At 42.6% G+C, this 236,640-nt stretch overlaps 3 protein-coding genes and 2 long non-coding RNA genes across 9 annotated transcripts; 3 read left to right on the top strand and 2 right to left on the bottom strand.

The window, feature by feature from the left end:
* Positions 1–24,446: 24,446 nt before the first annotated feature.
* GRK5 (G protein-coupled receptor kinase 5) lies at positions 24,447–207,371 on the bottom strand. 4 transcript variants are annotated; one of them, XM_068951594.1, is made up of 16 exons: positions 207,024–207,371; positions 130,852–130,947; positions 92,775–92,887; positions 82,032–82,109; positions 62,261–62,361; positions 58,986–59,078; positions 55,030–55,093; positions 54,349–54,489; positions 53,020–53,210; positions 47,795–47,832; positions 46,904–46,993; positions 45,415–45,623; positions 36,977–37,114; positions 34,472–34,609; positions 33,496–33,627; positions 24,447–32,653 (listed from the first exon to the last, which is right to left on the bottom strand). In XM_068951594.1, exons 1-16 carry the CDS (start codon positions 207,073–207,075, stop codon positions 32,555–32,557), a joined length of 1,773 nt encoding a protein of 590 aa, XP_068807695.1. In that variant the 5' UTR covers positions 207,076–207,371; the 3' UTR covers positions 24,447–32,554. The 4 variants fall into 4 exon arrangements, with proteins under 4 accessions (XP_068807695.1, XP_068807697.1, XP_068807696.1 ...); XM_068951596.1 differs by having other exon boundaries at positions 58,986–59,082; positions 207,024–207,356; XM_068951595.1 differs by lacking the exon at positions 92,775–92,887 and having other exon boundaries at positions 207,024–207,355.
* LOC138067920 (uncharacterized) lies at positions 114,604–122,848 on the top strand. Its single transcript, XR_011142389.1, has 3 exons — positions 114,604–117,505; positions 120,105–120,291; positions 122,057–122,848. It is a non-coding gene; the product is annotated as an uncharacterized lncRNA (long non-coding RNA).
* On the bottom strand, positions 198,378–201,695 carry LOC138067921 (uncharacterized). The gene is made up of 3 exons (XR_011142391.1): positions 201,531–201,695; positions 200,806–200,975; positions 198,378–198,747 (listed from the first exon to the last, which is right to left on the bottom strand). It is a non-coding gene; the product is annotated as an uncharacterized lncRNA (long non-coding RNA).
* Positions 207,372–215,580: 8,209 nt separating the features above from the next.
* Positions 215,581–221,031, top strand: PRDX3 (peroxiredoxin 3). Its single transcript, XM_068951598.1, has 7 exons — positions 215,581–215,709; positions 215,788–215,860; positions 215,969–216,110; positions 216,855–216,990; positions 218,744–218,847; positions 220,117–220,282; positions 220,804–221,031. The coding sequence occupies exons 1-7, from the start codon at positions 215,674–215,676 to the stop codon at positions 220,855–220,857; spliced, it is 711 nt and encodes a 236-aa protein (XP_068807699.1). The 5' UTR covers positions 215,581–215,673; the 3' UTR covers positions 220,858–221,031.
* Positions 221,032–221,912: 881 nt separating this feature from the next.
* On the top strand, positions 221,913–235,296 carry SFXN4 (sideroflexin 4). Of its 2 annotated transcripts, none has more exons than XM_068951609.1 (14): positions 221,913–222,233; positions 222,785–222,850; positions 223,954–224,028; positions 224,987–225,013; positions 225,125–225,179; positions 225,981–226,006; positions 227,450–227,500; positions 227,584–227,649; positions 227,765–227,833; positions 229,114–229,204; positions 231,366–231,481; positions 232,499–232,584; positions 233,632–233,746; positions 234,872–235,296. In XM_068951609.1, the coding sequence occupies exons 4-14, from the start codon at positions 224,987–224,989 to the stop codon at positions 234,947–234,949; spliced, it is 780 nt and encodes a 259-aa protein (XP_068807710.1). In that variant the 5' UTR covers positions 221,913–222,233; positions 222,785–222,850; positions 223,954–224,028; the 3' UTR covers positions 234,950–235,296. The 2 variants fall into 2 exon arrangements, with proteins under 2 accessions (XP_068807710.1, XP_068807709.1); XM_068951608.1 differs by having other exon boundaries at positions 222,183–222,658.
* The last annotated feature ends 1,344 nt before the right edge of the window (positions 235,297–236,640 follow it).

Consider the following 236,640-nt stretch of genomic DNA (forward strand, 5'->3'; position numbering starts at 1 on the left):
GCAAGGAACCAACCTTTCACTAAGCCACTTGCATCAGTCAGAAAATCTACTGCATGTGGCAAATTTTTTGTAATCATTTCTGTTTGTTATTTTGACTCTTTGCTCTGGATTGCTAAAAATCCCTTTAATGTGAAAGTGTGGAATGTTCTTCTGTGAGAGGAGAGCTGCCAAAGACTGAATCAGTCCTTTTTTTTTTTTTTTTTCTACTTTCATTTTTTCCCCTGAGAGGCAATGATATGGAAAAACAGAACTTGGAAGTGAGTTTAAAGGACTCATCATTTTCAAAGAGGGATGCCCAAGAACACTAGTGCAACTGACCCTTAGTCAGATACTCAGAAGGGTGAGGGGAGAGAGAGGGGAAGGGGCGCATCTGAGTGCTGCTAACAGCAGCTTCTGTTCAAAGTTATTCTGTAAGGTTCAGTTGTACCTGTGTCCGTTACTGGTGTCATAGCAAGGCTCTGAAATTGGATAGGAAAGGGGAGGGGGAAACAGATGATCTTTGTACAAAAAGGACTTTGTGATTTTCTAAATAAAAGTGACATAATCAAAGTAGTGACCAAAGTGACTTAAAAAAAAGACGTTAGTCTGCCTGCAAGGCTAGTTTCAGTTTTGGTCCTGTGTGAAAATGATTAAGATGGCAATAAAACTATTAGACCAGTGGGATCTGTGGTAACAACGTGAAAACCACTGTGCACTTCAGTGTCATTTCTTAATTTGACTATGGACGAGTTCAGCTGGGTACTGAGACTCCAAAAAGCACAAAGTGAGAACATTCAGGTAATCTCAATTTTACTTAGGTGGCAGCAATCTCATGTTAAGCTGCAAAGCGTATAGACAAAAGCACATTTTGCTTCACCAGGTTGGATGAGGCTCTGGACTATGACAGAGTAAAGCACTTGCTTCCAAGAGCCTATGCAGTCCTCACATCCACCCTTTCTCTCTTCACCTTCACCGGGTCTTTGCCCTGACCCTTTACCCTCTCCCATTCTGTGCAGGCATTACCACACTGGGACTCTTACCACCTTCCTCTCCTTCACGTTCTCCTTCTCTACTACTTAAATACCACTGCTAGCCTTCATCCTTTTCCCACTGCAGCAGCTGATGTCATCTGCTAAACTTCTGGTTTCTTTTAAGCTGAAATTGATTTAAAAAAAACGGTTCCTTTCCCCTGTGCAGAACTGCCAGAAGCTATGCCCACCCTGCTCAGAAGAGGGAACCCAGTGCCACTCCTGGTTGTTGGTGGCTTTTCTCTCACCTGCCCCACACCTCAATGCCAGGGCAGTCCTAGTCCTTCCCACTGAGGGCTCCTCTCCCGGTGACACACTCCTTCCCACTTCCCAAGTGCACAGTTACCTCTCCCAGAAAAGACACTTCCCTCATGTGCTTTTTTCTGTGGGAGAAAGTGGTAGCTTGAGATTGTGAGCAGAGGAATGTCAGGTTTCATACCAAAATAAATAAACAAACACTTACTCAATTTCTTCTTGTTTAGGTAAAGACAGGAGCGGGACTTTCTGAAAGGCTTTATACAGGGTCTTAGAAGGGGAGGGATCAGATTAAATACTCTCAAAAGTTGTGACAAAGCAGTTTTTATTTCATTTTCGCTACAAAGTTGACAAGTGTGTTGCTTTCCTTCTTGTTTAGCTAAGGCAAGCTCTAACATCTTTTTAAACTTAAAAGGACTTAATTCTTACCATGTTATTTTAATATGTAATTAATTTTGGTAATTTACAATATCGTGTAATGGAATGAGACCTGTGATTAATTTAAGAGATAAACGAAGTGACACTTTTACCTCAGTCTTCTCTGGACTGAGGAGAACTCACTCTCACTTTAAGAGCTGTTAATGGCTCAAGACCATATTATCCTTGAATCATTACAGTTTTTCTTGAATTTGCCGAAGTTTGGGAATGTAGTGATTTCCTGAGGTGCCTGGTAATACTTCATTATGCATGCCCCCCTCCCCCAGCCCAGTTACACAGAGAAAAAGGGCTGAAGTAGCCAGCTAAGTCTTGAGTCTTAGAACTACTTTCAAAACCCAACCTCAAATTAGCTTTCCACACCAATCCAATTACACTACACAGTCAACTTCAATTTTGTCCTCTATGCTGCACCCAGCAGTTCCCTACAAAGTATTCTGTTTCCATCTGTTCACACTAGAGACCTACTTTTCGTATTGCACCTTAAAGATAAGCCATCACAAAATAAACTACTTGTCCTATAATACTCTACCATCAAACTCCTACACAGAATCATCCACAGTACTCCACCATGGCCAAACTCCTACACGAAATCATCCACAACAATACTTCACCATCACCAAACTCCTACATGAAGTCACCCTCAATAATAATTCACCATCAAAATCCTACATGAAATCACCCCCAATAATACCTACACAACAAACGAACTCCTACATGAAAATTTTCACATTCTCCCTGAGCCTCCACTCTACGCTATCTGCAAAGACACTAGCCACACAAACACCAAAGCTCTCCAGTAAAACTGGTGCAACTGTGCAGTGCAATTTTGTTGGTGTGAATTAAAGCACAGTTGGGTTTGGAAGTCGCTAAGTGTACGACCTATAGTTTTACATGGCATTTATTGAGTAACTAGTTTTCTCACTGGGAGAAGTGTACCCACAGAAGTCGTGTAAAGACTTAAAAGGAAATGTTCTTCAGTACCGTGAAGCTGAAAGTACTCCATTGTAGCTGTATCGATGAGGCCTTCTACAGACAGCTGGAAGTAGCCTCACGTTCACAGGCCCTGGTTCTCATGGGAGACTTCAACCACCCTGACATCTGTTGGCAAGACAGCACAGCTAGGCACAACTAGGCTGCAGTGACCATGAGATGGTGGAGTTCAGGATCCTACAAGAAGGGAGCAGGGCAATGAGTAGGATTGCAACGCTGGACTTCAGGAGAGCTGACTTTGGCCTCTTCGGGGACCTACTTAGGGGAATCTCCTGGGGTAGGGCCCTAGAAGGAAGAGGGGTCCAAGAGAGCTGGTTAATATTCAAGCGTCACTTCCTCCAGGCTCAGGATCAGTGCATCCCTCTGAGGAAGAAGTTCAGCAAAGCGGGCAGGAGACCTGCATGGATGAGCAAGGAACTCCTGGCCAAACTCCAACAGAAGAAGGAAGTGTACAGAATGTGGAAAAGGGGACAGGCCACTTGGGAGGGATATAGGGACATTGTCAGAGCGTTCAGGGATGCGACAAGGAAGGCTAAGGCCCAGTTGGAATTAAATCTGGCAAGGGATGTCAAGGATAACAAGAAGGGCTTCTTCATGCACATCAATAGCAAAAGGAAGACTAGGGAAAATGTCGGCCCGCTGCTGAAAGGGGCGGGTGCCCTGGTGACAAAGGATACAGAGAAGGCAGAGTTATTGAATGCTGCCTTTGCTTCCGTCTTCACTGCTAAGGCCAGTCCTCAGGAATTCCAGACCCTGGGGACAAGAGAGGAAGGCTGGAGAAAGGAAGACTCTCCCTTGGTTGAGGAGGATCAGGTTAGAGATCTTTTGTCCAAACTTGACATGCATAAATCCATGGGCCCTGACGGGATGCAGCCGGGAGTGCTGAGGGAGCTGGCGGATGTTATCGCTAGGCCACTCTCCATCATCTTTGAAAGGTCCTGGAGATCAGGAGAGGTGCCTGAGGACTGGAAGAAAGCCAACGTCACCCCACTCTTCAAAAAGGGCAAGAAGGAGGAGCCAGGAAACTACAGGCCTGTCAGCCTCCCCTCCAACCTGGGAAAGGTGATGGAACAGCTCCTCCTGGAGGTCCTCACTAAGCATCTGGAGGACAAGAAGGTGATCAGGAGTAGTCAGCATGGATTCCCCAAAGGGAAATCATGCTTGACCAATCTGATAGCCTTCTATGACGGAATGACTGGCTGGGTAGATGAGGGCAGAGCAGTGGATGTTGTCTACCTGGACTTCAGCAAGGCTTTTGACACTGTCTCCCATCACATCCTCCCAGGTAAGCTCAGGAAGTGTGGGCTAGACGAGTGGACAGTGAGGTGGATTGAGAACTGGCTGGATGGCCGAGCTCAGAGGGTTGTGGTGAATGGCGCAGAGTCAAGTTGGAGGCCTGTGGCTAGTGGTGTCCCCCAGGGCTCAGTCCTGGGTCCAGTCTTGTTCAATATATTCATCAATGACCTGGAGGAAGGGACAGAGTGCACCCTCAGCAAGTTTGCTGATGATACTAAACTGGGGGGAGAGGCTAACACACCAGAAGACTGTGCTGCCATTCAGAGGGACCTGGACAGGCTGGAGAGGTGGGTGGAGAGGAACCTCCTGAAGTTCAACAAAGGCAAGTGCAAGGTCCTGCACCTAGGCAGGAATAATCCCATGCAGCAGTACAGGCTGGGGGTTGTCCTGCTGGAAAGTAGCTCTGCCGAGAAGGACCTGGGAGTGCTGGTGGACAACAAGTTAACCATGGGCCAGCAGTGTGCCCTTGTGGCCAAGAAGGCCAATGGTCTCCTGGGGTGCATTAGGCAGAGTGTTGCCAGCAGGTGGAGGGAGGTGATCCTGCCCCTCTACTCAGCCCTGGTGAGGCCTCACCTGGAGTACTGTGTCCAGTTCTGGGCTCCCCAACACAAGAGAGACATGGCACTCCTGGAGAGAGTCCAGCAGAGGGCTACCAAGATGATGAGGGGCCTGGAGCATCTCTCCTCTGAAGAAAGGCTGAGAGAGCTGGGCCTGTTGAGCCTGGAGAAGAGAAGATTGAGAGGCGATCTCATCAATGTGTACAAGTATCTGAAGGGAGGGTTTCAAGAGGATGGGGCCAGCCTCTTCTCCGTGGTGCCCAGCAACAGGACAAGAGGCAACGGGCAGAAACTGAACCACAGGAAGTTCCACCTGAACCTGAGAAAAACCTTCTTCACTGTGAGGGTGACAGAGCATTGGAACAGGTTGCCCAGAGAGGTAGTGGAGTCTCCTTCCCTGGAGATATTCAAAACCCGTCTGGATGTGAACCTGGGAAATATGCTTTAGAGCATATTTATATATAGAGCTTGAGCAGGGAGGTTGGACTAGATGATCTCCAGAGGTCCCTTCCAACCTAAACCATTCTGTGATTCTGTGATTCTGTGAATGCTATCTTTACTTTTCATGCTAAAATCCTTATCTTTTCTGTTGCTTTAAAGTCTTCTTGTGTCATATGGTGCCTGTGTGGGTTAGCATGTATTTTTCTTTACCCTTTCCTCCCTAGATTACCTGTATTTTTCTCTTTTGAATTCTCCCTCACTTCCTGCTTAAAGACTACTGCTGTTTCCAACCAAACTCCACTTCACCCTGATTTTGTCCAGCTTTCTGAAATACCTTATAATTTCCTCATGACTCGTCCTGCTGCTTTCTCTGATGTATCTCAGCCTTTCCCACCAACTTCCTGTTGGCTGCCTTCTCTGAAGTACCTCAGCATTTTCCACCAAACCCTTCCCTGATGCATCTTCTGAGTTACCTCAAGGTTTCCTACCAAAATGCTGCTGACCTCTATGAGTTACATTAGTATTTATGCCAGAATGCCACCACAGCCTTGTTTATGAGGTGCCCTAGTGTTTCCACCAGAGTATCCTACTGCACTCCTTTCTGAGGTACCTCAATGTTTCTCACCAACCTCCCTGTCAACTGCCAAAATGATGGCCCAGTCTGCTTTGAGGGATCTCAGTGCTCTCCACCAAAGCCCCCTGCGATCCCCTTTCTGAGGTACCTCAGCGTTTCCTGCTGAAATGCTGCTGTTGCTGTCTCTGAGTTACCTCAGTATTTACTGCCGAAATGAGGCAACGGCCTTCTCTGAGGAACCTTAGTGTTTCCAACAGTCTCTTGCTGTCCACCTGAGGTACCTTGGAGTTTCCCACCAATCCCCTTCTGCTCCCCTCTCGGCATTTCTCACTAAGACACTCACATTGTCTTTTCTGAGGCATCTCAAAACCTCCCACCAAAGCCTCGCGCTGGCCCGCTTTCTGAGGTACCTCGGCGTTTCCCGCCAAAACGCTGCTGCTGCCCTCTCTGAGGTACCTCAGGGTTTCCTGCCAAAATGATGCATTGTCTACTCTGAGGTACCTTCTGTCAGTCTTCTGCTGTTCCCCTTGCTGAGGTACCTCAGTATTTCCCACCGACCTCACTCTTAACTGCCAAAAGAATGGCCCAGTCTGCTTTGAGGGACCCCAGTGCTTCCCACCACAGCCTGCTGCTGCCCTGCTCTCTGAGGTACCTCAGCGTTTCTTCCCAAAACACTGCTATTGCCTCCACTGAGGTACCTCAAGTTTCTTGCCAAAACACTGTCACTGTGCCTTCCTAGGGTACTTCAGCATTTCACAGCAAACCCAGCCCTGTCCCCAGTTTGAGGTACCTCAGCGTTTCCACCTAAAGCCTTGCCCTCTCTACGCTCTGAGTAACCTTGGTGCTTCCTGCCCAAACCCGGAGCTCTCCCTTCAGGCTGCTTCCCCATCCTCTGCCCATGAGTCACCTCTGCACCTCAGCGCTCTGCACTGTCCCTTGCGCAGTGCCCGCGGCAGCCCCGGGAGGCTCTCACCCCTCCACAGACTCCACAATGCTCCCCACCTCAGCCTGGCCCCTTCAGCAACGTTAACAGCAGTCTGCCCCCCGCCCTGAGGGACGACAGTGTTTGCCCCTAGCCCTGTGCCCACCATTGTACCCTGGGTTGGGCTCTCCCCTTCTAGGCACCTCTGCGCTTTCTGTCAAACATCATCGGTTCTCACAGGCGGGCTGTCACCCCCCTCTCCCTCCTTCATCCCACCTCAGCCTTCCCTCCTTCCTCCCTTGGCTGTCCCTGGCCACCCGCACTGCCCACCCTCATCTCAGTCCCGTGCTCCCACCACCCCGGTGAGGTGCCACCCCGCTGGCACCTATGCCCCATGCCGCCCCCCACCATTCAACCGCTTATTCTGCAGTAAAGGTGAGCTTTCACAACACCTAACACACTTCCGAGGTGTTCCCTTCTTTTTAACTAATGCTTAAACTGTTTACAGCCTTCTCACGGGTTTGTGTGCCTGCATAGTGGCCCTCAGTTAGGACTTTGCTGGCTGTCCCCAAGCTCACAGACGGATGTGTGACTTGAAAGGGAGAAAGTTATAAGGTCCTTTACAAGGTAACGTCTATTTTTTCTGCGGTCCAGTTAATTCCAACTAAGTAGTCTCATCTTGATTGTATTATCTTGGTAATTAATAACCCGCACTGTTTTTGTTTTGTATGATACTGCTCTCTCCAGTCTTCGTTGTGTTTTAGGCACACATTTGTCCACAAGCACACACACGAACACACACACACTTACGACAAGCTTTTCTGTGGCATTTGAGCTGCCATTCTTTGGGAGAGCTCAAAAGATGTGAGCTTCAGTCCTTTCAAGTAAAGAGCCTTGACTATGTTACCGCATTTCTGAGGTAAATAGTTTTCAACGTGAGAAGGGACAGGCATGACACAGATGAGGATTCCTTCTCACTCACTGAAATGAGGGCTGTCCTCTTCTGTCGGGAGAAGGATTTGATCCTCAGCGATGAAGTCATACAGAAAACCTGTATTTATAAAACCACTCTTGTTTTTCAAAGATCTATAAGAAGCTAAAACACAGCTAAAGTAGATGAATCACATCACAGATGAATTTAAAAGGATGTCCCCACATACTTTTAGATGCATTACTTGCCCTGCTCCCTTAGCTCATTGAATACATTCAGGTCACACCAGGCAGTGCTGAACCTCAGTCATCCCTGAGAGAAATCATGGGAACAAAGGGGGCTTCCCAGCTGTGCTGCTGCTTGCTCTCTGAACCTGCTCCTCTCAGGCAGAGACACTGTTAAACAGGACTCTGGGCAATCTCCAGCTTCACTTCACAGCACAAGAGGAATACTGCCCCTCTTACAGAAGATACCAGGCAGAACTTCAACAACACGGGAGGTTTTGCAGAAAGCACATGAGTCATCACATGTGTTAGTGAGCTCCTCTTGAACTGTGGCAATGAGGATGGCACAGACACTTGGGACTGGTAAAGTGACTATTGCCTTGAGAAGAGAGTTTCTTTAAAGAAAGGGATGTTTTTGCTTGTGGATTTTTTTTTTGTTTTTGACAATGATACTGGAAACTAAGGTTTCCTATCCCTAGTGCAGCTGTTTGGACATAGATGGAGCTACAGCAAAAGGACATTTGTCTCTACCTTGCAGTGAATCCTCTGTGGGGACCCCTGGTTTGAGGCGGGTTGGCACTGCCATGGCTAAATTTGCTAGGTAGTCTTTCCAAATGCCTGCTCCGCCAAGGCTGAAATCACATTTATTTCTATAGATAACAGTACTTATTTAAAAGTGATTTAATTTGGTGGCATTTTTTTGCATCTGTTGTGGATTTCATTAAATTAATGCTCTTAATAGATTTGCATTTTGGGGACATGCCTTAGATAAGCCTGTTTGAATTGCAGAAGCCAGAAGAAGTCTCCACTACTATATTAATGCTGAGATTTTCAGAAGCTTAAATAGTGCCTAAAATTACAGCCAGAAGTAGAGGGGATTTTCAGAAGCGTCCTCCTTCCCGTGCTAGCAGGTGGAAGGTTGGTCCTGTCTTACAGCCATCTTTTGTATTTACAGTCTTGAAAAACTTTGACTACAAGGGAACGGCGCATAACATTCAGCTGCAATCGTGGCAGACGTTTGAAGCCTCATTGACCGATAAGCACTTACAGAAAGAAAAAGAAATCACACGGTTTTTACCATCCTGCCAGCACCTTTCTGTGATTCTTCCTCGGAGCCCCAGAACCGTACAGGTTAAACCCTGGCCCTTAGGCTGAGTTTGAAACGCCTCCCGCACCTCTGCGCCCCTCCTGCGCGGCCGCCGGCGCGGGGGGCAGGCGGCCGGCAGGGGGCGCCCCGCTCCCGCCCTGCCGCCCGCGCAGGGCGAGGATCGCTGCGTGCATGTGCGAGCCCGCAGGAGGTTTGGGTTTGGTTTGGTTTGGTTTGGTTTTTTTGGGAGGGGGCTTTGTTTTGCTTTGTTTTTACGTTTTGCTCTGGGTTGTTGCGTTAGGGGTTTTTGCACGGTGGTGCAATGACAAGCGTTACGGGAACAGCAAGGGGGATGCGCGTCCCTGCCTGCCTGCAGAGACCCTGTCCTCCCTGGGCTGCTCAGAGCAGCCCTTGCTGGGCTCAGGGCATTGGCTCTGTTACGGCTGGCTTTTAGGAGATGCTGTCTAAAAGCGCTTTCTGCAGATTAAGCGCAGGCATGGCAAGCTCTGCTCCTTGACCGTATGTCTTTAGACCATATGTCTTTAGGCAGAAGTCTCACTGGCATCAGTCTGTTTTATACAGCGCTAGAAGCTGACATCAAGTGTTAGACATTTCCAGTGTTAGACATTTCCAGTGTTAGACACTGAACAGAAGCAGAGGTTACCTTATCTGGATGAGGTAGTGTGCTAGGCAGCTGTGAGAGGAGTAAGAGCAAATCCACACATGATAGACAGTGGGTCTTGAGCTTCAGTCGTATTGCCAGCATCTAGCACGATCCTGGGTGAGTGAGGAGGCCACCTACCAGCTTGCATTACAAGAGGAACGAGACATTGGTCAGAGGGTTTTAGTGGCTTAGTGCACTGCTTCTGGATATACAAAGTGTATGAAAAATGCTACATATTACCCTAATCCGGCAGCAGTGGTTCTTTGTGTTGCCTACCTACTGATTCCAAAGCTGTCTAGTTAGGTAGACGTAACTTTTCTATAGGGCTTTTGTAATAATAAGGTGTTGTTTCCTGGATATTTTTTTTTGTCTCTTGTTTTGAATGCCTTGCAGAAGGAGGATCAAAATGAACAGTCACTGGGGGCTGGATGCAAAGTGAGTTTGTGTGCAGAGCATCACCCATGGCTTATCTGGGCAGTGCAAGGTCCGTTGAGGCTGCTTCTGAGAAGGGGATACAGCTCAGGAATGGGGGAGCTCTGCTTCTCACTGAAAGTAGGAAACATCACCCTCTTCCTGTCACCATTTTGCTGCTTGTAGCTGCCAGAAGGATCCCACAGTGCCTGCTGAAGTCACAAGAGACAAGGGCAAGGTAATTTAGTCACCCAGGGGACATCTGGAAGGAAAGAAGCGTGCCAGACCTTCATATATTTCTGAAGGATTTTGCCTGTGTTCACCGTGCAGTCTCACAGGCCTCAAATGGGACTATGTGGATCTGAGGAGCTGCCTGCTTTTTATACACCTTTGCTAACTTCAGGCTGCCTTCGTTCTCACTCCTCCTCTGCCAGAGGAATTAGTACGGGGGATCTTCTCCTGCCGGTCAGAAACTTTCCTAGGGGTCCTGGGAAATGAGGAGACATAGCAGTTAGAGTCCTAATGGCTTTCTCTGAAACTGCCCCCCTACCCACTGGCAGAGAAAGCAGACATAACTGATATCTTCTTTCCAGCTAAGCAGGAAGCAGCTGCAGCAACATTATCCCCGCATTTTTTTCTGGACACCAAGGGAACCATCCTAGGGAAAGCAACTTGCGCTTGCTAATCTTGCTCAATTCCCATCTCTCTGCCCGTGATATTTTTGGTAGCACTGATAGGAGTTGACATCATGGACAGGCTTTTCATTGACTTGCAAATACTGTCCTAATACTGGATATTGCCCTATAATAGTTCCTATCTAAAGAGAGAGAGAGCTGCAAACAGAGCTGTTTCCAGAACGTGCAGAAAATCAGAATACCGGACGCTCACTACATATTGGTTTGGGGGCAAAGAGTATCACTTGTTAGAATATTGGCCTGTTATCACTGATGTGACTTATGCATCAATACTTATCTCTCTTTGCTTTCATCTCTTTACAAGCAATTTCCGCAAACAGTCATCCTGACGTGGAGGTTTAAAGCTGAGGTCACACACTGCTAACTTCTTTGGCTGCCACCATTTCTACAGGTGTCTTGGCCAACTGTGGCACAGATGCACTCGATAGAGCGGTTGTCAGAGCAGCAGAGAACAAGGTGGGGACGTCAGTCCATCCCTCTTTGCACGAGGGGCAATTCTACCTTCCTGCCTTCGGTCTTGGCTCTGTATTGCTGATATCGCTTTGTACAGCTGATAAGCTTGTCAGCTCTTCATTGTTCTTTGATGTTTTTGCACCCCTGGCTGGTGAGGGCAGAGGGCCAGAAATGTGGTAATTCCAAACACGCTGTGTCCCTGAATGAATGTGGGAAAGTCCCTTCCTGACACTGTGCCTCAACATGGTTCATGCGTTCACGGTTCATAGCTCAACACAGTTCAGGTACTGAACACAAACCAAATGAACGCAACTGGTAGAATTGTCACCACCATGTTTATGACTTGTAATATGCCTTTGCTCTATTTTTGTCTCTCCCTTGGATTTTACTCGCCTGTAGATTTGCTAATACCTCCTTGTGCTTTAGAAATTGCCATGGGGTGAAGGCGGGGGATGAGGCACTTTGAGGCAAGCACGTTAGCTTAATGCTTCTGAAACACCTGGCAGTGCCAGTGCTGTCTTTTAAGTGGTCACTTTTAGTTTTCCGAATTAGTCCCTCAGAGAGGGAGGAGGTTGCTTTTATAGTTTTCAGAGCCCTCCTCTTGAAGATGTGGAACTTTGTAAATGTGCTACAAAACCGCTAGCAGGATCAAGAAGTTCAGGTGAGCTCATTCTTAACATAGCATATCTGCAAGCTGCCACGAGCACACACCATGCTGAACGCTGCCAGGCCAGAATTCAAAAACAGTAAACAAACAAAAAAAGCCCTGAGAGCCTCGTTCTAGGGAGCACGGTGGCAAACTTCAGAGCTTCACAGCTCCTTTGTTCCATGACACAAAGGATCACACCTGTCTGCTAGAGCTGAGATACTCACATGGCAAAGTTTGTGCAGAAGGACAGCAGAATATTAGTCACAAGCACTCATACTGCGCAGACAATTGCTCCTGTCTACTTCACATATTCTGAAAGATGCGACTCTTCTCCTCTTGTAACTCCGCCCTTAGATTACACTTTCTCTCCTAGGAGTGCTGTTATTAAATTCTTTATTCCTCGCCAGTCTGTTATTTAACATCCTCTTTTAATACTTTACTTCCTGAACTCTAAGCATCCCTAATCTCTTTCCTGTACTTCAATCTACAGTCAATTTTAAAAAAGGATCAGAAGCACTGAGCAATATAAATGTAATTGTGGCTCAACCTGGTCAGTGCATGTTTGCTTCAGGTTTTAAGCTGGTGATTATGACAAAAATCTAGCCATCTGGGCCAAGAGTCTCTGCTGAAAATCCAATAGTAAACATGCCATGTGAGGCAAGCATTTGACATTTGCAAACGAGTGCCATCTGTTTCTTCTCTTAAGAGTATTAGCCATCTAATAAAGGAAAAGAGATGCATGAGACTTAGTGTGAGGTCAAAAGAGTATAAGATCAGAGTCTTGATTGCCAAGTAAAATGGGTATGTGGATTCACACCGCCACACACTGCTTTTTTGCTAGTGAAAGGGCGATACTGGTCACAGACAGAGTCAAACCGCCCAGCTTTGGGGGAAGTCTGGGTGCCGAGGCAATAATATAGCTCAGACTTCTTTCTAGAGCTAGACCAGACCTTTTCTAAATGAGAAATTGAATCACCTCGGAAGCCACAAATTTTGACTCAACATTTTGCAATTCTTCTTCTGCTTCCCCCCAAAATCTGTGGGCAAGGAACAGCTCGTTACTTCTCTTTTCATGAGGTACTTTGCTCCTGGAAAGCCTGTTCATTTCCCTGATCAGTAAAGTAATGGAGATGGTGCAATGACCTCTCCTCTTTCCCACCTCCGTCCATCACTTCAAGCCTCTAGGTTGCCCGCTGGGCTTCAGGAAGGTAGGTTATGTGCATCCAGTTGGAGCTGGAGTCACACTCTGATAAGGCTCAGCAGGCAGAGAAGAGGGGTCTTCCCTTCCTTGCACAGGTAGGGAGGGCTGTCAGAGTGCAGCTCACAGAAAACACTACTTTTGCTCCTCTGCAGTCCCACCTGACTGCAACCTACTGAGGATTTGGACCACTTTCCCAGTCTCTGTTCCTGAATGTTACAGATCAATACTTTTGCTTAACAAAATGGCTGTAGGAGGGCACCAGGTAGAGTTCTGTATGGGCTAACTACCAACTTACATAGCAGCTCAGAGAGGTTTAGCTGAGAGGTGGGCTGTTTCAGCAGGGCTGCTGCTAGTCTTCAGGCAAACTCAAGTATATTTATGGTACAGGACAGTGTACTGTAGCAGTGATGTCCATTTATCAGCAAGAATGAAGGGTTGCACTGAGCCATTCACTTCGACCCCTTTCTGAGTTTGCCTATGCCTACCTACAGTATCACAAGAGATCAACAGTGTTTCCTCTTTCAGGATTTTGGTGCATATTGTATTAGTTTTTAAAGCTGCATCTCCTAGATTCAAGGCATTAGATGAAAATCACAGCTTTCATTTAAAAATAAAAAACAGCAAATGCCCTTTGATTGGAGTTAGTTCTAAAAATGAATTAAACCATTACAAAGTGTATTCAACTTTCTATGCCATTTTGAGGGTTTAGCTTGTGGTGTTTTCAAAACTTAGACCTTTCAAATGGTCCTTCATTTTGAGAATCAGCTTGGTTCCAGCTTCCCCTCCTTTCCAGCCTGAGAATTATTTATCTCAGAACCAAAGTGTCACAGAGCCAATGATGCAGAAACCTCACTTTCATTAAAGGATTAGATCCTCCAGTAGTTACCAGACCTGCTTCATTGCAGATTTTTATTACACAAAGCAGGCCATATTTTGAGTGGCGGGTTGAAGAGTATGGCAACAGCCTCGTGCTGCGTGCTGTGCAGAAACAAGCCAGGAGTGGGGTGAGGGGGGAATACCAGTGGTATTGAAATATTAGTAACAGATACAAGTAATTATTAGCCATGAATCAGTGGCAGATGTGGTCACAGATGACAGCTTGGCTGCATTGACTATAAGATGATTGAGTTCAAGACCCAGAGGAAGGCAGGGTGAGATTTAGGACTATGGCCACTGAGGAGGTAAACCACACTTGACCAAGCTGATTGCCTACTCTGGCAGAATGACTGACTGTATGGAGGAAGGGAGAGCAGTGGACATAATATATCTTGACTTTACTAAGGGGTCAGCACATTACAGTTACAGAAGTTACCCTTGGTGTGAATGGTAAAGAAGGCTTTTCTTGTTTGTTGTTTAAAAGTATAGTCTTTCAACTGTTATAGCTCCGTGAAACCAGTACTCCAAGAACGAACCCATACTTTTGTAACACAAGTTAAATCTTCAACTAGGAAATAGTTATCACATTGATAATACATAATTATCATAAAAAACATAGCTTTTCTTTTTACCACGAGGAAATTAATTATGTATAGGGAATAGTGTGGTATAAGGTATTACCTGGTTTTGGATGGTTTTGGACCCCACATCCAATTTTGGGTTTGGATTTGGATTCTATTCACATTTGTGTCATTCAACAGTACCATGAAAAATCAAACACGTTTCTTTTGCAGTTTATGATTAACTGAGAATATTATCAATCATTAACCTACTTATGATGCTCAAAAGTTGCATAGAAAAATAGACCAGTTCTTATTTGTTGGAGTAATAGTGAAGAAAATACAAACATTTAACAAAAGTAGAGATCACGGAAACTTAAATAATTCCTTGTATAAATTTTTCTTTTCTCTGACTTACTCCCAAGGCACAAGAACTGAAGTTCATGGCCACACCTCATTCATGCAAAGAGCTATAAACAGTGCTAGCTTATCTGACATGAGGAATGGGATAAGAATGTGACGCTCCATTTTTAAAAGAGTATCTTTTAAAAGAATGTAAAAGTTACAGTCTAAGGTGGGTAACTAATGAAGCCTACACACTGCTGAAAGCTGTGTTCCTTTTCACCAAAGGATCAAAGGATATTGAAAAGTTTCATGTTAAACGGCACAGAGAGCTTTGCTGAGGAGAGAAGTACATTGGCCCCACTGGATGCAGTAATGGTATGGTACGAGAAGGAACATGAGATTATAAGAGAGCAGTCTCTGTGAGCCCTGATTTTAGGCTGTGGGAGTAGAATCAGAACCTCTGATTAAAACAGGAACGCAGAACTTTCTTTAAAGCCCCATGCAAGTAGCGTATTGTATGTAGTGCTCTCATATTCATTTAATACAATGAGCAATTACAGATTAAAAGCTGCTGGTGTCTCACTTCAGCGAGGCAAATGCTTGCAGTGGAAAAGAGGGAATGAATTTTAATAATGAGAGGTTTTCAGGTTGCAGGTTTAACTACAAAGAGGGAACTCTTTACTGTGTCTGCAATAACTGGTACATTTGCAGGACCCCTGCAAAGCCTATGCAATTACAATGTATCTGATCTCCTAAAGCAGCTGTGGCAACAGCAGCTATTTTGCACAATTCTTATTTCTGTGAACTAGATGACAACTGTGGGCATTGCCATGAATACCATGATCTGTGAAATAATAGCGCTCCCTGTCACGAGTGAAATTAGTTTGAGTCCTGCTGTTCCTGTGTTTTTTCTCCCCCTTCTCTTTGCAGGGTAAGGCACATTCTGCCACCGGTGAGATTTCACAGCACTGGTGTCTAGCCGTCGCTGAAGCAATTTAGATCTGGATGTGATGACCTGGCTTGAAGACTTGCAGGCAGGACCACCTCCTGCCAGCCTGCAGGGACTTACTGGTCCAAGTTTGCCTGGAACACATCCCAGAAACTACTTTGGCTCTGAGAATATGTGAAACATCTAGGAAGGAGGGGTAATAAATATTTTTTTTTCTGCTAAACTGGACTAGGAGAGACTTTTGGAGGGACATACGGTGCCAAGAACCCTTGTTAATGATTTGTCAATGTTTCTCAGGTATTGCTGCTCAGGCCACGTTATGCTTATGTATTAAGGTACTATTACGTATACAACAATACAAATTATCAGGGCTGCACCAGGAATGACTCATAGTTATATTATTTTGTGAGCGCTATGACATCTCTACATGCAAATTGCCAGTCTCAGCCTCGAGTTTGAATCTGGATGTGGCTGGTGCAGAGCTATGGACGTAGACCATTCTCTGTGATACACGAGTGTGGAGGTAGCTGAAATGGGTATTCATAACTGAGAATTTTGCTATTTGCATGAGAATCATTTTCCTCTCAAATAAAAAATGCCAGGGATGGATAGAACTGTGGTAAACTGTACCACTGTAAACAGTGGCGTTACTTCTCTGCTTTTAGATATTGACAATCTTGATGTAGCTGTTTACATAAATTCTTTGCTTACGCCTGACCTGCTTTTGCCCATAAGCAAGGTGGGCGTTACTGCTGACGATTCTGCCCTGAGCCTGCCAAGCTGCCATCTGCCTGACAGTCTAAAGCACTCACCTGAATCCAGCTGGTTTCATGGATAAGATCCAAAGCTCTTTTCAGCTCACAGTCAGTGGTCTGAATAAGTTCATGCAAATATTTATAGATACGCTGGAGGTGACCTAGAAGCCCTGGAGGCTGAGGGCATTGTAAGTCCCCTTTGCTTGTCTTCCACAAGTGCCAGTGAGCACAGCAATTACTCTAGTGTGTGTTGGAGAAGAGGCTGTTCACTGCTCACTGCCGTTGCTCTGCATGCAGACTAACTACAGTGGGGCAGCGGATGGAGGTGCCATCCTTCAAATGGCAGGAGATGCCATCTGAAGCTGATATTGAAATTAGTAACATGATACTGCAAAGAACAACAGCAGTGTTTAGCTGGTTTGAAAAGACTTTGCCACAAGACTGGGGCAAAGTCCACAAGTGGCTGGAAAGCCCCAGAAGGCACTTTTAAGCTTCCTGGCTTGACCTGCTTTGGTGTGGACTCTGTGTCAGCACTCTGTTCCTTTTAGGGAGCTGAGCCAGGAGAGAAGAATCCAAAGTTTCACCACATCTCAAAGTTCTCTACAGTATCTTGGGGAAGTTGTAAGGAAGAGAGCGGCTGTTATCTGTGGGTGGGCAAGACTGTTCCTTTGCCTAATACTGGTGCCATGGACCATGAGAAGCCCAGTACTGCCAGGGTTCATGAGGCACCAGTTATTGTGACCACATACACCTGTCTTATTCTAGCAGATGATACCATTAACTTATCTTTAAACCAAAAATATGAAGCTGTTTCCCTGCCTGCTCTTTGTGTGTGCTATTTAGGTTGTGAGCTGTTCAGGGCAAGCATTGTTTCTTACTATGAACGTTTTCAAAGCTTTGGCTGACAGGAAACTTGCTCTTACCATGGCATCTTGCCAAATCTGTAACAGCACCAGGCTGTTTGAAGACAGTTCATCCCTCTCCAGGTATACAAAGACTCAGCTACATAAACAGCAAAGCAATCTGGATCTCATCAGATCTCCAAGGCTGTAGCCCATCTTCAACCTCACTGAGGCAGCCTAGTGGTGTAGGATTTCTTGGAAGGATTTTTTTTTTTTTATTGCACCTGTTTACACTACCTTTCTTGACCTGTTGGTTAATTGGATTTACTCACCTTTTGTCTCAGTGAGCAAAAGCCCTTAATGTTTTGCTAATCTTGGAGCACCTGTTCAGAAGGGCAGTGATCTGCCTGCTCCAGTGTCAGCCAAGTGACAACTCTTGCATGTGGGCTTCTGATCTTCTTTAATTGCTGCTGCGTCAGCAGTCACATTAGGCTGTCTTTGATGACCATACAAGAGTTTATTGACAGAAGGCGCAGGTTTGTAATCCCTGCAAATTCCCCCCCCCCCCCAACCTGAACCCTTTTGCGTTTGTGGTTAGGGTTTACTGCCCTTCTGCGAAGAGCTTTCAGAGGATAAATGCAGCATTGATGCTCTGAGGGTTTCAGGCTGCAGTGAAAGCACCACTTGCATATGATCTCCAAAAGTTCAGTCTAGCAAGAGCTGTACTGGTCAGAGCTGTTAGACCGACCACTGTGTCTGCTAGTACTCAGCATTACAGCTTGTCAAGGGACTCATGAGCATGAGATTACGCATTAAAAAAATACAGATCACTTCTAAACTCTTCTGAATTGCGCTGAAATGGAGAGACCTGGCTCAATAATATCCCTGAAAACTTGCTACATAAAAGACTCTCAAACATTCCACTGCAGTGGAAATCCAGCTGACCTGGGACAATTCCATCGCTCCAGGAATTCCAGTTGCTCTCGCAGGATGGTGAAACAAAGGCGGTCTAACAGCGTTAGCATGTGTACTTTGCCTGCCATCCCAGAATATCCAGGCTTCCAGGACATTAAGGTTCGTATGCAAAAACTCTCTGTGCAATGTATGGTAACTACCACCCATTTTTCTGTTACAGTTATTCCCTTATTTCCTGGTAAGTTGTTATTTGATATGATACTATGTCTTGGGCTGTGTCTCGGTATAGAAAAGCTTAACCTGAAAGACTTTTTTTCTACTTCCTTATCAAGTTGAGATTTGTTTTAAGTTTTTTTAAGGGTTGAGGTAGGAAGGAGAGATTATTTTCCAGTCAAGTTTTTTAAGTGCTTTTGAATTACCTAATTTATTCCAAAAGTGAAGTCACTCTAGGCATAACCAGTAGTTTTGCTGGGTCCCTTCCAGAATGAAGTGTGATGAAGCAGTTAGAGATCAAACACTTGGTTACTTTTCAGTTTATGTGGGCTGTCCAACTCACTATTCCTAGTTTGTACTCAATGCTTTCCGTTCATCAGTAATAGATAATATGCCAAATCTTGAGGATGGAGTGTTCTGCTAAGACACTGCTGAGCTCTGACACCAGATTTGTGGCTGAACCCTTAGCAAGTTATCTAACTTAATTAACAATTGTGCAAAACAGCACGAATGATAGTTTTTTGATACCGAAGATATTGTTGGGGATAAAAAATGATGGCAAAATGTTCTATGATCCTGCTGCGTAGTTTATGTCCATACAATGAAGTCCTTTTTTTTCAAATTGACTTGAAAGAGTAACGTAATACCCAGTAGTTCTTCCTTCAAGCTGAACTGCAAAGATTTTTCAAATAAAAAGCCATGATCCAGTCTAACTTGGTGAACGGAACCCAGCTGTTGCTCCTGATAGCTTGAAACAGGCTGAGGTGTCTTGGAGCAGGTGTGAGAAAGGTAGAAAAAGTAGACCAGTAACTTTGAAAACCGAGGGGACACATAAGTGTGGACATGCAAAGGCAATCTTACACGGTGAATTACTAGCAGACTTGTTTGAGACTCATTGACTTCCCTCAAAGTAAATAAAACAGTATGAATGTTTCCCTAAAATCCATAATAAGACACCCGCTGATGTCAAATAGGAGCTGGATCAGGCCGTTTGTTTGATTATTCAAGTAACTCAGGTATCAAATTGGTTAGTCAACAAGGAGATAGGCATTGAATGACAGGAAAGGAGGAAAAAACTCCATGCACACCTATGATGTCTTGTGAGGTAATAATAATAAACTTTATAGTTTTAGGTTTTAGAAATAAATTTTATGTGAAAACTGCAATTCTTGTAATAATACACTGTGATTCAGAGCAGAATTCCTTGGGAGTAGGGAAAGAAAATGAAAAGATCTCTCAAAAGAACAATTCATATTAATTGTGTGAAACAGCATCTATAGGCTGATGAGATTTGAAAAGGATAAACCCGAAGTTTTGTTAATATAGACAGGGATTATCTGAGGATAATTTGATTTTTCAAAGAGGCTACACGAAATTGTAGCTGTGGGTTAGAGTCAGTGAGAGGTAAAAGTTCAGCATTGTTTAACCTCAGGTCAACAGACTTCTGTTCCAGACAGGGATTGGTACCAAGCACCTACATCTTCAGGGAATTTGGGTTTAGATCCTAAAACCTGCCCTAACCGCTATGTGCTAGTTGGAACCATAAACCTAATATCCTTTTGCTACTTTAACCTTGCACATTTTAATTTAAATTCTCTTCTTCCTTCTGTCCCCAACCTTGCCTCTCCCTACCCCCCTGTTTTAAATAGTTATCAAGAAATTATTCAGGAACTTCAGCCTGCAGCCCACTCTTCTGGGATTTGGGGAGAAGAGAAAAGAGCTTCTCATCACAACCGAACAGTTTTCCAACTACAACTGCGCCAGTGTGTTGCTTGGGTGGCTCTTCAGGAGGCTACTTGAAAGGCTACCAGACAACCAGCAGTGGCTTCCGTGACAAGCCATTGCAAGAGTATTTTAATGAGAGGCTAATGGAGCTCAAGAACTATGAAAGTAAGAGATCAAACAGGAAGACAAAGGGATTTGCTGATGAGAAACAGAACCCCTTCCTCACCCACAAAGGATGTCGGTGCAGAAGTAGTTGCAGTGCTGTGATACTGATCGGGCATAGCAAGAAAACAGAAGAAACCTGCAACTCAGAAAATCAAGCCAACAAAATAGTGTTGGGGTATAATGGTCAAGAGGAAACACAGAACGTCTTGGACCTCCGCAAGAGTGACTACTTGGACATTTTGACAATGCATATCGTTGCTCCCTTAGAAGCATTCGTGCAGAAAAAAGAGATACAGTAGCTGGCTACAGCTGTTCCTGTAGTCCTCAAAACCAAGAAGAATTGTTCCTGTTCAGTACCATTCTAACTTAAATAGTCCATGTGTGTCAGTACACATTGATATAGATACATGTTTGTTTGTGGGAGGAAATATTCTCTCATTTTTTGTTCTTGAGTGATGTTGCATGTCTTTGTTATCAATTGTTTTCCACAAAGAATCATTTTAATTGACAAATAATGTCCTGAATTGTTGTACATAGAGATATTAGTATATTAAATGCATGGACATATTACTTGAATTCTTAAATTGCCTTTAAAATAGGTAATTAGTATTAGAGAAGCAGCTTGGTTTCCTATATGTAGGTTTCAGGGCATAGTTTCTATTAATTAATCTGAAGAAAAACTGTTGCGTTCATCTAGTTACTCTGCTTAAGTTTCTTGTTTTTTCTTACCACGTCGCTTTGGCTCATCTCATTTTTACCATGTCACTTTGGCTCATCTCATTTGTGGTGATGTTTTGCACGGATACAATGACTTCATGAGAAATTACTGATCTTCCCTTGTTGCCACATCTCGTAATCAACAGGTGGATCATTGCTGCAGTGTCTGATGCATGAAGAAGCAAACAAAGACTTAAATTTCACTTTTTAATATGGTCAATCATTATGGTTTTATTCACAGACCCACAAAACTTTGACTTAAAAAGTACTTTAAGGACAAAGAAGAAAGAACATGAGATTTTAAGTAAGAATTATGGAAGCAAGTGTGAAGGTAGGCTCCTTGCTTCCTAAAGTAAATGTGAAAGTACCACAGCCAATTCGTAATGGAATCTGGACTTCAAAATGTTTATTGTATTTTATTGTTTATAGTGGTCATCTAAGTTTATAATGTCAGCTGTAGCTGAATTTTTCTGTTATGTGAAATGTCAATGTTTAATTCTGCGATGAACTGAGTGAATATCCGACCCACAGCCAGGTAATTATTGCAAGCTTCCAAAAAGTGCTACTGGCTGTGGTACTGTGGTATCATTAGCAATAAATTCCTCCTTGCAGTGTCAGTTTGAGTCGACATTTTTCTCTTTCCTTCAGATTTATTTATTTTTTGACGTGAGGTAACAAGTAAGGGCAACGGGTGGAATTAGGCATTGAATGCAGCAATTGCAAATTCTCATTGTCAGAATAGAGCAACCACAGGGACGGTGCTCAAAGCTTTCTGTCAAAATCCAAGCACAGAGCCTCCCTGCCTGTAGGCGCGCACCTTGTAATAGGAGTAGCTATGGATGGCTGAGGCGTTTCTGGCTTCTCTTTCTCTTGGGGGGAGCACAGTGAGAGTGGGAGCCTCACCCTTGTGTGCACCTGCCGTTAATACACTGGGACTTCTGCACTGCCTGAAGGGAATTGGAAGCTCCCTTCTCACCACAAACATGCCCCCTCCCCTTTCCCTTTCAAAAGGCACCTTCCTTCTGGTTTGTTTTCACAGGCAGTTTGATGGTAAAGGGCCTCTGAAGATGTGTATTTTCTTCCCTTCAGACCCCCTCCTTTATGTTCTACTTCATCTCTTCGAGTAGAAGGTTAAAGAGGACCTAAACTGGTTTTAAAATGTCCGTCTGGATTGAAAAAGGAGCAAGCATGAAAAAGGCTATTAAATGGGAGCATCTTAAGGGATAGAAGAAGCAAGGCACACTTTCCTCTCATTTCTCCTATATTTTCTCCCTCAGTTTTCCGGACAGCTGAGGTCAGAGCACGTGAATGAATATGTGGAGAGGAGAGAACAAATTGAGGAATTTTTCATGCCCTCCCTCCCTTCTTCCCTAGAGTCAAGCTTGGGGAAGGGAAACAGCTAAGAATCATTCTACATCCCTTTCCCAGGCCCGGGAAAGCACTAGAGCTAGCAGGGATCGATAGCATCTCTAAGTGAACTGAGATGGGATACTGAAAGCTCTTGGTCCTTTGTGTCTGGGAGAAGGTATTGTATATTTAGCCTAAAGGAATTTTTCAGAATTCACAGTTGCCTTACAGCTGCAAACGGAGGGGAGCAGTCAACTAGGTGAGCTTTTTCCCCAAAGGAAAACACATTTTTTTTAGCTTTAAAAGAAGGGCTGAAACACATAATGTATTAGCAGATGCCACAGAGGGGATGCATCTGATTTTCACTGTAAATCTGCAAGAGCTTAGTTTCTCCTCTAGGAGTGAGTGCATAATAATAACACACTATTATGTGAGGGCATAATAATAACAGTACATAAGGACAGAGGAACAATATAAGTGGCACACAGGCAACCTTATTTCTTGCATTTCTTAACTGCATGGCTTTGCACCCTTGAATGTGTTCTTTTAACATCTAGTTTTATAGGACCTTTCCTCCCTACAAGCTTTTTTTAAAAAGATAAACTGCCTACCTTCCTGCTCTTGATATTTTAATCATTTTCACGCCACAATGACACCTAGGTGGGTTATTAGCAGGTATGGAGCATCCAGAGTTTCTCTGCAGACCTCTGCCGAATAAGCTAGGAGCAGAACTCCTGCACTGCTGAGGAGTTATGATGTTTGCAAGCAGCAGAGGAATGAACTTTCATTTAATTAAGACAATTCTGCGGTGATAAAAATAATGATGTATAATTTAAAAGAAACTACTTTGAAGGTCAGGTAAAGCCTAACCAAGCCTGTAAAGAGGCTATTCAAACTGCTCAGGCTCTGCAACAGCTACTCTTCTCCACTCAGAACAAGTCAGAGCATCGATTTTTAATAGGCCTAATTTCACTTTATTTTTGACTTCAACTTTATACCAAAAATGTAATAGTATTACAAAACTCAACAATTCAGACTTCGACTTGGCAGAAACTTGTATTGCCTCCTCTCCCAGAAGCATCCCATAGACTTGAAATGACAGTCAGGCCCATTTATGGTATTTTTCAAAGCCCCCTAAAGGATTTAAAAGGTTAACTTCTTAATATTGGATTTCCTTCATAATAATATAATGACTTTTCCCTGAGAAACTGCACATCTTATGCCAGAAATCACAGGAAAAGTCTAAGGAAGATTACATCTCCTGAGAGGGAATATATCTAGATGTCACTGTACGGAAAGGGCATCAAGATATATAGAGAAAAAAATACTAAGAACTGTTAGAAGAGTAGTAAAATTTCACCTCAAACCCTTTCAGATTGTTAAAATCTTGTGAAAATGGCTTGGATTTGCTTGGGAAGTGTTAATATGCATGACCTGCATTTATGTAGCTAATTACCTTAGGTTTTACTGAGTTTAGCTGCTGGATGTAGCTGCTGCTTTCATGCAGATAAGCTGTTCTCACAATGTTCCTTCGTGAGACTTAATACAAACGCTGTCTGCTATCTGCAGTCTTGCAAAAATATTCTTTATGCCTCTTTGAAAAACTCCTTTTCCTCTTAAAAAAAAAAGTAACTGCACCACTTTCCTGCTGGTGATTTTGCAGCTAATTGGTTATCTTTGTTTTATATCCTTTATGTACAGAGCAGTGAAAAGCACTTTGTTGAAATCTGTTGTTGTTTTGCTCTTGCTCTACACGCTTCCTCTCTGCCTACCTGGAGCTTAAGCAAACTACTCTGTAGGGTGTCTTAAATCAGATGGTGTCCACATTAAAAAAATAGTTAATGTCTTCTGGTGCCTGCGTCCCTCCAAGTGATTTTGTCATCCTCTCCTTGGTACTCATTTTTAAGTTTGCAAAGAGTTGTGTTGGCTGGCACGTTGTAGTGCATCCTATGTAAGACAGAGGAGGGACATCTCAGGCAAAACACAAACCTGTTTTCAGACGAGAATCTGAACTTCCTCAAAATTAGATGCAACCTTGATTTAGTTGCCAATTCCCTCCATCTCCATGAAGATATGATGGAGCAAAAAAGAAAAAAAAAAAAGACTGTGTTATTAAAACATGTAAAGCCACAAAGGCATCTAGCAATATATGAGTTGCATCCCACTCCCACTGAAATCAACTTCAAGCTCTCACGGACTTGAGGAAGCTCTGTTTGAATATATGTCTCGTAAAAGCAAAACATAGTTTTCATGTATTTAAATTAAGGAATTTATTTAAAAAAGCCCAAAAAACAATCAAAACAGTGGTTTGATCTAGATACAGCAGCACTGTGACATTACTAGGACATTATGTACGAAGAATCCAAGCAGCCATAGAACACAGAAGCCTTTATCTTCAGTAACAATCTCAAAATAAAGCTAGTTTCATCAAACAATGTTAAAGATCTCCCTGGAAAGAGAAACAAAATCAAGTAGCCCCCCCGCCCCCAACCCTTTGGATACTAGAATGGTTTTTTTTGTACAATACCAACAGCCACTAGCTCTTCTAATTGCGAACACTTGCTTTACTTTATTATGAAAATGATTTGTTGACTCAATTATGAAAGACAGCTTTTAACATTGCTTTAGAAGTGTCTGCTCTTCTTATATACTACAGTATTAGAAGTGCCTAAAAACATTTAATCCTGGATATGCTCTTGAAATTCAATCAGAAGGATATTCTGTTTATGTTCATATACCAAATATGATTTTTAATTTTTAAAGCAGGTGAAAAGACTAACCCTAATATGAAACGGCAATTTTACAATTTAATTATTAGTCAGATATGGGTAACCACAGGATAGTTCATGAAATCTTTAGGTCTATCTACATTGCTCAGAAACACAAAATAAAGTTTGTACATCCTTCACCTTCAAAAGGCTAAAATGTTAAGTCTTCTAGAAGAGTGTCCAGTATTTAAAAGAAATGCAATCAAGGGAAATTGCATTCAGTACACACCAAGTAACTCATTTGAGCTGGCTAATAAACATATTTAACAGCTGTGGGGTGATGAGGAAGGAAAACGCTTTTGTCATCCAGCCACTAGCTGAAATGTTTCTTCTCTGGGAGTGAATCTTCTTCAGTGGCCTGCTGATTTTCCGGGAAACCTGGAGTTCCCCTTTGGAGTCCTTTAATCCCAGGAATGTGGTTACCTCTTTTGTTTCCATGGATGGGCAGTGAGTTGACTCAATGTTTACCATGCATGCATCATTGTGACTGCTCACAGCATTTCACTTAATTGACGCCTAGGAATTCTGTTGCAGGCTTGGCCCAAAAAGAGAAAGATGATTGTGAAGCTGAACCAGTGAATGTTAAGTTTGTTTCCTCCCTCATAACTACTTATTTCCAATATAAAAAAGAGGAAGTGTTTGTGATTGCTGCAACTACTAGCTAGCTCTTATATAAGAAATGAACACTTGAACATTTACACTGTCATCTTCTGTTGGAGGTGTCTTTACAGAAGTGAAGTGCATTCCATCTCTGAGGAACTATGCAAAACAACAATTAAAAAAGAGCTCTTATTTACAAAAGTCATCTCCCTAGAGTCATGTAAATAAGAGCAGCTATATCAAGCCTACTTCACTTATAATAAAAAAGAGTTTATATTGATCTGTTTTATGCATAGACTACAAAGTGCTTCTGATAAATAGAGAGTGTCCCTCCATGTTTAAGAATGGGAAAACCAAATTGCACAGAGGTTTGCCCAGGGCAGTGAAGAAAAACATGGGCAGAACAGGAATACAATCCACCACTTCTGGCTCCAATACATAAACCAAGGAGAATACTTTTACACAGGCAGTGATACTCATTTTAGTGAACAGGCTGCAATCTCTTTAAAATTGTTTCTTTCATAAAATCCATTTGACAGTACTCTAGCTCAGCTGATCCAATGGCAGCGTCTTGTATTTGTATTATCACAGAGATGTTTGAGGGACGTGAGCATATAATACTGCAGCATGCCATTGGCCTTCTCCTTCTTCAGTGATTTCCCTAGAGGAAAGAATATGCAAAGTTCTCTGGACCAATTTCTTTCTCTTTTCTTTTTGCAGATAAGGACAGAATGGTATTACCAGCCAGCATTGCATAAATGATATTATTAAGTATTTCTAAGAGAGATTGTCTCCCACCCAGCACGTAAAGTGAAGAATTATTTTAAACTTATGTACTCTTCTCTCAAGTTTAGCACAAGGGTGGTAGTAGTTATTATTTTAAATGATTAGGAGCATTTTAAATTGTATTTGTGGAACATTTCACACTGACAGCTCTGGAATCTTCTGTTTTCCTTGTAGTCATTGAATGAAAATAGCTTCTCCCAGTCTTCACTGCCAAATGTACCTCCCTGCAGCCTGAGACACTGGAAAAATCCTCAGCAGGAGAACCTTTTTGTCTGTTCACCACTGGACTTCTCTGCTGCGGGGCCAGACAAGAAGGCCAAGTGGTGTTTTTATGAAGATGGCACCTGTTACTTAGGTATTGATTAATTTTATTCTGGACTCGTCGAGCTTCTGCAGCTCCTTTTGTACTTCATGCTACACGCATTAAGGAAGAGGGTCTAGATCCCAAGGAACAGACTAACCCAAGAATGTTCATTCAAAGCAAAATCCGTTCTTTTCAAAGACTGTATGGAAAATGCCTGGAAATGTCTGATCAATGATCTCATCTGCACTAAGACACTTAACAAATGAATATTACAAATCTGAACAGTAAACAGTGACAACTAACTGTGGACCAGCGGTTGAAACAGCCATATCTTGTCTACAATGAAATCAGATTTTATGGTCCAGATCTGAGCCACTCATCCCATGGATGTCCATGAGAAGCAGCAGCTGTGCTATAAAGGTGTGCATTTCATTTACTACTCTTCCAAAAAAGTCTACAACAAGAACTCCCTGTTGAGGCTCAGATACGTGGGAACACCGATCTGTGCAAGGGCTGTTCATACAGGCTGAATGGGCACCTACTTGCCTCTTTGAACTGTTACAGCTGACTTACTCACAAAACCTGTATTGCCTTTGAGCCGTGGGCCAGACCCTCTACTTCGTATGACCTTGAGTAATTTCAAGGTACTCTAGAAACTTTGGGTTACATAAGATCTACCAAGGAAGAATGTGAAGTGATGCATAGTAACAGCCATTTCACACTTCATAACGAACATACACACATTGAGATAATGTAATTATCTTAATTCAGTGCTCATGGCCTCTCTGTCTTTTTTTTTGAGCTTCTCCTGCTTTTACGGGTATTATGGACTGGTTTTCTGGATTTCGTTTTAGCTGAGCCATCATGATTGAAAAATATTAACAGCAACTGGATTTGAAATGTAAGGCTTTGACAGATAAAGAGTCCAGTTTGGAGTCTGAGTTCTAGTGGAACAAAATTAAGAATCAGTGTCTTAGAGCAAGACACTAGCAATTTAGTAAAGTTTGATTACCTATTGTTTATAGCACAGCAGTGCTATAGCTTCTGGGGGAGATGATGACTCTAAATTGAGACAATCAAATTGTTACAGGTACCTGGAAGTGCCTCTGAACTGTCAGTTACCAGCCAGCTGTAACCAGCAGGGCCAGACAAAAACTGCAATATGGAATTCTGTAGTTCACTAACATTCAGGCTGATCTCCAGTATCTGTTTGGTTTGATTATCTTCACACCTTTTCTATCTTAACACACACGTTTCTGTTCAGAAACAATATCTGAGTCACAGCCATGCTTGTAAAACAATCTATTTCTAGATAATCCAGGTCAAGGGTGTGTATGAAAGAGTTTATTATTTGGCATTTTTCCTTCAGTCTTCATATGTCTAAAAAGTCTATCACCCAACCAGAGTGCAAGAAGAACGCTACAAGGCTTAAGCGAATCTTGAGGTGCCATAGAAGATGAATAGAGAACTTTTGAATCATAAAACCCATAGACTAATAAATGCTTGTCAGACTACTTAGTAAAGACTTAACAATAACAGACTTATTTGCACAGTTCAGGATCAGTAGGCAGAAGTTTTCCAATTATTAAAAAGACCTAAATTTGCTCATCAATCTATTTAAAACAAACAACCAGATCTGAACTTGTGCATTTTTCAGAATAAACTGTATTGTAATTGGGAAGATGATATAGAAAAATAATCACGCTGGAAAGCTATTAAACAACTACTCCTTTCTACTCCTTTCTTATGCACAAAGCCACCGCAAAAACTGTTCATGCTGAATCAAAATACTGCATACTCTCTTGTAAATGCTCCCCAAGGTTGTACGATGAAATTAGAAGCCTATTTTTTCCAGAGTTGCTGAACACCCATGGCTTCCAGTGTTTTTTCAATGCAGTGTAAATATTCGACTCCACAGAAACAAATTCCAAGTGTCTGTGGGAGCCTGGATGTGCAGCAGATTGCCTCAGCAAGGTTTCAGCTCTAGAGCTGCGTGCTGAAATTGCACACAATGGAAGTGAAGGACATTGTGTGGTCACACAATGGAAGTGAAGAACTGTGAGATATCCTGGTCTTGGGTGTGAATTTGTGAGTTGAGCTGAATAACCAAAAAAAAAAAATCCATAAAGCACAATTTTTTTATTGTAGGCAAACTCTAACCAAAAGAGTCCCAGTTTGTCTGATTGTATGATACTGATTGAACCTCTCAGGTCCCAGATACTGAAAGTGTATCACAATACTGTCATCCAAGCATCATAATACTGTTAAAAGTTTTGCAGACTTCAGGGAAACAGCATGAAATCTCCCCCTTGGTCTTGTTGTCTGTCTTTCCCTTCACTCACTTTCTGCTGCCAAGGGGCTGGGACTTCATTGCAGGGTTGACTCTTTAGCACAAGCTGGACATAAGAATCCTTCTTCCATATCATCTTGAGGGTTCAGGATACCTAACCGTAGCATAATCTCCTCCAAGTATTTACAAGCTCTTGGGACTCACTGAACACAGATCTAGTCCACTCCAGGATTTTGCACTGTCCTTGTGTTCCCACTGCTAGAGTTCTAGAGGTGCTGAGTAGGGAGCTGTTCCAGTGTAAGGACAGCAAAGGGCGCAGAGAGGAGCTCCCCTCTCGAGATGGACGTGGACCAGGGCACAAGCCTGGCATCCTGGCTACAGTCATACTGAGAGAGAGTATCCATATCCAATAATCACGTCATTTGCTATCGTTCACTGTTGTCATATCAAAAAGTCACCCACCACTAGTTAAGACTGATCATCTAAGAGGTATATGGCCATGTACAATCTGTTTGCAATTTGCTCATCAGCTTTCAGTAAAGGGTTTGTTATAATTAGGATTTTATTTCCCAAATAGGAGATGGTAAAAAAAAAAAGAAGAAAATTTAGTCTTCGTGTGCCAAATTGCTAACACGTAGAAAATGAACCTCTTGGGTGAAAAGCTGTGGCCTTATTACTTTATCCCATGAAACACTGAGGAAACATGAAACATGGGCTAAGCTTTCCCACACCCCCCTTTTTTTCTCCCCCAGAGTGGTAGGTATCTATTATCAGCCACATTTTTCTGATGGGAGAATATGTTTCTCTGTTGCTGCAAAGTGAGATAAAGCCAGTGGTGGAACGAGAGCTTAGTCCTATGCTCTAGCTGTCACCTAGCATCTATGCACAAGATGAAGTCATCTGGGAGTGCACAAACATACTGCATACCATACTGTTAATAGGTGATGTCTTAGAGTGATTAAAAACAGATTAGAGTTGCATGACATTAGCACTCGTCCAAGAACTGTGTGTCTTGTCTCAGTTACCCTGATACACATTAGTGGTTTGGCTAAGATCTGTTCCTCCACTTCTCACCTACGTTTCTTGAAATCAGGTGAAATCCCATGTGCCACTGAAGGAAGCCAGTGAAAACCTCCCAGAGCAAGTATATCTTCATCCAAAGCATGTTAAAATGACTGATCAGGTTCTTCTTGTAGCTTTACATCAGGCTATGAGAACAGAGATAAAGGTAACAGCCCCTATAGGCATAGTTGCTTTCACCCCTGTAATATTTCATTCCCTTCCCGTCAGAAAGCTGAAACCACTATAGTTTCAGTTTATAGCTGATCCAGAGAGAAAATTACTCAAAATTTTCATCTACTCCTCTCTCCCTAGAGTCTTGCACCTTGCCTAAAATCTGCAATGCCATCATCTGACATGGGAGAGTGGCTGAAGCTCTCCCTGAGCACCATCTACACTGGGCACAGGAAATTCCTGGCCATGCTGACCTGAAGGAAGAAGGGGAATGTATGCTTGGTAATATTAGGGCACACTAACAGAACTTCTCTGCATGTCTACCAGTGACCAAGAAAACTGGAGGCTTTTGGAATGAGGTATGCTTTCATTTTAATACACTTTGCTTCTGATAAAGGCGCCCAAGCCCCGTCTCCCTTTGACTTTTTTCTGCCAGCTGCTTTGGGCAAATTCTGACCCTGTTTTATTTCTCTCCCTCATGACCTCAGGCTGTTTTAGTAATTCATGTCACTTTCTTATTCATAGCTTTGCTACTACTAACCTGCACCTTCTTCCTTTCTCCAGTGGCCAGAGAGAACCTATACATGACAGTCTAATGAATTTCGGCTACTTAAACTTCTGCTGGAACAGTGCTTCCTAGTCTCCTGGGATAGCTGCACTAGTAGCTAACAGAATTTTAGACGTACCAGGCTGACCATCAGATGTTCTTCATTGACCTAAAAGTGTAAAATGATCATTCCAGTCTAGCCACCACTGTAAAGAGCATGGTGAACCAACCTATTTCACAGAACACTTTGGACTATGTAGACCCTGTCTGCACTTGGGGGACAAAGGTCTTCCAATTCCTTTTGCGTGAAGGAATGATATTTCATATCGGATCTGGCATTCGTAACAATAGATACTGGCATAATTGAGAAGAACATAATTCTGGTGCTTGAGGTATTGCTGCTGATCCTGACTGGTCCTATTTATACTAGTGGGAAGAATGTTTTACACAATGGTTAAAGGGTCCTGGACAAAGAATGATGGAGCCAAAAGTGGGAGCTATTACTTCATAATTGACATTTTATTCAATTAAGCTGAGGACTTAACTGAGGGGACGAGCCATGGTATGTTTGACATGACACTTCACACATAAAGGAACCCTAAGTGCAGACACAACCTACAGGTTCTAGTCCTGCTCAAAAGCAGAGATGGGTCAAAATAAAAATGGATGTGATGTGACATAAACAGCTCAGATCCCATTCTGAACCTCCAGAGCTCAGCTCTAGAAAGCTGACATGAATCTCATGGTCAGAACAAAACAGACTACTGAATTTCTCTCCTGCTACCTGTTGGATACCAGCAACTGTGGAAACGCCTTGAATTTCTGACTTTAACACTGATATCACTTTGAATTTTGCTCTCATTTTAGGGGGTGCAAGTTTCAAGTCCTTGAAAAATAAATGACCAGCTGCTTTCCTGGTCACCTCTCACTCAATTTTGTTCTTTCTCTCATTAGAAACAGCACAAAAAAGTGTTGGAAAAGGACTTAAAACAAGGTTCCCTTTCAAACCAAAAAATTTGTGATGACCTAACAACATAAGTAAGTGCAAATCTCAGCTGTGCTGGTCCCATGACATCACAAACCTTAGGCATAGCAAGTAGTATTCTTGAACGCATCAAAGCCTTATCAGTAGCTTTTAGCATTTAATGCAAGACATTACAAATTAATGAAGTGGAGAAATGTATGCAGTGTTGCTGTAAACCAAAAATATACAGATGTAAAACAATTAAGAATAAACTGTTCCATAAAAATGCATGTCAGTAAAACCCAGTCTGATAAAGTGGAATATGAATAATTTTCTAGAATTACTAAAAAGAACAATTTCTCATTTGAGGCTCTGGAAGTCTTGAGTCACATTTCATTTTCTTTTAAAAAAATGTCTTAAAACACATGGCTTTACAGCTGCTGCTTGGAAAATATACACCTCCAAAGTCTGACTTTCATTTAAATACAAATGTACAAAATGTAAACTGAGACAATAGAGAAATTTACAAAACTTTTCTTTAAAAATAATAAAGACAAAATTCAGTTCTAGCATGATGCTATTTAAATACGTGCAAGTAGTCATGTTCATTGAATTTCTATTGCAATGTTCTAAATAGACAAATTTGATTCACACAGTCTTGAGTGCCACCTCCAAAAACAGACCTGAGTGGAAATTTCTTCTTAAAATGTGAGGCTCCACTGGAAGGAATGGATAGAAAATCTCCATTTTGGGGAGATCTTTTTTTTTCACTCAATGGTGGATGCGCTCTCATCCATAGAAGCTCCATAGATTATAGTGGAAGGATGCAACATGTTGTTTCATAAAACTCAGTTGGAACTAGCTGCTTCCAGTGGAGTTTGAACTTACATGATTTGAATTTATGTGGTGATTTAAACTGGCCTTTGAATTTGGAGAACTCTTTGAATTGTTCTGATGCTGTAGGAAGAAGAAAACAATGACAATCAGATTCACAAAACATCCCACACTTTCTTTTTACCAACGTTGTTCATTTTATGGTCCTATTGCACCGACTGTACTGCAAGATTTTTGTTTGAACAACACTGGATGTAAAATATTCTTCACTTTCTTACCTCTACTCTTTCTAGGTCAGGGAGACCATGGGAGTTCTTGAGAAATGCAGAAAGGAAGACACAACCAAGCTTCAGGATTCAATTCAACACACTGCAAAACGTCAGTATCTGCTAAATCTGACTAATGATAATGAGGATACCTGCCAATGCTTAGGCATGGCTTTAACCCTACACAAATACCTTGATCTAAGAATGTTACTTGAATTTGGAAACGGTACCATGGGGCCTCATGAAAGCTCTGTGTCACGTAGTCTCTGGTCTGCTCCCCTGTCTAGGGGCTTGGTTTCCTGCCTTGACCACCTCACTCAACTTTTACATTTTCATTTTTTTTAAACACATAAATCAAAGGTTTTTACAGGGAACCTATCAGAAACATATGACCATTTTCAAAATGTTTTTATTAAAAAACCTAGCATACCACTGAAAAACAGTTTGGGTGGGAAGTTTTCAAGCGCTGGAAACAAATACGATGAATAATCCTGGGACTTCTAGTAGTAAAAAGTCACAAGAGGTAGAGGGGAAATCTGGGACAGGCAGTATTAGTCAGGAAATTACCAGGAAACTGTGACAGCCAGCTCTCTCTAAGACATTGTGCCTATCTCCTAGCAGAAATACCACCAGAACATGGCTGTGACACTGGGCATCTGTACTATGGGAGGTCCTTGTGTTAGTCATAAAAGATCTCACCTGTCGTTTAAATATTCTCTGTAGCAATCCTTTCTTGGGTGGCTCTGGGGGGTAGCTTTTATTTAGGTCTGGTGAAATAGTACCATTTGGTCCAAACACATTTAGTTCTTTGAAACACTCTGTTTCTATCATCTAGTGAAATACAATAAAATAGAAAAACAGAAAGAAAGAAGTGATCCATCAGCATTAAATATATTCCAGTAGTGCTAGGTTGTTCAAAGTCAGGTTCAGGATCATCAGCTGCTATTAACAGCTTGGCAACGTGTTAGGAGAGTTAACAGCTGAATTCCTGATGGTGGCTACAGAAGGTAAAGGGGATATAGGAAAAAGAGAGGCTAAGTCAGCTCTATATGTTTGCACATTGGCACAAAAAGACTTCTAATAAGAAGTTGCCTGATAAAGCTTTCTATTCTTTTCTTCATTTCTCTGGAGAATATTAGGTAAAGACAGACACACTCACAAAATGCCAGTTATTAGCACTGCTCCACCAAGGGGATCTGGTGTTTGATCCTCACTTGGATTATGAACTCAGCATTTGGCTCTGTTTTCTGAGCAAGGACCCAAGTCTGAAAACCCTGGAGCAGTTCAAGATCCAGAGTCAATTAGTGCAGCTGGGACCCACTGCAGGTACAAAACAACAGGACCAAAAGTGGAGGAGGCTTACACTAAGACTGCCATCCCTCCTGAGGAAGTTCTCCAGAGCTGTTGTCAAAATGCCTCGGTGAAAATCGAGGAGAAGGAAGTTCAGTAGGATCCTTGCCAATTTACACAGCTATACAGAGCCAACAGATACAGTCACCTGAACCTGACATCTGTGGTATATTACAGATTTTGAAAGAGTCCATTTGTAACTTATGAAAGCATTAGAGTCTGGCAAGTTAGCTGGTAGCTATATATTACTGGAAATGTACAGCTCCTCTTAAACCATCTGTGTTAGGGGCTTTATTGGGGCAATTACACTATGATACATCCTTACCTCATTTTGCCATGGAATAGAGACTGATCCTGTGGAAAACTTGGAATAGAAATCATCATCTGTTTGGTCCAGGTTTACTCCTTTCACTGTGGAGAACTGCTCGATGTCTAACACATCCTTGCAATATACTGCTCTGGGCTATCTCAGAAGGAAAAAAAAACAACAGGAGAAAAAAATATTTCTGAATCTGACCATGTGCTTTTATTCACAGATTCAGTCAAGTGGGAACGCCTAACAACAAGTGACTATTTGCTTCCTACTTTTCAAAACTTGCTCTGCCCACATGTTTATCATCAAAGACCGAGTTTGCTTTAAGCTTGTTAGGCATCCTACTTTGAAGTCCTTAAAGCATCAGCACAGCCAAAGTGGGTTTTAGTCATCCATGTAGCATATGGCTAAGAGGTGGGGGAATAAGAACAGAAAGAGTAAAAAAACCAAAAATCAGTATTTCAGGAGTCTTTTCTTTTAGAGAGGGAACAAGAGGAAAATAGAAATGTTTACGAACGACACACTGGAGAGGGCTTTGAAATGGTACCTCAACTAGAACCGTCATTCTGCTCAGACAGATGTGGGTTTTGCAGCTTGAAACTTTAAAGGAATGTATACTAATTGCTAAAGAAAACAGAAGAGGTTTGGCATTTTTCCGTTGTTTTTATTAATAGCTCAGCTGCTGGAAGCTGGCCAGGATCACCTCTATTAACTCTCTTAACTTGGCTGCATTTCTTCAAACAAATAGCCAAACATCTTTACCTTTTTTAAACTACTTAATTTTCCGGGATGGCAGGCAGGACTCTTTGCAGTGGCACTGCTTTTAGCTCGCATTCCAGCAATCAACCATAGAAAGCAGAAATATCGTTATCGTTACAGTTAGTGTGGTCCTGTGCATGCCTAGAGTGTGCCCATCGGCAGCACAAAGTTAGGCCTTTGAGGCGCAGGAGTACCTGAGGGGCAGCTGGTGGGACTGCCCGACCTGCAGAGCTCAAGCGTATGTTGAATTCTGCTCTCTTTGCCTGGTAATATGACTCTGAACCCAGGGGTCCCGCTACACAGTGTTTTATCTAGAACTGAGCAGGGTGACCAAACCAACCAAACTGATTCCTGCCGGAAGACTTATTTGCTGGAGGCTGCAGCTCTCCACACCTCCAACGGCTGCAATCCACAAAATTCTTGTGGAGACAGAGTAGTCTAGAAGAGGATGGAGAGACGTGGGTCAGATTACAACCTCTGCCACTGGCTATATAGCTTTGGGTGATTCAGTTGACTTTCAGTAAAGACTTGGAAACCTACGGCTGAAGTGTTGAGTAATTTAAATTAGGGTCAGCTCTCGAGTTCCCAATAAATAGCCATAAAAATTTATGTGCCTCTGCTTTAGCAAATACATCTATAAGAGGTGCCTTCTAGCCCTTACATGCCAGAGTTAAGCTTTTAATACACTCTGGTGAATCCCAGATTTGAGCCCAGAATTTTCTAATTTTCTACATCAGAAAGAAATAGTAGCTTGTCTCCTGTTTCTTCCCACTGAAGCAGGTCATAACAGCATGGGCTAATTGGCAGGGATAACTAGGCCACATAGTAAAATGTAAAGCAAAACCAGAGCAGCTAAAGTAAACTGTTGTAGCTTTCAAACCACTTTGGTTTGGTTGAGTTTGCAGCAACGTGAATGAGAGCTGCCAAGATGTTACTTTTGTTAATATGTTAAAATGGCAGTGTTTACTCAAAACCATATGGAAACTTTAAGGATAGAAGGCCTAGCCAGAAAGACAGGCCTGTAAGGAGGAAAATAACCAGATAATTCTGTGCACTGCGATAGAGACCTATACCACAAAGGGGTGGAAAGTTTTGCTATTGCCAATGCAACCAAGACTTTCAGTATGTGCGAGATGGGTGTGTAAACCTGAGGGAGGAGGTTCCACTTCCCATGAACACTAAGAAGACCAAAATGCTATCTCAGGTGCAAGCATTCTGTCCTAGTGCTTGATATCTGAACCTGGTTTGGGCTTTCTGCAAGGGGCGCCTGTTTTCATAACGATCAGTCCTTTCCTCAGTTCCACACAGCTTTGGTCTTTTAACTTCGGGTCTCACCTCTGGTACATATATCTATGTACCATCTATATGTATATCTATACATGTGGCGTACATTGCTGATTTTTCTGATTGCCATCTGCTTCTGATCGTACTTTTTCTTACATTATTCATGGATAAGTGTGGGAACTGAGGCATGAGCAGATCAAGTGGTGTCTCTAGCATCACACAGGAAGATGGTAGTAAAGTAAGTGAGACTGAATCAAGGCCCAGGTTAACACCTTAACTACAGGCCCACCCATCCTGCATGCACACACATGTCTACAGACCAGCTCTCCTCTCCCCACAGCCTCCACGCTCCTGCTCCACTGCTTGTCACATCATCCCATGGCTCCTATCCATAGAAGCCAGCTCTAAAAAAGGGATGTTATTTCAGGAATAAATCTGTAACGGGCCAGTGGATGTTCCCTCCACTGTACTCACATCAGGGACAAAGGGAGGATCCAGCATTCCTGCTTCTAACCGCTTGAAATTCATGCTCTTGAAAAAGGGGTGTCTCTTCACTTCTGCTGCACCTTCCCCTTGACATCCCAGTCGCTGCTTCAAATCTTTGGTGAGGAGCTGAAACATGCCCAGAGGAATGGTAAGGAAGTTAGAAAAGTGAGAACCTCACAGTGATATTTTTATCTCTAGGATTGGTTTTTCTTTTTTTGGAATGTGTCCAGAGAGGAGTACAGAGGGGAACTGTAATTGTTGTTATTTAACGGCCAAAGTTAAACGGATTAGGATCCCACTATTCTAAATGCCAATCATGAAAATTACCTGCTGTAAAGTATTTACAATCAAAACAGAGACTGCTTCTTCCTTTTACTTTCAGCGAGCACTTTGGAGAGGAGATCTGGCATACCTTCATAACACATATATAGAAATACACACTCACACACACACACACATATCCACATACATCTATATGTATTCATAAGTTCCCATGTGATTTTTCTTTCTTTTTTTTTTCATGTTACTCTTGCCATAATCAGTTTCCTGCATTGTTTAGGCTGGGTTACTTCACCATCAAATTGGATTTTCCCCTACCCACTGCAGTATATTCCAGTATATTACATCAGGCACTGACCCAGTCATTTTTATTCACTAGCCTAGCTCTGTAGAAGTTAAGGGGAGTTTTGCCCATGGATCTACACGGCTTTACCCAGAAGAATATTCAGTGCACCAGTGTTAGTAACTATCCTTAGTTCAGCCTTGCTTGTGTTAAGAGAAAGGCAAGTGCACCACCTCTATATGCTACAGCGAGTCCGGTCTGCTTCCTGGGTACCCTTTATGGAGCAACAGAGACTTACTCAACTCAGCATCCTTGGCCCATTGTATAAAGAGGCCCACACAAACACAAACACACAAAGTGGGTAGCAAGTAAGGACCAAAACTCCTGGAGGACCTTGTGTGTAAGATCAGCTGGCTCAGTGGAAGACCAGTACTGGCACTGACTAGTTGGTGGATGAGGAGACAGAACATACTGGCAAACCTTGACCAAAATGCCTCTTCTTTTAAATCATATTCATAGACTCAAATGAACCAAATCAATCATTTAATAGATGGCATCTAACAGTTGAAGAGAAACAGAGCTCAGCGTGCAATGACTGGTGCAAAAAGATCATCTCCACCTGGGACAGGGGTTTTTTTAAATGTACCACTGACTTCAGGCACTCTGCTGAAAAGCGAAACCAAGTGTGGTTCATGGATTTGTTTCCTTTTATTCCTTCCATTCATCTCTGAGGCTGCCTGCACAGACACTTTCTTAGCTAAAGCAAGGGCTAAAGCTCTTAAAAGTTTCTTCGCTTAAGCAGGGGCTAAGGTAGCAGAAGAATAACTCGGGACTCATTACCCTCTGCCCAGAGATTTCAACTGCCGTTACAAACGCGCGCACCCACCTCCCTGCTCAGTGCAGCGGAGGAAAGGGGAAAGGAAGGCAGACGGGCAGGAGGGAGGCGGCGGGGCCGGCGCTGCCCGGGCCGAGCGGAGCGGAGCGGAGCGGAGCGCGGCTGCCGGCCGGGCCGGGGGCCGCCGGGGGGCAGCAGAGGAAAGGGCACCGCCGGCCCGCCCCGCGGCCGGGCAGCCCCTGGGCAAGGGGTGCCGGCGAGTAAACAGCCTTGGAGCAGCGTGGGGGACTCTTCCCTAGGGTGGGGAGACGGGAAGGTTCATGCCTCACCTCCTCTCCCCTCGCTAGCTTTGCTGCTCCAACGCTGAAATGCAGCCACCCCTCTCCCCCTCCCCCCCCCCCCCACCTCGGGGGGCTCTGCAGACTGCAGTTAGCAACCCCCCCCCCCCCCCCCCGGACTGCCTGCCCAAGGGGGACTCGGCTCCCAGGCGGGGAAGAGGGCTGGTTTGGGTTCCCTGAGCACCTGAGACCTGGACGGGACTGAGCGTGGTTGCACAAGCTGTTGGGTCTCTTACTAGCTGCATCTGCCAGCCAGGACAGTCAGCAAGCAGCGATGTGCCTCACAGAGCCTGCCTGGGGCTCGCTGAGGAGGCACATGGGTTTGGGAGGGTCGGAGAGAAAGAGAAGCATTTTAGGGGAGCAGGTAGACAATCAGGCACAGCTCTGGGGGAAGATGGGAACATGGAGTCAGACAGCTTCCCTGCTGGGGTAAGGTTGTCTGGAGATGGCGCTTGTAGGCTTTCCACCTTTCCGTACCCTCTAGCTGTGCTGTTGTCTCAGCCACATCATCTCAATGAGGAGGAACCTTGAAAGGACTGTTTGTTACTTATGGGAGGTCTTGGCTAGCACTGGGTTTTCTCGTGCTTATCCTTGACTTACAGGGCCACAGCTCTTTAGGCCTCTCTGAACACTCTGCTATCCCTCTGGGCATCAGTGGTTTTCTTATCTGACTTCCACAGCCTGCTCTGGGAACACCTCTGCAGTTCTGCCCTTTTTGCTAGGGGACTCATTCTGAGCCTGAGACATCAAATGGCTTTCACAATCAAGAGTATGCCTCACATATGCACCAGACCGTCCTCCAGAAGAAATGGTGAAAGGGATGGTGGGACATAAATGAAGAGCCTTCTGCTCAGCTCTTTCTGCCTTAACAGCAGCAGCAGCAATAGCCAGAGGAGAGTGAGCGTTGCTGGACGGGGGGAAAGCCAGTGATTCTGGTCGCAACGCAGCTCCCCGATTCCAAATACCAAGCTCCCTTTCTTCCTCGCAGCTTTCTCTGCCTTTGGTGCTGCTGCTGTCTAGATGACGATGTCTGCTCTGACTGGTCACCAAAACTGTAGCGGGAGAGAAAGCAGCTCTCTGGACCGGTTGGCTCTAGCACCCCTGCTGTTGGTCTGCACAGAACTGACATGCATTCTTTAAATGAGAAATATATCCTCTGGAAACAAGGTCTGCTACACCTGAACAAATGATAGGTGAAGAGAAGTGTCTCAGCTGTGTCAGTAAGACTCTGCCTGGAAACAGTGAGTTCCTTCTGTAGAAAGTGACCCTCTCAAACCATACCTGACTCAAAATCACTGCACTGGCAAAGCTGGTGGTTGGGAGCATGACTGGTTTGAGCACTAACACTGCATAGGATCTTGGAAACATTGCAGCATTGCATTTATTGGCTCTGCCTTCTCCAGGGCAGGTGTTCTCAAATGCTTCTCTTCTCAAGAGACTCTGAAGAAGCATTTTTATGCCCTGCCATCCCTTAGCACATAGTACATTCATGTGATACAGCATCATACTCACGTAATTTATGCAAAAAGCTCTTTCTCACAGCACTTCTCTGGAGCTTGCTTTCCCTGGCTAGAAAGAAGGTTGGATGTTTTACTTTTGAATCCTTGCACAAGACTCAGCTTTCATGGCCTCGAGGCAAGTTTTCTTTCTTTTTTTTTTTAATCAATAGGTATCTAGATCTAATCTACGTAAAAAAAGATTGCTTTGGAGTTTCTGGACAAGATCTGGTTTGTCTTATTGCTGCTAGGCAGCGAAGACAAAATTTGTCATGCTGAGAGGACTTTCCGGACAGGTGGAAGGAAGAACCAAAGCTGAAGGACCACTCCTACTACCCATGGCTCTGACACACTTTTGGAGATGGTACCTTGAAGTGTTCAGGAGTCCTCTGCACCTTCTGCGCAGTTCTCTACAAGTCAGCTGCGAAGAGAAGAAAGGGGGCAACTTTCCTGTCCGTGCAGCCAATAATTCTCCTGCCTCTAGACTAAGTAGGAAGACTAAGCTTATCAGGGAATTTAACCTTGCCAGCAGTCGTTTAGAGAGCCTGGTCAGAGGATATAGTGGCTGGGGACAGAAAAAGACTCTCTGGGGATTCCTGGGTGATTCCAGTGATAAACACAGGCTGTTTTTAAAGTAACCTTCGATGCAAGAAGGAATAATGTGGAGCATGAATGCACTTGGCTGTGGGTGGCTGTCCACTGTGGACTGAAAGACATAAGGGGAACAGGTTTCTGGGAGTGGGCTAGGCCTGCAAGACATTGTGTTTCTGGGAGAGCAGTAAAGGTGAGATGCTCAGAGAGCCACTAAACTGGCACTGATGCACCAACAGAAAAGTACAGGATTTCCCTGTAAAGCCCAGCTGCCGGGAAGCTGCTGCCTACCTCCCGAGGAGAGTCCCAGCATGGTCACAATGGAGAAAAGGTAAGAAATTCGGGGAATTTTGTAAGGAATTTCCTATCTCTGTAGCTGCGGTCAGGTGAGATGGCAACAGATAAAGTCAGACACTTCTGATGGTTTCTGTTGTGGATACAAAGAGATAGCATGAATTAGAATATTTTCCAGAAGGGAAAGTCCTTCCTTTTTCCAGGCAATAATGAGTCTTGTACCATTTCTGGTAACTCTAGAAGCTTGCTGCACTAGTTAACCTATATATAAAGCCTGAAATAAGCATCCCATTTGGGGATCTGACCAGGGAAGGAAAAGGGAGATAATACCTGTGTGTTTTCAGTCGTCTTTACAGTTTTGTTTAATTTAATTTCAACGGATGCATTTGATATGAATAGAGAACAGAACAAACTACCTTAGGCTCATGACAAGCCCTCCTGGGAGGGCAGTTCAATGAGCCAATCAAACATAATTTAAGCATAAGTCTACAGTCAAAGCCTATGGAGAACTCGGAGCTATCGATCAGAAGATGGCTTAGGTCATCCAGCCACGAATGGAGTTGATACCAAGCAGCAGCACTTTATGTCCTGCTAACAAAGGCTCCAGATAACATTAAATATGTGTAAATGAGGGTAGGATTTAGTCTGCAATGACACAGAGTAACTAGAATACGACTTTCAAAGAAAAGTCTTGAGTAGCAATGGTTTAAAGTTATTTTTCTTAATAAAAATACCTCTCTGATACTTTCATGTCACTCATTTGATCCCAGCTGGGAATTTACATTCTGCAATGTCTGAGACTTTTTCCATGATTCTTCTCTGCTTTCTTTACAAGAAGAAACAACCATTCTGAGGATTGCTAAGAGAACCTCCAATGCACGGCGCACGGCTTTATTTATCTACGTGTGATCAATCAGTTCATATCCAGATGATACTGTGTGGTAAAGAAAGACCTAAGGAGTTTGTCTTAATGGCAGGAGCAAGAAAACTTTTTGTAGGGTACAGTGCAAAAAATTGCTGCTCATGAAAGGCAAAGAGGGGAACGGCAAAACCACTTCCATAGACCCAGCTGATCGGATAATTTTAGGGATCACCTAGATAAACTTAAATCCTGAAACAATATAAACATACTGTTTTAAACATTTTTTTAAGAACAGAAAAATAATACTGTGGTCACCTCTCAAATAATAAATAAATGAAGACAGTGGTTTGGGGACTGAAGATGCTAGAATGACATAAAAGGCTGTGTATTGTGATATGATATGATTATGATAATTCCAGCCCAAACTCTGACTGAAGGAGAGTCAAAACTGTCTCTGGCATGGGTGACAAATAAGCTTATAGCAGAGGCTTACAACAGAAGATTCTATTATTATTAGCAATAGCAACAATAATCATTTGAAGAGCACCTTGATGTGTGTGAAGTGCCTCTCAGGACAGATAAAAGAGCAGTTATTCCTAGGCAGCACTGATGAACTTTAAGCTGTAATAATGTGTGAACAAGTTGGTTTCCAGGGATGAAAGCAAAGAGGAATAGTAGCAGTCAGATGATGGAGTTTCTGGTGGTGAATGAAGAAGAGAAGAGATTCGTTTTAGGAAAAAAGAATCCATCATCTTTTAGCTGGTGAGGGAAGTCCTTCCGGAAGGAAATGGAGATATTTTCTGTGGAGTAAAATGGGAGTTGCAGGAATAAGAAGCAACAGAGAAGGTAATCTAAAAATGCCTGGGGGAAACAGACAAACAGGACCCTGACAGAGTGAGGAATAAAAGCCCATCCAATACCGTTGACTTGAACACACTTCAAGACACATCCTTGGATACAAGACTGCACTTGTAAGGGAAAACACGCATGTATATCAATGAAGTACAAGTCATAACAACAACAAACAGGGAGCATTTCCTAGAAAGACTGGATTTTTTCACAGAAAAATAAACATGAAGCAGTTATGTTATATGGGAACTATGGGTTGGGGAGCTTCCCAGAAAGCCAGCTGCCCCTGTTCCTAATTATTTATTATTCATCTCTTTTTCAGTCCAAAATGAGGGTTGATTTATGGGAAATGACTTAGAAAATGAAACATGGCAATACAGGATGGATGATGATTAATGGAAGCTATGATATGTGCCTGCAAACATGCAAAGGGCATAAACATCCAGGAGGAGAAGGTCGAAGTGGGGTGACGCTACTGGGTTTTCATATAAGTGAAAGCCATGTTTCCTGATGGTAAGGACATCAGAACATGGAGTAAGCTTTGAAGAGAAAGCTATCAGAAATGGTGGAAGACTTTTCCTCACTTCTGCCCTAAAGAGTTCACTACAGAAAAGCCTTTTGTTTCGGATCTTAGTGAAGGGTCAAGTTGACTTTATCTACTACAACTTTATGCTTCATTTTGCAGGTATGATGGGATCTTAATTCTCCCTTTTTTGTTGCCTTGATAAGATACTGATGCAAAGCAACAGGGTTCTGGTTTTCAGTATAAACAACCAAAAGTGTTTGAGAGAAGATATTTAAATCTTGGATTTTTAACAATATCACTTGATAATATAAATGACTTCTGGATGGAGAAGCACAAATTCCATTATGCTCAGTATCAGAAGTAAGGCTCTTCTAGTCTTAAGGCACAGTAATTTAAGCGTATTAACGCTCACAAATGACAGGACTATCTTTTGAGACATCAAGAGTTTGCACAAATCACCTAAGCAAACATGCCACATGATGGGACAGTGCAGCAGTAATGACCAAGTTGTTAGGAACGATTTACATATAGTTCATCCTTGCCTGAAGCAATGGAATGAACTAGATGACTTTCTGAGGTTCCCTGAAACCAGAGTTTCTATGGCTTGAAGATGAAAATGACCACTACGACATAATGACTTTCACTGTCTACTCTCCTGTAAGTGGTAGGTCATCTCGAGCACTGTCCCATCAATACTAAATTTAACTCTGCTCAGCTTTAACTTTGCATGGGCTTGGTTATTTTCTTGTAAATTATACTTTTCTATTGTGAGCCAAAATTATATTCTTGTTGCAGGCACAATATTTCCATTTCATGTACAAACTTAACACTATGAAGCACACAGACTCTTTGCCACACCAGCAGACTCTTCTCTTTACCTGTTCAGAGTGGAGATGCTACTAGGGAAGAGATGGCAGGCCTTTTGAGCGCATTAAATGGTCTGTAAGGGCCTGTGGCTATCCTAGATCCTCCCATGCTGACAGCACTGGGGGCTCTGACTCTCAGATTAAGGGCAGTATATGGCCTAGAGTATCTATCAAGAGTGATGTCAGTTAATTACTACCCTGGGGATTCAGCAATGAGTTGGTGCACTGTGAGTTAATGACTTCCAGGCATGATACTTGGCAATGCTACCGTTATTATTTCTGCAAAGAGACTTCAGTGTCTCTCAGTGAAGCCAACCAACCAGAACGTTGTTGATATGCTGTTTGCTTGCCTGTTGCACAAGATACTGGTGAAACTCTCACTACCTATTTGTTGACCTTTCTTTCCCTTCATTCTCTTTCTACCAGTATACATCGATATGTCATTGTCTCCAAAGGAGACTTCACTCTTTAGCAAACAACATCAAGAATAATGCCACATCCCTTTCCAAATTACAATTCAGCCTTCTAAAGATGGGTGTTGACATGACATTGGTGAATTCAGACACAGCTTTGAGATTTCTCAAAGGGTTTGAGGATTTCCATTGTCAGACGGGGCTATTGTGCTATGAAAATGACTCCCAGCTGAAAGAGTGAGAAAATATTTTAAAGGACAGCTCAACAGTATTAGAAAAAGCTGGATACCCTGGCACCCTGGAGGAAAAGCTGCTAACATAGTTAGTGAGATGGGGTGGGACAACATTTGAGTGTCACAATAATTTCATTGCATAATCTTTGTCCCGCTTACCCCCAGCTCTCACCAAAGACAATGGAAGCATGGGGTGTTCAGTTCCTTGCAGGAGACACTCAGTCTTGCATCATTAAGTCCTTTTTATTTTTTCTACAAGGTTATAAAAGACAGAAATGCATTCTTGACTGCAAACTAACACTGAAAGTCTCACGAGAATAGATACCGCTCCCTTTGCCATAAAACTTTGGAGAGGACTCAGTATGACCGTGATGAATCTCATGGAAAAGCAAGCCCAAATAAACACCACTTGAATGAATAGAAAATGCGGTCATCCCATCAACAGACGAGCTGGGTTAATCCTTGCCTCTGCAGCCCCTGCATCGTTCTGCGTTACCTTTCACACCGTGTCAGATACAGCTGGCTAACGAAGCTGCCACACTGGACCTTCAAGCTCCTTACCATTTTACAGATGGACTTGGCCTCCTCAGAAAACTTATGGGAGTACACTTCTTCCGTCTCCAGCACTCTCCTGTCCACTTCTTCCCTCTTCACTTTCTCTTTCCTTCCGCGAAATGGTGATTGCCCAGCAATCATTTCATAAATGAGACAGCCTAGCCCCCAGTAGTCAGGGCTGAGCGTGTATCTCTGGTTGTTCAACACTTCTGGGGCTGTGGAGGAGAAAGATGTGTCTTGTGAAAATGCTTGACATCTATATAGGCAAAAAATTAAAATTTCTAACAATCCCATTTTGGTAACTGAAAACGCACACACACACACAGAATGGTGGATAAAAACATAAAAACACCTCCTGATTTCTGTTGACTAAATTACAGAAAATGCAGCATGCTACATGCCATGTTCACATACGAATTCAGACCAGTTAAAAAAATAAAAACCAAAAAGAAGTTGAAACTAAGTTTTAAGGAGGGGGCCAATCTTAAAGAGTCCTTCCAGATTTCTCCATTTAGAAAAGAAATGACATACAAACATACATCCTGTAAACAACAGTGACAGTTCTCCAAAAGCAAATTCTGTCTTTTCAGTGAATTCATAACTTTTTTTCTCTTTAAAAGCAAACCCATTTGTCCTGTCTTGCAAACATCTTTATGCCTTGAGCATACAGTCACTTTCTTGCAGGCCTGCTCACCCTCCATACATGGGTGCAAACACACACATACACACACGCGCACACACAGGCACGGAGCGTGCACGTAGACTTACACTGAGATAACCAAGTTTACAAATGACAACTGATCTGCTTGCTTGCATTAAAGTCTCCACACGGCATAACAGTGGCTCCCATCAGTTAGTTTCTATTTAGTGTATTTGTATGTATGCATTAATCAAATAAGTATATTAAGTGTCTTTATTCCAAGAAAAATGTCCACACAGAGAAGGCATGGAAATAAATACACTGAGTTTAGAAAACAGATTTAGTTAAATAAGGGAATGTTTTGTTTTACCAACATACACATCTCTGCTTGTCCCTATGTCCAAACAGCAAAATATAGGTGTGGACTTACCCACTTTATGATAAACATACGAATACATAGGCATGGTATATTACCTTTTAAATAATATACAAAGTAGCAACTAGAAAGAGATCTCTTCTTTTATGCTCACAATCCTCCTAAAATAAATCCATGTTACAGTAACTAGAAAGCCAACTGTTATTTCCTCTAGTAATTTTCTTTGCTAATTTAGAATTACAGACCAGTTCCACAGAGTTTTCTGCCAGTCTCATTAAGAGCTGCTGTGGTCCATCTGTTCCCCCACTTCTGATTTCCACTCGTGTGATTACTTGGTGGGCTGCCTCAGGGAACTGAACTAGCTGAATGTAAATCTTTTTTATTCTTTTTTTTTTTTTAAAAGCCTACATGGCAGAAATATCTCTGAAGTCCAAGTAATCTCAATAAATTATCAAAAAGATGAGCTACTGAGGACTTACCCATATACCCTACTGTTCCTACCCTTCCACGGATTGATTCACCCTCAGGAATTTTAACAGCTAGACCCAAATCAGATATTCTAATATGACCTGGAAGGGAAAAAAGAAGCAAAACAACACAAAGCAGATATTATGACTCCAAAATAGCCAAAAAACATAGCTGTTATCACCATTGCTCTACTCTTGCAATTGACTGTTCTGACATTTTAAGGAACAGGTGTTCCACATCACAACAGTTTAATTGATAAGGAAAAGACAAATTATTAAGGATGTTATAATGCAGTGAAATTAATTGTAACGGTGAGGCTGAGGACTACGGTGGATTACGTTAGATATTTTAAAACAAACTGAAAAAGGCAATGAGGAGCACGCTGTAGGGAAGTATCTTGAACTGATCACAGCGGATGGATGGGCTGACCTAATTCTGTAACCCTATGATAGCTTAAGGGGCTACATCTGGTCTATAACGCAGCATGAGATTTGATTATTGCTGCCTCCAGCAACAAATGGGTACCTGGGTTTGCATAAAATGAGAGTTGGCTCAGCAAAGGCTGAAAGCACTTTTGCCAACGGAGCGGGGCGCATAGATTTAGAAATCGCCACTTCCTTTGTGTTGTGTCAGCCTTGTAACACTAAGGATGGAAAAACAATGGAGAAAAAGCAGACACTACTAGCTAAGTTGCTGTCTCAACACCCTGCAGGGCAGCACGGCTGCTTTGTTCCACCCCTGCAGCAAGTTCTAGCACTTTATCTGTCCCACAACACAAGTATTAGTGTATGCTGAGCCTCTTATTCACTTCAGAGCATTATTTGCCTTTGTGCAGTCTGTACCCTAAAACTAACTTAAGCTACTTTGCCGTGAAAGAATCTCTGTAAACCTCTCAGACTTACCATAATCATCTAGTAGGATATTTTCTGGCTTCAAATCTCTGAAAATGAAAGATAGTAGTTATTTGTATGAAGCTGGTTTTGATAATATAAGCATAGGACGGTGTGTGAGCGCATTTATTACCAGTATTAAACCAACTGGGTGTCAACTCACACAATAAGGAACTCATGAAACCAATACAACTTTCTACAACTCACTTCACAGATAGACTGAAACCACATGTCTTTTTCTAAACAGAAGTTACATTTTTTCACCAAGCCAAGCTTTTACTTCATAATCCACTCTGTAATGGACTCACCCATCTAATCAGGAAACCCTACAAATGAAGCCTTGTAATCCTGTGTGTTGTTAAAGCGCGATAACATTTCCCATTATAAAATCATTTATTAAAAGAAAAACATTAAAAATTTTAAACTTTTTTCGCATATAAAAATGGAAATAGTAATCAGTTAGGCTCAAATTTTCTACGGCTGGTATCTAACTCAGGCCAAATATGCAAAAGTGTGTGTATGCACGTATGCACATGTATAATAGTTTCAGCAAAAATGGTTCAGCTAGCTTGGAAAGTAAGACGGAGGGGCAAAGAGGGGAATGCTTTGCCCGGATTGAAATTTTTCTTACAAGCGTTTGTGAAATTCTAGTGCCTCTGTGGTTTGGAGCAACGCCATGAAAATTGGCAAGGTGGTCACTGATGTCAGAGATGTGCCTTTAACTGTGCCCATGAAAAAAAATTCCCAAATCTGGCCAAGTTATAAACTTCTGAAAAATCTCAGTTTTCATATATTTAGCAGAGCCTTGGCAGGTCATTCTTCTAAAGAATTTGTCTGCACCAAACCTGCTCCACCACCAGGTACTGCTTCTGGGATGCTGACCAGCCAGCCACGCTCCATCCCCTCGCTTGACTAAGGCCACGCTTTCCGAACCTGCAGAGCTGAGCCCAACTTCACAGCTGTGCTGCTGTTCCTGGCTGTACTGGGCTACTGGCAAACGAAGAACCAGCGCGCCTTCTTTTAACGCTCCCCTTGCAAATGTCCAGGCATAACAGAGGAGAGGCACGGCCTGACTTTAATGCAGAAGGGGAAAGAAACCAGACTGGGAGATCGGACCAGGAAGTGTGAGAGCAAAGACTGGGACTTGCTCGGTAGAGAGAGCACGAGAAAGACCGTGTGACAGGGAGCAGCAGAGAGGGAGCAGGCTGTGGCTGGCTGGCGAGCCTAAAAAAGGGACTAACTGGGCTGCGGAAGGCAGGGAAAACCATATTGCTACAACTGACAACATTCTGTCCTGACTTTTATCCGACTGACTCCTACTGAAACGCAGCGTTTAGCCTGGTGCAAATCCAAGAAGTGTTTGGCCTCATCTTTTTTAAGGCCTCCTTGCATGTGTGAACCAGCTTGATTCTGTTAGCTTCCCAGCAAAACACATTTCTTTTCAAAGAGCAACGGGGGACTGTACCAGAGAAACCCTCGCAACAGGAGAGCTGTGCGTTGCATAGAGTCTCTGCAAGACTTTGCCCTGTGTTTCAAACTGTACTACTTCAGTGCCTTAAATTTTCCTGTGAACTGAATTTCCCTGTGAATGGAGAGGGATATTTTACAGTTTTGAGAAGGCTGAGTGAAATTTCAAAACCTATCTTGTTCTTATTTATTATTTGTACCAAGAACACAGAGCACTGTGAACAATCTCCTCTTCTTACTTGCCTCAGACCTTCTTGACCTCCCAAGATAAACTTCACTGAGTGCCTGGTGGTACCAAGTCTACTTTTCAAATAAACAGTTTTGAAATATGTGAAGGGCAGCTGAATGCTGAGGAGAATCTGTGAATTAGTTTAACATACTACTGTCGGCTTTCCCTCCATATCAGCAGAAACCTTCCAACACTGGAGCAACATGGTCTAGGACACTTCCGACATATTTTTTTAAATTTGTTCTGAATCTCTTAGGAACTATTTTCCTTGAAGAAGTATCAGACTTCATTAGTTTCTTTATCTTCCACTCCAGCAGTTATTAGTCCCATTTAAAGCTGTAACTATGGCTAAATGAAAAGGGTTTTGCATGCCAGTTCAAAAATGATGTGTTCTTTGAGTAAGAAAAGAGGTTCCATGAGGACTCTGAGAACAGCAGTTTAGTCCTTACAGTCCCTTGTGATTTGGGGCAATTAAGGCAATCTTTCTGTCCCTCTTGATCTCAGCTGTCTTTTCTGTTTTCAGTTTTCCAGCTCCTCTAAATCAAGGACCACTTCTTTTTCATGGCTAAAACTTGAAAGTTTCAAGGAGGAATGTGATTTTTATACTGAAATATCTGGGAGAAGTAAAACCCCTCTGTGGATACAGTTACATATAAGGATACTTCCATATTGTATAGCTTATTCCTCTTCCCATATGTAAATTAGCCATGCCTAAACATACCAAAACATATTTATACTGCTGGTACTGCATCCATGCTAGAAGGGCTATGCTACATTTTACCAATATACATAAACAATACAATGCACCACGGCAGATAAGGCTTTACTATATACCTGTGTAATGCCTAGGACAATGTGATCCTGATGCTGACTGGATCTTCCAGGCACTCCTATATATATATATGTATGTATGTATGTATGCATTCACACACACACACATACCCATATCCATATCCACATATATATACATACACACATATATATAAATAAATAATTCAAGGAGGACCAGAACCTTTTTATGTTTGCTTTCCATGAACAATTGACCCACTGACCTTTACTAGCATGCTGCAGTTCAGAAGTGTAATGTAAGCTCCATGTTTGACAAAGGAATTCTGAATTATATATCTGACTCTGATCCTGAAAGCTGGCCTGATTGTTATCTCGGGTCATGTAAGTAGTGTTTCACTGTTCTGCGATGTATTTTGGAATGCTGTGATTTACTCACAAGCATTCTGTTTGTAGAAAATGAAATTAAGTCTGAGGAATAAGTGTTTTGCTATAAATTATTCACCTTGATAAAGCTGTAGCATTTAGTCGCTATATTTTGTTGACCTATATAGCACTTGCACAGGTCCCAAACACTTTGCAATATTACAAATTAGGGGTCTCTGCAGATGCTCCTAAAACACTACTAGAAAATGTCACCTACACAGATATAATGTCATTCTTCATCAAAATAAATGTGCCATCTGAGGGGCAAACTAGCAGCCCTTATAAGAATAGCATGAAACAACTGCTTAAGGAAGCAGGATGCCATTTCCCTCAGAGCCCCAGCCTATTTTAGGTGGCCAGATCTAATTCATTTATTAGAAAGTGGCATTAGTATGGCATTTTAACAGTCATGCTATGAATGTACCTGTCATTTTCATCAATTAAAGTATGCTTGTGTTTTACATGTTCCAACATTTTGTACTGTAGCACCTCCTAAGGCTTCTCTGAACGTGGCAGGATGATTTTGAAGGATAGGGGAAGTCAGACACCTAACTCACTCAATATCTGATTTTACAATTGACTAATTAAACATCTAATTCTATATCATTCCTTGGAAAAATCTTTTGAGCCTGTGCTGACTAAACCAACATATTATCTATTTAGGCCCTCCTTATGACAACTAGCACCAGTTTGTTATAGGATTATAGGACTGCTCCAAGGAACAACAGTATGATCATTTCTACATATACAAGCATATACATAACGTTTATTGCAGGCATGTGAATGATTTAATGTGTGATTTAATTTTTTAAGAAAGCGTATTATCATCTATTAATCATTGTTCTTGGATTTTCCTCCATCAATTTACAGGACCTCTTCTGCTGTGAAAGCCAGCAATAATGATTTCACAAGACAGGATTGTAAAGTAAAAAATTAAATGCTGTTTGCAACTACAGTAGAGTTTAATTAAAAAATAGAATAAAAATTCACATGGAGCCACAAGAACTCTCTCCGGAATCAGCCTGCTTATCCCGCAAATAAACCCTCAGGTGCCCTGCAAAGGTGCTTGCCTATAGCTGTAAGCCAGCCTGGAAGTCAAGAACTTGAAACCTGTGTTTCTCAGCCTGGATGCCTTTTATAGCGATGGGCTGTGCTCTGCCTGCTCGCTGCACACGTGGCCACAGCTATGAAGCAGCCAGCAGAACATTTCAGTTGTATGGCTATAAATGTGCCTCCATCCCTGTCTGCTATGTTATGGCCACCACTGCGATCCAATCTAGCTAATTAGACTAGAGTTTGCATGTCCTGGAACATAAATGCATGTCCTTTGTTTCAAATACCCTCTTGTTTTAATCTTTCTGCTGGAAGAAAGAGGAACAGATCCCTCACTGTCTGCAGGACACTGCTGTCCAGTTTCATTGCTCTGCTGCAAGTAAAGGGGAAAGACCCCGAGATCGTCTCATTTTGCAGAGGCTGAAAAAGGAAAGTCGGAGGCACTGAGGAGGGAAGCAGATTTGTTCCAGGTCCTGAAGCACCAGCTGTGCTCAGGCAGAGAGCATATTGCGCCAAAGAGGAAGGGCAGACTACAGTCTGGTTCCCACTCAGATGGAGCAAGGCTTGGCTGTCCTCTTGCCAAACCTATTTGGCTCTCGGCCTGAAGAGAAGATGGACCGTTTGTCCAGAGCTCTCTGGGCTTCAGACGTTACACCTGCTCTACCACAGGGCATGTGAGGGGCCAACTGAACCAATCAGACCAAAATTGCCATGGTTAACGGGCTGTGACCGCGCTGCCTGTGGATGTGGGTGGGAGGGAGCTCCTTTGGTGTCACACCGTGAAGAGCAGGCACACAGCACAGGGGCAAGGAGGTGCTCTGCCACTCGGCAAACCCACGCCCAGCTAACGTCTGTATTCTGCTCTCTCTGGGGTAGATGTTTTTTTCTATATCTGACCCGCTACAGCCCCTAATGCAATACACCGCTACTACTAATCTAACTACTTAAAATAGAGACTTGACTAGAATGAGCTCTGTTCTGTACCTACTAGGAACTAGGTTCCGTAATAAAACCCCTTTAAAGGAACTTTCATCATTTTCTTTTGTCATCCAGTACATGCTGGGATAGGATTTGTCTCTATATGATAGAGACAGGAGGTACTTAGCAAAGGAACTGCTTCCTTCCATCGTTACTGAATCATATACAGGCTCTGAGAAATCCCAGTGAAAGCACTAAGGCATCTAAACTGCCTTGCACTAAAATGAACACGCAGGAGAGATGCAGAAAATTCTTTTCCACCTGAAAAAGATGTCCTAAGAGTCTAGAAAACGCTTACCTGTATACAGTATTTTCTCTGTGTAGGTCTTCTAAGCCACAAAGAATCTCTGCCGCATAAAACAAAGCTCGTTCTTCCTCAAAGCCTGGGTTTCCCATATTGTAGATATGAAACTTCAAGTCACCCCCATTCATTATGGTCAGAACTAAACACAGTGCATCCTTTGTTTCGTAGGCATAGGCTAAATTGACCTAGAAAAACATTGGTGGCATAATTGTGACAGTTCAGTTATCTGCTAAGAGGAAATTGCTGACTTTTTCATTAAAAATTTTGACTTGCAAAGGAAGAATACATTGATAGGACAGTAGCCAAAGATAACTGCATTTGATGTGGGCCTTTTTACAATAGCAAACATACAATTAAAAATACAGCAAAATCAGATATTAGAATCTTATAGATTAATTTGTTGAATACAGCCTATTCATTATCAGAAAGCATCAAGTTTAGTGCTCAGATAGCTCCACAGCAAACATACTAATTTTAGGCATACTTTTCCAGGGAAGAGAAATCTTAACAGCCAAGGGCATCACACCTCCAGCTGCACTATCCAGCTGTCAACAAGATTTCATTCAGTAGGTTCCCAGGAAGGCCCAGATAGATAGCCCAGTCCTGCACTGGTCAAACTGACCACTGCAGAGCATGAAGGTCTGTATCAGCCCTACAAGGCTGTGGTGGGTACTCCAGGAACGACCGGACAAAAGCCTTTTATATAGGTGCCATTGTCTTTGCTTCTCCCAAAGGTAAGTAAACATGGTTAACTTTGTATGTGTTGTAGTCACAGTGTTTCCTAAAGTAAGTATAAAAAACACAACAGATGCAGAGATAACTACATTTTTTAATCTAAGGCAAGTTTTTAGAGACACTAGAATGAGCTGGCAGAACTCACAATAGCTAGAAAAACCCTAAGTCAAGCAGACCAGCTCCGTATCACTGGCTAGGTGCTTGTACCAGCCAGCGTCTTCTGATTTATTCCATCTGAATTTCCTTCAATCTCAACCTCCTTCTTTCTCACAGACATTGGGAGTTCAGGTAATCACTCTGGATAAATATAGCTCAGCCTGATGCAACCCTGATGCAAGTCAAGGTTGTAAAGAGCATTATGTTCCCGTGGTAAAAACAGGCGCCGTGTTTGGTGCATTTCTCTCAGACCACAGGCTAAAAGCGAGACTCAGCAAATGTGCGTGGGGAAGGGCTAAGGTGAAATGAGCAGGGAGTCAGCTTCTGGTGCCTTTTATGTAACAGGAAGTTGGAAGAGGCATCAGACTCAACAACAGACATTGTGCTCAGCAGGTGACCACAGCACTGATCTCTAGAGAATTCAATACTCACTACAAACTGACTATTGACTTTTTCTAAAATCTGCTTTTCATTTAGTGCCATGGATTCGCCTTTCCTCTTTTTTATTCTCTTCTTCTCTAATCTTTTGCAGGCATACATCTTCCCTGTTGCTCGGACTTGGCAAGCGCAGACCTGAGAATTAAAGAGAACAATTGCTTGGGTAAGTTAAAAGAAAACACTTTGTTGGGGTAGCACTTTTTACTGCTCACAATCTGATCTGATTTAGTCCTTTTAAGGTTAGGGGCAGTAGCGTAGTGACTATGGCAGGGGCATCTGGGGAACTGACTGCTGTTTCCAAACCTGCTGCGTAACACTGGGTTAATTATTTCACTTTCCTCCGCCTGCTTCCTATCCCACCTCCTTTTGTCTCTTTAGATTGTAATCTGCTCAGCAGAGCCCCCTCTGTGCCTCCTCTGCCTCGCTGCCTCGGCAGTGACCTCAAGCCATTAGTAAAGTACAAATAAGGGTGTGACCCTAATCCTGCAGCGACTGTAACAGTCAAATACAAAATAATTTTTGAAAGTGTCTTTTTGAGGTTACAGTGTCATAAGAGGTTAAGTGAAACTGTCGGCAATTAAGTGAAAAAGCAGCATCTGCCTCATCAGGCTACTGCAACCTGCAGAGCCTGGGAAGTAAGAAACATTCTTAACAGAAGCTTTCAAAATTACTCACCTCCCCAAAGCCACCTTTCCCCAGTACCCTGTACTGCCTAAATGTGTTTTTCGTTACTGGTTGCCTGGAAGAAAAAGAAATAAAAAAGACACACTACGTTTACTGCGCTCGCTGTGATTTATTTATTTCAGAGCATACTTTTGAAAAGCAAAATAGATAAATATTATATAATCACATTATTTCAAGGTAATCACATTATATAATATAATATATAATTCTGTAATTACATTACTTCAATACTATGTATGGCTTGAACTTTTCAATTCCAACATATTAAGCTGTAATAAAATACAACACATTAGTGAGTCATCAGTATAATTTCTGATAGAATCTTAGGACTAAAGAAGGTTCTGACTCTCCATTATATAGCTTTGGCCTTTGTTAAGCAAAGAGGAGGCCCAAGAACTTGCAACCACGTATTCATTCCGCAGATCATTTCATGATACACAGAAATCCTTTCAAGGGTGGTGCTGGGCAAATAAATACTTTATTATTTTGCTTGGTCCTCAAGCTGAGAAAAAGAGATCTAAGATTCAATCCACCGCACAAGTACTTCTGTTTTCTCGACCTTAAACAAAACAGGAAATTGATAGGAAACAAGCAAAAAACAATCCCTGGAACTGAAGGGGTGGATTTAGATTCCATTCACAGAACTGGTAAGAGCAGGAAGCAGGGCTCAAAGCTCTTCCGGCCCAACCTGAATTACCTGCCTCTGGGGAGACTACCATTGGGCAAAAGAAGAGGAAAAGCATCTCCTTCCTTTGGGCATGTGAAACAAATTCACTGGAACCATTTACCTGACAACGAAGCTTTTTCATTTGGTTTCATTAGTGAATTAACCACTGAGTCATTTTTTTTTCTTCTGGTGAGTTAACCACTGGCTATATTCTGTGCATCACATTCTAATTAAGGGCCAAATCACAGGCCAAATTAAGGGCTAAACAAGTCCCTCTCTCTTTATGAGAGTGGAGTGCCCTTCCTCATGGACTTTGTTTGGTCTCACTGTCCTAGAAGAGTATCTACAAACGAGAACCTGTCTCTCCTTGTGCAGCAGACAGCAACTTGGCTGGCAGCTCCTCGTGCAATGGAGCACGGGGCAGGCAGGGCTAACCTAGGGATGATAGAGACATTTAGGCATCTGCTCACTGCCTCGCTGACCCAGCACAGACATCTTCATGCGCCAGGTTTGGAGGATGCTATATGCCAGGTCTCAGAAAGATATGTGCTCCTGGCCTGTGTCAGGTGCCTGTGGACATCCTGGAGCAGGTAATGATGGAGGTGCCCATCAGGTGCAATGAGGATGTAGCCCTTCTGGCACAGGGCACACTCACCCGGCCTGCAGCCTCTTCTGCTCCAGGACCTTGGTGTGTAGGGCCGTTGACTGGCACAACAAATACCCAAGAAACGGCCTGGAGCAGGAGAGAGGCTGCAGCACTGACCTGCACGCACAAGAGATTCGGGCACTGGGCCAGGGGAGCAGGAGGCAGGAGCTAAATGAGTGAGCTTCATGCATAAAGCATGGCATCTCAGGGCCCTGCCATCTCCCCAGCTCTACCAGGAAGGCCAGCAAATTGACTTTTTGTTGGCTTCTAAAGTCATCTTGGAAAAGTTTCTGCATAACCATATGGGCTCAATCACTGTAACATCTTACAGGATTTCCACAAAATTCAGGTCTACCAAAAGTGCTCCAGCCCTAAATCTAACTTTTACAACATTTGTTATCATTAAAGTTTTATAATATGACAGAGAAAGGACTCTAGATTCTGAGATATCTCATTTTATATCCCCTGCTCTATCACCGAGGAATTCAAATTATATTAGCAGTCACTAATGAATATTCATAAGAACCTTATAATAGCTTTGTTTTACTTTTGGCAGGCAGCCAGCCAGCAGAGGGAGCACAATAACGTGGCTGTGCTAACAACATTGATGATGAGGTTGATGGCAATAAGGAATAAAGGATAAAGTGAATTGTTTCATTTATGTTCTTTTTAAAAAAAGAAAAGCAGGGGAAGAAAAATATGTAAAAGGTGAAAACTAAGAGAGGAAAAGATGCTATTTTCAGACTTCTAAAAAGACATTGCAAATACTATTAGGGTTAAAAGCAACAATTAGCAGTATTAACACATGCTCAGCAATGTCCCTGGAATTAATGAACTGTTTGAATCTTCTCTTGGAGCCAGCAAGCTGTCAGAAGGAGCTGTTGATCACTCCATGCTACTAACATCTCTTACTAATCCTAAAAACAGCTCTCTTAGCTTCTTAAGCTGTATGGGCACATCTGATAGCTTGTCGTGTTTGTTGGGGAACGGAAAAAAAAAATCCTCAAAGCATTTGAGAAAACTCCCTATCCTACATGTGAAAACAGATAGGAAATAGCCTGGCTAGAGATAAATCATCTGATGTTTTTTAATTGAAATGGAAGAGTAAATGCTGGATTCAGTAAAGATGGCATGTGGAGCATGTCTTGGCACGAAATGGCTGCTCCCCTCTCCCCACTGCTTCCCTTCCCTCTCATGCACCAGCTTTGTAGCTTTCCAGGGAGTTTAACTGGCACAGCTCCCTTGATCTCCGAGGCATTATGCTGATATACACCACTAAAGAATCTGGTCATAACTCATCTCCCATAATTAATTCCATTTGTGGAAACTGGGGCTTCTCTCAGCTCAAGGTCACTGTTACCCAGCAGTGCAAGGCTGCTGCAGCATTCACCACCAACAAAAAAAAAAGCAAAGGCCCCCTTCCTTGCAAATTAAGACCCCTAAGGATACCTTGTTATTAAGTGTGCTCATAAATGTCTAGTCAATAATATGGTGCGAAAACCTATATGCTGTGTTTTGGTCTGTTTACAGTGATGCTGATAATGGTGATAACTGGTCCAGATAAAAAGCCACCATATTCAGAGATTAGCTAAGCAGGAAGACTGAAATTGTTGAATGTATTTTAATCATATCTAATGTGCTGGTCATTAAGCGGCAGAACACTTGAGCTTTAGAAGCCAAAACAAGCTCCCTGGTGCTTTGGGATGGATTCCTGCTTTATTATTTACTTCCCTAGCAAGCAGCATCTGGTTCAGGCTGGCTTGGGCACACTGTTTGCAAATGCAAAAGCCAGAGACTGGACGGGTATCTTATATTTAGCATTATGGTTGCACAAGGGTATGTTATAAACAAGGGCAATGTGTTCGTCAAGCTGCTCCATGAACAGCTTGTTGTGACAGGGCCTACATTGAAATTGGCTGCAGAGGTTTGTCAAATCACAGAGGAGATTTGGATTCCCAATTTTTATCAACCGTCATGTCCTATTCACCTGTTGTGCTCAAGCACACTGTGCAAAGAAGGTGCCCAAGCTGCTTGCTGGAGCGTGTCACCTTCAGGAGAGAAGGGTCCTTCAGAGAGAAAGGAAAGGCTGGACAGCATTTGTGGGTGCAAGCACACACACAAGGGTGAAATGAATGTATCCTAGACACCAATCACAGCTGGAGACTTAGTTTATGGTTAAAGTGAGTCGAATGACAACCTAACCTTGACCTTTCTATATGGCATCTTTCTAAGGCTAAAGCTGTCACCCCTTCTTGAACCTTCTAACAGTGGGCATTTATAATCAAACGCTAAAATTAGAAAAGCTGTCCTGGAGCTTTCTGGGAGAGCTTGCGCCCAGTACAGCTCAGAGAAACCAAGAATGAGTCTTGATGGGCCTTTCTGAAGGGAGAACAGGGAAAAGATTGAGAGGACTGCTGCACAGAAAGGGCTGTAAATGGGCAGACATTAGGATGAGACACCAGTAATGCTGAGAAAAGGCCAAACTCTGTCTTTGATTTAAAGGCAAAGGGAGCAAACCTACACTATCATCTCAGCTGTCAGATTGCAACTGTATTCTAGAAGCTTTGCATGGAAAGTGAAAATAAACCTTTTATTTTCGTTTTTAATTAAAAAAAAAAAGATAGCAGCACTTACCTTTCCAACCACTTCCACTGCAGAAACCTGTCGAAGTACATGCTGTTTAGGTATTCTTGGAATGGTTCCCCGCTGAGGTGGTCAAGGACAGATCTATCTCAGATGAAAAGGATATATAAGCATTTTATAGTCCTGAATTTGGAGCAAAAGACAAATGAAACAAGTGGAAAAAATCCAGACTGCTTGTAAAACAGAGTCATTTTACTTCTACTTTATTTTCTGCTTTATTTTCCTCGTGGTTTCAATCATTAAACATTATCTGGGAACAAAGCAATGTGCTTAGTTTATTTCATAACAGGAGACCTTATACAAGTGGCGTACTGGTCATGCTTGCTGAAAATTAATGAGGAGTCTCCCACTGGCCTCCATGGACTTTCACAGATGTCGTTAGCCACTAGAGAACTAATATCTTAGTGTCTTTTAGTAAATTAAGACTGGCTCAACCCAGCTCTCTCAGGAACTGAGCTCCTCAACTTTGGAGAATGTTTACATCTGGATCCAAAATTTCTGTCTGGAGCCCATTTCCATCAAAAAGGGACCATCAGAGGTGTTGTTTTGAGAAGGAAAAAAAAACCCCTCAGTTCCTGCTTTACAGGAGAAATAATAACTGTGATTAATGTCAAAGAGCTTTTCCTGACAGCTGTGTGCCTTGTAGAATAAAACAAAGGAAAGAAAGTCAGAGCAGGGCTGTTGATTTGTGTCTGCACCAAGAAGAGAATTTGGGGCATCACACAGTGGATGCAAATTCTTAGTGGAAAGGCCCATCTGCAAATGTGAAAAATAAAATATGTTGCCTGTGACAGGCCACAAGCAGCCAGAGACAGCGGGAACTCTTGTAAGGAAGGCTGAGGGCTCAGAGCTGAGAAAAGGGAGGTTGAGCTGGGAGAGCTGCTGGCCAGTGCTGCCTGAGACGAAGGTGGGCACGTCGCTTACCAGTGGGTGGCTGACCTGCTCATTCTGGTTCTTGCCTGGCTTAGTGGGACGACTGCCTCTGCTGGCAGCACGGCCGGGGGCAAAGCTTGGTTTCAGATGAAAAATGCCCACAGCGAGCAATGAGTATTTCTCTCTCAGCTTCAAGGGTCAGGCAGAACTGGATCAAAGTGACTTAACGGAGGTGGTGCACAGCCTCGATCTGCCACCTACAGCCTCTCTGGCAGCTCGCTGGTTCCTGACTGACTGGTTTACTGGGGCTACCATTTTTTACAGCTAGCCATTAAAGCAAAATCTATTAGATGCTTTGCATCCAAACGCAAGATCACACATCAGAGACAGAAAATTATATTTAGAAAAATTCGGCTATATATAGACATCTTTCCAGATTTTTCTGGAGGAGAAAATTCTCTGCAGAACTATTCTGGTTTGGGAAAGGACAAACTATGTCTCATCCTGGTACGGTTCTAGAACTGAGCAAACAATTCACAACGGATAATGTGTCTCCTCAGTTTAGTTGTGCTCCATCCTTGAACTACAGTTCCTAAGTTTCTGGAAACTCTCAGCTGTTTTAATTAATTTGTTAATAATTCTTGATCCACAGATTTGGAACAAGCAGGTAACTGCAAGAAGTCAGTATTTGGAAGTCAAACTGCTGTTGTCTTCATTAGGTTTGACTGGACACAGATCACCCAGTGTAAATCTTACGGAGAAGAAATATTTTCCCTAAGTGGATTCAAGTTTACAAAAGAAAAAAATTAACGTTGATGAGCTTTAAAAAAATGTCCAAATGCAGCCCCAAAACTATAGGGAAAATTAGTGTGTGTCAGGGGGAGATAGGGGAAGACAGTTTAAATTTTGAAGGTCAAAGCAGAAGCACACGTACATTTACACATACATTTATCCTGCAGATTGATCTTATTTATGAGGACTTGTCTGAAACTCATCCCTGTTCCTGCTCCTACAGGATGGCAAGTTTCATATTTGCATGTATGCTTCCCGTTTTTGGTTTGACTGTGAACACTTCCAAAATTAACATTATCCAATACATTTAGTAAACAGCAACAGCAAAGTCTTTAAAACTTCCTTTTGACCCCGCTTCAGTCCATGTGAAATGATCAGCATATTTATTAGCAAGGTCTCATAACTGGCTAATTTATCTGTTTCAGCTCAGAAGAAGGAATGGCTGTCTGTGAATAAGAGCCTGAATTAAGCGGTGTCCAAAGCTAACCTATTTCATTCAGTTAATTAAAAGCTTCACGTACTTTAAAGAACAATAGCCGCCTTTCACCAGTTGTTTGCTTTTTAGTTCCTCTCTTTGGCATCAGCAAAATGCATTTCACAGTAAACTGTCAGCTTTCAAATCGATCTCAGAAATGGAAAGAGACATCGGGGCTTTTATGTCAAGCACAGCTCTGCCTTTCTCATCGTGACTGGCACACACAACTGGTGCAAGTTACACTAGCATCTCAACATGACACGAGGCCAACGCAAGTAAACTAGTTATGTTATAAGAGAAGGCCAGAAATAACCCACATCTCCTACCAACGCAAAGAATAACTGAAAACAGAAAAGGTCAATGAAATGAGTCAAAACAATGAATGACAGCGGAGCGAATTTTACAAATCCCCATTACATCATCCAGGGAAAACAAACTGCGCTCAGCCAGAAACCACATGGGCCAGCTTGCGATGATCCCTCCTTTTCATATTTTTATTGGTTTATGATCTACTGGCGTGAACATACTAGGGTCGGTATTTGCAAATGCAAATTGCATACCTGGAGCTTTAGAAAATAATAGCACAAATTGCCTCGCCACTGCAGAAACTTCTGATAAGCCTTTTCCCAGACAAAGGATGAAATAATGCACGTACATTTGAACTCCACAGACAGACAGAAAGCATTAAAAAAGCCTCATTCTCCCGTTGAAGATTTTCTGGAAAAGCCATGCGGAGCAAGTTTGCACATTCCTCTGTCTAAATGGACTGTATAGCCACTTAATTTTTATTCACTTTGAAACAGAGATGTTTTCTTTGGATACATTATCATTGTAGCTCTTTTCACACAGCACGAAATCTATGGCTGGTTTACTTGGCTAGAACACTCTGTCAAATACCTGAAACACTAAGTGCCTGTGTGCAGTGTATATAATGGCATGGAAATATTTATTATATTTTGTTCAGATGAAATGACTTCACCACGTGTCATTTCTGTCTCTAGGACGCTGAACATAAGCCGGAGATACATGCTTCAGATGCAGATTTAAATTTCTCTCCGTACCTGGCACATTCTTTACAAGCTGCTGACTGCAGCTGTGTGATCTCCGGACAACAAGTTATACTTACTTTGTACAGTGAGCGAATAGCTCTTTGCAGGGGCTGATTTCGAGTTTTTCCTCTGTCTGTTGGATAAGATCTGGACTGACATCTGGAACGTAAGCTGGAGACTAGGGAAAGAACAGAAGGGCACATTATCTCTGTGATGAGGTGCAGATTCTCCTCTGTTAACATGTAAAAGACACATTCATTATTTAGGCCCTGAGTTGCTTCAGTTCAATTCCAGTGGTTGTGTAAAAGCAAAGGAGCTTTACGTCAAACAGCAGTAAAATAGGATACCGTGGTAACTTACTCCACATTCCACTCTATCCTCATATTGCTTTTTCGCCTTCTTCAGTACCTTCACCTCCTTTCCCAGCCTCATGAATATGCAGGACCCATTCCTTGCCAATTCTTTGAACTGCTCCCTTGCATCCCATGAAAAATGTGCTGGACTGAACTGTGTATGAGCCATTCTCTTAAACAAAAGAGAATTTGCCCAGTGTTTTCACTCCATTGATGATTCATTGTGCAGTCTGAAAAATCCATCTTTTTTTTTTTTTCCCTAGCAAGATTTCAAAGGAAAACAAGAGCAGAGCATGTGTATTTATTGATTTAGATATAAATAATATGAAAAGACGCTTGTAAAAATGTCTGGACACTTTAATTCATCATTAGAAGGACAAAAATAATCCAGCAGTTTTAAAATAATCATTTCAATAAGGAACTCTGCCAAAGAACCACACACAAAATCTTTTCATCCTCTCCTCCTTTGGAGAGAATGTACCATCAGCCCCTTTGAAAAATCCTCTACCAAAGAAGTCTTTTGCAGTATGCCTTGATGGTCAACCAGCCTAGGATCCTTGGGACTAATTAGCTATAGAGACTGTTTTTAGGCAGTCTGCATTCTTACTCATTAAAAGTATACTGTAATTATATAAAAAAGTGTATATGCAAGTATGTGTGTGTACATACCCATTTATAGACATTTATCCCATACAGATGAAAGCCCCTTTATATAACCAATCAGATTTGGGCATTTTCATTATATCCAGCCATAGATGTCAAAAAACTCTTTCCTTGCAGAAAACTTAGCGCTGGGTAAGGTTGCCCATCCATGGCCATGAGCACCAGATGTGCTGAGTAGGAGGGTCACAGAGCATCGTCACGCATTCCTGGCCAGATGTTCTAACTCACCCTTAGCTGGAGGTATCCTGGCAAGCACTGAAGCGCACTGCAGGCAGAGTTCAAAACGGGAATGAGGACAGAGGAGAGGGCAGAGGTGGACCTGGAGAAAATCTCCAGCATAGTGAAAGCTGAATTAAGTCTTTTATCTTTTCCTTCCCACTGCTGAAATGTGAATATGATCCTAGTTGTGATATGGAAAAGTAAGTTTTTCCACTTGGACGTTTTTTAATAAGAACATGGTTTACAGAACCGTCTGTGCATGCTGGGCAGTGCAATTTCACTATTTAACATTGAAAGACAAGCAGCAGAACATTTTGGATACCTTTGACCTCACTGAAAAATTTTCTCATATCCTCCATACATTCCTCCTTTTCCTTAGCAAAAGATGCCTAGGGAATGCCCACTTTTAATTGCAGACAGAGGATACTGCCAACAATTAAGAACTACCTCACTATACTTTGAGAGGTAGATGAGTCCCCATATAATCCCCTAAAAGATGAAGAGACTGAGATAACGTCAGATTTTCTCAGCTGGAGTAGCCACTGAGGTTGACAGGAACTGAGAACTGTAGAGTTAGCTGGACATCTTACAGAAATTCCTAAATGTAGACTCATATGACTAAATCTAAGTCACACTTGCAGCTCAAGAGAGCAACCAGTGGCAAGAAGAGTGAAGTAGTGAAAGAACTAGGAATAAAACCCAGAAGTGTTGCTTTCCAGTCCTAGAGATGCTGGATTTTAACTACTGTAAAACACACCAAAAAAAAAAAAAAGAAGGCCTTTTTAGGAATATTCATAGAGGGCTCTGATCCAAAGCCTAATGATTAGCAATCTTACAGGTGATTTGGCTTAGGAATGATATGAATTAATACATTTGAATTAACATGTAATTTACCTCTAGTTAATACTTTTTATAGTCAATGGGATGTGCTATACAAGCTCATCTGCAACCCAAAGCTTGTATGTGGCTATGTGAGTCTACTGCTCTGAAAACTGGTTATCTGGAACATATTTCTAACCTATAGCCTATGGAAACACCATTGACCTCTGTAGCCTTTGTACGGCTGGGAATCAGGAGCGTCTTTTCAGATGTGAATGGAGTTACGCTTATGTAAAATTGATACTAGAAGAGAACCAGGCCCTATAAGTGAAGCTTCTATTAGTAAAATTGAGGATTTGTACTAGGTTTATAGGCCAAAATTGTGAAACAAAAGCTAAACACTAAAATCCATAATTAGGCATTTAGACAAAGTGACCTGATTCTTACAGGTGCCAGGTAACTTCATTTCCCTTTGGCTTCTGTGGAGGTAAGCTGCCTTGATTTTAGCAGTGGAGAAGAGCATGCACACAAACTGCTCCTGCAAAGTTACTGAAGGGCTGCAGACCCACACCCAAATTTACTGCACAGCAGCATGCTTATGTTGTCATCCTTTAAGGTCCCCGGAGATTTGAAAAAGGTCCTGTTTATTCCTGTCCGAAATTATGAATACAAGGTCCTCGCTGTGGACAACCAGATTTGGGCATTCTGTATGTCTTCTTCCCCTTTCACACATCAGGGATCTCTATGACCTCTCTGCTCTCAACGTTATAATAATTCTATCAAATTTTGTCTGATATCAAAGTACATTTAAAAAAAATTACAAACGTCTGCTAAGTCTTCTTTGTAAAGAAGAAATTATATTTTTTACAGGGAAAGAGGAGGAGGAGGAGCGAAAGAAACTCTAAGATAAAGTGGGAAGTATTTACAAAAGACATGAACTGTGATTCCTCACTCCAAGTTTGTGGGAGATACAGACAGCGCTTGGTTTTTCGGAACCATTCATGGCTGACATTTGAATCTTTGCTTCCTTGGAACAAAGCAAAAGCAAACTAACAATATTAAGGTAGGTGAAATACAATGACATTCTCTACAAGGACTAAAGCTTTACTGTGTAGTGCAAACAATTTACTAGACCTCTTCGTTTTCTGTAACAAAAACCACTTCTTTCGGGGGTCGAGCATTTCCAAAAGTCTAGCAAAACATTTAGTGCCATTAGGCAGCCCTTCACAGCGTTCAAGGCAGCCGTTCCACATTCACGGAAGCCGCGTACCCGACCCTTTCTGTACCCTGGGCAGCTCTAGGGAGTCCTTGTATAGCTTTCCTAAGATTTTCCTTGAGACTTCACAGTTCCCAGAGCTCCTATTAAATAACCATGACTGCCATTTTCCCAGTTTGAGCACCGTGCATATCTACAGCCTTCAAATGTCAAAACAAAACCAGAAACAACAGCAACAATAACAAAACAAAAACCAACCCACCAACCTACTTTTGCTCTGGAGAACAATTAGGTAGCACAGGTTATGAGCGCAAGAAACATTTGGATCCAAAGAGCAAAAATTTCCAAGGGTAACACTTTGCCTGCTTAGGAAAGGAAGAGTTGATTCCTCCCTTGAAAGGCGCAAAAGATTTCTGTGGCCCCTACAAAAACGTTATTAGCACTGTTCTCCCACTGCATTGTGGGTAATGGCTGTAAAAGCAAATTCGGCTTTTAGAGGGGAACAGAGGCACCTTCTCGAACATGTTAAATGTTCTGTGGCAGCTGGGAGAGCCATACACCACAATTAAGACCATGACATCTAAGCATGTGGCACGAAATATTCTAACTCTCCAGAAAAACCTTCCAAAGACTGCTACATTTTCTTGTATTCAAAACAAAACAACACTGAGCAGCTTTATTAAGTATAGTCCTATATTTTTGTTAATGGTTAGTCTGCTTCCTAAAGTCAAAGGAGGTGATTTTGATCTCATTCACAATAAGGCAATTCAAGAATGACGCCAGTCAAGCCAACAGAATAACACTAGGGTAAAGCTGACTGAACTGAAATCAGAATAATGGTCCAGATTCTGGCAGTGCAAAAAGTGGTTAAACTGGTCTAATAACAATTATTCTCATTAGGTCACACCATTTAACTTTAGAGTCTAATGAACGTTCAAAGTGTAACTACTTTCACCAGTTTTCAATCCAAATTTCCTATCTGATGTATCTTCTAGTTTATGGTCTAAAACCAAAAACCTTCTTGTAAATATTTTGTAGGCAAAGCAACATCTCAGTTTTATCATGCCCTCTTGTTTAATTTTTAAGAAAAGAATGCAACCAGGAATTAGATTAGTTGATTATCTGAAAAACAGGAAATGGATATACAGTTACCTCTGAGTTCAAATAGCACAGTCTTTAAAAAATCTGCACTTCTGAGTTCCTTCTTTTTTTTTAATTTAAAAAAATAAAAGGCAACATTTCAGCAGCTGTTCCATTTCCATATATGGCTTGAAAAAAGCTGAAAACTGACACACTTTTTAAGGCTAACTGTATTCCTAGCCACAAAAAATTGGAGATAGCTTTTCATTCCAAATTAAGTCTTAGGGCCTGTGAGGTACTTTTCATCTTTTGCTCAGGGGCTGATGGCAGCTTCTCCCTCTTCCTCTTCTAGTCACAAGAATGCACTGCCTGATAAGCAGCACGATAGCGAGGTTTGAAGCTGGATGCAACATCCTCCTTCAGTGTCACCCACAAATATCAAGTTAATTTGCTGGAAGTGGAGAACACCGCAATCCGAATGCAATTTGCCTGGTCCTTCCTGCATTAACGCAGTTGGCACTGGCAGCCGGCATGCCGCGAAACCCATGCCACGCAGCTGTATGCGTGTGTGTGTGCATCTGTAACTCTCTATGTCACAGGGCACTCAGCACCTCACCGAAAGCACTGAAAGCAAGCAAAGTATGATTTCGACTCAGATGAAAGCTCCCAGGCCGTATAACTCCCCATTATCTGCTATGTTAAGTGTCATGTTGCATCACTGTGCTTTAAAATGCAAGCTCTGCTTTTCTGACAGCTCTGTAAGTTTTGCTGCAGGCTACCTCACTCGGTCCTTCAAGACATGGCATTAGTTGACCTTCATTGAACAGAACAGAACACAAGTAGACCTCTTCATAAAATCACCTCTATACATTTGATATGGTATTGACAACATTTCTCTGATGGCATTTCCCCTGCGACTAAATGGAGGACACCTGACTCTTTGTCGGTCTATGAGGTGAACAAACTCTTTTATGAAACAAGCTGAAATCCTGCAGTACCAAGGGAGGCATTCAAGCCACCTTCTCTGATAATTGTACTCTTTTGTTAAAATATGTTAATTGTTCTAATTTTTCCTTAAGATAGGAACTGCCAGAGCTTTACAACGGGGAACTTTGGTCAAGACATAATATGCTACAGGTGTTGCCTCCAAGTCTGTGGAGGTGAAAACAGGCAGCCAGCTAGCAGCAATTTGCAACTTAAATGAGTAAAAGTGTTTTCCTGATAACACAACCAGTTGGGGTTAGCCTTTTTGAAACTGGGGTGGGGTGAGTAGCAGGTGTGCATGTGTGACCAACTCTGCTTATTTATAATAGCTGTAGGGAGCCCAGACCAGAAGCAAACCTCAGTTTGTGTGTGCAGATTTGATTTGCTGCGTGTAAAGCTTCTGTTTTGGTGGGGAAAATGCTCAAATAACAAGGAGAACTGAGAGGGAAGTGCTGAGACTCCAGCGACAGAAGCATATCTAGTTTGTGTCTCCATGTTTTGGGAAACCTATAGAGAGCCAAGGAATGCCAATAGGAGTGTCCATGGCTTGAGAAACGTGCTTGGAAAAAAATGCCAAAGGGAAGTGTTGAGGAACCGGATTTGTTTAGTCTAGAAAAGTGGAACATGATAAAGGACTTTCCATATATATATGTATTTATAAAGAGGACAGGGATCAATTATTCTGCGTGTTCCTTTCTACGCTGAGGGAAGGTGGGAATTAATCAGTTTAATTGGGTATGAAGACTATTTTTGTAATTCTTCACACAAGGAAGCACAGAAACAGACATATGAATACCATGGAATCTTTTCTTGGAGGTTTGAAAGAGGAGGATAGACAGATATCTGTTGATGACCTATGTGTATTTGGTCTGTCCTCAGTGCAAAAGGCTCTTGAGCCCTCTCCCAGTTCTTTGTACCAACAATTCTGTGAAAGCAGTGGACTCTGTAAAACATATGGTGTGGCCCTAAGAACAAAGGAAGAATGGAGTTTTTATGCTAAGTGCTCACCAAAGGCAACTTGGAGCTCTGAGCAAAGAACCTGTACCTTATATTTGAATCCTGTTTAGGAATAAGTATCTTCTTTGCAAATGAACAGTCCTGCTTCAGAGATACTTGTCTCAATCACCAGTGTCTCCAATAGAAGGAAATAGCTTGCAGAACCCTGAACTTTGGCTAACTATTCAGATCAGAAAAAGGGATAACATTGAGTTGGGTCAGACTGACTTTGCAACCAACAAAGCAGTTCTTTAGTCCAGAAAGATAACGGTAATACTTTATCTTTACACAGTGCCTTTCATCTAAGAACCTCAAAACGTTAAAGCTTTGTTGCATGATTAATTCTTTACAAGATAGGTGGCAATCTTACAATATTTTACCTAACAGTAAACTCCAGAATAGGGAGGTTAAGGATTCTGTTTTGCAGAAGAGTTGATCATCTTCATCTGTGACTGAAATCAAAGAAGTCTCACTGACATAAATTAAAGCTAGAGATGCTCACATTCCACAGATCAGTCCATTTGTAGCTTGCAATTAATGAATAAAGAATAAAAACACAGAAATAAAGGCTTTAATTTCATATCAACTCTTGCCAGTGGAGGTGAGTCATCAGGGTATATTAAAGCATGACAGTTCATCAATACAAAAATGATATGAACCAGAAAGATATCACACTCTTTAGAATGAACTGACTTCATGCCAGCTTTCTGGTCATAAATACAACTGCTTTCCTGGCAAGTTTTAGACATGCAGCCATGATATTGAATCATGATGAGTTGTTTTAAAAGTCACTTGCATAAAACAAATCATGTGCAGCATATGTTATGTTTCAGGTTATGAAAACATTCCACAACAAACTAGCTTAAAACAATTAAAAATGTTTCAGTCAATGGACAAAAGTTCAAGCCATAACTTTTCCTGAGCTGTCTCCAGTTCCAAGCACTTCTGTCTTAATAGTATGTGTATTTTCAGATGTGGACAGCTGATTTTCCACATACAATCTGTTTACAAATCTCCACATGCATTTGCTACTAGTGGAGACCTTACAACTATGGAAGGAACAGGCTAAAGTGAACTTTGGTGTAACACGGTCCTTCAGCATGATGTGATGAGAAGAGCTGCATACCAGAAAGCCTGGCAACACTGGCTGTTCTGTTGCTGCATTTGATTTGCTCTTACACAGTCATGACCCAAGACCAGCCAGAGAGAGCAATGGTTTGTGTTTGTGATGGGAAACCTGCTACAGGCAATGCCATTTCTGATGTTGCTATTGCACAGTCACGTCCTCTTCCAAATGTCTGAGGGTGGCTCAGCTAGCAGGGGCCTTATTTAGTGGGACAAGTAGCAGTGTTGACTGTCCTCAGTCCACTGAGGGAAACACTCATAAGAAGGATTGCAATTAGAGAGGAGACTAGAAAAGGGGAGAAGTAGGCAGGTATATGTAAGTCATTCTGGCAGCTGCATCGTAGACAAAATCAGGGAGAGACAAGTTTATGTGCTTAGGTAGTGCATGTTTTCAAAGGGGAATGGTCACTACCTCGATGAAACAGAGAACATCAAATTGTGCCTCTCTGTGCTCCCCAGGCTGATCTACTGCTCGCAACTAGAGATTCACCCCAAGAACAGGCCCACAGTGGGGGCTCCATTGCTACTTTGGAGCAGGAACATGCCAACACAAGGCACAGCCCAAGACCTGCTCGCCTGGCCCCAGAAAGAAGTCTGCAGCTGTTCTGCGCTACTGCCATCTCCTTCCTTCCCCTTTTGGGCAGGGGCAAGCTACTGCCAACTGAGATTTAATCTGAGCTATAGCCTAGGAAGTAGTAACCATGCAGCCGGTGAACTACAGAGGGGAAATGTGAAGGAACTGACGGTGATAAATGCAGAGGAAAGCAATGAAGGAGATAAAGCAGGGCGTCTTGGTGGCAGTTTGCGTTTTCGGAAGTCCAGGTTAGGCACGTGTTTCAACCTTGTGAGGGAAAGGTTCCCAGCAGTGTCACAACACATGCAGTATCCTGATTCTTTTTGGTGTTATGCACAAAAATGTTGGAACATTCTTTTTACTTGCCCTGTGTGTCTGATCTTGTCTGTTCGGATTTAGCTGTATTTGTAGTAAACAGCCAAGTCTACATCAGGAGCAGCTGCAACATTTTAAGTAATCAACTTCTGCATTTTCTTTTTATTTTTTTCCTACCACAAAGTCATCTGGGTATGTATGAGGCAAACCAGTAAAGCACAAGGCTTCATAATTCCAGGATATTTTCTTTGAGATGACAGATGTAAGAACTGGCAGTGAGGTGGATGGGGAGCATGGAGAACAGCTGTGTTATTAGTAGCATTTTATCTATTATGACGGCGTGTAGACATTGTACCTGAAGATGGGGGGCCATAGTGCCAGGCACTCTACATACTCATGGCATGAGACCTACAGCTTCCAATCCAAACAAACCATGCGAGTGGGAACCAGGCGCCAAAGACACAAAACACCCCACCCAGGATTACAGAGTGGATCAATGACAGAGTCAGAAATAGAACCTGATACTGTGTCTCTGAAACAAACAGCAGTTTCAGCACTTAGAGCAGGATTGCTTGCTGGTAGCTAAATGAAGAAAATCAGCAGTGCCTATCAACTGTGGGGTTTGTTGCTGCAAGCTGATCCAGTGCCATGATGAATCTGTTTTCTCTCATATTCTACTAAACTATCAAAACATTTGTTGCTGCATGGGATAATACAATGACTAAAGACAACAGAGCCTTCAGCAAACAGCTGAACATGGTTCTTCTGCCTTGAGGGGTTGTGCTAATCCATCACACAGGGCCATGCTGTTCATGAACAAACCCAGTTCATGAACTCATTTGCTTCAGTAAACCTGATCTAGCCTCAGGCTGACTTCCTTGCTCTGAACTCACTGGGCTTCCTCTTGGGCTGCCTCTTTGGCCTTGGCAAACTCATTGGTAGGTCAAGGATGAACGTCTTCTCTGCGTTTCTAACGTCCTCTCGCCTGAGGCCCTCTTTCTGGTGATAGGTGAAAGCTGTGGTCGTGAACTATGTCCTTCCTTGGAGAAACCTAGGAACTGCTGAGGTTTCCTTTCTGGCATGTGCATGGAAAGTATATGAAGCATTTTTCAAGGCTCTCCTGCTATTCAGCAACAGGACTTGCCATCTATACCTTGTTTTTCCCATTCTTGGTAGACCTTTCTGTAGCCTCTATCAGTGAAAGAAAAATATCTTTACAAGATATGGTCCTAGCTACTCTGTAGAAAACTCCTTTCTGGAAACTACACTTCTGTTCCTGGATGGTGGCAAACAAGCAACTGCCATGCGAATGGTGTGAGTCAAAATGTTTCCCACGTAAAGATTTTCAATCCAAGCTGTGGTTTCACTGGAATGTTAGATTATTTGATTCAGGGAAATTTTGGGGTGTAGCCATGACTTTCATTTCAGAGCGACAAAGGAAGGGACAAGATTGCCTAGATCAAGAACAAGAAAATTCTTCCTCGCTCCTATAGGTGACCAGGGGCACTCAAAGCCTCATAGAAAATTAATTCTGAAATAACAGAATATCCCATGAGACAAAATTTAGTTATTTCATCAGCTTCTTTTAAAAGTCCAGGGAATCAGCTGCAGACTTTATACTCTTCAATTAAATAGAAACTCTCACCACAATCCCAGCCAGCTATGGGATTTTTGGTACAGTTTAGATTAAGAATCCAAACTGGTCCCCACGGAAGCTATGCTTTTGACTCCAGTTAGTGAAAAACTGGGCCTCATAAAAACGTTTGGCAAGACATTTTTCAACATCTTTAAACTCTAGTCCATTCCCACCCATACTGTTTTAATAATTCTTTGGATGCATCTTATAGATGCATCTTTACCAAAGAAAAAAGTTTTTCCTTCTTTGTGTAGATACACAGGTTTATTAGCACAGGGGTGTTCATGAATTAGCCGCTGGAACTGTTTTATACAAACCTGTTTTTAAAGTGGGGGAAGCAAAAGTATGGTTTACTTGCCATTGCCTTTCTTCCCTCTTTAAAAATACTTTGCAAGCAGATTAAATGATGAAAACATAGATGAAATATACTCAGTGCCGGTAGCTGTCAGGAGGGTGATGGGGGTAGCTTAAGAGATATAATAGGAAAGAAGAGTAAAACAAAAAAGGATTTTTAAGCTACCCAGAAGTTAGGCACGGTCCTTAGAAGTGTCATTAATTCCAAAGAGTAAGGACCTCTTTTGTTAGCAACCTAAAGGATCTGAACCATTCGTTACAATGCATTACGGCAAGGGGCCAGATGTTTGATAATGCATTTTTGGAAAAGAACAGCGTTCTCAACATTAGCGGCAACAAAGATGACAGGACAATTTTAAAAGCTTCTGTTCTCAGAAGCTTTTTTCTCTAGTCACGTGCACTTAATAGGTTTGGATAGCACCCAGTGTCCAGCCTCTTATCAGAAGCTTTCTACCTTTTAATGTCCTCCCTCATTGATGGATAGCCTAACCATTAGCAAGTAACCTTATGTTGCAATAGTCATAGCTTGGCTTGCTCTGGTAAACCAAATGTCATTCGTTCCATTAAAAAAATCCCTAAATCTATAAACACTCATTTACAACTTCAACATTACTGAATGGCTTTCTTGCAGGAAAACAAACAGATCCCTGCTTGAATTCACTCCTCTGAGACATAAGCCTTCCCTTGCAAGCAGTTCTTGCACTGAACTCCATGAGCTATTTGCTTTGCATGAAGGTAACTCATGCATAAAGGCCTGATCCAGACTGTACGAAGTCAATGGCTGCAGTGCTATTACTTGCAGTGGAGACTTTGCAGAATTTCTCCTTCACCTTTTTACATAGCAGGACAGAATTCTGAGGAAATACCTGAATGAAGAAATGAAAATCCAACAGAGAGTTTTGGAAGGCCTTGACAACGATTAGGAAGTGAATTGACCCAACATCAGGAAACGATGGGCACTTTCATAGGAAGACTGGCAACACCCATGAAAGCAAACAAAATAAGCATCTAGTGCTACTGGGAACAAGGCATTCCCTAATCACCTGTGTCACACGATCCATTAACGATCATATAGTAATAGCCATCAGCAAAGAATTAAGAGGAAGATGTTTATTGTAGGAGATGACATGCTGTTTGCAGTGGCATATCCCACTCTTCTTCAGCTTTGCCTGTTGGACAAACAGCATCTGTGCTAGGATAATAAACCTGCTATACTCTTGATTTTTGACTCAGGTCAGGCTCTAGACCGATTAAACGATATTAAATTAAAGTATGAGTAGAGGCTTGGCACGCAAGTTAAGTGAATTTTGTACGTGTAGTTGCATTACCAAAAAAAAAAAAACTTGAATAGTTTGAAGTTCCAGCTTTCTGCAACTTGAGTGTGCTGGCTATTTTTAAACCCACTTGTTATCAAAAGATTTTTTTTGGTATTCATTCTTCTTATTTTTTCACACTTACATAGTGATATTTTAATGAGTTTAAATATATATATAACCTGTGAAATTTAAAACAGTCCTTATAGCAATGCTGTGATTCTTGGATCCAAGTTAAAATAATAAACTCTATCATTATTAGCACAGTGATTCTTTTCACTGAATCATACCAGCCAAAGGTGTCAGTCTCAGGCATCTCATCACGAATTTGCCTGGCGCATTCCTATGAGACTACTCAGTTGCTGAAGTTTCGAGATGGAAAGCCTGTTATTCCAGAATCCGAATTCCCTGTTATTAGGAAATCAGATGAGAAACAGGATATGTTTAACTTCCAATTTATTCCTTTGCGTTTTTATTCTCTTCTGTGTTGGGATCATGTATGCAGTTGGTCTGCTATTGCTTCCAAGTTTAGCACAATGCATCTTGAGCTCTAAAAGACATTTGCTGCCCCATTATACTTTTAGCTTCAGAAATCCAAGACTGGACCAACCTGGAAGGTTACTGCAAGTCGCAACCTGTGCAGAGAACTGCTGTGGATGACTAGCATTCAAATCACTCCTATATTCTTGAGAAATCATGCACAGAAATCTGTGTGGCTATGCCATTCAATGTAGTTCAATGTATTCTGAGTGCGTTACACCTAGAGTGGAATTGACCTCACTGCACTTCAGTCATCTAAAAATTAGACATTCAAAGTCACCTGGGCTCCCTGTATAGTCCATGGGCAGAAAGAGGCACCTCATCTTACCTGTCTAGATGCCTCCCTGTGTTTGGGCAGACCAAGCTTGCAGTGCATGTGTTGGGAGCCTAAGGGGCTAGACTCACCTGAAGGCCAGTTGTAATGTCATTCTGTACAAATGCACAAAAGCCACCTTCTGCAGATTTCTGGACATCTTGCAAGCCAGTGTTTCAGACAGCTGGAAAAGTCTAATTCCTTTCTCCCATGTGGGTAAAGTTTTCAGACAGAAGAGTAGGTATGTATGTGGGGAAGCTGAATGAACCTTAAAGCCTTAGAATTAACTTCCCTGGCCATATACATAATCTGTATGAACCGAGTGTGGGTGAGGAGGTGTATGCAGGTGGGAGAGGGAAAAGATGAACCTATTGAAAAAGAAAGGAGGAGCCGTAATGAGTATATTCATCCGCCAAGGGCAGATAAGTACATCCAGTTCTCAGATAATCCTGTTGATAGTACACTGCTCCTTATTTGCACAGTGCCCTCAGCCTTCTCGGGTGCCCTGGCTAGTCTGTGACAGCCATCACAGCAGCCTGGGGGGCCTGCCCTGCGTCAACAGACAAATGTGAGCCAGGTTTACATGTGGTGGTTGACATGAATCAGCTGAAGCAAGTTTCCATTTTCCAAAGGGTCAAGTCAGAATAATTCCAGCAAACACAGGGCAGCTAAATGGCTTTTGCCCACTGACCAAGTCATCCCAATGATTTTCCTGACCACAAATGACAAACAGTTAAGAAGCATCTGCTCAGCAAGAGAGATGTGGACTTGGGAATGTAACCTCTCCAAAATAACAAGGAAATGTAGAGGTTCAAGTGGTAGCACTGCTTAGCATAAAACCAGTGTGGTTAATGACCCTAGCCCAAGTCTTCAATCAGTCTGAGCAAATAAGTTACGAATGGAGCCCTCCTTAAATCTAAAGAGCAGGGTAGAGGGGACTGCCACAGGACCTATTCTGGGCCAGCATCACCGGGATAGAGCAGGCTCCACGTTGTTTCCATAGGCTCGAAGGCAGTTTGGCATCACTGCAAGAGCCAGATATCCTAAGTAAGTGTTTAGTTAACTAGCATTCGTATTATAAACAGTGGGTAAAGGATTAGGAAATAGGACTTGAGCAAACCGTGAGAAAATGCCTTTTAGTCTGAAACCACAGCAAAGGGACTCCTAATCAAGGCAACACTGTGTGATTTTTTTGGATTCCTCTGACACTATATTACATCCTGGCCCCAGTGGCAGAAGAATGCTTATTAAAATAAATCCCAATTATAAAGCACTAATTTGAGTAACAAGGTTGCCATTCCACTGCTCAGATATTTTCCCAGAATTAAACTTTGGAAAGATGAGCTTACGCAGAAAGTACACCAAGAAGGGTACTTTCCTGGACTAATACATAGTGATCAGCAGAGATATTGATCATGTTGTCTCTGGAACAACAAGAATTATGTATTGATTTCTTTGGAGACTGGATTATGTACTAATTATGCGAGCTGCAAAGCAGACAATAAGCAACACTATCGTCTCTGGCTAAAATGGTGCCTGTAGAGTAGTGAAGTCAATAGAAGGGGGAGATGGGAAATCTATTGATCAAAGGGTAAAGTCCCAGGCCAATTCATTAAATGGCAAAATTCTCTTTTGCCAGGATTTCTACTTAAGTATTTAGTATTCTGAAAAGTCTCCTAAGAGATACAGTGAATAACATTTTGAGCAAGTAAACAACTCTAGCCTATCTTAGATCCATGCAACACATTGTGTGTTCAGACAGGCACTTCATTGCTTACTTCAATTGGGTCATTAATAAAATGCATAGGGCTTAGTCATTAATCTACCTGAAGACTGCTGTGGTTTCAGAAAAAATTGAAAATTAGCTCTGGAGATAGCCCCTGAACCAAGCCTTAAGGGAACATTCACAGCAGCCAGTGAAAGGTGATATTGTGTTGGCCTTTCATTATCACCAAGATAATAAGCTTACAGTTGGACAGAGACGACTAGCTGGATACAAGTGATATAAGCTGAATTTGTTTGAGAAAGGTAACAATGTAGAAACTGATTCCTGAAGGCTCTCCCTTCAAAACACAAAGCCTCTGTCTCACATTAAACTCTGCAGATTGCTTTATAGGAAGTTTTATGTTCTCCTTCTTTCAGAACTTCATTTACAGTGACTTTCAGCTTTTGTTTTGGCCATTCCAAAAACTATAACGTCTTCCCTAGAAGGCATTTAGTGAAACTAAAACAGTTAGAGCAAGAGGTCTCAGCACTTGAGTTCAATTCTTGGTATGGCATGACCTGCCCCTCCACAAAGAGGATTCAGCCAGAATCATTAAACAGTGATGCAAGAAACTTTTTTTAATAGTAGATGGAAGGTTTTAGTGATCAGAGATCATGACTCACTCAGAAGCATAAGTGCCAAAGTTTGCGTTTATTTTGATGGTAAAAATATATTGGAAGGGGAAAAGAAATCTTGAAGAGAGGACAATGGGAAGATAAGATCCTCAGCATCAAGACTAAAGCAATGGTGCACAAAAAGAAAGTTATTCTTTGACAACGCACAGAGCTGAGACAGGGTGTTGTAAGCATGAGCTCGGACTCAGCTGGGGGACTTTATCCATTAGAAGGGTCATACATCACTTTAATTTCCTCTCACCCATATTAGATGGAGGTTTTCTTCTCCAGAAAGAACTGATGAGAGGAGAACACTTTTTAGCCACTAGACAAGTGGAAGTCCAGGCACTGCTGATCAGCCAGTTTCCCTTTCACAGGACTTTGCCCTCCCTACCTTATCCTATAATTGTTCCTAAAAACAAAGACATATTTTAATTTAGCAAAATACCTATTGCTGCTCTCCTTTGACTGGAGTAAGGAGGTTATTGTCTTGTCCAGCTAACCTCTTGCAGCAAAGAAAGAAACTGTAAACATGGTCTTTATGCTGTGCATTTCCTGAAGGAAAGAGAACAAACAGGAATTCAGATAAGAAAACTACTGCTGCTGCTGTTCTTCATATTCTGCGAAGTATATTAACGGGGATAACAATATGCATTAGCTATCCTATTTAGTAAGGTTTTTTAGTACCCAGCGGAGTCCAAACATAAACTATAATAGCATATGGAGACCATCTTAAGGGCCATTTCAAATCAATTTACTTTTATATAGCATCTCCTGAAGTATCTCAAGGCACTTTACAGAGAAAAAGAAAATAATGAGCTAGGCATTTAGTAGAGTAGGGCAAGGCAGTTTTCAGGCAGGAAGGTAAAAACAATGCATAGAAATGCATAACTCTACTTTAAAAGCAGTACTTAGGCAAATGTATCTGATTGCTCTTACAATACAAGAAGAAGCCAGATAATGAAGCCAGAATGAGTTTGGTTTAACTTAACTGTTCTACGAAGCAGTGAGGGCTTTTCCATTTATAGAAAGAATTGGAACCTAAATCTGAAACATTCCCATCCAACTGTTGAGATTAAGAAAAGCCAGGAAAGAAATATTTGTGACCAATTCATATTAGCAGTTTTACCATCCTATTTCACAACCTCAGAAATTTTAGATTTCCTGTGGGCTGGACTTTTGCCCTCAAGGCTTATTAAGTCAAGAAGGCAGTTTTAAGTGCCTTTTTCATGGAAACTTTTAAAGCTTCCCTGAAAGAAGCAAAGGTCAACAAGACTGTAGTCAAGAAACGCTTGATGTTACCAGTGCAGCAACCACTGCACTACTTCTTTTCAGCAAAGGCAGCCTTCAGGTGGATTCGCCTTCAGAATATGGTGCTGAAGTGGCACATACCCCATGGGGTGCAAGTCTCCTCCTGTTAACAGACGAGGCCGTCTCGTCAGCAGTCTTCCCCACATAGCCCTTGAGGAGTAGCTGGCTCGCAGTGGGAGCGTGGAGAACCAGGTTAACGACTCTTCATAGCATGTGTCGGGGTGGGGTGTCTTCAGCTACTCCATACCTCTTCTATGGATTTTCTCTCTCCTGCTCAACACTCACGTGAAGCTACTACGGAAGCTAGTGAAAAAGCTTGTATTTTGGTGTCTTTACTATAAAGATCACATGTAGCCCTGACATTTCATTTCCATCAGAGTCAAATAGTTCAGAACGGCGCATTGCATATGAATGTTTCAGTTCACTTCAGGCAAGAGAGAGGAAATACTAATATCTTCCTATCGAGGAAGCAGGGACCCACTTCTGCAATGAGGCCCTGTCTTCTCTTTCCCAGATGAGACTCAGAGTTCCTACATGCCATTTCTCCAAGACGCTTAAACCACCCGCTTTCCCTTCCACAGCATTCCAGCACAGATTCAGGATTTGCGATCCCTGTCACTGGTAGGTCAAAGGAGGCTGTGAAAATATGAGTGGAAACCTGACTCTGCTCATGCTGTCCATGTTGTAAGCCATTAAAAGAGGCAGCTAGATCTCTTTGCAACTGCTCCAGCTAGTGTGTAAAGGCAGCTCAGAATGTTAAAGCTGAGCAGAGCCTGAATCATGATTATTTGAGAAAGTGCCTCCCCCCTCAACAATCTTGGGTAGTGCTGAGCTTGTTTATTTGCCTCAAAATTGATGCTAAATGTTCTCAAGAAAAGTTCTTTACTCAGGAATTCACTGCTCCCACACATTTCAGTTTGCTAACTGTACAGTGCAGTGTAGTAACACCTTGCAGACAGTGGCTGTGTGAGTCACGAGGTTGTAAGTATTGGTGTGATGTCTATTCATCTGGGGAAACGTTTTCTTTCTGCTGCGCAATAGTATATGTTTTATTAAATAAAGTGCATGTTCCCTATGCAAATGAATGCACTTTAGAATGATGATATACTGACACATTGTACATTAAATATGTATGACATTTAAAAATCTAAGTAAGAACTAAAAATCATTTATAAATATTAAAGAGCATGAAGTCTACGTTTTGTTTTGATTTTGCTTCAGATCCTGCACTTTGGGAAAAATATTCTTCATATTATAAATCTGAATTATCTGTCCAAGAACTAAACCTATAATTTTATTCCATCAGTCAAGCTGTATGTCACACTATTTTTATATCAAGACAATCAGGTTCTTTGAAGCACAGACATACACCTACTTAAAAGAAATGTTCCTCTGAAAGCAGAAGGCTGGGAATCAGTGGTTCTTTGTATCTTTCAAGGGACTGATAACTAGATGGAGAAATGTAGCACTTAAGGAAAAGAGGGTTTCTTTGCGTGCCAGGTTGATATTCCACTAGGACATTTGGGTCCAGATTCATCCCTCTTGACTGCAAATATCTAACCTGTTTTCGAATCGGTCACCCTGGATTCAATGAAAAAAGAGAGAGAGAAAGAGAGAATCTCTGGTGGCTTCATACCTGTCATTTGGAGGTTCTCATTTCTCTTTCTCGACTATAAAGGAAAGTAGTCCATTTAGACTCCTAACCTGAGTTGTGTATCTAAAATTAAGTGAAATGAATGCATGCCTTGCTCTACACGTCTAAGTATATGCGGAAGGCAAGTCCTCTATTAGAAAATCTAGTGATCAACCCATTGCTATGGCACAGTCACCTTTGCCTCTAGGAAGTGTTTTCTGTAGAATGGCCTAGACATCCCAATAACAAAAAAGTGCAGTGAGGCCAATGCAGGCATTAAAGTACCACTCCCAGACAGGCAGTTTTAGATTACAAGTAGCAAAGCTTCTTGTTCCCTTCTCCCCAAAGATCTTAAGGTAATTTGCAAACACCACAGATGTTCCAGAATACACTGTAGATATCCTGTGCCCATTTCACATACTGAGAAGCCAGCTACCCAGCTCAAATATAGTCCGGAGTACAGCAGAGAAACTCCAACTCCAAAGTACCAGCAATTTACCTTCTTGCAGGGCCATGATTTTTGCTTGATGAAGAAGAAATTGCTCTCAGGCTGGTCTCACTGACTGACATTCATTCTGAATGACATTCATTTAGCTCACAAACTACTTCTCCAGCACTATGGGGTTACTGATAAACAGAAAGGGATGGCAGCAGTGCCACAGGACAGCACTGAAGTGCTTTGGCATCTGGAAACCTGCACAAAGACCAGCTGCGCTTAGCTGAAGCTAAACAGCACCATCCTTCTCTCACTTTACTAGCCCTGATATCAACAAAATACCTTTTCTCATTTCCAGATGAGGACTGAAACAGTGGGAAATATTTCCCCTCAGTATTTGTTCCTCTTTCCTCTGCTGACAGAAACTTTAAGATAAATGGTCACCTCCATGGATTAAAGCGCAGTGGAACTTCATGCCCCTAATGAATGGGCAGCAGGAACCCATACTGGCAGTACTAAATGACTGCACATGAAACTAGCCAGACTCAGTAAATGAAACCAGATCCCAAAATGCAGTCTGAGATAACTGAAAGTATGCACTGAAATTTATTGTAGGAAAATGACTGACTGGAAAAAAAGTGGTCCGCTCTGCCCCTCCACCTCCAAAACATATTGTACCATTTAAATGCTTTAAAAGGCCATTTGCCAAAAATGCAATTCATTTTCCCAAAGGTCAAATGTATTTCTCTCGTAAAACAGTCGAAGTAGCGATTGTACGTCTTGGTTACTCTTATGAAAGGAACTTAGGAAAAAGCCTAGGATTGTTCCTGTGTTTGAAGTTGAATGTTTATTGCTTACTGGCAGTGACTTTTGTGCAAAGGTTAAACGCGGTCAGCAAATGATCGAAACCCAGAAAAGAAGGGTTAGTCCCAGTGCAGCCTGTCCAAAATTCTTGCAGCAAATTTGTAGTTCTGTTCAGAGTGCCACCCTGTGGACACAGCCGCTACCATGAGCTCCTCTCCCTCCTACAGACTGGAGTTGCAGTGGTCAGGAATTGGTAGCAGTGGAAATAAAACTGGTTATATTATCTCTCTCTTCCAAAACACATCGTACCATTGCAATCTCACACGCCCTTGGTTATTTTGGGGCAAATGGTGTGGGGAGGAGGGCGAGTTTTTCCACCAATATACAGTGTCTGTTACTCAAAAGCCATTTTTGCCAAAGCATCTGAAACATTAGCTCTTTTGAACTGGATAGGAAATAATTGTGGCATCTGCTGATAACAGCTCTCTTGTATTATAACACAGATGTAGAGTTTTGCACACAGAAAAGAGACCAGAGAAGCCCCTCTGTTCTTTCACAAATGAATTAAGCCATAGGAAGCTCAAGTTCATCTTTAAGAGCCAATTTGTGGATTGAAATGTAAAGTTTTTTCTCTCTGGCTGTTTGGATAAGACTCGCAGTTTTATTCACTGCAGATTGTCACCATAAATTTTAGGACTCTGGTCTACACAGCCTGTAACAACCTTGTTTAGCCAAGGTGTGCCTTGCAGCATTCCTTCAGTAATACCACTCTGGCTGCCCCTTACCTCTGGGGTGAGGTATTTCATCATGATTTCCTTTCCTTTCTCTCCCAGCTTTTCATCTGGAGCAATTTCATACTCTGCCTGGAACAGATACAAAGAAATTGTCAATATTTGCACTCGTATTTCACCATTATAACTTCATTTTGGATATGGCCTTAACTGAACAGTCTATCTGAAGAACCTGGAGGGTAAATGCTATCTTCTGCTGGAGTAAAACCGGTACACACAATCCTATTACAAAGCTTCTGCTATATTTTGACCAAACCCAAGTGATGTGTTTTCTGAGATGATACCTTTTAATTAACATCCATACAATTTAATTCACTTATATTTTATAGCCTTGCCAAGCCAGTGTTCGGAAAAAATTCAGTAACAGCAACTTTATTTGGTTCTGCTCACAGGGAAGGTGGATGCAGAAGGCAAAACTCTCTCTCTGAGTAACAGAGACAGTGAATTTCGCTAATTCTCGCCAAAGAGGTATTTCAAGCACCAGGTGAGCATCAGGTGACAAGCAGCTTGTCCTTTTGGCAGTACATGTCCTTCCAGTTTGTTTACATCTTTCCCTTAGTCTAACGCTCCATTTCCAAAGCAGAGAGATTTGCCCATCGCTTATAGTGATCCTTGATTCAATCCCTCAGGAAGGCTGATCTAAGAGTATTTTAGGACCAAAAAAAACCAGTGGGCACTGTCTGGAGAAATAGACAGTACAGGCAAAACTCCCTTTGACTTCTGTGCATTTGAAAAGAAAGCACCATATTCCCACACACAAAGTTTACCTACTTTTTAAAATTCTTACTATTCTATGCATTGCAGCACGACTGACTTTTGATGAGTTTCAGGACAATGTTTATATAAGAAACAAAGGAAGCATTACTTGTGCACCACTCAGACATTAAGCATTTTGGTTAAAGTTTTGGAATCCTGGAAGGCATGCAAAGAAAAAAGTGCTGTGTGGAATCCCAAGGGAGGCAGTAACCAAGAGATAATGATAAATTCTTAGAGACATTCTGACTTGGCACTGCCTAGGATACCAGGCGTTAGCCTTAGGATCAAAAGATTTTCCAGAAAAAAGTTAGCTTAACAGTTTTTATGACTGCTCACATTAGAAATAGGATCCCAGAAAATCCTGCCAAACCAATTAAGTAACCTAGTCCAATACAAGCTGTCTGAGATGATAAATGAGGAGGAAGTTAAAAAAAATAAGGTAAATCAGACTGAACTGGCAAACACTTGGAAGAATAAACTTCAGAACTATTGCCCACTCTCAGGCGTATATACTGCTCTGAGTTTGATAGAATAAATCTGAAGGAAGGCTGTAATGAATCCCCTCACTAAGCAGACTTAGGAATGACATGACATTGCCACAAAGTAGTAATACTGCTAGTACCGAACTGTCTGGCCAGTGCTGATTTAGCTATTGTAGCTTATGCCTAAAGCTACCTATTTATACACATACATAGCAGGTTGCCTGAACAGTTTACAATTACAATCTGATTTGGTTTAGGAAATGACAATGACCACAAGTAACAGAAAAACTGTACTGCTGATGAGAAATATTCTGAAAGCTCAAATCCACAAGTGCAGTACTTCCTTTTTCGTGACCGTTTTGAGGATGAACTGATTATGTTCTCATAAAACTTAATACAAGGTTTAAAAAAATCTTTCATCCAATTTCCTGTCCATTTAGATGGTATCTGAGTATGGGTCATTTCAGCTCTCAAAGCATGGACACGCTAGAACGTTTACAGCATTTTAACAGCATTTTTCTCCATGAATCCTTGCTAGAGGATAAAGCAATGGCAAGAATCACAGAAGGAACAATTTTTCAAAAGGTCAGAGAAATTTAATCTTATCTTGGCACAGTTATGGTAAGTTCACACACAGGCTAGGTGTTTTCCATCTATAAGAAAACTGGAATAACATGTTTTAATAAGAGAAAATATTGGTACCTAAATGTAACCTTCTGTGCAGACGACTGCCAAACAAAGAAGCAGAATTTATTGGTAATGCCTCAGCATGGAAGCATCTAGGCACTACTGAGCCCTCAATTCAATACTATTTATAAGTTATCTAATGATGATCATTCTCTTGCCTTCAGTTGCTTTTAGACTCTGAATATTCCACCATGCTATTCTGACTATGCCAAAAAAAGAAAATGGACCAACAGATTCCTTAATGGATCTGTGTTGATAGCAAATGTTGGTCAGACAGGCCCTGTTAGCTTGAGTTGTGCAGAAAAGAGATGTGGAAAGCTGAATAGGCATGTATGTCTGGTAAGCGCCTGGCAAGTATCAGCACCTTCTCCTGGAGCTGGATTTGTGTAAATATGGGATTGTCATACTTTGGCAGTTAAATACTAAGATAAGTAAGCCAAGATTTTAGCTTATGTAAGGTGGAAGAAACACGAATTTCTCAAATAAATAGATCACAAGTTTGGAAACCAGCATCTCTCACATTCAGTGATGTCCACATATAGTTACCGGCCCATCTTTTCAGTAGTCTCTTGATAATTTTAAATTGCTGAAGATATTCTTCGGCCATACCAGTCTTTGATGACAGCTGTCGTAAAGAGTTTTAAGTCAAGTACGCCAGTGGCATATATAATGTTTCATCCTGCACTAGACAAAGGCAGCCTTGTCACACAGTTGCTAGCTTTCTCTTCAAATGGCATGGTCACTGGTACTCACTAGATCTAGTGGTGAAGATATAGACCCTGGAAAAGCTGCATCTAATACAAAACACAGTATATAGCTTACTTAGCAATACTGGATCATATTAACTCCCTAGTAAATAAAAACTGATTCAAAACATTTCACCTGCCATTCATAGTGCACCGTGGGATTGTAAAAAAATTCTATCTCCTTTTGCCAGAGATATCCCATTAGGTTTACATCTGATCAGAACGGCAAAACCATAAGCAAACCTGGACAGACCTCTGAAGAAGATTGAATTTTAGCAGGAATTGGATCAATGTTTTGAAATGCACCTCCTAATGGAAATCACCACATGCAGAGCTAAGTGCAGTAAGTTTTACACACACACACACACACACACACGCACACACACACACACTGTATTTAATTCTATCTCAAGATAGTTGGGAAGGAATAACAAGAAATTTTAATTATACTTGCATTTTACATTCTCAAAAATGCTAAACTATAGTGGTGAAGGTAGGAAGTGTCAGACAAGTGAAGATGTGAAAAGGAACTATAAACTCTAACAGTGAACACTGTTGACAGAGATTTAACTGTAGCACGAGTATAAGAAGCCTGTTTCACTTTGTTTGTGTTCTTTATTATTTTTCCCTTCAGTGCCATTGTTGTGCTATGCCGCAGTGGATATTGGTACATTTTCAGCCATAGATTGTTATTACAGGAAGGATTACACATGTATAGAGACATGGTGACTTCCCCATGTTCACTCTGCTGCATGTCTGGGAAGCGTACCAAGGTCCTTAACTCTCAATCTTATGCTTAAATCACAAGATACATCCCCTTCTTCCACAGTACTCAAAAGTATGGCTACAGTTTGGAAGTCCCTAATTGCTAGAAATAACATCATTAGCTAAAATCCATGTGGAAAAAATATTTTCCATTATTCCTTTGATGAATCCAAGCATGTGTTTCAAGGCTCCTGCTCTGAAGTCTAATAGCTTCTCCATGCCCTAGTTAGGTCAGACAGGGCCCTATTCATAGCTCATAAACGAGGGGAGGATTTACGATCACTCTGGCTGCATGGGACGAGCTGCAGGGGAGGCTCTTTCTGTGGGCAGGCACAGATCCTTCAGTCCAAATGGTGAGAGGATGTGGGCCGGCCGCCATTTGTTACTAACTTTTCTTTTGGCTGCTGTTTCTGAGGTAGTAGTTACTTAGGTGGCTCCTGTTTCCCTAGAAGCAACCTTGGCTGAAAGGATGCATGGGGGTGAGAAGCACCCTTTCCTTCGGAGCTGCACACGGTGAAGGGTCGAACTAGACCGGATGGAAAACTGCATTTCCACTGGGGAATGGAGCAAAGTCCAGTCTGTGGGCTTGTTTGGGAAGGGATCATGCACTGGAGGGATGCTAAAGCAAGAAGTTCAGGGACTGGAGAGCGATCGTGACCTACAGAGGATGTTGCCAGAGCAATGTGTGAAAACGTGCTTTGGATGAAAGTCTGCTTTATTGGCTGAGACATGGGGACCCAGTGGAGGTTCACATAAGCAACCTTAACTCCGATATTTCATTTCATCCAGTGCTTTTGACTTAATATTCTTTGAGCTCCTCTCTGGGTGTACGTGAAACTGTATGGCCTTAAAATATGTGAAAATTGAGAAACCAAGCCTAAGGGATCGATCTGTAGAAGGAGGTGGACTCTCTCCCGCAGAGAGAGTCTGGCTGAGTACGGCATAGCCACAGGATTTGGGTCCCTTCTACCTGCCAGGAGACGGAGATGGAAACGGCGGCTTCCACCAGTGTGGTTTCAGGCTTCTCGTTAGAAATCAGAGGATGGCGAAGTACAGGAGCAATGGGGTCAGCTTTTGAGTGTTTGCAGGAGGCTATCGGCATTTTGATCTCAGTTTTATACTCACACTTTCCTAGTTTCCTTCTCTGTTACCCCCAGATACTCTACATTCTTCTGCTCCTCCCTCTCTTCACTCCAAATTCTGCCCTGTGATTGTTCCTACATGCTAGCAACTATGCTTGCACCTGTCTCCACTGAAAATACAAAATATCTGACTGAAAATTGGAAGGAAGAAACCAAACAGCTTAGGTTCATAAAAACGCACATTTCTAAATGAAAAGTTAACTTGAAAGCACATTTTTCATATTTAAACATAGGCCAAAAAGAGCCCTTTTGAATATTTAAAAACACTTTTTGAGTCAATGAATTTGTTGGTATCAACAAACTGGCATTTCTGATGGAAAAAGCCTTGAACAGCTTTAAGGCACACATACACAGATGGTTTATATACCACATAAGGCACTTAACTAAATGAACGCACTCTAACAGAGAGGCAAGGTTTTTACAACTGACATTAAACGGGTGCTTGTTCATCCTTTTACCCCAGATAAGTGTGATGTCTAGTGAAGCATTCAGCTGCAAATTCCACCTGAGGAGATCGCCTGCCTCGCTCCCAGTCCCCGTGCCTGTTCAACACCGGCAGAAACAACCTAGAGAGGCGATTTTCCTCCACAGGTTGTACTTCTGGGTGACTTTGGTGTAAAAAAACACAATGTACTACTGCAGCTTAGCAGGAAAACGATTTCAGATTATGTTCTCCTTGACCAGAATTAGCCATAGCCCCCTCACAACTCTGCCCAGTCAGAGTAAAGGTGGTCTACATTATTATGTTAAAAGCTCTCCCCTAAAAAAGACAAGGAAAAGGTTCAAACTGTGTGTGAGTAGAGGAAGCAGGAAGGAAGAGTCAAGAAGTCTGCGGTAAAGTTTTGCCTTTATAAAGGCGCACCAAAATGAGACGATAGGAGCGAGAAATGTCGGGAGCTGGCACCCCTGGGAGCAGGTATTGCTGAGAAGGGGATGCAGGTAAGAGGCCCTGCTGAACTGCCGTATTCTGGTACGGGAGGCACCGTCTGGCTGAAAAGGAAACACATATTACTAACGGGTTAGCTACTTACTGATCTGCCTTTCAGCACAGGAAATGTATCCCGTAACATTTTATTTTAATGGCTGTCTTTCAACATCTACAAAGTTGTATGATATGGCTGAAATATTTGTAAGTATAGCAAAGTGTGCTGTAGGGCTGTGTGTGAAATCTTTGTTAAGTGTTCATAGGGGACCTAATTTATTCATGAAACAGCTCCATGAAATGATAATAATTCATGTCTGTATAGCTCCATCATCTGAAAGGCTATGTAAGAGTTTGGCGAACTATTAATGGGAGAGCTTGTCTTTGTGTTTATGTGCACACAGATAAGCACACAGTGTATATGACAACACATTCATACACGTATGGACAGGTCGTGACCATCGGTACTTGTTACTAGATATTTCTACCTAGTCAGCTCAGGACCCCTGTTATGAAATGGTTTGCACGATATCCGTAATGGGAGATGACGTTCTGTTCTTATGATCTTATAATATATGATAGGAGAAGGGACTGCTGTTGCCCCATTACCCAGATAGACATCCGGAGCCCAGACAGATGGACATGCTGATGGCCACCCGCTGAACCCTCAGCCAAGGTGGGAGCAGATTTCTGACTCTCTGCTAGCTTTGCACTGCCAAAATCTGTAGCTCCCCACTTTTATCACAAATGTGGCGTCTTACTGCTTACAAACGACATACCTTTGGAGTCCATTTTACAGCTGATAGATTGTGGCTAATTACCCGCACACTATTCTCAGATAACATGTAGAAACTTTATATCTCTGAGCACTTTAATCTCAATTATGGCTTGAAATTGGCCGATGTATTCAAAAGTTTTAGAGGTAACTGACAGAAACACCCACACACATGCAGAATGCAACGACATAATCCTTTTTTCTTCAGAAAGCCAGCCTAACATCAACTGCTTCAACCGTAAAGACAAAAAACCAGATGTTGCTAAAATTATATTTGCAGGAGACTATCTCAGACCAGGTTAATTATTTCACCCAACAGCTGAAATAAGTGTTCAGCAAAGTGCAGATTTGTTTTATTTATGTACTCTGGTCTGCAAGGTCTGGTTGATTTTACCAGCCTTTGGAAGTAAGAGTGTGTGAGAGTTCTTGCAAAACTTAGTTCCACCTAAGTATGGAAATGGAGATTATTGGTAGGTTGCTGAGTGACTGGCACAGCTTCTGGTTTCCACCCAGGAGCACTGACTCTTGCTTCCTTTGCAGGCACTGGTTAAAGAAACTGGACTAAAAATTGGGAGGCACTGATTTCTGGCTTCTGCCAATGACGTACTGTGTGACCTGGTAAAGACACTTAACCATGCTCTAAGGTGCACTTTCTCTCTGTAGAAGAGAGGTAGTCTTACTTCTCAGTGCACAAAAAGCTTTGTGAGCCTCTGATGAGCAGCTAAATACTTTTCTTTATTACTTTTTCTTTTTATTTTATGGTACATAAAACCCAAGTTTTGCATCCCGTGCTAGAAAGATAACTAAGTCAAAAGAAAATGGAGAGTCTTGGCCTTTTCTGCTCAGGGCTTTTTACAGCAGGTGGTCTCTAAAAGGGTATATTTCACATTCCTGGTGGTCTCAGAATAGGCTGTAAAGTCAAATTTTTGCTCTCATTATAGAACTTTTTTGCCTAACATAGGACTTGGCCTGCATCCCACTACTCACTCAACACAGTGTGACTCTGCTGGGCGAATTTCAGTAGCAATCATCCAATTTAATGGTTATGGGCTGTGTTGCTAGACCTTAATATTGGATAATGCAGGGATTTTCACTGGCTGGGAGCAAACTAGTACAGAATTGGAAATCAATAAACAAAGGAGACTGTTGTTAATTGGCTTGAAAAAGAAGAGAGAGAGTGAAAATTCAGACCTCCACGCAGCTAGACGTTTTGTTCACGAACTGCTCATACTGCTAGTCTCAGCCTAACTGGGAATAGATCGCTGGCCTGCACTGAAATACGGTAAAAATACACAGGGCAGTTCAAGCCTGCAAAGGGAAACTGAGGGTGTGTGCAAAGCACGCCCTTACAAAATGATGTGGGGATATTAGTCTCGAATTGCTTGGGCAGGGAACCTTTATAACAAGCCCGCCTGTGGCAACCTTTTCACAGCGCCGGTGTCACGTATGCTGCGCTGAGGCTGGGAGCACACCGAATTTCGCTGTTTGGCAGCATCACTCCACACGGTTTCAGGAGGATAAAATGACACAGTGCCCTAAATTCCAGGAGCGAGGGCCGGGCTGCGGCAGCCCTGCCGGTTCGTCGGCGCCGAGAGCAGCGCCGCGGCGGCGGCCGTGCGGTGCGGCGGAGGTTATCACGCGGCGCCCCGAAGCTTGTTGTACTGCTGCGACGAGAAGATAAATAGCCAAAGGGAGGGGACAGTAATGTTTCCTCTTGCCCAGACTTCATTACTGTTGTCAACTTAAACCGTACGCTCTGCGCGCACATGTCTCCCTCCTACCACGTGTGCGTACAGCCAGCACAATGTCGTCTTGTTCTCTGTAGCCCCTGGGTGCTACTAGAACAAAAATGTGATGACTGCTACTACTACACTAAGTAACAAAAGAACCCAAATTCTGTAACCGTAACCCTTTCCAAACTGAAAACAATCCTGTTTTGTCTGAAATTAAAACCTCATGGGAAAAATTTTTTGTTGCTCTCCCAACGGACTTCTATGGCTTTTTAAATGGACAACCACAGTCAGTCTCCTCAGGGCTGTAGGCATCACGTTTTTTGCGGTAATTCTGTGGTGCTGCCTACCCCCCAGACTGGCGAGTGGCATCTAATCAGTGGCAGACATCTGACTAGAAGATGACTGTTTGGTGCAGGATAAACCCATCCAGCGCATCTGAAACATACTTTTGCCTGCCTGCCTTCAGCACAACTGCGCAACACATTTGTCAGATACAATACTTTTATGGACCCGTTTGGCTAAGCCCTTCCACAGGAGGAAATCACTACCAGTGCTAGGAATGTAAGATGGAAGTCATGACCACCCACAAACGTCTGAGAGAAACCTTTCTGAGCCTTGTGCAGGTGTTTGTTGAAAGACTACTTTTTTACCCTGCAGAAGCAGGAGCGTGAACGCTTTGGTTGATCCCATGAAGCTAAGCATGACACTTTCTGTTGAGGTGAACAGAAGAAAGTCCTGACTTCATGATCTTGGATATAACCTCTGAGAAGAATTATCAGGTTTCATCTGTGCAACGGGAAAGTTCAGACATATGCGTTCACTTCTCAGGATGACACGACTATGAAAGGTATTCCACAGTCAATTATATATTCTCTTTTCAGAGCAAGTGCAGTATAGTCTTGACCGTGAATTCTGTACGGGTCTCTTAGATCTAAGCGCTGGAGAGCACAGTGCTGCAGTCTATCAATGTATGCACCAAACGCATTTCAGAAAATTAACTGCTTTTTTGGTTTACCTGTTAAGTTGACTGTGTACAGTTTTTGACCACTTAGTGCCACATAATTCTATAGACTGTTAAGCAGAAAGTGGAGCATTTTCTACCTATTGCAGGAGGTAGATTGCTCCACCGTTTATTACTATGGCAGCATGGAGACCTAACGTCTAATATAAGTAACACTTTGAGATGAATGTCATCTTTCTTTAGCACTGCTGTAAGCCATCCAAGAAAAAAGCCAATTTTACAACACATTTCTATGATTCAGCAGCCTGTTTGTGAAATCAAATTGCTGAATTAGTCTAAGAAAAAAAATGTATCTGAAAAGCATTAAAATGTTTTAAATAATGTTAATCAAGCCAAAAACAGTTTACAGAAGTTCAAAGATGATCTTAAGAATTATATTGAGACCAAAAATGCCAAATAAATTAATTTTAATAGCACTTTATCCAACACTTTCTGTGATGAAGATCTACTATAGATGCTGCAATACTAATACAACATCAAACTTCATAATAAACATTGTAATAAACATTAAGTGGCCACATGTCCTTTTCAGAACTCTTAGTTTTACAACATAACTTCAGCGTTATCCTCACAACTGCCTAGAGCTTAGAAATAGCTTCAACTCACTACCAAACAACTTTATTCCTGTTGTCACGCATTGTTTTGCTTTTGTCTGTTCCTGTCAGCCAGAGAGCAAAGCCCCTCAACACTCACAGTCAGCCGTGAAAACCGGCAGTTCATCTCTGCCTACCTGCTACGATTTAGCCTTTTGGCTCATCCATGCCTTACCTGGACCTGAAAACACACTTCCTGCCTCTGGACCTGAAAACACACTTCTCACACTGGCACTGCGCACGGCCAGACGCTGCCGGTTTGGGAGCGAGCTTCAGGTCCCCTGGGGAGCTGCGGGGAGTTGTTTTGCCCAAAGGCTGGGTTAATGGGTAGCTCACTGGAGTGGAAAATGGGTAGCTGGACTTCATTATCAGGTTTGTCACAGCTTTCCTGGTGACCTCAGTCAAACCACTTCTAAACCTTGTGCCTCTTGTTTCCCTATTTGAAAAACATGGATAAAAATGGGGACATCCTTGGTATATCACCCTGAAGTCTACTGATGAGAAGGCTTGGCAAGGGCTAGATATTATTATCATAATCCTCATCATCTCCTGTCGGTCCATTGCTTGTCTTTCCTCCCAGCTCCTTCCTGCACGGCAGGCTTCATTGGCATCAAAGGACATTATTCACACCAGCTTGGCTGCTTGTGCCTTGGTGCCATAGTCAGGCCACATATCCACCACGCCAGAGTGCCTGTCCTTCTCCCTTTCCCGTGGCTAGCACTCCCTGAGGCTGATGCTGACCCTGCGTGTAGCGCTGCCTCTCCCTCTGCCTTGAGTGACGGTGCGGCAGCTTCTGGGAAGCTGACACAGTCAGTCCCTGTCAACAGCTTGCTCAGGTGCATTAAATACAAAATCATGTCCCATTAAACAGCGATTTCTGGAGGTCATGGGAATCTTTTAAAGAAGCATTTTGACTATGGAGTTGCAGAATGACACTCTGATCAAACAGCTTATTCTGCCAGAGCTCAGCGCATGAAAGGTTGCCGTGGTGGAGCGGAGGCAGGGACCACTATGCCTTCAGAGCAATGCTTTAGTTCTCCAGTGGTGCTCTTAAGTTCATTACCAAGGAACAGAGTGCTGCAAAGCACCGCAAAATATCACAAGAATTGACTTACCACTGAGTCAAGAAACCTAATGCAGCACTCAAGCTCGGGTCGAGTTTCACAGAACTGCCGAAAGAGAAGCCTTCCGATCGGCTGCTTTTCGCATATACTGCAGTAATCTCTCTCTAGAGGCAATAAAGAGAAGAAGAGAAGCATGAAAATCTGAAGAGCTGCTCTCTGCCTTTAGGGTTGATTAGGAACTTAAAACATTGTGAGTGAGTGCAGAACTATGACCCTAATTAGAACTTCCTTCTCCTTCCTCCCCTCCCCTTCCATTTCAGATATCAAAGTACAAATATAATTAATGGCTTAAAGAATCAAAGATGACAGGCTGTTTTACAGAGATGACATAGGCAAAAGCCCCACAAAAGCCGTCCAGCTATTACGGAAAGATAATTTCAGATTTTTCCATGCTGGAATTACATATACTTTGCGAAGGTACCACTCCGACCGGCAGTGTTTGTGGGAATTTGAGGAGCAAACTACAAGGCCTTGAAACGTGAATCTATACATTAAAGAGTACAAAAAGTAGGAATTTGTGGTGACTTTACTGGTTCCTTCTCAGGTATGCACTGAAACGCACCTAATCTCTGGAAAAGCTAAAGCTACTCCCTACTAAATAATTATTGCAAAATACGCATATTTAAAGGTTTCAGAACTTCTTCTATTTACTTGTTGAGCATTAACCAATGCTTAGGTCATATGGCATCCAGCTGGTGGGTTTCAGTTACACCATGCACCTTTGCAGCAGTTTATTTTTCCTTAAACGTGTTTTTTAAATGCTATTTCCCTGTGCTGGATCTGTCCTGAATCCAGAACCATCACTCTGTTAAACCAAAAGGTCCTTTACCCACTATAGGTATCATCTGCAGGAAAACATGGGGAAAAAGACAGCCATCTTTAATTGACATAGTACCAGCATAAATGAAGAGGGCTTTGAATACTATTTTGGCAGAAGCAGCAAATCCCACAGCCTGTTTGGAGCTGCAGTACTCGCTCAAGCACGTTATCCCTTTAGAAGCACACACATGTCAAACAACATACTGTGTTTCCTTAAGCGTTCTTCTCACCACCCTCCTCGCTGCCATATGGCAGTTACTGTTATTATGGAAACAACCAGCTTCTAAACACATAACATAACACTGCAAACAGACATACTAAACCCACACAAGTTGTCAGGGCCTTGGCTATTTCGCTCTCAGGCCTGGAGTAACTGGTGCAATGTCTTTTATTACCCCTTCGCTCTGTCCACTCCCTCCCTTCAGCTCCATCCACTCCAAGGAAAAAGCTGCAGGCACAAATCTGCGAACAAACTCGCGTTTGTCATCAGACACACAGCAGGAGGGTTCACTCATCACAGTTCACACCGTGAAGCCCATGCCCCTGCAAGACCAGGACATCCTACCACAGCAGAACAAGTATGAGATACCAAACTTGCTCACCTGCAGTTAGGCTGCTGTCAGGTTTTACATGGGAGTGCGATGGCCTGAGCACCCCCAAAGTTTCCCTCTTATAGAAGGAAGGACAATGCTTGCATAGTGCTTTACCTGCATGCAGATATGGCAGCACTTCAGGAATTGTCCTCTGAAGCATCTACCAAGTTCTCACTGGAGATGCAGATTGGAGTTAGCTGGACTGTGCATTTAATTCAGTGTGATCCTACTCAGGTCTGGTTTGCTAGAGCAATCTGGGACAACGTACCAGAACCACTGTGTGGCTAGTACTGCCAGTTCATTTTGGATTAGGATTTCATTCACTCTATCTAGAAGATTGCAATGTTTTGATACCCTCTAACAAATAAGACTGGATCTAAATCACTGTTTTAATCTTAATTTGACCTCTAGCCTATCTAACTATCAGCAACAAGCTTGTGACACTGGTTTGTTTGCATTAGTTGGAGCCTCTAGGTTGGAACATCATGACACAGACATGTACGGCGAGAAAGTCAGCAGGCTCAGTTTGACGCTGAGCAGCCTTGGGGTGTCCTTGCAAGTCTTACAAGTTTATGCTGCTTCACCAAGTGACTTTTTCAGCCAGAAAGGAATCGCTCTTCTCATTCTAGTGGAGGAATATGCAAAAACACATAGTGCTAAGGTAAGCACAGGAGTCTGGTAAGTGCCCAAGTGGATCAAAACAGCAGCTTACAATGTCACAGAGACACGCGGAGCCAGAGGTTCTGCAGCTCAGGTGTGCTTTCCTGGCACGTCTGGACGAGGTGCTGCATCTATCTGATGCTGCTTTTCACTGTCTTGACTAAATAACTCTTCTAAGGATATTCATAAAATAGACACCTTGAATGTCTGTAGCACATAGCCTTCCTTATCTCAGAAATCAATCACTCTAGAAGCCCAAATCCACAGTAATCTTTCTCAATACTAAAAAAGGAGTGCAAAAAATGTGATTTCTTAGTCTGAATTACAGATATGTGATAAAACAAAATACAGACCAACAAATACATTTAAGCAGCTAATTTGTTCTATATTTTCTCTTGTTTAGTTTTATCTGATACAAAGTGTCAGTGCTTGTGGTACAAAATGCACAGTCATTTTTTCAAGATGTTATAATATGGCCATACTCACTGTAGCACAGAGGGTTCTTTTCTAACTAAAAAGCTAGTAGTATCAGCTAAAGTCAGCATGCAAATTGCATATTGAACTACTATATTTTATAACGTGCCAGATAAAGAAAACAAGAAGCTAAACACTATTACATATGTGGATAATCTAAACATAAAGATACAAGCACAGACTTTCTTTTACAGCATATAACTTGGCCAACACACAAGAATGGCGACCCATTTGTAATGAGGAAAAAGGAAATACCAGAAATAATCTCTGAAAACACAAGAGCCAGGCAGTTCCCTGGAGCCATCCACTCCTTGGTAATGTTCACTTAAGCGCTGGCTATACCAATACAGACAATAAATACATGATGTAACTGTTTTCATTCCTAGTAGGTGACACAAAATATTTTCTTAGGCCCTGATCTTGCAACTGACCTCACTAAGTCAGACGAAGGACTCTGCTCTTAGCTAAATTTTGGGATACATGGGCCCCGAAGCGGACGAAGAAATAAAAATACCTCTCTCAGCTCAAAAACGGAAAGAAGAGGTGGACAGCTTTATTATTATAAGGAAAGAGCCAAAGCAAAGGTGCTCTACAGTGCACCCAGAGACCCGGCCGGAGCACCCCGAGCCGTACTGCACGCTGCCGGCCGTGCAGGCAGAGGATGGCGAGCTAGGCAGGGAAGGCAATCAGGAGGCTCCCCGGGGCCGCGGTTAATTGCTGTGCCCTTCTCGGTCTGTCTGCCAGTTTTAAAAAAAAAAAAAAAATCCATCCAGTTTCAAAAGTTTAAAAAAGAGAAAGAACGATTTCCTGAGGAAATGGAAATGTTAAACACTTGGAAGTGAAACCACATGCTGATGACGCCGAGGTGTAACTAAAACAGTCCTGAGAGAGAGATCTGTGGCAGCCAGGCCCCCCGGCTCGGGCAGCGTCCTGTTCAACACCTGCAGATCACTCCAAAGGCAGGTGAAAAGCTGGGTGGGTGGCAGCCCAAGAAGAGCAGGCCGTTCTCGCTGCCGCCGCGCTCCTTGTTTAGCAAATATAACCGGCCAATTGTGCGGGCATGCAAACGAATTATTTATCTTCCCAGCTGAGCGACTACACAGATTACTACAGATGAGAATGTTTGTTAAAAGGCAGTAGGTAAAATGCGATAACAAATACCCTGAAGATAAACGACATTTACTCTGAATTCTCCTGACTCCTTTTTCTCTTTACCCCTCAGCGTCTATATTAAAGGAGCACTTCCGGCAGGAGCGCCGCGCACACAGAACACACCAACGTCATTCCACTACAGTAGTGACGCCTCTATACAGATAACGCCGTCACCATTCAGACTCTCAGCGCCGAAAACATCACCTCAAAAATTTTAGAGAGAAACAACAGTCTGCAGAGGAACCAGGTCTCTCCTCTTCCACGTTTGCAATACACCATCGGGATTTTGCTGGGTTTAGTGGTGAAGTAGAAAAGTAGGTGATGACATCTGGCTGAAAAGCAGTCTTCTCTGATGTGTTCTCGTTCAGGGTAAAATGCAGGTGTCTAAGCGAGATATGTTCCCTCAGACTGCTACGGAAAGTTGTACTTCTGTTTCTGGACAGAGGCCTGCTGTTTGAAGGGCTACTAATGCAACACCTGTTATCAGCTAGAGAGGCTTCCTCCTGTAAAATGTCTGTGCAGAGGGATGAGTTTAGTTTAAATCTTCTTGCTTTTCAAGTGTACAAAACCCAGGAACATCCTTTTGGTTTTTTGGTCATTACTGGTGTGGCCAATGATTGTACTTACATATTATCTATTAAGTGGCATTTTATTTTCCTCTTTAAAATAATGTAATCCTAAGAGAATATACTTCAAAGAAATACATGCAGAATCACCAGAGAGACATGCACCATGCTGTAACACATTAAAATTTGGATTTGATCTTCGGATCTCTGCTCTCCTTGGCAATAAAACAGCCCAGATTAAAACTAAGATCCAAATGCAATGTAATTCCACTGCCTAAAAAAAACCCCAAATGCCTAGAAACGCAAAAATGCATGTGAGGAGAATTAATTATTCATTTTCCTGTTTGTGCTCAATTCTCAAAAGGACCCAAGATGAGAAAACATCTTCCTTTTCCATTTTGTTTTTCTTTAAGACAAATCAAAGTGATAATCTTTCAAGTAGATGTTGCTCCACGTCTAGTATTAGTCTGCTGCTCTATTTCTCTGGCCTCCTTCAATTCAAAATAACAAAAAGCATACCAAAATCATGGAAGAAAACACTGAAATTTAAGGGACCCCTTTAGTCCTTACTCTTAAGTCAGATACGAGGAAGCAGTATCAAAACCAGAACTGGCTATCAGTCAGTTCGTAGCACTGTTATCACAGCTAAAGTAAGATTTTTTTTTTTTCCTAAGGTGCTTAGGCCCATCAAAATGATTCCACCAGCCCTGGCATGGAGATATTTCAAAATCAGAACAGCTTAATTGACTTCTCCCTCCTCATTCAAATTTTTGGTGGGTTCTGCCAGAACAGATCCTAACCAGCCCAACCCATATCTAAAGCCACTTCTGCTTTTTTTGCACGTTTCTGCTTTCTACATGTAAGCTCTCTTATAGGGGCACACAATGGAAAAGAGAACAAAAGGAGGAACTAAAAGCAAGATATGAAAAAAATACGAAGCATGACTGAACTAAACCAACTCTTATAGCCCATCATACATCATATAGCCCATCTAGTAATTTACTTCTTTTTGCTGAAAAAAAGGACCAAAGACTTTAAAGTATACAGAACTGTTGTGTCCCATCAGGGTACTAATGGAAAATAAATTACGTCTTTAAACAGTGAATAACCTCATTTAGAGAGATATTAATATAAAATACATTTTTCATTTAAAACTAGTAAGTCTAACACCAGTGCTTACAAATATATGCTATAATTTACTGCTGCTCTTCCCTAGCCAAATGTGGAATTCCTATTGTCTACATATAAACTTAATAAACAATACATACTAAACTGCTTAGTCTTTGAATTTGATGAAAGTTGCTTCTTATCAAAGGCTCCTTTGTGGATGCTTTAAAAGGATTTAAATTGCCTTGATTGCATTATTATCAGTGTCTGTGTTTCTCTTGCATTTCAGAATAAGGTGTAAAGCTGGAACATTAGCTCTTACCATAAAAGATGGTTTTCCGTCTATAATAAATATGTTTCAATCCAAAAGATAAGCCTTGTGTTCAAAAGAAGGATAACAAAATTGGCTTTGTTGACACTTCTACAAACCCAGTTATTACATTCTGATTTTTATATGGTCTTCAGTACTGGAGATCCCATCGTCAGTCAGAAATTCACATAATTTGCTGGAGGCCCACGTATTTGCAGAGGAAAATATGTCAGGTTTCTTTCCTTAAGAAGCTGAAAATATGGGCCAGTTTTTGATGAAGAGACAACGACATTGCTGTTTGACCTGTAGCACCTGGCCAAGAACATATACAGTAAGACAGCGGGGAATCTCATTTCTGCTGTGACTACCCAAGAATGTTGCAGGAATGGGAGGAAGCAACGGAGGTGAAGGTTCTTGTCTTTTTGTCTGTTTGGGGGGTTTTTTGGTTTGTTTATTTGTTTTCTGAGCTAGGACGTGAATATGGAAACCTGTTGTTCAGATGCTGAAGTCTCCCCGTTTGCCCAGTTCAGCAAAGCATTTAAAAAGTGAAGCAAAACAGATGGTTAAAGAATACACGACAGGAACAGAAACGTCCCATGTCTGTTCATTCAAAAATTCCCAGGAACTGTGGCAATAAGTCATGTTACAAAGGCCTAATACAAGCAGCTAGACTCCTGTGGGGATTCAGTTACCAGTACAAATAATATTCTACATACTGCAGACCTCAGTGGCATACTGTATTTATAAAATGGGGCTAATAGCACTGCCCTACCTCAAAGCAGTGTGGCCAGAATAAGTATATTGAAGCGTGTGAGCCTAGAGTGCTACTGGATAGTCCTGTGGCTCCTCGCTATTTACTTGCAATGCAAACCCCTGGAGTGGAAACTTAGTCCAAGAGAGCACAGCAGAGTCTTTTTATACATTAACCGCTATACTGCTCCATAACTTCACCTGGCACTTCACAGAGATTAAAAATGATGACGTAGCCCCTGTCTTGGAGAGTGTTTATCTTGGCATGGCCAGAGCTGCACAGGTGCACAATATAAACTCTAAAGCCAAGGGCTGTGATGAAGTTAGGTTGCTGGTGGCAATAGCACACTCCCTCTAACAATAAATATTTCATCTGTTTTCTTTATTTTTAATAAAATATGAAAATCGTTACACCTTATGACAGGATAATGGCTTGACAGATTTCATATTTTAAGCAGCAGCTCTTCTCAGTCCACAGTTAAAACCAGTACTCCATAACTGTAGAAAGCTCTAGACCTTGCATATTAAACTCCAGGAAAGAACACATTTTTTGGCCTTGACCGGCTTTTCCCCTTGAATTTAGGATTTTCTACAGGAAACTGTGAGTGACCCTCATCTGTGCTGTTACAGTGAGTGTTGCTTTGGCAGGTTTAATTAATTAAAAATACAAATGCATTCAAGATTATTTCAGACAGCAGAATTACCCCAAACTGGTTTTAAGTCTGCCAACTTAATTTTCTCTGCTTGTCAGCTGTCTTTTTTAAGACAAACAAAATTTAATCTCCTGATTATCAAACATCTAATGTAATTATTCAGATTCAGACAGTGTTTGCTTTGTGTATCTTTCTCTATTTCCCCTCTTTTCATGGTATTAGGCTACAGGGATAAACTCCACACATCGCAGCAGCATTATACTAAAGATGGAAATAGTCCAAACCTTAGAGTTAGACCAATTTGGAAAAAATGTTTGGAGGATATTATAACAAATTCTCAGTTAAATACACTTCAGTGATATACATGAACCTTCTCATTTGTTTTTTGAAAGCAGCTGTATTGAAGCTTTGCGCATGGAATTTTATTTGAAAAGTCAAATCCCACAAACAATTGCATAAATATGTTTGCATGAGTATTTGAACCAGAAAGTGGATGTGGCTTTGTTGATTTTGGATAAAGATTTTGGCAGGAAGGATAACACCCCACCCACCCTTTTGTAGCAGCAGCAGGAGGATCCAGTGAAATACTGTGAGCACAATGCAGTCACTGCACGCTAGGCCATGAGCAGGGTCCAGAACTGGGGACCCTCAGCTGTCAGGGAGATATTTGGTAATCCAGCCATGTGCACCTACAGCTGAATGGCAAAGAAGGAATGCTCTGCTCTGAGACTAAGCAGTTGCCTGATGGAAGACAAATTCCCATCCTAATGAAATCTAACCTTGATGTGCTTGTCAGGAAAACGTCTCAATCAGTGGCATGACTGACTTATTCCAGCCCTCCTCTAAAGTTCTGATATCTTCTAAAAGTTATAATCACTCATTCAGGCAACTGCATCATTGCCACGTGACTTACTGAACAACTCTTTCAGTCAAATGCAGACTGCAGATACTGCAGGGCCAAGAGTACTTTTAGCTTGAGAAGATGGAATTTGTCATTAATGTTTGAACCACTTTAAATCAAAAAATCAAAACAAAAAAAAAGAAGAATATTGTTGCACAAAGTACTGGGTGCAGCAGAAAGAAGATAAATAATTGTTACAAATAATGAAAGTGATCTTAAGCCTCCTGAAACTGACAGAAAGATTCCCATCAATTCCAGTGGGTCTTTGATTAACCCTAGTTTTCCCGCCTCCATCAAGCATAATTTAAATGGACAAACCCTTGGAATGTCTCTCAGCCCCACAGTTAACATTAGTACGACAGTGAAAACGCATGCACCATGACTAATGGTCAGGAAATGTGGGTTGTGAATGAACAATGGGAATATTTTAAAATCCTTTTTTAACTGAAGTTATTAGGTACCCTGTTCTTCAACACATCCTTTATGTTGCACTTGGCTACCAAGTAGAATACAGTGCACAGAAAGGGAACAAAAAGCTGAAAAAGAGCAGGGAAACCGATAGATAGACCGACAGGCACGTTATACTTCTGTTGGTTTAAAAAATCCAAATGACTAGTAAGCAACTGGTTACTCTTCCCACAAATTACACTTTAAAAGCACATGTCCTTGGACCAATACCTTTGATGAGGTTTCCTGACTACTGTGTCTGAAGTGTTGTCTTCATGGCTGGTCATAAAGCTATTCAGGGCACAAAGGACTTTCAAACTACTTTATACCGGTCACAGAAGACACCAAAACCTCCCAGCACTTTAATGTGGTGATTGTTCTGCAGCCTTAGGGGAAGGACTGCCCGCACCGTAACTGTGACTGCTATGCCGACTACGAAAAGAGTTTATCTTCTTAAATGACTTTCAACAATGTCTCTGTGGCAAGGCCAGAGGAATGGAAAAAATCTCTCAAAGAAGTATGAAAGTTCACCTCAGAAATGCTCTGCGAAATCTGAAGAACAAACGTTTGGTTGTTCCGATTGTGTTCTAATTTGGATCAGGATGACAGAACTGAATGATTTGTCATAAAAGAAGGTAGCTACTGAGAATTTTTTATTTGGGACTTTTATGTTGAGTCCTAAAGATACTGACTAAAATATCTGACTTATTTTCTGTCTAGTGCTGTTATTTAAATTCCTTCCTGGTGATATTCTGAGTAATACATGCTGAAAGAAAATTTCAGTAAAAGTTGTAATTTGAATGTTTAAGGTTATGAAATCTACAGAACTGTTGCTGTTGTACATAGCACAAAATAAACATCTCGATTCCAGGAAACTAAAGGAGACATCTTGTGAATCGCTTTCTTAAGACGAAGAGAGTTCTGCAAAACTACTCTCTCAGCTTCTAAACTAGGCTGGGTAGAAACTGAAGCAGCCATCAAGACTAAACCTTTCCGAGGTCAATAAAATGGTAGAATGTATATAGCCACCAGCCCAGTCATTCTGCAACTGCATATTCAAGCAGCACACATTTCTGACAGGCACATAATAAAACTATTCACGGGGATTACTAACTGTGCATGCTATTCAATAGTCACTGCAAGTTTTAAACATCTCAGCCATTTTATTAACGATTCCTTTAACAAAATACTAGATGTTATTAGTTGTTGCTCCGTTGCTAAATTTCCTCTTCTATTTTCTCTGTTACTTTTCTTCATGATGTTTTGAAAATCTAAATCTCAATTACAGCAAAAGTCCACATTCTTAAACTGGTAAATTAGCTTCGTAAGTGCCTGTCAATTCTAACCTTCAAAAAAATTATGGTAAAACAATCCCAATCATCAACCTAAAAAATGGAAGAGTCAATAATACACTGAAAAAAACCCAAATCCTCAGCACTTTTAAGGGATATCACTGACCACTGACAATGCTAATCAATTATCACTTAACTGGATCTTTGGCTCAAGTACAAGTGGCCTGTACTTCATGTAGACACTGACTTTGACTTGGTTTATATTCACAGTCTGGCTTGACTGCCTGCTGAGTGATAACCCCTCTGAGTGGGTGTGAAGGAGCTGATCTGCTGAGTAAAACTGATATGAATAGTGGGAAAGAGATTTTGAAGTCATTTAGAAACCCCCAAAACACTAAGAGGAACTTATGCACGAGGGGATTGCCAAAGAAAGTATTTCATTCTCCTTAACAGAAGAGTACAGAACCAAACAGCTCTTCATACTGTATGACTGAGTTGGATGGAGAGCTTGGCGCCTGATTTCCAAACACAAGAACCTTGAACAATCTTATGCAGGTCTACAGAGAAACTGCATTTTTACAGAGAAACTCCTCTTCATTTTTATGAAAACTGAGTTATCATAGGGAAAATAAGCGAGCATCATTCTAATCTTAAAGGTTATCCTAATATTTGTATTTTTCAGTTTGTCTCCTTCCAGTTTTTTCTTTCACTTCTCGGTTTAGTTTCACACTGTAATATGAATTATGTCTTACACTTATAAAGTGTTTTCCCCCCAAACATGTTCATTCCTACATTCCAACATACAAGCAGCAACAGTTTAGCAACACAAAACAACGGTGCTCAGCTCCACAAAACAAGAAGCAAAGATTATCACCTCCACCGCAGCTGAGAGAATGTCAGTGGACAGAAGAGGAAATTAGCAAGAACTTCAACAAGAGCTGCCCTGCTTGTAATTAGGGCTACAGTATTTAGATGCTGAAAACATATTTAGATGTTTTTAAGAAATACACCACTGACTGAGACCCTAATGCCATGTTCAAAGTGTTCTCCAGACCCTCCCAGCCAAGTGCTGACCCAATCAGACAGTGCTTCACTCAAGGATATTAACAGGAGATAGGCACATACCGGTTGGTAAACTAAGCAAAGCATTTAAAAAGACACTGAAATCTCATCTCATTGCCTCATGAACTTCTATGCCAGACCAACCCATGGTAAGCAACAGCACAGGTTTAGTAACAGAAGCATCACAAAGTCGTTAGTGCTTTGAGAACCTGTTTCCAAGCAGTTCAAGAACTATGGTTAGTGAGATAGTATAGAAAGGGTGGGGTGAACTGGGCTAGAAATAAACACGGGCTGGTTTTGATGCTATCTAAAGGGTCTAGCATAACCTACTCCTCTGTGAACGTTATGCATGCAAACCACATGGTTTTCCTGAGAAGTGAGGTTATTTCAGTCAGTTACAGCACATGAAACATGCTGGGCTTGGCCTAACAGAAAGCTGGATGACTCAAGACCGTACACTCCTTTGAGGACCTGGAACCAAGGAGTACATAGGGCTGCTCAGGAAATGGGCCATGCAGAGCACCCTGCTATTCTCTACATTATGATATTTGCCAATAGTTGGAGCTGGAACCAGGAGCCTTCCCCTGCAACCCCCACCCACTCCAGTTCTGCAAAGAGCCACTGCCACCATGACAGGCCTATGCCTGTGGAGGATCCTTAGAGCAACCTAATGCCAACATCCCAAACACATTTTATCCTATCGTCTTTTTAATCCCTTACAGTGTGCATCACTATCTTGCTATTCTACTGTGAGAAGGGGCAACAAAATCAATACAAAGATTAGGTTTCCAAAGTATCCTGTCATTTTGTGGCATTTTGTTATTGTAATTGTTGCATAGCTTTAACCCCATGCTCTTGATCTCCAAAGCTGCTTTGTCCCACTCCAAGGTACCTCACCCAAGTAATGCAGGTCCCAGACCCAACTGAGTTCCTACATGTTCTGGAAGAAGCTGAAAGATGCTGTCCAAATGTGAACAGGTCATCATCTATCATCCCCTCTCAGCTTATCAGTTACATCTTGCCTCTATGCTAGGCAGCAGCTCTTGTAGAGGTGTTTTCAACCTGGCTTCCATGTACAGAGGCAACCTGAGTCCTGAGGTCAGGACTCAGCAGAAGCCAAGGGCTGCTGCCTCACTCAGAGGCACCATGCCAAGGTTCAGCTGACTGGCACCAAATCCCTGCACCGCGAGGAAGCATCCCTCCGGCTCTTGCACTCAGTCAGCTGCCCAAGTCACTGCCCCATGCCTTGACTTTCTATGGGGTACTGGCAATAGCAATAGCTTGTCCCCTTGGAATGCAGCCCGCTGCACAGCAATTTCAGGAACCTGCAAAAACTGCCTCCACAGACATGGGACAGTAAATTGTTACCTGTATAGCAACATCCTCCTTGCCTGTAGGAACTCTGTGGCAGCTCATGTTGCCTTTTATCAGTTGGATGACACTACCTCTTTCTCTAACACAACTCTTTCTCTACAAATTCCTCTTGGGAATGTTTTCCTGAGAAAAACAATCACTTATGGGGCAGCCACTTTAATTCTGGCTGCCTTGCAATTCTACCACCCAAAAGAGTAGTCTCTTGTGCTTGCACCTTCACTCTGGCCTCAAGAAAGGGTAAGGTAGATGCTGTATATGGTTCAGATGCTTTACGGAAGCTGCCACATCACCAGCAAGCAATATTTTGTGGCTCATCTGGTAGCTGGACTGCTACTGTTACTTCACTTAGTAAGTGCAAAGCTTGCTCAGAGGAGTTTGCAAAATATAGAAGTCAAGGTTGCAGTGTGAAGTTACACCTTCGAGGTAAGCAGGTGAGGATGACATAAAGGAACCTTGAGTAGAGTGAACTAGAGAGTCGTCTTTCTCAGCTAAGAGTTAATACCTACATTTGAGGATTGAGATGCACTGTCTTCTGGCTTATCAGGTGAGCCCAGGAATTGCACTGAAGACTGGGATAGCCTTTTCAGCAACCACACTAAATGTGCTTCTTTGAAAGGAAGAGGGAAAAAAAGGAATGGAAAAAGAAGAGCCACATGGCCAATCTGAAAGAAAAGCATGTTTGCGCCGACACTGAAACATTAGAGACATTGTTCGAGTGCAGTTCATCCTTGCAAAAATATTATCCTCGTCACGATGCCAAGGTTGGTGAAAGTATGGGCTACTTGCCATGGAAGCGCTGGGTATTTAGGCTAGACCTGTCATGGGGCTTATTTACTCTCTGCACCCAACATTTCAGACACACTCAAGTTTAGTGTTCATGTCTTGGCAGGAACTTCTCATTCATGCATTTTCTTCTGGTCCCCTTTGAGGAGTCTTCATCCTCCGACATTGCAGTGGTTGAAATTTCATTGCTTGCTGAGAAAGCCAACACTGATTAATTTCATCCTACTTGCATGGAAGAGGTAAAGTATGCAGGTCTCTAGCCAGGGACAAGGAAATCCCTGCTGCTTACATGCCACACGGAATAAGCAGCCCATGGTTGAGGCCACTGGACTTCAACAGGCTTCATTCCACAAGCAGGAAAGAAGCAATTAACCATAGCAGCATGGGAAGCAAACAGGAAGTAATGCAACACACTCGCTTTTGATTAGTTTTTTTTTTTTTTTTGATAAGACATAATATTCCACAAGGAAGAATTTAGCTGTTGTATTGCACTGACACACCCCAATTGTGTGTCAATGGAGGTGACATGACTGAGGTTGCCAAGTTAAGCCTCAAGAACCAGGGAAAGCCTAATTTAAAGTTGTCCATGCAGCCTGAATTCCATTCCTTACTGTGTGTACCATTCCTTCTGGTACGCTCTTTAATTACATCACTACAGACTATTTTTCCCACAGGACCTTCACCTCATCCAGTGCACAGAACGGGCAGTGCTTGGTTAATGAGCAGCTATTCAACATTTCGTTTTCTGCTCTGGTTTAATGTGTGGCCCCAGACTTTATTTACCGCACACCAGTCAGCCCTGCTCTGAAGACAGAATGATTCATTTCCCCACGGACCTTTCTGTGGCATTCTCCACTGTTGCCTTTGAATACTTCACACATATGCATCATATTCATGGATCTTTTCTCACACCACCTCTGGGACATGAAGGGGATGTCATTAGTCCAGTTTTACAGAAGGGGAACTTAAACATATGAAGATTAAAATAAAAAGTATCCACTGATAGGAGCAAGTTCATTTTCCATGTATTTATACGCTTTATATTTTACTCTATTCAAAGCCAATCTTCCATTTGCTTCAGTTGCTGACGTTAGTACTGAGACCCAAAAATCTCAAGGCAGCTACCCAGAAAATGAAAAACGCACAATTAGAGGCCAACTGTGGAAAACTCATTTTAAGTGACTTGCCTGTCATCACATCAGACCTAGTCTGACCAGACTGTATTGCTGTCCAGTTCCCTAGTGTGTCATCCAACTGCCTTAGCCATGAGACAACTCCCTTTGTTCCCGCAATTGCCCATTTAAATTTATCACACACCTTTTACCTCATGTAACAAATGAGTCAGGGATTCTAGCCTCCTCCATTAAACAACCCACTTTCATCCCCAGACTAACTCAATCTTTTGAATTGACTGAATTAGGGCTCCTGAGGAAGAAAACCAAGTACGTAATTTCATACCATATAAAAAGGGATGTGAATTTAAACTGCACAGGCAACCTTACTTCAAACTCCATTTGAGATTCTTGTCTTGGAATCTTAATGTTATAACATATATTTTTATGTGTATAATTCCCAAATCTTTTAAGGTAACGGAAACCTGAAAAAAATCACGGGTGGAATAACACAAAATCTGTAGCTCATTAGAGCTAAGGAGCTCATTAGAGCTCATTAGAGTTCCTACGAAAGTCTGGGAACTTTAGACCTGACAATTTTAAGAATGTTCTTTTATCATAGCTTTTTCTAAGCTGTTTGCTAAGCTTTCTTCAAAACAGAAACTCCATCCTATCCACATTCATACTGATACTCGTATCAGGAGAGCTGAAACGGTTATGTCACTGCATCCACTTGTGCTCCTGGGAGCTGAGAAAGGAGCTGTACATTTTTCTAGCTGATCATCCTCTGTAAACACCAGAGGGAAGTGAGATACACACCACACCAGACGCATCTATAGATACTGACTGACTGTTCTCTTGTCTGAAGACAAGAGTCCGACCTTCAATACAGTGTTTTCTGCCCATACCTCAGTAGTTGTGTCTCCTTCCTATGACACCTTGTCCCATACCATGCTCCTTATCTGGCCATTCTCACTCTGCTTTTTACAGTCTCATCCCACTGTCGGCTTCCTTGGCCAAGGAGCTCTAGCATCCCCTGCCGAGTCATCCCTCCCCTCCAACCCTTACCTCCTTGCCTAACAAGCCCTAGTCTCACCACTAGGATCCTCTACCTCAGTCCCAGCTCAGCACTTCCACTCACACACAGTCTCCTGGCCTTAGCAGCTCTTGGCATCCATCGTTGTGTCTCTGTTTCTCACTGGGTTCTCCAGTCATTTCCTGTCCTCGCCGACAACATATCTTCAATTCCTAACCCACTGCTGGTGTCTCCCACTTCCTCTTTTCTCAACGATTTTGCTTAGTCATTTCCAGCGTCTTTCTGGACCATGATTCCCCATTTCTTTTTTTTTCATACTCCTTCCCTCACTCCTCATCTTCTTTCCCAGTAGCACCGCTTCTCAGTACTAGTTCTCTGCCGAGCAAGTTCCCTCCTCCTCCATATCCAATCTCAATCTGTTTAGATAATGGTTCCCAAATCTCCCACTGATCTGATCTCAGGACTTGCCCAGCACCAGCAAGATAGTATGCAGCAGTACAAGTGGGATATGAATTTACAGCATACGGTAGTTCTGCAACAGCCCTCCATGCGGACACCCTTTGGGAAACATTTGCTGAAACTAACCTCAGTTTGAAGTGGCTAGTTTCCCTTGCTGGAGGCAAACGCATTCAGAGGTCCTGAAGATAGGCTCCTACTCTGAAGATGACCTTCTCCCTAGGTGACCTTCTCATTTTTCTTGACTAAGAGAGTGTGCAGGGAGATCAGCTGCAGCAAAATACAGCTAGCTTTTGTGAACTCCCCCAGTAATATGCAATGTAACCAACCTCATCTGAAAGTGGAATAAACTAACTCGCACCTAGCCTCAGTGCTTAAGGGAATAGCTATAGGTGTGTGAATTCACCCTCAGGTCTACTGTGTTCATTTCCTCCGTGGACTGACGCTCAGTTTCCTTGTCTTTCTGACCAATCCTGGCTCCCACTTCCGGGGCCAGCCTCTTGCTTCTAATCCAAAAAAGGGAAAAACATGGCATGGAAAACATCCAGCATGGAAAATTTCTGCCCACATAACTCTGGCAAAATCTTAATCTCATTACGTGCACTATTAGGCAACCTTAATAATGGTTGGTGCTACTCAGCCCACCAGGAAGAGCAATCCTTACTCAGAAGGTCTGGCTTTGGGAATAGCATGAAACAGCAGAATACAAGGAGGAAGTAACAGAAGCAAGTTCATAAGATTTTTGTAATGATGTTCTGCATCATTTCATGATTTGTAATAATTAAGTATCTTTGCTTATCAGTGATTAATATTATCTTTCTTTCTTTGAACTCCATTTAATTCTCACATTATGCATATTCCACATGAGCTCTCTCCCCTCAATATTTCTGGCACAAATATGAGCCTCTTTGGTAAGGACTCATAAGGTTATGAATGGCTGGACAGCCTGAGTAATGAAAGGCCATTTGGGGCCGAACCATTGACCACAGGTCTAACTTGCCAGGAAGGATAAAACAGAAAATGTAAATTAGGTACTAATAACCCATTTTCCTTCTAAATCCTCGGTACAGATATGCAGCATGAAGCTGAGACAGATTTTGGAATACTTTTCAGTTAAAAATATTGTATGGAACCTTGTGTTGTGGCCTCAGAAGAGGCTGAATTGTGAGTTGTTGCTCCTGCCCTTGAACCCACTTCAGTCAATGGAAAGTTTCATTGGCACCTGGATTTGTTGCTTTGGGTAGCTGCCTAGCTACCAGCAAAACCTAGCACATAATACTGTCATCAGGGAAGGAGGAATGTGCAGTCCAGCAAGCAAGACATGCATGGAAAAGTACATTTCTCCCAGCATGTTTTGCAATCTCCATGCTACTCCCTCCCCATCTTCCTTTCCACTGATCTCATCCGTGGAGACGAAGTCAAGAAGAAAACGTAGGAAGTACCACTTGCAGGGCAAGAACATTTTACTGCCTGTTGAATGACCAACACCAGACTTCACGTATGTGAAGCCCTGACTCTCATAATGGGGACATCCCATTGAGAATGACAAGACTTTCAGACATACTGTTTGTCAGTCAAGAGATGAGAAGGTAACTTGTGGTTGTGTGGGTGTGTTTAGTTCATAGAATGAAGTTGGTATTAAACCCAAGGTGTTGCATCCTGTTAGTAACAGTCTGTACTAAACTGTTAGGAAACAGTTACACGTTATGCAAGTTACAACACAATGTTTCCATTGTGGTTTTTTTTGGAATACATACAAAGACACCTTCTTCATTATATTATTATATTATATTATGTAAGAATGCTCCATCCTTCAGTTTCCCTCCTAAAAAACTATTGTTCTTGCTCTTTTCGCTGCAACCCAGTTATGAGGAAATAACATTTCCTTTTCTCACTTGGGCCCAGGACTATCTAGAAGTATAACCTGTGGAACTAGCTTATCGAATTACTATGTTCCAGGCAAAAACAAACCTGAAATATAAAATGGCACACCCTGGTACTTGGCCTAATGAAATTTGTAATTGCTTCCCAACCTCATGGCACATGCCTCTTCTACATGAAACCCAGAATCTAGTAACATTTCTATAGGTCAGGATGCCTGACATGGCTTATCCAAGGCACTGTTCTACGGTTCATTAATTCCTATCTTTCTTTGCACTTAATAAGACAATTTAATCAATAGTTTTAAAAAGGAAATAAATACCTATTCTTGGCTTGCTATGAGGGAAACTTGTTAGCAAAGCAGACTCCACAGAGGAAGAACCCTGCAATTCTTCAAGGTACCCTACAGTTGGGGCATCTATTAGCCGTAAGTAAGAAACTCCAGTTGAAATACTATGGCACTCCCATATATACATTTTAAAATCGAAAGCAGGGTGAGTAGTGAGTGGGTACACCACAGTGGGTACCCTACTCAGCCTCTTCACAATGGAAGATCAGTGGTCACCTCACTAATATGAGACTTTTAGAGAACAGAGGAGCAGATACTGGGTTGTTGCTTGCAGAATTGCCTTCCTGAAATAGAGATCAGCCTAACAAACCTCTCAGAGGACAGCAAAGCAGAGAAAGGGAAGCGCTGCCTATTCGTTCACTCTTACTCATTATTAATTTGTAATTTGTACCATTGTTACTAATAAAGATTATTTTACTATGTTAATATCTAATCATGGCACAGCATGAAGATCATATGAAGGGGAGTATGGTGCTAGGCACTGAACAAACACACAAAAACAAGGCAGTCCTGCCCTGGTGAGTGGAAAGGTTTAGGGCATAAGAATAAATATTCATTGCTTTAGGAAACCTATTGGAGCCACCTTCCAAGTCTTCTCAGGTTCAATCATGACTATGGATGTAATAAAAAAGAATCACGATTTATTTGAGTAAAGGAAGAGATTCCTTACAAACACAGGTTCTGGCAAAACAGAAACAGACTAAACAAGCCTCTTCTTGAAGAAATACGTATTTGAGAAACTGCCCTGATTTAAAAGATATGTCTTCTATCCTTCACCTGTTACATGGACCCACGCTACAGCAGCGCCCTGGAGATACACCATGTGATAATTCAGGGATACTAACCCCGTAAAAAATTCAAAGATGCTCCAAGAGTAAGCAAATAAACCTTGAGGTTATGAAGAAAAAGGAAAGAAAAAACAAAAACCCACCAGGATCTAGTCTGGTACATGTAGTCATTATTAACATCAACCATGAATGCATGGTCCTGAGAGGAGAGCTAACGTAAAGCTGGTCTTAAGGGCACATTCATTGCTAGCAAAGGACAAGCTCCATAGTTTGCTCTCATATAACGATCCAACAGCGACTTTTAGATGTGCAGAATGTAAATACCCAAGTTGGAATTTGGCCAGGACACTAGATTTGACACCCTACTCTTAATTAGAAACGCCACATAGGCTGCAATGTCCAAGCAGAGCAGGCGCAGGCTCAATTTAAAGGTCTCATTTGAAAGTCCCCCACACAGCAAACTGTGCAGACCACAATTTACAGCCCTGGGAAACATGAAGTGTTGAGTTGACCCTGGCTGCAACTGCCAAATGTGGTAGAGCACTTGGAGATTGTTTACTGTTGATAAAAGCAAGTGAGTTTTGCCTTGGAGGGTCCCAGGTACAACCCACAGAAAAAAGTCATCTGCAAAAGGCCTTTCTTCCTCCCTGTGCTGTTGGCCAGCTTCTCTTGTGTGCACCACGGTGCTCTGAAATGAACTTACTCATAATGTGACGACAACCTTCTCATTTTTTGGATGCCAGACTTTAAATGAAAGGAAATTAGGGTGTTTGGAAGGTTGTCACCTTATCCTCTGCCAAAGACCAGAAGCATTTTCTTTTCTTTTTTGGCGGGGAGCAGCCAAACCACTGTTGAATCACATAATCAACATGGTGTATACGGCTGATTTGCTTTCAAACAAAACTAAATATGTTTACTGAATTTCACCATTATCTGTTCTTGTCTCTTCTCCTATCCATCCCTTTTTTCTTCTATCTTTCTATGCTATCTCCTCACCATGCTCTGAACCTACTGTTTCTGGTCTTGTCTATCGCCCTCTAACTCAGCTTTTCCTGCACGTTATTCTCTCCTCTTCTCTCCTAATCTAATTGAACCAAATCGAATCGAATCGAATCGAATCGAATCAAATCAAATCAAATCAAATCGAATCTCTCCTCTTTGTCCTTTGCCATCATTTCATTTTGACAATTGCTGTTTAAATAGGAATAGAGATCGGCTCTTTTCAGCTTCAAAGTTGGTATGCCTTATGGCAATTCACCAGCCAGCAGAGAAATAATACAGCATTTAAGAAGACAAAAATTGAAGGCCTGGCTTATCATGGCATGTACTTCAGTTTCATTCATCTAACTCCACCGACTTCAGCAGAGTTGCAAGGACTGGAATATAACTGAAGATAACTGAACAAGCTTTGGGGTTTTGGCTTATTCCGTGTGACCTCTGCTATTGCAGACAGGACCCGCTGGCATTTGGGAACTTGTGTAGACACGTCTTCTGTGTGCCTGTTTTCACTCATATCATGATATTCCCATCCTGTTCAATCTGGCCTGGGACTGGCCAAACTGTTTATTTTCCACTGATAACAGCTGAAGGTCTCTAATAAGAATTCTACTACCATTCCAGATGTCATTACCCAAAATTAGCTGTAAATCTCTCTGCTGCTTAAGCTCAAGGAAGTTCACTGGTCTTGAAGTTTGGTATCTAGACTACAATCTTCCTTAAATAGCCCATCCAGAGATACAGAGTGAACAGAAAGGATGTAGACTTGAAAAACTTTGCAGAAATAACTTAGGCAAGGTCAGTGGCTCTGCCATATCACTGACTTATTTATTATTTTTCATTCTCAGATCAGAAGAGTATTAAAATATTAATTATCATAAACATAGGGAAGCATTTAGTAAGAATGAGTCACTTAACTTCTGTCTGCCATAGCCCACAGCAATACTAGCAACCAAACATACAGAACACTAGATTGTACAGGGGACAGTTCAATGTATCTGTACGACTCGAATGAAAAATATTAAGAGTATCCAGAGATATTATTCGACGTTTGCTGAAGTTTCACCATGGAGTTGTTTCTAGTGGAGAAGCTTATAAGAAATATATATTTTCCTTTTACATGTTAGCAACCTACATTTAAATCTACTGTTTGAAATGTTTAGGCCATTTAATTGGTTACTGTTGAGAGGAACACAAACTAGGTGTATGTTACTAAAACAATATGCCTGCCAGGGCCCTCCAAAGTCAGTAAGTCAAGTCCCCAGTTACTCCAGGCCACCACTATCTGAAGACACTTTAGAAGGAGAATTAAAAATGGAATCAAGCACTCCTGGCATCCTTCCCTAACTACTAGACATGATGACATCAAACACCACTTTCAGTAGCCACATTATATATAAGGACACAGTCACAACAGAAGAGGTAGCGAGATCCTATGCAGATGGAAGAAACATGGAATATTCACTACGGTTGTGTCTTGGAAAATAAAAATATCTGAATCATGCCGTAAGAACTGAAGGCATCAAAGTACATCACACTACGTGTCCATCACTTTTAATGTCAAATCATTGGCCCCTGGAGAAAGGAAGACAAACTGTCATATCCAGAGGTTAATTATTTGTTATATTGTGTTCATTGTTGCAAGATTCGTTGGTTTTGCAATGGGGAGGGGTTATGAAGCAAAAACCACTTGGAGTGTTACCATACCCTGCTTTCTGGTATACACTGAATTAGCAAACAAAACGTGTTTGAATAGGGGGTCAGTAGAGCAAACAGAAAGCAACAATGGACAAGGTTAGATGCTCCTCAGCATCCCACATTCATGCAGGATGCATGTAGATGCATTCTATAGCATTTATATTTAGCTATCAATGCATTTTGAGTTTTCAGGCAGAGATAAGTAGGTCTATTGCTTAGAGAAAACTACAGTCAAACCTTAAGCTTTAATCAGCACAAAAGATTGGATTTAAATTAGGTGGTGTAGAGTATTTCCAGAGCGTTCTTCAAGAGTGTTTCCTATCTGACTGCTACTAACTGACCAAAAGGACTGTGGAGAGCTAACATCAAAAGTCAAATATCAGTAAAACGTTTAAATATGCAAATATCCATTACATTTTAATTCATTTTAAAGCGAGGAACAGGAGAGGCGTAAGTGGTAAACTTCGGTTTGCTGACAGTCATTCAGGGAAACAATTCATCAGTGTGACTACATTTAATCGCTGCCACTGCATTCAGTACTTTTTTTTTTTTTTTAAATCAATCAGGCAAACAGAAGAACTAGGCCAACAATTCATCACGTGGCTACGGCTGAATGCTTCAGCTGAGCTAAGGTATACCAGTCCAGTTCTCCTATATGCCAGGTAGGCTAAATGGCCTGCTCTGTGATGTCAGTTTTAGTCATTAACGGTGGACCTCACTGGAGCAGGGTGCAGTCTGCTTTTCTACATTGCCCTATTGCATGGCAGAACTCTTCCATACAGCAACTTCTGAAGAGCTCTCCAGCGACAAGGAAGCACTTGCACTAGCAATGGTCCAATGGTAAGGACTTCTGATCAACAGGTGGACTTTTGATCAACATTGCAAAGGTTTGTGCAGCAGTGAACATGGTTCTGTTTCTGGCAAATTGCTGTATTCTGCGAGGGTCTTGGAGGAAGCACGGAGGCAAGATTTGATAGGATAGGATTGGTAATTCTTTTCCTAATTGCATTATAGGGAAGACATGTTGTGAGGGCAACTTCTCCAGGTGCCAATTGCCCTCACATTCTTCATTTAGAACACGGGAGGGAGGCTAAATTACACCATAGGCCTTTCCTTTGACTCTTTTACCCAGAAGCAACCCAGGCTGTTCGATGAAAACAGCTTGTGCAAATGTAGGCAGCAAGTCAGTGAAGCTATGACAGAAGGAAGGCATAAAATTAGACCACGTCTTTCAGCCAGTACTCAGAAGAGCCTGAAAACTTCTAAAGGTTCAATAAGCAAGGCCATGGCCGTTAAATTTTCTACGTAGGTGTCCACATTTAAATAGGAATTTATTTGGGTTCAACAAATCAAGAGAAAGTCAGAAATCACCGATTAACAAACGTTGAGTTTGTTACTGACCACAGTTATGACAAAGACTACTTTGTGTTTCTTGTATCCAGCACCACATCATAGGTACGCAGTAATACATCAGGCCAGCTATACTGAAGGCTTTTATTTCATTGTTGGGCCCCACGGTTCTTCAGTGTATATGAGCAGGTAGCAGCTTCTAGGTAGGAAGAGCAGTTTCGGAGAGCTACTGTAGGTCATTAACAACCAGAAGTGCCTGAAACTAAGCCTCTCTCTAAACTCTCTAAACTCTCTAAAACTAAGAGGGGCCTAAGTTATACCTGCTGAAATTAGAGACCAGAACGCCCAAATAAGTTCTATCTTTTAGCTCCCTAATAAAGTAGAATGGATCAACCACAAAATGACAAAGCAAGTACAGATTGGGATATCAAATGCCTAATAGGCTATCCCAGCTGCAATGGGTAACAGTAAAAAATACCATGGCATGATCAACTTCAGTACGAGTGACGCCCTCCAGAAACATTAGGTGTTCCTGCTGCTCCTTAACGAGCATCTGAGCCTGTGCTGCCACTCTTTTCCTGTCGTTCCTATGCACGTTGCACTAAGCTACCTGCAATTACACCTGTAACTCATGGAGTGCTTGGGAAGGTCCCAGACAAATAGCTTTAGTCTACCCAGTCAGGAGATGAGGGTAGCTACCATTGGTGCAAACTAGAGTGCCTGTTGTGCTGCTGGTTTTGCTTTTCCTGATTTGGGTTTCATCCTTTGATGATGTGTTTCCATGGTGGCCTTCATTTTTTACTACTCATCCCAGCCTCATGTTGCCTGAGAGATTACAGCTTTTGTGCGCACTCTCCAATCCCTTGAATCAGAGGATGATCTTCTATCATGACCATCGCTCTGGAGTTCTCAGACTCTTTGACCTCAATCAGTTTGGTTTTAGGCCTAAACATGACTCAGATGCCACATTCCTTGTGTTGACTGATAACCTCCTCCAGGCCATGGATGACTATTTGTCCACAGCAGTCCTCTCAGATAGGCCAGCTATATTTATCACTGCACGTTGCCCACATGGCCTTCTGCTTCTTCAGTGATAGAAGGGACAGTGGACAGCAATATGGCAAGCAACAATTCTTTGACCCCAAGGATCTCCCTGAGGGGTTCACATCACTCCTACCCTCTCACCCTTGCATCTGGACAACGCTGCATATACTCAGCTTAGTGGCAAGACAATCCAATATGATTCAGGGACATAACTGGAGCTTATAAGCCTGGGGTAAGAAAGCAAGTTGATTTACTTAAATAGCATGAGAAAAACAGCATGTATGAGAGGCCAAAATGAAGGGGTCAGTTTCGTCACTTAGGTTCAGGACTGGGTTGGATTTGCTAAGCAGTTTTCCATTTATGACTGATGAGAAAACTGTGGGCCTGATGTTTGAACACGGACCTTACTAGGGTGATTCATGCCTTTGCTGGCTTCCCAAACACTTCCAGACAGAGACAAGCACAATGTTTTCATGAGAGAGAAAAGTGCAATGCTGTTTGTTGAATGGAATTTTCTTCCTGGGTGCCCTGTTTGGGAAGTGGGTTTTCTCAAACACAGGGTCCCTGTGGCTATCCTTAGCTAGCATTTGAGTTCCAGCTAGGGTGGAAAACACTGAGTCATAACAACCTAAATATCAGGCATCTGCTGTCTCCGTGCCCCAAGCCATGTCACTTGCAATCATTTGAAGAGTGCAGTATCAACTCAGCTAGAGAGCTGCAAACATACTTGGTGAAAGGGTTCTCTGCCCTGGAATGTACTTTCCCACTTGAGCTCTAATAGCCTGGATTTCATGACCTCCAGGTCACCCCGTAGGGTCCATCTGCTTTCCCAGGCTCTGAAGGGGGAGGAGAAATTTGGGAAAGTATAAGGCTACTACTATAAGAAATGTTTAGTTGTACGATGGCAGGAAGAGGTTTTGCCTTGAGATGTTGATTCGGCGGGTACAAACTGTACCAATATTCTGTAAATCTACCCAGAAAGCAGAATGGGAAACTCTTACTAAGCTAAAGAAACAAACATTTCTTCACTTTGTCTGTGGGACATAAGATAGAGCATTTTTATAACCTGGTAAGTAAAATTATGCTGATTATGGTTTTACAGTCTCTCTATAAAGAGCATACTAGCAGGAAACATAGATTTTACAGTCCTAAAATAAGGGAGGGAGGGAAAAAAAATTCCCTTGAGAGATTGCTCCAAGAGCTCATTTAAAATATTTAAAGTTGATTCCTTTGCCTTCTAGCTCCTTAAAAGAAGTCACCTCTTACATTATGCCATTCAAAATGTATTATGCTTTCAATTTTTCTTGTTTCCTGTTATATTCATATTAAACTGTTACACTGTACAAGGGAAAGAATCCAGTGAAAGCAACTCATCTTAATGTATGCTAGGAATGGTTTTCTTCAGATGACTTTAATGCTGAAGACTTTTAACAAAGGTCAGCAATTTACCCCAAACAAAGCATTGGAATTTAATCTTTCCTCTGTATGTGAACAGCATACTTACATGGCCTTCACAGTGTTCTTTAATTACATTCCTGCTGGAAACAAGGGCTCAAAAAACCCCTCTAAAAAGGCTGTTCATTTTTTTCCCTGAGAGACTCTAAACTGTGAATACTGCATTACGGAGCTGCCAAGTTATCTGCAGAGGTCTTCTACCATTTTACCTCTTCCAGGCAGAAGCATGTTTAATTAATGCATTCCACAAGCTTTAGGGCTCCTCGTAGCTGAGAGCTCCTTTGGTTTCGACATACGACAGCACTGGCTCAGGAGGGCATGGACAGTTCGTGTCAAGCCTTGCAGCTCCACTGAACAGCTTTCCTTTGCACACTGACTGAGCAGCCTGGAAATGCATCTCAGGGCAATAAGTGAAATCAACAAATTGTGATTTGAAATTGGGAAGGAAGGGGAAGACAGCTGGAAATGTGCATTATTTAAAATGCTGTAGGATGAGAAACAGATGCTGGCAGGCCATTTGCAGAGTTATACATTACACAGCTTATGCTGGCAGTTGGCAAGCTACACCGGTATCAAACCCACAGCTATGCAAAAACACGAGCACAGCTGGCATCCACGCTGGCAGGCCTAGCTAAGAGTGAGTGATCATGGGAGCTGAAATATTCTCTCTCTCTGCTCCGGTCCTTTGCAAGGTTGAGGTACAATGGCAAGACAAGGTAGGGGAAATCAGTCTGTATCTGTTGGGGAGATATACAGAGTATTTCTCAATCAAGGGCTGTCTATGTATATCCGCTGTCACCAGGACTTAAATTCACTTAAATGAAGAAAAAAGGGAGGAAGAAAATCAAAGTGGTATATTTGCTTTCTAAATCTAGTCTCGCACCCAGAGCTCCCAGCTGAACTCCCATTTTCTTCTCTGCTCTGAGGAGCTCAAAGGCAAGGATTTCTGACCCCTCCCAAACGCATGCTGCAAGTGGGTGAGTCGGCAGCAAGATGAGACTCCCTTCCTTATTGCTGCCTATGAAAAAGGGAAACTCTGGAAAACTGCCAGGTCTGGGGACATGTTAGGGAGATACAAGTTTGCTGATGGAAGGACAAAAAAAAAAGATGAGGCAGAATTCCACATAATTCTGCCAGTTAAAACATTGTTTTGACTTGCATCAGTAGAAGGAAGCCGGCTTACACATAAGATAAAGGCTTTTGGGGAGGTGTAATTAGCACCAACACTCCTCAGCACCTGGTGAGACCGAAGGCGAAAATCACCAGAGTTCAAGAAGTAACAACAATCTCTCCTTAATGATACAGAAGGACAGAAAGTTTTCACCTGGTCTCACATCAAATGAGAAAAGAGAAAAGAAAAGAGTATCTTATGTACACTAGGAGATAGAGTGAGCATTTCATAAATTTCAAGTGCTTTACAGGTGCTTACTAGCAATTGATTATTGGTGATGATTATTTTCCATGTATGAAATCCAAGCAATTTCATGGTGCTATTGAGAATAAAATCCTCTCCCTTCTCTAAACCAGAACGACGGGTCCTCGTCAAAGCTTCTCTGTGATCTGGAACAGAGACTAGTGCCAGAGAATTTGCCAAAACCCTAGGGCCACTGGGTGGGTCCATGTCTTGCCTCTCTCTGTGCTGGCCCTGTTGCAATCGCAGTCTGTACTAACGCATGAAGCCCACTGCAGCACACAATGGGAGTAATCACAACCTCGTGTGACCTTTGCATGGGCAGCTCCTCTGCAGAACTTGAAACTTTGTGTTGCTGCCTTCCACTCTTTAAGATCTTACCTAAACAAGTTGATCTTTAACTCCAAGAAAGGCTCTGACCACTGAAGAGACTTTGAAGTAAATTTTAAAGAAGGTATTAGCTCTAGTCATAGGACTAGGGGTTGTGCACAGCAAACAACAGGGAGGATAGGCTCTAATTCTCCCTCGCAGCTCTTAACACTGATTCATAGTCACACTGGCATAGACAATACTGGAATAGACAATATTTTTAGAAGGAACTTTTTTTTCCATAAAAGATAATGACACCCCACTGACACCCATGGTTTCCCAGGCAGGGATGAAATCAGTCTCGGAAGGAAAGATCTCTACCTTCGAGGGAGAAAGCTATAATAGAGCTAAGGAAGGTCATGAGGTCCACTCCCAAAAAAGGCTGCTTAATAGGTGCTGTTTCACTCTAGCTTTTGTCTCCTATCCCAAGCAGCGCAAGCCTCAGGAATACTACCACTCGCTAAGCAAAGGAGGTGTACTCTTCTTCGCTGGCAGAGTTGCCCCCAGCCCATCCATGCTCCTGCCTCCCATTCTCCGTCCCCTCCTTCAGCACAGACCTCAGGTGCATGCAGAGGCCTCCAGGAGCCAGCAGTGCCAGCCCTTTCCCACTCCAGAGTCAGGTAAGCTCTCTCCCATGTGGGACCCAGCCTACCACCAGCACTGACGTCTTTCCCAAAGATATCGCACCTAGTTACTTGTGCTCAGGCTGAGCAGGTTCAGCTGATGAGCTTTGAAAGGGATCTTGCTTGAAGTGGCATGGCTGCTGGCTTCAGATCTCGGAGAGCTGATCAGCATGAATGTGCTATAATTTGCTAAATTAAATTAAATACTCCATGCTATTCATTAAGTAACCCCCCATTGGTTTCTCTCTTTTGTGCTTTGTAAGACATGTTGTACTACGCCTTTGCAGCATGGCCAGTTACTGCTTCGGCCTTACTTGAAGCTCTATATGTTGAAGTCACTGTTCATGAGATGAACTAAACATATGCTGAAAGGTCAAATGTGAGGAACTTTATACCCAACTGCTGAACAGAATATTTCTGAAATGACTTATACCAAATTCTTCCAATGCTCAAAATCGTTTTGTCTCTATTAACCATGTTTATAAGTGCCAAAAGTATTTCAAATCAGGAGTTAGGAAAGCCTAAAAGCACTTACTTACAGAGAACTGTTTCAACATTGCTAATACTTATATGTAGTTGAGCTGGATCTTGCTCTCACGAGAGCAGCCTTACACCAATACGTCAACACAGCCTTGTCCTAACTTGTCCAAGTGAAATCTCAGAAAATCAGTGTGATGTGGAGAGACCCTCAAGGTCCCACCATGTGTTACTGTGCCCACATAATGCTGGGGCAGGGCAGGAAGATGGTGAATCTGGCAGCTACAAAGAAGTTTGTAACTATTTCTGATATGTTATAATTTATAGGACATTTACTGTAGCAGACACTTCCACCTTTGAAATTAACCAGTTGTTTTTCTGGAAAGGAAAAAACCTCCCCACACATCATGGTTCTTAACGTATTTTTTAAGGATGATAAGATTTCAGACTTTTTGCTGAGACATTTTTGCACTGAACTTTATCAAACTCAGGACAACAGGGAGCTCCTCAACAAAATCAAATACCATTCTACCTCGGTCTCCAAACTTAGGGAGGTTTTTCAGTTTGCATTATACTTTCACTCACCCTTGCCATGACTCTATCCAAGAGACAGCAATTTAGGGTACAGAACATTTTTCTTTTACTTGTCTTATAATTACCTGGCATTGTTTCAGCATGGTAAAAATGTGTGGTATCTAATAAGCAAAAGCATTGGCACAACCAGGAACACTGTTCAGAAATGGTCTCTTGCTTCCACTCTGCTGAGGGGGCTTCTATTTTAATACCAACATTTAGCAGAATTCATGGCCGTGCCCCAATTTCTGACCTACGGAGCACAGAGAAATAGTTCCAGTTATCATCTCCAAAGCGTTTTCAAAGCAGCAAATAATGATTAAGTGAAAAATAAACCGAATCTCGGAATGACTACAGGGATTCAGAAAAACTACCAAAAATTAGGCTTTTAATACTCACCACATGATTTCCCCTACATTATGCTACATTATGTCCTAAAGCCAGAATTACAAGCTATACTTAGGATCACCCCAAAAGTTCTCATGCTCTTTCTTCCTGGAAAGGTAGAAATCAGAAGCACTGGACTATTAATACTTCATTAAGTTATTAATTATTAATAATAATAAATTATTTTCATTAATTTATCCAGGTCTCATCTCAGACATCATAGATTTAGAATGGGTATGAATACATATACTGCTAACCTGTGAATCCATTTGCAGAATCTTAAACGATATTTAAACTTGAAATGTTGTATTCATATTTACTTTAGTGTCCCTTTGCACTGTCAGAAAGACATAAACCAAACCAGGGGAACCGAAGCGCACAGATCAAGGACCTTCACGAAGAAGGAAGAGGTACACTTTGTGCTAGAGAGAGCTTGAATAAAAGAAGTGCCACAAAGACAGAAATAAAATTTAAAAAGCAGCACGGGTTTGCTTTTATATATTTCAGATATTCAAACTGGCACACACCAAAAAAAGTGAGTTTTGCTTTCATGGACTTTGGGGGAACTTTTGTCTAAGCAAAGACTAACACTTTTTTCTGGTTTTAAACAAAGAAGAGGACGTTTCTCTTCCTCCTGACCCTCTTTCACTTAAAAGGGAAAAAGAAGGGCATCGAAAGAGAAAATAAAAGAGAAAAACGTTGGTTTTCAGCTTTTTATCCGGAATGGAAACAACTCTACTTTTCTCTGATACACATTTCTTTTAAAATGCCATTTTTCTTTACAAAATGTTTCAACAAAGGGCTTGGACTCTTTTCTCATGTTCATCTACAGTGACCTGTAGCATTTCGGAGTCCCACACTTCTACCACGACTATTTCTAACGCAGCCTAAAATGGAGCCCAGGCACAATCCTGGAGGCCGTTGTAATAACTAGAAGAAGCCATGTCAAAAATATCGTTTCTTCTATCAGCTACCCCAAATGAGTTACCTCCCCCAACAAGCATTAACTCCCGTCAATCCCCTCCCTGCCCAGCAGCCTGAACGCACCCTCAAGCATGAGGATTTCAGAATGGTCCACCAGCCCTCGGACGAGCGCGCTTGGCAGCACCCCGAGGCGGTAAGCCTGCTTAACCTTTTCTCTCTCTTTTCCCTCCTTTCAGTTTCCTCCTTTCGTTGTAAGATGGCTCCTGTCAATTTAAATTAAGGGAAATATTCTCTCTGACTTCAGCAGAGCTGGACAGAGTCAACAAAACAGGAGGCCTTTCTTTGCCCCGCTACCTTCTTCTCATTAACATCGGTAGTGAAGTTATAAGTGAGTTCAACGGGAAGAAGATTAAGACTTTGCTGTAAATGTAGCCCTGCCTTTTATTCCCTATATCCAGCAAATGCTAAACTGGTTTTAAAACAAATTTCCTCGGCTACCAAGTACTAGTATTTAACAGGACCCGTGAGCACTTCCATAGCATTTTCCAATTCCAAATCACCGCAGAAGTATTAATTAGCCTTAATGACTCATATTACCTAATAAGATAATGAAAAACCCTGCAGCTCACAATATCTGCTTCTACTTTCAGTGAGAGATGAAATGGATCTTTTAAAAGGATATATTCTCTCATAATTCCTTTTCTGCATATCACTGTAATAACTTTTGGAAACAATTCAGTGTGTCGTGGCACTTTCTTCTTCTTAATTTGTTGAAGAAGAATTTATTGCACCAAACACAGACTTTGTCACAAAATAAAAATACAAAAGTTCAGTGATAATATTCCTTCTTTAGGAGGCTTTATATTAAGTATCTACTGGTGTGGACTTATTGTTTGGTAAGGAGATGTGCTGCCTGTTCTCTATGGAGAATAGCAAGTCTTTCTTGGTTTCTTTCTGGGTTGCCACTGCCAAGGTAATGCTTAATGGATTAAGTCTTGTGAAATAAATTCTGTAAATAGAATGTGGGCTGAGATCATTTAAACTCATTTCCCCTGCGTCCCTTTCCCGTCCTGGAAGCTGTCAAGTACAAGCAGCCTGCAAGCAGCCTGTTCTCCCAGTGTTAGTCTTAAGTCTCACTAGATGCATAAAACAGCTTGTTTTTCACATACTTTCTGTGATGGCATTAAAAAAAATTGCGAAAAAAAAACCTTCTCAGTCCCACTCATTGCTATGAGCTGGATACAGCTAATCTTGCAAGGACACCAAACATTGCTCTATTTGTCCATCAGCAGAGCACTAGAAACCTATGTTTATGATAGAATTATAGTTGAATCTTAAGGATTTTAAAGAAAGGAACTGAACTAACTGTGCGTTTGTAAACAAACAATATGGTTTTGACGTCAGTCGTATCATTTCATGTACTGGAACAGTATCTATCATACAGCCAGTTCCTGCCCCTAAAGAGCTTCTAATTTAATTTAGATGCATTCATGATATGGGACAGCACATAGAATCCAAAAAACTACCGGGTACTGCTGAAGGCAAGGTCTATGCTGGAAAGGTTGCGTAAGCTGTACTTTGAAGAAGCAACTTTTGGCTCAAGTTAAAGAGGGTAAAGTTGTGTCTACTGTGGGAGAAGGAAAGAAACAGAGGGGGAAGGGAAGTGTCCAGAGAGGAGGCTATCAAGGGGAAGAACCTCATTTTTTCTTTAGAAATAAAATTAGTTTGATTTTTCTTCTGTATTAATGCTATCCAAAATATCTGCATAACTTTTTCCAGAGCAATAAATCTCCACAGCTTTCAGCAGTTCTTCCCATTTTGCTTTCAGTCCTTCCTGGTTTCCTCTCTTTCTGCGCTCTTTCTGTACTAGCACTGCAGAGAACTTCCACAGAGGACAACTCCTCTGCGGAGATTTTCTGTTACTTCGCGTTCCAGCAGCAAAGAGACTATCCGCCCCCGGGCGTTAGGACTAGCCCTGGAGTTCTTGTGCATCCAGTGCACGGTCCAAAGGGCAATCCAGCACAGCTAAGTTAGAAGCCCAACTTATCTGCTCCTTAATCAGAGGGGCAGCTTGGGATGCTAACAGACTTCTGTCGCAGGTGCTTATACTTAGATGATGTAAAAATACCAGCAAGACAACCCTTTATTATTGCTTTAACTGATAGAAATATAACCTAAGTGACAGCTATCCAAGGGTGCTGATGCCGAAAAACTTATTTCCATACAGAGCACAATTCTGACAGCTGCTGTGCTTACCAGCTTGAGCCTTAAACGATATGGCAAAAAGTCTTCAGTCTCCTGAGTTTCTCTAGACGCATATTTCAATGAATATTATAACAATGATACAATTTTTTTCCAACTAAATAGTATTTTTTAGCTAACTGCTTCCAGTTCCCTAGCTTTACAGAAAACCTAGTCCCTCCCAGGGGGGCCTTAGAGCTCAATCCTGGTTACTCAGCTCCAGTTGTATGCGTACAACACCAGTAGGTTCACAGTAAAGCTAACCATACGTCTGCATCTTTGGAAAGACAATAGAAGGTTCATTCCCCTACATGTTATTTCATTGCATGAAACTCTGACTACCTGTTGAGAAAAATTTTTTTCTAATTAAAACGTAAGACTTTTTTTTTTAAAGGAAAGCTGATACTTTCTACAAAAAAAAAAAGTCTCAAATACTCAAAGTATATTTTAGCCAAAAAATGTGACTAGGTGTAATATTCAAGCTGATACTGTAAGATCATCACAGAAATTACAACACTTTATAATGGAAGGAGAGTTGCAGTTCCTCTGATTTATTTGTAGGCTTCAGGATTACATTTTTCAGCCTTGCTTTTTCAGCAGGGTAAACATCAGCACTGAAGAACTTGCTGCAGAGAAAGTTGGCTACTTCTTTGCGTTCTGAATTCGTCAATGAATATGAAAAATAAACATCAGACTGGGCTTTTGATGCCTTTTCCTGCTTCAGTGCCCGAGCTTTGTGAATGACACCACCACTTAGTCTCAAATTCTGGGATCTGCACATTAACTGCGTTTGTTTATCTACAACCCCCTTCCCTGACTGCATACGCTTCCCAGTGCCCGACATGGTCCGCAGCCAAAGCAGGGCAGCGTGCCACACGGCCATACTATTTTGTTATGCACGCTGATCTGCCACATTGTCACTTGAGCTCGTGCAGGCAGCTCCCTTCGCCTGCAAGCCAGGAAACGCACGCTTTCCTTTTGCAAGGCGCCCAGCGGCCCTTCACCCGTTCGTTTATCTCTGCCGAGCTGTGGGGAGCAGGCGCCAGAGAATCACCGACGGGAATTCACGAAGGACGTGAATCGACTCAGCGCTGCGGCGCTGAGTACAGGTGCCCAAGCTACCTGGAAGCTAGATAACTAGGGTATAGCAGCAGTCGTTCTGCCACAGGATGGAGCTCAGTGCAGGCTGCAACACGCTTCTAGGAAGCTGGATAAATGCTCAAGCATTTCTCTGTCACTGATGTCCACGCTGCTGCGTCTCGATTGCTACGAGCATCCATGCTCATGCTTACTCAGTGGGTCTAAATCCCATTGCAGCATCTGCACCACTGATTTGCCTCCAGTTAGATGAAAGCCAGAATAACTCAAAAAATCATTTAGGCGAAGATCTTGATCATATGTGAAGAAGTATAATACAGAAAAAGCAGGGAAAAGAGCCAGTCTTTGTAAAAAAAAAAAAAAAAAAGAGCATGTGAACTCTACAGTTTGAATTTTGCTCCACTTATTCTGTTCACCGTCTTTACAGAGCATTCTCACACAGAAGAGTATTTTTAACAAAACTAAGCAGAACCTGCCAGAATGGATGCTCAAAGCTAATTTTACCCTGGATAAATGGGACAGAAATGACATATGAGAGGTTAAATGGCACATGGAGGATTTTTTTCTCTTTTTAAACGAAGCATGACAAAGTTAGTTAGTATTAATGGGGCTGATCTTTCTCACTCTAGAATCTCACTGATTATAAAGATTTAAAACGATAAATCATCAAGAGTTCTCCTTCTACCTGAATACAGTGCATAATGAGAAACTTCTTTACTGAAGGAGTTAAAGGGTTTTTGCAATAATACAACAAATGAGCTTAATGCAACAAACAGCAGACACATTCTGTGGCAATTTCCCCAAAAACTTCAATCTATGGGGAAAAAATCTTGATTTATTATATAGCATTTGGACAGTTAGGAAAGAAAATTTGCCAAAGATCAGAATAATCAACTCTTTCACCCAAGCAGTTTTTTATGAAAGAAAAAAGCACAGAATGGGTCTGAGCAAAATAAATAAAAATTCCACACTTTCAACCAAAAGAACCCTTTGCGTCATTCAGAAATATTTACAGACATCCATAATCTTTTATCATTAGAAAGACACTCTGGCCCTTAAAATTGCAACTTGCTCTTACATTTTCATTTACTGATGGCCTTTAAACCAGCGGGTATCATTAGCTTGTGGCGTCTATCCATGCCATGTTTGTCAAATGCAGGAATTCTTAAAACTGTGCCTGGCCTAGCTCTTTTCCCCCTTCCCTTGACACATCTCTTTTGCGAAGCTGTCATCTGTGGATTTTAAACATATCAGTATATCATTTCGAATAGTATCTGTAATATGATTGATTGTTACTAATGTCTGAAACACAAGTTTTGATTGATTGAAAGGCCAGTTAATTCCAAAATTAATCTGCAAAGGGCTAGCTGTTTTACTACAACTTGCCTCTGCCTGCTTTGGACCTGAAGGAGGGCTGCTAACACACACAAACATTAGCCATTAATTGCAAATATACAAGGCTCCCTTGGAGTGCAGCAAAGGCATGAGTGCAGCACCCTTCCGAACACCCCTGCTGTTCCACTTGCCTATTTAATTAGCACACAATGCAGGCCACAGAATTTCTCTGCAAAAGGTGTTGTGTACTTTGGACAAAAAAGAAAGAAGAGAAGAAGTTGCTTTAAAACTCAATCAAAAAACCAGCTCCTTGGCTAAACGGCACTTTTAATAAAGATGTTTCCACTGTTTGTTTGTTTATCAGAAAAACTGTTACTCCCTGGTGTTTTGATTTTTGTTTCTGTGCACAAGAAGGAGAGGAAAAAGGGTTTTACTAAGCAAGTCTTTCAGTAAGACACCAGATGATGGATAGTCAAACACAGAGTCTCCTGTAAACACAGAGGGAACCAAAAGGTATGAACTGACTCATAATTGTGTCAACACAGGTCGCAGACCCTTGGTTTATTTCAGCCTTCCTGTTTTTCACAGATTTCTTTTCACACTACACTATTTTTTTAAGACATAGACTCTTTTCAGTACATCTTCGTGTGGTGCAAAAGCACATACATTTTTACACCAGAATGAGGGCATTTACACACACATGTAGACTAAATTTCCACAATTACAACAGCAGCATTTTCCATCCATGGTTTACGGTTGCATTCAACTAAGCAGTGCCTTTCTTCACAGCAGTTCCTTGCCAGCTCTAATTGAAAGGGAGAAAATGTCCAACCCGTTCCTACCCCCAAGCTTTTCCACAGAGGCTCTTGGGAAGTATCCAGAAAAGAGGAGTGTAACAAAACCTCAAAAGCCCAGTCCACCAGTTCATGCAATCCAGTAAGGTTCAGTATGTCTTTTTTTAACATGTGACAAGGTGGTAAGACTGGGTCTGGGCTGTCATCTGAGCAAAAGCACTAGAAGGTGACATATGGCAAAGAGGTCTGTGATGAGCAGAAACCATTAATTTTTGTCTTGATGCCTACAGTTGAATTGACGTTGTAGTCTTTTCCTCAACAGAAAAATGCATAGAGTTTTTCTTCTCTGCTGGCTGCAGATTTTCATAGAAATTGGAGGAATAAGCCTCTCTGAGGCCTCTGTTTCATTATCAAATTTGACTGGCACTGGCCAGTCAAGGTGTTAGGCTGAAAAGGTGTTAGGGGAGGGACTGATGAGCAGAAACACACAGTACAGCTGGATTCATTGCAAATAATACAGCCGACCGGCTGACAGGTTATTCAAGAAGGCTGTTTCAAAATATTCCCTCACAAAATTACCTGTGGAAATACCTTGTCAGCTCTTACCTAACAGTTCATTTAAAAGGACTTGCCGAAAATAACAAGTGAAGATGTGTAAAGCCAAGAGACTTGTTGGGCTGGACCATCTTCCTCAGCAGAGACAATAAAAGGAGTTTATAGTAACACGTCGTATTTGTCACTGGCGCTCCAATAGCCATACATAGCCCAGTGCATCCGGGACGCGCAGGACCCAGTGGCCCCAAGACAACGGATCAGCACGTGCAACTGATCCATGCCATGTGCATCAGACGAACCACACGTGTGCAAAGGACTCCATGGTATAGACCCAGAGAGTCTGGCTCATCCTAGATGGGTCAGATTCACTGTATATGCGAGGGGGAGCTTATCTACTTAAAAACAGCAACTATTTGTCCAGGATGTTTCCATCTCAGCTAGATTAACCGAAAAATTGTAGAGCCAGCAAGGACAGATGACCTTACTCAGACTGAGCAGTGTCTCACTCCTTGTGTAATCACACTCAGCTCAGTGGGAAAGCTATTCAATACAAATAAGAGTTACAGAACCAGGATTTGGACCTTATTTCCCATAGTATAAAAATCAGTTGCCATACTTGCCAATCAACAGTTAATCTTTGCAGCAACACCATCTCCACGAAGAGCATCACAAGGTGAAACTCCTGCCCTATTACTTCTCCAGTTCTTTCATGAAAAAATGCAAAACAAATTACATTTAGGATAACGCTGCCACCAAAAAATGCCAGAAACAGCATTTCAGAAACACAAACCTTGGGCAGACTTACTTTTTAAAACTAATCCTTTCATGATATTATTCCTCTGTAGAGAGCAAGAATCTTAACTGATGCAGTTTTCCCCTTTAGGAACCAAGATTAATGGAACAACAGAGAGAATACCCTACGCAAATTACAATATATTAAGTTAGATTCGCTTCCAGCAGATTCTGTAGCATCAGAAATTGTGCCAAGGTTTGTATGTCTGTAGAGTAGGTAAGTGGCCATGAAGTGGAAAAACCTCCTCTCTTTTCGCCTGCCTCTCCTCCCTTTCTTTACCCTCCTTTTAGCTCGACAGCAGAAGATGAAGGAAGTGAAATTTAGTGAAGGAGACCATGAAAAGAGTTTTGAAACATTCCACAAATTTTCTCTACATAAACATGCCGTGAATTTCGAATGTAAACAGTGCCAGGGCACTGTCAGTCAGACCCCAGGAGTTCACCCAAGTCAGACAAATTATGCTGCTTGCTATCTCAGTTGTTACAGTTTCTTGCCTTTCATTCATTCATTGCCAGTGCTAAGATTTATCTCAGCGTAGGAGAAAAAAGGAGCCTCAATTGCTGAAATTAACCTCTTCCTGTGAGGTTATACTGAGCTTTCCAGTGAGAATTGAGAAGTAGACATCTGCTATTACTGTTTGGCAAGGAAAGAGTTAGAAGTATGTTGCAATTTCCCAGATACGAGCAGGAAAAATTCTGTGTTATGGAAACGATCACTGCAAGTTCCATTTCCAAATCTTCAGTATTTGGCCCACATCAGTCAAATGAAGTAATTTAAAAAAAAAAAGTTTTATGAGTCGTATGAAAAAATACACAAATACAGTGTTGTGATGTGAATACAGGACGGCACTGCTGAGCAAACCTGCCTGGCAGAGGGAAGTGGCTACGACTTCAAACATCATATCCAGAAAAAATTAATATCAACCTCCAACTGCATCAGAAATCTCACTCTTTTCACCATGTCTCCATTTTCTAGCTGATAAAGAGTTATTTCTCTTACAAAGTAATGCAGGATATGATGACAGGACCCGTTTCTGAATGACCTTTAACAGCCACATTGGCCCTGATATGTACCAAGCCAAAGTACCTGTCCCGTATGCCAGGTATTGTCTAACTGGAAAGTCCCCTTGGCTTTAGAGCCTGTGCACATAAAGCAAAGGGCTTGGCCACTGTCTGACCCTGCCTTGCAACAGCATCCTGCCTTGTTAGGAACCAGAAAATGTTTAGTTTGTATAGCCACATCACAGAGGCTGTGTGCGTTGCATGATCATCTTTAAACCGATCCCATTTAATAATGAGTATCTTTAACGCAGTTTTGTTGAGGCAGCGTTGAGAGCATATTTTATTTATGCAATACTCCAAGAAAGGAAAAAGCTCTTACCTATTGTTCTTCGGAGATCTTCACATTGGCTGATGTGAGGGAATTTCAAGATTTCCTTCCACTTTTTGCTTTTGCCTTTGCGTTTCCCTCCACCCCCTGCAAGGAAGGAAATATCAGGATTAGATTGCTTTGGGGGCTATGCCCAATCCAGAGTTTACCAACCCAGTTACAGCCCCTATGGATATCTTTAATAACTACAGCTGAGACATGGTGGAACTAGATGGAAACACAGATTACACTAAAGTTTGAGCTTACCTAGGCTGAGACAGGCCAAGGAGGCCACATCTGGCACCAAAGCAGGTTGCCAAAGGTTGGGAGTTCAGACTCGTGGCGCACCAGATCCAGTTCAGATAACAATGCCTGAACTGAGCATCTCCAACATCACCCCTACTCCAGCTGACAGCCGTTCCATGCCAGTCAAATAGTCTTGTAAAGTTACAGCTCACTTCTTCTCAACTTGGATCTCCCTCTCCTGGTTTGGGGATGAACCCTGACAACACCCTTAAAAAGTGCTGGAAACGGAAGACTAAAATTCAGCACTCGCCTTCCATCCCTCACTTAATGTACACTGCCACGACAGCATTATGGCTGGTGTTGCACACAGTGGTCCCAGTTACTTCACAGTTTTCTCCAGAAGGAGGAGAACGGTGGGAGAAATTTAATATCTTCATGTAGAAAAAATCTCTTTTTGTTTGTTTTTTCCCTTTGCACTCTTCCCCAAGTCTTCCTGAACCTGACCATCCTCACAGAGAAAATCCTAGCTGGCTTCCTGCAGCTGTGGGAGAATGAGGTCTGAGGTCCTCAGCCCCTCCACACACTCGCTGATGAATCTCCCTCATCAGCGTCCCTTCGTAAAGACTCTGCTGTAGGCATCACTGGCATCTCTAGGTGCCACATCTGAGCTTATTGAGCCAAGATACTTGCTTCTGGTGCTACTCTTCCATGCTCCTCACACTTCCTTTGTTTCCTTTTCCTTCCACCCCATCTCTCCAGTTCTTTTCCCCGCTCTTCTCTTTTCCTAGTCTCCCAGTGCTTCCTCCTCCTCCTCTCCTAGGTTGCCACATCAGAATACCCAAACCCTCATATTCACATTCTAGAGTCTGTAGATGCTTTTTCACCATTCTTTCAAAACTTACATTATTTGAATTCCTATTTTAATAGTTTAGAACCCCAGATGGCTCAACATGGAAGACTGAGGCCTGAGACTGCTGTCACAAGTGTAGCACAGCTCTGAGGACCTGTCTCTCGTGCCCTCTTCCTGGCTTGGAAGTGGGGAGGCTTCTGCACTGGAGTCTGACCAGTACAGGTAGCTTTTCCAGCATATACCACTTTGCTCCTTGCTGGGATCACTAGAGGATGCACTGCCTACAGGGCTAGGCTCCCTCAGCCCGAGCAATCCTAATGCAGGCCGACATGCTGTGCATGCTGTCCCCCTGTGTCATGCTAGATGGGCTCTCAGATTTGAAGCAGCTCAACTTAAGAGAATACTTTTATATTCTTCCTGACTTTTCTTTTTTTCTTCCTTGGGCATTTCTCTACTCTAGCTGTCCTCTTGGTTTCTCTTTTATGCCTCCCTTTCCTGCTGCATGCTTACACCCAAGAAAAGGACTGAGTTGCCACATAAGCATTAACAAAGAGAGCAGGAAGTTTGGTGTCATGTTAGGGGTTTCGTTCCTGGCTCTTTTGTCTGCCTGTCCTGCTCAGATAGGCTGTGAAGCCAACTGAGAAAGAGTATCCCTCTGAATGTGAAAGCCCAGATGCAGCCTGTGAGATTCTCCGAGTCACTGTATTTACTGCAATTCAGTATCTGCACACAGAATCTGATTCACTTGAGTCTATTTTACATGCGCTGGCACGTAGAATGACTAATTCAGAGCCGAGTTAATTCTGTAGAGGGGCTGACAGAGTCACAATTGCAGATTGAGAGTGTGTTGGGTACTACATGATACTGCAGGCTAAATTAGGAGTACATTGACTCAAAAGGTAGCAGATTGCTACACAGAAAACATGGGCCTTGGAAAAAATTGCAAAATATTGCTCTGTATGGGGCATTTCTGATCACACAGTGATCACACACTTTTCCATAGCCTTCGGCAAAGGAGTGTTTCTTCTGTGTCCCACCTTTTATTCCTTTGATTTTGGTGACCAGTGGTTTTGCCACAAAAGAGCTTGCCTTGAATCACTTTAAAATCCTTATTGACAAAAATTTAAGGTATGTCTACATTATGCAATGTAGTGCAGAGATATCTGAATGAGTACTAAAGGAACTAGCTTGTTTAGACTATCAGCTGTGTTACCCTTTCCAGGAATTAGTCTCTGGCAAAGCTTAGAAAACTGTGACTGTCTCCATACTAGTTGGTATTACACAATACAGATGTGCCCTTCGGGTCTATAATGAATTCTTCTTCAACCTCCCTCTTCAGCAGATCCAAAACATTGCTGCTGAAGTCATTTCCTCCTTCATCCCTCCAGTCACAATATCAGAGAAGCTGTCTTGCTCTCTTCCTGTGACACGCGTCACTCGGTCTCATGTGCTGAGGTCTTAGGTATGCTACAAGGTGCTGAGAAATGTTTTGTGGGTTGTGGTGTGGGAGGAGCACGCTGCGCTAGTCCATCAACTCTCCTGGAACGCAGCCCTCTAGTCTGGTCACCAGCGACTGCACAGGCTGGATTCAGCGCCCTGGATGGTCCATTGTTTGCTTTCCTCTCCCCAGAAGTCCACACCTGCAAGTCCTGCATAGCTGCTCCTGCCTGCCAGGCTGTGGGAGCTCTGCTGCCATGCCCACTGGCTCCCTCCACACTTTCTCTTCCAGGGGCCTTACTGCACACTGCTTTGCACTCCAGATTTTATCCCTCATCATACTGTACATTATGCTTACCTGCCCCCTCCTGTCCACTCGGCCCTTCCTCGCTTCTCATACTCCTTTGGGAAATGATCCTTCCTCTGGGAATTCTTGCTTCTTTTTCTTCACCACTCATTTTCTTCAGCTGCATTTTCTTCCCTGAATTATTGTTTCATGTTTTCCCTAGCACTCATTTATCTTGTGAACTTTCAGTCCTATTCTGTGATGCCAAACCACCATGGGAATTAACTGAATTAAGTATATATTTATATATACTTAAAGGGATAGGAAGAGATAGGAAGGAAGGGGAGGGCAAGGAAGGAGAGAGACTGCTGGCTGGTGTCAAAGCTGAATGCTTTCACATTGACAGTCACAGGATCCAAATCTGGTTTTTTAAACCACCCGTCCCACCTCCACGTACCAACACGTGCCTCTCACTTCTGCCTTGCTTTCTCTCCCAGTGCAGAGAGCCAGTTGTCTGCTGTTGCCAAGGAATAGACAGAGAGGGGTGCTGGGGGGAAGCAGGAGCTCTCTGCTTGAGATACAAGCAGGCACTGGAGGCAGCAGAAGTGGCGTTCAGCCGCTTGGGCAGTTGTTCCTGTTAGAACAGTATTCCTGATTAATTCCTGGGCAAAGGCGGGGGGGGGGGGGGGGGGACGATAAGACAGACGAAAGCATCCTTTAGGCTGTATCTGCTTAACATTGGTAAATTTTCACCCACAAAGGTCAGCCCTTTAGGTCAAAGCATTGGAGATTTCAGGGTCCACCCACTTATGTAGACACCTTCACAGAAGTCCTCACAAAATGGTTGCATCTTTAGCAGCATCAAGTGGTGCGGAGCATTGTAAAAAAGCTATTTGCTCTAAATGAGATATTTGTGCAAGGAAGCACTGGCTATAGTAGGCTGGGCCAGGATGTTTTCAAAATCCATTTGATGTAAAATATATATTGATATATTTATACTAGATGATGTATTTCTAACATTAAATTTCCATCAAGACTGGAGAGGGCTCCGCAGTCCCTTGTTACAACCGTGATCGATACAGCCAGCATGTTCTCTTCTCTTTTGTGGCCATCCTCCAGAAATAAGCAGCCTTGCCTGATGAATCATTTGCTCTTAGCTGAGCATGAAGTAGCGTTACTATTTTGCCTGTGACGTCTTTATGTTAAAGATTCTGATCAACTGCTTTAATCGACCTGACCTTTCCGCTCTCAGCTTTTCTTGCGGAGCCAGCAGTGTTTGCTGGCTCCAAACGTAATTCTAGGGGGGTTGAAGGACATAATGCAGTGAGACAGCTGAGACAGGGTAAATTGTCTAGCAGAGCTAAAAGCTAAAAGGGGAGGTTTCTCTGAATAGGTCAGTAATTGTGCAGGTTGCAAAGGGAAGCTTTTCACACATTGCCTTGATTGCTGCCTTTGCACCATCTACTCTAGCCAGGAAGATTTGCAGTCTTCAAGGCAGCTTTTCTGAGCAAAATCTGACAGATGTGTCATGTTTTATATGCGAGTAATATCATGTGGCTTGGAGGGCCTGGCTAATTTAAAATCTTGGTTTACTGGTGATAAAAAAAGGTGAGCTCCCCGCAACAGCATGAATTCTCAATTCCACTCCCTCACATTCACTTAACAACTCAGCATTTGCAAACTGGGGATTGAAACTAATTCTCTAATATGTCAACCAGTCTTACAGAAAACAAAAGCATTTTGTTTTACAGACTACCTACTAAAAATACACGACACCTTCATACTGTCTTACGATAGTGGATGGCAAATCTGGCTTTGATCTTTTTGTGCAAACAGAGTTGAGCAAAAGCACACATGCAAAGCGTTTGGGAACAAGAGGTACTGTAAGCCAAAAATGCCTACTTATTTGGTCTCCATTAATCCAGATATATTTACCCTCCTATCACCCGGCGAAGGTAGGAAAGTACCTGCATATTGTTAAGTCAGAGAGCTATTAAGTGGTTTGTCCAAAGTGACATGAGAAATCAGAGACAGAGTAAGAAGCTGAAGCCCAGCTGATTCTGTTAATACTGTTAACTAGAGGATCAAGTCATGCTCCTGCTCAGCTGATTAAGGGTATTTCATAACATGAAGTTAAACATAAGGATGGGTGAATTCATCCCAACATCGTGCCCGTAAGCTATTCCCTTAGTACCACCATGCCATCATGCAATATGGCTTTTAAGCATGGGTAAGCTGGCTTCATACTTCTGTTCTCTTCTCACCTAGGCTAATAAGCATGCATCATGCCCCTGTACTGCCAGACCCGGCTAACCCAAGTGGGCCAACGTTTCATTGCCTTCAACTGTATCTGCAACGCAGTTAATCCACAGCTGAGGTAAACGACCCACCCACAGATCACTGAGAGAGGACTACGGTTTTTATCTTCCATTTTGCAACAGGAGCTAGGCTCCTATCCAAGACTTTTACACACCAGAGTATAAATTCTGTACACTCTGATTACAAGGCCTTAGTTACAAGGTATATGAAGATAATGAAACAAACTCCAAAAAATATTAAAAGTCCGAAAATCACGGTCAGCGTCCTGTCACTCAAGAGAAGTCTAGCTGTTAATAATAATCAATTTCCATTAACCAGAATACAGAATGGCAGCCCAAATGGACTCAGCAAAAGCCTGTTTCTTCCCTTCTTCCTCTCACCAGCCTTCCTTTATTCACTCTCTCTGACTAGTGTATACAGCTATATGGTACTCATCTTCCTGCCTCTGTGCACCTCCTTCCTAACACTTCTTTTGTCATTTGGACATAGGACTTGCCATATTACATCAAACAAGTGGTCTGTCTAGTACAGTACTAACCACAGGAAGCTTAAGAGCAGAATCTTAGAAATTATTTGTTTTTTCAAACATCTGGAAAGAGTGAACTTTCTTCCTTACTCTATTTCTCAGGTATGGCTAACAAAAACATGAAGATATATCACTTCCAGAACTTTCTTCCTCTTTTTTAAAATCTATGCTATTTAAATTCAAGCTGTTATTACACTCCTGGTAAATGCCCTAGACCGCTGAATGCCATTTTGCCTTGTGTGGGTGTGAGTTCCAAAGATTAACTGTGTATTTGTGAAGGAAAAACAACATTAGTTTTAAATATAGTGCTCCTTATTTTCCTGGAGTGTCTCTTCCTAATGAGACAATGAATAAAACTCATCAGCCCATCATGTTTCCCTAAGAATTTCTAGCATCTTTTACATATCCTCTCTTGCTCATCTTGTCTCTAAAGCAAATGGTCCCATTCTTCTTAGTCCTACTTCACATGGAAGTTCATCTGAGTTTGCCATTCTTGTTTCATATCAGTCCCACCTATGTTCTGCTCTATAGCAAATTAAAATGGTTTGTTTCCAAAGAAGGAAAGACATTGCTTTATCTCTGCCCTTCATCCTGTCCTTCTCATCTGGGAAAGCAGAAAAAAACAGGAACTTTACCCATAGAAGATCTTAGACCACCTGTGCTTAAAACAAGCAATTGCAAGACCATCAGGAACCTCTAAATGAATCACCTTCTGTATCACCCCAAGGGAAAAGAGGAGGCTACCAGGACAGGATTTTCAAAAGCAGGTAGGTGTCCACTGTTCACTGGGAGACAATGCTTTTAAAAAACAGTTTTTATAGCCTGTTTATAAGATACAATAAAAGTCCACAGTATGCCCTCAAAAGAGAATCACACTACGTAGCTCCTCTTATCTGTCCTAATCTGTCTTTATCTCCTGCAGCCTCTTTTGATGAGTGTGACTTTCAGAATAGTCACAGACTGTGATAACGGTTTTGTGCCCGTCTTCCCCGCTGTCATGGCATGTTTGCACATAAATCATCTGCATGTTGCTACAAATATATAAGCCTGACAACTGCTGTGGAAACCATCCTGTTGCTTTTTGGAAATGAACAGCAGATGTAGTTCATGTTCAAGTATTCAGAACCACAGAGATGGGAATTTCATAAGCAAAAACGAAAATTTTTCCCTAATAGAGTCAGGCTGGCTTTGCAATCTCTACTGGTTACCAGAGCACCAGAGGGCAAAGCACTTTGTTTACCACTGTCATCTGAAGTCCTTATAATGTTGGCTTACATAAGTCACTGTTCATAAACAAGTATTTATCGCAGGAAGATCTACCTATTATTTCAAAAAGAGGTCAAGTAGTATTGCAAATACTAACGAATGCCTGAAACTTGTCTTTAATAACACATTTTATGTGTTAGCAATAACGTGTATGTTAATAACATGCTTTAATAACAACCACTGTCCTGGAGGGACACAGGAAACTGGGATTCATCTTTCAAGAACAATCCTCAGGGCTTGACTATCATACGTCAAAGCCATATCGGTACTACTCCAGGAACATAAAGCCTTTACATAGGCTACCTTTATGCCTACTTAAGTCCAGGCACACTGAAAGGATCCTAACTAAAGTGAAAAAACTTGCCTCTAATCTTTTTGGTTGGTCTTGAATGGGCATCCCAAATTGTGGAATTCTCCATACAGGTCTGACTACATCCTCCATTGGGTATTTTAATGCACATTTGAGCTTGTTTATTTTGACAAGTTGTCTTTGCTTTTTGTGGGCCAGTTCACATATGCTGAGCATATGTTTCTCTGTTAAGCATGTTAATAGGGAGTTGCTTGGTAATGTGATTTCTCTGGCTGCAGTTAAATTTTCCCTCGTGTAGGCACCTTCCAGTAGTCTTTTATGCCTTGTATTTAAACTGTATTGTGCTTAGCTGCTGTTGATGGGGGACCCAAAAGAGTTCTTTGGCTTTATGTCACAAACAAAAATATACCAGAGGATATACAATATATTGAATAGTCATAATCTACTGAAAAAAACCACCAGTGAATCTCATAAAAATAAACTCAACTCCCATCTAAAATGGCAACATTAAGGACCATCCTTAATTTTTAGTTACTCTTGATCTAGGCCACTGACACAAATCTAGACAGTGTAGTTATGCTTGGAATGCATTACCAGGCATCGGATAGCTCAACAGGCTGTTGAGCTGAACTGAGCTGATGGCTTCAAACTGAAAGGAGTCTGGACAGTATTTGATATTGTTCTTGGCAACAACAGTAAAAGAGAGAATATAATAAATAGATCTAGAGACAACAGCCATTGTGTTCCTTTGAAGATTGCTTCTGGGCCTGTAACGTCACTTGGAGGAACATTAAGAGGCCATGATGTCTGAACCTGGGGAGTCTTAAGACATTTTATTCATCGATGACTTTAGTAACAGAAAAAATCTGTCTATAAGACTTAAGTATCTATTGATTACTATAGGTGACAAGCACTTTGAATAGAGATGTTAGGAATCAGGGTTCTCACTCTTCTAAGAACGCTTATCTCTCGGGGGAGTTTTCTGCAGGACTGTAGCTGCGAGACAATATTTCACAATTCGAGAAAATTCTGATTCAAAGACGTTAAACCATTTCATTTTGATAACATTGAATCATCTCAGTTCTCTAACGTCAAAACTTTATCATAGAACATATCAAACAGAATAGTAAGATATATTACGGAAACAAAATGGGCGTGGTAAACTGATATTCTTTATCTTGTTGAAATGGTGTTTCTATATTATCAGAATGAAGCTAGAAAAAGTAAATCCTTTTTTAAGTAGATCCTTTCTTGCAAACCCTTTCATTTTTGACAAACCTCCATTTTCAGAATGAACATTCTTTTGTCAGAAATATTCTCAACCACCTCATGTTTTGAAGCACATAAGCATTAGATAAGGACGTGGCCTCCCCATATCTGAATGTTCGAAAGTATCTAAATTCCTACATTCCTTACCAGTTCCCCTCAAGTTAATTTGCACAGCTGCAATTTACATTGACTGCAGGAGACCTGCTTCCCATTCTTCCAAGGAAAGAATGCAAATCCCAGCTACAGAAAAACTACTTGAACAGGGCTTGATAACATCTTTCCAGGAAGGAACGGCTCTTTAGGCAATGGCTTTTTAAACTTATGACCTGTTCTATAGATTTATTAGCCTGTTTTAGTTACAAGTATTTAGTAATACTCTCGGATTCAGTGGTGCTCCTCAAACAAGCTAAGGCACCAACTGTTCTTAGGGCTGACCTTTAAAGCCAGAACAGCTCTCAGGGTCCTACTTGGACACTGAGAGAAATGACTAGGAGTTTGAAAGGGCTCAGATTTGCTGCTCTACATTTTGCACTTCTGGTGTTCAGTAGCACAATGGGCAGCACAAGACAGGCAGAAGGAGCACACAAGGAAATCTGGCCTTGGTGCAGGCAAATACATGGCGCTTGGCTGTTATGCAAAATCTGGTGTCAATTCCAGAGAGAGAACAGTTGAAAGTCTAGACCTGAGCACGGAAAGATCTAGGTTCACTCTGTCCCTCTCAAAGAGCCATGTGGGCTTTTTCTCTCCTGCAAATAGTTCTGCAGTCCCTAAAAAAAGAACTTAGCCTCTGTGTTCCTGACGTTTGATTTTTATAAGGAATATTTCTGAACTGTGAAGAGGAGATCCAGCTGGATGGGAGATGAGAATTCAAGTGTGTTCCGATCGTCAATCTGTAGCCAAGCTCTGAGAATTACATTCTTTTCTGTTTTTTTCTTTTTGTCCTCATCTAAAACAACTCACAAACAGAGATAAAGAATAGAATTTTAGTAAATGTCATGAAAAATTAATGATTTGAGACAGGCTGCTTTATTAGGCCTGATGGTTTTATTAGTTCCACCTAATTGGTGGAATTGGTAGAGCTTTTAGATGCTCTGATAATCCAGAAATCCAGATGTGTTTTGCTTTATGTACATAAATAACAGCATGTTCAGTAGAGATGGCTTATTTCTTATTCAGGAAAACAACCACCAGAGAAGCAGGAAAGAACCAGTGTAGAGCCCCCACAACGGAGGCAGCCAAGCAAGCTGCTCCAAGCATCTAGATAGTCCACCTGAATGTACTCACAGTCCTGCTCTCTAGCAGGCAGGCAGACAGCCCCTAAACATTTAGATATTCAACACACAGGTCACAGCTTTACAGAGCTGTTTCAAAACGACTCTGCAGCCCCTTTGTGCTACCTTTGCATACAAATACTCTACTGAGTTGCTGCATTACCACGGCTTCTCCGCCCACATTGAATACCATCAGCGATACTGCCACGGGAATTGCCACGGGAATGTGCTGATGTGGATGTCAGAGTAGGTAGGCACTGAGGAAATATTAGCAGGGGCCTAGTACATTTTTATTTTGTAGCATTTCTGTATACTGGTAGTGGTCCAGAGGGTCATTACCTCTGTCTCACAATGAAGGAAGACAGCTCAAAAGCTGTAAGAAGCGTCCCTCATTGGCACTATCAATGAAGCCTGCCTGGATCCACCCTTCTCTCCCAAAATTTTTCAGAGAGTGGATGCAAACAAAATAAAACTTGTGAAAATTAGGCTGTGAACTTCCTGAGAACATGCGTACCGGCTATACTGCCTGAACTCTCTGCATTATTGCACCAGAACTGTTTTAGAGGAACATCTCTTCTGTGACACTTCCCCAGTTAGCCAGGAAAAACAGTGCAGAACAGTCACATGTCTTAGATGGGAGCACTTTTTATTTGCAAACAGAATCAGCCAAGGTTCATCAGTGAAAAGCCTTATTCATCAAGATATCCTAATGCAATTGCTTCACTACTATAGGAACATGGTCATTGTAGAAGAAGAGGTGTCACGGCTGCTTTATATTCAGAGGAGACAGAAGAGGACTAGTGAGCTTTCAGAGCAAGAGTTATACATCCCTGCCTGTTAGCCCTCAGCAAACCTAAGACATCCTTGACACCTGCAATTAAAGGAAACTCAGTAAGAAAGCAAAGCAAAGTAACACATATTTCTTTGCCACAAAAGCAGATAATGATACTGTATATGTTCCTGGCTCTCCTGTGGAATACTAAGTCTTCAGCTCAGATTCCTACATACAGACATTTACCTGCATAAAGCAAAAATTAATCGTAGATGTATGACAAGCCTTCACACACCCCGTGCAAAGAGAGGAAAGGTGGAGATTGGGGATGAAAGCACCCTGAAATGCCCATTAAAAGTGAGCATTTGCCAGCTGTAGTGACTGGCTAGCAGAGGAGAAAAGCTGCTAGCACATGCCTTGACTTTGGAGGAGAGAGGTACTAACTGGATGGCAGGACAAGGTTGGAAGGTAACGCATAAAACTGATGTGAACGGAGACAGGTTGCAGCAGTGTGGGAGTCTGTGGTGTGACTGATGCCGGGAGGATGAAAGGGTCAAGTTCAGAGGCAGGGCGGTAAAAACAAGCCAAGAGGGTTGATTGTGCAATTCACCCAAATTCTCCTCCCTAGTTAGCTAAGAAGCCTGGCTTTGGCCCCATCATCTGTCCAGCAACATGGTACCAACAGCTTTCTGTGGATCTCTCTGACACACCCTGCTAAATCATCCCTGAAATCATAGAAAACATCATCCTCAAAAATCACAGCCCAAGACATTATGGCAACACAGTTGTATGCGTCAGCATTTAGGATCATTATTGTAAAAGGTTACAGAAGGGATTCAGGTTAATGGAGGTAATCTGTGATTATCTGATGTAACAGATTGCTCTGCCGGTGACTCATTCATTCTGCCACAGTATATTGCGGGTTGCAGCTGCAAATAGCTAGCAGAAAGGAGCCAGCTCCCAAGCTAAGGCAGGCTGTCCCTGCTTTTCAGAGAAACCCCTACAACAGAGTGCCAAGCCATTGCAGGCATGCAACAGCCCAGCAGAGCTTTACTGAGGGGAGTCAATAGTAGCGGTGTACTACAGTCGCTCATTCACTGGTGTTACTATAGTTACCAGTGGAAGGACTTAACAAGAAAGGCAGAAAATAAAAAAAGAGAAAACTAGGAGGTAGGAGAGAGAAAAGAGGAAACCTGCTGTAAAGCAAAGGCAGAGGGTTCCTCTGGCTAGCTAACACAGCCCTTCAAAAGCACTGACCGAAAACCGAGGCTGGAAGGCTGCATGGCGTCAGCGTCAGATGCTGCGAGCAGCTGCCCTGCTCCACCTGCCTCTCTCCCACCCAAGGAGCTGCTGCTGGTAAGCACCGTCTTCATAAACACTAAATGTCAGTTTTGCGCCAGTGATGGATTAACTGTTTCCCTAAAGCCCACAAAGTCCTATCTTCCACCTGCACTCCTGGCAGCCCTGAGGCAAGATTTAAAACCAGGTATTGATTTGGCTGAGCAGGCCAAGCAGCGCATGTGTACTGATGTATAGGACCCTACAGCCAGGTGCTGTGCGAACCAGCCCCTGGGAGTAGAAGAAACAGGCAATGACAAACAAGACGAGCTGCTAACATAGCCTTCTTCATAAAACGGCCCCCACACTGAAACACGGTCCCCTACCTGAACATCATCCGCCTGGCTGAGCTGGGACAGGGAAAGCAGTGACTAGTGCTGAGGCCTCCTAGGCTCAGCTGCAGTGTGGGGGATTTTTTGGAGAGCCAGAAGAGCAAAGCACTGGGGTTGTGCCTGAACATCCCTCATGACAGAATTTTCTCTCTCTAACAGAAGCCATGAAGACGTTGAACATTAGTTGTGACTTCGTTTCTGTTTGTTCTTCTCTGCTCCAAGAGTGACTAGATGCTGCCAACTCACGTTGGTGGCCTCAGACTCACTTAGCTGATCTAGTACAATGTCCTACCACTGGTGACCTCCAGGAGAGAGCAAAATCTAGGTATTGTCATATCCTAGAGAAAGAAGGATGAAGAGAAAATTATCGCTACCCAGTCAGAAGTGTCTGCATCCTGTCTTCTAGTGTGAACCTCTTGACCCTGCTTCATAGCTGCCCTGATGTCCAAGCTAGCTCAATGCACCAAAAGCAGCTGCAGCCAGGGACAGACACTTCTAATACATATATAAATCTAAATAAATGTATAATCCATGCTTGCATGCTTTTCTGACAGCCAGCTGTTGCCTTTTGCTTGCTGTTACCCTTGCTCACAGAATAATGTCACTGCTGGGACAGCTTATTAGCAATTTTTATTACAAAGCATATACATTTGGCTGGCGGAGGTGGGCAAAAGCTAAGCCTCTGAGTAAATAAAACAGTAGGGCTGCTTTCAGGGAATGACAGAGAGCAGATATTTGGAGGGTCCTTACCCTGGCTCTGAAAGCCAATAATGGCATGAGGTCAGAGATCATCAGCTTAATTGTCTGATGAATTAAGGGTGACGAATGTCTGTTTCTCCTCTTGTTAAAACTGACACCAGATTTTTCAGAGAAAGCAGAAGGGCATTTGTCCACAAAGGAATGTTTTGATGGCTGAAACTGAGCTTGTTTGTTGCCATTCCCAGCCTGTTAGGTCAGTTTGGGCCAGACCCCCTTCTCATATGAAGTAACAGCAGAAAACTGCTGTTGACTACAGCACAAAGCAGAACCCTCCGGGCCTAGTCCAGCAACCACCGATGAGCCTACTTAGTTTGGAAAGACAGAATGACTGTTTAAACTTTTTTGAAAGTAAAAACCTAAGGCTTTACAAATAGCAAGCGTAGTAAAAAAATTAAATCGGAGGAGTGTGAGCAGCGCTGATAAAAATCAGGCTGAGCTTGTTTTTTCCTGCTTTGGAAACAAATCCGAAGTGGTAGGAAAAAAAAAGAAATTTAAATAAAGTTTTAGAAAAAAGTACTGTTAAAAGGAAAAATCTTCTTTGCGATTTCCCCCTCTAGAAAACGTTCCCCTTTCATTGTCCTGTCTAACCCCTTTTCAGCGGTGCCTTTTTGAGCTGTAAGCGACGTCGTGGGAGGAATAACAAAAATGGGAAATGCTGGGGGAACATTTTTACCCAGTTAGTGACATTTTGTGAAGCTGACTAACCATTTGCAATTGCAACAAATTCTTTCATGGTAAGAAGGAGGTCTAGTTACTTACTTACTTTTTATTGCTTGATCTCATTTTACTTTAAATTTTAGCGTGGAACTATCAAAATAAACATGAAAGCTCCTCTTTGTTTTAAGGTGGTTATGCTAGTTTTGCGAAACAGACTGAACAGCACATCCTTCCCTTTCATCTGAATACACCCGAACCGCGCTAGTATTTAATTTAATGCACATAAACAAGGAAGACGCGCTCTCTGAGTTTTAAAAAATACACTGCTAACGTATCAGTCAGTTTCTGAGATCCCTGAAGTGACTCTTTACATCATAAGTCTCATTATGGTACATGCCGATATCTTTAATTAATAGCTGTAACATGTAACACTGTCAACAAGGATGTGTAACACTGAATCAGATGACTGAAGTCCCAATAGTCTTTCAGCAGGGTATTCCCACAGAGGTCATGTCGACCAGGAAAGAGACACATTGGTTTTCAAGTAAATCTATGTGCTCAGTCTCTGACTGAGCTAATTATAACAGTGCCTTTAGTTCTGCTGTCTTTTAAGTGTTTGCCAGCATGTCCCTAACAAACCACTAGATTCATGTTTTCCTAGCCCAGATGGAAAAGTCCAACTATCAGGTCAGAGTCAAGCCTAGCTCCAGAGTTGGCGGTATACTTGCACCCTGCGTGGATCTGGATTGCTGAGCTACACTGAACACAGCAGAAGTCAGTGACAAGCCTTCACTGAACTGCTTATTTGCTTGCTTCCCACTTTTGTCGCTCCTCGATACCTAAGGCAGAAAGGCTGCTGGCTCAGCAGATTAAACAGTCGCCCCTTAGACTTGCTATGGTCCTGAAGGGGTAAAGCGGTTCAGCAGTGAGAGTCCGGCGACACTCGGCAGAGCAAGTCCTGGTGTGACAGTGGTGTGACCTGAGCGTAGGTGTGTGCGTCCATCTGCCCTCTGCCGGACAGTCGCGCTGTCCCCACAGGTCGCCAGGCCCACACCACCAAAATCAACAGAGGTGCTTTTGCAGCAGAAGACTATAATCTGCAGCATCTGTGCTGCTCCAGAAAGGGCAGATGGCAAGGCGCAGCGCAAAGCCACATGTGAAAACGTTGGTAGCACAAATTATATTACGAGGTGCTGCTATAATACATTACAGCGCACCCCTGCAACGTGAGGTGCGTGACCAGCTAGGAAGTCAGGTGCACAGAGCGGGACTGTGATAAACTAGGTATGTGCTGCTCGGACAGCACCGATGATAGTCTGCTTGGAGCTGCACAGACCTATAGGAACACAAAATCTTGCTGCAAGGAGTGTTTTCAGGTATATTATAAAATCTGTCTTTTGGCTTATTATATGTATTTTGGCCTTTCTGGGTGTCAGGGCAGGAAAAAGCAGTTCAGCCATTGATTTAGTTGGTATTCTGATTTTTAAACTCCAGGCTTCCTCATCCTGCTCAGCTCCCCCAGTGACGCAGTATACTCTGTACCGTGCAAACCAACTTAGCATCAAACGCTGATCTTGGTGTCAAAGCATTTAAGTCCAAGTGGCACATGTGCTATTTCATCACCTCTTGGGAACACTCCCGGAGATAACGTAATTAATATTTTTTGGTGGTGGCTATTTACCACACCCCAGTGGGAAACGACAGTCTGTGCTTATGGAACTTGAACCCAATTAATACTCACTTCCTACCAGTTTCAGCTGTCTCCTAATTTAAAGCTATGTTTACAGTCAAAACAAGTCAGTAACTTGTCCCAGCGAGCCAAATAGTATCTTAATCACCTGCCTTTAATAGGAAACAAATGACTGAGCACTGATAAAGCTCGCCATTATGCTTTTGAGGAAAAGAAAAGTGACTACAGAACAATCTGATAACGAGAGAATTTGCTTCCTGTGCAACTCGACAATTTATAAACCTTCTCAGTAAGGGGGCAAAAAGGAAATAATTTCAGCGGGCCGAAGTTAACGTTCTAAACTAGGCTTTAAAATGACAACAAAAACAGGCCCCCAACCGAAAGCAGTTCTTATGGGAAAGACGCACAGAAAGAACAAAAGGCAGGAAGCCGAGAGCTCAGCTGCTGCCGAGGACGGGCGCTGCACCTTGCTCGGCGAGGCTCAGAGCTGGACCTCGCCGCGCACGCAGCAGTGGAGGATACGTGCTCGCCGCTGCGAGAGGTGAAAGCAGGCAAGTCTTGGTTGTGGTTTTTTTTTATGCTTCCAGACGGAACGACTAGACTCAGTAGCCTCCCTCTGTCTCTAGTAAGTGCACGAGCAGCTCATAGGCAAGAAGACATGTGATTTTTTTTTTTTTTTGAGCTAAGGGCTAGACTTCCAGCTTTACCATACTTGGAACTTCAGCTGTTTCCATGCTTTTTATACTTAACCCTCCTGAAAGGCAGGCAATGATTGCCCTGCAGCCTGACTAGTCCCTTAAGAGCAGAGCTAGTTCTCAGCCATAATAGCCTGAAATCCAGCTAGGTGGAGCAGCCTACAACTTCCGCTGACTTCACTAGCAGCCATGCGTGCCATCAATCCTTAAAACAAGCCCTGTGAAAAAGCAAGAGATATGAATCCTAACGTAGGGCTCCCCTCTTCCCCTAAAATATAGGTGCAGTTTGTTTTTGGAGTAAGTGCTGATTTCTGAAATTTCCTGATACGGAAGCTTTTCCTGGGAGAATAATGTGGGAGATGTGGAATAGGGCTTACAGTGACAGCAAAAAAAATATATATTTAATGCCTAAAAAAGGCAATGTTCTCAATAATCAAAAAAGAGATGTTTATCTCTTCAGTACACTCAGAAGCAGAGAAGAGCAAAGACAGGGAGGGAAAAAGCAGAAGGTATATCTACTTTGTTTCACATTTTCCAGGTTACTAAATGACAAAGCAGTTTGCACTTCGCTGTCTTGGCTTCAGGTACCAAGTAGAATATTTCTGAGTTGCTTTTAAAGCATATGAATAAAAATAATAAAATCAACACATCCCTTGGCTTTTCAACAGTGCCCTCTACTTAAGGACCCAAAAGCATTTTGCAAACAAAAATAGCAAAAGCTTTTCCAGCTTAAAGAAGAATTTTGCCCTCAGATAAATTAGCATGACTTTTACAATCCTGTTGAGACACTCCACATGCACAACTGGGAAAAGAAATCGCCACAGAAAGCTTAAATGCACAACTTCAGTTAGGTAAACAAAATAAAAACAGACCCTTTCCTCTTGAAAAGTTTTCCCACTGGTATTGTTAGAGCGCCTAAGATAACTAGAACTGCCAGAAGTTAGAGGGAAAACGATTTTTTCCTTTACTTTTAATTTACACCCTTCGTTTTAAGCACCTTTGCAGAGAAAGAAGCATGCACGACGGTGCTGTGCGCGCAGGTGTGGTGCGAATCCCCTACAAGACCTCTGAACTGTTGGTTTTCACTTCGTTTCACTTGAATTTTCACTTCATTTGTCAAAAGGATTGCACGTGGCCTTCCTGCTCCGGCACGAGAACGAGCAGCTGGGGAGAGCAAAAAGGCCTGCTGAGAGGCCAAAACGTGCCCTTATAAAACATCAGAAAATCCACGTAGAAGAAAGACACTACCAGCAGCTTTCAGCTCGGAAAGCACTTTACAAGGTACGAGAGAATCCAATCACAGGCTGCACATCCACTGAAACTGCGTTACTTCCCCAGCTCACAGGACAACTGGTTCGTGTTTAACGTTTGTCTTGTTGCAGTGCCAAAGGACCAACAAGTTCAGGACCTCTTTGTATGAGGCACAAACACAAACCCCTCCCCAAAGTTTACAGCTCACAGGACCGCAGCCAAAAGCCCTCTCCGTGACATCCTGGGCTCGGTTCTGCCACTGGGGATCCTGCCTTTGATTTCAGCGAGCATAGGATTTTGTCCCCTGTGGCTCTGGAGTGTCACAATTTTCCCACTCACCAATGCAGCTGCTTTCTGGGGAAGAAGGACAGAAGGCAGACCCATTTTTCAAAACAGGGTGGTATTTCTGTAAAACCCTGAAAAGTTGCCAGGAAGAATGAAGAACTGTAAATGCACTGATGTTCAGAACTGACTAGATTTCAAACAGATTTAATAAAAACATGAAGATAGAAAGACAACTGAAGAATAAAGGCTAGTCAGATCCTTTTCCTTCACTTTTACTCTGTCTCATTTTTCTGGCTTCCCCAATTCTGCAGATCTCTATCATATCAAGCATTAGCTATTTGTTTCTGTTTTCCAGGTTTATCCTCTTTTCACCTCAAAACTCTTGTTGTTTATCAAAATGCACTAGGCTTTGATGCCATCTTCTTTCTCTCACCTGTTAAAGGCTGAATTTCTACCCCTCTGCATCCTTCTGACTCTTACAAGTAACGCTGTGAATAAGGACCTGGAGTCTGTTATTACCTTCTCTTATTTCAGGGAAATGCCTCTAGCAGTAAACTGCAGAGCCCTGTTCCCTCTCACTTGCTCTCTGTCTCTGGCCCCATGAATCTTAAATTCTCTTCTGCATGCTTGCACACCTCCAGCAAGCAGGGAATAAAGGGTACAACCAAGACCAGCAGCCTAACAGCAATCTGGTGTCCAGGACATCTAGGCCTCCCATCACAATGAGGAGATGTCTCACATTTCCTGCATGCAGGCTCCAACGACTAGGGTATATAAGTACGGGTGTTTTGAAAACAGCCCCTGGCCTGTACTGAACAGTCCCTGCCCAAAATCGTGCCTGAGCACAATGAACCTATGTTAAGGTGGCATAGGCCAAAAGCGGCCAGAAACTGCCCTAACAACAAACAATATGGACAACTGTGTGCCAGTGCTTTAACTGCTCCGCTGCCATGGCTATATTTAGTTTGCGAGGGTGGGCACATCCTCTGTGATACAAATAAGAAATCCCATGTTGATTGACTTCAGCGTGGCCAAAGTTTCACTGTAAGCCCACCCAGCCAGACTTGGCTTTGGCCAGAAGCTCCAGCTCACTTTGATGACCTCAGTCATTTCTGACCTCTGTCACCCAGTACTGGCACAGGTACACACCAGTGTCTGAAGAACAACGTTTAAGGGATGCAGCTTGGCATTTGAAAGCACTGGCCACAGGACCGCTCAACCTCTTCAAGAGCTGACACATTAAGACAACTGAATAGAAGGAGTTCATGGCAATCTGCTCACACACAAAAGCCAAAAATAAAACTTAGTCTTGTCCTCAAATCCAAGAGAGATTCTACAGCAGATGTCTTTCATCTATATGACCTTTTCCACTAAGAGAAAAGGGAGACAGGATATTAAATCACAGTTTAAGATTTTAATGAATCTTGGCAAGCATTTATTCATTATGGATGTTTGTTTTGGGACTTTGTTTTTAGGGGAAGGAGTGTTATTTTTAGCACTTTTCATGTAACTTCAGCTGAAATACCATAAACACGTCTGAGGCAAATTTCTTGGGTGATTCGCACATTTTCAAAGTCACAAGCTGACTCCACTTCCAACTCACATTGCTCAGACCAGCGTGTTTAAACCAGGACAACCATGTGACATGAAGACATCAATTCGTTTTTCATACAGTGTTGGAAAATCTTGAAGGCACGTGAAGTCACGTTAGGAGGGCAGTGAATTCTTTAACGGCTAGATCTAGATCAGGAAATGTGCCTAAAGGGTGGAAAACCCGCAAACACACACACGCACAGTGGCAGCAGAATACAGCGCAAGGAACGTGGGAGAAAGCATGGATAAACTGCATTTCTCCCCTTAATTTGCTTATAACCTTTGCTAGAGGGAAGCTCTCTGTAGCATCCTCAGCTTACCCCACAGATGACTAAGCAGATGGGAAGAGAGGGATGTACTAGGAAAGATAATCCAGAGGAAAGGAAATTAACCTTGGACCCTGAGAGGGTTAGTTTTCAGTCCTTGTTCTAGCCAGATTTCTCATGTGATTTTAGGCAAAGAAGAAGATACACCTACTTCACAGCTGCTGAAATTCATATTACTACACCAGGCTATAAACTGTGACTGCAGGTATACATCTTCGCTAAAACTACACAAGATCACAAGTCAGAGTCCTTGATCTTGTCATGAACCAATTCCTAGTACACAACACGGAATGAGAGTTATTTCCTAAGCCTTACTTCGATGCTTGATGGATATAAATACATTAAAGACTAGGAAGCACTAAAACCAGGTGGAAATTTTACAGTGGAACATTTTTTCCTCAGAAAATACCAATTAGCTATAAGTAAATGTTTCACAGACATGTATCAATTCTGATAACATTTTATTTTTAAAAGAAAAAAAATTTAAAAGCTCTTCAATAAGGTCAAAATAGAGTATTTGAATTTTCTATTCCAAACCAATTTTCACCCCCCTTTTAAAATATTGCATTATGTCATACTGAAAAAAAATATTTGGTGTCATTTATTAACAAATGAAAAATTTTGGTTGAGTTCAAACATTTTTTCTCAGATTTATGTTTCACAGTAAATTAGAAATGTTCATGCTCACTTTGTCTTTGAATAAGGATATATTTTCTGTAAATTTAGGAAGATTCACCCCCTACCCCCCCCCCCCCCCACAAAAGTAAAGGACAAAACATTTGGCCCTCTAAACCTCTCCAAGGCCCTCAGATCTTGCAGTAGTGAGGGTGGGTGAGGACAGGCTAGAACTGTGAATGTTCTTTCAGAGTGACTAAAACGTGACATGGGCCAAATGCAACCACATGACACTTCCAAAATGAGAACACATATGGCTGAGGATTTTTGAAAAGTCAAAATCTGCTTGCACTGAAATCAATGGGCGTTTTACTCTTGACTTCTATGGAAGCAGGGTTAAGTCAGCAGTGTATAAGATGGGAAAATCCCAATATGAGATCAAGCACAGCCTTCCCCATAAAGATTATTCATGCAGTGTGTAGACGTCATGAAAAACCAGAAGGTGCTACAGAGCTGTTATTTTTAAGCTGAGGGTGAGAAAACGGGCAATGAAGTGTAGAGCATAACTTCTTATGCTGCTTTGTCACCATTCTTCTTAACGGACACAGGGAAATTATTTTAAAGAAAAAAGGTTGTTATTTTTTGTTTCTTCAGTTCAGAAGAGACTTATTTTTATTTTTTTGTGAATTTTCATGATTTTTGCAATACTTCTGAATTTTCCAAAACTATTTATTTCTGAATACTGTTTTTCTAAGAACCACACAATTTACAGAACCACCAAAAATGCCCAAGAAAATGTCTTTAAACTACGTAGAAAATATCAGAAGACATCCAGTCTTCTCTTTTCTACCGAATTTAAACCCAGTCCTATCTGTCTGCAGTGCTTTTGCAGAATTGGATACTATGTCTAGCTTCTTTAGCAAAAAGTAAGCTATGTGGAAAATGAGGGGCACAGACGCTGACGTGGATCACAGGGAGCATCTGTGCACAAAGCCTGAGACCAGTTCTAATCATCAGCATCACAGGACTGCAATACCCAAATCCAAGCATGAGCAATTAGCAGTATCCCAGATAAGAGCACAATTTATTCCTTGTAGTCAGACACAAGATGGCTATCCCATTGGGCACCAGTTAGCTTGTTATACTCATTTTAGAAGGTTTAGCAGGACCACTTATCATGTGTGAAATAGTACTAATAAGAGGGACTCTGAGCCATCAGATGAGTTTAATAAAGGGCTTTACTAAAGTTATCTATGATCAGGAGGCTGTGCTTTCATTACGAATGGGTTTAAAATGCTTGCATGTAAAACCAAAAGCACAGGAGCTTCAGGGACTTCTCATACTGTAACATGCATTGCTTCAAATCTCTCACCCAGCAAATACACTCTCATGCACGCAAAGCTTTGGAGAATGTCACTTAATTTACCAACGAGAAGAAAACAGCAACAACAAAAATGAAGGATTTTAACACAAGGACATGAGATTTACATTTAATTTAATTGACAGGGCATTCAGGAGTAGTCCTGTCTCAATTATTCTTCGTAATTCCCATGACTCACCTGTTTGACAATTAACAGGGGGGAAAAAAAAGCCAGAAATATCTGTCTGTATCTTAACCTCTAAATTATAGCAACTATTTCTATAGTTAGCAACTATAGCTAACTATGCGTTAGCAGTTTACAATTCATAATTAACAGAGACCTATCCAATAGCTGGGACATTCATTTGCCATAGAGCCGGGGGAGATGTTCTGCCAGCACCGTTCCCTCCTTCCCTACTCGGGCTTTCCTCTGAGCATCTCCCGCCTGAGCCTCTGCTGCTCGACTTGTGAAACGTGACAAAAGGGGCAGCTCCGAGTGGCTTGGCCGAGGTGTAAAACATATCAGATTGCAATTTGGTTTTGCTTAGTCCAACAGTCTCCAGCGGAAGGGCAAAACCGGCGACCAGGGCTTGCAGAGAACACCCCTCGTTACAGCTTTACCCTTGGGCCTTCACCCAAAGAGTGATTTGCTTTTCTAATTGGCTCAATGTTTTTGCGGAGGTGAACGGTGAACACTAACAGCCTCTGCAGCAACACGAGACAGGATGGCTGTGGTCACTGCTGGTGACCCGAGACAGGCTTCAGCGAGCTATGGCACATTTTTGTACAGCTACAAACCTCATTTTCAGAGCGATAGGAGTAAAGCGTCTGCGAGAGGAATATTTGTATAGGTACCCTCAGAATTAGGAGATGACTTTCTTTACTGAGAAGAAGAAATACACGGTTCTTTGCGGGAAACAGCAGTACTTCATTTGTGGTTGCTGTTCCAAAGTTTATACCAGGTAAAAAGTTAATTTCTGCAAAACACTTCCACAACAAAACCAGCTTTATAACTGTAATTTGATAATAACAACAAAATCTAATATTTTCTTCAGATATTCTTAAACCAATATACTTGGTCCTCGCAAATACAAGGAGAAAATAAAAATATTAACATCCATCACTAGGTGAAATACGATTGGTCACACTTAACCTCTGACAATTAAACCACGCAGAGTATCTTTTATTCGTAGAAGCCACAGCAAATGCAATGCAATCTATAAATACCACTAGGACTACTGATGACTGAACTGCACAAGTCTAACCCCTAGGTTTTTGACTTAAATGTCATGGGTTACGAACACACAGTGTGGTGCAGCCATTGACTGCGGTCCCGGGCTAAGTGCTGACAGATGTCCCTCTAAAGATCTGTAAGGTGGAATGAACGAACAGCCTCCGCACCATTCCCGGCTGCCAAACAGCACATTTCTAAACACAACTGCAAGTCACATCCTTCTAAAGCCTGCTGAAACACCTACTGATATATCTCCTGCAAGCGCTCTACCCTCTTTGTATCTTTTTATCCAGGTTGTTGTTTCAAAGTCTTTTTTCTTTTACGCAAAAGCATACAGCGTTCTCGCCGCAACGTTAGGGACATAATTCTCTTATTTGCAGGGCGGATCGTGACCTCAGTCTTCTGCCCTCCCTGGAAGAGCGCATCTTCCATTGACGTCAAGGGTTCTGCACACGTAGGGAGATAAGCATACTGGAGGCAAGATCTGCTACGTGAATGAGAAGGGAGAATTTTCTGCAGGAATTTACAAGCCTCTCTCAGTCTCCTCTCTTGATTAAAGCCAGCGGGATTACTACACAAATTCAGCTGCTCAGTCCTGGCTATCCGAAAGCTGCCTCGTACAGGGCTCTCTGCTGTTAACCCATCCTGCTTGTTTGGGCAAGACAAAAAACACCATTATCCAAAAAAGCAGGCCAGATGTAAAAAGGGCTGTGTCAGAGGGGAGCTGCTCACAGAAGCTCTGTATGATACGGCAAACCTGTGAGCTCTGAGGAGCTCTTAGAAAGCCTACATCCCATCTGTGTTGGAGAATTTAAGCAATATGGACATGTGGGTTAGACAGGGGTTTTTATACCAGTAAAACTGTTGTTTTACTGAGATAAGAAACGGGCATGCCTGCGGGGCTCAGCGTAGTGCTTCAGATTAGCTCCACATGAGCCAGTACACCTAAACACGTAGCGCAGCACGGGGCAGAGCAGGGATACCACCAGGGCTCACCATGAGTGCAGCTCCGTTAGCCAAAAGCCAAACCTAATTAGCCCCTGAAAAACGCCACCCTGACACGGCACTACTGTTTATAAGACGGCAGCAAAGCTGGTCTGTGCCGGGTCAAGGACCTCTGCGCTATGCTCTGCTCTGTGTGCAAGCCTCCCAGAGTCAGCTAAGGAAAAACAGTCTCGCTTGCCAACTTGCCCTCTCTGCAGTGGAGTTTCTCAGCCTCATTTTCCTTTGCCTGTCAAGGATGCCAGCTCTTGGGCTGAAGCCCATGAAGCATGGCACCTCGCACAACAGAGTCCAGACCCTCGGGGCTACTACAGTATGCACTAAAAGGAGCTCAAGATAACCTGAGCATAACTCGAGCTGACACCTGTTGGATTTTACCATAGAAATCCCATTTCGGGTGTTGGCAACATCGAACCTTCATAGTCACAGCACAGCACAGAGTGACATTGCCTGTGTCTAAACAACAAGCAAATGAGCGGTGCGCTGTGCTCTCAGGTGAGGGGGCACCCGAGGGGCACACTGCAGCTCCCTCCCTGACCAAATGCCTGGTTCCCCTGGGACCCAAGAACTGGGAAGTGACCTTGAGTTCCCCAGTTGAGACGTATCCCAGAAACACACTCAGAAACGCACTGAAGAAAACAGCACTCTGCACAAACACCAGTCTTCCGAGCAAAAGCTACTTATTACAAGCATCATTACAGCAATTGCAGACCAATGGCAGATGTTTGATTACACCACAACGTACATTTAAACAGAATGATCAAAAGTTAAGTTTGTGCACGAGCTTCCTGTATTCTCACACACCAGGTTTTTCACCCTTACTTTTGTGCTGCTTTGCAACACATTGGTGGGTATGTTTGATCTTCACTTTATCAGGTACTACCTTTTCCTAGATTGCAACTTGTGCAGTAATAAGGGAAGCACATTACTAGTGAGTTTTGGTAGAAAGTGAGAGGTAACCTGCATTTGAGAAGATGTGTATGTAATAGCTACAACCCAGGTTTCTATGGCAAAATCTGGAGGGAAGGGAATGCTGCCGCTAAAATCACAGCTAGTGATTTTCATGGCCTGTCGCACGCACTGGAACATCACACTAGAAACTTCTGTACGCAAGGCCTAGCTAGGAACACGGAAGAAACTGACGCCTGTCTACAAATATGGTATATCACATTAAAGAATTTAAGACATATTAGTGACTGTACACTTAAAACCTGAGTGATGATGTGTAGACAAAAGGTGACTCTTCAGTGTGACCTCTCAGACTCTCTCATGTTAAATGCCAGCACATCTAACCTCATATGTGTTGCCAAAGGCTGTAAAGACCGGATGGTAGGGCTGGACTAGGAGCCCATGGATGAACTGTATTCCACAAAGCAAAAAAAGCCCATGCTTAGAGGAAAGGTGAACGCTGCGAATGAAGAATGGATTGACAAGAACCTATAAAGACCAGTGCAGGCTCAGCCTACTTCGGGGTCAAAGCTCATTCATAATTTTTCTGACATTGCTAGGGAAAGAACAAGCCTCCAAAACACCAGGAGCCTCCTTCTTTCATATTTTCCTCCAACCGGGACGGATTAGGGCAGATATGTTAGAATAATATATTAAACAATCAGCTATCATATACATATGGCAATGGTAATATACTTATTTACATGATTTACATACACTGCTGCAAGTTATTGGTTAGAATTTCTCAGCCTTGAGCACACCACTAGCTCATTGGTTATGCTTGATGCTTCAGAAAACAGCATTTGAAAATGCCTACTGAAGTGCTTAATTGAAGCTGGGGAAAAGAAAACTAATAGGTCATGGATGAATCATATTCATCCAAGCATAGAATTTCATTTTCTCACTCTTCTTATGCAAAACTACAAACTTTATAAATCATGATATGACCAGGTTTTTCAAAACCTCCTTACAGAAGTGTGACTCCCTGACAAAAAGCTGCAGCAGTGAGTTCCACAGGCTGACTATATATTAATTTTTTTTTTCAAACATAAGTATCATTTTGTTCATTTCAACATATTGGTATACGGTTTAGAAGGCTGAAACAACATGGGAAAATGTGACATTGCAGTTTCACTCTAGTTATATACAGTATTTTTTCTATTCTCTAGCTAGCATTTTTTAAAGGTACATATTAATTTCCAAAATATTCCAATCAATTAAATTAAGGCATTTCCTTCAGTCCTCCTTTTTTCCCCTCCCCTTAGGACTTCACATAAATTGCTGGTTGTCTAGATGCCAGGGGAAATCAAGAATTAAAATACAGAGCCATCCAAAACATCCTCAAGACCGTAGTCTGACACTGTGGTTTCTGTCAGCGACCACACTTTCATCTTATTGGGATGCCCCTGAAAAAACTACTGCTGTCGGAAGCAAAACCTGTGCCCGATTCATGGAATACATGAATGCAATATAAATCCTCACAGGCCAAGAAATTCCACAGACACCACACGGATTAGCTGTGATAACATCTTTTCCCATAATACTGAACAGTGAGAGAAATAAAAGATGAATGTTTTTAACATTTAAAAATTCAGGGCCAGACCATCCCCTAAAGTAGGGCAGTTTGTGTACTGCTGCACCGGAACAAGGCTGCCCAAAAGCTGGCTTGCCTCATAGTGGAAAAATCTACCCCACATACAAAGATCTTAAGAAAGCACAGAGCCTTTATACCAGCACACCATCATCTCTAACACTTGCTTTTCTTCCACCTCAACTCTTAGAGACCTGTGCCTCAGGCATACCTTGGTAGGGCAGCCCTCAGGCTGCTCTAGTTTCTTCCTTAGGACCAGACCACCACAGAGCAAGGAGGGGAAGCTTTAAGCCCATCTGGCACTCGTTTCCACATTTTCCTGCTGCTTTACGTAGCTACAGGTGAAAACCTCTCAGCTGTAGGTGAGATCCTGTCTTTCAGCATTGCCACAAACATGACAGATGCAGACAGTGACAGTTAAGAGGGATATGGTGTTGAATGGGTTCCTTGTAAATTTAAAGACAGTTGCATACTGAGGTAATTTGATTAAGCATGTTACACTTTTTATATTCCAGTTCTCTTGTCTTTCTTTGCAATCACTGTATCTCACGACAGTGTAGGGCATTCCCCACAGCACCGGTGAGGCCTTGGCTTCTCTCATGGCATATAAGAAATGCCCACCACAGAGTGAAAGCCACTTTTGAACAGCCACTACACAGAATAGAAAGTTTCAAATTGCAGAGCTGGCAACCCACAGTCTGGTCAGGGGCCAGTAGGTATTGATTGAGAAATTCCTTTATATTAATAGCAAGACTTTTTCAGGCCTTTGAAAATCCATTTTTTAAATTAAGAATCATTCTCTACTCTTGTGATAAATCAAGGAAACAAGAGCAGCTTTGTGCAGCAAAGAATTAATTGTCTCAGAAAGTGAGCTTTACAGTACTTCAAGATGTACCTGTCAAATATGCATGCGTTGGATATTTCCACGTGATCCCTTAACCCACTACATCTAGGACACCCTGAGAATCATGGCCCTTTGAATATCACCAAGAAAGGGACATAGCTATTGGGATGGAGTCCAAAGCACCCCACTGCAGCATGTCAAGGAGTGTGACAGTCAAAAAGGCACAGAGATATAATATATTAGAGAGGCTGACTTTGCTGGAATGCATAGGTCAGAGCAAAAGATGGTTTATCCGTTACTCCCTGCCCAAGAGCTTGCTTTCCAGATGGCAGTGCCCCTTCCACATCATTCAAGCTTGTTTTGGGGGGAATGCCTGGGGGTTCAACACAGAAGTGTTATGTACAGATATCTTCAGCTATGGTACCTTTCCCTATCCACATAGATACATGTCTCATTGCATGTGTATGCGAAGCCCTCCAGGTCAAAACGATTGTACTCCCATTAACTCCCTGCTCATTATTTATTGGCATTTTGTGTCCCATAGCTCTTCATACCCCATAGGCAGGATGTTGGTCAGTCAAGCAAGGAAGTTTCCAGGAGCCTTAATTCATCCCTGACTAAGACTCCTGAATGTCCCAACACAAAACCAATGAAGGCTATTTCAAGAGCTTGTGTGGTCTTATTTGTTATTGAATCTGGAGATGCTGCTATGGATCACATTCATCTCTGGTGCCACTCTCACCTCAGCAGAGCGACATTCACGGGTGAATTCATCCCCAGTCTGTCCTTGGCTGTGAGACGTGGGTACCACACACAGACAATAGCAAAGCTGCAAGCTCTTTAGGGCTCTGTTCACACTTTATGTTAAGCAGTGGTGTCCTATTGAGTCTCAGAAGCTCTCAGGAGTTTTCCACGCGCTGTTGATCTGTTCACACAACATGCAGCCAGGCCACAAAAGCCCATTCCAGACAGATGCAAGGGAGACTTCCCACAGAAAGCTCAAAGAGCACTGTGAAGAATTTATTATAACACCCCTTTCCAGACCAGATAAACCAAAAGGGAAAAAAAGTGACTAGCACAGTCACTTCTGGACGACTTTTAAGTTCAAACAGACATGCGATAGGCCACAACTCCTTCACCACAGCCACAAAAGACCAAGAAAGATAGCCATATTTCTAGCCCCAGGTGTGAATTCTTTCCCCAGAAAACAGATTCTACATTCATCAACCTTTTTTCATTTATTGGCAGCCTTTGCTGATGCCCATCTGCAAGAAAGGCAAGGTGCCTGCTCAGAAACTGGCTAGAGGCTTGCCCTGGGCGAGACGTGCCAAGTAGGATGTGACTGCACACCACACAGCAACTTGTCCGGAGCACAACACAACAATGGCCCCTCTTCCCACTGTACGTATGCAGTAAACGTACACAATCCCATGAAAAGATGTGTCTTGAGACCTCCTAGGCCACAACAGATTTGACAAAAGATGATTTTTCAAATATGGGAACTCAAAAAAAACCAATAAAGCAGCATAAAGCCTCAGGTCTGAAATGGCATGGCACGCAGCATGGATGCAGGTGATCCTCACTTCTCTGCTGAGCTTACAGGATAATTATGAGGAAGCGGAACAGCCAGAGTGAATAAGGACCAGCTCAACCTGCCGGAACTGCCCAAGGACTTTTCCTTGCATGTAGGACAATGAAGACCAGAGCGGTCACATGGGTTTATTTTAACAGCGAGATGCTATTGGTATACAAAGGATATCAGAGAGGAGACTGAAGAAGACAGGCCATGTACAGTCTTTTAGTTGAAGGAATGATGCTACTGTCAATCTGGTAAACCTTAGAAACAAACTGGTGCTCCCATATAAACAGTGGAAGTGTGACAAGCTGCATCTAGCACCACAGTTGTCTCCAGGTCAGTTTTCATACCCGGCCCTAAGGAAAAAATGGGTGCTTTGCACTGTGTTAAACCAGCTCAACTCATGCTGACAAATTCAGCGCTTCAAGGAGACAATTTGGCTACTGGTGCACCATTAAGCTATATGGCAACAGGAACAGCTCCTAAACCAAGTAAACATTTTTGCTATCATGCTTTCTTTAATATTTTCTGAGATTTCAGCCTCACATTCCTGAACTTAATGCACACACTTTAGGAGAGCCCACGCACTGTAACTAATATGCAGTCATAGAGAAAGGGCAACAAGCACTTCTTATACTGTGACTTACATGGTACACAGTCATTGTGTATAGTGACTTTGCCACTCCGAAGCTTAAATCTCAGTGACAGTGAGGGGATATGGGCTCTCTGCCTACAGAAGCACTTTGAAAATGTTGACCAAAGCCTCAAAGATTATTCTTAAGGGGGCTGGATGAGTCAGGGCTACCAGTACTGTCACACAAATTTTCACCGGTATAAATCCAGTTCAGACTGGCAGACCGTTGCTTTAACGTGGACAGCCTCCTGCTACTGCTTCAGCGCAATTCAGAAAACCCAGGCGCTAACTTCAGCACTCTTTTCAAATGACTGAAAGGCTCAACCTTGGTGTTATTTTGAAATAAACAGGAGACATCGTCAAGGTGCTACATAAAAAACACTCCAAAGTGGTTTTAAGAATAGGATTACTTATTAAAACAGGCTAGATGGTACATACTTCTGGTAACCGGGTTTTGTCACTCTTGGCCCTACTCCGGTCTTATCTGGACCACTACTCTTAATGAGCTATGTGGTAAAAAGGGGACAGAAGTTTTACAGTTAAACTTCTACTAAAGATTTTCACAAAATAACTAAAATAAGGAGAAATTCCTGCTCACCAACTGATAAGGCACTAAAAAGCAATAATCCATGATGTGCCAATGGTAGAAACTAAGGGTGGCTAGAGAGAAAGAAAACATCTAACAGGCAAGGAGCAGTGCTAGGAAAGGGAGACTGATCCTCTACAAAGACAGCGGCAGGCAAATTAGAGAAAGAACACAGAGGCGGATGTTAGAAAAATATAATGTTCCTGTGGGTGTATCACTTATCAGCCATTCTTGCACATAAAACACATTTTTTCAACATTTAGAAAAGAAAAAGAATGACTGATCTGTAATTAACAGAAATAAAGGCCTGGCCCAGCTCCTAGGCTAGAAAAACATTCTCGCTAGAGTGAATTTTGCTGAAATACCACCATTAGGCAGGGCACGGCTGCTGGAGGAAGAGGGCACATCCAGAATAACTGGTGTGCTAAGAGCCACCCAGCTGGAGACCCCATTTAATAAGCCATTTAAAGCCTATTTAACAAGCCATTTAACAACAATATGACCCCAGTGAAGGGAATTCCTGGGGGAACAATTTTGCATATTTGATAGGGACATCTTTTGTATAACCTGCTGCCAAAGTTTCCCTCTACATCTTCCTTCCTGGGGCTCACTAGGGAAAGAAATCCCATGGCATAGCCACAGATATGGGTTTAGAGTTTTAATCGGGAACTGCCGTGACTCCCTCTCTTGTCCTTCTCACTGGTGCGTAACCTACATTCCTTATAAAGAAGATGTCTAACTTTACAGTTCCTCTGTATCTCTCGGTAGCCTGCAACTTCACAGGTGTATTTATTATGATGGTCATCAGCATATGTCAAGCCATGAAAGTGCCTTCTCACCATCCACCTGCCCCTAAATCCATTGACTCTAAATGACACGCTATGACCCTAACCACTCATGGCTTAAGAGGACTTCATCATCGGAGCAGTATCCTTTCTACAGTCCATCTTTAATTACTGTGCCGACTTCACTTCTACTGCATGGTCTTTTACCTCCTCCTCCTTCTGTCTCAGCCTCTTGTTTTCCTCTCTAACCTGTGCCAGCCGATGCAAAGCCAGGAATGTGGGCAAAGCTACCACCCCTTTAAGTGGGTTGATTCTTCAAAGCAGCTAGAACACAAAGGGCAGCAATTTATCAGGAAAATATCAGCTGTCAAGAAAAGCAAATGCAAATCGTTTCTCTGCTGACTGTTCTTTTCATGACTGCTGTGCAATTGTCTTGTTGATTCCCACAGCTGGATGCGGTAGTTTTCTACTTGGCAGATGTAACTGAAAGTGATGCTAGATTAACTGCAGTAAATTGAAATTGATTTCATCAACAGTATATGGGCGTGTCAATGACTTATGTGCCTTTTTTCTTCCCTCCCACTGTCCACTGTCATGTTCCCCAGCCCAGCAGCTTTTGACATTTTTTTGATAGCGCATTTTCCTTCTGGGAAATGATGCTTCCACTAAACCCAAATATTCCTTAAGGAAGTAAAGATTTTGTCAACATTTTCAATAAAAATCACAGAATCACAGAATGGTTGAGGTTGGAAGGGACCTCTGGAGATCATCTAGTCCAAGCCCCCTGCTCAGGCAGAGTCATCTAGAACATATGGCACAGGAACGTGTCCAGGTGGGTTTTGAATTTGAATATCTCCAGGGAAGGAGACTCCACTACCTCTCTGGGCAACCTGGTCCAGTGCTCTGTCACCCTCACAGGAAAGAAATTTTTCCTCATGCGCAGATGGAACTGCCTGTGTTTCAGTTTCTGCCCGTTGCCTCTCGTCCTGTGGCTGGGCACCACGGAGAAGAGTCTGTGCCAGCCTCTTGACACCCTCCCTTCAGATACTTACACACATGGATCAGATCCCCTCTCAGTCTTCTCTTCTCCAGGCTCAACAGGCCCAGCTCTCTCAGCCTTTCTTCAGAGGAGAGATGCTCCAGGCCCCTCATCATCTTTGTAGCCCTCCGCTGGACTCTCTCCAGTAGCGCCATGTCTCTCTTGTACTGGGGAGCCCAGAATTGGACACAGTACTCCAGATGTGGCCTCACCAGGGCTGAGTAGAAGGGGAGGATCCCCATCTCCCTTGACCTGCTGGCAACGCTTTTCCTAATGCAGCCCAGGATACCATTGGCCTTCTTGGCCACAACCGCACATTGCTGCCTCATGCTTAACTTGTTGTCCACCAGGACTCCCTGGTGGACCTGGGAGGCTCAAAAAGGATCAAAACCATTGATCCCGATCAAAAACAATCAAAACAATTTACATGTGGCTAGTTTGGAATACTGTGATTTAGTAAGGTCAAAATTTATCGTCTTAGCTTCATCGGTTAGGTTTCTGCATCATTGTAAGGTTGAATAACAGAACACCAGAAGGTACAGGTGAAAAGCTAAATAGTTCAGCCTCATCAAAATATTTCACTGAAATACTAACTCAAGACAAAATGTGAGAGAGGAGAAAACTTTTCCAAAAAAATGTGCCTCGCTGCTCTCGTCCCTCTTCTGCCTCCCTGTCCATCCCGTCTCCTTCTCCATTCTTCCCTGTCCTTCCCTAGAAGCGATAAGCCATACTTGATCGTTCTGCTCTTTCCAGTTCAGAAGCATACTGGGGGTCTTGCAACAATGTTTGTGTTTGTGCTGCACTTGTCTTAAAACACGCAAGGTGAAGGGCAGAAGGGCAGGTGATATTGCAGGGCCACGTACGTGACTAGCCGTGCCTCAGGCTTAGTGAACGCCATGCATTTAACTGTGCTCTTGTTGCATCAGCTTTCACTGCCAGCTTCTGCGCTGAAGTAATTTCTATGTTCATTTCGCAAATTCTCTACATCTTCAGAGGACACTTTCTGCCCTTTCAGAAGATATTCACAGTTTCTCTAACAGCTTTGCAAAATTTTAAAGAATTTTCATTAAATATAGATTTAGAGGCACCTACCTCCATTAACCCTTAGGGTCTCCGCTTTCTTCACTGTGTTTTGTAAGTGCATACAGCTATTATTATTTATAAATGCTCCTAGCTGTCTGCCATCATAAGCCAGGGGCAAGTGAGACTTGCTTTATGAAAGAGCAGGCACACATGCAAAGAAAGACAGTATCATTTTTCTTATGGGAATGGTAACTATGATTTTGATTCTTCCCTTCATTGCTTCTTAAGATCTCATAGTTTGAAAGTGAGGAATCTCCACTACGGGAAATGTCTTCCACAGCACTAGAGTACTGTACTCTGGCACTACAGTAGTGCCAGAACACCTGGAATTACAGAATCAAAGTAGAGTTGGGGTTGGAAGGGGCCTCTGGAGATCATCTGGTCCAACCCCCTTGATCAAGCTAGAGCAGGCTGCCCAGTACCGCATCCAGTCGGGTTTTGACTGCCTCCAAGGATAGAGACTCCACAACCTCTCTGGGCAATCTGTTCCAGAGTCTGACCACCCTCACCATGAAGATCTTTTTTCTTAGGCTTAGGTGGAACTTCCTTTGTTTCAGTTTGGGCCCATTGCCTCTCATCCTGTCGCTGGGCACCACTGAAAAGAGTCTGGTCTCATCCTCTTGACACTGTCCCATCAGCAGAGCATCAGGGATATGGTGAGGATGTAACCTCTTAATAATTGGCAATACTAGACTTCTCTGGGCAAAAGGAACCTAAATATTTTTGTAGTTGTCGGGCTTTTCATATTGCAGTGTTAAGAGTCTACCTAACTCGAAGGTCCTTTAAGGAATTTGTCAATCATTAAAAATTTTCTTATAATTGACATTTTACAATGTAATAGTTGTACTTAAAACAACAAGTAAACAAGACACCAATTGTTTTGGTGCACGTGAGCAAACAATTGGAGTATAACCGAAATAAAAAATTTCTAATTACAGTATTAAAAAGGGCATTATCAACCAAATACAGCAACTGGAGAAATTACAGCACATGAATATGCAAATTATCTGACAAAACCATTCTGTAAATGCTTCAGTAATTTTCAGAGATAAACCCTGCACAGGCTGCCTCTTTCATTTGCAGTTTCATTTGTTGATAAATAGCCAATCCTCACTAATGCATTTTTAGAAAATATTTTAATGTAGTCATCATTTTAAAACATTTCTTGTGGATAAAATGCATTAAACATATCCTAGATTCTCCTGCTGCATTAAAGGGCATTTTGAAGCTTGAGGTCCAGTAACTTCTATTTCCTTTAATTGTTTCACATAACAAATGAAGACATGTCCCTTTGGCCTCATTGTTTGGCAGTCCATGATGCAGCACAAGTCATAAAACCAAACATGAAATCAAAACATTGAAATTTTGGGCTCATCTTGGACAAAACTTGTGCAAGTAAAGATTTCAGGAAGTTTTAAGATTCTCCATGAGAGCTCTGACACTCTCTCCTGCGGAGCCTTAGGCCCTCACCTTGCCCTGCAGACCGCAGTGGGAGGCTGTACCTATCCACACAACTGCAAGAGTGGGAAAAACTGAACATTGGGATTATCCCGTGTCATAGGTCTGCTTAAATGCTTTGCTATAGCACTTCAATTGCCTCTGAAGATAAGCATCAAGCAGCTTTCAGAGAGCAAGGAGGTGTGCTTTGAAGATGTGAGATGAGTGTGTCTAGAAGGCAGCAGGAATCCTTCCACTGATTTGAAGGGAAACTGGCTCATATTTGATTTACCTGCCTAGAGAGACCCAATACTGTGTTCAAGTGCTGTACGTCCTGTTCTGCTAACAGGATGCAGACAAGCTCCCTAAGGTGAAATGTATGAGACAGCTTCTTCCCCCTTTCTTCCAAGACTGTAATCATCTCTGCTATTGACACAAGATTCACTTGAAAAGGAATTAGAAAAACGTGACCAGTTCACACTTATTCCAAAGAGACCTCAATTTAGAATCACTCATCCTCACTTAACAAGGTACAAGCTCGGGGTTTCTCCATTACAAAGGAGCGGCACAGGTTTTCTTCCCCCGATGTCATGTGTCAGCGGAAGGGACTGTGAGCCTCTCCGTAAGCAGGTGCGGAGCAGACCCCAAACCTGCTGTAGCATGGAAACCCTACATTGCTAAACAAGAATCACTTGCCTCTTGGTCTGGGTGGCTTCTGTTTTAACTATAAGAGATTTCACGGGAAAGTGAGAGCAGCCAGCGCTTGACTCATGGCAAAAACCATGGAAGACAAGCATGGAGCGGATCTAGGTTCATAACGCACATACTTTCAACGGCCGTGCATTGCTTCGAAGCAGGGGCAGAGCTCCCTCACCTACTGCGTGCTGTCTGCCCTCTTGACAAGAGATTAGCCCTTAGACTGGGCTTTGCTATGTGGGGAGTATTTCATCTATTTTATATGAAAGCTCAAGCAGATTACCTAACTTTCACCTACCAGCAGGCAACACTGCCTTTTATTCCGATCATAACAAACAGGGAAAACTTTAACATATCATCTAGATCTTGTCTGGGAAAAAGGAGCTTCAGAAAAGTTAGTCTGCCTTAGCACAGAGAACTCCCTAGTTGGTCCCAGGGCCTCTCTGGAAGCCTCTCAAGGGTTTTCATGCTTCCCCCATTCCACCCTGAACTGCTATCACATACATAACGCCAGCCCAGAGACCCAACACGTGCATCTCCATCCAAGGCTCCTACGGGCAGCCAAGGCCTGGCTGAAGGCCATGTGAATTATTCAGATGGGATGCGTGTGACATAGGGCTGTGGACCTACGTTGTCTTTAGGCTGTAAGCTTGCAGTGAAAACCTTAATTTGAAAGGTAATGTCACATGACTATTTTATCTGTTATGCGCTTGTTCTATCAGCAAAAGAGGAAGCACATCATATAGATGTAAACAAGTATGTTTATATTAGTATTTATATGTATATAGAAATGTACATATATAAAAAGCCAAGACTTTATGGTTAGTATAAGTGAAATCTTAAGAGTCTAACCATTATTAGTCTAGATTTTTTTTTTTTTACAAAAGAAGAAAGAATAGTAATATAGTCAGAACTTCTACGCACACACATTTAGTTTCTACCCTTTTTCCTGGTGCTGTGCTCACCCTTTCCCTGCTCCTCTGGGTCCTAAGGTCGGTGGTGCCACTCTGGTGTTGGGGGGATGGGAGGGAGGGGGGGAGTTATGTTGAGTTGTCAGCACCTGGAGTCCTTCACCAAGAGGAATTTGATGTTCATGCTAGTGATTTCTTCCTCCTCGCTCTAGGACCTACTTGGCATCGTCTTCATATGTTTGCTAACACATTTTTATATGTTTACTCTTTCTTCATTAGTGTGCAGCTCCACATTACATCTGAATTTACTATATATGGTAGCTTTTACGTATGCTATTTCTTTGTTCTCTTTGTTACCCCTAAAACCAGTTTTGTCTAGCGCTAGGTCTGCCTTTCTTTAACAAGACCATTAGTAAGCTGTTTATAGCTGTGGGGTCTCCCCATGCCAAGCCTGTGCCCCATCTCTTATCATCCCATGGCTGTACTCCTCTATATCACATCCTATGCCTCCACTTCTCAAGGCCTCTGTTATCAGCCAGGCCTGTATTTCTCTACACTACGTCATTATGTTAGAGTCATAAAACCATGGTGGTACTATACAAAGATAAACAAAAGTAAAACAAATTAACCATAGATACATGGTCAATTAGAAAAACTGCTGTTACAGCTAAACCAAGTAAAACAAAACTGCAGGCAGGTCAAGAAAAGTTCAAACAGAGCTAGCCTGACAAGCTTTAGTCCTGAGGTCTTACAAACTCAGTGCAGAGAACTCAAACTCATTGCAGCGCATTTATTAGGCCAGTACTGCCAGTATGATCAGGGAATTCGCGGGGAACTGAAAAGGCTTGGCTTAGAGAAGAATTTGAAAATGCGAGCTCTCAGAAGACAGTTCTGACACAAGAACAAATGGGTATGAACTGGCTGCAAATAAGTTTAGCTTAGAAACAGAAGAAAAGCACTTAGGATCTGAAACAGTGAGGACAAAAAAATCTAACCAGTTTTAAGGCGGACTTCCATCAGGTCATAAGGGGACTGCTTGGACGTGATATTGCAGCAGCAGCAGAGATCAGACTGAGTAACACAGGGCTAACCTACTAAGACCATTTACACCACATACTGTCAGTAGTGCAACTACTTTCGGGGTGGAGTTGAGGGGTAAGTTTTCAGCAAACATTTACAGAATGTAAGAAATAGTCTAGTCCCCCAGCCTGGATGACTGTTAACACACTTTTTGGAGGTTTATATGTTCTGCATATACACGAGTAGCCAGAGAAGCAGTAAGAACCTAGAAAAGGGATTAAAAAAAAAAAAAGCACTTAAAAATGCAATCAAATTGCAATTGGTTTTGTGCAAGCAGGTATCAGGTACTTGCCACAGTTCTCATGCACTGTATTTCATGGATCATAATTTGGACAGAGAGATTTTGCACCATTTCCTCTAACATCCCCTCTCACTGAGTCCATCTCACTCTACTGTCACAAACGTATTACTGTAAGTATCAGTGCAGCTGCAAAGCAATACCAACACTCAACATAAACCTACAGATTTGTCAAAGAGCTGCCAGTGTAGGCTGTTAAGGAACGAAGGGTAGGTAGGAAAGGATCCCAGTTAAATTACCCTGATTTCTGACAACCTGTATCTTCCTTAGCTCTATTTCCATATGCAACTATTGTGCACATCAGCAACTTCAAGTTATTTTTGTTCAAGCCGTCATTTTACAGCTTGACCACAGCCTCACTCGTCACAAAAGCAAGTAAAGCCTCAGAAAAATGGGTATTAGCTACGCAGCCCCCGGACCAGCATGACTTTGGTAATTCTGTGAAAGCTCTCTATTACCTGGAAATACAATATTGGCATTTCCAGCATGCCCCTATTGGCAATTCCAGCCCCTGTTTTGTGGTGGGGGAGGGAAAAACTGGGATCTAAAAACAAGAATGGTAAGGAAAGCCTTTGGATGTGAAAGGAACAGAGGAAAATGTCTCACCCTACCCTGTTAAAAGTTTTAATCCACTAGATCAAGAAAACACTACAAAATAAAAAAACAGAAACATAATATTTACAAAGCGTATCTGCTCCTCTTAAATGCAAACAAAGAATGCATGTGTACACACAAGGCACAGACATATGGATGCTTGAACACAATCTATCCTCTCCTCCAACTTTTCTGTTTGCTTTACTGCCTTAGACTGTAAACTATTTGGTCATACACAGTTCATTCCTACATTTTTCTACAGCAGCAAGACAGCAGGGCTCCAGATCTGTTTAGATCTGGGAGTGACAGCGATGATGGACACAACTACATAAAATAAAAACATCAATAATTTACTAATGCATTGCTTATGTAAAAACACATGTGAGATCCAGAGGAGATTAAGGCAGAGCCTGTGATAATCATATCACCGGAAACCAAGAATATCCTGACTCTGTGTAGTTTCTCAAGAGAAGAATGTGTGTGCAATTGTCATGCTGCCCAGTAGACTTATTTGTTCATTTTCCATCCCTGAACTAGGATATGCATTTCCCACCTCACATAGATGGAAAAAAACCCCAGTGAATTTCTTTTCCTGCTCTGAGTGCCAGGCAACTATCAGATCAAGGGATTAAGATACATGTTCCTTAAGATCCAGCCAAGCTCATCTGGCTTCACATACAGTTATTTGTAATTACTTTTCTTTTCCCTTAAAGCCAACATAATTTTCCCCTAGAATTAGAGTCAGCAATACTTCTTTTTAATGCAGAAGGGAATGGGGTTTTTTTTAACATAAAGTTTATTCCGCTCTTAAAAACAATTAATTTTCAGCACTGGAGGGAGACCAAATGACTTCATAACAGAGCAGTAATAAAACAGCAAGGGAATGAAAGGGCTGCAATGCTGAGGCAAAGGTCCTGAGCAACAAATAAACATCAGAGTTGGGTTTTATATTCATTTTTAAGGTTTAGCATCTTAAGGCAGCATTTGACAGCTATCCTGAGAGGTACACAATTATTAGCAAGACTTAAAGATTTAGCTATAAGTATTAGTGGAACGAAGCAGAATACCCAGAGGACTCCCTGTCTTCCAGGAAGATAAATGACTTTCTTTCAGCAGTCTTTCCAGCAAAGCCATCCCAGCCAGGCCCATGCATGTGACTTTTCATCAATGCAATGGGTATGTGGAAGCTGAAATTCAGAGATATGCATGGGTAATTTCATGTCTGCTTCAGCCAATAGCTGCTTCTGCGATGTATTTGATGGAGGGAATGCTGAGAGATGTTGACCATCTGGGCCCCCTGCCACTTTACTGCGATGAGAAATTGCTCAGGACCTCTCAAGATGTGTCCTCACTGATGAAGGCTGGAATGGCCTTTTTAGCTTTCTGGGATATAAACTTACAAAAGCTGAAAAGCTGCTGAACAATCCCCAAAACAGGGTACGGTCATAAGAGAATGGTCATTAGACCGTGGAGTTATAAGTCATAATTAGCAGAGGAGTCCTTGGCATCCACAAGCTCTGATTCGCTCTGACTGGAGACAGTTTTTTCACTTACTAGTGACTCATTTCCTAATAGGGAAGAATAAATAAAATTGGGATCCCCATATACCTATTCTCAGCATTAAATTGAGGCTGTGGAAGAAGCAATGTCTCCTCTCTTGAAAGATGGCAACAAAGGAATGAAAAGCTCAAAAATTCAATATGGACCAGTTCTTCCAATAAATCTCAAAGCTGAATATTAAACAGGTTCAGCTGGCCCTTTCCCAAGCAGTGGGGATTTGCTCCAGATATGCTCTGAAGATATATTTCTGCAAATAGACGATTTTTTTAAACAGCTTTCCTGGATGAAAAGGACACTGTAAGTGCTACTGATGTTACCGTGCTCGGGGAGGGGAGTGTCAGCAGTGCAAATTAAACGGGGAGCTCCGGCATGCCCAAACTAAACGGCAGAGCCGATGTAACAGCCTCTAGAAGGTATGCCTACGGTGGTGACTCCACTCTGGTTTCTCTGTAGAGAAACAGACACAGGAAATTGCAGCTCTCTCCCTATATACACCCCCCCCTCCCTTTTTGAGTTCCCTTATTGTGAATAGACCTGGCAAGTTCAGATTATTCAGGTAAATTTTTGATTCAGATTTTGAATGCTGGATCTTAGTGCTGACCTAAATGAAATGCATCCAAGCTTTTAAATTCAAGTATTGCTGGATACAACATTGTTTCTACCACAAAGCAGGGGAATAGAAAGCACTTTCCATAAAGGTCTTGATGACTGGGGAAAAAAAAAAAGAAAGGTCTGCAGATGTTCTAAATTACTCATTACTAACCCACTTAACACTGTACTCCACCTGTGGGCATCATAATTTTCTTCCTCCTTCCCCCCGCTTAGGTTACATAATGCTCTACATACTTACTTTCCCTGAAGTCTGGTAGCAGTAGAAGTAGGCTTGGCCCAGAAGATCTTTACGTAACGTGGGATTTGTGGTGACCAAGCTACTTGCACCTAACAGTTTAACCACATGCAGAATCGCATTATATCCGGTCCCTCACAGCCAGGCACTTCAGCACAAAGCTGTTGCGTGCTTACACAAAAGCACTGCCGCTAAACAACACTCTGTTCTCTCCTCCATCCCCCACATTCTCATTTTCTGATGGTTACACAGAAGAAAGTACAAATAAGTATTTAATAATGTCAGCTGAGCCTCACTCTGTAAACTCTGCAGAACTTCAATATCTTCTTCCCACTCCTTTTTTTGAAATAATACTGACAGGGCCCTACTTCCTAGAGTTGTGAGCCTAAGTTCATTAAAAACGACAAAGCAAGGTAAGCCATGCAAGTAGCTCATAAAAGGCAGCTGGGCATTTTGCTTCCAGCCTGAAGAAAGGAGATGAGCCTGGATTACTGGCGGTATGGAAGTGTACTGTAAAATGGCTCTAACTACAGAGACCTGGACATTCTTTAGCGACAGAGACTGACAGCCGGGTGCACATGTTTTTAAAAATATATAAATAGGTAAAAGCGCTCCTGTAGGTGCGCTCTGAATCCTACCTGCAAATTTGACCACAGAATAAATATGACAACAATCACCTGATGTCATGCACAAGGAAACACTTCTAACACTATGAAGCATTGATAGGGTAGCTGTACTGAACTCTAAATCAACAAGCTTACGAATAGCACAAAATACATATACCCAACATACATTTACACTGTACAGGACATTCTGCACCTAAATTCTGGGCCATTCAGCTGAAAGAAAGCTTTTGAGAGGAAAGGAGTTTCATGCAGCTGATGCTAAGCCTGGGCCCCCAAATAGCTGTGCCAAGGTAACCTCTAGGGTCCTAGCAGAGCTCAGCTGGAGATCACTGGGACAGGAGGACAGGCTGGCGTGAAGCCTCAGAGAGGGCTGCTGATGAACCCTTCCCAGTAACTGGACTGCTGGGAACAACGAAGGCTCCACCCTGGAGGCCTTCCAGTTTGACGCCAGGCTTAAAGCGTGTAACATAAAAGCCTGGTCCCCACGTGAAGCACATATCCTGGAATAACGTGCTTGTGGCTGTGTTTGGGAGCAGGTCTCACACCAGACCACGACGGAGCCTTTCCGGATCCTGGGCTGCAGGGAGCGGTCACAGTGGGAAGATCCCAACCAAAGCACAGGTAACTGTCCAAGCAGAAGAAAATCGTAAGACGTGATTATCCCAGTCTTGCACCTACAAAGTCAACCCCGGCAAACGCCTAGAGAAATGTGTATCTAAAAAGGAAAAAAAGGCACCTGCAGGCGGTTCTAGCCGTTAGATGAAAAATGACAATCCAGCTACACAAACTAACCAGGAATGAGATGGCGATCTGGTGGGCCCGGGGAGCCACGACAGGATTGTCAGTGGAGAGAGCAGAGCAGTGTGATTTACTGGTCACTGGAAAGCCAAGCCAGCAGCAAGGGGACTTCCGCTAGCAAGGTGAGTCAACAGCTCGTGACTTTAAAATGCCAAGCCCTCCATGATATGAGTTGCAGGGAGAAAAGATTTATTGCAGCTGGCATTTATAGGTGAAAATAATTTACCTTAGCCTTTTTATGTTAAGCTATGCGTACACAGCTAGCTAAAAAAAACAAAAAATACCAAAATGACATGAAATATTGCGGTATTAGCTTTAGGGGAAGATTAGCTGACTGAGCCTTTGTGTTTTGTTCAGACCATAAGGTCTGAATGACGTATTAGGAAGTACACTTTGGAAATATTTTTCTTCAAGCATGACATATAAAGGTATGCCTGGAATGTACATCTATGGACGTCCACCACTTTTGCATTATCAACAGATTGTACTGAACTTTGGGTTTTCCTTAGTTTTACAATTTTTTGCTAAGGTGATATGGTACAAAAATTGAGAGTTTGGGTAGCGTTACAGGAAATATTAACCATGATAATCTCTCTGAGCTGATCTGACTTCCTGATAGCCCTCTAAAATTAATATGAACCTCACAAACATCGAAATAAAGAATATGGAGAAGATCCTAAGCCCAAAACTGAGCTATGGCTACCCCTCAAGCTCAGAATCCTAAGCTCAAAATTGAGCTGTGGATCCACCCCAAGCTCAGGAATGTTTTATATTTCTTCCAGTTGCTCAGGCCAGGTCTTTAGTTGCTGTAAATGAGCAGAAGTGGGTTTGCTGTGCCCAAACTCCTGCTTCCCATCCTCTCTAAAGAGAAGGCACGGATCCAGGCCCCACTGCAGGTCAGGTCCAGCCCACAAGCCGCCAGCTGCAGCTCCGTGGTCTGTTCCAACCACCAAGTATTCGGCGAGACTCCGCTGAGCTTCCTGCCACCCTGCGGGGACGGAGGGGAGGCATTCAGGCTGCCAGCACGGCTGCCAGCACCCGCAGAGCGCAGCCCACCGCTGGGCTGGCTGCCGCACCAGCCTCGCCACCACAGCTGGCTCCAAGGCAGCGCTGCAAAGGGGCAACACCGAAACCCAGGGTACATGTCGGCTGTGCACGACCTTCCTGACAGAGAGAGGCCAGTGGCCAGGCTGTCGGCAGGGAGAAGGGGGAACCATAAGCAGCACTAACGGTAGGAGAAGGGAAAATGAACTCCAGACTCCTCCTGTGCCAGCCTCTCCTTCCCCAGAGACACGTCAATGCCCCAACGCAGATCCATTCACTGAGGTCCTCGAAGTACTTAAACTCCACCCCTTCCCAGGGAGGTCCCCCTAATCTTTGTTTATAAAAGGGGTCAACAGAAAGGTTAAGAGAACTGCCTGTGATCTGACTTTTCAGAAAGGGAGAAGGTAGCTGCTGCAGAGGAGTGCTGAAAACACTGCCTCTCTTCTCAGAGCTAAACTGTCAGACAAATTAGTCCATCATCTGCCAAGGAACAGACCAGTACCAAACCAAAAAAAGTTCAACCCAGAGCCCTCAAGTCTTTCTCTAGCTACCTGGTAGTATTTAATGTTTTCCTTAAATACTATGTATGCACTAAGGATTTCTCTACAACATACGGAGTCTGCTGTGTGGAGGACCTTGCATATCAAAGATTCAACAGCGCACAAGTTTTTAAGAGAAAGCATTAGATGGACACTCAAAACGTTTAGCTTCAAATGCTGGACCAATATAAAATTAAAACCATATCACAAGTATGTTTACCAAGAATGACATGTAAAAATAAAAAACAGCTATTGTATCTGTGCAGCACAAATAAATGGCTTCTAGCCTATATACATCTAGTCTGCAGCTGTGTTAACTCCTCCCACTAACACAAAGGTGAAAACACAACCAAAAATCAAAGGGAAACGTATTGGCTTCCTCTGCATTAGAAGACTATGAAACTAATCCACAGATATGACAAGATTTGGGAAAAAATCTGTAGAGAAACCTGTTTTGCATTTGGAAACTCCTAAGAAGCACTGCAAACAATGGAGATTAAAAAAAAGAAATTCTTCTTTTAAAAGAAAGTAAGCTATCTGACTCTAAAGGATTTTTAATCCTAGGCACATTCTGTTTCATTTTATTCAGTTTCAGCCAAGCCACAAAATTTGGGTCTGACCTTTTCCCAAAGTTCAGAGCATTTCGAATCCAAAGCTTCTGGTTTGGACCCAGCTCTAATGCTGTTATTGTATGGGTCAGATACCTTATTATAACGATAGCACACAGTAAGAGAAAACTCAGAGACTGGCCAGGGCTCCCTCTGCCAGTTAATCACAGAAAACATTCGCAGCAGTGGAAAGAAGAATAATGCTGTGGATACCAGCACTGGCCACAAGCATCATAGCACTTAGATGGCAGATTTGCAAAGTAATATCTGTACCCTAGGTTAAGTAAATTCGGTAGGCTGAATGTCTATTAACCACTGTTACCGAGGTATCAAAAAGAACCTTCCAACTGCTGTTGTACTGTTGTACTCCTTTTAGCTACCTGCTTTCAGAAGTTTGCATTCATACACCCAAGCAAACAAAGACATCTTCTATTCATCTCTCATCTCCTTACCAATACTGAGTTGAAGGGAGTAAAGATCATGCACAATCTGAATTAAACTACATATAAACCCTACCGTGAAGTGGAATGACAGCTAAAAGTGGAATAGTCCTGTTTCTTGCAGGGACATAAATAGGAGCAACAATTATGAGCTGGGATTGCTATAAAAAGCATAATAGAAGTACATGAAGTTGAAGAAAGTATCACAGCAACAATGACATACTGAAGTAAATACCTTTTACATTATAACTGCAGTTTATATGTAGAGGTTTTCCTACAAAGATCTTAAAGCAGTTCTAAAATGTCTTATGACGTCTCTCTATTCTGGCAGGAAACTGTGTGTGTTGACAGAGAAACAGAGGCAAAGGTGATGACATGATTTGCTACAGGCTGAGCAGGACACTGATGGAGTTTGGGCACAAAACAGAACTTGAGTTCTCCTCCCATCTAGATAGGACTAATACTTCCCTAGATAAGACCTAACTGTAACTATTCAGTTGCCTGAAAACCTACCTCATCAATAAGCCCAAATCATGACTTCTGAAGCCTAATTACTTGGGTTTTCTTTTCATTTTTATGCATTGATAGTAGCACACTTTTCTCATCTTGCTTTACATCTGAACTGCAATAAGCTAACTGTAGTGGAAGGTCTCTGCCTACACACAGACAAAGAGTTTGACCTGGTGAGTACAAATGAGAGCTGGGCTTTATTTGCAGGAACAAGTTGTTATGGTTCATTTTAAAACCCTGAAGGAAGCACAGGATGTCTAAGAAAAACATACTGTAGAGCTGAATGAATGGGGCATCAATTTCCTTGACAGAGATGTCCTGCCTGGCTGCTTTGCTCTTCTTGTATTTTTGATAAACAGTTTGGTGCCTTCATTCTGTGATAGTGGGACGTCTGCCAGGTATTGCTACAGACATTCACAGTGAATGGCTTCAAGCGTGAAATCAACCCAGTTTTCTCTTTTTTCAGAGTAGGGAACTCTCTTTGTGATCCAAATAAACCTTGAAGAAGGCTTCAAGCCAACTTCGTCACTGTTTGTTCTTACGTAACCAGACTAGGAACACTCAGTACCCAAAACTAACAACAATTTTCCTATATACCTAAAAACTGCATTTACTTCGAACTTATCAGTAGCAAAAGCCTGTCATCTTTGGATATCATCCACTAGAACTGCCCAAGACAACTTATCTACTATTTCTGGGTGCCAACAACAATGGACTTGGTATTGTCCACGTTTATCAGAACGGATTTGTTACTCAAGATGAAGATAATAAGAAACAATCCCTTGCTTAGTGCGTCCAAATATTTTGCCGTTGAACTAAACTGACTTTTTATATTATATCAGGGCATGAAATCCCTGGCTTTAGGAATTCAAAGTAATCATACTTTGCACTCAACTCTTCAGAGCACAGATGAGACCCATCCACACAGGTTAGCTTCCACCTTTCCTTATTGTTAGAGTAGACACTGCAGAAGACACAGTCACCTCTTGTTTTTCACATTGATTTTCTTCCAGGCTTTAACCCATCATCAGCGACTCTGTCACTCTCGGCACCAAAACTGCACTCAGTTTGCAGCAGGAGAGATTGAAGTTTTCAAGCTCGACTACTATGCGTACGACTGCCCTCCAGGAGGAGCTCAAGAGTGCTGGATCCTGCTACTTCATCCCCAAAACAGACAGCACTGCCAATGAGGGACTCCCAGAGCCAAATCCTCTCCCATGCCAAACGGAGTCACCCTGACCACTTGAGGCTTAGCCTAAATCCTGGCTGGCATCCACTGCTGAAAGAAAAAAAAAAAAAAAAGAAAGAAAAAAAAAAAGGAAAACCCATTTTTCACCTGGGTTGCACAGACTCATTAGAGACCCTTCCCAGAGACAGGCAGGAGAGAAGGCAGGTCTCCCTGGTCTGAAGGAAGAGCTCCTCTGCACCCAGACAGAGGGAGATGGGCAGAAACGGGCTCAGGCGGCGCAGGAGAGATTGCACATCAGCTGCTTGATATGTCTGACTGTAGTGTGACTGGAACGGCTCTGAGTGAGCAAGCCATAATCCCCAAAGGGGAGTTCCCAGCACAGGAGTCCCCAGTGGGGTGGGGTGGGTGCCTCCCAGTGGATGCTTCAGAGGACTTCGGTGGACGTCTGGCAGAGCCTAAAGCAGACTATGTATGCCCTGCAGCAAAGTAGCCCTGATTTCAGACAGCAGAGAGCAGCTGTCTGCCAGGTATTGCAATTGCTCTCAAACTGCTGGTCTGTTCTTTCCTTAGTGGCTTACTTAAAATCTGACTAGCATCTGTAAGTAGCTGCTATCTTGAGCCAACAAAGGCACTGAAGGGCAACCCTTAGCGAGAGAAGCACAGGCTGCTTCGGTGCAAGCAAAGAAGCCAGAATCTCCTCCTGAAGCTGTTAACAAATTTATAACCACTCCAGAGCAGGCACAGAGGGAGAACTGTAACACGTACTCACTGGCGGGTTACACATACACAGCTGAAACTGCTGGGTGACAGTCAAGCACAAGTCCCAGAATGTTTAACCTACATAAAGGGCTTTAAGTTTAAAATGAAATGAAATAAAAACAGCATTTAACTGCACATACAGCTTGCTACCACCTCTGGTGGCCAAGCCAAAAGTATTAGGTAGAGTTAACTTTGGCTGACACCACAGCATTTACTGTTTAATTTCCTGATACTTAAAAAATAATTTTTTAAAAATATCTGTATCTTGAATATATCTGTGTTACTGGGAACAGCTCCTTATTTCTTTAACAACAGCTGTGTTTTTGAATTCACATTTCACAGATTTTTCTCCTTCTAAACTGAACTCCATACAGAAGCACCCACAGTATCTTGGCATAAACCTCTCTCCCTTGGACAAACATGTCACCAGACGTTTCTGGCAGGCTGTCCTCTCACAGATAACTAGCATGCCAAGCTAAGAATAGGATTAGTTGCCTCTTCAGCTACTTGGTCCAGGTGCCTGCAGAAGGTCATTTGGTGTGGTAGTTCAGCTTCTCAGAGAGAGAAAGAGGACAGATCCAGGCTGTATCTCTAGCAAATTACTAGGAAGTATGCAGAAGCATGTGAGGGTGTTTGGGTCAAACACATCAAAAATCAGTGCCAAGCATCAGGCTTCAGCTGTCTGGCAATCCCTGGCTAACATGAGGAAGAAACCTCCCAACACATTTTTTAGTATGGGACAGTCAAAGCATTACATCTTTCTCTGAATCATCTGCCTCTAGTTACTGTCAAAGAAAAATACCTGGATTGTAGAGATCACTGGTATGGTCCAGGGGGCAACTCCTTTCTAGGCACATATGCCTGCAGCTCTAATGTGCCTAATAGAACACACGAACAGTACAAATTATGTATATAATTAAAAGGCAAAACACTTCAAGGAAATGAGTTAAGCCTTCACTGGAGAGCCAGATGCAGTCCAGGTGTGCTTCATCATAAAACATTTACAAGAGGTCCTAAAGCTTGATGGTCTTTTGTAGCATTCTGCAAAACATTTTTTTTTTAATTGTGAACACATCAAGTGGCATGAGCTAAAAGTCATACTCCCTGAAGAGATATCTGTAAAGAAATAAGGAGAGAGAAATTTTGCAAAGGAATCAAGCATTTCAAAAGGCACAAAGCAAAGACAAAGGTTACATACATGTCAGATTGTACCGTGAAGTGAAGGAGAGAACGGATGTCAGAGGGAGAAGAGCTGGTGGACCTTGAGATGAAGAAATAAGAACTTGAGTTTACTGCAGTGAGAAGGCCATTTGGGAGCCCTAAAAAAGGGTATAGCAGCAAAGGAAGAGAAGTCACAGCTGAGAAACTGTTGAGTGGGATTACGGACTCCCCCAGAAATTTCAAGTGGTTTCAGCCAGTAATATAAATGAACAAATACTCTGCACCAATCTATTAAATAAGTGACTGCATATTTCTAAGTATGAGTATGTGTAATGCCTATGTGCTATACAGAGAGTATATAGAATTACAGCTATTCAGTGATTAGGCATTTTGATTACTTTCTTCTCTGTAACTTCACTTCCCCTGACTACTTTTTAAAGAGATCTGCAGTCTCTGCCAATATGTAGCGGCAAAACTGGAAGAAAATAACCACATGCAAAAATATCCACTTTGTCAAGTGGAGGCTTCCTCTCTCTGTGTGTGTATGACTAAGTAATTCCCCTCTCATTGTGTCCCTGGGACACCGATTGTCCCCCAGAACAACCTGACTGGCCAGTCCGCCGTTGCTGACTATCAGCCTGCCAAGCATGCAGAGTTAAGATCTCAGAACCAGCCTATGTCCCCATCTTATCCCCGAGCCAACATTTTCCCTGACTTCCTTGATGTTCTTTCTTACGTGACTGCTTGCTGCACTTTAGTTCCCAAGTTTCGGTGGAGACACAAGAAAGAAGACAAAGCTAGAGCTCGCTGCAGCTTGGCCCAGCTCCCAGCAAGATAAGCCGTTGCGAGCGGTGCGGGGACTGACGCAGCCCTGATTGCTGTTACAGTGCGGCTATCTGCAGCGGCCAGCAAGAATTTCCCTGTTGCTACTAGGCTGCACACCGTGGCTACTCACAACTTCGTGATAAATATGTGGCAACAGCTGTTTCCACATACGCAAGGACTAAGATAAGGGACTGAAATTCTCAAAGTGCGAAGTGAAGTGAGACACAGACAAAAAAGCTTGAGGAGGCACCATTTCGGATGGCCTGTGTGCATAACACGCAGTTAAGCAAAAGTGTTTCCAGAACATAGAAGGAAGGGACAGAAAAGTGACCTTTCCTATTAAGGATTACATATTTGTTTTGTTTCCCTGCAAGTTATTTTTGCTGGCATAGTGACATACAAAACATGTTGAACTTTCTAAGGAAACTGTTATTAAAGCACTGAACATTACTGTGAGGGTGCGTTTGAAAAACAGAACAATTAGGCATTTCAAAGTTTATCTAACTTAGTCACTAGTATGCTTCAGACTTGTCACAACTAAATGCAACAAGTTTCAGGGCCACTTTGATGATCCATGTACATGATTACCTTGGACATAGGACGAAGATAACCCCCTCAAAAATCTATCATTGTCTATAAACTGCCCATATACTGTCTATAAACTGTGCATATACTGGGGAAGAAAGGCTTTCCAAGACAAGGGCATTTTGTTAAAGCCTCGAGAGCCCAAACCTTGGCGGAGTCGATCAGAGCAGTTCTGCAGAGCAGGGAAGCCAGTAACACCAGACACTGGCAGAGCCCAACCATCCCAAGTACTAGCCCACTTCTCACACTGAGACAAAGCACCGGCAAAGTAACTGCAGCAACCGAGGCTTGTGGGGAATGATGTGATGTTACGTGCTTTACTTTCATTATAATTCACCACTTCATCTTAACTTCTACCAAGTTCCCCTTGAAAATTTTACTGAGCCATTGCTGGTATTTAAGGCTCTCCAAAAATTCAGCCAGACAGAAGAGGAAATTCCATGCAGCACAGAAAAAGTCTGAAGGAGGGGTTCCTGCTAGATAATGGGAAAGACGCGTCATACTGCTGGGCTTGGGCTAGCCCTTCCCTTGCACAAAGTTTTCAAAGGTGTTCAAGCAGAGAGGGTATGCTACATGTGTCTGCTTCTCTCTGTTGTATTTTTAGTTACTGTGCGGCACGGACAACCGTTACGTAAAGTGCTGTGATCACGCCAGCAGATACAGACTTCAGCTGCTTTTGGCCCTCAGCGCAAATCCCACTGAAGTCAATAGGAGAGTTCCTACTGATGTCAAGGCGTATGGATCAGAGACTAGCTGAGCAGAAAGGTAACAGTTAGAAAAGTGCAGAAGAGTTATAAAGGCAGCATGCTTCACTAAACGAGAAAGCTAACGAGTTTCTTCTAAGTTGCTCTACAAAAACAGGCATGGGCAATTCATTCGGCTGTTCCTACAGTGAGGGTATTGAAGGGTAGGGTTCTGCTACGTTTCAGGCACTTTATGCAAGCCAATCCGCCCCATCTGATCTGAAGCCAAATCACTTTTCCTTCCTTCAAAAGAAAATGTAAAATTCTATTTGAGTTTTACTCAAGGTCTTTAAGAGCACAGAACACCACAGGAAAGATGCTATCCTGCTACGCCTGGACCGTGAGGCATCTCTGACTAGAAATGCTTATGGAGATATAATTTGTAGAGATAAATGCCACAATTTAATTGCATTGTTTGCTAGTAATTCAAAACAATAAACTTGAGTGTGACCATAGGTGAAGAAAGGACCCAAAATACGATGGGATTTTTTCACACAGATTCGGGAGTTTTTCACAGGGAAGCATGAGGGAACAGAATAGATGTAACTGCAAGTGACTGTGGCCTGGTGCACAGCCAAGTCTGTAAGTGGACAGTTATTTTAGTTTGAGAAAGAGTGAGGTGCATTTGCTGTGAAGGAATGTATGTGAGATAGCACGGTGCTGAAAGGCACTACTCTGAGCCTGCCAAGCCTCCCTTGTGCAATTCTGTTTTGTAGGAACTGTGGCAAGAAGTTAAAATGTTGGAGGAAAATAACAGGAAAACAAGCTGGGACATAACTTTTAACTTATGGACAGAAAGTCAGGATTCATGGAAGGAGAGTCCCGTGACTCTTCCTCCCTTCTGCAAGGAAGAGGAGCTTTGATTCTCAGATGGAGTCTCGCATCTGGAAGCAAAGTACACCACAGATGCAGACTGAAAGAGGTGAGTGAAAAGTGGTTTGGTATGTGGAGGGACTGCAGCAGATTGTTTGAGCGTCTAGATGAAGAAAGGTTTCTCCTGGAGTTTCCGAGTGTGATTCTGTGGAAAAAAAAAAAAAGTAATTTTGTTCCCTGGGTACAGCACTTCCCTCTTCTGAAATAAGATAAAATTCATTTCATATTTTGCAGTCAACTGACTCACAGCACTTCTTAAGTCCAACAGCCCTTCTCACAGGCCAAGGCTGCATCCTTCCTCAAGAGGCACCACGGCAAGAGAGCTCAGCGGGCACCACCGCAGCGATGCTGACTCACCCCCACCACAGGTCTGTTCGGAGGCCCTGCAACACACTTCATCAAGGGTTGTGTAATGCTCTTCTTCACCAAACTCCAAAGTTGTGTCCCAGCCACCACGAGGAGCCAATATTAACAATGCTGGCTATTTTAATTGACGCTGGAAGGCACAAAAATTAAACACCTCCTGAAATGAATGAGGCGCCATCGATTGAACTCAGAAATATGACTTCAGCATTCCCATAACATCAGGAAAATACTGCATCAGATGCCTCTGATTTAGGTTTGAAAAGGCTCGGGTTACGGTTTTACAACTGTATCGGCCTAGAAACAGAAATTTTAACACAAGTTTAGATTTTGCAGCAAATAGCACGTCCACAAAATTCCAGAAGCACAGGATTCCACTCGCTGAATGGCTTAAACAAACAAGCAAAACAAAAAACAAGCAAACCCATAGAGACATTACACCACCTACGGAACTGCAAAGGGTTTTAGAACCTAAAATCCAAATTTAGCACACAAATAATTAGGATTTCCAAAGACTCCTATTGCTTTCATTCCCATTCAATGCTAAAAAGTCTTTTCCACACAGGAAAAGAATCTATTTATGTTTCATTAGTGCCAGTTTTGTATATACCAATAGACTGTGTGTATATAGGAGAGAAGGGAGTACGCTACGCAGCTGGGAGCTTTCTTGGCTAATCACTTGTTTTCTCTTTCTGAGCAAAATAAATACTACAACAAAATTCAACAGGGCATAACAGCACGTCTATTAAGGCTGCACATTTTCCATCAGACTCCACTGGTATTTGTCTTAGCTGTGCTTAGGCTAAGAAACACACTCTATGGTATCATTCATAAATAGGAGCTATAATAACCTACGCACACATATATACTAAAACAAATAAAATAATACCCTGACTTTACTTGGAGAGAGATAAGGTAGTGATGCTGGAATGCTAGTTAATTAGATATTACATTATTTAAAAAGAATTTCCTCTACAGCATCAGCAGCATTGAATCATTTTGTCCTAAATAAAGAAGCCTGTTACATCTGCTTGACTTGAAAAATGTTATAGAAAAACATAGCCTGAGAGTGTTACCTACATTTTAAAAAACACAGTTTATTTCAGCATCTATTTTGGTAGATCAGAAGTGTTCCATGTTCTGAGAATGACTTTGGAGTTGAGAACACCAAAAATGCACTAAAACTGAGATTAAAAGAAAAGCACTTAATATCCTCAAGCTTAACACCATTCTGGAGAGCAGATGAATTACAAACAGCTTAGAAGATGAAACAAAAGAAAGTTTTCATAAGTGATTTGCCAACACTAACCTTCTAAATCACAGACTGTAGCATGGTGTACTTTCACTAAAAAGTAACAGATATTTCACATCCCAAGCTGCCAACTGGCAAAAACTAGTGTTGTTCATATACTTTGGAAACAGGTCCCAGTCTAGTGCTTAAACCAGACTGATTTCTGGATGATTGCCTCATGGAACTATGATTTAATATGCATTCTTGAAACTCTTACAGATTTTACTTACGAGACACCTTTCAGAGGTTGACTCTGAAGTCACATAAGTTTTATTTTGAAGTTAACTATTATAATAATAACTATTCATATGTATAAGTTTTCCCATGCGCAAGGACTTGGGGAACAAATTCATATTCACAGGTGAAAATCAAATATCTTTAATTACCTGTCCATACACAAGCCATTTTTCCTTTGCAGTAAAGAACATTGTCCCCAAATGTTTAAATTAAGTTCTAAATCAGAAAAGGAAACATTTTTTCCATATGTTTAATTTTACACCTCAATTATTTATTAACCAATTCTACAGATACATCCTGTTACTCTTATGGGAGTTCAAACAATATTCTTACTATTTAAAATATGTTCCTCTATTTGCTGCTAACTGGAGACATTTATTAGTTCCATGTTTTACTAAGCGGTAATTGCTGCTGGGAGCCACAAATTCCTGATCCGTACAAATTACAAGGAGACACCCATGTGGATTTACAATTCAGTTAGCCTTGACATCACTATACTCTGCCTGAAAATCTTGAATCCATTTAAAAGAGCAGGTTGTAAATAAAACCAAATAGTGCCACTTTTTTTTCAAATATATGCTAATATTCCATACAGCCTCATAGAAGCCAACGCGTAACTAGTAACAAATAATAGCTGTTTTTAAAAAGAAGAAAAGCCTGCATAGATCTTTCTGAGTACATGCGCAATCCACCACATACTGTGCTACTGTTAAACCCTCCAGCAAGTGGAGTTTGAGTTTTCTTGTTTAGGAACAAAGTTCCCAAAGCTTTCTCTCTTTTTTTTTTCTACTCCCTCCCCCTGACCTGGGCAGCCTGACATTGCTGTGGGGCAGTGACCTCTCCCTAAAGCAACTTTACTCCACGGCAGAAGCTGCAGGATGTGAAATGCTGGCGCTCTGGATCACCTTCCTCAAACCCCAGGGGACAGGACACCTGAACCAGTACAGACCCATCCTTCACCTACTCTTCTCCTGGATGCCACAAAACCATCACTGAGCCCATTAGCACATCAGCTTTGCTTTAGCACTTTGCTGGGGAGAAGCAGCATTGCCAGCAACGGTGGGAGAAGGCCACAGCTCTCTGGAGTATAGGCTGTCCAAGCCCACAGGTGGGGATATAACGTGGGGAGGGAGGAGAAGCTCAGTGCAACCACTTCATCCCATACACCCTATCACAACAGGAAGCAAAAGCCAGCATCACGGATCATGAGACAGCTCAGAAGTGCTGGTGCCTGGCCACATTTTGTATTTGGCATGTTTAGTTGCAGCGGTACCATGCTGAGAATCTGTTGCCCATCACCAGGTTTTGCGTGCCCAATGAGTATGTAACCAGCAGTACGGTTCCTGTACTGTGGACACTGGAAAATACCATAATGCCTGATGAATGTGAAGAACTCATTATAATGGCTTGAGCCAGCCCAAGGTGGAGATGACATTTGTCCAAAACCTTTCCATCATGACTTGCCGAGTCCTGGCTTTTCCACTACCCTCACCAACCTCTTGTGAGAGAAGAGGCTGTTAATAAAGTCAACTTGTGCTCTTCCTCCTGTGTCCAATAATGGGGGTCATTGCTGAATCCAGGGGAGTATTTCAAGTAGTTGGTCACATGCTGTAACTGGCAGAAATACCAGTGGGAGTGAAAAGAAAAAAAAAAAAATCACATAATGAATGTGATTCACTCCCGCTTTATTAATCTTTAGCTTATTAATCTTGCCATCAAGTATTTTGATTGCAATTTAAGTGCATCTGAAAAGTCAATTTATGCAGTATGAACCCAACTACGAAGATGTACAAATCTTAAACCAGCTGAGAGCGAAAGGCTATATTACTATTTTAGTGCACAGGTCTTCTGTTGCTGGAATTTGTGCACACCGTCAAATTAAATTTAGCTTTGAAATCATTTGTTTTAAATGAGGTGTATGCTGATTTTTTTTTTTTGATGGAGTGGTGATATTTCAGCTGGCCTACCCACTCGGAACAACATTGTCTCAACACAGTACTCATTTCTGCTACTCATTATAAAAATCTGAGATAACATTTTACCTGTACGTTTTCCCACACAGCTGAAATATTTAATCTTATTTTGACAGCAGGAAGGAGGTTTATTGTTTGAAGTAAAATTTTGCTGATAAGCAATAGTTTGGTTAACTTTTTAGATATAGATAAGATAACAAGCAGGGTCCTGAGGAGCTTTAGGTACCTATACAACCTAGTTATTTCTTTAGTGCTTTCAGAAAAAGTTCTTTCACTCTTCACATAACTGATTCACCAACAAGCATTGTGAATCCCACTGCTTTCATGTGACGTGGACACTGTGCTCCGCCTGAATTTGGTATTATGTTCAACAGATCACTACACAGGTAGGAGCCTTTATTTTCCACCATTTTACCATATTTGTATTTTTGAAGATCATCAGATCTTAATCTGCTCTGGTAAATTGTCTGTGGGAAATAAACAGTTCTCCACACCCAACATACCTGTTTTTCCACAACACCATGTAGTAGAAACTACAGTAAAAAGCTTTCACAGTCACAGAAGTATTTGCATAAATTCTAACAAGCAGAAATCCTCTGTATGAGAGGATAAATTTCTCTGCAGGTTACAGCCAAGAGGCATCATGAAATAACAGCACGGACTAACCTCATGGGCTTCACGTACCTGCTACAGCAGGTAGCTCAGATCAGCGTGCATGACACTAAGCGTGGGCTTGAGAGACCTGTGTTCTGCATCTGTCCCTTGCCCGGATCTCCTGCATGACCACATGCAAGGTGCTCCTCCTTACCCTGGCACTGGCCTGCCTGTGTCTGTAGATTTAGTTAAACTTTATGTTCTTCAGAGAAGAGACTGCATCGCTCACTGTTTGCCAATACCGAGTAGCACAAAAGGATTCTGCATTTGCTGAGGTGCTATTGTTGTAAGGGATAAACAACAAAAGTTCAAGGTTCCTAAGGAGGACAGAAAATACTAATAGCCTGATCTATGAAATTACCGAGCTGTCTATGTAGTTGCTAGAGGCTAACTTGGCAAGAGGAGGTTTAGTGCTTACATGAGAATTTTCATGTCTACATTCTTTTAACCCTCATAAAAATGCAGAATTAGCTCAAAAATGTTAAAATTATGAGTTGGCTATCAGGCTATAAGCTTTGCATGAGGATACTATCAACTCTAGGGCTCGTAGACATTCCCTCTCACACCTGAGCGCAAAGCAGACCAAAACTTCAAAGGCAAAATAGGATTTTTGAAATCTTTCAGAAACTTTTCGGGAATTTAATTACGCCATTCCTATTTAAAAAGTACTGATATTGGCAATCGAATAAGGACATTTAAGAAAATGTGAGGTGTGCTTGCTAATCCTTATCTCAGAAAGAACACCTAAGAAACGAGTCATCTCAAAAAGTGCCATGAGGAAGCAGAAAGAATTCACTTACATTGGTGACATAACCTATTTTTGAGAGAGAAGAAAGATATGGACTTAGTCCTGAGGTCCTCACTTAGTCAAAAGTCCCCAGTGACTTTAACAGGAAATTTGTCTGGGTATCAGCTACAGGAATGTCCCTTGACTTGTCTGGAACGTTAGTGCGGCATTAATTGCTCATTATCTTATGAAGCAATCACAGTGACAGGCATCTTTTTCGTTCTTGCATGGCGCAACTAACAGGAGAACCAGGCTGAAAAATTAGTCATAACAGTTAAAGAGGGGACGATTCCTGAATAATTAGGGTAAGTTACTATGAAGTGCACTGATCCATGTGCTACAAAACTAGTAAAATATGCTGATTTATACAGAGAAAATTAAAAATACATGCAGCTCTACAGAAGGCAACTTAATTGCATATTCCATGTTTTCCATTAAACAGAAGCATGTGTTTTTGTAATTCCCTTTATTAGACTATTTGAGGTCAGCTGCCTTATTCAGGTGTATTTCGGAAGAGATTTTGAGCATTAAAGATCAAGCAGTTTGCTCAGATGTGCAAAGACCAGTGGCCGAGACAGTTCACCTATCCCTAGCCTCATCCACCATGACTTATAAAATGGAGAAAAAAATAAAAACAAAACAAAACAAAGCCTTATATCCTGGACCTGGCATATACTACTCAGAACAGTGTTTGGTGACCTGCTCCCCCTTGGGTTTCAGTCTCTTTCCAGGTGCAGGATTTACTGGTGGTTAGAAAAGTATTTACCTTCTCAGTGACGCCAGCACCCCTCTTGACAGCTGCAGGCCCCTGCTACTTCTCCCAGTGCTGGAAGTTTCCCTTCCTCCAGGGGCTGGGCAAAAGGCGCTACCGCCGAACCTCTCTTGCCTTCCCCTTTCTCAGGTTGCCAGTTCCTCGGCCGCCCGGCACAGGTGCAGAGGGGTACGCGGTGCCGCACGAAAACAGGGATGTGACAAGAGGGCAGGTAGGTTCCACCATTCACCCTGCCCAACGCCCAGCTACAGCATCCTCTCAGATAGCTCTACTCAGACACGACTATAGCATGCTGCAAATCAAGGCCCTGGACAATTCCCATGCAGCGCCGTTTGTCTTGCAAGCAAAGCCAGAACAAAGAAACAGGACATTGATCCACCAAGGATTGAATTACAACTTTAATATTCAGCTGAAGGAAGGGGAAGCATGTTGTACAGCTGCTGCAGAGGAGGATGGAGCCCTGAGTCACAGTCTAATCTTTGCTAACCCTTACAACAACTAGAGGGACTTGCCTAAAATTGCATTTTCCCTCTTCATCCTGGGGAGGGTGGCGGGTGGACAGTAAGCTGTACTCAGTCTGCTTCTCTGCAATGGAGTGTAGATGGGATCTGTCCCGAGCGCTCAGGAACACCTTATAGCTCCTGTATGGCTGTACAGTGGTGTGATTAATGTTTCAATTCTGATTAAATAATTACCTGGGAAACAGCAATTTCCTAACAATTTCTAAACAGAGCTCAGTTATGCAGAGGAATAAGCCTTTGCAATATTAGAAGACATACAATAATATTATGCCTTCACTGAAAACACATAGGATAACACCGAAGGCAGACATACAGATAATTACAGACAGGAATTTTTATAAACAACGACAGCATATTCACAACCATAGGTCATGTCCTGATGGAAATCTCAGCCTCATCTCACTACCTTGTTACAGCTGTTATGTAAAAAAACCATCAGTAAGAAAGGGAGCCTGCTTGGCAAATAGTATATACTGTTTCATGTTTAAAACCAAGACAGAAGAGTAAAGGGACAAATTACCATTAGGTCTATGCCAGTTGTTACAGATTTTGTCACAGAAATCTAGGCATTTGATTAAATGCTTTAAATATCCAGATACTGGTCAGGTCAACTAGACTGATTCTTTTAACAGGTGGGTTATTGTATGAAGTATGTATTAATGGACTCTTGTCTTTAACGTAAAAATAGAGATTCAGGATCTTGCAAAAACTGTAACAGTAAATAGAGTAGTTGAGGAGAGCATTCACAGAAACCCTATGGATTTCGTATCAATTCTACGGCTCTGGTTATATCTGTCTAAATAAAAAGGAATGAAAACATTTAATGTTTTAAGGAACATCAGGTACACATGACAAATAATAAAGGGTTTCAGAGAGCAAGACACACAGCCCATTTTGCAGAAGGGCAAGCCAGTGCCTCCTCTTTGCCTCCTAGGAGGAATTAAGTCCCAGAGGCTGAGAATGGCAAAGGCTCACATCTGTGCTAGGGTCCATCATCAGATGCAGCCAACGATGAAAAATTTGTAATGCTCTTCATGGTCTTTATGACTTTCATCTTTCTATGAACTTCATTAACGCAAACCTCTACATCCAGTCTCCTGTTTTCCATACCTGGAAAGGTCTCTGATACTTCCATGTAGTGTTTTGCCACAGACAAGAAAATTTTTTTGCTGCTCACAGATTCCTGGAAACCTTTATTCCCCGGGCTGTCTGCAAACATCCAAGCTGTAGAGGAGAGTAAGAAAAGCAAGCAGCTGTCTGTATGGCAAGGTGCTGCGCGGCTCACTTCTGTTACCAAAAGCCACTCAAATGATCTGTCTTTTCAGATCACAGCAAACTGTATTTGTTATTTCTGTGCTCACCTCATTAATACAAGGTGATTACTAACATTCCTGTATAAGCACTAAGCTGGGCCTTTAGTTTATCTGTCAAAAGTGAAAGGATCTGGCACCCAAATATATTTTCTTACGCTTTCAGCTTAAGACAACAGACACCCAGGGCCAGTGGCTGAGCAGAAAACGATGGCGATTTCCCCCTGTTCCATTAAATACAACTTAATACTGTTCAGCCTGAATTGAGCCTTTGGCTCCTGCCCAAATGCTGCAGCTTCCTTCTTTGGAAAGAAAAAGAATATACCCTTCTTGCAGAAGTACACCACGGTGGAAGAAGACAGGAGCTGCTGGGAAGATCACCACAACGCCGCTTGGGCCAAAGCAAGCTTCTCCCTGACACCAAAGAGAACGACTAAAAATTACGAGAACTGAGGATATGAGAAAGAAAACTCATTCCCCTTCCTTCAAATGAAGAGTGAAGTACATCATCAGACTAAGCCTTAAGCGCAATCAACCAACGCTTGGGGAAGAGGAGAAAAAAAAATAAACTTTTTAGTGACTCACACCAAGGAATGCTTTCGAGGCTGCGAAACCCTGAGGTAAGCAGGCAGAAAAGGAGGGGCATGTTAACTGTGCCTCCTTTGTAATTGTTATTACTGACTGCGACAAATATATTAAGCAGGGTTTGTGGTGAAGAGGACAGCTTAAAATGGAAGAGATGAATATTTTATACAGCAAAATTACCATGAAGAGATTTCAAAGGATGGACAAAGTGTGCAGACAAAAATGCAACTGTGGTCACTTTTAAAATCCATTTAATTACTGAATTTGTACCTACTGAGTAGTGCCATGGAGTTCAGTGGCATTATTCTCAGACTAAGTCAGAAAAAGAATATAAGATTCTAGTCCTAAAATTAATAGCTGTGTTTACAGGCCCTTTAGGATGCTGCCTATTTTTATTCAGTGATTCATTGCCCTTCTCTATAAAGTATATTTCATTAATCTTAGAAATGCACACAAATCTCAGTGGAGTTGCTCTGCTTACATACCAAATATGAAGTTCTCAATCTAAACTATTTGTCAAGCTATATGACTTTAATAAAATACATATTTATCGGAAGATGCCATTTTCTGTTAAAAAATGCCATTCTGTTAAATCAAAACTATCCATTCCTGTCAAACTGCTTCCTCCCCCCGCCCAGAAGAAAACAGTAATGTCTTATAAAGAGCAAAATTCAATCCTGAACAGAATTATGCAATTCTGAAAACTGGCTCTGTCCCCCAGCTGAACTTCATCTGCTATGATCAAATAAAGTTAAACCACAAAGAGATATTAGAGGATAAATTTATATATCAGTTGCTGTGTTTTTTAAAAACACATTCATCCCAGATTCATAATCAGCCCAGATTAAAAGTTCCAAAGCTAATGGAGTGCAGACCTGAATTAGTGAAGAGAACAAGTATCTGCAAATCACATCATGTGTTTAATGAAATAAGCAAAGCCTCCATAAAAAATGGTCTTCTCACTATCATTTGCCAGAATTGGGTGCCAGGGCATCCAAGCACTGCTATGAAACATGACTTTCTTTACACGGGCAGGAAAAAGGCTGGGATGTGAACCATTTATTTTCACCGATGAGCAATTGTTCAAATTTCCTCTGCCAGTGAATCGTCCAGCAAAGGCCTTACGGGACTTCACTCACGCCTGAAACTTGTTTACCTGCTTTAGTGTTTACAGGATGGCATCTCAGCTCGAACCTGCACTAACCCAGCTTCACGCAGGCACTGTCCACAACCTTCTATGTCACCACCTCTTTTGAAAGGTGATGTTGTATCCTAACACCTGAACGATAACCTCAAGCACCCAGATTTACAAAACTAAGTGTTTAAAGCTTTACTGCCTTCCTCGCTACCTAGCCCTAGAAATCTTCAGGCCTCACACAGGACACCATTTGGATCCTCCCTGGACTGGATATACGTTTTAACAAAGAGTTTAATGTCCAGCATTTCATTCCTGGGTTTAGTACCATATCCTGTACACATTGTATCTAAAAATTGAAGTATAAAAATAAAAATCACTAAGCATTTTTGAAAATTTAGGCCAGAGCCTCAAAACAAAACCATGCTCTGTGCTCTCCTCGTGAAATATTTCTAGGCTTCTAAATAACCTTTGTGCCCTCACACAACTGGTAAATGTTTGCTTAAAAATATATTCCAACAATCCCCTTGCAAAGGATTTGGAACATATAGACTTGAGCTTCATTTCGGAAGGTTCATTTACATAGCACATACATAGGTTTTAAAAAGCTGCCTTCTATTTATTCTAAACTTTCCAATTACCAGTTTGTTTATACCAACCACCACAAAGAGGTCTTAGAGAGGTCACTTGAGGAAATAATAAATTTCTCTATCTGCTTTCCCAAGTATGTTCACGGAGCCAGAGTTTACTTCCTTCACTTTACTTCATGAATAATCCTGGTGTCATGTATTACTCAACCTGTAAGCTATTAATGAGTAAGAATAAAATATTAGCAAATTTAAATAATAGCAAGGTTAAACATTAAAACGTTGTTCAGTCATGTTATGCCACTATTTTTAGACAATCTGTTTTCAGTGGAGATGCGTCACAAAAGCTCTGTGAGCAGAACGTGGCTCCTATACCTGTGCTACACATTGGCAGTCATTCTAGGCCTCCGTTATTTACGATATACCGAATGAGCGATGTGTTCCCCATGAGAGCTGGAGGCAAACACAGCATCCCAAAAAAGGAAGAGAAAACAATATGCTGAATCCATCAAAGTTTGTTACTTCATAGTCTTTTCACAGCCAAATAAACATTTTACAGCTGGAGGTCTGCATTAGCCAACATAACAAATGTCCTGGAATCTGCTAGAGATTTCACATTAGACTGTAATGATGAAGAAGATTGATCCTATTCTTTACACATCTGACATATGCATGTACACAGGCAAGTATTCAGTGCACAGGTCCTGAAGAATAATTACCTGAAACCATCATTTTTTACAGAATTGGCAGAGGTTAGGGATGGGACAGGGGAGGATATTCGGTTTGGGTTTTTTTTAAAGCGGGATGTGTCCAGGCCTACCAGAATGTATCACAGTCCTCCATGGCATGAGAAGTGATCACTGACACTTCAAACAGCTTCAGAGAGTCAGACAGTGATTTGACTGGTAGATCTGAACAAGGCCAATTTTAACAGTGTTCACCTGGGACCTTCCCTTTCTGTCCTTTTTTTGCAATCCTGATTTTTTGGCCAATCATCAGATGTCATAAGGATGGCTCCTTTGAATACTGCTATCAACTGGCAAACTCCAACACTTCTGGTTCATGAATTTTTACTTTTCTTCTCACTCTCAGGAACACATTAATTGTGGTCAATGCTGTTCGGGAGGTGGGTCTTGCTTCAAGCTAGACAGTTTGGCAGTTGTACAAGATGACATCTAATTGCACTACCTAGGCTCATCTTCTCTTTGAGAAAAATCTGCCAAGCCACATGTCTGATGTAGTACCAAAAAAGCAGATAGAAGAGCTGAATTCTGCCACTGATTAGAATGCAAATCCTGGATGCACGTCCAGATCAGAAACTGATGCTGGAGGCTTAAAATGTTCAGATCAGGTCACCAGAGATGCCAAAACTGGGATGTGTACATGTCTGCAGCAGCCCGGACTCCCTCCATGCTTTGTTCAGCTGTGTACAAGACTACAAAGCTATTGAACAGTGATGACATTCTGCACTCCGCAACTTCCGATACTAGTGCCTCAAAGTGATTTCTGCTCATCATTGAAGCTGAACTGATGGAAGCTACAACAGACTACTTTGCAGAAAAACTCAATGCCTTGTTTGCCTGTCTTCACCGACAAGGTTTCCCAGGTCTCTGTGCTTAGAGGCAGAGCTCCAGGATGAAATGATCTACCAGCTGACAGATTACTATGACAGATTACTTGAGTGAACTTGACCCACATAGGCCCACAAGACCAGAAGGGCTGCTGCACTCAAAGAGTGCTGAGAGCTGGTTAATAACATTGCAAGGCTGCTATCTGAGCTTTGAAAGGTTGTGGAGATTCAGGGAGGTCCTCCATGACTGGAGAAAGTCAAAAGGAAAATCCAGGAAACTACAGGCCAGCCAGTCTGTCTTCAGTCCCTAGGAAAAATCATGGAGCAAGTCATCTCAGAGCATGTTTCTGGCCATATGAAGGAGAAGGTGCCTGCAAACAGGCAGCGGGGGTTTACCAAGGGTGACTCATGCCTGACCGACCTGACTGCTTTCTAGGGCAGAATAACTGGTTTCGTGGACAAGAAGAGAGCAGTGGCTGTTATTTAGCTTGACTTTACCAAGGCTTTCAACACTGTCTGCCACAATATTCTTGTACCCAAGTTAGGACGTTGCAGTCTGGATAGGTGGGCAACCAGGTGGCTAAAAAGCTGGTTGATCCTTCAGGCTCAGAGGGTCCTGGTTAATGCATCGCACTCAGCCTGGCAGGGGGCTCCACAGGGGACCCTCCTGGGACCTGGCCTGCTCAACATCTTTATCCGTGACCTGCAGGCAGCCACAGAGTGCACTCTCAGCAAGTTTGCGGATGACACCAAACTCGGCTGATCCGTCAATACGCTCAAGGGCAGGGCTGCCATCCAGAGGGACCTACCCAGGCTGAAGCAGTGGGCTGATGGGAACCCGATGACATTCAACCTGGAGAAACGCAAAGTCCTGCACTGCAAAGGAGGAACCCCTTGCAATGGTACAGGCTGGGGGCTGACTGGCTGGGGAGCAGCTCTGCTGAATAAGCCCAGGGGTCCTGGCAGACGCCAAGCTGAGCATGAGCCAGCAGCGGGCCCTGGCAGCAAAGGAGGCCAGAAGCACCCTGGGCTGTATGAACAGCAGCAGAGCCTACAGAGCAGGAGAACTGATTGTCCCCCTCTCTTCAGCACTCACTGGACCACATGTAGATACCACGCCCAGTTTTGGGCTCCCCCCTTCCCCTCCCCGAGACAGAAAAGACATCGATAAACTGGAGTAAGTTCAGCAGGGAGCCCCCACAATGGTCAGGTGCTGGAGCACTTGCCCTGTGAGGAGAGGCTGAGGGAAACAGGGCTTGCTCAGCCTGCAGAAGGAAAGGCTTTTGGGGGAGACCTAACAGCAACCTGCCAGTACCTACAGGGAGGGTATCAAGAAGATGGAGCCAGGCTCTTCACAGCAGTGGGAGGATGAGACACAATGGCATACACTGAAAGAGAGGGTCAGCTGGATAAAAACTCCCATGAGGACAGTCAAGCACGGGAGCACATTGCCCAGAGAGGCTGTGCAGCCTCCATCCTTGGAGGTTTTCAAGATTTGACTGGCTAAAGCTTTAAGCAGCCTGGTCTAACCCCAGAGCTGACCTACTTTGAGCAGGAGGTTGGACTAAAGACCTCCTGAGGTTCCTTCCAACCTGTACTTTTCTGCGATTCTAAGAAAGTCATGTTTACAAATCTGCTAGATTTTTTTGGAGGAGTCAACAAACATGAAGAAGGGTGAATGGTCAATACAATATACTTGAACTTTTAAACAGCTTTTGACAGTGGCTCTCACCAACAATTCTTAAAAAATTAAACTGGTTTGAGGGATTCACTCCTGTGATTCAGTAGCGGTAGACAAGATGGGAAATCAAGGATGAGACTTTTACTGTGGAGCAAAGCTGTCAGCAGTGTGTCACAGAGATTTACAGCAGAAGCTGGTCTACTTAGAGTATTCATAAATGGTCTGGAAAGGAGTTAAATAGGAATATGACAACATTTGCACAGCAACAGATTTCTTCAGGATGGTTTTAACAAAAACAGCCTGCAAAGAGTAGCAAAAGCAATTGCAGTATTGGATCACTTGGAGATAAAATACCAGATGAAATTCTACGTCAGACAGCACACTACTGCAAGTGAGGGAAAACAACTCTGTAGATGCACAGCAAACAATGGACTCTAATTTAAACACTGCAGCTCAGGAGATAGATTTCTGAGATAACTGTCAGCAGTCCCAGCAATGAACATAAAACAATAGTGGAAAAAAAAGCAAACAGCAAGTTAAGAATGACTGTGAAAGGAACAAAGGACAAAGCGGTCAGCATCTCTGTGCCACTGTCCATGGTGTGCGCATACTCTGTGCAGTTTTGGTCATCCATTTCAAAATGACACAGAACTAGAACATGCAAAGGGACAGTGACAAAGATAATGGACTTGGACTTTTCAGCCTAAGGAAAAACTGCTAAGGGGTATGTTATGATGATAGAGAGTTATAAAATCATAAATGATCTGATAGAAATTAGGGAAGAACCAATGAAATAGCATGTTTAAACTGAAGCACCTCCATGGTGGCACTCCCACATCTTCATCACGTCTGCTTTCTGAGGTTGCCAAGACATAAGTGATACACTGACTGAGAGCCCCTTATGAAGCACACAACGTGGGAAAGTTTGCATGCTTTTGTTACCTTGTGGAACTCATGGCGACAGGAGGCCTTGCAGGCCAAAATTATAAATGTGGTCAAAAAAGGGACTGAAGAATAGACCCCTCTATTAAGTACAATGGTCCAGAGCCACCTTCTGCTCAGGAAGTCCCTAGAGTAGGAGGCTGAGAAGAGGTACAGGGAAGGATCGTTCCAGCTGTGCCTCTTATACTCTATTCTTAGACACCTGCTGCTGTTAAGGATCAGTTACTGACACACGGCAAGAAGGAGCTTTAATCTGAACATTTTTCTGCTCTTACATTCCCAGCTCTCCAGACAAGAGAGCTAAAGTTTGTTTTTTAATTCTTGAACCAGTCTCTCTTGATACGAAGGGCACAAAGCTTCCAAAAAAGAGGTGTACTGTAACCTTGGGAGAAGCTTACGTCATACACAAGTCATTTGGATAATTCTTCCTAAAACTCCGCTGCTGCCGAAACAAACAAAGCGCACAAACTTTCCCAGATGTGTGCTTCATGAGCAATTCTCAGTCAATGCATGATTTATAACTTGGCACCCTCAGAAAACATAAAATCGTGATTCAGAGATGAAATGTAGATGTGGAATTGCTATGGAGGGAGACAAAAAGGGTTTATTCACAGATCAGTCCCAACTTCTTTCTGCATTTGCAAACTTTTTCACTGTTTCCAAACATTGCATTTGACAATTATTCTTCCCTTAATAGTAAAAGGATTAAGGTTCAGAGTTCAGATTCTCTTTTTTTTCTCTAACTGTTACCCAAGTAAAATTTCCTCTGTAAGACGTGCAGAGTGAGAAATGGCAATTCTGCTAGATGCTTTTCAACAAAAGAAGAGAGACAGGTTGTCCCGCTGGATTGCTGCTGGAGAAAAATTCACCATGCCAAGTAGCAAGATTATTCCCTACACAAAGCACCTCTATTGATTTCTAGTGTGAATATCACTAGAATCTCTCTTTGGCCAAAAGCAACTAACTTCATGGAGACTCAGAGCACTGAAAAATTTTTTTCCAGTAACAGCCAAAACTAAAGAAGATAGAAAAAGGTTCACTATGAACTCCATTCAGTCAATCAAGCTTTCATTCCCAGTAAGAAACAAAACCTATGAGGGAACGGGAAGGAAAGCAATGGGGAGAGGAAATTAGCAGAAACTCATGAAAAACAGAATGACAAGCAACGAACAGCACCAATATGAAACAAAAATCTTAAAGAGCGCCATCCCTAGATGGTTTGGCAACCTTGGCTAAATCATGACTTAGCGTAACATCCATCCTTCCCAGCTCATCTGCTTGTTAAAGACGTCAGCTCTTTTGCACTTTCTATGAGGACATTTAGACAGAAATGTCACTAGGGACTCATTGGTGTTGTTTTCACCTAGCATCATGGATATCTTCCTCTGTTCTTGTATCGCCTTTACTTCCCACAGCACTTTTTTTTTCCTCTCTCCTCTTAGGATGAGATTCCTCATCAATTCTTTGCAAAGAACTTGATAATAGCAGACTAGTCATGTGCCTTCTGCAGATGCTGCAAAGTGAACACAACTGTAATGCCACAGAGTTTCTCTATTCTCCTTTCATGTGACACACTAGATGGTTAAGTAGACTCTGCCTGAATGAGATGATTGTTTCCTCATTTCTAAAATCTTCATCAGAAATAGATACCGCCTACAGAATTATCAGGGTCTCCCACAACACATGCATAGAAAAAAAAAATCATTATCATTTTAGATAGGAGCACTGTCACAGAGACTAACACTGACCAAAGACTAACTGAGGATAATATGAAAAAGAAAAATATATGAAGCCTTAGGTGTGTCCGGTAACGTGATGTTTTAAACCAATTTCATTAACTACGTTTTATTCAGTATATTAAAGATTGTTTGTTATCAAACTGAGAGGCATTGTCAGAAAAAAAGAGGACAGATAAAATAGCCTAGAAAGATTAGAAAAAATTCAGAAAAATAAATAACGGAGTTTCAGTCTTGAAAATTAAGATTAGTGCAACAGAGGAAGGAAACAAACCATCCAAATGTATTCACTGGAAGGATGGTTCTAGGAAGAGGAGGATGGTCCTGGACCCCGGGAGCTAGTAAACAGCATCCCAGCAGTCACTGTGCTGATGCCCACCAAAGGAAGGGATTGGCCCTTTCAATAGTTAAGGAGAAGAGGTACTGCACTGAAAATAAGGTAACACCTAAAATAGTGCAACATAACCTCAACCTACCGGGAAAAGCCAGGCTCCTAGTGAAATCATATACCCAACAGGACCCAAGAGAATATGCAACCAATACAAAAATAGCTGACACTGTTTATTAACTGTCTCTTCGGCATCCTCAAGGCAATGGGGAACTCTATAAGCAACCTCACTGATGGAAACTCCTCAGAAATATCCTTATGTATGCCCTCTTTGGCACTGTCTCTTCCACGGGGCCTCACCCCATTTGACCTGCTACTTCAGCTGATTTTAGTGTGGGCTACTGTGAGAATCCGATTCAGCCTATCTGTACAACCAACTCCATCTCTAGGCACACCTCCTAGGGACCCCACCGTCTGGAGTGAACGCTGACTGCACGAAATTTGAGGAGGACCATCCATGCCGACTGGAGAAGATAGTCTGGAAGGAGGAAGGAACAAAAGCTGTTAAACTTGGTTAAGATCATAACTGATGAGAAACAGCAAGTAGAGAACGAAAACTCCCAGGAGCTGTGCAGAAGGGAGTAAGCGAGTAAGGAGATGAGAGTAAAGAAAATTTAGCCAGAATAATCAAGGAGAATTCCTGAACTGGAAAATAAGAATCTCTTGAGAGGAAAGCCGAGTATTTGAGTCATTTTTATACCAAAACTGTTTAAAACTCAGTAGAAAAGGTGCTTGTAGTTCAAAGGATAGGATGGCATGGTAGGCCTTTGCCCATTCCCAGCTGCGGCTAATGTCCATTTCACTTCAGTTATATCAGAGTAATTTTACGGATGTGAACAGAATTCCAACATTGAGAACAGACTGATCCCTAAGGTCTCAGCCGCGCAGAGCACTCACAAACAAGCTCCACTTCCAGCCACCAAGCAGGCCCCCCAGAAGTCAGCAGAACTACTTGTACAGAGTAAGCACATTTCTAACTGCGGAATAGGGTGGATATATAAAATCCTCAGTCTTCACTGTGCCACTCAGAAGATAGCTGTGAATAAACTATTTTCATCCTAGAACACAGCCAGCTGCCCGCCCTTCATTAACACCATTTGCACTATTCACACCGAGGTCAAAACTGAGCCCTAGATACCTATGTGTGTTTCTATTCCTCTTAGCCTGGCCTTTCTTCCTTGAATAAATGCCTGTGACAGTTTTGTCAACTGTATCTGCAGAGGCATTATATGAGCTAGAAGCAGCTGGGCCAGTTCTACAAACTGCTCAGCCTCATCCATCTCCCCCCTCACCCGTGTTTCGTTCTGTCTTTTCATTTTAACTAGCAACTCTAAGGATTTTTTTTTTTGTTTAAGTGAAATGAAATAAAATACTCATCATCTTTGCAAGACTTTCTTTAGAATATTTACTTTAATTTTTGCTCCCCGCCTAATCTTTCTCATACGGTAATACACGTTTTTTAATCCTCCAAGCAAAACAATTACAAAGATAATCTAGCTGAGTGAAATCAAACTGCAGGATTCTTTATTTTCCTGGTCTTTTAATTTAATTTCGCATCCTGTGGTCTTAAAGAAATATCAGGATTATATCATCTTGTTATTGTTTAGATTATGTGCCCATAAAAAAAAAAAAAGAGAGAGAGACAGAGACAGAGAGAGAAGTTATTGGCTCTCTTCTGCTGCACAGAACACTCCTGTATCACACAGAATATTTTTAAATTAAATACTTGGGGGAAAAAATCTCATTGATGAGGAAGAGTTAGATACCTAGCTCCAATTTCCATCAGTAAAACTTTGAGAAAAGGGTAGTGTTTCTTTCCCAACAGGAAAGGAAGAGGAACCACTGTCTGTCATTTGTTCTTGATTGATACTTTATAAAAGACAGTAACTGCACTGATAAAACCATCTGCTTTTAGACTTTTTCTATGCACTGATATAAATGCTAATACGAGTCTACTGGTATTTTAGCCATGGAAATAATCCCATTGACTTCAGCACCACTACCTGTGCTTAAACAAGAGCTTCACTAGTTTTCTTTAAATGAATATAAACCAGAAGTGATTCACAGAGCAACGCTAGCGTAAAAATAGCATAGAAGAATCAGCCTCATACCTAAACATACCATGACAGCCAACGAATAAAAACACACCTTCTGTCTCTCCACATGCAGAAGGGCCATACATACATCCCAACAGTCAAGTTTAGGCTTTATCAGGATTGGAGTACATCTGTACTAGTAGGTCTCTGTTTTGGAGTACATGAGCAGGGCCTCAGGCTGCTCGCTGCAAGCATCAGCCCTCAGCACGCAGATGCTCATCTTTTGGTTTTGCGAAAAGGAGTTCATTAGCAGCTCTCAGCTAGCAAAGCAGTACGTGGAGAGGAAGATCATTGTTCAAGAAGCGGAGCTTGAAACCATGCAGCTTTTTTAAAGATCAACAACAACAACTTGTACTGTCCCTAAGTATAAGGGGAAAAGGAAAACAAAAAATGCAGAGAAAACAAAAACAAGAGCAGGCACTGGAACAGGTACAACATACCCTTGGGGCTTAGTAACAGCGAAGAAGAGTTGTAACATTCCTCTTCAGCTGTTTCTTCTTCACAGCTTTCAAAATGAGCCGGTGCACGTCCACTCACCAGCTCACAGGTGACAAAAGCACAGATATTTGTGGTAGAGCCCATTGCTGTAGTTAAGATTTCTATTCTAGAGCTGTTTATCACAAAGAGAAATGTGTTAGTTCGGTCCAAATGTTGCCAGCCTGGTAATGCTCTCAGCAGAGCATTCCTAAAAACACCCTTTCAGACATTTATGCCTAAATTATCTCTGAATATAAAAATATATAATTAATGCAAAAAGCTAAATACTGACAAAATTATGCCAGCATCTTGGACAAATACTGAAAGTTCTTTGCTGAACAAGTGATTTTAATAACACTCACTTACGACCATCTCAGAAAAGGAATATATTGATTACACATCTAGATATGTCTCTTCATAAGATGTATTATTTTGCACTTGAGGAACGCAGTCACATGAGGTTAATGGACCAGATGCAAGTAGCTCTATTCAAGCCCCTGCAGCTAATGTTTGTTCTACAAGTTTTACTTGCTAATAGCTTCTATGTGTTAATAAGCTGCCAGACAGCCATGTCCAGTACCAAATATTTTTTAAAATGTAAACCAAAGCAACCAAACAAGCTAGCTAGCAATTAGGTCATAATATCAGTGTTTCACGGCCACATAAAAATGAAGGAGCATGGTCCTACCTCTTCAGTAATGACAGGTGGATGGAAGAGCTCTTTGCTTCCCCCGCACTGCCGTATCCCAAGACCTCCTGCCTGTGACCAAAACTGGCGCAGTCAGCCCCAGGGAGAACCCCAGCAGAGGAAAAGAGTGCCCGGGAGGGCACGGTGACAGCCGCTAGCTGCTCTAACTTGCTCTGCATCAGCCCTACTATATAAAATTTAAAAAAAAAAAAAATTAAATCAGTTCTCCCCACGCACGCTTGCCATTGCCCAGGTATGAACGGCTACAGAAATAAATCCCTTCTGTATAATGAAAGGACATCTTCATGTCATGCAGACTTACATGTTGTTTTCACAAAGGCCTGAAGACTCCCGTTTCCTCTATTAGACTATCATGACATTTTCTGAACTCTTTGGGATTTTTTTTCCAAAAAGAAACGGTTACATGCTTGAAAAGTAATCCTATTTTTTAAACTACAGCTTAAAAGCACCTTGTTTCATTTGAAGTAATGGTTGATTCCATCCTTGGCTTTTTTTTTTCTTTTTTTTTTTTTTTTTTGGCTATTGCAGTGTGAGAGCTCCTCTTGAACTCAGAAAAGAAAACTGATCTGAGTCACTGAGTCACCGCGTGTGAATTTCCTCTGCTTATAGAGACAATGTTTTCCTTACAAAGCACTTTGCTTTTATATCAAGGGATACAGGACAGGACTTCAGATTTTTACATTCAGAAGCAGCGGTTTATGACGTTGCCAAAGTCAAGCTGCAATAATCATATTCTCCATGGGGTTTTGGCTGTCGCTACAGTCACTTTCTTTCCTTCAAATATGCTCTTCATTGTTCTAGTGCCCTTTTTCCAATTGTTCTACAGCCAAGTTCTTGGAAAGCAATCATGCTTCTTGTTTAGGATTTATTGCTAGCCTTTGCCAATAAGGACATGCACAAATCTCTCCTGTGATCATCCTGCAAAGGCAAGCTAAAAATATAGCAATTTAAGAACAGGCACATTTCACATGTTATATGGCAGCAGGGTGCACTCATCAAAAAATTCTGAGATACAAAAAATAAGGGTGCCCCTTTTCATTAGGCCGATCAAAGGCTATGCTTGGGTGCTATAAATACAAACTTTTTTAGAATGCCAGTCATACCTAAAAAAGGGGAAAAAATGTGCTTGTGCTCTGTTTTAGTGGTTGCAAACTTTTTTTTCCTTTTACCAGATTGCAACCACACTTTGGAAACCCTATGTCTCAGAGAAATAATAGTTTTATCTTCTAAACTGACCATTTTAAAACTAATAGCTACGATAACTAATTTAGCTATTACTAAAACTTCGGGGGGTGGAAGACTGTCTCGTTTTGATTTTTTTTTTTAACAGGTTTTTGAAGGATTTTGCAACTCATTACAGTCAAGTTGTATTTGAGTTTTGAAATGTGTTTCACGCTGTCAAAAAAAATTCACATACACAGAAGTGGCACATTACACTAGGGAAGACTATGTCCTTATGGCTAGGAAGCAGTGGATCATGAAAAAGATTATCTAGGAAATCACCATGTCTTAGTGGCCCTTACCTGACCATATTGTTTGTTCTTCATATACATGTCATAACTTAATCATCAGTCTCTGAAAGACTTAGTCTTTTATCACCTTATTGCTTTTGACTGCCAGAGATACAGAGTAATGACTGCATGGATCAGTTTTAAAGCTTCTCTGCGTTAGGGCCGTTCAACCTTATCTGAAATTCTGGGATGCTCAGTCCTTGCTTCCTTCTCAGCCCTCCCACTGCCTCCTTGGTTCTGATTTTGTCCCCCGTCAAACCACCTTAAACCAGGAAACTGAGACGAGACTCATCCCTGAACCCGGATTCACTTTCAGCAGCTTGGCCTATTTCCATTAGTAACGGCTCTGTCACGATTCTGTGGTTAAGATACAATTGCTGAGATTCAGAAACAAGAAGGCTAATGAAAAGATCCAGATAAGTGTTTCACCACTTCATAATTTGGGGGCTCTTACTCAATCTGAAATGACTGCAATTGCAGTCATTTTCCTTTTCTTCTCTCGTCTTTTCTTCTCTGCTTATTCTCTTCCTCAGGCAACAAGAGACGGTCCCAAATACCTATTTGGTTCCTACCTGATTGCTTTCTCTTTTATAATTACACCACAAGTATTTTCTATTCAGTCCTAAAAAGGCTTGCTAATTCATGCAATGGCATTTTGCATCTAAGAAATGAGAACTGATGATTGAGGAAACAGCATAAATTTATTAGTAATAAGTTATAAATGGACTTATAAATGCAATAAAACTCCCATTTTTAAATTGTTCAGACTGGCAGAGCTTGAGTACAATAAATAGCTTGCATGTGATTTTTGTGTCAAAATACTTCATATTCTGCAAACAGGTGAAGACTTCCTGAAATTTATTCTCTATTTGAAATTACTCAGTGAAATATATTTTTTGTGTGAACTACATTTACTGGTTTTGTTGCTCAGATAAGATTGTTCTTATATCACACAGTATCAGTTAATTCTGGGTGTGGTTCTCGTCGTCATCATCGAGATTCTGATGCAAGTATTTGTGCAGTCAGTTACGAAATGTCTTCTGCTGAAAAATTCACTTTGCATTTGTGGCTGCTTTAGTAAAATTCAGTCACAAAAGAACTTACACAAGGGACCTCAGAAAAACCACTAGCAGGGCCAAAGCAAATGAGTTGCAAAATTTAAACCAATATTTGCTAGAAAATGTTTGTGGTGGTCACTCAGGTCGACTTCTAGGTCCCTTACAAAGGTCCTCCTTGCTGTACCTAATGTTGCAGGCCCACCTAAACTTTCCTGTGACACTAGTTTTAAATTCCTCCCTTCAGTAACACTGTCGGCTTTAGTTCCCCTTGCAATTGTGATAAACCTTCTGCTTACGCTAAAGTCTGCAGAACGGATCCATTATTTTGCTTCTCCTGATGTTAAATATCACATTGCAGGCACTAACAACTATATAATTGTGCTAACATGGTTTTTACTTTTGACTTAACAAGTGGAAATACATATGCATGTACTTGGCTTTGGCTACAAGTTAGCCCAGCTAAATCTATTCACGGAGTTTGCAGGACCAGGAGCAAACTTATTTTTAGATACAACAATCCTTGATATATGAATTTGTTTTTACTCTTGGTCTCCAGTACACTGTCCATCCTCTTCATCTGCAACGACAAGCACTTACATTCATTCCTTTCAAATTTTAGAAATACTTTACTCACAGAAGCTTGCAATGAAGCTTCCTAAAACTTGGAAACATCTATGAGACAGACATAATAATAGTCACGGCTTTGTGATGTCAGGTACTGTACTTTTAAGTTGTTCTCCATTTCAAAAAACTTCAGCCAAAAAAACGGCTCTAAAAATAAGTAAGTGCCAGGCCTCAAAAAATGTCGTTGGAACTTCATGCATAGATAAAATAAAAGTTGGAATATAGTTTGGAGTAAATACTGAAAAAGTGCTGCTGTTTGGATTCTAGCGACAACATTACTGTTACCATTTTGCTGAGGATGGTAGAAAAAGACCATAAAACAGGGAGGCACGTTAAAGCGGAAGTTTCGGAGGGCTCTCTGAAAACGACACACAATAACTGTATGTCTTAAGAGTAATAATTAATACCAGTGCTTTAAAGTAGTCTTAAAGTCTTTTGAAATCTAAAACAGTACTGTTTGGCTGGTAGCAACAGCTGTACCCTGAACAATTTTTTTATAAAAAGACAACAGAAAATAGTAATTCTGCACTGGAAGGCAGAAAGTTATAACCCCCTGATCTGCTCAGTGGAATACCTTTGCCCTTATTATTTATAATGCTTTGCCCCCTTCCTCCCCCCCCCCCCGAGGATGTCAGGACTTTACTCTTTAGCTAAGCCTCACAAGTTCAACACCCCACAAGTTATATAAACATTTTTTTTTACAACTTGAACTATTTCCCATGCAAAAGGATCACTCCAGGGGAGGACTGTTTGAATGATCTCTTTTACAAAACTAATATTGCTTTACTCGGGCTTCCATAGCTTCAGGGGTGACTGAACCCAAAGTGCGCCCATCTGGCCGCCGGCCTCCCTAGCAGCCAGTTCCAGGCACGCCAGAGGGCAGCGCAAAAAAAGCCTGGAGGTTTTGCCACAACTAAAAATGCGCAGTCTAGCAAGTGTTTTCACGCCACGGAAGTTTGAACAGAGGCTTGGAAAAAAATATTTTAAACAGTTTAAAAAAAAAAAAAAAGGATTGCAATTCTAGCAGCAAAGCATCGCATCTCGGCAGCGATGCCGCAACCTTAAGACGGGCTTGTTGCGCCCTGCGGGCAGTGCCCTCGGGGGTGCTCCTGGCTGGCCGGGGTCTCCGCGGGCAGGCGGCTGCCCCTCGCGTCCCGGGGAAGGCCGGCAGCCGGGCAAGCAGCGCCGCCGAGCCCCGCAGCCCACGCGTGGCCCCCGGCGGCGGCAGGCTGCCAGCCAGGCTCCGCGCCCGCGGATATCCTCCCGCGGGCACGCACCGCCCCGCGCGCAGAGAAAACCCACTTCCCCTCCCAACGCGGGGGAAATGCAACCTGCACGCCCGAGGTCGCTGGCGGCTATCGAGATGTGCTTCAGGGTGGTGGTTGGATTTTTTGGGTTTTTTTTTTTTTTACTTATTTATTTATTTTTAAGGGGGTGGTTTTCTGGAAGGCCGGTGTTTAAGAGAGCGCCCTGGTGCCGCGGTGCAGCCGGGATCGAAGTGCCTTTTGAACGGGCACGGTGCAACTGCTCTTTTGGGAGCGCGGCGTGCTCTCGGCCGGCGGCATCTCCCGGAGCATCCAGGTGCCCTCCCAAGGCCGGTGCCGCCGGTCTGCGCGGCGGCGGCAGGCAGCCCCCGCCCGGGGAGCCGGTCCCGCGGCGCGGCGGCTCTCCGCGCTGCGCCCCGGCTCCCTCTCCGCGCACTTCCCGGCTCCGGCTGCGAGCGAGCGGGCTGGGGGGGGGGGGGGGGGGGAGAAAAAAAAAAAAAAAACCACGCTCGCAACAATGGGCATGTTTGCAGCAACATGATATCACCTAATAACGCCGAATAAGGCAATGACTGTACGTTGAAGCGATACGATCCTGCCGGTCTCACCACACAGCACGGAAAGCTATTTGCAGATTTGCTAAGCCCTTTTGAATGAATGCATCTGCAGCTGACCTTTAACAATAGACGCTGAAATAGCACAATCTGTGGGACCAGATTTCGAAGGGGGTGGGGGGGGGAGAGGGGGAAGGAAGAGGGGTGAATATTGTAATCTCTGCAACCTCATTCACTTCCTTTCCCAAACCTCCTCACACAGGGGGGGAACCGATATTTCCCTTTCAATCAAGGCTGCGTTTCAGACAAGCCGTTTCCAAGGCCGGCCGGCCACATGGCACCGGCAGCGCAGCCCCCGGCGCACGCCCGTGCCCCCGCCGCCCCTTCCCAGCCGGGCATCGCCCCGCAGAGGGGCGACTGCGCCAAGGATGCTCCAGCCCTCCTCCCGCCTTTCGCTCACCTTCCCTGGCTTTCAGCAAGACGGTGTTGGCAACGATATTTTCCAGCTCCATTGACAAGCTCAGTCAGCGTAGGTAGAGGCAGCGGCACTGCAGCAGGACGTCACTCTCTGTAGGTGCGGAGCCTCCGGGCGACCATCAGCCTCCTTCCCCTTAGTGCATTATTCCTCCTTTCATTATCTTTCCTCCCCGCTCTCCGCCCGCTGAGCTTCCCCCGGCGGCGGCGGCAGCGCTCGGTGGCGCCGGCTCGGTGGCGCCGGCCCGTGCTCCCCGCCGCGCTCTCCGCTCCCTCCCTCGGCGCGCCGCCCGCTACTCCATCCTCCTCGCCGCCGGCTCCCCGACGGCTGGAGGTCTCGGGCGCTCCTGCCTCCCTCCTCCTCCTCCTCCTCCTCCTCTCCCTCCCTCCCCCGGGGGTGTGGCACCGCGGAGCGGCCCCGCAGCCCCGCGCAGGCGCCATCCCCGCCGCCGGCTCCGCGGGGCCGGGCACGCCGGGACGTGTAGTCCTGGGGCGGCTCGCAACGCACCTGGCGCCCGCGCCGCGGCGGGGACGGCGCGGCTCTGCCCGCCGCGCGGAGGCTGCGCGCGGGCGGGCTGCAGCTTCCGCGGGGTCGGGGCAGGCGCAGCCCTCCCGCCCCCCCCCCCCCCGCTGCCCGGCAGCTGGCGGGCCGCCGGGGCGACTTCCGCGCCGCTGCGGGCGCGGCGAGGCTCCCGCGGCCGCTGCGCGGGGCCGGCGGGCAGGGTGCTGCGCGGGGCTCCGCGCGGCGCGGCCCCGACGGCAGCGGCGGCGGCGCGGCGCAGCCTGGTGCTGGGCGCCACCTAGCGGCCGGCGGGGGGCGCCGCTCGCTGCCCCTCGCCGGGGCCGCTCTGCTCGCCCCCTGCCCCGAACAGCTCGCCAAGGCTCCGTGCCCGTGGGCCCGGCCCGGGCTGGGCTGGGCCAGTGCCGTCGGGTCTCGGCGCATCAGCACCGGGCCTCTCTTGGGGCGGCATGTGCAACCAGGAAAATGCAAATCCCCAACGGCCAGCAGCAGGTTTCTTCTTCGTCTGCCAAGTGATGCAAGCCTCTCCTACTGGCTCAAGGCAGAGGGAAGGGGTCACACGGGTTTCTGAGTTTTCTGGAGAGCTTAATATTTCGGGTTAAAGTACCTGAGGGAATCCCACCACATTTCTGCCACACAATTTTTTATCCCAATAAGCAGTTGCGTGAGAAACAAGCACCACTGTGACAAGTCTGTGATTGCAAAACGCTTCAGTGAAAATATTCAATGTGTTAAAAGCCAAAAAAATAATGTAGCCTGCGCAAAGTTTTTGAATTTTAAGCAATACATTGCAACATAAATTAATTTCTCTCTATACAGGACGAAAGCTCATGTCAGCATGATTCTGATTTTCCTGGCAGCAAGGTAGATCAATATAACACCGAGCAGGACAGGCAAAGAAAGAGGACTAAAAGTGACACATTACTCTTACTAACGCTCTTTCCCCCTCAGTGTTTGCATTGATTAAATCCATGTGAAGCAAATCAAATTGCCATGCAGCTTCTTGTAAGTGGAACATAGTCGCTACTTTTTTTTTTTCCTCTGTGTTTAATTGTACTGACCATGTTTTTTTCTACAGCCAAGCAGAAGTGACTTGGAATAGCAAGACTTGCACACTCCCTAGAACACGTTTTCTGAACATAGGAAATAAATAAGAAATGCATTTAATGAATAATACCTTTGACATTAGGATAATGTGGCTATAATAAATGCCTTTTGTACCTGATTAAGTGTCAAAGGTTGGAACTTTCAAAGCCATTGTTAAAGCAGGTGGCACTGCTATGCACAATCTTCCACATTCGCTCTCCTATCACTGCAGAAAAGGTTCAGTCTCCCGAAGCCATGCTGTGTTGTGGTTACTTTCTTTGTCATGCCAAGTTCTATATAACAGCAGTTGTGTCTGTAAGTACCGGAAGATTTTTCTCTGATTAAATAATTCTTGAAGGAAAAGATCGCTTCCTGGAGACCAGAGCCTTTGCACAGAAATGAAGTTCCTAAAGAGTCTCTGCCTTGCATGTTGTTTGACCACTTCTGAGCAAGGACTGATGCTTACCTCTAAACAGAACAAATTATACTCAGGTTATAACTGCATTTCACAGCCTTGTGCAGCCACTCCCTGATGGTCATCACAAGGACAACACCAGCATCAGAACATGAGTGATGTTAGAGGACACAGCTACGCCATTTACTGCATACAACCCTCTTAACATTACACGCAACGCCTCTCTCCAAAGGAAAAAAGAATACACATCCTTTCCGCCTCTTACCCACAGTGGGTGGAGGTCTGCATGGTAAAAACAAACAAAAAGAATCTCTGCAGTTAGGAGACAATCCATAAAATACAGCTTGAGCATGTGGCTTACTCCCCGTTCTGTGAAGCACTCATTGCAGGAGTGATCTCAACTTCTACTGATAGCAACGGGATCTCAGTGCGCTTGCCACATCTCAGGAGCAGACTATTCAACGGGGAAGGATTTACCTTCACCTGAGGCTGCACAGTGAGCACAGGCTACGTTTCATGTATAACTTTTACATTGGTGTGCAAATAAAAAGTAGGCACTTGAAGATCTTACGTTTGGGTTGCTAAGCACTTGGAACTCAGCACGTGCACCTGAGGGCTCTGCCGCTTCTCTTCTATATATTTAAGTGCCACGCGCACACAGTCATCTGCAGTGCTGCCCTGTGGGGTAGAAGTATGACTTCGGAGTGCTGATGTTGTTCTGTATACTTTGTGAATGTTTATTGAGTATGCTTGAGCAGGTAAGCAGTAGATTTTATCTAACGAATTATAGAAGAACTATATGGTGTTCTGAAATCCCACTGAGCTACCTAGGGTTTCATGAACGGCTCAGTGGATAAGTACTTCACGTTTCTGGCACCCAAGGGCATGGTTGCACAGTCCCTTCGGAAGCAGGCGCAGAAATTGAATAAAACATTGTTCCACTGCCTAAGTGGTTATTTAAGCTGCGCTGGGTGACTTGGCATTGAAGTTGACTAGGGGCAGTCACATAACTGTTTAACGTGGCTGAGGGCAGGGAGCAGAAAGCTGAGCTGTTACTGGACTGCTAAGGATTCTGCAAAAATGTGTTTGAATTGCACCTCTATACAATACTTTTCTTCATGATTTTTGTAGTATTTAACAAAAAAAAACTTGTTTTCAGTAAGTCTGAATCAGTTCAGTGCTCTAGAATATGGAAGGAGTTGCATTCACTATCACAGAAACAAAATCAAGACAATCAGTCCTCACCACAGCTCTCTTCTACTTCAGTCTTTTAAGTCTGAATCTAATACTAACGCATGACAAGGCTCTGCTTCAGCACAAGGCTCTGATGGATGGCCCCTTTCATATATCTGGCTCCCAACAGATTGCCAGACATGCACAAGGGACTTGTTGCATGGACCTACTTGCCTTAAAATCCATCAACCGGTCTTTGCAAAACTCACTACTCTACTAGGAGGCTTACTGCATGACTTCCTTAGAGCAACAGATATCTTCATTTTTGTGTCACCTGGAACACCTGGTTCACAAGTACAACAAAAAAATTATTAGGTACAGGTGCATTTATTTATCCCTTTCCTTTTGTGCTAACACAGTCCTTTAATTTCAGGGTGTGTTCACACCTGATTTAATGGAGCAGTCAGATTCTCTGCAAGTGTGAGTAAGGGGTGGGGGAAGAGGCTGCTCCCCATCAGGACACCTGTGAGTCTGTTCCATTGCTTAGAACAGAGTCTCTGCACCTTCTTATTCTAGTTGCTTTTGTGAAACTCAAATATTCAAGCAGATAGACTCAAAGGCAGTGTGGCAGGTAAGGAGCATACGTCTTCTTTCTGGCCTAAAGATCCTGGTTCAGTGTTTCCTGGGGGCAAAAAGAAAAATAGTCTGAATTATATATAGAAGCAGCCACTTTTGGAAGGAAAGAAAAAGGAGAGGCTTAAAAAAACCAAATTCTGAAAAATGTGCTTCTTACAGTGTTTACGGGCTTTGCTTGTTCTGCTTCTCAATAAGACATCTTTCATTTGAAATCATTCAGGAAAGGCTCAGAAAAACACTTTTTATGAGTGCTGAACATCTGGCTAAAGCAGGGCTGGCAGCCATCTTTCCTTCATTGGAAAAGAGAGGTTTGTAGATGAGATGGCAACACCGAGCAAGACCCTAATGCACTAGTACAATAAGAATAGGAAGGCCACAAAGCAGTGTGTGATATTCTGAGCCACTCTGACTGATGAGTCATCCACAGGGTGGGCTCACAGGACTCCAGCCAGAAACACAGCAGCAACACACCCAGCTTTATCCTGCAACCAGAGGAAAAACTACTTGGCCTCAGTACTGCCTGCTTGAAATGTCAGGATAAGACCCCAAGTGAACCAGATATCAGAAGGACTTTTGCCTATACTTATCAATTGGAAACATACTGTTATAGCAGCTACCTCCTAAAATCCATGTTATAAATATGATTAAGCCAGTAAAGCCTGTTCATGATGACCTCTAGTCTGCATTGGGTTTGGAATTGCTTTTGAAACTTATTCCTGCAAACAGGTAAGTCTTTTCACCTGCTGAGATTATGCAGCAGCAGGTGGGAGCACGCAGGCCTATGAGAAAGCATTTGCAGGCAGCTTTAACCTTTTAGAGAGCTCCTTTGCACAAGGACAGAGGCTGCCACCTACCAACAGCCACGGGGTGATGCATCATGTTGCCAAAGCAAAACTTTTTGCTTTGGGTTAGGTGAAAATTTTTATGCCCTCCTGATTTCTCCCCCTGTTTCCAAACCTTTTGTGCAGTCATCCATTTCATCAAACCAAAGGACAAATGACTGTTACAGCAATTTAAGCATATGGAATAAAATAAACTTCTAGAAGATAAGCAATTTTATTTTTTAAAGAAGCAAAAGTACGCCTCTGTCATCAGCATAGAATCAGACATTCAATGACCCAAAGCAGCAGGAGATCTGGTTTGGGATTTGCTTATTCCATTTATCAAGCTTAGAGAGAAGTTACCGTTGTTACTTTGTCGTGTTAATGATGATTTTTCAAAAAGCTTTTTAAGAACTAGCTCTTACAAAACAATAATGGTAACAATACATGACTATTTTTTTAATCAACGGATCTCAAATTTAATTATTCCCAGATAGGGGAAAAGAGGCATAAAGTGGCAGCGAGCAGCAAGATGGCATAGCCAAAAATAAAATCCACATCTTCTATTTTGCATTCCGCTGCTCTGCGCCTTGTAATGATATGAACAACATTCTGTCCTAAAGCCTGCTGAAATCCCTGGAAAGTCTCCCATTGACTTCAGATGTCTTTCAATCAGGTGTGAAGGCTCTACTCCCTCAACTGCTAGCATGTCCATGCACTGCTGAGCTCACACTGCACCAGCACGAACCAGCAGTCCGTCACTGCGGGATGAGGTATAAGGCTCAGGTCTGTCTGGCCAGCAAAGGCCTGTGCTTTCCCCGGTTATTTTTTTTATCATGTAATCTCAGTAACATTGTGTATTCTGCTGTCAAAAGTGTACAGTGAGAGAGAAAAGCAGAAAGCTAACAAATACTGAGAAAGATGGGCATGTAGTACCGCTTGGAAGATTTATTTTGAACTTCAGATGGCATGAAGAATCAGGCTTAACAGCTGCTCCAGCCTGTGCCAGAATCAGAGCTGAGCAAAAAGAACAACTCTTTTGCCAGGTGTACTTTGGCAGTGACAAGGTCCATGTTCAAGTTCTAGGGACACAAAGCAAAAAGCAAATTGGACAATAACCCCCCTGTTAAATGGCAATAGTTCAAGCCCTTGCCCAGAAGTCTGGGAAACTGAATTATGCCATCCTCATAACAAAGCATGAGCAATATTTCCCCACTTGCAAGCCAAGTGTTTAAACAAAGAGTTTTAAACAAATATAACTTTCCAGTGCGGGGAGGACAGACATCACTTCAGAATATACCAACTTAGAAATTGTGGATAGTCAACCATGGCTGAGACAACCATCCTCAGGAAATCCTAGCAATAGCCCTTTTTTGCCACTACAATACAGCTCCCACATCCGAGGGAAAGGAACTGCTATGTTCCAGTCACGTCAGGTCCCTACCTCCCAATTTGCTACCCAACCTTAGAGGAGTCAGATGTTGGGTGAGTTTATCTCCTGATTCAAAGGGATGTGCCACTTCAGTAGACATGAACACAGAGGTGCCATTCTGTGCTGCTGAGAATCAACGCAAGTCATGGCTGATGGTTCTTTGCTACTCTTCACCATCAGGCATGGCTCTACACGTGTCCCTTACTCAGCTCCGCTGCTCACTGCTCTGCTGTCAGCCCTGAGAGCATCTCGGCAGTGCCACTGAAAAACTCACTGAATTTTACTGCAGACGCATCCCTGAACAATGGCTCCTTCCCTCTCAGCGTGCCACCCTTCCTTAGGACTCCCAGGGCTGCAGGCTACCGCATGGGCTGTGGAATAGCTTGCCCACAGTGGATCTGACCTATTTTCAAACATTCAAATCGTATACTTGCTTCCGCTTTCAGAATTTGAGGTTTTTTTAAGCAAGAACACCCTTAACTTTTAGATAGCAGACATGCAAATACGCTGAGTAGACCAGCCAGCCAGCTCCCAGCTTGGCCACAGTGACCGTCCCATCAGAGTCCCTGTCCATCTGGCACTTTCAAGCAGCCCTTGCTCGTTCACAGGAGTCAGAACTGAACTGTCTCTTACACCTTCAGGTTTCCCTTAACAAAGTGCTAATGGGAAGAAAGGAACAGCTAAGATTCATTAACTCAAAGTATCCTAGTTTAGTGACCAATTGCTGCATGCGCACACACATACGCACACACCCCCCTTGTCAAAGGATATTAAGCTTGAAGGGAACACCTTCAACATCAAAAGCAATACTGATGAATGCTTGAAGTTAAGGAAACCAGTGGGTGCAGGAAGCTGTTAGACTACTACCTTCGAGGACCCCAAGCTGGGGTACACATATCCTTAGGTATGCATGTTTTCCTTCCCCCTTTTCTCATTTTCCTTCCCCCTTTTCTCACCCTGACTACAGGAACAGTTCCTCTCCCGCACTCTCGTGAGGTCACCTCTGTCTTCACCACAGCTGCCTAGCTATCTCGGGGCACATGTGAGTAGATACATCATCCTGGTTGCTCTACTGGGCTCTTCAGTTTCGGAGAAAATTATCCAAGCCACATTTTCAGCTGTCATTGGCTATATTTGTATTGATAAGTTCAGGAGTGCTATGGAAAGACACCAAGCACTGGAACTGGTCTGTCTACAGTGTTAAATGGTTAAAAAGGTCCCCAGTGTGCTTTTGGCCTACACCAGCTAACCCTGCCCCAAACAGTTCCTGGACGTACTAGAGAGTTAATATTGGCTGGGGACCAACCTCAGCAGGCAATTTGTGTGCAACCACTCTGTTTTAGAGGCTCAGAGAGTTTACTAGTACAGAAGCGACTGGACCTTGCCAGCGACGTGAGCACCAGGAACAAGCTCACTAATTTGTTTGGTACTAAAGATGTAGCATCCACCAAGACTTTAAGAGCTGGGGGATATGGTTCTCTTTGCACTAGTCCCCTTTGGCCTTGCCTCTGAAAGCAGAGCTCATACTGCCAGCAGAGCCAGACTTCTCAGGCGTTCATGGGGTGGGATCTCCCCTTTGTAAAGGCTGTGGATATTAATAAAAAGGAAAACAGAAACAAAGCTGGGTTCAACTTGATTTGACTACTTAAGCAAAGAAACATGCAAAAAGAAGCAGAGAAGAGGAAAATGGATTACAGAGCGTTTGATTTCCATACTCTTGGGTTGTGCGCACCGCTTGTGCTGTTCCAAAGGACGTCACCTACAAGCGGGAAGCGAGCTGGTGCCTGTACTGGCAAAGGTGGTCTCTGCTGCTGCCATTGTCAGGTATTCAACAAAAATAGCTTGAGAAAACCCTATACTGATCAAGCGACTCAGTTACAGTAGCTCCTTTAGCTTGAGGTGTAGGGGCTAGGCATCAACAGCAGGCTGGCGCCTCCAGCTTCAGGGAAACAGAAAGGTTCATGCGCGTGAGGTACGGTCCCTACCACAACCTGTACACCCGCTTGGCCTGGACGGAGATTGCGGGGCCCGTGACGGTTTTTTTAATGACTCTCTACCTCCCCAAGCGCTTGTACATGCTGTAATGCCTCTTCCTAGGGCTGAACCTGTCCAGTTCCCCGGTGGCAGCCTGCGCGGAAGCAGACGGCCCGTCAGGACGCAGGCAGGTGTAGCCTGACGCAGTGCTGCCCGTTAGCGGCGGCTACTGCCGGCCTGGGCAACCAAGCAAGGGCTTTGGCTTGCGTCAGCTGGCAGCCGAAAGGCGCTGAGCAGGCACACCGATGCTGTGCTGTAATGGTGTAATTATGATTGAACAGTCATCGTTTCACCGAGTTCAATAAAGGCAGAGTCAGCTGCGTGTTGCCAAAGAAAAGTTGGTACCTGCAAGGTTTCTTAGCACGAACCATCCTTCCCCCCGCCCAGTTTTGGTCTGTGTCGGTATCTACCGAAAACCCTCCCTCTAACCAGCCCCATTTCCCCCACCCTCCTCAGCGCGGCCGCCCGCCCTTCCCCTTCCCGTGCCCGCGGGGCCGGCTCCGCCTCGCCGCCCTCAACATGGCCGCCGCGCTGAGGGGGCTGCTGCGCACCGCGGTGAGTGCGCGCGCGCCCCCCCCCGGCCCCCTCCCCCCCCCCCGGCCCTCGGCCCTGACGCTCTCGGTGTCCCCACAGGTGCCTGCCGCCGCCGGCGGGAGGAGGCTGACGGCGCGGCCGCTGCCCTGCGCCCGCCGCCACCTCAGCCTCGGTGAGTGCCGCGGGGGGTGTGGGGGGCGGCCCGGCGGGGAGGGTGCGTGTCTGGCTGGCAGCCATGCGAGCTGACTCTTCTTTCTCTCTCCCCCCCCCCCCCCCCAAGGCTCTTCCCGGTTTGCTCCAGCGGTCACGCAGCACGCCCCGTTTTTTAAAGGAACGGCTGTTGTCAACGGAGAGTTCAAAGAGCTGAGCCTGGATGATTTTAAGGGGAGATACCTGGTTCTCTTCTTCTACCCTCTGGATTTGTGAGTGCGGGTTTCTCCCCCTTGCGGGCGCTGCCGAGGCGTGTAATTGAAGGAGCCTGGCTGAAGGCGATAAGAAAACCCAGCACGGCGTTCCTGTCTAAAGGGGCTGGGTTTTTTTATCCCGGGTAGTCCTGCGAAGCAGATGTATCTGTTTCTAGAGCATGAGTGATAAGATTTTGGGGGCGAAAGGTGGTTTGTGTACTACAGAGGGAAGCCTCTGGCTGCTAGCAGCGTTTGGGGAGATAGCCAGGTGCTGCAAGCGTGGCTCCCTGGGGGGGCATTGCCTTGCAGCGCTGGGTCACGGTGAAGCCTGCGTCCTTCTAAGCAGCTGGGCCGGCAGGAACTGCAGCGCCAAAGCAAAAGGTGATCCGACAGGGCCCCGGAGGGCTTGAGTGGCTAAAAGCACCCTGGGCGTTTGTGCTGAAGTCCAGTGTATGCGGGTAGCTGGGAGAGGATGCAGTCTGCAGCCCTTCCTCCTATACAAGTCCCCTGCAAAAATGCCGGTGTTAAAAACCGAGAGTTGAAAATTAACCTGCCGTGTAGCTGAGTGACAGTTGCTCGCGGTTGCTTTGGGACTTGCTGAAGGTAACCTTGAGCAGGGAATGTCGTCAGAATTGTAAAGCATGCAGTTAAATAAATCACGCTGCTGCGTTAGTGCCTAGACCCAGATATAGGAGCGTCTTTTCTAAAAACTCTCTCAAAAGATTGCAGAATCATTGCAGACCCTTTTCTCTTCCCACCCAGCACCTTTGTCTGCCCCACAGAAATTGTAGCTTTCAGTAACAAAGCAAATGAATTTCACGATGTGAACTGTGAAGTGGTGGCAGTTTCTGTGGACTCTCATTTCTGTCATCTGGCCTGGATAAATACCCCACGAAAGGTATGAATTGGGCAGCTGTTTGGGGTTTTCTGTATTGGTTTCTTTTCTTCTCACAAGAGCTCCTGATAAGAAGAGTTGAATGAACAATCATGCGAACACTAATTTCAATACTTAGACAGCAGTACGTCTAAGTGAGTAACATAAGATGATGTAACTCAACTCTGATCTCAATCCTTTTTCCTGATCTTTTCTTTCATAGTCTTTTTTTGGCCTTTGTTTTCCTGACTGCCCTGGTAGTCTTGGAAGTTACATTGTGTCCATATGTTTATCCCACAAGATGAATATTCAATACACATGTTGCTGTTCTGAGGTGCTTGTTACAGCTAATGGTTTCTGTGCAGCATGACGCAGAATTACTAGCAGATGATTTAGTAATTATTGTTAACTAGTACCTAAAACTGGTAACTGGAGAATAGAAACAAAGGAACAATCAATTTATCAAAGCACTTGTAGTACTGACCGTCATCTGCTGAAATGGTTCCACTTCTTAAATACAAATGTAGGTCCTCAACTTTCTTCAGGGAAAGAAGAACTGCTAGCAAAGACTAGCTTTTTTACTGGAGAGCAGTCGCTTTTGCTTTTTTCTATATATCAATACCTATCTGTGATAATGCAAACCATCTCGCTAGTTTGTTTAATAGTAGAGAATCAGAAATGTCACAGACAGTTACAGAAATTCCTGTGTGATCGGTTATTGCCCATAGGATCATGTGGTCAACAGTAATGCTAGTTGTCATCAGAGTAGGATGCTCTAGAGGCATGGCTTTTTCTTTGTAACATACAGGAGAAGAATTTGTCTGCTAGATCCAATGCGTCTTGGCTGAGCCAATCAGAGTAACTAATTTTCTGCATGCTTTGCTTAAACTCTAAAATATGATTATGGACTGACTTCATTACCTCATGTGAAAGCAGTTAAGTGTATGCCAGTCATGCGTTGTTTCGTGCACGCATAGCAAAATGTTTTGCAGAGGATGGAAAGGATTCCACAATGGTGCAGGTGGAAAACTGACACCTCAAGAAATTAACGCCTTGATTTCTCTGATATCTGCGTTTAAAGCCTTGCATTTGAGAACTCTGCTGCAGACAAGCATTTGCAGGATCAGGGTCTAAGTGACTAAGATTACACAACGGTTCACTGATGATGCCAGGAATAGCAAAGCTAACAAACTCTGGTCATGTTTCAAGGATATGGAGCTTATCTCTCTTACTGTTCCAATATGTTGCAAAACTCAAAGCAGTCTTAGTTGACTGTCTACATATTACTTAAACAGACTCAAAAGAAAATACTTGCATTAAATGGAGGGCAGCAAAACTCTGACATACTTGGTATGGGTGTTGATAGCCAGCATTTTGTCTGTTGTAAATGTTTTCCCTTCTCTCCTCACCATGTTCATCTCATTTAATTTTGAGTACTTACATATGCAATAGAAAACTTTATGTTCAAAGATCCTGTGGAGGGGACAAAGGAAATCTTTCTGAAATTTTTTCATTGTTGTCTTAGTCCTTTACCACCAAAATAAGCAATTCTAAAATGTTCAGTGCAAAAAAAAAAAAAAAAAGTCTTCATGTTCCAATCAGATCAAGTCTTCCTGAGTGCTTAAAAAATTTTCCCTGTATGGTTTGTTTCATGGTGCAAATGGAATAAGCGTTTTTTCTTGTTAATATATCTTCAGGAGCACTGAATCCATTCATTTAAAGGATAATCTTACAAAGCATTTGGTGATAAAATGGTATCTTATTCTGTTTTCACTAGAGCGGCGGCTTGGGCCACATGAATATTCCAGTTCTGTCAGATCTCACAAAACAAATCTCCCGTGATTATGGTGTGCTGCTAGAAGGACCTGGCATAGCACTACGGTAATGCATGATTGCTGGTAACTGTTATGACACAGCCCAGTTTAAAACAGTATGGGCCATACTGTCTTCTCCTGAGGATCAAACGAGGACTATAAAGTGTCAACGTTTTCTGTAGCACTTCTGTTTGATCCCATTCTGGGAAAAGGGTACATACCCATCAGTGCAAAGTTAGGAATGGTTCCAGACTTCTCTGGGAATACCTGCAGAGGGAAAGTCAGCTATTCTGATCCGAGTTACTGGGAGAACTCTGAGACACTGAGGAGAAAGGAGAGTAGGATAAAAGAGTGTTTCTCAGTCTTTCAGAATTTAGGTTTATCTGTCTTCCCCCCCCCGCAATGGCGGTAAAGAGACCACCTTAACTTCTGTGAGAAGTTTCTAAGCTACAGTCCTAAAGGCCACTAGTCAATCCTGCAACTATCTAGAATAATGAAATTTGCAGTACTTCCCTCTCCATCATGGAAATACTTATTAAAAGCAAATAGTGATCCCTGAGAAATGTTGGTTTTGGACAGAAGTCCACTGGAGATGTGTGATTCCTGATATCTCTGGATGAAAAGGCCTATACCAACTATCAGCCCTGAAGTATGGGAGTCATCTTATATTCTTATGTTCAGAGAACGCTAGTTATGGATTTTGGGTAGAGAAGGGCTTCTTGTATGCTATGGAAAAAGGATTGCTTCATTTGGTTCCCTTCTAAGAACAGAGTGGTAGAAGTTTGCAGAGGACTGCTTAAAACTGCTTCAGAGCTGAACATGAATTAAGAACAATACTGATTCTAGGTTACTCTAATTTGCTCTTCTTCCACCTAAAAAGAGAGCAGCTTCTTTGCTAGAAAGAGCTTCTGATGCTTCTTTGTTGACAAATTAAGTTAAACTCAACGTGTCAGTAGAGTAAGACTGGGACTTCAGTTTCCACAAATGTTTATATGTAACAGGATTTAATTTAGTTTAATGTCAAAGCAACTCTTCGATCAGTAACTTCTGATTTTCTTATTAACCAAAAAGACATGGGAAGGATGCCAGCTATCAACTTTGAAATATAGGTGGAATTAGAAGTTCTGCTTTAGTTATGTTTTTGGGTATCTTGATTTCATAGTCTTCATGCGTGCTTTGTAATATCACCATGCAAATTGACTCGCGTTGCTTTTGATCGCTGCACTAACAAACTATATTAAATGCTGTATTGCTACTCCTAACAGATATGTGCATCTTTTTTTGTGTTTGGACTTGGAATGTGATCTGCATTCCCTAAATTGTTGCTCGCTTGCAGAGGTCTCTTCATCATTGATCCTAATGGAGTCATCAAGCATCTAAGTATCAATGACCTTCCTGTGGGTCGTAGCGTGGAAGAGACCCTTCGCTTGGTGAAAGCATTCCAGTACGTGGAAACACACGGAGAAGTTTGCCCAGCAAACTGGACTCCAGACTCCCCTACAGTAAGTGCCTGCTAAATATCACTTTTCTAAATATAGACACTGGCATATCTTTGCATGTCCAAAGGGCCGAGAACTACTTAAGTGTGAGCTGCTTGAATTGTTCCAACTGATGTAAGCTTCAGATTTAGACTGCGTGAATAAATTCAGTCAGTCTATTAGTATGATATTAAATGAATGATTCCTTTTAAAAAAAAAAAAAAAAAAGTCCACAACTTTCTTCACAGAAGATACAGATTGTATTTCAACTCTTAATTTGACTTGCACTTTCCACCAATTGCCTTGGATTTTTACTTCTTTAATGCCCTGCTATTTAGCAGGAAAAAATGTCTTTTATTTAAAATTTGCAAATGGAAGCTTGTACATCTTCTAGGCTTTCATTTTTCTTTCAAACAAATGGAGAAGGAGGAATAAGCTAGTGTTTTAATAAAGTATGCATGCTTTTATTGCATAAAATGTCAAATCCATGATTGTCTTGTCTTGGTTATAGAATATAATAACTAAATTTTTTCTTTTCTTGACAGATCAAACCAAGTCCAGAAGCTTCTAAGGAGTATTTTGAGAAAGTACATACATAAATGCTCAAATACACAGAAAAAGCTCTTAGTAATGAAGATGTTACTTTGTGCAACTATGCAAACCTCAAGTAAAAGAGGGTTGCTGAAGACCTTAAGAAAGCAGCTGTGATTGTTTATAAAAAAATCAGTTCTCATTTCCTTATGTTTAAAAAAAATTAAATACTAAAACATTTACTGATTCCTTTGTCTTGTTTTAAAAGGAAGGTGAAGAAGTTGAGGTTTTTTTTTTCCCCTTGGCAACTTCAGTTGCACGAATTTCTGTAGCCGATGGTCTTCCTGAATGGTTAAAGTACTCAGAGTATGCTTGCCTTCCACTAGGTTTTCCTCTCTTTTGTTAACCTGGGAAACTCTCTGGACAAGGCTAGTTTTCTTTTCTCGCCTGAAAGATGGAATTCTGTAATAACAGCTTGAAAAGGCAGAGTGTGGACAATGCAGAAAACAGTTTTGATCCAGGATTTGTTTTTAATGAACTTCTCAGGGGAAGGGATGAATGTAACAAGCAAACATAACCCCCAAATTTTCCACATATGAATGCACTGTAACTGGAAATGAATGTAAACCTACCATTTTCCCCCCACATATAGTCAAAGATACAGCACCAAATAGAACAGGAATGTTAACAAGCATGAAGAATTTATATTCTGCTTGCGCAACAGTAAACACTTTAATGCCTGTGGTGTACTTACTAGAGCTTAGTGACAGTCTTCCTTCACTTAAAGAATCGCTTATTTATTTGAATCTGCTTCCAGGACGATTTAATGGCCAAATGTTGTACAGCTTGGAAACAATGTAGCCTGTCTCTCTCAAACCACGCAACGGTCAATAAATCCTAACACTGACTAGCTGTAGCTGTGTTGCTTTTTTTTCTTAATTCGACTTTCCGTTAAGAGTAGACTTTCCTGTATTCTGGAGACTGCCTCTGTTTGCAACAAGCAGTTAACGGCCGCAACTGAGCCTGTGCGCGCACAGAGGTGAGCAGGCCCTAGAGCAGCAAGCAGTGCTGGAGGGCTGGATAAACTGGATAAAAGTGGGTATTTTCCACCTCCTCCCCTTGTGAGCAAGGGAAAAGAACTGGGGAGAACAAAGGCAGAGCAATCGCCTTGGCAGAGGAGGAAGTTGTTCTGTCGCGACAAGCGCACCCTTTAATAAGGAACAGGATTGAAAAAGGCGCCCGCCCTTCTGTGCGACGCCTGGTGCCGTAGAGGGAGAGGGGGTCACCGTGACAGCTTTCGGTCTTGCAAACAGTAAGGTTTTCAGCCCCAGCGTTTTACTTCCGCCTCCTCCAGAGCCGCTGCTATCCGTGCAGTAAAGGGGAATGTCCCGCCGCTGCGCAGGGCGAAGGTTAACCTGCGCAGCTCGGTTACAGGGAGCAACGGGTCAGTGTTTTGCACCTCTGAGACCACAGGGCTGTGACATGCTTCGGGCTTTTTTTTCCCCCCCTTTCCCCCCCGCCTTTCCCAGCTGTATCTCTCTAACCTCAGACAGCTTTGCTTTGTTTTAGGTTTCGGCCGAGCTTGGGGGGGGGGGTTGGCAGTCCTGCTCCTTGGCGGTATCTGCGCGCCCCAGGTGGTGCGGCAGGGAAAACTGCTGGAAGAGAGAAAGGCGGTCAGACCCCTCAGACCTCCCCCCCCCCCTCTTAGGGCTCTCGCTGCCCGTTACTGTTTCCGCCGCGGGGGCCGGCGAGGCTCTGCCGCCGCGGCCGGGCGGAGCGTGCAACAACCGGACCGGCCCCGCGCCGCCTTCCGGTGCCGCCGCCGCCCCCATGGACCCCAACCTGCAGTTGTGGCGGGCGGAGGGCCGGGTAAGGGGCCGCGGGGCCGGCGGCGGCGGGCGGGGGGGAGGAGGAGGAGGAGGAGGAGGAGGGAGGGAGGGGGCGGCGGGCCCAGTGCCGAGTGGCGCAGCGAGTCCTGCCACGCGCTTTCCGCAGTCTTTTTTGCAGAGGTTCCGTCTCTGGGCAGATGTCCTCGACCCGCTGCTGCTCCTCCGGTCCGCGGTGAGTGTCTGCGGCTCGGCCCGGCCCGGCCCGGCTCAGCCCGGCTCGGCCCGGCTCAGCCCGGCTCGGCTCGGTTCGGCTCGGCTCGTTAAAAGCGTTTTTCTTGTTTGACCTTTTTTTTTTTTTAAAAAAAAAAAGGCGGGGGGGAGAGTTAAGTTAAAGCAAAATAATATAATCAAAATGTATGTACCTGGTCGCTTACAGAGTTGTTGTGTTGCGTGTTTGTCTATATGTGCACACAAACACATGGATATGGCATGCCTGTGTATATGTGTCTATATACATCTATATGTTTATAAATAACCTAATGAATATGTGTGTGTGTGTGTGTGTGTACACACTAACAGGGGACTTTTACAATGCCTTAACCGTCTGGGAGACCTGGCGTTAGTTCAGTCCTCCTTGCGTTACGACACGCTGTTGCAATGAAGACATGCCCCCCTGAAGACAGGTCACGTCACCCCACAAATTCTCCCGGGGGAGCTACTTTTTATGCTGGCTAGCCAAAAGGGAAGCTACATCAGGTTACAGTTTGACCGTCTTTGAGTATGTGCACCTCTCTTTCATAACGGCAAGCTGAAGCCAAGTTTTAAAGGGAGAACATGAGATTCAAAACCTGATTACGCTTGTATAAAGGTGCAAGAAGATATAGCGGTGGGGTGGCTAGTTTCTGGCAGGTTTAAAAGTCTCTTTTGGGTTTCCATTTGTAACTAGTCATCTGCTGGGGAGATCAGAGGGTTGCTTTGGTGAGAACCTTTTAAAGCTTTGCATCCGCTAGAACACGTGAATAATAATAAGAATAATGCTCTTAATTTCAGTGAGGTTGCTCATATGCTTAAAATTCAAGAGCGCTCGTGTAATGGAGCAAAGAATTGGTAGATAAAAGCACTGAGGGAGCCTGAATAATCTGAAAGTTTCTATGATCTTTGAAGAGGCTGTGCATCTGCGCGTATTCTTGCTTTCACGGCTCTGGTGAAGGACAGAAAGGTGCCTTAGCTTGCTGTTTCAGGTTTGTATTTAGAGTGTATTTTAACTGATATGCTGTACTTTAGAATATTGAAATCTGACTTTTTTCTGTTTTGTTTGGTTTTTCTTAAATATAGGAAGAAATAAGAAGCAGCAGATTATCCATACAAAACAATGGGAAGACCCTAAGTGAGCTCATCCACAACAATCAGGTATTCTTGAGCACAGTTTAAAGAAAAAAGTCATCTTTTTCATGGCTGAAATAGCTGATATTAGAAAGACTTAGACAAAATACTGAGGTACAGATACAAGGGATAACACAAGAAAAACTCTTTGCTGCAGAAATTTTTAATCTGTGAATCTGAATTTCCTTGGATGACTACTAACTTCAATGCCAAATTTCAGTTTTATCACCCTGAAGAATACTTATTTGCATGTCATATCACTTAAGTTTAAAAGGAACTCTCAGATCACTCTAGGAATCATTGCTCTGAGCCTGCCTGTCCCCAGTTTAGGTAAGATAGGTCATAAATGCACAGAATCCATACTGAGCTCATTTGAAATTTTTGATGTCGCATCATCAAACAGAGTGCAGGCTGATTGGGTCTCCCACCTCGTAAAACGAGCAGTAGCAGTACTTGGAGGGGAAACCTACTCGGAGAATTGCCAGAAAGTTGTGCTAAGCCCTTGCTTCGTTAGAGGATTCTTTCTTTTGATTCAGTCAGGACTCACCTGTATCATATGGCATTTAGTACCTTGGGTGTTAAAGTGCAAAAGGAGAAGTAAAAAATTTGTGATTCTGAAAAAAACAAAGTCTTAACAATAAGGGTTTAGGCTTTTGGCCATATTTAAAAACTGGTTGTTTTCTATATGTATGTTTTGTACACTAGCTTAACTTTTTAGTTTGCTTTCTGTTCTGCCATAGTGTCTACTTTGCAGCTGTTAGTCAGTGCATGGGATAAGAGTAAATTATATTCAACCATGAGTATGTGGGAGGAAATTTCAGGGAGAAAATAATGCAAAGTGGTGTATATGTATTCATATATGTATAGCACTCCACATGAATGTTATGAGTTATTGGAAAAATGATGTCTATAACAAATTTAGAAACAAGTTTTTATTCAGTCTCTTCTGAATCTTGATCACTAATCTAATTTTCAAATTATTTAGATGAAACAGGCCTTCCTGCTAAGCCTGGTAAGTTTACAAAAGATGTAGAAATGCAGTCTTTTCTTTCTTATTTAAATATGGCAAAGTATTTTAAGTATTTTTCCCTTTTTTTCCTTCTTTTTTTTTTTCTCTTTTAAGTCTAGTGTGCATCCTGATACCGACAATATAATTCCTGTTTTGTTTAGACCTCCAGGTCAGTTCCCTTCAGAGAAGTTTTTCTGTGTGTGACTGAAGCATCAAAGGGGAATGGCTCATAGTAAATAACTGTGATGCTACAGTGATACTCTTCCCGTACAGAAAAAAATGTGTACGCTTTTACTTCTGTTACTAGCCTTTGTCTTGTTTGTTGAAGATTTATTCCCGCAGTGCTCTAGAAGGGGCATTTTACCTGTGATTCATCTGCTCCGCTAGGCGAAATGGTCTGGCCAGTCTCTATATTTTGGCATTACGTAATGGGTACCCACATACCTTCACATGCAAAGCAGTCCATGATAGTCTAGGTTGTCCCTTGGTGCACGTGGCTACTATATGAACTTAATTGCTGTGGTGGCAGGTAGACTCTGCTTGGGGTGATGTATAGACAAGATACCAGAGAGTTAATCAGACATAAGAATACTTAAGACTGTTCATTACTTTATGTAAGCACTCACAAGTAGGGCAGCCTTTGTTGCCGCATCTTTGCTTTTGAATGGAGGGAGGAGAAGCAAATTCGCTTCAGAGCTCAGTTATGTAGTTTCTGAGTAGCCGTGTTGAGCGGAGTTCACAAGAGCTTCTTTTGGCCATAAGCTGAGACAGATGCTCTCACTTCTGGAATGAAGATCAGGAGACAAAGATTAGAACTGCAGCTCCTGGAGACGGTGCTGTTTTGGGGGCTAGTGTTTTGTTTTCAGCTGAAATTAGAAGTGGTGATGTTAGGGGGAGTTTTCTTCTCAAAGCCATGAATCTAGACTCACAGCAGTTATTGTTACTGAAATAAAATTGTTCTTCTTTTTAGCCTTCCTGCCCATCTCTCTTCCATTGGTGAGTAGTGATGAAAGATGCCAGTGTGCCACATGGCTTACATATTTTCAAAGCCAGGATTTGGAAAGAGGGGACGGGAGGATTTAGGTTTCTCATTTGTATTTTCAGCACAAGCTTTTTAAAAGAAGTATGAGGTTTGGGAAGGGCTGAGTCACTTTCTAGAAATTGAGCCCTTAAGGAGTCATTTTGGATGCCCAAACTGTTAGCTACCTTGCTTCAGCTGTGTTCAGAGAGATTGTTCTTGCGTGGAGGTCAGCTTTTATATGTAAGGTGCTGAAATTCGTTAGGCGTTGAGAGCAAGGCCTGTTTTTGGTCTGTTTAGTCTCAGAAAAACTGGGACTGCATTTGGAAAGAGTCAGAGCCTAGTGTGCCATTGTTCAGCCCCAAAACGTGAATTTTCTCTTACATAGTTTGTGCATTTGCCAGTAAAAATCGGTGTTGTGAAGAAATGACAAAAGGTGTGAAAATAAATTCTCGTTACAGTTCCTACAAACTCCAATTCATCTATGTTGCACCATTTTGTTTGATAAAATTTGTAGCCGTAATTATATACGCATTTATACATTTAAATGTGTTTGCCTAGGTGTGTAACATATGAGCATACATACTGAGATATTTAATTCCATGTGCAGGTTGCTACATAAATCTGTGGCACTACTAGAAAGGATAATGAAAATCTTAATATCTGTTACATTAAGAACAGTAACAGAATTAACAGAATTATTTAATGTTTACAGCATAATGCTTGTTCATAGATGTGATTAAATTCATCTCTGGCATTAATAACGGGTACGGTGATCCACTAGTAATAAATGAATTACTGATCCTCCTCTGAGGCTTTGCACATTCTCTGCCCTTCTCTTACTCTACAGTTGCCATATCTTGGTTGACTTTGATGTTCTTTGAGAGTGCTCCACAGCTTGAGGTAAAAGTGTCTTGGTAGGTCAGACCTCAAGCAAGGCTGTAGTTTATAGCTGAAGTTCTTATTCACTGTCTGAACTGGACTAGGAATTGGGAAGTAACTACTGAAATCTCAGATCCTGGGTTAGTTAGATCTAATATCTGTATACCCACTGATCAAAACTGTCTGACCTTTACTCATTCTCTTCTTTAATTATTATTTGTACTGTCTGAGTTATTCTGTTTGCATCTATTTAAACTTTACGGGTACAAATGCATTTTTTAGTTTGTGCAAAAGAGCAACTTGCCCAAATATTCTTGTATACAGTGTTTTAATAACTCTATCTCTGTGTTTACATTGGATAGAGAAAGTGAATATGTCACATCTGTGGCAAGAAAGTTCTATGTTAGCCTAGAACTAAGGTGAGGCCTGGAGCCTTTGACAGGGCTGTAAATAACAGCATAGCAATTCCAACCAACCGCTGCTGACCAGAAACTCCTAGAGTCATCAAAACTAATTTTCCCGTGGGGTTTTCCTCTTAGGTTATTGCTTCATCACTTCAGCTTCAAGCAAGGAGTGCGTTTCTTTGTCAGGTAGTTGTCTCTCTTTCTACATTTACACATCTTTTAGTCTCAATCTCAATTTCATTTTTGCTTATAGTCTCTCCTTTCTGCAGTTCCTGTTTCACACATATACCACTGGATTCACCCTGTTCAATGGAAATGGTACCACGAAGGCTGAAGTATGTGTTGATTTTTATTTTTGGAATAATCTGAATTGTACAGTTACATTTTGAACGTGATTTACAAGTGTATTACAAGTGTACTTACGCTGCATATTTCCTCTGTCTTTTTTAGGAGTACTCTGTTCAACAAAAGCAAGTCTTCTGTGGCTTGGGAGCTATCTCCTATGCAGCATGTATAGGTGTATGTATTTGCTCAGTGATTGTTTATTTAATATGCTGCTGAGGAGTAGGCCCTGAGATAATCACACTGCCAAATATCCCTCAGGGTTGTGCTCTTTATGCCATGGTCTGATGCCTTCCCCCAGAGCTGTTGAGAATAGGAGAGTTTTCTTGATCAGGCATCAGCCAGTACCTTGCTTGGCTTTCTCTGATGCTTCCGCTTATGTCCTTTTCTTTGTTATTTTGCGAGCTTAGAAAAATAGGCGGTAAGGGGAAATGATCAGAGTTTATAAACACAGAATAACTCATTGGCTTGCTGTAGTTGATCTTTGGAAGAGATCTAGCTAGCTCTGAACAAGTGGTGAAAGCTGCGTGCTGCTATGCTGGGTGGAGATAGCTCAGATTCCAGAACCGGTACAGTCATGAAAATATTGCACTGGGTGCAGATTAATTAGCCTTTTAAGAGGGCTAGGTAGCTGAGGGTCAGTGCTGCGGTGAAATAGCTGTGTGGTTTCCAGAGTTTACCGTATCAGAGTAAGCTCTGGTATCCTCATGATACTGCACTGTGGCTGTTGATGTCCCTGGAATGCACTTCCTTACTCTCTACCCTAAACAATGGTCTTTATATGCCTTCTGGTGGAAAAATATGGCCATTCCTGCATTTGTTAGCTGGGCTTTCACCTCTTTCCGCTAGGCAAAACAGTCAGGCCGGTAGTGCTCAGGGGTTACAGAGGTCTGGGGAGGCAGCTGTGCCCGTGGGTGAATGTGGACATTCTTCCCTTTTGTCCTCCAAGGGAAACTCTGAGCTGTATCTGGTGTCCTGTCCATTTATTCCCTGAATAAAACTTCCAGGAAGTGTGCTATGGGAATATAGAATAGGGCTGAAACTACAGAGATAGAGGTGTGAATTGACAAGTGCGCCAACTGTCTGATTTAGGGGAGAGAGCAGCACGTGTACTGTAGAGGCAGTTAGATGGATATCCAAGAGGAATTAGTGAGAGGTAATTGTTCTCCTTTTCCTCTCTCTGCATACATACTGCTACTGTCCACTACATAACAATCTTTAATACTTTTTTACCATATTAATTCCTATTCTCATATAAAGCAGTGATTACCAAAACCTTTCTCAGTAGCTAGAGAATGCGTGTATTTCTTTGAATTGTTAAACCAAGGCATTTGGTTACTTTTGTAGATGATATCTTAAGTTCTAACTTGCAGACTCCTTTTTCTAAACTGGTGCACATATTGAAATATTTTGTATTTTTTTTAATAGAAGGTGCCTGTTTCCTTCCAATACCTTAGGTTATTCCTATCTTCTTCATGAATCGATACACTTTGAAGAGTCCCTTAACACAGCTGGTTGTCAGAAAACTTTTACCTGCTCCTCTTCTTGGTGAGTGAAAAGAAACCATACATCACACAGCTGGTCTGAGGACCGTTTGCTGCCCCTGCGTGACTGTCAAATTTTCTTGCACTTGCACACATACGGTCTTCATTGTTTGCTAGCCGCCTTCTCTAACTGCCTTTGCTAGGTACTGTCCTTTCTGTGTGAGAGTTAGTGCTGATCGGTGTAGCTGACCTTTACTGATGTTTGCTAGTTTTTAGTTTTAAAGCTGCAGGACATTGCTCTTACCTTTGTATACATGACATACAACTATTTCTCTTAAAGAAATCCAGGGATGCAGTTGGTGTTTTTCTTTGGCGAGGTGAACTCGGACATTATCCCAAAACCACCAAGACCACTAGCACTGTTAAAGACGGCAGTGACATTAGTATTAACACCACCCAGTATGGTACATATATGACGCTAGAGTGCAACACAACTCTAGATATGCACTGCCATAGTCCTTTATTCAGGCTGAGGCTGCTGCTGGCTGTGTAATTGCTGACAGTAGTAAGTGAGTAAGTGAGAGTTGTTACGGCAGAATATTATTAACCTTGCAAGATAGTAGGACTCATTCATTACTGGAACAGCTCCACTGATGAAGTGAAATTGCACCAAGATAAGTTTAACTGTTTAATCACAGAGAATCACATAATGATTGAGCGTGGAAGGGGCCCCTGGAGATCATCTGGTCCAGCTCCCTTACTCAAGCAGGCTCAGCTAGAGCAGGTTGCCCAGCACCATGTCGAGTCAGGTTTTGAATATCTCTAAGGATGGAGACTCCACAACATCTCTGGGCAATCTGTTCCAGTGTTTGATTGCCCTCACTGTAAAAAAAATTTTGTGTATGCTTAAGTAGAATTTCCTGTGTTTGAATTTGTGTCCATTGCCTCTTGTCTTGTCACTGGGCACTGCTGAGAAGAGTCTGGCTCTGTGCTCTTTACATCCTCCCATCAGATATTTTAAACTTTAGTAAGATCCCCCTGAGCCTTCCCTTCTCCAGGCTAAACAGTCCCAGCTCTCTCAGCCTCTCAACAGCTGAGAGATGCTTATATGCCCTTAATCATCTCTGTGGCCCTTCACTGGACTCTCTGCAATAGATCGATATTGATAACTATTTCTTTACTGCCATTAAAAGGAAATCTTGGCCCTTTCTGGGGAGGAACCGATAAACAGATTTCATCTTGTCTGTTCGAAGTTATGTGAGGTGGCTAACGAAACCTGTCTGAGGATCTGAATAAAAGCTTACTGACTTGTTTCCCTTGGAACAGATGTTAAAATGTGCTTCTGTTTTCTTAGGTCTAGAGAGAAACTGCAGGGTAATTGGTTAATATTAGTCCAACATTTGAAAAGTGTCTTGTTTTACACTGATATCTTTATAGAGCAGCCCTGCCAAAAAGTAATGAAAAGAAATCTCTCTTTTTCAAACAAGGTTAGCGCTACAGGCTATGCCCTGTTATGCCTGGATCTTGATCTAAAAAAGAGAAAGGAGAAAAAGAGCTGGATTACAAACTCCCACTCAATATGGCCTCTATATGCATGAGTAGTTCAGGTTCATGATTTTAATGACTGACTGTGGGATGGATGTTTTCAGGCACCTTGTCTTACTGGGTCTAAAGGAGGCTGAAACGTTCTCATCCTGCAGCAGATCTCAAGGATTCGGCTGAAGCACGGCCGTTTGTGACCGAGACATGTGGCTGGGCAGAGAAATGTGATCATGGAAAGTATTAGAGCCAGTGTTCCCCAGCACCCTCTCTTCCAAATCAAGGATGCAGCCTTTATCTCAAGCCTCCCCTGTTCAATTTCTTTTCTTACATGTAGGATTTTACACTGACTTATACAAAATCTACGCACAACACAAACCCTTTCCCTTTCTCTTAAGAGCAAAGTGCTCTTGGTTTGAAATAGATGGTAGTGATGAAAGCTCTGAGTGTCCATGCTAATAAAGCAGCTTCTGGGACTGGGGCCTTAAAATCTCTTTCAAGCTTCTGAAACAGGTATTAAGATCCCAGACAGATTTTTATGGGCACTCTCTTCTTCAACTGCCAGGACATTCAGTTGTGAACTGTTGAGCTGGATGTGTAAAATTGACATAATTATGAATGTTATTACTGACATGGTCTTGTTAGATCAAGCATCTTTTAAAGCAAAATCCTCTTTAACTCTGCAGGCTTGATGAGTGCGTTTACTGTGGCAGTGGTGAGAAGCCCGGAGTTTGAGAACGGGATTGAAGTGATGGACAGGAATGGCAAAGTTGTAGGAGTATCACAGAAGGCTGGTGAGAAGGTAGGCAAAGCTGGGGGCCACGCTTGACTTACGTGGCAAAGAACTGAACTTGAGGCTTAGAGCAGATAAAGTTGGATATACTGAAATGAGGAACTGCTAAGTCTTAACCCCAGATCAGGTGCTGAATCTTTGGGTAAGCTTGCACCAGGCCCCTGGTACCAGGTTGGGGCCTGTCTTTTTTTCTCCAAGGCCCACCTTTGGCATCCCCTCCAGCCCAATACACACAGTGCCAGAGCTGAACCATACGGATGCAAGTACAGGGGTTTTTATTTTCCCTGGTCACATCAGAACTAGACAAGGCTCTTGGAGCTTCTCCCTCTGATGGTGCACCTCGGAGAAAAGCCTTGTATTGTACATAGCAGATGCATCTTCTGTAGTAGGAATAAATTTTAAAGACTGTACCTCCTAAAGGATAATGTCCTAATCTACAGTGTGGTAGTGCATTTCCTCCTTGGGGTCCAGCTGTGGAGCAGGAGGTCTCTGTCCACTTGTGCCCTGCCTCATCAGCCTCTACTGTAGAGCCTGGCACAGCAACTAGAGCAAGGAGACTTTTTTTGTGTGCTGTCAGTGGCCCTGCCTTTCCATACTGGTGTCCAGGGGAAGGAGGAAATGGCTAGATGACCATAAAGATGTGTGGACAGCTGGAGAGAGAATTTCAAATTTGATAAGGGATAGGTAAGAGGCCCAGAAGGTATGACCATTTGAAAGGAGTTCAGCACACTTAAAAAAGGCAAGTCTCAGCAGAATGATTGTCATGGTATGAGAACTTGATGTGGCCTCAGTAGTATCACCTCCCTTTTAAGGCATTTATTAGTCACAAGTGGAATATTTGCCACTTGAAGGAGTCCAGCTTCCATTTAAAAAAGAAACCCTCTAACAACCATTTTCACCCTTCCCTTACCTATTGCTTGAAATTCCAGAGTATTAGACAAAAAAGTTCTCACAGAAACATGCAATATTTGGAGTTGCAGGGAGCATTGCTCTGAAAAACATTTATTTGTTTCTCCCTCTCTGGAGGCCGTAAAAGAAACGGCATTGTCAAGAGCAGCCTTGTTTGGGACAGCCTTCTCTCTGCCAGCTGTGCTTATGTACTTCGTGGAAAGGTAAGTGGTTTTACAACAGGGTTGGGGGTGCCTGGTTAGTGTGTATTCTGATATTTAGTCTGGCTATTGCCACTTGCCAATATTACTTGCTTTGGTAGAAGTGATTATGTGGGAGGCTTCTGTTCAGGGTAATTCACTCATTTACCTAAGTGAATCTGTTTATGTCAGCACCCCTGCTTTGATTTTTATTGCAGGAGGTTGTCTAAAGCTATGAGGAGTTCCTCTGTTCTCCTGGGCAGGCAACATGTTTGTCTGTGCTCTCCTGACAGGCCATTTTCGAGCACCTAGGTTCCCTGTTTTGAGTGCTGCTGTCTGGTATCAAGGTTGTTCCCAGCACTTACCTTAGATTTGTTATTCCTCCAGAGATAATACGGGACTTGAATTTGTCACTAAAACTGGACTTCACCTTCCACATAGCTTGCCATACGTTGTAAGCCCTTTTGTGGCTTTTGCAACATTTAAAAACCCCATATCCTGAGAAGAATTCACTGCATGTTTTATCAGAGAGTTTTTAGCTTGCCTTCAGTTTTTGGTGGGGATCACATATGTCATGTTAATTAGCTTTAGGGAATCCTATTATCAGAAGACATAAATGCAGATGCAAGATAAATTTAAAAAATATATGGAGTAATAAATTTTTGCGTGATGTTAAGTAGGACTGCCAAGATGAACTAAGTCTTAAAGGAAAGAGAAGGTGATACAGGAAAAATCTGAGTCAAAGGACTAAAATACCTTAAACCACTAATGCACCTTCTCTTCTTTTGTCATTTTGATATTGCTGCTTACATTCCTGATCTCGTATTGTCGTTCTGGTCTCAAGAAATGCTGCAGTTAAAGAAATTCAGAACAAAGGGAAAGAACAGGAGGTTGGGTGTACAAAATTAGGAAATAAAATAAAGCAGCACCTTTAGAATTCATAAGCCTAAGTTATTACTAACTTTAGTGCAGTTTCAACCAGTAAAAAAGTAGCTAACGCTCTTTATTTCGTCATCAGATTATTTTTTCAAGCCAGAACTGACCTACTTATCTTTTCCATATCTTTGAAAGAACAAACTTTGCAAAAACTCCACGTGCTTTGGCTTCAATGAGAATGATGATGATTACATCAGTACTTGCAGGGATGCTACCAGTTTCACTTAGTATGTTCCCACAGTGTGGGGAGGTAAGTCCTTTCACTGGAACTGATTTAGGATTATTGCTATATTAAATAGTCTGTAACTATGGGCAGCGATAGAAGCCCAGGTAGCAAAAATCAGTAGGATTAAAATGGTTAGTGTGTCCAAAATGGGGTGGTGAAAAGGCTGCTTGGAAAGGCCTGTGTACGATGTAGAGGGTTACAGGACTTGTTATGTCTAATTTGCATTGTGTATCACTTATAATTACCCTTATCAGTCTAAATTTATTAGACTTCTGCAATAGCTTGAAGCAAGCAAGGCCGGTAGAGCTTTCTTAAAGATTAAAACCAAGACACTCTCAGCACTCTCTTCAGTGCTGCTGGAGTTAGTTAGGTCATAGATGAGAATCTTTTCTTTCGTGCAAAGTCAGCATGAGCTCATCAAAGAGGTAAACCAACTTACCTGTGTCATCCCTTTCCTCTAGCTATGCAAGGTCATCTCTTCGCCCTGCCTTACCAAACCATTAAAATAATATGCTCCCTGGGTAACTACGCCTTTCTGGAAGGTTTCAAAGGGAGGCTGTAACCCTTGGAGCTTTGGGCTTTAGAGAGGGCCAGGTGAGAGGAGTTTGGGATGCTTCTTCTGAGGTTGTTTCCTCTCCTTTACCAGCGCTGTGTGAATATTCTCAGAAAATCATAAAGACAGCTCTTGCAGTTTCCAATGGCTTCTCTTAGCCTAAGAGCTCTGGCATTCTTTTCTTAACCTCTTTTGGCAACAAGGGTAAACTGGACATAAATGATGGGACTTTTGAGAAATTATGTACTGAGAATATGGCTGGTTTGTTTCATTTGAGCTTCCCAATTGCTTAACTCACAGCAGAAGTTCTCCTAGGTGAGTCACTCAAACACAGTGAATAAGGACAGCTCTGATTAGATATCAGGAGTACCTCTAACTTTAAGTAAAACACATTTCTTCCTCTATGTTTACATTTCTAGAATATGTCAGAGAAGCAAAAAAACCAACCAACCAAACCCAAAACAAAGACCTCAAATCTCTTATAGTCTTGTTTCTGAATACAGTATTTCAACTAGTATAAAGTTTGAAGTACAGAAGATTTAACGTGTACTTACCAGGATAGGGTGTTGCTGATTCCCTTTTTCCAAAAATTTCAGATAAAGCGAGCAGACCTGGAACCAGAAATTCTGGCATCTACAGAAGAAACAGAATTATTCTATAATAGAGGAATTTAGGAATCAGCTTTAATGTATAAATGTGTACTCTGATTAAGGTGAGCTCCGAATGCCCCAGCAAACTCAATGGAATACTTGACTGATCAAATCATGAGTGTAGTGAGAGAGCGCCTGCTGAATTTGGTGAACAATGATGTGGTCTATAGGTAGGCAGACTTTTAAGAGGAAGACTTGTTATTTGCAAGTCCCAGCCTACAGGCAGGTGTGTACACACACCTTCATGTTTTAAGTGATACTTGTACCAGAAAGTTTTGTTGTAACAGTGTGTGTGTGTCACAAACTGTGTTCATGATGCTTCTTCATGTGTTTGATTTCTTAATTAAAAGATTGTGATGATTGAATACAAATTTTTATTTTTCTGTTGCTGCTTCTTTGGATATGCTGCTTTCCAGGAACACAACTGGTAAAGGCATTAATGTCAGTAGTTCTTAGAAGAACCAGCTTGACTTTCCTCACAGAAAACTTATTTTTAATGTATGGTGGTATTAGACAAAACAACCCTGATAGCAGTGTAATGTTGGTTAAATTTAGTTGTTGTGGAACTTCCTTCTATGTAGTTCCTACATCTCTGGTAGGAGACCCTCTTATTGTGATAACTATAGGCAGATCGTAGGAGAAATTATTCCAAGAGCACTAAGGATGTTATGTACAGCACTCTTAAGTGCTTTATGTGACCACGATAAATATAGACTAAATAATAATCACTTTCACAGAGATAACTTTACAGGTACAACCTCCGAAATCTGTATTTATTTAACTTTCTTAAAGAGTGCAATAAAGAGCTCACTACTATCCTATTGCTAGAAAATTTAGATTTCTTTTATGGTGTGAGGAGACCAACAATTTCCCATTCCACTCGATCCCTACAGGAAGACAGCAGCGCAGAGCAAAGTACGGAAAAATAGCAGGTGCAGTCACTTGCAGGAAAACAGTTACTGCTACTTTTTTGCCGCCAGACAAAAGCAGGAAGTAGGGTTTTGAGTTTAACTTCTTGTGTGAGTTCTGTCTTTTGTGAGCCTTCCCCTACTGGAGTGGTTAGGCAGAGAAACGGAACAGGCGAGTAGGAGCACATCCTCTAGGCCTGTTACTTTAGGGGAGCGTGCTATAAAGTTGTTCCAGGAAGACGGTATGGATACATACCCTGCTATGCCCGAGCGTGAAAGAGTTTGCACTGCTCCCCAAGAGGATAGCTGTGAATTTTTAAAGCTCTGTCAGGTAGTTCTCTCGTGGTCCAGTCTCACATACCCCAGGTAGAGGCAGGGAAAGAGTAAACCCCCTCTGACCCAGCAGCAGATGCACTGTGTGAAATGTGCTGGAAGTTAGCTACCATGAATGCTTATGAAACTCTCTGCAGTGTCAAAGATTCATTTACCCCTGCTGGCTCAGCAGGGATTGCTTAGTCTTGTACCCTTGTGGGTCATGTTCCTAAGTAAATAGTCAAATCATATCTGCATAAAAGCTGCTATACTGGGTCAGACCAAAGGTCTACCTAAACAAATGTCTTGTCCCTGACAGTGGCCAGAAGAGGATACACAAAGAAGAGATGACATCAGGCTCAGCTGTCCTGAGCTGGGGGGACACTAGGAAGGAGGAGGCTTGCCCTGTTCTTTTTCCTTAGATAACACCTTCTGGCCACTGTTGGACACCAAGCCCTGGGCCAGGTGGAACCCTGTCAGCAGCCAGCTGAGACA

Source organism: Struthio camelus, chromosome 7 (genome assembly GCF_040807025.1).
Source record: "Struthio camelus isolate bStrCam1 chromosome 7, bStrCam1.hap1, whole genome shotgun sequence".
In the NCBI taxonomy this organism is placed as follows: domain Eukaryota; kingdom Metazoa; phylum Chordata; class Aves; order Struthioniformes; family Struthionidae; genus Struthio; species Struthio camelus.

What these genes read in the sequence shown, in the direction of transcription:
- GRK5 (XM_068951594.1), bottom strand. Translation starts at nt 207,075, where the DNA reads ATGGAGCTGGAAAATATCGTTGCCAACACCGTCTTGCTGAAAGCCAGG. An exon ending in AAGTCAATAGTCAGTTTGTA is followed by an intron (nt 53,211 to 54,348) that starts GTGAGTATTGAA and finishes ATGTTTTTCTAG; the next exon opens with GTCAATTTAGCCTATGCCTA. An exon ending in CTATTCCATGGCAAAATGAG is followed by an intron (nt 33,628 to 34,471) that starts GTAAGGATGTAT and finishes GTATTTCACTAG; the next exon opens with ATGATAGAAACAGAGTGTTT.
- PRDX3 (XM_068951598.1), top strand. Translation starts at nt 215,674, where the DNA reads ATGGCCGCCGCGCTGAGGGGGCTGCTGCGCACCGCG. An exon ending in CCGCCGCCACCTCAGCCTCG is followed by an intron (nt 215,861 to 215,968) that starts GTGAGTGCCGCG and finishes CCCCCCCCCAAG; the next exon opens with GCTCTTCCCGGTTTGCTCCA. An exon ending in TTCTTCTACCCTCTGGATTT is followed by an intron (nt 216,111 to 216,854) that starts GTGAGTGCGGGT and finishes CTTCCCACCCAG; the next exon opens with CACCTTTGTCTGCCCCACAG.
- SFXN4 (XM_068951608.1), top strand. Translation starts at nt 222,620, where the DNA reads ATGGACCCCAACCTGCAGTTGTGGCGGGCGGAGGGCCGG. An exon ending in CACAGAAGGCTGGTGAGAAG is followed by an intron (nt 231,482 to 232,498) that starts GTAGGCAAAGCT and finishes CCCTCTCTGGAG; the next exon opens with GCCGTAAAAGAAACGGCATT. An exon ending in CTTATGTACTTCGTGGAAAG is followed by an intron (nt 232,585 to 233,631) that starts GTAAGTGGTTTT and finishes TATCTTTGAAAG; the next exon opens with AACAAACTTTGCAAAAACTC.